Source organism: Sturnus vulgaris, chromosome 5 (genome assembly GCF_052056855.1).
Source record: "Sturnus vulgaris isolate bStuVul1 chromosome 5, bStuVul1.hap1, whole genome shotgun sequence".
NCBI lineage: Eukaryota > Metazoa > Chordata > Aves > Passeriformes > Sturnidae > Sturnus > Sturnus vulgaris.
This window is the reverse complement of record NC_142247.1, coordinates 48,967,767-49,256,124: the sequence shown is the minus strand read 5'-3', so window position 1 is coordinate 49,256,124 and position 288,358 is coordinate 48,967,767. Positions and strand designations below refer to the sequence as shown.

At 40.1% G+C, this 288,358-nt stretch overlaps 2 protein-coding genes across 12 annotated transcripts; both read left to right on the top strand.

The window, feature by feature from the left end:
* The first annotated feature begins 39,740 nt into the window (after window positions 1-39,740).
* On the top strand, window positions 39,741-66,533 carry RESF1 (retroelement silencing factor 1). Of its 4 annotated transcripts, none has more exons than XM_088165695.1 (6): window positions 39,741-39,930; window positions 42,512-42,590; window positions 56,739-56,823; window positions 58,066-63,364; window positions 64,139-64,213; window positions 65,352-66,533. In XM_088165695.1, the coding sequence occupies exons 4-6, from the start codon at window positions 58,105-58,107 to the stop codon at window positions 65,492-65,494; spliced, it is 5,478 nt and encodes a 1,825-aa protein (XP_088021821.1). In that variant the 5' UTR covers window positions 39,741-39,930; window positions 42,512-42,590; window positions 56,739-56,823; window positions 58,066-58,104; the 3' UTR covers window positions 65,495-66,533. The 4 variants fall into 4 exon arrangements, with proteins under 4 accessions (XP_088021821.1, XP_088021824.1, XP_088021823.1 ...); XM_088165698.1 differs by having other exon boundaries at window positions 39,852-39,925; XM_088165697.1 differs by lacking the exon at window positions 39,741-39,930 and adding an exon at window positions 40,238-40,380.
* Window positions 66,534-92,290: 25,757 nt separating this feature from the next.
* On the top strand, window positions 92,291-265,652 carry BICD1 (BICD cargo adaptor 1). Of its 8 annotated transcripts, XM_014881589.2 has the most exons (10): window positions 92,291-92,553; window positions 180,339-180,551; window positions 213,299-213,451; window positions 216,567-217,004; window positions 225,109-226,203; window positions 232,520-232,671; window positions 239,013-239,330; window positions 240,296-240,486; window positions 253,919-253,994; window positions 259,914-260,134. In XM_014881589.2, exons 1-10 carry the CDS (start codon window positions 92,341-92,343, stop codon window positions 259,999-260,001), a joined length of 2,937 nt encoding a protein of 978 aa, XP_014737075.1. In that variant the 5' UTR covers window positions 92,291-92,340; the 3' UTR covers window positions 260,002-260,134. The 8 variants fall into 8 exon arrangements, with proteins under 8 accessions (XP_014737075.1, XP_014737074.1, XP_088021818.1 ...); XM_014881588.2 differs by lacking the exon at window positions 253,919-253,994 and having other exon boundaries at window positions 259,914-265,652; XM_088165692.1 differs by lacking the exon at window positions 240,296-240,486 and having other exon boundaries at window positions 239,013-239,220; window positions 253,909-253,994.
* Window positions 265,653-288,358: the final 22,706 nt, after the last annotated feature.

The window sequence follows — 288,358 nt, the reverse complement described above, 5'->3', positions numbered from 1 at the left end:
GCCGCCCAGAAAGCAAGTGCAGAATCTCTGGGCCTTCCCTTTCTGTTGTGACAGGGACAAAGAGGGACAGGTTTTACGCGTGTTTGTAGCGGGCGTGTGCTGTCGCCTGGCTGGTCGAGCGGCAGAACACAAAATCAGCGTTGGCAGCTGGCAAAGTAGTAAGTGCTAGCAGTTACAATGGTGTAGGGGGCTAAGGGGTCTGTCTGGTCTTCAAGAGGGACAAGACAGAGGAGCTGGGGAATTGTCCTGGAACTCCAGTATTGCAGACTTGGAGAGATCATCTCTTGAGAGGTCTGGTGGCCCCTGCGTGCTCAGACCGCGATCTGACCCCACCCTGAGCTTTGTTAGAAATTCATGAGAAATTATGATTTTTCTTATGACTTTATTAATAGAAAAAGCAGCACGCAAAGAGCACTGGGTGCACCATGGAGTCACCGCTCCACCAACGACGCGCACCACATAGCATTAGTTCAGCTCTTTTATACAGTCTGAGTTTTCGTTTTCCCAGTAACCCTTGACTTCTTTCGTTTCCTTGATTTCAATGCACAGGCATTGGCTGTTGCAAGGGGGTCGTTTGCCCTCTTTCGGTGGTCTTTTGGATGAAGGCTCATCATCTTCCTCAATGTCTTTTTCATTACCTTTTCTCTCCTCATGCATAGTTAGCAGCTATTTATATAACTACAGTGATTTGGTAAATGCAGTTTTCACAATTTGATTATTTTTTGTTCTATGCAAGCAAATATAACCACAAGTTCTTTATCTTTATGCAAGCAGACATTGTTCCATACTTTATGTGGCTTTCTTAAAACTGACTCTTTTAATCATCCCAGGCACTTTTTCCACTTAGCATCCAGCATTCACATGGTTTTATTTCTACTACTGCCTCGTGACACAAATCACACATATATTTCTCACAATGGTGTGGTATAACTCGAGACCGCACAGTCCTTAGAAGCTAGCAGCATTGTGAGTATATAAACACTGCATCAACATCTTCAGACCCAAGACCCAACACCTACCCCTACTAAAAAGAATATGTGATTGATTGACAGAAGGAAACGCCTGTTCTCACCAGATTAACTGAAGGATCCATATCTAAGAGAAACACAAGTTGCTGCTGATGCCTGATGTGAGAAACGAAGCCCACTCCTCAAAATTTTAAGAGTTTAATAAGTGATAATAAGGGACGGATCAGTAAAGCAAAAGTAACAGTGCTGGGTGCGTGGCAACAGCCAGGAGCACCCACAGTTCTTCAGCTAGCAGTCCTTTATACTGCTGCAGCTGCATTACTTCCCCAAATGACTTTGCACATTTTCAGATCCCCTTTACCACAACTCCACCTCAGGTTGCCACAGCATTGCATAAATCTGCAGCCACAATCTCCATGGGTTCGTCAGGGAGGCAATCTGAGGTGGTCTTCTGATGCCATTTTAGACTTGGTATTCTCCTATTACGGAATCTTGTTGTTACAAACACATAATATATTATAATATATTGGCTTTTTGCAAATATTAAAATGTATAATGTTAAAGTAACTTTGCTATAAAGATATAGTTTTTATTTCTGAACTTAGACATAGGAGTAAAATAACTGACATAGTTATGCTTTTAATAATTAAACTCCCTGCTTGGTTAGGATAACATCCAATAAACGGATGATGAAGATCCCTGCTACTATCAGCACTTACCATCTGTAGAAAGTATAAACCAAAACCCAGGCTGCAAGTAACAGTAAGAATAGACTAAAGCCACAGCCAAAAACTGTGCATGCTCTAAAAAGGCAGACTCAAGGAAAAGCCATACTAAACAGTTCTTGGAACATGTAAACTAGTTTGAGGAAAAGTTTAAATATGCATCATTGTTTATGAATATGCAGTAGGCTAATGCAATTAAAAAGTATGTAAAAAGTGTCTTCAAAATAGCAAGTGTGCTCTTTGCCAATTGCCAAGCATGTAGCCGTTAAACCTTGCTTTATTATCTTTGTCTCCTATTGTCCTTTATTAAACTTTCAAATTTTACCAAAAAAATAAACCTCGTTTTTTCACATTGTTCTCTGCCTGTGCTATTTTGGTTATACATTTTGCAAGAGCTGTCATATCTTGTGATACATCTTTTGCAAGCATGCTTACACCTTGTGATGGCCTTGCTTCATGCACAGTTTTAGTTATATTGTTCACAAAAGCAATTATAATTTGCACTATAGCTATAGAAGTGGTTGCAATTTATAATTTGCAAAAGCAAATACATAACAGTGAAAGCCAACTGTTAAATAGCAGACTGTAATACCTGATAACTTTAAATCAACAGCTGAAACATCTGCATTAACAAATAAATCACAAGGATGTTGATGCATGATAATGCTGCAAGGTGTACAGAATATACTTTGTGATTGGATAATTAGAAATATCCATTAGTATGTAATTGGATGATTCAAATCGTACCATTATGGTGAAAGCTATAAAACCCTCTAAAGAAAAATTGCTTGTATGTGACCAGTTCGGCTGTGACACCTCATGCACATAATTAAATATTTATCCTTGCAATGCTATTCAGTCATCATGATCCAGTTATTGAAACAAAGGTCAATAGACAAATAACTTTTATCTGTAAAAAACATGCTTATTAAGCCAGCTGAGAGAAAGCATTAGAGCCCATGTTCTATGAAATGCTTCTCTAGAAGCATTTCTGTTCCATATAGACTTCAGTGGGTTTATACAGCATTTTTACCACATTTCCTTCTTTCCTTCTTTTGGGTTAGTATTCAATAAGCAAGTGGTTAGGTATACATTCCATCTAGCTACTATATTTTAAACCTATTGTTGATGCAAAACCAGCCAGTCTTCCTTATCTCTTCCCTGCACAAGGGTATACATATATATTACATCCAGCTGCTTGTCTTCCTGTTGTACCAATTTTGCTTACTAAATTTCCTTCCCATTGTTAGCTATTCCATTATATTGAAATTCAAGTCTTTATTTTGCTAAGTTATAGTCATGTCAATACTTTAATTCACATGTGTTACTTACAAGCTCCTGGTTTCACTGGCAGGCCTCCCAGCAGATCCCTTTCCTGGGATCAGGAGACATGAAAAAGCTGTAGTAGACTGTGTGGTACTAACATATTCTGTGTGCCTGAGTGACAGGCACCTAAAACCTAAACAGCACACAGGCCTGGCTGACAAGCAGCCAATTATTTTCCTATTTTTCACAAGATTCTGTTAACCACCTTCTCCATGAGTGAGTATGGAAGTGGGTAGTAATATTGCTAGGCTTGTGCATAGGCAGGTTTACTCTTCCTCAGCTTCTCTACTGGAAGTAATTAAATAGTTACTAGCCCAGTGACTTTACGTGTCTAACCCCAGGAGCTGCTTCTGAAGCAGCTCATGAACCGCCAAATTTCACATACCTATGCTGTATCTCAAACTGGCATCAGATTATCCCAAGGAACAGACACATGCTGCTCTTACACTGGTTTGAGTGCAGGCAAGTGCAGGAAGGACTTCAGCCACGTCAGCCTGAACATGTGGAGAAGCACCAGGCTATAAAGACTGACTCAGGAAGTGCACGAACATAGACTCTCTGCAAAGAGTGAAGCCTCAGCTTGGGCTGGTCTATGGGGCTATTCCTTCCCAGGTGCAGAAGAGCACTTGCCTTGGCTGAGCTTCATTAGGCTCCTATCTGCTAATTTCTCCAACCTATCAGTTGTCCCTATTCAGAGGGGCATCATGATGTTGCCAGATAAAAAAATCATCTGCACCTGGTGGGCGAACACGATGCTTATTCTTCCAAAACCACTGGCCTATGGAACTGCACAATTCCCATCCTGCAAGAACTGGAAAGCAACCAGCCCATGTGCCAACTTCTACCAGGTCACTGGGCAGTCAGGTATCACTTTGGGGTCAACAACCAGGGACCATCTAAGAATATGTGCATAAAGGGGTGGGAAAAATATGTTCATGATTTCAGGGAAATTATTATCATGTGTATGTGTATTCTGGAAAAATCAGTGAATATGCATGTAAAATACAGTATTTAAACAAGAGCTCTTCTTTATTCAGCATTCACAATATTTCAGAGGAATATCCCCTCGTGAATCCAGCATTGAATAAAGAATACCTTTTTCTCAATACTATATTGGTGTTAAGGTTTTTCTTTTATTTTTACCCATTTTTGGGAACAATCAGTAACATCAATCACTATTCCCAATTTTGAATCATCTACAAACTTGTGTGCATGCACTTTGTATGTCACATTGTTAAGGTCATTAAGGAAGATGTTGAGCGATATGACCTTAGTATTGATGCAAGGGACTTGTCTACAGCTTGTCTTTGTGCTACTGATCCTCTGAACTCAGAAGTTATACAATTATCCACTCTGTACTGATCAAGCTCAATGGAAACCTGATCTATTTAAACATGTGCCTGCTCATTGCTCGGATGTTGCCGAGATGACCTTTAAAGATCCCTTTCAGCTCAAAATGCATTATAAAGACAAAGTGTCTTGGTTTGAAAGACAAATGTTTGTTAAGGAAGGCAGGAGCCTCCCTTGAAATGGCAGACGTAAACCCTTTCTCTCTGAATTATTATAATTTTGAAATTAAGGCAAAGATATAGGACTAACAGTTCTTTCTAAGTATGTGTAAATATTAAAAAACCAATCAAACAAACCATAACTTAATAGGAAAATTAAAATAAAATGCAGTAGCACAAAAAAAAACCACTGACAGAGTCAGTCAGAATACAACCTGACACCCTGTCAGTCAGGGTGCTTGGGAGGAGCACCTCACTATGGGGTGATGAGAGTTTATCACTCATGCAGTGGGACTCAATGGCCCATTAACAGAAGATACTTTCCTGGGGTGCGGATGGGTCATGGAAAAGATAAAGATCACTGCTCCACCTGATTTTAACAGATGGCCTATTAACAGAAGATATTTCTCTCAAGAAAAGGATCACTGCCCCACCTGCTTTAAACAGATGGTGATAGAACACATACTTTTGGTTACCTCCTGCATTGCAAGCCAAGACACTAAGACAAATAGGGCATTGAGAACCTAAATAGTTCTATCTGCTTTGTAGTGTGAAGTTCTGGTTCTGTTGGATCTCAAAAGGAAAAAAAAACATAAGATGCTTAAGAGAAAAGGGTGTTTTTAAAAGTTAGTCTTACATGTCTCCTGCAATGCTGGGAAACATGCAATGCAGCAGACCAGGACTGTCCTCTCTGGTGGAGCCACTGCTGTACAGAGTTCTGTGGCGAGGTTCAACAGCCTCATTGTTCCTCACATATTTACAGTATTCTTCCAAGTAAAACAAATCCATCCATCTCTTACTGTACAATACCAAATGTTCTAGAAGGTACACACTGTAGTTTGCTGAAAGCATTACAGTTTCACACGTTCCCGTGGGAACAGGCCCTTACAAAGAGCACACACAGACTGCATTGTTAGTGGAAGCACACGTTGTATGTTCAGGCTCAGCAATCCCTCATGCTAACATGTGCATCTCTGCCACCAAAACCTAGCATTACATTCTGCCTAAGTTCTACTTGACATCACCCACCTTTACAATACCTTTCGTGATAGCCCACTGCAGATTTGGGACAGGTGCACATTTTTTATTGTAGAAGCACTTCTTATTGCCTTTTGCATCCCTTGACCAGATTGATTTGGTTTTCCTAACTCATCCTGCAGAGTTAGACAGTTCCTTCTGAGTCACCTGTACTTATATCCACCTCTTGTATGCTTCCTTTTCATGCCTGAGTTCAATCAAGCTCTCCTTGCACATTCATGCAAACCTCCTGCTATCCTTACAGGTTCTCCTGCACAACAGAATGGGCCATTCTTGAGCTTATAAAATTTCTTATGAGATACAAAAAAATCCAACCAATCAAAAACAGTCTTTCTATTCTCTTTTTGGCATCATATCAACTGGATTCAACCAAGTAGATCCCTTAACATGCTGAAGACTTTTGATATCCAGGACAGCAGTCCTAGCTTTTGTCTTCTTTTCTCCTTTCAAGATCCTGAACTCCATTTCAGTAGAGTTCATTTCCAGTAAAAACGCTGTTTTTTAGTGCTGGAGGATGCTGAGATCAGCCTGACCAAAGTTAAAAACTACAATGTCATATTGGCTTTTGCATTTGCATATTAGCTTTTGCATGCTGGTATTGACCATAAATATTTGGATATAGTACAATGTATAACTCTATGTAGCTGTTTGTTAGTATAGCAATCTATTAGTTTAAGTATGTACCGTATAGTTTATAGATATAGTGGTTTGATGAATGTATTTTATCATAGGCCTTAGCAAAACACGAAATGTTAAAATGCTTCTATGTAACTAAGAGAATAGTGTGAAACAATTATGTTGGTTCCCACATCTGCTGACTGACCTCTCCAAGAGATAACAGTGACAAAACCCAGAGAACCAGAGAAGAATCCTAGCAGAATTTATTAACTTCTTATCAGAGGATGTAGAGCAATGGGATGGAGACACAAGAAGAAATAAAACATATCAACCTGATTCATAGGATGTCATGCAGATAAGTTAGAGTATAAAGAAAATGAACCAAAGAGTTCCTGAAACATAAAAAGCTCACAAGAATGTCTGAATAATGTATGAAGAACATGAACAAGTATGTACCTCAGTACTGTAACAGTATGTGGATAACACTGTCCAAATTTACCAGAGTGCTTTTTGGTCAATCGCCAAGGACACCCCAGCACTGGTTAATTTTTATTTTTGTCCTTGTTTTATCCCTTACTAAACTTTTAAAAAATCCCAAATCGCAGATCTCATTTTTCACACCAACAATCCTAAATTAAACCCATCACAATGATGTGAAAGATAGATGTTTCATGACAAAGACTGGCATGGACAAAGATGTGAAAGAGATGTTTACAGAAGGAGAAAAACAAACATGTGACAACATCTTATTTAAAAATAAAGCTGGCATGGCAGTGACTAGCCTGCCATATGACTGACAACTAATCACTTTGTGCTGTAAAGGCATACTCCCATCTTCCAGCAGGGAGGACTTGTGGGAGTGTGTGTGGAGATTCCTCCCTTGAGTAGGGAGGCTCCTCAAGGTTAATGCTTGAGCCTGAGCAAAAAATATTTGCCCATAGTCATCAGTGTGGGTAACACAAATCTACCTGATAATTATTAAGATTTAGTTTCAAAGTTTAGAAAGCAAGGGAAATCTTTCTGAACCTTGTGTTTATATGCATGTACTTCAGTGACACCCGAGTTGATGATTAAGTCCCCTCTGTTTAGATAAGCCCTCATAATTCACTTGATAACCTTATTCATCAAATCTTCATTTGATTTTCATCCTCTCTTTTTCATCATTCTTAGTTTAAAGTTCTTACCAGCATCACCATCCTGTTGGCAAGGATGCCCCCCCACCTTAGTCCAGTGTATCCCAGCTCTTCCAAGCAACATCCAAGCCTCAAAGAGCAAACCATGTTCATAGGAACCAAAACCCCATTATAGCTGATCAGCGGGCCTGAGGTTGCCACATGACCAGATGGGCTCTTGTTCCTCTTCATCACCCCTCCAGAGCTATGTGTATCATATTTGATGCTGTCCAGGTGTCTCCAGTAATTAAGAGAACATTTGATACCCACATGAAAAAGCAGTAGGCATCAATAATCAGGGAGCCAGAGAGGCTTCTGCAGGCTCTCCACAATAAATCAGTCCCTGAAAAGCAACAGAGTTCCCCCAGACAACAGGTCAGCAGACAGGCCCATCTCCTACAGCAGAGGGAACTAGCATTAAGGGAGCAGCTCTCAGTGCTTCCTTCTGGTGTTCCTATAGGGCTCAGGCAGTTCCCTTGGCAGAGCTCTCAGCCACTTTTCTCCAACCACAGACAGCACTGAGCATATTTTGTACTTACAAAAGTGCAGGCAGAGCATAAGAGTTCTTAATAGCAGGAATGTCAAGTTTCCAGGTTTCACCATCAGCTGAGTGTTTTTTACATCCCAGCCTGACAGATGGACTCAGCCTGCCCCTCCTTTAGTGCATAACTCTATAGTTTCTTGAAGCGGTAGGGCATCAGAGAAGATCCAGTTTCTTTCACAACCTCTGATGATGCACAGCACAATAACGTCCTCCTGCAGCTCCTTTGCTCACTGAAACATTTCAAAAGGTGTGTGTCTCCCCCTGCTCCACACAGCACTCACCTTCTGAAGGTCTCTTGGGGTTGAGACCTCCAACATGGCAGGGGAAGTTTTCCAAAAGCTGCTGAGGACAACAGCTTGTAGCACACCCTCACTACTGCTGAGGAAGTGTGTGCTGCAATGAGATAAGACACCAGCTCTTCCTGATACCAAATGCCCCAAAAACTCTGTGTATTTAAGGCCCAACTCTTACATAGCCTTCAGACTGAGTTGGGGACCAGACTCTCTCTAACCAGTGTCAGCTGTAACAAAACCTCCAAGGGGTCCTTTAATCAAAGAGAACTGACAGAGCTCTTTAGCTCTGCTAGCCTTGCTAGAAGTCAAGGCCTCCTGTCTATTCTCAACAGCATTAGGCAACCTCAAGCTTTTCAAAGCCTTCTAAGATGTTCCTTGACAATGATCCCAGAGGGCCTCAGATCTAGAAACATGAGCCCACACACTGCTGCTGTCACTGTTCACTGCCTCTTTTAGCTCTGCTTAACAAGGGAGATTCTTGGGACTACTGAATTTTGCTAGCAATGGTGATAAATCTTGGTATTGCTCAGTATTAACGTGACTGAGAACTATGTTGGCAAGGAACAAGGTACCAGAGTGCATGTTGGAATAGTAATTTTAAAAACTCTAAACAGCTGGAAAGGTATATTGCAATATCACCATGATCTGATCTGACTGGCAGCTTGTGCTGACATCTGGATAACAAAAAGGAGTTGGGAGGGGACACAGCTAGGACAGCTGATTCCAAGTGACCCAGGGGATATTCCACACCATATGGTGCCATGCTCAACAATAAAACTGGGGGGAGCTGGCTGGGGGATGGTGGCCTACTGCTCAGAACTGGCCTCAAGAGCTGAGTTCCTGATCTTATACAGGCATTCCTGGTTTGTTTTTTTAATGATAGCAAGATAACACTTGCAAACAAAGCATTAAAGAATGCCAGATAGATTCTGCATACCTAGTTGTGAAACAATGGCACAGACATAACTAGTTCATTTTGGAATATAAAGGTTGTGCTGTTTCCAATGGTTGTTACATGATACCAAAAGTTACATGACTCAGTGGTTGGCTGATATTCCAACAGGCACTGCCTTTCTATCTTAGACAGCCTTCAAGATGCTGTTTTCTAATAACATAGACAGTGTTTTGCAAAGGTGGCATCTTGACAGTCTTTGCTCAAGATACTTGTGCATAACAGATATTCTTGATTTAGTGTCAGTGAATAGATTGTGCACTCATTCTTGTCTAAGGTTTAATTTCTTTTAGAAATTAACACACACCTACACCCCCCACGCACATCCCCACACACCTTTTGCATTATAGTTACTACTATTTGTTTAATTATGGCAGTGTTACTGTCGCAGTGATGTATCAGTTTTACCTAAATGTGTTTCATTCCCTTCAGGTTCTGACACCAGAAGGACCCATGCTGAAGTAAGTAATCATAAATCTTACTTGATTTGCAATTCAGGGCTGTGTTTACTGCTTAAGGAGCCAGGAGGTAAGTAAGCTTTATAAAAAAAATAGGAACCATTGATAGAGTGTAAATAGCAATAAAACAAGTTACAAATAGTAAATAGTAATAATAGCAATAAATAGTAGTAATAAATAATTAAAAAAATAATAATAATAAATAGTAATAAATAATAATAAACAAATAGTTTCCATTCAGTCTTGTTTGACAGTTGGTTTTTTTCACTTACACAGTGATGGCTTGGTTCTCCAGACACAAGAGGGACGGGATTCACTCAGTGAGGATTTAATTTTCCATTATTTTCAACCCATGTATTGTGTGGAGTCTTGAAAGCTTTACCCAGCTCAGCTGCAGAGCTTCAGAATGACAGCCATAATGAGGGATCCATACAGACATCCGTGTGTGGGAGACTGCAGTTCTCAGACATAGTTATTGCATCACATATACAGAATGCCTGGAATGCCTCATTGTAAAGGGTGAAATCTTTTCCTGTCTTGGAATAAGATACACAGATAAGGACATCTGCCTAAATAGCCTCCTAGCAAAGAAGGGACATTTAGACACTCCAAAGTAATTTTCAATAGATTATTTATTTACAACAGGCAGACTTTTATTACACCATAGATTAAATCTTAATCATTTATCGTGCTCAGCTTGAAACCCTCAGAACAGCTTAATTATTTTTTTTAACAAATCTTGTGACCATTAGCTATTACACTTTTTCTCACATAGTGCCTTTTAGACTATAGCATGTATTAAGGAGTTTCTAATTACTCATGGAAGTTATGGTTTTCTTGGACTACCCCATATAAAACCACCCTGAGTTCTTCAGTGATGTAGCAAGTGTAAGATGTTGTGTTCTTTGAAGCTGACAAAAGTGGTCTCACGGTACGATTTTATTTTGAAAATAATATTTATGATACTTCTATGGATAGTTCATTGCAGGTATCACATGGTATGAAGAGTGAAAAAAAGGTAATCTGAAAATGTCCTTTCCAAAAGTACCTGCTTTTTTATTGTTGCAACATACAATTATTCAGAGAGAGCATTAGACTGCTAGAACAATTTACTGAGACAATGACAGTTCATGGGGATTTTGAAAGATATTCCATCTTTACATTAACTCAGAGAAGCTAAGCACACATAGAGGTTTATTGCTTTAGCTTCCCAACTGAGATTTGTAGTAAGAGTATTGCAATTATTCTGAATGGATTATGAATGCAACACTTGTACATGAAAGGAGCAGGAGAAACAAGAGAGGAAGGGTTAAAAGAATGCCTTGTGTTCTCTCTAAGTAGGAAGATGACTAAGAGTAGTAAAACTGGTAAGCACCAAGGAACACTCTTCAAGGGTATAGCATGTACCTTATCTCTGATGCCAGAAAGTTCCTTGCCTAGCAGTCACTAACTGCTGCTGCTTTCTGGTTCAGAAGCCTGTACGAATTCTAAGATGCTCCTTCCATGTTAACAAGCATAGTATTTTCCTTAGGAAAAGTGTCTCATGTTCTTAGCCAGTGTAACTTGTATCTGACCAGTGGCCTCAGCCACTTGAAACTGGAACTTGCTGCATAGTAATAGGAGAGCAGATCTTGTATTCTGCTTTTGTCCCTTCAAAGGGTGACTATAAGTCAGTGATGGAGGGCTCAAATCACAGGTAATGGGCAGGTTAAGAAGAAGGCAGTTTGTACAGCCCTCATTTCAGATCTGCATCTGAGGTGATATTTGTGCAGGAGACCTCAAGCAGTGCTGGAGTACAGTTAATTCTATAGTGGGTGAAGTAAAATCAGGTTTTGTCTCCAACAATTCTAGAAATGGTCCACCCTAAAGAGATAAAGTAATCTAAAGTGTGACTTAACCCTGGATTGCTTAGTGTTAAGAGTTCAGGTATGCACAAGTTAAGGCAAGATTAATTCCGGAAGCCAAAGAGCTGAAGCTGGCCTGGAGAAGCCCAGCAGCACAGAGAAATGTGGCACTGAGATGGAACCTGGGCAGGGCTTGTGAAGGAAGGCTTTGCTTGGGCAGGAGCTGATCAGCCATCCTCATTGTTTTTTATGAAGCTGGTAACTTAAGCTGAACAAGATGCCCCTGCTGTGCAGGTGTTTGTGAATGACAACAGGCAACAATAAAGAAATTATCTGAGAGGCAAATGTAGATCTACTGTCTGGTTTGCAAGTCTCAAACATAAGCAAGGCAATGCTGCTCACAAAAACAAACAAACAAACATCTCTTGGGAAATCAGCTATCGCTAGGAATTATGTAAGCAAAAGTTAGAGGTAATTGAAGATTCGGCACACTGCAAAGGCTCCCAAATGAAGTAATAGTTAAAGGGCATACCCGTAGATTATATGAAGGAAGTGGAGAGTAATGGGAGTAATGCAGGTCTTTTAAAAGATGTAGCTGGAGAGCAACAGGAAAAACTATCTAAGAACAATTTGAGGACTTTATATTAGTTGCAGGTGAGTTATTTTGATCAAAATCTTTGCAACAAGTAATTTTTTTCTTTGCTCTTTCTGCTTAGCTTGGAAATCCTCAAAGATGACAAAGCTTGAAAATTCCCATAAATAAAGTTCTGTTCTTTAATTAAACTTACATATAACATAAAATTAACTTTCACAGAACACCTTAGAGTTTTCAGGTGATTGCAGGGAAATGGGTGGCAAATTCTGTTCGCTGACCAAGCAGTATGGATGGACCAATACTGACTGCACATAGGAAGGAAAGAAACATGTTTTTCAACTTCACTGCTTCTCTAAGGATGACATCCATTGGAATTTCTGCATTTGACTAGGCTCCTCTGTTCTCTGCTTTGCATTTCTTTAGCTTAAAGGTAAACCTTTGAAACTGTCAGCCTGGCTATCTTGTCCTTGCCCTTTCCTTTTTAAATTCAATTAACTCACCTATGTTGTGAAATTGAGAGAATTTTCATATAAATCATACTTCCAGACTGATTTGTTTCTGTTAAATTTGCACCAAACTTGTAGTGCTGCTGAGGAAATAACATACCAGCAAGACAAGGAAAGGTGGATGATGCTCACCTATTCATGCCATACAGAAGTGTGTATTCTGTGCCAGATGTTATTACAAAGATTTCTGGGATATTCTGTTTAAAGTAAAAGAAAAGCTTGCAGAAACAGCTTCGTGGAATGTTTAGTTAATAGTTGCTGTAGGAAAAGCTGTTGGGATGTGGTTGTCAATAATCATGCACTAGATAAAAGACAACAGGGAAGTGTATCACGGGAAAGAAAACACAGGATAGAGATTTGAGAATGGAGATCAGAGAATATATGTTTTTGGCTGCTTAGACATCTGTGAGATCTATAAGAACCACCTAATCTATTTTAGCCTAAATAAGGAGATGCTTCCTCTAAACCACATAGTTACCTAACAGTGAAACTTTAACATTTTTTTCAATTGTCTTCCTCTTTGGTGGTGGCGGGAGGGAAAGAAAGAAAGAAAAATAAGGAACTAAATGTATTTTACAAAACCTAACCACAAAAAAACTATGGAAAAACGCTACTTCTCCTTGAACATAGATTGAGTAAATCTCATTTTTGAAAAGTCTGGTCTTATGACTCTTGACCAACCACAGACTTGCTCACATTCTACTTTATCTACTGTGTAGTTTTGTCTTGTGCAAAGCCACATTACCTGTTACAATGCTTTGTGTCTAAAAATCTCCAGAAATATTGTACTGTTAAGTTACAAGAGCCCAGATGTTAAGGAATACAGGTAGTGCAGGTAGGTCAGGTTGCAAGCTGCAGGTTGAGTTCTGGATGCTGGGAGCTCCAGGCAATGAGAAGTGATCTGACTCCAGCCCTTTGCACAAAAAGGGCACCATGAGGACATGAGGGTCATCTGGGTAGCTGGACACCCAGAGGCACACCAGGAGGCCAGGACTCAAAACCCCAGATTGGAACAGGCTTCCACTGTGAGAATATAAAGGCCCAGGGATTCTTTTGTATGGAGTCTGTTCTCAAAGGCACCAGCTCAAGCTGATACTTTAGCTGTTACTCAATTCAATTGTTGCTGCACCACAATTAAGTTTCTTGAAGGAACCATACCTCTGGTGGTGGGAGTGTGACTGCCAGAGTGGCTCTTGCAGAGTCAGTCAGGAAAGTTTCCTCAATTATACAGTAGACTTGTATATTCTGAGGTTTTCCCTGCAGGCATGGGGTAATGTGATGAACACACTTGACCTCTACCTGTCCTTTGGCTCAGACTCACCAAGAAACAGCAGGCCTGTTGCCTCTGAGCTTTGCCTTCTGATGTTTAAACATTCCTTTGTACTTTCTCACACACTCTTCTGATAAACAGAGAGTGTTTGCATTCCTCTTGGAGGAAGAAAGAATGGATGGACACTGGAACAAGCCAATTGGAGGCAGAGATTCTTCCAGCATTGTCCAATCCATGATCATTGTAAGATGTCTTTAAATAGACACCTGATGTAAATAAAGTAGTCTTTTCCTGTTCATCTAACCTGGTGTGGGCTGTGTCTGTCCCTCTCTCTCCTGTGTGGGTGTGACAGTGCCTACACAAGCCTCATGTCCTTGGGGTGCACTTGGAAGCTGTTAAGCCCCTTTTTCACCTACAAAGGAGTGAAGGCACTTTGAAAATATTTTTAAAAAGATGGTTTCAAAATCCAAAGATTCAAGATAACCAAGGTACAGAACGAGATATCAGAGCTAAGACAAGATATTTGTCTTGTTATTGCTGTTGACTTGCAGCCAACTACTTCACAGACAGCCCATGGAAAGCTTTGAGCTCCCTTTGCTGAAACAGAGGCTGCGTGGCAATGATGCCTCCCTGAGGTTACTCCTTGGCCTTGAGAGATCCTTTACCCGTGACAGGCTCTCAGGGAGGGACTGAGAGCATGCTGAATTTATAGTGTGAAGGATTACTGACCTATGCAGCTACTCAGGTGTTTGAATGCAGGTGAATCCATTAGAAGTGAACCAGTGATGGAGTCTCAGACCAAGACAGGATCCAGCTGTACCTAGGCTCTGCAAATGAGTAAAGGGATTTACTCTGCACCTCATGACTCAACAAAAGGGTCCTTCTTACTCTTCATACTTCCAGTACCTGTCTGAGCCAATCTAATTCAATTTTTCTTTGTATTTCTGCTCCTTGGAGTATTTAATAAAGTTAATTTTGCCATTGAACTTTGTCAAATTCCATCAAACTCTGTCAAAAATCATTACCTCAATAAAACATTTTACTGCTTCTCTCTTTTGAGTGAGGTTCATCCTTCTTCCATGACAGAATCTTCAAATATTTAACTTAATTTTGGATAGTGGATCTGATTTGCTAGCCAGCTTGTCTCTAAATGGATGTACTTCACACTAATTATAAGCACAATAAAAGCAGTAGGTGAAGCTAGATATTTTATTCACCCATTAAAGTAAAATTATTCTCCTTCACTGAAAGAAGTTCTGCAAGATTAATCAATAGAACTGTAATCACTGAGTTAGCAGAGCACAGTTTATTTGGGATTATAAATAGTCCTTTTATTACTCTAGGTTTCTTAATTGCTTTTTAGTTGTCATTATATATAGTAGCAATGGCTCAAAATGGGGAGTTACTTTTCAGTCATGATCTGTAGGGCCTGGGTCACCTTGAATCAAACAAATGACACCTTGTAACCTGTGGAGGAACTATCAGTTTCATTGATAGTGTCTGAACGTCATTTTATGAGCACATGGAACAGATTTAGTGCCAAGAACCCATCTTCTGACATACTGAGTTCACTGCAAGTTCAGGGATGGATTCTTCTGGGCTCAGCCTCTTTCTCTTCCAAGAAGGCAGAGAAATTTAATCATTTAATCACACTGTGATATGCTAGAATGAAAGGTTGTACAATGGGCATCCCTATTAACTGTTTTTCACTGTAGCAAGTATTAGTAAGACAAAACAATTTTTATAAATAAAACAAATTAAAAATTTGTTTCATTGGGGTCCCTCATCATAATTTTTATCAGACCTGACTATAAAAATGTATGAATTCAGTTTGTTGCCTGGAGCTGTGCCCCTTTGTGACTCAGCATTCGGGTCACAGCCCTGTATGGTAAGAGTTAAGGTGCAGCACAAGCCTGAGAGCAGGACAGTTCCATTACCAGAATATTTTCCTCATTCAGATAACCACAAATAGAAAGGATTGAAGATACTGGTTTTGTGTGGTGTAGAATGAATCAGCAAGGGATAACACAATGAAAGAGATTTAAAGTAATACAAAACTGGGATATGTCAGATGTTGTGATAAGTGTATGAAATTAGGCAGAAAATAAACCCCCTTGCATTCAAGCTTGTCCTCAGAGATCAGAAGGGCTGGGTGAGGCATGCTTTAATTTCTAATTATAACCAATTCAGCACTATAGGTCGTGTTCAATAAGAACTTTCATGATTACAGATTAACAAAAAAGTAGTTTATTCAAGAAACAGGTTATGGCTTCTTGTTAGATTACCAGCGATAAATGTACTGTGTCTGCAAAATATAAGTGTATAGTGTTATGTACAGGTGTTCCCAGGTATACTCCAATGCTGTTTGGTGGAGGTACAGATCTTAACAAAGAGGTGTTGCTGCTCTGGGGAGGAAGAGCATCCAGCCCACAATCTTGTCTGCAAAGTGGGTTCATATTCTTATTCTACCAAAGTAGAGGATTTGAAATATAAAATTCATACTTTTGGCAAAATTGAGATGTTACTGTAGTCAAATATGATTGATTCAGGAATATCGTACCCTGCAAACGCAGGATTCAATTTGGGAACAGCTGTTTTTCCATGTGGATATTGGTGGGGATATTTTCAATATGTGAATTTGAGACAATGAGGGTCTTTGGTTACCTTTGGTTAAATGGAATTATGTGACTTATAGAGAAACCAAACCTGAACAGAACCATGGCACTTCAGCATCCTCCTTCTCCGGCTGAGGCAGCAGCAAAGGCCATCTGACCTTCCCCAGAGAGTCCTCACATCCTTATCTCCTCAAAGGACAGGAGTTATCACAAGCCTGCCATGGATGAGGGGGATGAGGCTGGTACAGAGACACTGTTGTTGTTCTGTGCTTCAGAGACAACACTGGGCTGTGAGGCCTCTGCTTCCTCACGGACAATGTTCTCTTGCTGAGCCCTGCTCCAGCCAGGTACAAGACAAGCGTGGATTACCTCATGTTTTTGCTCAACCATCCTCATCAATTCTTCATGGGAATTGTGGCTGGCAAATCACGGCAATTATCAATCCTGACACAGCAAGCCTGGAGATTTCCACAAGTATCATCTAAAAAGCAAATCAGAAGTGTGGATTTGAGCATTTAGAACTGTTACAAACATTTAACAGATGTGATGTACTCCTATTCCTTTTCTACCCACAACACAAATGAACCTGCATGGGTATGTTTTGGAAATGCCACTCTGGTACATAGCACAGTAGGATGGTTTCCAAACCCATTTTAATCACTTAAAAATTAAATGTTGGCATTTTGATATGTTGAATACCATGGGAATCTACAGAATCCCTGATAAGAGATCAGCTTGCAGTGGGTTTCAATGAAAAAGAGGGATAATTAAGTGATGAATCTTTGACCAGGTTGATTGTCAAATTATTACAAATATTTTAGAATCTTGATAGGTCATAACAAAATGGTACAGCTGCTCTAATATCAATGCACTCAAAAAAAAAAAAAAACCAAAAGAAAAAAAAGGAAGTAAAAAGAGTCCTTGTGTTCTTTTATTGTTCCTTTTTTTTTTTTTTTTATATAAAGGATTTCAATGTCTTACCAAATGTGTTGGTTTGGGTTTTTTAACCTTAATGTTTTACCTTAGAGATAATTATGGAGAAAGTCACCTAGTCTCACTATCTGAACCAAACTTTGCAGGTTTTTTTGTTGTTAATCAATAGCTATATCTAGGCAGTTAGGATTAAGCAGCTGCAGTGTGCAATTTACAGAAACTTGTAGGCTTGGCTAATCCTTTGTTTTAAGGAAAAGTGAAGAATGGGATGTCTGGACAAGAGCCATCAGTAGTGAAATCAGCAGGACTGACCAGTAACTGGGGGGAAAATAGTTCTGGCAGGGGAATTGCAACCACCGACCCATTCACCACCTCCTCAAAATGCAAATGGAGGGTAGAACTATCCACCTGGATTCATTAGCATCAGAAGTGAGAGATACAAAACAGAAAATACATGTTTGAGTGCTAAATAATGAAAAGCTATGTAATTTGTAACCAAGTCATGCTGAAGTGTTTGTTTGTAAAGTGTAAAGTTTTGATGACTGGGGAGTAACCCTTTGGGGGTTACCACACACCTCCCTACTTTGTGCAAACTACAGTAAAGAAATATAAATATTTTTCCTTGGTGTATGAATTTGAACTGCCCACTGGGTGCTAACCCTTCATTCGGGACAATAAAAGCACAATGAGGACACATAAAATATGCTAAAACTAATATTTAGGGGCATAAATGTAAAACTTCATTTTTAGGAGTAATGATGGTCTTGTGAGGATGGAAAAGGGTTCCTCTGATGTCAGTTGAATTGGAGATGGTTAAAATATTTGATTGACCTTAAGAGGGTTTGGTCACAGGAAATACTAGTGCAGGTTGTATGAACTGCATAGGAAATACCCTGGTGAGAACTTATGGGGATGACTTTGCTTGGAACAAACTGAAACAAACCTACTTTCAGTCCTCCACACGTGCTCCAGACGTGTGTGGTGTCCAAGGGGGCTTACCCAGATTCCAGATACCAGGGCCTGGGTGTTCAAGCTGTGTGACCACCAGGCAGGCACCATGACACCATCCAGGTCTTATATCCAAGACCTGTTGTGACACGGAGGACAAGTGATGCTGAGTATCAAGTACTCCTCAGCTGCTGGGTGGTTGTTAGGTTGCTGACCACGGGCAGGGGTTGGATGCTTAGTTCTGTATCTTTACAGTGGTCAACTGTGTTTCAATCTCCGGGCATCATCAGGAGTCATTACAGTTCTTTGTCTCCACGTCTGCCCTGTGAAACTAGATGTCTCTTGATGAGCTGCTAGTTGGATGCTGTTAAAAAACGCTGCCCTTCTCCCTGAAGGGTGCACTTGGCTGTCTCCACACCCAGACATTCCCACTAATGTTGAGAATTCACACCTATTTTAGCCTTTCTATTACAGTTCTCACAGTTAAACTCCTGGACATGGAGCTAATTATGTTTCAAAGATAAAACCAAAGGCCAGGCCTACATTCCTTTCCTCTGACCCAGAACAGTGTTAATCACCAGCGTGCTTCTATTTATTTTGTAGTGACACAACTGTATTGACAGAAACTAAGATGCATCAGCTATACTAACAAAAGAGTCATCCTGCCAGGGTACTTATGCCACTTGAGGAAATCTATATGAACTAGGCATAATTGTCTTCAGCTTTTCTTCATATTTCTCTTAATTTTGTAATAGCTGTGCCCTGCTTTTATTATAGTTACCACATAGTGTATATATATCTGTTGTGGAAAGGATGTCAGCAGTTTCCTCCTTCCAATGATAATAGGATACTTATTATATGTGGTGATGCTGATCAGGATCCAGAGTTCTGCACATCCAGTCCTGAAGAAGACAGGAATACAAGCAATGTTTCTTGCATCCTCACACCCACACTGTAGAGGTACTTCCACCTCTGCAGTGAGAGTGGTTGATTTTTCTCTGGGAGGTTGGGGCTTTCTTTACCTTTGTCTGGTTTATCATGGGTCTGGGTCTTCAAAGAGAAAAGAGCAGTTTTTGGTTGATGTAAAGTTGTTTGTTGCAGGAATACATCAGTCTCGAATGCAAAGAGTTCAGAGTATTAAAGTCCATGCTAAGAGCTTTCTGGCATAGAATCTTGAGTAGAAACAGCAGTGGCAACAGCAGCTCCCTGGCAGTTCTTCTTCTCCTGTGTTCCCTCACCCCAATACAGGGGATTTTGTTCCTAAATCATCTACTCAGCTAAAAACACGATTCTAAAACATTCTTCCTATATCTATTAGAGCTTAATTCTAAAGTATGAAAGTGGTGTCAGTCCTTACACATAATTTATGCATATAGTTATATCTATTCACATAAATAGTTCTATCTGTTTTATCTAGAAATGCAAGCAATGTTCTGCTATGTTTTCGGTATGTCTGGAGATAAGTTACTGAACTTTAAACTAGGCTTTCGGATTTTTACTCTCTTAAGGCACTTAAAGTATATTCCTACTTACTTAAATCTAAAACTTACACTTCTACTTCATGTCTGTGTGGCTTCATAGATTTAAATTTCTCCAAAGGCTTTAATTCAATCCCTGTATTCTTTTCTCTCTGGGGGACTTAGAGAGGCTTTTATTTTATACACTCCAGCAAAGATTGGATCCTGTTTATCTGTAGATCATCCAGGAGAAGATGGTAACTAAGAGTCTCCATGCATTTTTGCTAATTAAGGTAAGTTTTTTTACTTCAGATGCAGTCTAAGAGTCTTTCAGATGTTGCTGTAGGTGTCATGTTTTCCTAAGGGTGATTCCAGATAGCCCTAGTACCTTTTTTGTCTTGTAGAACACCTCAGAGTTCCCAAATTTCTCAGAGCTCTATTACTCTATTACCTATTCCTATAGGAATAGTAATATTCCTATTACACACCATTTCTTGTTTAGTTTACAAATTGAGCTGCAAATGGCAGGCAAATCCAAATGTTCCTTCTCCTTTCCTGCCTTCTGAACAAACTTACCTGTCCTTTACTTTTTAGAAACTGTTAAAGCCAAGGAAAATTAAATCAGAAAATTAAATCGTCTAAAAACTTGTTTGTCTGGCCCTCCTTCCAAACCTATTCCACCCTGGTCATCCAGCATTTTCCCTCAGAAATAATAAACAAGAATGAGCTTTGCTGATGGAAATTCAACAAACTTGTGTTGAAAAGTTTGTTTGGCTTTTCCTAACAAAAATTTGTGTGTTGTTGCCTGCTGATGCACTTCCGTGGTGCACTGCAGCAACATACATTGTTTGTACTTAAAGCAGAGGAAAAGGAATGGGTGGCCTGAGAGAATGAGAAATGAGGGAAAAGGAATGAGAGCAAAGTTTGATGGGAAGACCAATCAATGGCAGCTCCAGAGGTGAGTCAGCCAACACTATTTTTTTCAGTCAGTAACTTGAAAATAATTGAATGGGAACAACTCATGGCATGAAGTAGGCTCATATCATCCTACAGAAACAGGCTGATCATATAATGGGAAAAGCCAGGCACCAGCCCAGGCAGAGGTGATTACTGAAGTTTATGAAGTGGTTTTTGGGTGGGTGATCAAAGCTTTCCAGAGAGTACTTGTTTACCTGTTCTCCGTGGGGGAAGGCCCCTCAGACTTTAGGCAGCAAAAAGAGACTCAGCCCTTTTATAGACAAGTCCTTTGACCTCTGTAGGGATCTGAGGGACACAGGTATGGTGGTGCTGTGCCCATCTGCTCCATTCCTGTACGCTGAATGCATCTGTCCTTGGAGGAGGGGTACCTTGAGATGCTGATTGTCTGTGAAGCTCTGCTACTATAGCTGTACCTGGCAGAGCCTTGATCCTCAGTGCAGGAGCTTGCCCCAAAACAGCTGTCAGGATCTGCTGCTTTCTTGTGCACATAGGATGAAGCATCTGCAGCAAACTGTGCTAATGCAGCCCTCGGTATAATCTTTTTTATATTCCCACTCTAAGATGCAATAAGAAGCTGCACTTTTAGGGGATTTCGAATGAGCCCTTTCTGAGCTGAGTCTTCTTACCAGAGAGTAGGGAGAACCCAGATTTCTTCTTGGGGCCACAGTGGATAATAGACTGGATGAGCCTGGCATGTGCCTTCCTGAGGATTATTGTCCCTTTCAGAAAGTGATCAAAGTGTGGGGGGGATTGAGGTCCTTGAGCCCCTCATTTGTATAATCCAAGTGAAAGATCTTTGGGAATTATCAAAAAGTCAAACATCTAATAGAATTGAATGGCACTTTTCCACCCCTTAAAATTATATATTAATAACTAGACTTGCTGGTATTGCTTCCCTTAAGGCATGAACCTGTATAAATTCATGAAACATATCACAGCTTTTCCATGTTTTGAAAGTTCAGCCTTGAGAAAGGAAGTTTTATTAATCTGCTTTTTATTCAGTGCTTTTGTCAATGTGAGAACATGTAATGCATTTTTGGGAAAAATTCTTCATTTGGCATAAAGAATATGACTGTACACTGCCAGTAATTTTGTTTATTAGTTAAATGAGGGAGCAAAGGACTGTGAAAATACTGGCTCTATACACACTTTGGTTGGGCTAGTCAGTCTTTAAAGGCCCCTTCCAACCCACTCTGTGGTTCTGTGATTTTAGCATATGTGCCAGGCATTCTGGCAATGTATGACATTTGATTTAACAGGGTTAAAAAGCAAAAACTATCAGTATATGGATAGAGGAGAAAACACAGCTTACCATGGAATAATTAGCTACTTAATCTATGTTTAAATTCTTGAGCTGCTTCTCCTTTACACTTGATATGACTAAATGCTCTTTGCAGGAGAAAAATTTCCTGCTACTGATCTGTACTATTTTGATAACAGTGCCTCCCTAAATACATTCAGTGATAATATGTATCCAGAAAAACAGTGCGATTTTGTCAGTTTGTTCCCATGAGATGCAAGTAAATCAGAGCTTCTCTGTGTGACCTTGCCTCCCCACCTTGCTTTTCATTTATCAAGGCAGAAGGGCTTACACTGTGCTTTGAGATAGCATTTAAGTGTGAGTTAGCTTAGTTGTCTTTTAACCAGATAGTTATATTCTGGCAAAAGAACGGCTTTTCACTCATGAGAGATCACAGTCAGGACCACCATTGTCTTTAGAATGACAGAAGACATGAGCTCACTAAAAGGGCACCTCTGGCACAGAGTGGTCCCAGCAAATCCTCTGAAGTCCTGTCTTCCCAGCAGATGATCTTGGACTGAGAGCCATGCGTACATTCAGAGAGTGAAAAAATAAACGTGGTTTGAGAAAATTTATTTAAATGGTACCTACATGCTTGGGATCTCCAGAGTCATGGGTAGCAAGCTTGCAGATTTAATGTCCAAATTCCCAGTGAGACACACAAACCATGATGGTCAAAATCAGAGTCTTACTTGACAGAATCAAATATAGGAACATGAATGTACAAGCATATACATTTTGCTGCAGGGGTCCTTAAAAATCATTGCTAGTTGTACGGGTTAAGAGCTGCTGCTCAGTGTGCATGGAAAATTGCTGGGTTATGCCAGAAGGTCAAGATGACCTAAAGAATCAGTGAAGGATTCAAAAGCATACATAGGAGCAATGACTTTGAAGGCCAGCCTATAGATCTTGGCTTCAAGGCCCATCTTAAATCAAGAATGTGAACTACGTAATTTAGTCCTTTGGCTCAAAACCAGTATCCCAAAAGGAGAAGTAATTCCAGCAGTGGGAGATGGTGACCACTGACTCACAGCCCACTGACTCAAGGAATCCCCCGGCTCAAAAGACGAGCAATAATTATGTTGCCTGCAGGACTACCTAGCAAATAGTGAACAGGTATTAGATAGGGAGAGAGAGGCAGATCCAAAGGGTATAATTATGCATATATTCTTCAGATGATGTGCTAGATTTGTGGAATTACCTCCTAGCACCCAACCTGTGTCTTCAGTCATGTAACTCACCCTCCTGCTCCTGTTTGATAGGGAGCTGTTTTCAGCCACACAACTGAGACCCCTGGGTTCCCCTAATAAAGGCTTGATGAGCAAGCAGGTGCACCCAGAGTGCTAATGTGGTTTTAGCTCCTCATTTCATAACACTGGAGTCAAGGTCCATTGTGTGGGATTGGACAGACCTGCTCTGCTACCTTCTGCTATTTACGTTGATCCTTATGGAGCCTTTTTAGGTTTACTTGCTTTAACAGAAAGGGGCTCTTAATTTGGAAGTAGTGTTTGGGCAGCATCAGCAGAGAACACAAGTCCTGGGCTGAGTGAGGAGTAGTAGATGGCTGCTTGTCTTGGGAAAAAAGGGAGAATCATTCCTTTGAAAGCCTGCTCAGGGCAGAGGCATCAGTAACTAACAGCCCTTTCAGCAAGCTAAAAGCTTTTTTTAGCACTAGGTACTTGTGGTACCATGCCTGGAAGAGGAACTGCAGTGTCTAGAAAATTAGAATGATGATGTTCAAGGGAGAGTGAGCTCAGAATTTATGCTCCTGCTTAAAAAGTAATAGATTTGTGAGAGAGTATTTTCTTGGAAGTGGTGGATTTGCTTTTGATTCAGGAACAGGAGTGTTAAGATCCACCAGAATGATGTTAACATGTTAATGATGTTAAGATCCCACTTCTGGAATAATGTTAGGGTCCGATAATTAAAAGATGTCTCTTCCTGAATTAAGATGCAAACAAGATCATATGCTAAAGTCAATGGTACAAATTTTACCTAACAATCAATGCGAGGTATAGAGAGAGATAGAAATAGGAAGAGAAGCCGGGGGGGGGGGGGGGGGAAGAGAGAGGGACAGAGAAAGATTATAGTCACCACCACTTGGATTCTCTCATGCAAATTTCTTTCACAGCAAGAGATATAAAATACCTTTCCCTGCCCTCCACACAAACCTTCACTCGCTCATCTACTCAGAATTTTGTGCCTAAATCTGTTCAAGTTATGTGGTTAAAACAGGTAAGTAACCCGTGGTTAAAGTTATCTGTGACAAACACCGTAAGATTAGCCCATATATATAAAAGAACTCATCATGAGTGTTCTGTATGACATAATATATGTGCACATGGTTCTAAAACCCCACAGAAGTGCAGGGAATTTACAGAAGCAGAAAGCTGGTTGTACTGGTCATAGCAGATAGGAGTTAATCCAACAGTCCTAAAAATCCTCCAAACAAGCACTAAATACCTATGCTAAAGAAAAAAAAAAACAAAAACAAAAACTCTAATGACCTTGTTGCCCGATACCCCAAATTAAAACACAAACTAACAGAGTGTCAGTTTATGCGGTGCTTTATTCGGGGCCCGGGGACCTGTGGACTCACGTCCAAAGTCGGAATCCCACCGGTTCCCCTTTTCAGAGGGTTTTTATACCCTTTTTTACAAATGGTTTACGTGCAGAAGTACACATTCTTCTAAATAATATAGATACATTCACCTTGTAAATAACATTTTACATCATAGATCCTACATGGTTGCTTATCCTAGGACTATAATGTCCTCCCCCTTAATCTCTCTCTTACGCCACTGCCCACCACCAGTACTTTATTTATGATTATACTCTAACCTTATCACTAACAGTTCTGCATGCTCTGCTAAATCTTTTGAACATTGTTTCCTCAGCACAGCACATTCCTAAGTTAGTTTCCCAGGGCCTACTCTGGGAACTGCAGTCTCCAAGCCTTAGCATTACTACTACTATTATGGTTTATACACTTTATATTCCAATATTCAGGATTTCTAGTCCATACGGTAACAACCTAAGGCATAATTAATCAGAAAAGCCACAGCTTTAATGAGCCAAAGGAGAATAAAATTCAGTACCACAAAACCCAGGGTCTTCACCACGACTTTTGCAGGGTTCCTGCAAACCACAGCAAGGAGAAATTATTATTTGCTTGTCTTTGTTGATATTATTAACCAGCTAGATTGAAAAGTCTCCTAGAAAAGGACAGCATGGAGGTTTATGCCGTTCCATACCTGCCAGAATACCTGGTTTCCAGAGGAGACCCTTTTTATAAAATCCACTCATACTTCAGGGAATTAGTTAAACCGATTTGTAAGAAAAGAGGTTATAAAACACACTTTCATGGTACTAGAAAATCCTCAAATTAATGGAGATGCAAAGAAATCAAACCATTAGAAAAACCTGAAAGAAAACAGTAACTGCATCATTTAAATTACCACATATCCCAGAGGCTGATCCTCTACAAAAGCTTCAGCCAAGCTTAGCCTGTCTGAATCAATGGCTAAATGGCAAAAGTACTGCTTCAGAGCTGGGGTACTCCAGGCAACCTCAGACTCTTCTCTCAAGAGACCAATTTGCAAATAAATGGGGCTGCAAACTGGCCCTTGAAAGGCAATATTCTGTTTAGCATTTAGGTAGAAAAGGAAGTGTGTTTAAAGAGGGTTTGTAGTCAGCAAAAGGACAGATCTCAGAATTACCTCTGAACCTAGCCCTGAACAGGCAAGTCATTACCAGTCTAGCTTTGGGATGAAATATTTCCATCAGACAATATAATCACTGGGACTCTTGCGAAAATTATAGAAACTCACGAGAGGAGCTGAACAAATGGTGGCTTGTAATAAATCCTATCTCTTCAAGATAACCATCAGAACCCAAAAATCAAGGCCCCACTGCGGAGAAGTGAGAACAAGATGACACCATAAATCCAAATGCCATAAATAAATGCCAAACCAGGAGATAGCACTGGAACAAACTGTTGATAAGGCAAATGAAAAATTTTGGTAGAACTTTTGTGCTAACGTTTAGTTATTTGCATAGTAAAATACACATCCCTAAGTTGTACTATCCCCTTACTCAAATAAGCCCCCTCCCCACAAATCATGCATGGTAAAATAAATGGTGCTGTGCCTTTATACGAAGGCAGGAAGATATGCTCACAATGAATGTGGGTTTAGACTCTTGTTTGTAGGGGAAATGTTTCTCCTTCACAATCTGAAGTGTATAAAAGTGGGTAGCTAGACTACTGAGTGGATGCTAATTTTGAATTTTCCACGTTGTACCTATCTCTGAGCAGACATGAAATAAACATCTCAGCTCTGTGGGAATTGGCTTCTTGCACGCTGGGTAGAATCCATATTTGGGGCTGCACTGGGACTGCTGTAGCTGGCAGTCACTAGCTTGGTTTTGCTCTTGTTTTGTCACAAAACGCTCTGTAAAATCTCAAGTTCTCTGCAGTGTTGTGCATGACACACATATCCTCCAGTGAGGTGAGCCAATAAAACTGTAAGACTACTTTTAGGGCATTTGATAATCTTCTGTTCTTAAGACACTACACAATCCTAGGTTGCTAGATCCACAAATACTGAATATGCCCTAGCAACTTTTAAAACAGTGTGTTAATCTATACTGAAAGCATCTTTACTAAAAAGATCAGAAGAACTGGAAAGCATAACAGACAATACACCTCAGAAGCAAAAAGCTTTCCTATGGTGAATCCAGCTAGAACTTGTTTGACAACACAATGGACAAATACAACTAGCAATTTAACTTATATACACGATGTTAGCGATTGACGGCATTCAAATAGAAAGCAACTTGGAATTCTAATCTGCAAATGAACCCCAAACTTTTATTTGGAACTTATGCAGACATTTGCATAATGAAAACTCAGGTTGTTCATGAAGTGAGAGTGGAAACGTTCTTGGGCAAGTGGAAACATGAGAACAAACAGTAGAACAAGAACTAAAATAATGGCATATATTGTTATCTAAGGTCAGAAGTTCACCTGGATCACAGCGCAACCTGTGAATGGTTTCATTCAATGATGAGAGAACAAGAAAATGAAACCATGAGATAAGATGACAGGAGGATAAAGGAACTGTGCTGGAGCCAGAATGGAACTAGAAAAGGAAAACAAAAGTAAAACAATGACCCAGCACTGTTGTCTGAGACACACGTGCAGTGAAACTAAATACCAAGATCACAGTAACTGTTTACTCTAGGGCTAACCAAAAGCAGTTTGATTTTAGCAATGAAGAGGGACTTAGGAAATGCAGACAGGATTCAGTACTGGCATGTCTTGTCTCCAACATGTGCACAAACTGTCCTGGCCAGATTGCCTGGACACACACATACTGATACTTCTGCTGGAGAAAATATGAGTAAACAGAGTCAGCTGATTTATGAAGTAGAAATCACTTTCCTTATCTGTAACTTTCTTGAAGTGAGTTTTGTTTCATTAACTGCCATATAAATTGGCAGAGAATCCAAAGTGAGAAGCCAAGAAGAGATCTTTCCACCACTTCATTGTGGAAGGAAGTGGTTAGAGTCATTCACTGGAGAAGAAAGAAAAGGTAGGAGGAACCTTTCAACCATACACAGTGACTGATAATTTAGAGCATAAAAAAGCTGTTTTCTATATAGTCACTGGGTCTGTTAATGCAGAGATTTATGGTAGGAACACTAAGGTGGGCAAATACAAAATATGTCTGAAAGCATCAGCAGAAATAGTTAAAACGGAAGGGTTAAAAGAATTGTGACTGTTGGCAGCATAGAGACTAGATTGTTAGCAAGACCCCAGAACACCATTGTGCATATTGGGAAAATGAAGGACAGAACTGAAGAGTGGAGAATGGCAGAAAGATAAAGAATAGTATTTCATCCATAAAATCTCCAGAGTGAGATACATGGAGAACTGTATTAGCAAAGGAATTAGTTCAGGAAGGTTGGACAGGATGAAAAAAAAGTTTACAGTGACTGCCAACTCCAGAAGTAGCAAGAAGAGTAAAAAGCACATTTAAAACCCACTTGTTTCCCCACTCAAAAGAGTCATGATGACCGCTCTTCAGCTGATACTCTCTTATCATATCCAAGTTATCTTGGCCAGATCACAGGCTCTCTATGTGATCTGGCCAAGACAAATTAAATATGACACGTATTCTTAGTGGTTGTGTGTTTGATGCTGTAAGACCATGAATGTGAGTTAAATCAGTATAGTTTAAAACAAAAGCACCCTCTCATTCTCATTTTGCTACATTAGCAGCAACACAGACTGAGGGGTGGCTTATTGAATAAGGAAAATAAAAGTTTTGGGCAGATGAGGTATAGGTTTTATGGTAAATAGGTTTAGAAATAAAAAAAGAGAAAATAAAAGTTGCGTGGTGGAATACCCACCTGAATATAACTGAAGAACAGGGGTCTAGTCATTGGACTGATGATGGCATGGCATACTGCACAGACCCTATCCATGGTGAGGGTGGCGAGCTCTGTGGTCACCTGTGCACTCCTGTAGTGAGTGTTTTGCTCACAATGTCCTCAGTCCCAATAGCAATCAGATTTGGATGTGGACTTAACTAAGTAGGATCCTTTGAGCTCTTCTGACCTGCAGTGTGCAGGTGATGCACCAGCATCTCCCTCTAAGTGAGACCTCTCAGAGTGTGTGAACTCCCAAGTTTATGAAATCTAGAGGACCTTTGGCTGGTAATGGGACCTGGGCTAATATCCCAGCTATTCGAGGCTCAGCCCCTGCCACTGAGAAACACCAAGAGGCATTAAATGTGTGTATTTCACTCATTCTTGAGGGAAATTTTTAATAGGTGTGCCTTTGTACATATACATATCCTTGTGTATGTATGTGTGTATTGATTTGAACATGTATATTTGAACATGTATGAAATGTAGATTTGAACAAACATAGCATATGTGTTATTATCTTGAATCCAAAACTGTCACTGTTGTCATGATTGTAATTGATTATTGGTTAATATTTAAAGGCTGCTAAATCCTTTAGATGTAAGCCATTGACAAAGTCCAAGCCTAAGTTTGTATCCAGCTGCACCCAGGCTCCTCACTGAGAAGGAGTTTAGAGATGGTCACCCTTACCCTTTTCTGCCTTACCCCATTACATCTCTGCCCTCCATATAAATCACTCTAAATTGGTTCTAATTTGCTTTTTGTTTATATGTATTATGCATGTAATAAGTAGCAGGGTGAACTTTGCCATCAAACTTTGTTGTGCTTTTGCAAATTCATATTGAAACCTGTTTTCACCAAAACCTTTCATAGTTGATTCTTTAAGCAAGGGAAACCACTCATTTTGTGTCAGGTCCAAGGAAGGATGAGGCTGTAAGACAATTGAAATTGGCAACTTTTCAAGCTGCAAGACTGAAAAAGCCAGGTTCAACACATCCTTCTTATCTATCATGCCAACTGCATTGCCAAAGGCAATAGTCTTGCCACAAAAATAAACATGAGAAAGGCAAGCTGGTCCCAGCCAGAACCCCCAGAAAACCAATCAGCTGCAAAACAGGTGATACAGTTCATGTTTGGAAATGTTTAGATGAAACAAATATTCTGGATATATATTGTCAGAGATCCTGAAATCCCCTTTAAGGCATAGCTTATCAGATTGATTGGGAATAAAAAGTTTCTTAGATTTGTATTGCCTGAACAAGCAAATACGCCTGAAAATTCATCTCTTGGCCCAAATGGTTGCATCCATATTACAACATGCTTCAAGTGCAAGTAATGAGAGACAACACAAACCTCAGAGGTGTATTTACCCTTACTAAGGTAAAACTGAAATAGACAGCATGATTATATAATGGTAGTGATTGATTTTGCACACCTGATTCTGAGACAATGGTGCCTGTGCCATCTCTATTTATTATTATATTGGAGTTAGAACTGTTACTCTGCTTGTGATATGTGGGCTTTGTTGTTGTTGTTACAGTCTTAGGTGTGCATCTAAAGATGATTCCTTTTCTGATACCAGTCATACATATCCTCAACAGATCCTACACGTTGTCATGCTACAGGTCCCTTGTGCAATGTTTGAATTACAGGGTTTTCGTTTTCTTTGACAATGGGCTGCAACATGTACCACTATTGTGGACTAAAGAAATACATTCTACTACTACAATTTATTGTTTGCATAACTAATGTCTTAACAGCAAAACATTGCTGTTGGTCTGGTGACAATGGTAGGAACATTAATGGTTTAAATAATAAAATTTTTACAGAAAAAGCCACATTAATTCACAGTTAAAACTTCCTAGTAGCTGTCCCTGTTCTCTGGTGTTAGAATCACCCTCCCAGTACCTCTGTGGCCTCAAAGGTTGACCATGAAATAGGAGATTTGTTGATGTGTCTTGCTGTTCTTTGAGAGAAATTTGATGCTGATGGTGGAAACTTCCTCACTCTAGGGTCTGTGCTTGGATTTATTTTTATATATTTTGTAACACACACTACATCTTCCTCTTTATTGCTTCACAATTCCTTATTATAGAAAAATTCACTGTCTGTGGTTCCGTTTATATTATGTTAGACACTTGCTCTTCTCTCTTTTTTTCTTCCCTGAAAACTGGTTTTATCCAGCTCCCAAGGTTTCATTCCTTTAGTGACTGGTAACTGAGTACCGGTAATACGTTTATGACCCTGGGGTCTCTGGTATCATCATGTGCCTGGGCTTTCAAGGCCTTTGCTATCATCCTGCACTCCTACTCTTCTAGGCAATTCTAGGTCACAGAATAAGGACCTATTTTCACTAACCATAGTTGCATAAAAAAATTCTATAACAGTATAGTGTACAATTGCACAAAGTTAACTAATGTCAAAACCAGTTAGATTATACTATATGTAAGCTGATTGTTAGGCAGCTGCTGTTACAGCTAAACAACCAAATGCAGAGCCCCTTGCAGGCCAAAACAAGCAACTGTGGGCAAATCTCAGTAAGTCTAAGTAAACTGGTGTTTTTGCTGGTACAGAGGCAGGAAGTTGCAGTTTAGTTCTGTACTGCTTCAAGGCTACACCATCAAAATACAGTGTCCTGACAGCATTTCCATTCGTGACTCCATGGGTTTTACATCCATTGAGATACAATGCCCCGGCAGTATGGCTCATATCTTCCCTGATGTCAGTTGATGTACTTTAATATATTGTATCTTGATAGTTTTATCTGGGTGTAGAGTTCTAATAGTCTTAGCATATTCAACCTTCAAAATCCACTTTATTTATTAATGGTAATACAATAAATGCATACAATACCTTTTTTTTTCAACCTCTTTTCCTTAATATCTATCTCATTATAGCACATTACTGGCATGAGTTTAAATTTGATTCTGTCCAGGTTATGATTTCATGCCCTTCCCTTTTTGGAAGGACCAAAACAAGAATGCACAACAACTGTAAAATAGTATCATGTGGGTAGAAGGCTTTGGAGCATGAATTTATAATTTCAGCAGAAGCAAAATGTGGCTGACTGTTGGAAGTTCAGTGTTAAGTGCATTGGATGTAAAGCTGTGAACATCCATAGGGATGAATTCCTGAGCACATAATCCCAGAATGCAGGCCTGACGGTGATTTTAGAGGTCATGAGGTGATAAAAGGATGAGTGGTTTGAGATTCAGATTACTGAGTGCAGAGATTATGATCCTGGATATTTGCTTGAGCCAAAATGCAGTGGAGAGAGGGGAAATGGGAAGATTATTTCAATAAGGATCCCTATATTGATAAATAGATGAATCAGTCTAGGAACCATTTGTGGATCAGATGTGAAAGCTCATCAGAGAAACAGGATTAGGAAACTGAATGAAAGAAAGGTGAATACATCTGTTTGGGAGACTGCCAACCTAAGGCGTGTGATTCAGTCAGTAAAACCAAACATAGGTGCCCAACAGAAACACGAAGATTAAGAAAACAGGAAACTGGAAATACACCCCACATGTGTGATTCTACAAGTTACTGACTCAGCTGGAGGCCTTTGCTTCAAGGGTTTAGTGACCATGACCAGCCTGCAAGGTCTGAGGCTGAAGCAATACTTGCAAGCATTGACCTTCAGCCATCCTGACTGCATAAGTGATAGACGAAAACTGTTACAGAATTGGTACAGGTTACTGGTTATCCCTGATCTTGACAGTTTTAAGAAACTCAGGTTGATTGGCATCAGGGATTTAGTTCTTCGAGATCCTTTTCTGCAATGCAGATGCTGTTCATTATGCACTCAACTTCACTAGAAACTCCTTTAGAGTGAGATATTTTAACCTGGATAACTGAGTTGCGTCAGGAATGGTCAGAGAGGCAAAACAGGAAAATGCAAGAGTAGAAATGATGGAAGTGTATGGGAATACAGCTGGGGAGCAGGACTGAAAGTACTGTAACCTATGTGGACATATTAACCACAGTAGGGCATAAACTTCGGCAGAAAGCAGAACCCTGTAGGAAGAATGTAAAAGATAACAGTGTACTTGTATACCTTGTTTGAGAGAAATTATGCAAGACTGTAGGTGCCTGTGTGAGTCTGTGCAAAGCTATGATTAAGCAATGTTACTTAGTTACATAAATATTGTGATTCTTGCTATTTTTAGCTATAGCTGAAAAAGTATATATACTGATGTGTGGAATCAATAAACTGGCTTCATGCATGCAAACCACGGATACCCCATCTCTTCAATCACTGACAGAAGTGGAGGAGCCCTTTTGAATATGCATATATGCAGCTTTGTGTTTGAAGTTTTTGACAGAACAGTTTTCAGGATAAAGGTGAATGTCCTGCTGTGACTATAAATAGAATGGGTCATCTGTCATAGAAAATCAATGAAATGCCATAATGAAAAATGAGCACTTGCATCATAGTTAAAACGGGAAGACTGCTAAAAATATTCTGATGATTTATATCCCTTTGATAGCCATGTTATTCACTGCAAGGGGAGAACTTGGAAATATTGGCGAGGAGTCAAGGACAGGGCTTGGTGTGCATGATCCAGTCTCAGTTCACAAATGCAAACAGCCTGTGCTGGCTGACAACCGTCAGTTCACAGTGACCCCAGCTTCTAATTACTGCAACACTGAATTTTTTGACATGCAACTGCGTGGGTGTGATAATCTGCTGTCAAAAAGGAGGGAGTGTGTAACAGGGGGTTGGGACAACACTGAGCTGAACCTCAACTGGATGCCTCGCCCAAGTGTCTGCTTTTGCCATGGCCAGTGGGGCAGGGCTAGCAGCTGAGTCAGACATAGCCTCAGGGTGTCTCATCAAGGGCCAGGGGATGGATCCAAGTAGGGTGGTGATGTGGATCTAGGTAATAAAAAAATGGATCCTTTTTGACAGCATCTCCATAACAAGCGAAACAATGCTTCTTTCTGTGAAAATAGATTTTCCACCTATTATTAACAAAGATCACAGAAATAACAGGTGTGGGAGTATGTCTGGGAGCTTCATTATTCTGAGAATTCATGCGTGCCTTCATTATTCTGAGAATTATGGAAAGTCAGTGCAAGGGATCAGTAATGTTTTTTGTGTTTCAAGATGCAGGGAACAATACTATTACTGATAGTGGGTTTTGATTGGAATAAAATTAACTTTGTGGACTACAAATCATAGTGACCCGAGCAGTTTATTTGGACTCAATCTTGTCAAACATCAATGTAATGTAGAGCAATTATAAATGGAATTTAAGAAGGCAGATGAGCTGAAACACACGAACAAGACACGCCATGGACTGCATGTGAAACCAAGACAAAATGGATATCAAAACCAGAACATGTTTATGTCATAGTACTTCCATTTTAAAATGCCACCAATGATAATCACTCTCAGTCCTAGTGCCAAAAGATTACACCCTTCTTTAGTTTTTACCTCATATCTAATTATCCATTTGCTCCTTTCACTGTCCCTGCACACACCTGCTTGTCTCTGCCCAGATTCCTCCCAAAAAACCCAACATTCCCCATAGTAATTTTTTCTGATTTGCCTTAATTTTGCTACTCCTGATGTTCCTTCTCAGCGTGGTGTTTCCACTGTTACCTTGGCAATTTGGCCCAATGCAGTGCAATGCATATAATTGCTGGACTGCATCAGCCTTCAAGTACAGCATCCTGACACCACCTTCCAATAATTAATTCATGGTGGTTATGTGTCATGGACTCCCTTACCTTTTCAGAGTGCTCTTCTGTCCACAGTTCATCCATGGCACACACCAGGGCTCAGTACACCTGATTCTGAAGAGCACAAGGTGTAGGTTTCAACAAAGCAAGCACATGGAGGGACAAAAAGTTACCTCTTTTACAAAGTAAAATTCACATGAACCCATCTAATGCATAGTCTCTGCCTACCTAATGCATATTTTTAGGGGATGTGATCTTATGCAATGCTTGAGTGATTTGAGTGAATCTTATCAGTTAAAAAAAAACAAAACATGTTCTTCATTAAGCAACTTCTATTGTAAAAGTTATCTGACAACATCAGTTATGTCTACAAAAGGTGAGAAAATTTAGCCTGGAGGGCAGATAACTTGACTCACAGAGCGCTGGTCACACCTCACAGTAGGCAATTCCTGTTTGCACAGGATATTCTACAAGTATACATACTTTACATGGGAAAGGCTGTGTCTGACAGCGGAGGAAGGGGCAGGGGTGCAACAGCACTAGGCTAGGAGGCATGCTCTTACAGCTTGGAATCTGCAGAATGCAAAGGTCAAGGATCCCCAAAAGATTAGGCACTTGCTGACAAGGAAACCATAAAACCTTGGGCAACAAGTAAATCAGGACACAATAGGCATCTCAAGTGCATCTGCTGCAACAGACTTCTGATATCTTTGCTGTGATGGGAAGTAGTGAAGTGCCTGTGAGGGTGTGGATATGTGTGCAAGGGTAATTAGAAATGTAGCATGATATTGAATTTGTTTTAATTCAGAAACAGGTTTAAATTCTTCATTTGCATGGGCTCTTGAAAACCGTTTGGCATGTTGAGAAGGATATTCAATTCTGTAGCAACTGATTCTCAGATCAGAGAATCATTGTATATCTTGAGTTGGAAGGAACTCATAAGAATCATCAAGTCCAACTCTCCGCTCAACACAGGACTTTCTATAACCAAACCATATGACAAAGAGTGTTGTTCAGATGCTCCTTGAATTCAGACAGTTGCAGCCACAAGCAATTCCTTGGGAAGCCTGTTCTTCGCTGGCCATCTTCTCAGTGAAGAACCTTCTCCTAATGTCCAGGCTGGACTTCCTCTCACACAGTTTCATTCCATTTCCTATCACTGGTCACTAGAGAGAAGAGATCAGCACCTCCTCCACTGCTCGCTTTGGTGGTGCATTCCTCCCCTCCTCAGGGTGCTCTACAATCTCAGGAATTCTCTTTAGGACTAAGACTTGAGGAATGACTTAGGCAATGAAACTTCTCTCAGTCTTAACAGAAAGGCATACATGACTAAGGTGGTAAGGCAACATACTTAGCAGAAGCTTCTGTTGCCTAACAAAGGACAAGAGATAATCAGCTGTGCCCTGACAACCTTGGAACATTACTTGCCTGAATCATCCTGGAGACTGACAGATGACTGAAGCCAAGCATTTTTGCAACCCTGTAAGCAGCAGTCTTAAGTGAGACTCTCAGAGCTCTCCTGGAAGTCAGCAGCCTGCCTGTCTTGTCCCAGCCTCTCACTCTGTGTGGGACACCTCTCAGAGCCTGCCAACTCTCACACTGATACTTGGAGGACCATCACTGAAAGCTGTCAAGGGGGTCTGGGTTGATACATCACTCTTCAAGGCTCAGCCTGCTGAGAGATGCAAATGCATTCCACATGAGTATTTCACTGACCTTGGTATGGGTGGAATTTTTAACAGGTACCTTTGTACATGTTGCCATCTGTCTGTGTGTATGGGTGTCCGAATGGCTTTAGATACCCTAGAGCAAGCACAGTATGAATATTGCCAATTTAGATTTATAGTTCAGTTCCTTTACTTATAGTAAACCTACTGAATAATTTTGCAAGTGTTCAATAATGATTAAGTGCTTCTAAATACTTTAGACATAAAACCCTTGAGCAAGCCTGAGGCTAAGTTTGGCAAGGGAATCCATTCTGAATATCATGACCCAATGGGAATGTCTCCCTTACCCTTTATGACTCTCATCCTTTTGTAACCCAGAGTCTGTGAAAATTATTTTAAATATGTTGTGATCCAGTTTTTCTTTATATGCTTCATTCTATGTGGTAGTAAACTTTGCCACTCAACTCTGTTAAGCCACACTTTGACAAATACATATTAAAACTTCCTTTACTAATTACTTTGATGATGATTCTTTAAGCAGACAAAATACTAAATTACATCCTCCTCAAGGAAGCTGTAGGCCGCAATGGGGACACCCCTCAGTCTTCTCTTCTCCAAGCTGAAGAAATCAAGTGGCCTCTGCCACTCTTTGTAAAGGTTACAGTTGAGGCAGTTCACCATCTTGTCACTCTCTTCTGGTCACTCTCTAGTAATTTCATGTCAGTCTTAATATTGAGGTGCCTAAAACTCACACACATCTCTCCCTACAGAGGCAAGGTCGCACCAATACAAAGTACAGCAGCCCTCAAACAGCTGAAAGTGCTGTAGTTGATATCCACCCCAGGCTATGGTTGGCCCTTTTGGCTGCCCAGGAACACTGCTGACCCAACTTGCCATTAATCCAAAGCCCTAGATCTCTTTTCATGGGCTTGTTCTTCAGCCTTGCATCCCTGTTACTATTGAGAGATGCCTCTGCCTGACTTAAGGTGCAAATGAGACCATATGCTGGAGTCAACTATATGGATTTTGCTTAACTACAAAAATGAGGTATAAAGATAGAAGAAGAGCTAGAAAACAGAGAAGAGAGAGGGAGAGAGAGATATCAAGCAGATCCCCCATCCAGGGGTGTCCCATTGATCCTTCCTCACCCTGGGCATCTTGGTGGTATATTGATACTCATTCTTTTGGTGGTAACACCTTTATACAGCCCAAGTTCTAAGTATTGATGGAGGCATGTTCCTAATTAACATGTGAAGCAAGGTTCAGTGTATCTTCATGCAAAAGTGAGGGTAGGCAAGGTCCTCTCTCTGAGAATAATTCCTCCAAAGTTTTGAGGGGCTTTTGTTGGTCACAGGTACTGTCTGTCCATAATATGCAGTGATCTTTGTTTGACCACTGATGTGTGTATGAGTAGTTGCTTCTTTTCACTCAGCTTGCCATAGCAGAAATTTCTGTCCGGATGCATTAACAAGGATGTGCTAACCAGATAAAGCCTCCACCAGGCCTGGAATGGGAGCCTTCCAGTTGCAAATTCCTTCTTTCTGTGTTTATCTTATTGCAAATCCTTCTCTAGCCTTAACAGTTTTTCAGATAGGCAACTGTGCTTTTTAACTACTTACAGTCCCCAATTTGCACATATTACCAGGATTACCCTATCCCAGGTAATAAATCCAGCACTTGCTCTTGATACATTCTGTTCACACAGTTGGATGATTGCCAAAGCTCCTCAGTCAACCTAGATCTCTCTGTAGGACCTCTCTAGAAGTGGGTTTTGGGATTTTGAGGGTCTTAGGGGTTACAATCCTTTGGTCAACAGTTCATGCCTACTATTTCGGCGCTTGCACTGACTTTCATGTGCAGGAATAAAACTCAACACCAATGTAGTTTTAAGAAACAGGCATTACTTTATGATGGCGAAGGATGCATGGGGATAACTCCTCTGAATTTTTATTATTCTCCAGATGTATGGCCAAATGGCATGAAAGAAACCTATCCAACATCAATTTTATGTTGATAGGAAAAAATATATGCTAATATCTTCACAAACAACTCGATGGGTGGGGGTCTTCACTAATGATAGGAGAAATAGGGTGTTATTGTCTTCAGGAACGACTGAAAGAACCAGTCAGCTTCTGGAAGAATGGCTGTAGGTATTTAGAGGAAATGGGTCTTCATGTCTCTATGAACACCAGGCAGAGAAGTTACAGAACCCAGAGAATTGGACCCAGACAGTTTGATTTTCTGAGCTTTAGAGTAATAGGAGAAAAGGTCCGCACAAAGTCTATTGCAGAGCTCAGAAAGCCTGAACTTCCGAGCTTTAGGGGAAAATGACCATGCATGTTCAAGAGGTAATATATAGTAGGCAGTTCAGGAAGTCTGTTCTTTCCTATTACGTCAGCCAATGGGGAAAGGAACAAGGCAACATTCGGTCAGCAGTTCAGGATAAAAGGAGGCTGCACCCTCCAAAACCTTGAGAGACAATCTACAGGGCTATGCCCAGAGCACTCTCTCCCTTTATTGGAATAAATTTGCAGGACTCCTTTGTCTCCTTTACAGACACTGGTTTTTCACAACGTAGCTCTTCCGCACAAGGTGAATAAACCGCCACTTCTTTATTTTGGTGCCAGGAACACAGGGAATTATTCCTCTAAGCACATTCTGCTTAGTAAACAAAATCGTGATAATTGATAAAAAATTAGTGTTAATCACAAAAGCATTGGGGTTTGTATAAGCCAGAAAACTAAGCTCTGAAGTGAAGCATGGACACTAGATAAAGGAAATTATATGCCAAAATCATTCTGTTTTAAACCACCTTGTTATGTTATATTATATTATGTTTTCCAAATTAGTTGCATCTACCACCAGCTTGCAAAATCAGACTACCCTTCCTGCCTTTGTCTGATCAATGCTGCCTATCTCAAGGACCAGACATCCAGAACTTCACTGGTGGTTATCTACAAGGACCAGATAGCTATCTGTGAAACTGACTATCGCCAGACACTTTGTGAATTTGCATAAGGATGTTTATTCGACCACCACTGCTTACCTGGCAAAATTATTACAGCAAAAAACCAAAAATGATTGATTACAACGAGAAACCTTAGTATAAGAAGAGACTGTGGGCCAGGGTTCAGCGGAGCGTGGTGTGGGCGGTGACCCCTCACGTTCCCCAGCACGCTGCTTGCTCTGTCTATATCAAATAAAGCAATCTAAATTTTGCTGAATATCGAGACTTTTGATTCTCATTTATAACAAAGTCCTTCAATTTGATATACTTTTTCTGCTGAGTCATCGTTACATAAGTTCTTTTACATTTCGTGCATAATATGGCTGCTCTTGAATTTAACCTTAACGGTAACTAGTTTTGCTGGTTAAATAACTTCATCGATATTCCTACCCTAAGACAATTGGGCATCTCTGCTGAGCTCTGCTGACTGGAATCCTTGATATTCCAATCAAGGTGGGAAGGGTAGGGGTTTCCAAGCAGCATAACTGGTCTGCATGATGGTCTCCAGTTTCTTGAACAAAACGAAGAACATCCAGTAGCTTCTTGGCGGGGTTACTGCTGCATATTTTAAACACAGCATTCCTGACGTTCCTATACCTTACACTGCACATTTTTCTACTTGTAATCAAAACCACCTCTTTTATATTTTTGAATCGATTATTTTATCAGAATATTTATAACATTTCTTCTAACTGAAGTCTCAACTGGTCCTCAGCTCGTGGGGGAATGTGAAAGGAGCACTATTTTTCTTAAAAAAAAACGTGACGCGCATGAAGCAGGGAGCTGTGGCAGCTCTCTGAAGAGCTAAAAAGGCAAGAAGGGAGGCAGGAAAAGGCGCAGGGAGGAGGGGCTCAGCCTGGAGAGATCCGAGAACCGGGGACCCAGTCTATTGCCACTGTCCGCGGCTGAGCCCGGCGGCTCCGCGCTGCCTTTCGCGGCTCCGCACACCCCGCGCCGTGCGGGCAGGACGCGCCGGCGCCGCCTCTGCCCCGCCCCGGAGCTCCCGCCCCGCTGCCCGAAGCCGGGGTCTCCTTCCGTCTCCCGTCGGGGCCGACAGCTGCGGCTCCGGTAGAGTCGCCGGTTCGGTGAGGACGTCCGCGGCGGCGGGGAAAAGGAAGGAAGGGAGCGAGGCGAGGGGCGGTGGGGGTCGTGCTGTTCTGTTCTGTTCTGTCCTGTCCTTCCTTCTCTTCCGCCTGCAGGGCCCGCACCCGGTGGCTGCCAGGAGCTGCTCCCTGGGAGCTGCCGGGCCCTGCGGAGGGCTGGGCGGGCGGGCGGAGCCCTTTTTGTGGCTGGGCCGCGGAGCGGGGAGGCCGCGGGGCTGGAGCGGCGGGGGCCGCGCAGCGCCTGGGCGGCCGCGGGTCGCGGTGGGGCGGCCGGCGCGGGGGCCCGGGCGGAGCCCGGCAGCCAGCCCGCTGCCCGTCTCGCAGAATCAATTAACATCAATTAGTAACTGTCCTGCGAGTGCCTGAACAAGGACATTGCGATGCGCAGGCTCCGGAAACATCCCCCGCCCCGATCACCTTAAGGAGGCAGAGGTTTGTTTGCTGTATTTCTCCGTAGGGTATGACAATGCAGGGAGATGCGGTTGAAAGATACAAAAAAAACCCAAAGAAAACGACAAACGAGAAAATCTGCCTCCCCCCCGAACAAAACTGACAAGAGAAAGTAATCACTGTCAGGGTTGAAAAACGGGTATTTAGAGCATCCTGTGTTTAAATTCTGCGATGAAAGTCCAGCGTTAGTGATTTTTTTGCTTCAGCCTCTCAGATAGGCAGCACAAGGTATGCGGTAAGGAGCCGGTGCTCTGCTTTGTGTGAAAGGGACACCTGCAGTCCTGTATTGTGGTTGAAATGATGAAACTGTCTATACTATAAAAGAAAAAAAACAAACTTGATTTAAAGAAGTATGGGTTCGATGTTTCTGCTTTGGGTTGTTCGACTAGTGTAGGTGATAGAATTAACTTGTTTATTCCATCTGCAAAGGCAGATGGAAATGCGAGAAAAAAGTGCAAGTATTCCATCATTGCAGAGCAACTTTCTTCCTGTGCTCTAGGAGATGTGCTTTATATGTCTGTGGCATCAATGAAAACCGGAGGTATCAGGTAGAATGTGAGTAGATTTTCCGCTGGCGCACTGGATATATTTTAGAAGCCCATAGGAATGCTGGTGGTTGTTTTCCTAGAAATTGTTGGGAGCCTGACTCAACTCTTTCGAGGAGCTTCATGGTAACTTTGGGCATTTCCCTGCTGTTAACTAGTCTCCTGGGAGGACTTAAAAATAGAATAAAACAAACCCAGCTCGTCGTGACTCCTGTTAGTATTTTCTCCTGAGAAAGTACTCATCTGAGAATGATGGGAGTAAAACTTGTTACAAACATCAAAAACTCCTAACTTGACTTTTATCACCCTGTTCTCTTGAACTAGCCAACTGATGTCCCAAAACATTCAGACAGACATTCCTGGCAAAGAAAACAGACTTGTGATAATGATTACTTTTATATTACTGTCTGCAAAATTAAATCCTTTACTCTTGATTCCTGAACCAGTATAAAAGTTCCCCTGTGTCTCAAGGTGTAAAGTCTTGGAAAAATTACTGCAGTAGTTCCCAAGATGTTTACCAGGAACCATTAGTTCAGTGTTTGTGTGTCTCACTGTAGTGAGTTCAAGAATCCAGGCCTCTTTGTAGTTTAAGCTTAAACAGTATTTTTCCCCCGGGAAATAACATATTGTCTGATGTTTTGGCAGAAGAAAAAAAAAACAAAAACATTACATGCTTTATATCAAGTCTGTTATAGGGTGTTTTGGTTTCCTTCTAAATAAAAGCTAAAGCTTTCTCCAGTTCATTGGTTCGTTTTTAGAAGTTTTATTTTTGTTGTTTTGGTTCTGGTTTGTACTTAAAACACAGATGCTTTTTTTACTCTTCCTCCTTCCTACTAGTCTTCAAAAAAATAGTTGTAAATCAGTAAAATACTCTGATTTGCAGGGGACTGTCCCTCAAACATGGGCTCTTTAGAAGCAGATTGCTGATTTGGATTGTTTTCTGCAGGCTAAGGTGTTTTGGTAGGAGAATATTTTATATGTTTCTAAAATTTACACAAATCAGCCTTTCCCAACTGTTTTTTTTTGCCTTTTTTTGTTTGGTTTCATTTGCTGCAGCCATGAGCAACATATCAGTGGATTGGAGATCTGAGACTCTGTCATAGCATTTGTGGTTTTACTTGTAATAATTAACCTGTTAGTTTGATGTCGAACCTTTCTTCTTTATGTTGAAGACTTACAGTTGTCAGAGGGAGACCACTACTTTCCACCTCATAATTTAAAAGGCATAGATGAAGACAGCAGCAGAAGTAAAAGAGGGAGCAGAAAGCCAAGAAGGTGCAATTCAATTCTCTTAATTCCTAGAGGAGCTCCTACTTTGCTAAGATTAGCTATAAGAGCTTGTGAAAAACCTTAGAGCTTGCTGCTGACTTATAAGGAAAAATGGTGAAAACACCCATTACGGTTTTTAGCGTGCTTCACAGAAAACTGGAATTCAAAATCTATCAGGGGATCTTTTGGTATATTATTGGTAATCAGGACATAGGAGACTCTGGTGGGATTGTTGGTACTGGTCATTGCTCCTTTGGTAAAAGCAGCACTTGAAGCTTATTGACTGTTGTGTCTTCTAGGAGCCAGGAGCAGTGTGGAGCTTCTGTTCCTCCAGTGAGCGCTCCACATCTGTCTGAAGAGACACACAAGATTGTTGAAGTAAGTGATCTTTTTTTTTCTTTTAAAAGTGAAATTGTGGATGCCATTTTATTGTCTAGTTTGGTTTATCCTGAAGCACCACAAGTGGCAGCATCAGTGCAACTGAAATGGGTAGAAATGGCAAAGAAAATAGGCTTAGGGATAATATAAACTTCCAGCCCATCTTTGTTACTCAAAGCATTTCTAAGCTATATTCAATACTCTTGCATGCAGTTTTTCAAAGAACTGTAATACTTCCCCATTGCTGATAGGGAATGGATTTTTATTTTTTCACATATTGGATTGCTAGCGTGTTTCTGACTGTCATTTGTCTTTCTGATAAACATAAGTGATTCAGGTTATCAGGATTTTCAAAACTGCATAGAACAGTGGAAATGTAGAGAAAAAATGCTGTAGGAATTTATACTTGGAGGAATTTCAAGGAAGCTAATTTAATGGAAGGATTTATAGCAAGTAGAAAAATTCACCAATCAGATTTTTAAAAACACTCCAGTGATCTTTAAGGTAGCGCTGTGCCTTCATGCTACATATAAGTGGTCTCCATAAAAAGCAAAAATGCAAATATGTCAAAGAGCTCTTCTAGTATGTGCTTGTGAAATATTCCTGCGACCGAAATTAAATTAATTTCTTAATTTAGTCTGCACTTCAGTCTGTGTCCTGTACATAGATTGCAAACTTGTCTCCAATGAGTGGTCATTAGGTGTTGGATAATTAGGGAGCAATACTTCTAAAAGGGGATGTCTACAACTACTGAGGATGTAAAACAGTTCTTTAAATGTGCATTGAAACTTGAAAGGAATTTGGAAATTCCTCAGAGATTGAAGCATGTTCATGGTTTCTCTGCATTTCATTTGTTTCTGTGAAGTGGGTGAAGTACTGAGGCCTGAACAATAGGCCCTGACCCAAAGCTGACTCTCAATTAACCTTACAACCAAACGTTGTATAATATTTGTATTGTACAACGTTTATTTGTATTATTAGTGAAAGATGCAGGATCATTAGTGAAGTATGTAGTGTGGTAAGAATGTATTTCTTCCTGTGTCTAGAGGCCAGTCAGGGCCATGAAATCAGATACCTGTCCTTGTTTGGAGGTACATGGTCAAAGCCAAATCCCTTGGTTCCTCCTTGAGCCCTGGCCAGGCTTTGGGTAGAAACTAAGAGGAGAAAGAAACCAGATGTTCCTGCACTAGAAGGTATGGAAGCTTGTTTATTCAGAAACATAAAAGCTGGACCCTCTCACAATGAAGACAGAGACCTTACCTGCGGGTGGATGTACCTGAAGAATTTCCCATCTACCAGGAGTGGCTCTCCAGTCCTTTGCTGTGGCTAGAGCTCCCCAGCTGAAGTGCAAATCTGGATGATAATAAAACATTAGGTGATACACCCTTCTTAATTACTATAGGGAATCTTCTGTAGTAGTGATTAGGTGCATTGCTTAGCTTATCCTTTTGTAATTCTTTGCTGTTTTAAACCATAGTAAATTACACATAAGAGTAACCTTAAAGTTGGTGTTTGTGTCTTTTGTGCTGACCATGTCAACTGGCAGAACAGTGTGATGGTAAATAGAAATTTGCAGTTGAAGTGTAGGGGTGTAGGTATTTTCTAAAAAATGTCATTCCATCCAAGAAAGGGCAGCTTTGGACTCCATCTTTAGCTAACTTTCTTCCATCATAGTAATATTCACAACTAGAAAAGCATGAGCTATAGATAATACTTAGAGCTATGTGTTTCAGTTATATACATGAACTTTTCTGCAGAGGCAAGAATATTTCTATATAAAGGAGTCTGATGCTACCATCAGAAAAGCTTTCATCTGTAGGACTCTGTGGAATATTTGGTGATGTCAATTTGTTTGATGAATCCAGTCCCTGCTATTAATGCCTTTTCCCTGCAAATCTTTTCTGTTCAAAATTGCTTTCTCAGGCTTGCAGCTATTACTCAAAAGTGAACATTTTTTTTTCTCTGAAGAATATAAGCAATAAATGCTTGGTTGATACAATCAAGCAGTCAAGTACAATCTTGAAGATTTAATTTTGTTCTGAACAATGTCATCGCTTTTGCTAGTATTCGTGTGTTGCTTGGTACCATGGAGAACTAGAATGTTAAAATTCCTTGTGAAGCGCATCAAATGCCTGGTGTCCATAGTGCTTTTACCTTTCAGAATAACCTCTTGGAGCTCAGTTTAGATGCTGCTTATGACGAATTCTGATTTTTCTGTATCTAGTGCTTCTGGTTGTTGGTATGTGGAATTGTTGGTGTTGGTATGTGGTGTTTATCTGCATTAGCTCATTTGTAGGGAGAAGAATGACTTCTTTATTCTTGACCCGTTGACTGTGACCACAGTTCCTATGACACTTGTGACAGTGTTGCTGGGTGCAAACCCAATCTCTTACTGACAATTATTAAGCTAGTTTTGAAAGTACGAATTTAATAAATAGTGCACTTTAATAGTGGCTATAGCCTTTTGTGCTGAGGAAAGTCATGGAGCAGATCATCTTCAATGACATCACATGGCACCCATAGGACAACCAGAGAGTCACGCTCAGCCAGCATGAGCTTATGAAAGGCAGGTCTTGCTTGACCAACCTTGGTTTAAGACAATTTAATAGGAACTGGTGCACAAAAGGCAAGGACAAAATACCTTTCAACCAGTTTAGTCAAAAGGATATGTTTATTTCAGTGCTGGGCAGACACGCGGGATTGTTGCCAAAGGCGTGCGTGCCTTTCCACAGCTTTTAGTCCTCAATTTATTCACAAAAGTCATGCATATTCTAAGACGCCTATACATATTTATTACCTGTCACCACCCATTCCCCACTCGGTATTAAAATTAAGTGCATACTCATTGCAGTTGCATAGTCTCCTCTTTATATTGGGTCAGTGGTCATTTAAATGAGTTGGAGGGTGTCAGGGGAAGAAGGACCATCTACCTTGCTCTAAACTTTTTACCTATGTCCTGTTACTATGACTACCAACCTGCTGATCCCTCCATTCGGGTCTTCATTAATTATTCATTAATTTCAGTGTCAAAATTTATGATGCATAGGTCTCTCCTGTCTGGCTCTAAGTATTCTCTAAAGTATATTGATTTCGCTTAAATGCTTCCATATGTGTATTTAGCTAGCTCTGAATATTATCATATATAAACAATCAATCTTTGTCAACCTCTAATCCTTCTACTAAGCTATCTACCTTCATTTGTTACATTCCTAACCTCTGGCTTCTAAGCTCTCTAAGATATCCTGTAACTTGTTTCCCAAACATACAATTCTCTTGGCTGTAACAGAATCCTATGGTTCAGAACACTAAAATGAGTTACTTTCCCTTTGTTTTAACTGATCCCTTTCCACCAATAAGGAGGAAGAAACAGAGGAGATATAAGTGGAAAAATAACAGTTAACTAAAAAAACCAAAAATAGCAACAGGCAAAAACTAACAGTAAGAGCATTAGTTTTTGAGAATGTTGCTGAAATCTCCCAGACTCCTGGGGAACAAAGAGAAACTCAAAATGGCGGAGTGACTGCTTCCCCAAGATGGTGTCTGCCATGGGAGAGACAAAGGGAAAATGGTCGCAGTGCCCCTCCTCTCCCTTTATCTCTCTGGTGGCTGGTACTTGGTCAAGGGATAGAACTTGTGGAGGGACTTTGCCTTCTCGGCAGAAGGCAACAAGGCAAAGCCTCTGGGCTGGTGTGACTTGGGTGCCTTCTTGCCTCAGCCAGGCACTGCTGGTGGGCTGAGGTCACTACGCTGAGGTCACTACGCTGTTACAAATGGAGAGGGGAGTTAAACCAGTCCCTGCCTCTGCCCAGGCCTTTGACAGTAGACACTAACTTAACTGAGGTGGCCAACACCCCAAAACTTGCTCTTGTTCTGCAAATTCTTGATAATGGCCATTTAGGTCTATTACAAAATGAATGATTTATAGAACAGACCAAGGAAAGCAGACATAAAGCTTAAGCCAGGCTTGTTACCACACCAGATAAAAAGAGACACTACTGGTAGATAGTGTTATAAATGAGAGACGAAAGTCTCGATATTCAGCAAAATTTAGATTGCTTTATTTGCTATAGAAAGAGCAAGCAGCGCGCTGGGGAACGTGAGGGGTCACCGCCCACTCCACACTCCACCGAACCTTGGTTTGCAGCTTCTTATACTGTGGTTTCTTGTTGTAATCAATAATTTTGGGGGTTTTTTTGTTGTCATAAGCAGTGGTGGTTGAATAAACATCCTTACACAAATTCACAAAGCCTTTGGGCGATAATCAGTCACAGATAGCCATCTGGTCCTTGTAGATAACCACCAGAGAAGTTCCGGGAGTCTGGTCCTTGAGATAAGCAGTATTGATCAGACAAAGGCAGGAAGGGCTATTGGGAAGTCTGATTTTGCAAGCTGGTAGCCAATACAACTTATTTGGAAAACATAACATAATATAATAATAATGTAACATAACAAGGTGATTTTAAACAGAATGATTTTATCATATAATTTCCTTTATCTAGTGTCCATGCTTCACTTCAGAGCTTAGTATTCTGGTTTATACAAACCCCAATGCTTTTGTGATTAACACGAATCTTTTATCAATTATCACAATAGTGTGATTGAGGTATCTATATTACAGATAGCGAAGAAATAATATAGATTAGGATTCAATGTATTTTACCATCTAATTGCTGATGGGACACAAATCAAATCTTTCTTCTCAATTTCCGGAAAAGTATCTACAAAGATGGGTCCAAGCTTCGTAAGAGGAGTGGCCCTAGACATTTCTGGGGAGTGTGTAAGAGGCTTCTATGATTTCCTAATAGATAATAATTTGTGTGGCTTTTTTAGTTGTAAAGAGCAGTGTCTTTTGGTCAATGATGCTTACTTTTTAAATCTCTTCCTATACCTGCTCTCCAGAGCAAGGTGTTGGTTCTTAGTCAGGGTTCTCATCCCTTCTGGCACCAGAGGTGACCTTGCCTGGGTTGTCTCTTCCATATGCACCAGCCAGCTGTTGTAGAGAGGGATGTCCTGCCACACACACGCAGCTGCTCTGCTTTTCTGGGCACAACACCCTGGCTGTAGCCAGGTGTTGCAAAATTCACTCTGAAATTTTTTTTTATTGGGAAATGCAGCTGCTCATGTTGCTACTGCTGTCAGTAGAGCCAAAAGGCCTGCCAAAGGCAAGAGAAGGCTCCCCTGCACACCTCAACTTTTAAAGACTTTAAGAATGAAGTGTATTCACTTCATCTCCAAACAAAAAAACCCATTAACAAACTGAGAAATAGGGTTTATTCAGTGTTGGATAACACTGAATCAAATCACATTAAGAGTCCTGGTGTTTGGAGGAAACAATGCTAAAAACAAAAAGGAAAGCTGGGAAGGAGAGCCTGATGCAGCATAAAGACTACAGGGGTAAAACATAACCATCCCATGAATATTTAACTCAAGTCCAAAAGGTTTTCCTAGATCAACTGGGTGGGTTACCTTGTAGAAGGAAATCAGATGTGACAAGCTGACTTTCCCCTCATGAAGCTCTGCTGCCTGTGACTGATGACTGTTGTCCTCCAAGTGTTTTTCAATACTTTCCAGAAAAATGTTTTCCATGATTTTACCAGACACTAAAGTGACACTGACAGGCCTCTACTTTCCAGGGTTCTCCTTCTTGCCCTTCTTGAAAACTGGGACAACGTTTGCCAGCTTCCAGTCAGCTGAGACTTCTCTGGATTCCCAAGATCACTCAAAAACCGTGAAGAGAGACTTTGCATTGTCAGTAGCAGCTCTTTAAATATTACTGGATGAATCCCATCAGGATTTGTCAGAAGTTGATACGTAAAAGGGGGAAATACACTGTTGGAAATGGTGGAATGGGAATCTGCCAAGAGAAGTGACTACTAGTCTTCATATGCTTAAGTTTACTGTAAATATTCTGTGTTTGATTGGCAATCTGAAATTAAGGGAATTTCTAACAAATTATCTCCTATGTAACTGCTAAGAATTTTGGGGAAAGAAAACTTCTGTGTGCTGGTGCTCTTGTGACATCTAAAATACAGAGGAAAATGAGAATTATGGATGTTTATGTACTCTTTTCATTGGGTACATTTAGTTGATTCAGACTGTTTTACTGTAACACCGTAAGTCTGATGTGCTGAGTTAGATTTAAATACTTTAGGTTAAATGGAACATACTGCTACAAGTCCAGAAGCAGAAACAGGGGAGCAAAGTTTTGCTGGCCTGCATCTGAACTTTTGTCCTTTCAATTCTTAGAATCTTCTGTTTGCTGAACTACGTTCTGCAGAGATACGAAATAGCTGTGATCATAGTGGCTGGCATTGAAATGCATGTGTTTTAGAGAGTTTTGGCTCTATTAAAGGGGGATTTTAGCAATGAATAAGAATATTTTAGAGCTATTGTGAGTTACAAGAACAGTAGTAATTTAAAAGTATTAATACATTATCTTAATGCCCTTTCATACAAAGTTATGCACGATATCAATTGCCAAAGATCTGCAGTTTGTAAAGGATCTTTCGGCTGCAAGGAGTAACTTAGAGGTGACCCAGCTCAAGGAGAGGTTACAAACTGTGCAGCTGGGAGAGATAAAAAAAAAGGCTCACCTGGGCTTTCATATTTGTGGAATAAAGTGGTTGGCTCACAGTCAAGTTAAATGCTGTGGAAAAGGTAGGCATAAAATTCCTTACAGCCACAACTTCCTTTGTTCCTTACTAATTAGTCCTGGAGGAACTACCTGCTATGAATGTCTTATTTGCTTGACTGGTGTTCCCAGCTCTTATGCATCAAAGCTCTTTGTGTCACCCTGTTCCTATGTGGGTTTGCAAAGAATAGGTTGGAACTAGAAAGGTCTTTGACCTGGTCATGGCCTAGGCCTTTACTTCCTTGTGAGCCTGAGCCAAACTGTCAATAGTTCAGTCAAGGATTTAAGCTCATCCCTATGACTACAGTCAATTCACTTTATTGACTCAAAGAGTGGTAGTACAGTTACCTCTTGCCTCTGTCATCAGTATGTGTTGTATTGCACATAAGTGGTGAGGGTACAGTTATTTGATGAGTTGCTTAGCTTAATAATTATAATTAATGTTTATTATATGCCATTGCACCAACAGATACTGATATCGTTGAATACTTTCAGGGGAAGGGTTGGAAGTGTTTGTGGCTTATATTTCAGTGTCAGGTGCAATGTGTGCACAGCAAGGAATAGGGAGAATAGCCCAGCTGACTAAAACTGGGCCTTCTGTGACAAAAGTTTAGAACCTAGGAAACTCAATATTTGTGTTTGGAGGAGGGAGTAGATTGGATAAAGAAAACAGACTGCAAGACACTTTCAGAAATACCTTTGATACTGGCATGCAAAAAGATTCCTTTGAAAATAACCCCAACACTTTACATTCTGGGCAGGACCCTGGCATTTACCAGGGAGGTAAAAAGTTACTGATGTTCTTTGAGGGCTGAAGTTTCCATCCTGCCTTCTATATGTACTAGGAAAGTCAGCAAGATACTGGTGATGAGAGACATCAGGAGTCGGAGAAATTTCAGCTAATATTGCTCAAGCAACTTTAGCATCAATGGCAGGACTATAGCCATAGCCTGGAGGAGAATGAGTAAAGGTATAATTAATGCCATTCCAAGTACAAGCAAAGTGAGCTTGGTAGGCCTAGTGGGTGGGACACTGGAGAAATGTCTTTAATGTCCAAACTGATTATGCACAGATGAGAGGAAAGGTGAATGGCATTGATTATTTTGGCAGCTTTTGGGACTGCAGTATGAGGTGGGGTGGGGGGAAGCAAAATTTATGCCTAGGTAACTGTCAGAGGCAGAATGGATGCTTCACACAAGGTTTATCACGTGTACCCTCCTGTTGAGTCACAGGGTGCAGAACGGATCCCATTGCTTTCTAAACTCATCTTCAGAGAGGAGTCTCGGTGTGGCTGGGTCCAGTTCTAGCTCCAGACTTAGTCAAAGGTTTATGTCTAAAGAATTCCACAGATGTAGTTGAATCTTTATACAACTTCATCCCACAGGATAAAGGAAGGCAAACCAATATGAAGAAGATATTTATTTTTATGGTATTAACACTGATGATAATATTGATCATAATACTAGTTAGACTAAAGGAAGTTAATCAGAATTAATTATGACACTGTATAGATAGTTATACATAGAGATATACAGATATATATCTGTGTGTGTATATACATGTATATATACAGATAATTACAGATAATTAACTATAATTACAGTGACTATAAAGCTGGCAGAATAGTCAGGTCCAGATTGATGTTGCTCACTCATACCAATGTCTGTGGGCATATCTCTTTAACTCAGCCTCAGGAAATATTGCTGGAGGTGTCCCCACTCAAAGGAGGAATCCTTTCACACACTTCTAGAAGAGGGTATGTTAAGAGTGTTGGAAGCATAAAACAGTGAAGAAAATAGCAAAGCTTAATACAAGATGGGGCCCAGACTTCAGAGCATCAGTGATCAGAGCAGACCTGATGGCGGTTTTTCTTGCCATGGCATTGAGTAGGAATGTAAAGTGGGAAATGAACAAAGAGTCTCAATGCCAGGAAGTGTTTTGTCAACTGCTATCAGGTATACCTACTACCAAGAAATACTGCATACAACACAACCGCTAAGAACAGAAAATTTCACCACCCACAGCACTTTGCATAATAATGAGTAATAAAGTATAAAAGGATCCTGATTCTGTGTTTACCTGAGGGATGAGAATTTGACATGAAAATTGTAGGAACACATTTTCCTTGCTCTCTGCAGAAGGGGCACCTTTCTTATGTCCTTGGCTGTGCTGAGTGTTTTGACATGAGAAATTGAGCTTGTGTTTGCCATTGTATTGCTGCTCTGCAGTTTATGCAGATACTGCTAGCACTCCAGAAGAGCCATGTATGTTGCATTTAATAAACCATAGTATTTGTGAACCTGGCTGATTATTTTGAATGCAACTGGACTTATAGTTAATAGACTATTGGAGCACCCAGTGCCAGGCCCTTAGTTATATTTTTGTAACAAGTCCCTGATGTTAAAAATTGGGACTGGGTTTTTATAGTGATTGACTGTCAGTCAGATGTTTCTGGGCCAACTGTTTCAGCTCAGTAGCCTTTAGCTCAGCAGTGTCAGGTAAATTATCAGTACTGTTATAGTTTAGGTTTGCCAATTTCAATACACTCATTTTCTGTTGTGAGATAGAATTACGAGTAAAAGCAAGGCAGGCCTAAAACTTAAAAGGGTATAAAGAAAAGCTTTATTAATAACATAAAGAAAATAATAAATTCAGAATAAGATCTTCAGACTACTCCCTCCTCCCCTCTTCCACACCTTCTTAACAACAACATACAGAAACACTTCAGTCAGTTCCCAACTTAAATAATCTTTCTCAGTTCACTTCAGGGAGAGGAGTTTCTTCTTGTTCGCCTACAGGGATTTTTCCACAGGAAGAAAAAAAAGTTCTCTTGTGGCTTTATTTTCCACTAAGTTCCTCCCATCTTCACAGCTCTCTCAAACTGTGTTTATGGACCATGTTAAACTCATGGGGTGTTTACTTCTAAGAACGAACCAAAAGTTCATTCAAAGAATGAAAGCGAAAGTTCTCTTTAGCACTCTTTTCTCTGTTCATACTTCATTCCTAGGAACAGAGATACCCTTTTTCCCTCGGGGCAAAGGATCTTCCGAACACTTCAAGCCCCCATATCTTTTCCACGATTTATAGGAATTTTTAGTGTAGTACAGCCCACCCACCCCTATAACTTACGAGAAGATTTTTCAGCCAACCTTCACAGCATCTCCTCCATCCGTCTAGAACTTGGCTCCTGCTTCACTGACTTTGGTGCATCCTCTCTGTTCTTTTTCCTTTCACTAAAGGGAGGACTGAAGGTCTGCCAGTCTTATCTGAGCACTGGAAGGGTTAAAATCTTATACAGAAGATGCAGGGGGCTGCAGCCGGCCATGCTGGAGCGGTGCCAGGATCTCGGGACACTCGGGCCGCCCTGGGGAGCTGGGTGAGGGCTGCCTCCGGTGCTCGCCTCCTTGCCCAGCAAGCGAGGGCGTGGAGGGACTCCGCCAGAACGGGGCCCAGCTGCCTCCCCCCCAGGCCGTGTGGGCGGCTGGGCGGGCTCGGCCACCCCATGGCTGCTCCGAGCCGGCGGCTGCGGTCACGCCGGGGCAGGAGGGAGGGCTCCGATCTCAGCAATGGCCTCTCCTCCCCCTGGCCATCGGGGCCCCCGGTTGAAAACGGGGCCCAGCGGCCTCACGAGCCCACCCCTGCCCGGCCTGGGGCCGCATGGGGAAGGGGCCCGGGCCAGTCAGTGTTACTTTGTAAAAGGCTGGAAATTAAAGAGAGCTTTTTCCCGGGTTTTACTAGCTTTTAAAATGTGGATTCATGGAGCGAACTTCTGCAATTGGTTCCTCAGGCTGTCAGTAACTAAACTAGCCTCCAATTGGTTCCATCAATTCAGAGAGGAAGTTCTCATGGTGAAAAACTTCTGAGTATGCCCTCCCCCCAGGTGCTTTCAATGCATAACCAGCACAGTACTGTCACTTGGTTGCTTTATCAGGAGCTTTGTTACATCCTCACCTGTGCCAGTTTCTGCCAGGATATGTTCCTTGTATCCTCAGAATGTTCAACTTTGGGATTATTGAATCAGGCTGGTCTCATCATTGTTCTACACCAAGTGCTGCATAATCCCCCTTCTCCATCCATCACTGATAACTTTTACAGTCAGGATATTGTTCAACTGCTTTAGCCCCACGGAGGCAGTGTCCTGCTCCAGTAGCCCTGGTCAGATGCCAGGACCCACTAGATGTGTGAGCTTATTGACTGGGGCTGTTAAAAGGGAAAGGGGGTGGAAGTGAATACCCACTGTTTTTTCAGTTCTCTGAGAAAAGACATGATAAATTTTGGGGCTTGCAGGATCACAGGGTGTTTAACAGCATGGGTCACTGGAAGTAGGGGAGGCGCTTCTCAGAGTCCCCAAAGTAGGGGGAGTTTGATTCAGAAGTACCAGGAAATTGTACCTTCCCTGGAGCATCGTGGAAGGCTTGGTCTATGAGTGATTCTGTCTGTGAAAGTAAAAAAGTTAATGCCTTGTAGGCCTTTCTAGTAGAAATATCTGCAGCATTGTCTAATGGCCTCACTGAGTAAGAGTGGCCAAATTATTGGAGAGAAATACTTGTAAATGGATGTACTTTCTGGAGCTTATCTGAAGTAGTCTGTATGTTACCATTCTTTCTGGTAGCTTACTGTATCTTGCTTATCTGACATGTATCTGTAGCCCTGTGAAAAATAAGACATGTAGCACATAAACTCTGTCACTGCCCCAGATGGGCAAGGTTCAACTCAGCAGAGGCTGTTACTTGGCTGCTCTTTGTGGTGCATAGCTCTGCAGATGCATGCAGTGATAAACTGCTGCTGTGCAAATCTGACTAGAATTGTGCAGGAGTTGCTCCACAGCAGAGGTTAGAACCTCTCAAAAACAGATCCTCAGGCTGGCTGGCTCTTAGGGAAGTCCCACTTGACTGACCTTGGGAAGGGCTGAAGGGGCTTATGGAAACCTGTGGACTACTGCAGAGGGTGAAAGAAATGGTCCCCTCCATTGTGATCAACTGAAGGCAGCATTTTGACTGCCTGTGGGGACACACAGATGATGATGCCATTGATGGTGGCATCTACCTCCAAGTGGGAGTCTCTGTAAGGTGCTGCCTCCATGGCACCTGGGAAGGATCATCAAGTTGTGTCTGGGGTGCTAACAATATGTCTGATAAGTCTGGGTAACCAAGGGCTGGGGGGGGTTGCAGTTGATGAAGTGATGGGAGGGGCACTGGGGTCCTGCCCCAAGGTGGGAAAAGGTGCAACATAGGGGATAATTGGCAAATCTGGTAAAACAAGTGTTGGGGCCCTGTGGGCCCCCTGGTTGGAATACCTGGGGCTAAATGGGCTTTCAAGATTCCTTGGGTCAGGACTCTTTAGCACAAGCTTAAGGGGGTTTTTAACTACCATGACATGAGGGGTTTGGTGGTAACTGTGGCTGCATCCTGACAGAGGAGGCAGGATGACAGAACAAGCATAGCAGAAAATAGTTGGTGTTGCATATAGATAAAACCTTATAAAAGAAAGGCCTTGTAAAACATGGTTTTGGCCTTGCTATTCTGGCTAAGCTGGCCTGTTGAGTTCCTGTGAGAAAAGAATCATAAGAATGAGAATCAGTTTGCATAACAATCTATTTTTGTGAGAAAAGAGTTTGCACCTGCAAAAGTAAGAAGTCTATCCTGTGGGAGTCTGTGAAGAAAAAATGTCAACGTATCTGGAAAGAAAAGAGTTTGATGGACGTGTATGCTAGCCATTACCAACCAATGGACTGAATTTCAGTGACTTGCTGACCTATTAGATTGAAGCACACAGTGCCTTCTAATACCATATAAAAACAAGCTGTGTGCAATAAAGATTCAGTTGTTCTGCTCGAAGAAAAAAGTGTCTTATCCGTCTAATTCCTATCTCTTAACACGAGCTCATAATGACAAGTTGGGACTGTGTGGTGCTGGGCACGGGGCACTGTGCCTTGCTGATGTTAGTGGGCTCTGAGTGGGCCAGGACTCCTTAACTAGAGGGTGCTGCTGGGCCTCAGATGGAACACAAAGTCATAGGACTTTATCTGGCACACAGGGCCTACATCTAAAGAATGATTGATAACCAACCTACTTGTGTTTAATCCCAAATTTGTGGGGCTGCCCCAGGAAATAGGCAGGGGACCTCGGTCATCTCAGGGCCTTTATCTTTGAGCATATGTTAGTGATACCAGAATAGTTGTGTTTTCCAATGGAGCTTGCAGTTGGATTCCAGACCCTACAGAAGGGCCCAGGCTTCTGATTCTGAAATTCAGGGGGTATCCACTTGTAATGTAACATATTTACAATTCAGGTTAAATAGCACACAGTAACAGACTTGTGAGAGTGATCACCTGATTTAGCTAGGGTTTTTGTCTGTGAAAAAGGACTGAGAGACACAGTTATGATGCCTCCATTGACACCATACTCAGTTTAATATAATAGTCGGTCTGATTTGTAAGCCCAGTCAGGCTTCAAGGAGGTAGGAATTTGACATATGATTGTCTGAAATCAAATTGGACCAAGTATTTCTGTCCTGGTTGTCTTGGTCAATCTTTGTTTCAGAAACTCATTTTTAGGCAGCTTCCAGATGCCTGTCAAGCTTTTCCTGGGCAGATAGAGCCATCACGGAGACCCTGTGGCCCTCTGATTTCTCTACTGTCACCTCAAAGCTTCTAACACAGACAGTGGCAAGAGTCATAGAGTTGTGTCTGTTCCAGCCTAAGTGTCCTGCTGGGCTTCAGAAACTTCATGTTTGTAGGGAAATAATTTGGACTTCAGCTGCTTTTAGATAGTGCTCAGCATTTCTAAGACCATGAGCTAACACAAATAGGCAGGTTAACTTTCCCTTCATGCTTTTATCTTTCTGACTTTTTCTATTAATAGAAGGGAACAGATAGTTCTCTCCGTGAGAGCATCTGGCACTCAGAGGCAAGGCAAGGCCCCAAACCAGTCAGTTCAGGCACTTGCTGCAAGGCTCAGGCCAGTCGTGATGCCATGTTCTGCATCCCTCTGTTGACACTGGAGTGGAGGAACTTGATGCAGCCTGGTGAGTTAGATTTGGAATATAGTAACAAACACCAGACCAACAGCTTTAGGGATAAACTGTTCATGTCAAAACAACAGATGATTATTGGGGATGGTCCTGTGTGATTCCTTTTATAGTAATTTCTGTAACACATAACTCAAATAATGGCTTGCAAGAATTTCTAGGTATATCCATTAAAACCTCCACCACTGGTCCTTTTGGGCCAGGTTATAGGGTTTAACATTACAATTAACCCCTCCCCTTGTCTCCAGCCTGTCTTCAACAGGGAGTTCCTAATTTTTTTTTTTTGTTTTGACGGTGACAATAATTGGATTTTACTCTTGTTGTGTGCTGCATGTAGTCAAAGTTCTTCCTCTAGCAAGGATTTTACAGTTACTAGTGGTTGGCATCTTAGTCTTGTTTGCCTCTCTCACAGTTATGTTCCCAGAAAATGTAAAAGTCTTAAGTTTCCTCAGCATTTGTCTAATTCAAGGATGTGGTTGTTTTATCAGGAAATACCCAGTCTAACATTAGAAGCCTGAAAGATTTACCTTGGATGCAAAAGCCTGTTTTCTCCACAAAGATTCTTGGATCACTGTAAGTATTGCATGGACACTGAATGTTTTGACAAATTTCACATGCTACTTCGTTTTCCTGTCTTCTTTTGTTGGTGTCTTATGAGAGCAGAGAAAGTAAAAGAGTGAAGAAAGACAGAGCTGTCTTTGAATCTTGAAAATAACACCTGGAAAATTATAACACTAGGTCTTTTATTTTTTATAGGCTAGATATGAGTGATACTTCACATTCTCAAATTTGAAATCAGAAGAGTCTTAAAATCTAAAAGAGCCCATGAAGAAAAATCAGGAGCCTTGGGTGATCTGGGAGAAATGGCATTAAACATTCTGTTGAGACACCCTACACAAAGCAAGGTGTTTGTTCTAGCTGGGTTTGACCATACTGAGAGGAGCTTGTCAAGATGCAGAGAAGCATTAATTCTTGTAGTTTGTCATGGGGGTTTTTGTGCTTTTTTGTGCGTTTTTGAAGGCTGAAATAGTGTCTGGCGCTCACCCATTTGGGTTTATTGGTAATCCATGTGCATTCTGGAATATAACACATGAAGACTTAGAGATATGTGACTTTGCTTCTGAAGGTATAACTACTGCAGTAGCAGAAGTGTTGTGTTGTCTCTATGCTTCATGCCTTCTCCCAGCTGAGTAAGTTAATGCTACCAACAGAATTAGGAGTGCTTTGCTTGTAGCTCACTAGAGGCACAGTCATATTTCTCAAAATTAAACTAGTGGGCCACATTATTATGAGAGATTTTTGCTAAACCCAAATTAGTCTTTCCATTTATTTTATTGTTTTTGAAGGTATAATTGAAGTTGAGTCTTATTGTCTGAAAACCCTGGCCTATATTTTATTCTATAGGTGTTTCTTATGTTCTGCTCTTAAATATTGTTTATTGTGTGTGTCATGTTATATACATACCTTGGGGTTTTTTCCTATTTCGACGAAGAAGATAAATACAGCAATCTATTGTTAAATTAAAAGATTGAATGATAATAAAATTAGCAGAATAATGTGAAGGTTTTGTTAGTCATTAGATAATCAATAGAGTTGTTAATTGCTTCTCTTTTATACTTTAACTGTGTTCTGGGAAACAATTTATGTAACTTGACACTGACAGTGCTGATGTCCACAGGTTATGCTAATGGGGTTGCTCTCCTACCAAGCAATTTAGGTTTGACAGTTCTGTTCATGACGCATTCTAAATCACTTCTTAGTAAGTGAAATAGGTCTTGATCAAAAGATTGTAATTTTTGTAAAATTTTTTTTTAGCATTTTGGATTTGCCTGAAGAAAAAGAAAACAAGAAAAGATGGACTGGAATGTAAGGCCAGTCCAGAATGCTGATGCAAATGCAAACCTGCAAAATAAAGGAGCATGTTTCACTCAGTTACTTCCTAATGGACATGCCTTTCCTCAGACAAATGCCAGCTCCTCTAAAAATGCCTGCACTTACGCTGAAAATAACCAAGTCGTCTATGTGCCAGCTGTCAATGTTGCCTTCCCTGCTGTAAATGGTGAAGGATTCAAAACTACAGATCAGACCTCCCCAGGAGCATCTGTAACTGGTAATAATTTTTTTATGTCAAAATACTCAGTTAAACGACATGAACAGATGTACATAACAGCTCTGAAACCTCCCATTCACAATTCACCTTTGCGACCAGAGATGACTACGACTTCTTGGCCAGTCTCTAATCCCTACAGTTATCCCTGCAGGAATTTACCCCACCAGCCCCCTCAAATGAACGCGGGGAATAACGTAAGGAATGTGCTTGGGGAGCCTCAGTATGCCAATACCAATGCTTACACTGTGCAGCCAGAAATGCTGCAGCCTAATTCTCTGAGACTTGCAACACTACAACAAGGTGGCATTCATCCCCAGAATAATTCTTTTCCTCTTGGTACTCCTGGGCAACATGTCCAACCCCAAATATTTAATTCCAATGCTCAACAGAGTAAAGTTTCATATTCAATAAATCAAAGTACTGGGACAAATGTACAGCTGCCACAATTTCAGCAGAGTCAGGTGGCATCAGAAGCTCCTAGAGGATGTTCTGCTCCATCTTTGTTGCCTGCCAGCTGTGTTTCAAGACCTGCAGCACAATCTTCAATGGGTGTACCACAGGAAGTGCAAAATGTACCTAATGGATACAACATTAACCAGCAGAGGTGCCCACTGGATCCAAAAAATGGTCCTGGGTTTAACAGTATTCAGCAATACTGTCAGAAGCAGCAATCTGGAGAAGTCAGTCAATCAGTCAGGAATGTCTGCAATCCAAGTGGAAGTGTGGCAGCAAATCCATCTTTTAATGAAAGCTCTGTGACATCCCCTGGCATTCCCAAGGCACTGCTTGATGTTGTGAAAGAAATAGAAGCTCTTTCTTCAAAGCCGCTGAGTGATCCTGCTTCAGTTCCAGAGAGCCAGACTAGTAGTTTGATGAATGGGCCTGTTAATGCTCAGATTTCTTCAGCGACAACAACACATGGAATGGGAATTACAAAGGAGAGACTAGCTTGGGAAGCTGAGAAGCTGAGCTGTCTTAAAAAAAAGGTTGTCCTGCTTGAAACGGTTCATAATTATAAGAAAAAAATCTATCATCACAAGAATACTCTCCCTCCTCCTCCTCCTAGTTATTCATGTTCTCCTGCTAATTGTCTTCCATGCATGCCCAAACAAAATGTACCACCTTCCCCATCTGAAGCAGTGAGGACAGAGAGGCCCATGCTCAAGGTTTCACATGAAGAAAGAAAGGACAAAAATCTAGCCATTGGTGATAACCAAAGATTGGAAGTGACTCAAAGTAACTCTCAGATAGAGCAGGGAAACCTTTCTTCAAGCTTCACTCCTATTCCCTCTCAGAGCAAAGTCCAAGCTCAATTTAATAATCCTGAGAGCTCCTTGGAACAAAGGGATGTGCATGCCCTGGCCTCTTCTCAAGGAACTGTGACTTCCTCGAACAATGCTTTATGTTCTACTCAAGCAGGGAGCTCTGTCAAGATTGCATCAAAGAGTTTACAAATTGGCCCCGAGAACTCATCATTTCTTCAGTTTGTATTGAGCAGCACAAATGTGCTGAAAGAGAAGACAGCTGGTGCTACCGCTGATAAAATACTGACGAGTCTACTGTGTAATGACAAACCACTGCTCGATACATCTGTCACGGGTGGAAGCTTGCTAAAAGACACTAGTGAGAAGAACGCAAAAAGTGTGAAAGGTGAGCAGGCATCTGTGGCTCATACAAACTCTCCTGCATCAGAAACAACTGCATCTGGTGATGCTAAATTCCAGACTGAGGTAGCTCAGAAAAAAACACCGTTTAGTGAGAATACATCCTGTAACCAGAGCAATTGTAGTTACTCTGTGGAAGAGCTGGCTGCATGCCTGCGCTTGTGGGAGAATTATCCATCAGAATCTGTAAGTGTGCAAAATAAACAGTTAAATGAAAGCACCACAGCAAATCAGGTTTCATCCTCCAACGAAAACACAGCGAAGAGAGAGAACAAAAATGTTCTAGCTAGCATGGATGAGGCCATTTTGCCTGTAACAACTACCTCTGTGGGACAAAAACTTGATACTTTGACTTCCAATTTGATAAAAAATTTTGAACCTCAAGTTGCAGTTGTCTGTCCTTTAGTACTTTGTGAACAAAGAACACCAAGTGAGCAGGCAGGCAAGATTCCAACACCTGAAAGTAAAACCTATCCCGTGATCAACTCGGGGAGCTCATGTAGCTTGCAAGAAGAAGGGAAAAGTGGTGTAAGTGTGGTAAATACTGCCAAAGGAACAATAGAAGATGCTTGGTCATCACCCAGTGATTGTGTTGTGGAACAAAAAGTGGACTCAGATTTGCAACAGATCAAATTAGGTGATGAAAACCAAAGGGAAGTTAGTCAATCTGCACAAGATGCAAGAAAACATCTGCAGCTTGGATTACAAAACAAGGCTACTCTTCCTGAATCAGGCACAAATTTTTGTAGTCAAATCTCTCAAGAAGGTATAAGAGACCATGAAGACAAGCGAACTGTTTTAGAGGCAGGAGATACATCCACAGCTGTGCTGGAAAATGACATGTTTTGTATTTCTAGTGTATGCTCTCTTGTTGAAGGTGATAAATTTTATGACCCACAAATAGCAGGCATGTTCAAGTCAGTCTATGAAACACATGCATCAGAAGGAAATGCATCTGGTGTAAGGCAAAAGGAACAACATCCGGACTTGCATAAAATCGAACTGAGCAATAACACTTCCCAAAGAGAGAGCTTGCTGCTAAAGATGTTGGAAGAATCATCAAGTCATTTGGAGAAGGAAAGCAGTGGCAATCCTCCTAATGCAGTTTCTACCCCTGAACAAAACACGTCATTCAAGGCATCTTTCAAGCATCCTGAAAATTACTTAGAAAGTCTTGCTAATATAAATCAGAAGTTAGCCCAAAATTCACTAGATTCTTCTATCAGCATAACTGCTAAAACAAATGCACCTGCTGTTCCAGAAAGCCACAGTAAACAAAATTCCATGCCCAGTAAAAATAGCACAGAAAAGGAGGTGAATTTTTTCGGAACAGAACCTAGTGGATATCTAAAAGATCAGCTACTTGCACTAGTGAAAGAGTTTCCATATGGCATTGAAGGTGCTGATATGCTAACAAGAGAAGCAGCACAAAATCATTCTGTGGCTGAACGGACAGAGAAGCAGTCTCAAAAAGAGATTAAAATTTGTGACAAGAATTCTCGTTTGAAGGACTCAGTAAATCAGACTAAAATTGCAGTGTTAAGCTCTGATCATGTTCAAGAACTGTCTCCGGGACACAGCCAGTGTTCCTCTAGTGACAGCAAGAGAGAAGTGAGTCAACAGTTAGAAAAGGCTTCAGCTGACAAGGACAACCTTGAAGGCAGTGTCCAGCCTAGCCAGAATCTATGTGAGCAGGAAAAAGCCCCACAAGAAACTTCTACTCCCAGTGAAAAAAGTGAGGATTGCTCTTTAACTGGTGGTGTATTTTCAGCATGTAAAACACCACATTGTCCCTCTCAATTAGAAACATCTGGTTCAGAGAAAAATGGTTGTCAACTTTCTAAAGCTGAAAACAATGACTCTGCAGAGACAGAAGAAAACAGCAGTCAATCTGATGCCTTGAAAAAGAAAAACTGTGCAGTGGGAGACCTGACAGTTTCTGAAAAAATCCCAGACATTATAAGCAAAAATAAAGATGTTTCCAAATACACTACTGCAATGAACAAAAAACCTAGGCTAAAGGTGGATAATGAATACAAACTGCCTACAACACAGCAGGAAGAAATTGGACCAGTTAATTCCTTTGAAAACCAGGATGCTGATAAATACAAAAGCAGCAGTGGGAAGGAATATCTGCAAATTGATAAAGGAACTCAAGTATCAAGTAAAGAATTTCATTCTGATGAAAAAGAGCACCAGACAACCTCCCAAGAGTTATCAGAGAAAAATGATCGTACACATACAGACAGCATGGCGAACTTGTCCATAAAGAAGGAGAGAGTTTTCAAAACTGAGTCCCTTTCAAAAGATATAACCAAACCAGGTTTGACCATGAAATCCATAATGGACATTCACCAATCCATGAAGTCAGAAACTGATGAAATTGAGCACTCTGAAGTCAGTCAAGGACAAAAAATTCAAACTTCTGAAGGGAACTCAGCTGAAGAACAGAACTGTAGGAAACAAAAGGAGATGCTTAGGCAAGACGTAGGAATTAGTGTCAAAGAGCAAGCAAAATCACCAGCAGAAATAAAACATAAAAAATTGAGTAGTTACCGAGCTGATGCTGTAAAATTCTCAGATAGTAGCACTGTAGACTTCAAATCAAGACACACCAAATATTCTCAGCATAAATCTGTGAAACTTCATCCTTTGCAGGAGCAGCCATACAAACGGAAGATGAAGGAAAATATGGTTGGGAAGAGAGAACTTAAGAAAGCAAAACTAGAAGAGGAAAGACTGAAACAATCTGAAGCAAAGAGTTCTAAGCAGCTTGCACACAATTGCATGCTAAACGCTGACAGAACTAAAAAACTGAATGGAGAAAATGGTTGGAAACCAAGGAGTTCCTTAGCAGATTGCTCTCTGCTTAAACTGCAGAGAAAAAGGGCTCGATCTTCTAGCATGTCTAAGAACTACTTTTCTAGCAAAGAAAGACATCTCGATGGTCAAAACAAAGATAAGTGCTCTGAGAAAATGTTTCCCGATAAAAATCTTCTATACCTAAACAGAAGAAATAGCAGACTAAAACTGCATCTTCAAAAGGAACCCAAAAAACACTACCTGAACAGAGTGGCATTTAAACGTACAGCGCAGGAGCGCATCTATCTGACAAAATTAGAGACATCGCCTGTCAGACCTGTCTGGCATAAAACCACCAAAGTGTCACAAAGCAGCAACTCAAAAAGAGATGTGGCTGTCTCGACAGTTGAGAAATCATGCAAACAGGAAGTCCTTGAGTTCAAGCTGTGTCCAGAGATACTGTTCAGAAGTCCAGCCCCTGGTGAAGAAAGCTTAGCTGCAAAGAATTCTCCAGAAAGAGATAAAGTTGTTATAGAAGGTATGATGCTCACTCAATTATTCATTTATAAGTATAAACTATGTAGTCTTTTTAAATTCATGTTGCAGAAAGCTACAGACAGTGGAAACTTGAGACTGTAGAGGCTGAAGGCTGAGATATGCTAACTTGCTCTCTGACAGACGGCAGCTGTGTCTTAAGCTGAGAAAGAACATGGGAGTTTTCCTTCAATTTTCTCTAAGTCTTAGAGAATGAAATTAGAATACTTTGGAACATGGCAGTTTCAAGTAACTTTGGGAGATGGCTTTCTAAAGTACTTGAAGTTAGTGTGGCTTGGTTGTAGGAAATAGATTCCCTTGGCATAGTTTCCAAAGGTAATCTGATCTGTATTCACTGTTCACCTGGTTGTACATCTGTCTGGCTGGGCAGAGGAGCGAGGGATCTTTTGTGACATTGAGGAATAGAGCAGGCTTAGGCCAGACATATCCTGACCATAGTCTCTATAACCTTCACCATCTTTGCTTTAAGCTTCCCTTTTTCCTTCTCTTTTTCCCTACACCATTTTTCAACATTTTACGTGGTGCATTCTGAAGCATATTTCAATGATGTATTTGATTTTTAAATGAACCCAAATCTTAAGATGTATGTATCAGCCCTTGGAGTAATTTTCATACCCAAAGGAAATTTCCTTTTGATGTGTTTTTCCTTCCTAGCATTTCCTTTTTGCTAGCATATGTATTAGAATTTAATGCTGAATAGAGGCCAAAACTTGTGATATAGGAACCTCAGAAACATTTTTTGAAAATTTCTTTTTAGGTGTTAAAAGTAAAAAAGAAGATTGGTTAAAATGTGAACCAGTGAAGCAAAAGAAACTGGAAGAAATCTCTACAGGTGAAGTGACTTCTGAATGTTCCATTTGAAATACAAGTTAAATCCTCTTTGCTTGGTTTTAAATGTTCCTTTACAGAAGTAAACCTTAATAAAGCATTTTAAATTATTATTTCCTCATTCTGCTGATTAAATGGATACCATAGAATAGACTTACAAGTCTCAAAGATTTGTGTAGCTTTTTATTGATTTATGAATATGTTGTTGGAAATGTTGAAATTTTCCTGTGCTGTTAACTTGGATATAGCACTGGTAACAACATTTAAATAAGTTTAAAATTGTATATAAAGATTCTTTCACACTTTAAAATATAGGAAGAGATGTAGCAGAAAACAGAAAGTGATTTTTTAAATAAATCTGGCTTTCACAGTATGTTTCTACTGTCCACACATAACACCTATGCTCACAACTTCCAGGACGTGTGTCACAGTAGTCTGGACAAGATAATCTGTATGACACCCAGAGGAAAAGTCGGGTCACTATTAACATCTTCCTCGTTTTTCTTGAATGGCAAATTGCTTTTAGGATGGTCTTTTATACCCTCTAGGAGTCAACTGTCACAACAGTGGCAATTTTCATCTCAGGATCTTGTTTGTTCCATACTTTGTAAATCTTGGGTGAGGTTGCTTCCAGCTGTCCTTGTTTCTTTGCTTTAGGTACCTCTCTAGCTCTAGCCTTGTTTTGCTAGTGGTCTGACAGGAAACAAAATGCATTCTGTAGCCTTGTTCCTATCTGCTTCTTAGCTTTAGAGCAGAGGGCTTGCATGCTGATACTTGTGTTGTGGTGTTGCAAGTAACATAGTTTGAAACCTTTGCATCTTTTGTTGCTGTTGCCTGTGTCCTTGGGCTTTGGTGTCTGCCCTCTTTTTAGCCTTTCTGCGTGCTTCTTCTCTTCCTTTCACAAATGCATGTTTTCTGTCACACCTTTCTTAAAACGCTCCAGAAATCTCTCCTGTGAAGACCCCCAAATACCCATTTTGTGCTTAAAGATGCATTGGAGATTGTTTTAAATCTGAGGTGCCTGGTGTCTTAGGAAGGAAGTTCGTGGCATCTTTTTTGACACCGGAAGGTCGTAGGTACCACATGCATAAGGAGTAGAGTCCTTTGAGACTCTTGCTTTAACGTGCTTGTCTGTCTTGCAGCTGAGGACAGTATTCCCCTTGATACAGCTATACAGATCCTGAATGGAGATGGAGGGACTCTTCAGATTCCTGTCAAAGACTCAAAAGAAATGTTTCAGACCTACAGGAAAATGTATCTGGAAAAAAATATGCAAAAGTCTTGACAGCACTTCTGTATCAAAGGTCTTACTATCACTGAGAAAAAAATGCCAACACTAAGATGATTTTGTCCTGTTTACTTAATATTGCTGAGTAATTGTAAAAACCCAGTTTTCTGGTGAGTGTTGAAAATTTCCTTCCCTATTTTCCTCGAATTTGTGAATAATTACCATCTTATTCTGTATTTATTGTCCAAATATGCTTTGGTGCTCTAAATGTTGTTTTAAATGTATTGTTTCTTTTGGCATATTTGATTCTATTTTTTTTTTAAGATAGAGTAGCTCATTGAAACTTGACCAAAAAATAACAAACTCATTTAAACTGTCATAGCCTGTTTTCTTGCCTGATTCCCAAAAACTTCTACTTGTTATACTTTCCATTGCTGGCAGTAGAAAAATATTTCTGCTGCAAAGGGATTGCAGTGGATTCCCAAGCATTACACTTCTGTTTCCCACTTATGGTAGTCTGATAGTTTTGCTTCTAAAAAGGCTTTCTGTTTTTATGGAAACGTTTTTTTCTAAACTGGGAATGGAAATATAAACCCCTCAATTCAAGCACACAGATCAGGGGCATTTATGAAGTATTTATGCTGCTACCCAGTTTCATTACATTTCTTTTTATGGAGCTTGTATGGACTGAACTCTTGAGTTCTTAGTTTGAAGTCTTCAGTTTATTGAAGACTTCTCTTCCTTTTCTTTCTTTCTTTGCACTTGAAAGAAAAGTGCAATTGTTGAAGTGCGGGGAGTTCAAATTCACTCTTGTCTGGATTAAGTTGCTAAGTTCAGCTAGACTGTAATTAATTTCTTTGTTTATAAAGTGTTAGATTATGTTTGCTTACACATTCACTGACGTAACAGTTGTGTTTGTCATTGGCTATCTTATGTTTAAGTGCCTTTTCACTGTTACTCAAAATCTAAAATCGTATTTTTACAGATATTTGGTACTTGATTCTTTCTATCTTATTAAACCTTTATGCTGAACGAAAAACCTGTAGATACTTTACTGAACAATTTTTATACTTGAAATAAACTTTTGAGGACTACACTTTGTCTTTATTTTTTGTTGGGTTTTTTTTTTTGTTTGGTTGGGTTTTTTTTGTTCTAAAAGTATGAAGTTTTGTTTTTTGCAGTTAGTTAAATAGGCATTTAAGATATTCCTGTAGATGAAATGCAGCTTTAAAATTAATGATGGATCTTCCTTGTTAAAAGTACTTGCAAGTTTGTTAGTTCATTTTTTCTCTGGATGCCAAACTGTGGGCAATGTTGCCACTGGAGGATTTTGTAATAAAGTTGTCAATTCTGAAAAAGTTTTTCATTTTCTTGAGAATTTAGTTACCTGTATTATAGCCCGCATGAAGGAAGATAGATTTATTGCAGCCTTAAGTGTACCCAGTACAAAGAGTTCACGTCAGGAATTTAGTCTGGGTTTTGTTCTGCACAATGATACATGAAGCCAACATAAATGCTTGAGTGCATTCTTTTCAATAGGAAATTATTCAATCCATTGACCCATGATGTTTATGTTCTAAATATTTGGAGAAGTCTTCTCACTGACCTTGTGCATCCAATAAGCAAGAATGTCAATTTTTAGTCACAGTGGATACAGCTGTGTCTTCTTCCTCCCTTACACCAAAAAGTGAATCTTGGCTCTGTGACAATGTTTATGTGGTTACTTGTGCCTACGCTGATTTGGTATGGCTGGGATCTTTGGGATAGCCATGTACCTTCTGCTTGGTTCTTGTGTTTGTTGGTTGTTGTACAGTCAAGAGAGTCATGGATGATTTTTAACATAATGTTGGTTCAGTGGGCTCATTGGGTTCAATGATGCCATTTTCAGCTGGTTGCTGTTATTTTGAACTGCCCTGTGCAGTTACAGTCTCCAGTGTAGTCATATCATAGCAATTTTTGCTGGTATTGGAATCTCTCTGGTAAATTGCTGTGACTCTTAAGTTGGCCACTGTCCATTCAGACAGCTGCTGTTAGGAAAATATCTGTAAGGAACAGTGTTAGGGCTGCAAGGAGTACCTACAGGGAAAAGCCTGGAGACCATCTGCTCCACAGAATGAGCACTGTGGATATGTGCATCAATGTCACATGTAAACACCAAACATTTTTGTGATCATGATGGTTTGACAGACAGATACAGAGCAGATAACAACTGTCTCTAGCACTGCCTGTTTCACCTGTGGGCATCTCCAGCAACTACAAGATAAATGGGCAGTCACAGGAGCCAACAAGAAAAACTTTTTATAGGGAAGCCTGATACTGCTTCTCACCATTTCTGCTCTGCATCTCATGCAGCTAGCTATGGTTGAACCTATTCTGATGTGCAAGTACATCCAAAGCAAATTTCTCCCCTGATAAGACCTTAAACAGCTACAGACAAGACCTTAACATGCATGAGTTCCTAAACCTTACATTTTAAAACATTATTATGACAAAAAAGATACTTTTTATAGTAAGAGTATGGCAAAGAGAGCAAAGCACAAAACTGCCGTTTAATATTTGGAGGTGACTATTCAATACATACGGCAATTGGGGTTTAATGGCTCTGTATACTTCAATGATTTTGTGGACTTGTACTCATTTAGTACTGTGATGATCAATTTCCATACACAGTGTAAAGAAAGGCTCTCAGGGATTAGAAAGTGCAGTAAGGTGAGAAGCTCCACTGCTGCCTGGGAGGGAGGCAACTCTTCTGGGTAGTGCAAAGGGCTTTCAGCTATTCTGTACTTCTGGGAGATTTTGTGGCAAGGGAGATAAGAAACTGCAGAGAGTTGTTTCACAGTGTTTTGATGAGAACCTCGCTCACTCCATTGTTCTGTGTGTTGGGAACAGAAGGGCCAAATGCAGTTAATGAGGACTAGACATGGATGCTGTAGCTGCAAGTGCTGCTTTCTGTATGGAGCTGGTCAGACGTTTTCCTGGGATTCCAGCAGAAGAAATCCCTGTTGTCTTTTTGTAGACCTGCTCTGCCCATTGCCTCAATGAAAGAAGTGAGTGTATTGCAGTCTGCAGTGATGGCTGGAGAGGGAGGAGAGGTGCCTGGGGTGATGGAATGAAGCTGGGCCTGGAATGGGGGAGGAAAAGGGTTACTTGTGCATAAATAGTTGGGGTTTTTTGTTGGTTTTTTTTGGTTGGTTGGTTTTTTGTTGTTGTTGTTTTTTAAGAAAAATCCAAACCACTACTCAAATGTTTTTATTAACTGGAAATTAATTAAGTTAAATTTCCTGAGGCAAGTCTTCAAGTCTTATCCTGTAGCAGGATGCTCTGCCTGGAGTGGGGGTAAAACAACTCAAACCTATTTGGAGAACTCTGAGTGGTGAATGCAGAACAGGGTGCCACTCTGCTTCACCCCAAAAATGAGCTTAAGCACAAGTACCAAAGTAAGTATGTCTACTTGCCTTACTAGAAGGAGAATTCTGTTCTGAAATAACTGTTTTCCTGTCCTGACTTTCCCTTTCAACAGGGACAGGTTTTTGTTAAAAGCTTGGTGACAGGGTGCATTAGCTGTCATCTCCAGGAGAGTGGCTCCCTGTCAGAAAGGTCTAACACTGACTTGATTTGCAGCAGTTACTGTTAGCTCCTAATTCTTTGTCCTTTTTGTATCATATCCTTCTTCATTTGCTTATCATCATTTGAGTCAATCTAAATTCTTGAAAATTAATTGCTGAACAAGCCAACCCAGGTTTCTCTAGAGGAGATTAGATTGACTGATTCCTGCACTCTCAGCTTTTATTTAAGAGTCAGCCATGAATGTGGCAATGGGTTTCTTTCTCTGATAGATCAATACTGTGGCCTGTGGAAGATACCTCTCTTTTTTTTTTTTTTTTCCCCTAGAGGCTCATTAAAATGATTATTAAACTGAAAATTTTTATTAAAAATAACTTCTGCATTCATCCAAGAGTAGATAGAGCCTCTGGTATGAATGCAGAAGCACAGATGCAGAGAAGAAAAGCTGGTCTGGAGTGTGGTTTGTAAACTGTTAGACTAAATGTTTAAAGTTTCTTCTTCTGCACGTCGGTAGCCTCATATCCTTTGTTTACAACTTCTGACATATTCTTTTCCCTTCTCACTCGTTTTTGTAAGAGAAGCAGCGCACAGTGGAGAGTCACAGGAAAGGAACTGTTGAGCTGAGATGGGCCAGTGACAAAATTACCAAAGCAGCACAAACATATTTATCATTTCTTCTGATGGGACAGAGACTGGCCAAATCACAGACTAACTGCAGAACAGTGAGAGAATTGCTGACCTGGAAGTAATATATTTAGCGAATTGCTGATTTAACATCTGCTTGATGTTGCAAAATCCCAGTGCTTGAACCAGCTGCAGAGCGAGAGAGAAGGGATCACTTGTCTCTGGGTGAACCTGGGGAGCTGACTCCTCAGGAAGGCAGCTGTGGAATGCGGATGGAGTGATGGGCTGCCTCTGGGACAGGCTCAGAGCTGGCTCCCCAGGAATGAGGAGCAATCTGGCTCCGTAAATGAGCAAGTACAGAAGGTCACAGGTCACTACGAGAGGATGAAAGAGAAAATCAAATACTAAGAGGTAGGCTTAGCAAAATAGGATCAGTATTGAAAATCCCACTGTCTGGGAATCCACAGCTACAAAGACAAACACCTCCACAACACCTTGACACTTCAGGTTGATACCGAAATAATGAGAAAAAGGACTAATGTAGATATAGCAGTAGTCATGCTAAGGCTTAGAAAACTGCAGTTCTCGGACAGGCCCTGGGAACCAGCCCTGGGAATGAGTTGGGGACTGTGAAAACAATAATTAAAGATAATTAAAGAATTTAGTAGAGCATATAGAACATTTAGAAACTTTCAAGATAAGGCTAAAGTATAATAATAAATAAAGGGTTCTGGTGATGGGAAAACATGCAAGGGGGATTAAAGGGGGGTAGCCTATAGTTTTGAATAGACAAGCATGCAGAATTTATAACTTTTAGGAATGATATCTACAAGATTTATGTATCTGTATTGTCTTGAAGAATGTGTACCTCTGCACGTAGACTACTTTGTAAAAAGGTATAAAAACCTGACGAAAAAGGGAACGGTGGGATTCTGACTTTGGACGCTAGTCCGCAGGTTCCCCGGGCCCTGAATAAAGCACCGCATAAACTAACTCTGTTAGTTTGTGTTCTGTTTGGGGCATCGGGCAACAAGGTGGGACACCCCTCATGACCATAGGCCCAACAGCTGCATCTTGCAGACCCTCTTGAGCTGGGAGAACTCAGGATTCTGGGATGCTTGTCATGCTCCATTTTACTAATATTTATCATACCTGCATGATGTTAGGTTTTTCGTAGTTCCATACTTGTTAGGTTTAGGCAAACATAACTGGCATAACTGTTTTCCTTATGTTTGTATTACTTGAATTTATCTGGCAATTTCTCAGAGCAGGAGCCTGCAAGCTGTGGGGTTGGAGCCTGGAGAGGCAGAGGCACTGTGTAGCTGCAGACACTTAGTGTGTTCAGCCTGTAGAGCTGTCTTTGAAGCCTGGAGGGGCATCAGAGGGCATCTACATCATTCATAATAAATCTCTAAGGGCATTCATTCTGCCCTGCACACACAAGAAACTTATTTTTACCCTAATTTAAGGAAAATATAGAGTCTCCTAAAAGAAAGGAAAATACATTATGCAGTCATTAGGTAGCAGTGGGGATTTGTAATTTGTAATTCCCAGCCTGCCTGGGAATTACAGTAACCCAAAAAAGGCATTGTATTAAAGGTTTAAAATGAAGAGAATAAAATTACTGTAAAAGGAGAATTCAGAAAGGAGAAATCCCGGGAGAGCTGGGTGAGAAAAGGCAGAAAGTGTAGAGAAAAAAATAAAGTTTAAGCTGCAGTTATGTTCAGTGAAATTACAGTGTAGTATTAAACTGAGCTCTGGCTATCACTACTAAGTCCACTAGATGACAGTGTGGATACTGCATTCAGTACTACAGCAACATCTGTCTGTCCTTTAAGGGGCTGTTGCCATTGTCTCACTGCTAGAAACCCAAAGTTTGCAATGTGCCTCTGCTCCCACCCAGGGGCTTCACCCCTGTCAGTGGAGAGAAGATTGTCTTGATCAGTAGTAACAATAAGGTAACACTGGCGTGAAAGAATTGATCATCACTTCTCTGACACTGGCTGTTTTTTCCAAAACCTAGAGGTCTGGGGATTTGGATTTGGGGAGTGGTAAGGAAAATGGTCTGAAGGATGGAGAGACTCCTGCCGTCTCTCTGCTGTGCCTTGCAACCAGGCATGGAGGGGGACAGACTTTTTAGCAGAGCCTGTTGTGACAGGACAAGGGGCAATGGTTTCAAAATAGGAGAGGGTAGATTCAGACAATATAAAAGGAACGCATAAGGTTGGTGAGACACCTGCATAGGTTGTCCAAAGAGGTGGTGAATGCTCCATCCTTGGAAACAATTCAGGGTCAGGTTGGATGGGGCTCTTGAGTCTCCTGGTCTTTGTGTGGTGGCCTACCCAGGGCAGGAATGCTATGGGGGGCACACAGTGGTCAGAGGGCACTAAACCATCCCATTGCTGGCAGTGAGGTTTAGCTGATCCGCCCTTCCCTTCTGCTGGGTCTCTATTAAAAAAGATGCCTTAGTTTGAGAGACATGAAATATTAATCTGTTGTGCCGTTTATTCTAGTGCAGCTCACCATGCACTGGAATCCCAAAGTGCCCTGAATTTTGTCTTAGCCTTATACAGATGCCTTGAAACTGGCATTTGGCAGTTTTCCTGGGGATTTCAGGGTTTTAGGATTTTTGATGCATGTGCTGCATAAACTTGCCCTTATATCGGATAACATGAAATTCCATGAGTGAGAACAGATGGATTTTCTTTTGCTCTGCTTTATCTTTCCAGCTAGGGGAAGATCTGTCAGTCTGATTTTCCTTACTGCCTTTTCTGTGGCCAGAAAGAGGAAAAGAAATGCCACGAATGATCTCACTAAATAACAACCAGTCTTTCATGGCCTTTGTATCAGACAGCTCTGTGGAAAAGGATTTAAAAATCAGCATGTCTGTGAATCTCTCTTTTCTTCTAAATTAACCATATATTGCAATTTCATAAACAATTCTTTCAGTCTCTTTACTTCTCAAACACAGTATTATTTATCATTAAAGACTGCTTTGAATTTAAAACTATTAGGATGCCCCTTATTAGAGTGGCTTACTGCAGCTCCCTTTCTAATGAATTTTTTGCTTTATGACTTGCTGGCTGAGTTTGGGCTCTTACTTTAAATCACACAATTGATTCAGTGTTCAAAGTCAGTTTATCAGACCGTATCTTCATTAAATTGCCTGCCAGCAGAGCAGCTGAGGCAATGAAAAATTAGGATGGAAAACAAAGTAACCTTGTTTTTATAAATTGTCAAACGTTTAGGCTTTGCTTCTGCAACCTTTAAACTCAGAAGGGTGGGGAGCTTCTGACGCCAGACCAACAAAGCTGAAAACAATCCTCTGGAATGGCGCTGCTTCCTTCTGGAAGGGGCAATGGGCAGCCTGGGACTGTGGCAGCTTCTCTGACGGCTTTGTCACATGGCTGGCTCCCTTTTCCTAATTTTCCAGTGAGATGTCTTCAAATGCCTATGCTGTAAATTAGTGGAGTGCACAGGGAAGGTGTCAGGCCCCAAGAAAGCCATTGCTGGTGGCTAACAATTGATGCATGTGAGTCACATTGCCTGTCATATAAAACAATGTAGCAGCAAAAGACTTCTTACTTTTACTAAAAAGTCACTTTATGAGATATCATAGTTGAAGCGATGATGAAAGACTTTTGGAGTCAGTAAGTCAGCAATTTCTCTGAATCCTTCAGGGAGAGATCAGAATGCAGGGATTGAGTTGAAACCTTTACATGGATTGAAGTATATTAGGCTTCTCACACGTAAGGCAGAGGTGAAGATTTAGGTTGTAACATGAGAGAGAAAATAAGTAAGTAAATGTTTTAAATGCTTTTAGTAAGCAAAAGGTCTTAGATGCCTGAGAAGTAGTACATGTTCTAGTGAAGGTTGAAAAACATGCTAGTGTTTCCTTAGTGGCTCCAAGAACCTAGCTTCAGACATAATAGAGTTAGAGTTAAGAATATTGCTTACATTTTTCTATTAGAACAAGATAGGTGATGAACGTAGCTTATACGTAGTCTGGCGTGCTAAGAAACTAGGATTCTAATAGGTTAAGAAGTAGTCGTCCGAGTCTGGTCCGATTCTGCGTCTTAGTTTGCTCATAAGTTTCTATAAAAGAAGAGGCTTGGAAAGAGCCATTGTTTTTAGCCATTGCTTTTATGCCACAGCTTCTGCTCTGCTTTTGCTTTTGCCACTGAAACCAGCACCAAAGAAGAAGACAGGAGCTGCCCAGCTCCTCTGGCCATGCTGGGACCACGGGGAGCCTCTGCTTCTGTTTGGGACTTCGAACTAGAACCTAGCATGGACTTTGTTGTCTGTGACTCTGCTTTTGAGACTGATGTGCTTCTACAATAAATAAATTTACAGCGACTATTAACTGCTTTACTTCTTCACAAAAGGAGAAGAAGCCCAACAGTGTGGGTGGCCTTGAGGCTCCCAGAGGTTCCCCGAAACCTCACAAAAGACATCTTTGGAGAGGATGAGGTTATGGTGGATACTTCAGGAAAAACATTTGGCTTCTCTCAGCTAGCCTGGTCTTACCTTGGTGAAGCAGAAATCAAGGGACGCCATAAGGGAGACATTTAAAATTGTGCTGGACACAGAGCTGAGGGTGGTTTGTACATGGGAGATCTGAAGTCACAGAATCATGGTATCATTTAGGTTGGAAAAGAGCTTTAAGATCATGGATGGACTCCAACCATTAACACAGCACTGCCAGCCCACCACAAAACCATGTCCCCAGGTGTCACATCTACATATCCTTTAAATATCTCCAGGGATGGTGACCCAGCCGCTTTCTTGGGTAGCCTGTTCCTACAGTCAAGGGCAAAAGCTCACTAGCCCAGGGATCAGACAAACATCTCATCACCTTGATAAACAAATTTATCTGCTTTTATTTTTCAGTGCATCAGTCACAGCAGCTCAGCTGGGCCAAGCTTAGTATTGTGCATACCTCAGTAGTTTGTAGGCAAGGAGAGAATCTGACCCCTTAACAGAAGAAAATGCCATGGTGTAAAATCTCTTGGTACTTATGGATTAAGAATTACCATGGTAAGTCCTTCCTGAATGTGCAAGTGCTTAATTTGGGTACTTGGACAAAAAAAAGCCTTGCACTGTGATGCAGTATAAACTTAAAAATTCTTGACTGCATGATGCTGCCAAAACAATTTGTAATTGGCCAGCAGAACAAAGAGTTAAATAAGTAACTGGGAAAAATCCCAATTTTGAAAGAAATATCTCATTTTGCATCTTCTTCTCAGAGAAAATTATTCATATTAAATATACATCAGATCTTTATACAAGCCTTAGTCACTTTTTAAAATACAAATATGAAGCGTTTTCCCTTCAAGTTTTTGTTCTGGAAGTGCTAAAAATTTACGTCAAAGCAAAGCAGCTTGACATTGAGCAAGGGAAACACAACTTTCTCTAGCTTCTCATAAAACTACAGTAACACAGACCAAATTTTGGTTTTAAAAAGGTACCGCAGCCTCACTTTGAGTCAATTTTTTGTGACTACTAACAGAACCTGATTCTATAACCAATGAACATTGCTGCACTTTACAATAATCACACGAATAACTTCACAGGATCAAGTCATATTATCTGAAAAATAGTTCTTAATTTAAAAAATACTTTAGAGTGATTTGTCACGTGCAGCTTTTCCAACATTGTGCATTGCATCTTGGATATTGCTTTTGAATAACCTGATGCTCACTATAAAGCAGAGTTTTCTGCCAGACACATTTTCCATAACGCTATGGAAAATCCTGTGGCTCCACAATGGAACATTCATGTTTTTTTAAAAAAGAATGCACTGAATTGTGTCAGAGAAACCAAGACATTAAGAAAGATTGGCAGTTGCTGTTAATTGTAGAAGTGTTTCAGAATGAAACATTTTGGGTAACTTGGAAGAATCTTGAACTTCAGTATGTTCTGCATTGAGTACCATGAAATAATATTTCAATTATTCTAATTGTAAACAGAAAGTTTTCTTAGTGGAAAATTTAATTTCTGCAAAAGTTGTTTTTATATTAGGAAAGGAGCCAACTGATTAATGCCAAAAAGATTTTTAATCAACTGTTCAGTACAGGGTCCATATGGCACAAAATAAGACCTGTATTCTTTGATCTTATTTGGGTTTCATCAGAAAGAAGGAAACACATGATCAAGACTACTCTGAACTGTAATTAAATGCTGTCCTCCTGTTGACCCAGTTACCAAAAGCTACTTCTTCATGTGAGCTGGAAAATCGAAGTAAGGTTGGTATGACAAAGTAGTGCATCTGGGTTTGGAAACCAGAATGTAGTAACTGTGCTGCTGTAATGGGCCAAAAGAGTCAGAAGTGCATTAATTGCCACTTTGATGGTGCTTGATGAAAAATACATACCTGCAAAATCAGAAAGGATTGTAATGAATTACTTTTAATTGGAACCTTAGATCTTTGGGTGTTGCTTTAATATTTTCTGTGGCACAAATAAACAAAGATCTAGATGAAATAATCTGAATAATTTTGCCTTCTATCTGAGAAGCAGATAACAAGCCTTGCATTACCTGGCAGGGCATGGAAGTCCTTGAGGGGAGCCATCTTGTAGAAGGAGGCAGGGTTTTTTTAAAAAAGGAGGTGTTTGATGACCAATTTCTGGAGAGTAAGAAGGTGGAGATCTGGCCTGGAGCTGGGTGGAACAAAGCTGAAGCCGCCTGCCCAGAAGGTGAGGACTGGGAGGGGTGGAATGTTGAAAAATGCTGAGGAAGGGAATTGCTTGCAGGCCTTGCTGTTAGCAAGACTTAGATTTTTATAATTTCCTGATTAGTTTTTAGAGTAAATCTGGTGTTTAGATACTCCTCTGAAGGCTCTGTGAGGAACTTGCTTTATCACATCCTCCATGAACAAGGAAACTACCCTGGGGCACCCTTGGGCTGTGCAGAAGCTGCAGGTAAGATATGGATGAGCCTGCTTTCCAGGTCAGGCAAATGAAATACATCAAATTGGTGGCTACAGAGCATTTACTTGGCTTAGGAACTGAGAGCCTTAGATCTGAAGGACACAGCACTCATGAACAGCCACCCACATTATCACAAGACACAAGAAAAGGGAAGCCTGGGCTCAGCACTCAACTTTTGCACATGAAGCTTACCCAGGGCTTTACCAATTGGATTAAAGTTTATTAATTCTGCTAAGAAATAGTGGGATAGATGATAAATGGAGGAAGAGACAGGAGATGGCAAAGAACTATTAAACTATGAAAACCTGCAGATCATTATATGAGTGCCTGTTCTGGATTTAAACGTGTTAATATAAATTAATTATGAACTTGAAATCAAAGGGAAAAGTAGAGTATTTATGGACGGGGTACAAAGTAGAAGAATCTAAAAATAAAATAGTTTGGGCTGAATAAGAGAAAAAATGGGGCCAAAAAGCTTCCTGTCATTTCTCTCCAGCTTCCATGTGTTGATGATAATTTGTCTAAGTTTGTTCTCCAGTGCTGCAAAATATTATGAGATCAAAAAGGCTGACCCATATGGAAATTTCTGCTGGAAAATAAAAGCTATTCCTGCTGCTTTTCTGACATGAGTGAGGTCTGATAACAATGCAAATCATAGGAGTATAGGAAAATGCAGCTGAAAAAATTGTTTTAAAATAACTTCTTCCTTTTCCAAGGAGACTTTCAAATATACATACACCCTTCTGTCTGGGCACAGACACCAGGATACAGGTCTTTGCAAGCAATAAAATTCCAGGAAAAAAAGTTGATGGAATTTTTTAGGATTCTGTCTTTAAAAAAAGGGTATACATGATGCATCCCCCCAAGAAAAAAATCTGAAACATTCCAGTTGAAATATGCTGAAAGAAACTCGAATAAAATATCTACCCCTAGCCTAAGTTTTAGACTCTGAAAAGATTTAAAGATATACAGACATTAAATGGAAGCAAAACTGTCCTTTGTATCTGGGGCAATTAACTTGACGTTGCACTGTATTGAGACACTACTTGGATCTTCATACCTGGTAATGTGATTTAAATTTCAGTAAGATTTGTAATACCAAAAATTACAAATAATCACCACTTTTAAACAACAACATTCTAAAGTTGCAAGACTCAGTGGGGATATAAAGAATCTCTAGTATGTACCTGAAAAATCTGCAATAATTTTTAAGTTGAAAAAAATATTTGTCCTGTGATTGGAGATGAACATTATCATCTTTCCTGGGCAAGTATAATTTGAAGAGTCTTTTCTGAATACCTGCTTAAGAGGCACTGAGGTAACCAGTGCCTCTATAGCCAGTAAAAACACTTCATTATTGTAGCTGAAGAAACAAATTTCTCTTCCAGCAATACTAATTTCTTACACTACCTCTCTGTCAAGATGGTTCTAGTAATTATAGTCCCTTATCAGAATGGAAATCAGGTCTCTTGTTGATCAAATTCCTAATATATCTTTGGCACTGACTGGGATGTGAGCTGGAAGGAAATTAAATTCTGATGCTTAAGGCAATACTTTGATATAAGCCTGTATTAAATTCCTTGTTGTCACCTTTAGAAATAATGTGAAGAAAATGACTGGTTGTACATGAGTGGTCCATTCTTTATTCTTCTTCTTATTTCTGTGCATTTCCTCACTTTATATGATTTGACTACCAAATTCTGAGTGCAGTCAGCTTTTGGAAAAAAAAATCTAATTTTTCCTCCTACCCCTGATGAGGAAGAAAAATGACAGATATGAAAATGTCATCATTTCATGACATTCCATGATTGTCTATCAGTCTATGGACTCCTTGTGAAATTTAATCCTGAACATGAAAAAAATGCTGCAAACAATGGAAAAGCTCACAATTTCACCAGAGACCAGATACCCAGCTCACAGGAGGTCTAATGCATCATGTTCTCTATTTTTTCCCCTCATTTGTATAAATTTCTATTGTTCTCATGTCTCTACTCCTCCAACTTAAAAAGTTTGAACTTTCTTTACAATTCAAAATACGTAGATTTTCTTTAAGGGAAAAGTAGAATTATTTTTGCATGTTTGATGTTCTCATGGAAACAATCAATATCAATTACTCTAATATAATTTTCCATTTCTGAGTATCTAGTTTTTGTAAATAGTCATTTGGATGAAATAGAAGACAAACAGCTCTACCATAGACATATATCCTATTTGATGTGTTGTCTTTCTACTACAGCCACTGGTAGTAAAAAAAAGCCATAAAACCAATCTTGGATTAATATTTTTTCCAAGATACTTCTCCAGTTTCCAGCAATTTTTAGTTTAGAAGTTTTCTCATCTAGAAACTGTGTCTACATATTGTTGTCTAACTGTCCTTGACAGACCTTTCCTCCAGGAACCCATCTAGTAGCTTTTTAGTAGAATTTAGTTATACTTTGGGCATCCAAACAAATCAGGATATTATAAAATAACAGGATGTTATGTCCTGCAATGCAATTAGGCACTACATGTGCATGTGCGTTATTTTCATTTGTCTTTGACTTGCTGCCTGATGATTTCATTGAGTGCCTCATAGTTCTAGTCTCAGAAAAAATAATGACTAATCATTCCCTCACTACCTGCTCCATATCAGTTATGTTTTTCTAGACCTCTATTGCATCCTCAGTTAATGTCTTTTTTTCAAAATGAGGAAACCAAATATTTTTGCGTTCTTCTACAGCAGAGATGGGTTAGAAATAGGAAACATTCTGACTCTCCATATCAGTATCCTCTCTAGTTGTAACAGCTCCTTTTTGCAGTGGCCAGAGACTCTCAGAAGGCTGGGTACATTATAGCCTTATAGAGTATCAAAAGATAGTTTACATTCCCTTCCTGGTCCTCTTGCTGGTCAGGGGTTAGAAAGCTTCATCTTGCAAAGTGTAGCCTGTAATGACGTAGGAGAATGCCTGGTGACAAAAGCTGACATGAGAAGTCGTTGTTTGGAACATAGAATTAAGCTCACTTCACCATGTGCACTGTTCTGCATTCATCTGCGCTGCTTTTCTCTTACTGCTTTGTTAGCTGGGCAGTCCTAGCAGATCTTTCTGTAACTCCTGGCTAGCAAGTTAAATGCTGTCCCTCTGAAGCACTGACCCTTCTGGATAAAAAAACTCAAACCCAGTGATAGAGATTTAAATGCCACATCTCTTTGAAAGTTTCTTTGCTCCCCTTCTGTTTGCTTCCAATTGTTCAGCACCCTGCAGTGAAACAAAAATAAACATAAGAATTCTTTTTTTCCCCAACTTACTTTGCCTTCCAAATTTTCAGACAAACCATTTCCTTCAGTTATAAACTGAAGGCAGAGACTACAGGTCAGTTCCCTGATCTATATGGGGAGTCTCCATGAGCAAAATTTTCAAGACCAGGCTATAAGGACAGCTGCAAGGAATGGCAGAATAACTGCTGGGAGTGAGAGGTCTGTCTTAGAACTCCTCTGATGGTGCAGCTAGAACAGCCTAAGACATGGGACCGATTTGTTCACAATGAGTCCTTGCTGGCCTTGGCATAGTTCATCATACAGAGTGAACAATAATTGGTCTCATTGGTATATAGCTCTTTTATATGTGTTTTAGGGATGGAGGTACATCACGTGTATTGTATCAGTGCTCTGTTAGTACATGGCAGCTGAACCCAGCAGCAATGACAATATTATTTAGATTAGACTTTATATATAGATATGCTGTGAATTTTCACTTTATTAATGGCTTTGCAGGACTTCTTGTCTTCTATGCAGTATAAATATGAAATTAAATCATGCAAAGAAGTGTAGCTTTTGTTGTACAACTTCGTAGTATCAGTGGTAGGTGGGGCAGGAGAAACACGAGGAAAGCAGAGAATAGAAAGGGGAATGGAGGGAGGGCAAAAAGGAGTATGCAGAACAGAATGCTACATGGTGTTAAAGGGGGATTTAAGAAAAGCAAAGCTACTCAAAAACCAAAAAAGATTTTTTTAAACTCCCAGGGAACCAATTGAAGCTTCTTGGGAACTACTGACATAGACATCTGTGAGGAAGAACAGAGAGCAGAAATGTAAAGCATCCATGCCTATGGCAAATAATTCTTACAGAAGGCATAAGCTGGCCCTGCCTGCTGCTCCCTGCTGTTCAGAAATGTCTGCAACTGATGCAGTGGGAAGTGCAGGAACACATCTGGAATGTACCACAGAAATCTGCCTGTTTGAGAGACCAAACATCCTGGGCACTGCACAGCTCTGCTGTCCCTGCGTGCCAGTGTGGAGCTGTGTTAGTGGTTAAGATGATTAAATAGTCTGTGGAGCAGGTAAATGTGATTTTTCACATGTATTGGCAGGTCTGCAACATGCAGCATGAAGGATTGTTTAGAGACACACTCATTTATTTCAGATCTTATTCTTAACTCAAAGAATAAACACCATTAATTCAGAGCCATTCACTGAAAACATAAGGTCTGTGTGATGTGCAGAAAATGAAACAAAAGACTGCAGAGACCTTTATCTTTAAAGGCTTTTTAAAATTTGTACTGTCGGTACCTCATGCTCCAAAGATTGAAGTATTTATTCATGTAGAGGTTAGCTGCAGTCAGAGGAAGCAATTTAGCCATGCTCAGACTAATCCAGAATTGGGACAGGCTGTCAGTTTAGGTGAGAGTGTGTCTGGGGAGCTGTGCCTCGGGCATTGCCTGATCCCAGCGTCCCAGCATCCCCATCCTCCCGGCTCTCTGAGGCAACCTGGCAGCTTGTGATGCTGTGCACTGAACAGGGACAGGGAAGTAATCCACCTGTAATACATTTTGCTTTTCTCTTTAAGAAGATCACTGGTTAGAGGAGTCAGGAGTCTCAGAGCAGCTAATGTAACCCCTACCTACATTTATTGTATCCAATGATTACAACCACAGCTTATTAATAGCAGTAATTGAAAAGAAACTTTGCTTAATAGTGAAGTTTCTTTTCCCCTTTGGCTGTCAACAGCTTTACTGTATATAATCTCATTTTTCAACATAATTTCATCTATCAGGCTGGCTATAAGAAGTTTTTTACTTAATTTTTTAGTGCTTAGTCACCCAAGTAAGTTTTCTCCTGATATTTTTGTTCAAGCTCCTCTACCAAGACAGCAGAATCTGGAGCACACACAGACCTAGACTAAAGAGAGAACTGCACAGGGGAGCAGGCAGCTGGCTTGTCATCCCTAGCAGCTGCTTTCCTGACATCCATTTCCCATGAGTATGGCAGCAGCAAGGGACTGTTGGCTGTGTTTTCCGAAGGGACAGGAAGGGAGGACCCATTTCACTCTGCGGTCATATCCCCAGACATTACTGACAAGGATCAGATGGCAGATTGCCATCTCGGAGGACAACTCCCTTCACCCTCAGTTCTGTCTCTGATCTACCCACAGTTCTCAGCCAGCCACTGAAGTCTCCCACATTTCCAATACACTTTCTGATTTTGTTTTTTTCTTATTGTCATATTGACAAAGACATCCTTCCATCCCTATTTCTCTTCCCCCCCCCCCATTTTTCTAGTTCCCATCTATCACAGGTGGAAGAGAAATACCAATGCGATACTGTCAAGCTCAACCTACTTAGTTCCCTGTTGGGAAGGACGAGAATTTAATGGAAGAGTTTTGCAGATATATAGAAGGTTCTATAGGAATGAAAGCAAGTTTTGATGTAGAAGAAAAGAATTGTTGAGCCAGTCTTACTGGGTAACTAGAAGGCAGAGCCAAGTGAGTTGGAAGGGGCCTTTATGGCTTAGAGCAAAGGATAAATCCACCTCAAACAAAAGATGTTTTTACCAAACAAAAGCATTTTCATAGGCAAACAAGAAAGCCAAGGTTGCAAGTACAGAAAAGATCTCAGAAATTTCCACTGCAGAACAAGTCCCAAAATTTACCATGTAACCACCAACTCTGATGATTGGCTAATCACTAACATAGTATGGTAATTTTAGCAGTTTTGATAGGTTATATGTAAATGTAAAAGGTATTGTCATAAAGGTATGGAAGTCATGTATTGCTCTGTAATGAAAAGTATATAATTCATTTTAACCAGAAATAGAGTCGGGCTTCAGGACACATGGCTTGCCCACGGCTCACCCACGACCCTCAACTGCTATAACCTCGTCTATGCAATAAACAGCATTTTAGGAGCCGGCTGAAAGCCTCCATCTCTCCGTCAGGCTCTTACAGTTCCCCAAGGCTGCACAGGGAAAAACTGCAAATACAGGGCTTACACATGAGAATTAACCTTGATCTTCACCATGCACAGTGAGTTGGCACAGCCAGTCCTGGAGGAAATTGGTCTGCCCAGTCTGTCTCTGTGTTGGGTGATGGGTAGCACCTCAGTGCCAACATGTGATGGTTCCACCTGGAGAGATCTGCTTCCACAAGATGTTGGATGTTTTCAGAGCAATGCCTCCCCCCAATCTCTGTTATTCTGCACTACTAAGGGACTTCTAGCTGGATGTCAACATAGGCCACCAGCAAATCTCTCTATGATACCACCTTCCCAGCAGTTTCAGATACTGTTTTCCAGTGTCTTTTTGATCCATGGCCCATTCCAAGGCTCATCTCACTATATTTGTGTTTTCCTATCAACCACAGCTCATGATGCTCAGTAACTCAGCCCCCAATCAAGGCAAAGTCATGATTCTCCTGTAATATCATTATTTATAAACAGGTGTATAAATAAATATGTGTATGTGGCTGTTTAAGCCTTGTTTTATATTTACTTAACACCACATCTCAACTGCTTTTTGTAAAAGACAATGAAAAAAATATTCTGTTTGCCATTTTCTTTGGAAAACCTTACAGTGTATTTTTGTGCATGTCTGTTCCAGCTTTCCATGGATTGGTGCCTGAAGATGCCAGTTAAGGGCCACAGAAGTCATTCAAAAGACTTGACTGCCCTGACCATTCCTGTGTTCAAAACAATTCCCTCATCCTGCTAATTCACTTTCAAGACATGTTTCTACTCTGACATGACTCTCTCTCTCTTGCAGAGAGAATCTGTGACAAGTTTGCAAATCAAGCTTTCCCTTTGCATCTCTCAGTAAATTGTCAAATCCCTTAAAATGTAGCAATTGCCATTTTCTCACAATATTAAGGGGAGGGATTGCTCTTAAAGAAAAGTAAGAAGGAGAGGAGGGTTAGTACTTGATATTTTCCTTTTAGCTAGGCACTTTTGTTGTCCTCTTCATGGTGGTGAGTCTTTTATGGAAGGTGTTTCCTCTTTCTTCGGTTGTCTGTCAGTGACAGCTTTGAGTGATCTGCAGCTGACAGAACAGCAGTTGTCAGTCAGGAAGAAGCAGGAAGGCAATCAGGTGCCCACACTTATTTTTCTATGGTTGTACTGAATGCTCCAGACTACCATCTTTCTTACAGGGAAGTTGATGTCCCTGTGTTTGCAGACATTGTTCCATTCATATCCCGTAGATAAATGTGATGATAGTGGCTGCCTGTGTTCTCAGACAGATTGAAAGGCAGAAAGATTCATGAACTTATTAATTTTAAAAGGAATAATAAATGGTAGTTGTCAGGCATCAATGTTATGTAATATCAAAATATATTACCTTTGCTCATCAAAGCAGGCAAGAGTGAGAGGTGATCAGAGATGATGTCAGTAGCATAAGTGAGCTGTTCTGCAGGACTGTGAAGCCTGGTACCACAGCTATTGTATAAGCTTCATGTGGACTTTCCTTGCAGCCAGGTTTTCACAAGCTATTCTCACTCGTGTATTCAATGTAGGACATCAGGGAGCAGCTGCCTTGCATGTTGTCCTATATAACTGAGTTGCTTCAACTTTTCACAAGCCTATTTTGGGACTTGCCAAGAGCTGAGCAGAAGGACAGCTCTGTTCTTGTAATGTCCCTTTCCACAAGCAGAGCTACTCTCTCTTCCATCTTCTTGCATGCAACCCACACTCACATTTGCCTCTCACAGCCTGTTTCTGAAGTTTTTCCACACAGCATCTCCAGCAGCTCATAAGTGGGAGCAGTAGCAGGTGGGTTCCTTGCATCAAAGGAATTACCATCTGTTATTTTTCTTCTCAATTTTGTGCACTGCTGGAAAGAATTTGACTGTTTCTCCTATTCTCCCTTGATCCTCTGCTGCCCAGCTGCGCAAACAAAGGTAGGCAAATAGCAGCATCCCTCTTGGCTTTCCCCTGCTTGTACTAAGAACTGCTGTGAGCAAGGGTAGCACTCAGCACCCAAAGGTGGCTCTATCCCCATTTCATAAACTCCCCATGCCAAGCTCCATCTGCTGTGCCTTCAGCAACTCCTGTTCATTGAGAAGGAATAAAAAAAGCCTAGCAAGACAACTTCACAGAAACTCCCAATTAACTTCACCCCCCCCCCAAATGGTAGCACATATCAGGAAAGGCTCTGGCACTATAGGATTGGCTTCCTCTCATCTTACATTAATACATGTATTAATGTTTCCCAGCTAGAGACATTCAGATAGCTATTGTTAAAACACAACACAACACCTTTCTACAAATCTGTATTGACGAGACTTTTTTTTTTAAATAAAAATGTTTCACTCAAAAAACCCTTACCGTGTTCCCCTCCAGGAGACCTCTGGGAATTTAGTTATGTTTTGGGGACTGTAAAGTCAGAGTTGGAAACTGCTCCATGCTCATGATATTTGCAGGTTTAGTTAGAGTCCATCTTTCCTGGACCTCAAAGGTTCGTTCAATAATCTGTTGGAGGTTTTGGTGTTTTATTGGGGTTTTTTAATTTTTTTTTCTGCTTTGGTAAGAATAAAGCTCTTGATTGTAAGGAAATTTAGAACAAAATATCAGCCAGTCTTGATCTGGCTCAGAAAGCATAAGGCAAATGAAAATAGCCCAAAATATTGCAGCAAAACAAACTATAAAGAAAATACCCTTAGAAAGTTTTATAGGTTTCATTTTTTTTAAAGGGTTAGATTTCACTGTACAGAATTCACATGAAATAATTTAATGCAGTACCTCTTTCAGCTATTGCAATTTGTGTCTGTAGGTTGAATAATGTGATTATTACAAGAAGAAGCATTTATAGTATAAATGCAATTATTGAAAAATGCTCTTGAGAAGGTTTTAACATATTTAAGTTTGTGGTGCCCTGCTTTGTGATAAAACAATAATTTAATCCACGATATACCAAAAGTGGTTGGGAAAATTCCCATGGAAGTCAATCTCCAGTTCAAGATCTTAATCTCCTAATTGGACTTTGACTCCTCTCTTAGCTGAGAAAAATAATTGTAGCTTTGATCCAGATGCCTGCTTTGTAATCCATTGTTTTGGTGTTTTGAATACACACCACCCATTCCATTTAGGTATTTTGAAGAAAACCTAACAAAATCCAAGTTTATATGATAGTGTTGTAAACCTGACATCTTTTCCAAATGCCACACCTACTTAATAGAAATGTAATGTGATTTTCTTTGTGTTGTGTGTTCTGCATTCATTGTAATGTATGTTTAGAAGCTGAGTGCTGAAATATTAGCTTAGAGCTCTTGAAAAAAAATCGCTAAATCATATGCTTTTTTTAGTATCTGAATCAAATTTTCTTCACATTATTAACAGCATTACAATTAGATTCCACATAAAAATTTCAGTTTCTCTCTCAGTGATCACTGTCTGTAAATGTTTTTAGTCATTGATGCACGATAAGGAATGTAAGGCAAATGCTAGCTTTAGCAGAAATATGCTTTTTGAAGCTATATTTAATAGGTGCACTGCAGACTCTAGGCTTTCAATTTCAAGACAAGGCACATTGTTATATAGAAATTCATTCTCCCACACTAATGACTTCTGAGGAGAAAAACTAGTCAAAATGGGATCATAATCTGCAGTCTGGTTCTTATTTTATAGTCAGATCACATTCCAAATGTTGGATCTACCTATTATCTTGGTTTTGCCAGGTGCTTTTGCCCATGCTGTGGTGGTAGGAGGAAGCACAGGAACTGAGCAGCTCTGCACATCCACTCACTCCAAAGATGTTGGCGGTGACTTGACATAATAAAAGGAAGAAGGAGACTGGAGGAATAATATATAACCTCATTTCACTTCCCAGAAACACACTAAAGATGACCGAGAAATTGATTTGTGAGAGTCTGGAAAAAACACAGACCAGAGGGCTTGAGAAGTGCCAGAACAGAACTGCCAAGAAAAGAGGGCATTGTCCTGTCCCTTTTGGCACTGAGGACAGCAGCTGGCTGGGGGTGTAAGCAGCTGTGAGAGGCTTCGGGCACCTTTGCTGGAGCAAAAAGCTTCTGCTCTGTGGAGGGACCAGGTGTTCCAGACAGAAAACTCCTTTGGTCATCCCACAGGTGCTTCAGCCATCTCAGGAGGGTCATTGCTGACAGCTTGGCCACAGTGTGACAGCTTTATGTGGGGTGCTGGGGAGCAGGGGGTGGACAGCTGGCAGCCCCAAGCACTCAGATCACTGGTCTGGGGGATGTCAGTGGGGCAGAGCCCCCAGGCTGGAGCTGGGCTGACGGGGACTGTGAGATGAAGTGGGAGAGAGTGGCCATTACAAAGCAGGGAGAGCCAGGGACTGTGGCCACCAGGCAAGCCTCAAGGAGCACTCCAGCTACGTGCAGTTTTTGGAGTATTTCTGCTCTGTATCTGAGATAAACACCTTCTCCTCCCAGGGTTACATCTGTTCAGTAAGGAACACTGTGACACTGATTTATGTAGGCTAAACTGCTGACAAGTTGTTTGGACAAAGCATTCTTAGTGGGCAGGTCTTCCTTGTGTCACAGGAAAGTGCACGGTAGTCTAAATAGGCATAATAATCCTTTCTGTGCTCCTTTCAACCATTATTTATTTGTGTTTCGAGTCTCTGCATAGAGTGGAAGAGCAGTGTCCAGGATCTTGAGCCTGGGGGCAATGCTGTCAATTAAAAGACTCGGCTTACATTTGTGAAGCTGAACCAAGACCCATGTGCAACACTTGCTGAAAGCAACACCCTTTCAGGCTGAAATATATTCAGTATAACAGTTCTAATTTACATTTTTTGCTATAGTTTGTAGTTCTTCTATATGCAAATATCAGTTATCGCTGACTGTATTTTCTAAATGTCCTTACACTTAATTTTTTGTAGTTCTCTTGTAAAATTCATTTTTGATTCTCTAGCCCCTGCTCACAAAACATCCTGCCAATCATTTATGTGAAGCCCTTTTCCCTGATTTCCTTGTTGAAGTGTTCTGTTTTATTCCATTTTCCTTTCGGATTCCATATGTTCTACACAAGTGGTTTTCAACCTCCAGCTGTTTGGAGCCCAAAATGATTCTGGTGGAATTATGGTTTCCTGTATATCACATTTAAGTCCACCTGATAATAGGCTTAAAAAAATTGAAAATTATTTACCCTTGCAGATCCTATAAAGGCAGTTCAGAGGACTCACATGAAGACACCGCTGTTTGAAAGCCTTTCTTCTGAATACTGACACTTATTAATCAGAGAAACATCATTATTTTCATTATATGCATTATTATTTATTAGTTTCTCTTAACATTCTCCATAAACTAATTTTCTTAAAATCTATTATCATTTCTATTGGACTAAGATCTCGAAATATCTTTTCAAATTTCATTTTCTTCCCAATGTCTCCCTTTTATCTCCAGGCTGGCCATTCATTACAAAGGTGGTGCTTACATTTAGCGCCCGAGAAAGATGAAGCTTTGTCAGTGTAACAGCCACTTGTTTATTTCCAAACCAGATCCAGCACAGTTCCCATAGAGCCTTCTCTCAGTGCTTTTCCGAACTTCTTTTCCCTTTCAGGAAATCAATGCCATTTTCATTAACAATGACAGATTGGTCCTCATACCTTTCTTTTTCTCGTTGTTTTTCTCCCCCTTTGGCCACTCTGGTGAGCCTGCCAAAGACTGCTAATTAGATTCTGATGCTCTGAGATGCTCCATACAAATGGACTCAAAGGGATGTCTGTGCATGCTGTAGGTGCAGATTCAGCCTTCTGCCATACAGTAGAGGGCTGCTTTTATAGCTGCATTGTCTCTAAGGCATAGAACCAATAATTCATTTCATATAGGTCATTAAATGCTTCTTAAATTATCTGAAATTTAAATAATCTCCTGTGTAAGATTTGAATTGTATCATTTTCCCTGTCCTTGGATACTTGATTGTTAAAAAAAAAAAAAAGAAGTGTAATCAGTATTTCAATTTATTATCCTTGGTTTAGGAATCCACTAGTATCACATGTCAGTAATTCAAAGGAATTCACTTTCATGCCCGTGAAATGCATGTCAGAATGTAGTCAGAAGGAAGCTTGTTTTATGAAGGTATGTGGAATGACATGTAGATGAAATCACTTTAGACTTGTTTGAAATATTCATGTGAAGGTGGTGGACAGGGCAAAATGAAGGAGAGATAAAAATGCAGGGTGATATGCCAACCTTTAATAAGACCAGGGCAGGCTTTTTGAACTTGGAGAGGCAGAAAACATAAGAGCATTTTTGCAGGACTTAAACTAATGTGAGGTGATCACACCAGGGCAGTGGAATTATTTAAAATGCCAGTATCATTGTTTTAGGGCTATCTGCACTGATAAGTGAGCTCCTAAAGGTACCAGAACTGTGACTGAGACCAGAGCTCTGCTGGCACCACTGTACAGTAACCTGAATCCACAGCTTATCATAGGCACTCCAGAAAGCCAGATATCTCCATCCAAAGGGGTCCCACTGCCCCTGTTAAGAGATCACCCCTAGGGAATGACCACCTTTGGGTAATACTGCAGCACCTCCTTCTTTAATGAAGACTTTAGCTAAAGCTTAGATGCTATTTATATTGTAAGATCATCCATCTTGTCTCATCTCAACAGAGTCAGGAATGAGGCAAAACCAGAGCTCCTGAAAACACGGGAAGGAGCTTGAATATTTTTCAGATCCATCAGTGACCTTAGTAGTCCATTATAAATACAGATGGAGGACCTTGACAACAGAATGTAGGTGCTGGATTTTAGGCCTAAGAAAAGATAGAGAAGTGAAAGGTGGGATTTGGATTCACTCAATTAAATATATATTTCTGAATGTATCCATGTGTGTGCTGCCCAGCCCAGGTGTAGTCAGTGCAAAGAAACGGACAATTGGCAACAGAAGACCCCTAACAACTCGGGACTTTTCAAAAGAAGACTTTTAAAGAAGTATACTTTTAAAATAAAGACAAATATCATCAAAGAAGCCAGGTTTGATATTGCTTACATTTAGGAGGCAAGAAGAGGGATAAATGGGCACCAGTCACAGCAAATCAGGGGCATCTTGGTGTTTTCAATGCAGAGTAGCTTGAGGACCTCACAGTCACTGCTGCACAGGGCACCACACCTGCCCTTCACACTGCACCTTCTTTTGACGGGTTGCAGAAAAACTAACACATTGCAAAATGCCATATTTCCCCTCTGGGCTGCAGATGTTCAGACATGTGGTGAGGCTGTCCTTGGCTTTTGAGTGAGATTGTCAACCAAATGGTGTTAAGTGGAGTTACACCAAGGCTTGATTAGCTGTAGGCATTCTGTTGCTTCAGCCAGTTTCCACACCATCCTTGACCCAACCACTCATCTTTAGCATTGGTCTCAAAGATGTTTGTTTTCTGATCCATTCCTGTACTCAATAAACATTTCCTTGCACAGTGGCCTAGGTGCAAAGCTGAGAAAGACAACTAGACTAGAACTTATAAAAGCTCTTGAGACAACATTTTGCTTATCCTTTGAATTTTGGGCTTTTGTTTCCCTTCTGAATTGTGGAATCTCTCATCATATTTTAAGAAAAGGATGTTGAGGTTAGCTGTATCATGGGAATTACAGTTGGGATACTGGTGTTCTCTCTTTTGACATTCAGTCATCGATGAGAGCCACTCACTCTTCTCACCTATTAATATGCACACTTGTTTCTTACCTATTAATATTCACACTTGCTTCTACAGTAGAATTTATTAAAAATGTGCATTTTGGAAGTGTTTTTCAAGATAAAAATTGACAGAACTTCAATTACTTTGCTTACTTCTTCCATGTATGCTCTCTAGGCAATGAGAAGTGTTTGTGCAGGCTGGATTACAATGCATTAGTTGCTTATGCATGCACATATATTTATAAAATTTATATATGCCATATACTGTATGCATGTATTGTATAACTAGTTAGTGCTTTCATTTGCAGATCTCAAATAACTTTGCTGAGCAGAGCTAATAATTTTTACCTATTTCTTAGTCATGGGGAAACCATGGTAGAAAGGGGATGTGGCATGTTTAAAACCACATTATCAGGTCAGCAAGAAAGAGAATCTATGTCTTTGATTTCCAATACAGTGCTGCACTGGTGGGCAGTGACATCCATCTTCTTACAGGTAACTTCTATTTCAAACAAACATCTCCATTTGGAAATTCTAACTCAATTGTCAGCCTTTAAGGAAGTATTTAAAAATTTTAAGAGTCTGTAAAACGTGAAAAACAGGTCCTGCTAGTACTTAGAGCAAAAATATCAATTCAAGTCTATTTGCAGGCCACAGTTTGAAGAAACAGTAAATTGGAGTTTAAGACTCCGAGTAAAAAAAAAAAGGTCTATGACATTGATCCAGGATGAACTCATTCTTCCAGTTCAAATATGTAAAATGCGCCTAATCTGGTGTGTTAACGTTTTACTGGCAGGCTTTGTAAGAGATCAGTTACTGTCTGTCTGCACCACTCCAATTTTATGCTGGACAAGTAGCATCTGTCTTTCTGCAGCCAGCATAAAGCCAGCATAAAACTGACATAATCTATGCATCACGTCCTCCGGTTAATTTGACAGAGAAACAATGGTGTGACCGCATCTGAGCTGAATCAGTTTTGTCCTGCTGTCTAATCAGTGGCACTGAGACCTTGTGCTAATGGTGATGGAAGAGCAGTCCTAGCCCAATGCCCCGACCCCGCTGCTATTTTGCGTTCAGGTTGCCTTGACCATACCAAAACGCACTCATTCCCCGGAGACACGGAACAGAGCAGGTAACTCTGCTGTTTCAGTTTCCCGAAATAGCAGGAGAATACTTGCGGCCGCCCCCCCGCTCCCGCAGTTTGCTGGGTTGCATCTCCGTATTCACTTAGAGCCGCGCCGCCGCCGCTGCGGCCATGGCTGCAGCAGGCTGAGCAGAACCGAGAGGCGCTGACACGGCGGCGGAGGGGCGGGAGGGGACCGGCAGGGAGGGGGCCCGGGCGGGAGCAGCTCCGCAGGCGCAGCGCCGACATCCCGGCGCGCCGGGGCCGGCTCCGCACCGCTCCGACAGCTCTGCCGCTGCCGCTTCCTCTCCCGCCCGGCGGCAATGCCAGCCCTGAGGCCGCTGTCATCTTAAAGAGCGCAGGGGAGGGACCGTGTGGAAGGGAGGCGGCGGTGCCGGCGCCGCGGGAGGAGGCGGGCGCCAGCAGCAGCATCTCCGCGGGAGCCGCCGCACGAAGGCGCGCTCCCGGACGCCCCGCTCGCCGCCCCGGTCTCTAGCGCGCCGCCGCCGCCCCAGGCAGCGGGGCTTGCCCGCCCGCTCGCCAGCCCAGCGCCCCCGCCGCCGGGGCCGCCGCAGGGCCGGGGGAGGCGAGCGCGGCCTCGCCGCGTCCGGGCGGCCGGCGGGGGAGGAAGGGGCCGCGGCTGCGGTGGGGCGGACCGCACTCGGCGGCTGCCGCCGCAGGCGGCCCCGACCCCCATCCCCATCGCCGTGCTCGCCACCGCCGCCCCGGGCCGTGCCGGTGCCGCCCCTGGGCCGCGCCCGCCCCCCGGCCGCCTGCTCGGCGGCGCGGCAGTGCCGGCGGGGCTATGGCTGCGGAGGAGGTGCTGCAGGGCGCAGACCACTACAAGAGCGAGATCGAGCGGCTGACCCGGGAGCTCTCCGAGACGACCCACGAGAAGATCCAGGCGGCGGAGTACGGGCTGGTGGTGCTGGAGGAGAAGCTCACCCTCAAGCAGCAGTACGATGAGCTGGAGGCGGAGTATGACGGCCTCAAGCAGGAGCTGGAGCAGCTGAAGGAGGTGAGCTAGCCCGGGCTTTTGTCTGGCCCTGCCGCCGGGGGCTGCGGGCAGTGCGGGGCGCCCCACGCGTGTCCCTGCCCGGTCCGCGCAGCCCCCGCAGGTGGGCGAGCGGGGATGCGCTGCGCGGGCCCCTGAGCGGCTGCGGGCTCCGGGGTGGGGAGGAGGGGTTTTCCGGGACCGAGGATCAGCGGGACCATGGAGCTTAAGGACGGATTACACGAGATCGCAACCCCCTTGTCCTGTGAAATTTCCGCGGGGCCGCGCTTCGGCTTCTGCCGGTGGCAGCCTCAGCTTGCGGGAACCGGCGTTTGCGGCAGTGGACGGTTCCCCCGGTCCTTACTGCAGCGCATCGCCCAAGGCTCTTTTAGGAAGAGCTAAGGAAACAGTAGGATGAGAGCTGGGCTAACACAGTGCATAAGGAGTCGGGATCTCTGTAAACAGCTGTCTGCAGTGCGTGAGGAGAGAGACAATTCTTTTGAAGTTATTTATAGACCCGCTTTATTCTGGCACTGAGGGGAACCGCTGCCATTGGGAGGGAGTGTATACAACACTCTCGAGGTCCCTCATCAGTGAAAATTAAACTTCTGCGTCATGCTGAAAGGGTGAAATATTTGATTGGAGGGGTGATTTGGGGTTATCTTTCAAATGCGTTTTTGTAACGCTCAAAGTATGAAGTAGGTGGGTGTTACACCTTACCTTTCAGCTCTGCTAAACATGAGTCTGAAAATCATCACCCTCCCTATGTTCACCCTTAAGGGAAGTAACTTGAGACTGATAACAGTGCACGTAAATGGGAGCTATGGAAGGGCTGTGTGTGCACAGTATGCAGAACTCACAGCTCTGCATTTCATGCTGTTTATATACATCTCAGAATGTAACTGACTTTTGTACTTCTGTTTTGTAAACAGAAGGTAAAGCATCCAGCAGATATCCTCCCAAATTTAGAATGTATCTTTTTGTTCTACAAAAAAAACCCCAAAACAAAACAAAAAATCCCCTGTTACATAGAATGCACAGAAATTCTGTTAGAACTAATGACATTTCTATTACAAACCATGAATATATTCCATACGGAGGGAATCCACTTTAAAAAACTTAGATTATTTATGTTTATATTCTTAAGAATACTAACTGATGCCCTTTTAGAAGCATTTTTAATAAAATAAAGGTTTCATTTTACTTGCAGGTAAATGAGTTATGCTACAGACTTGATTCAGTGTCCAGAAGAGTTGAGAACATTATATTTTCAATACGAAGAATAAAGCTGTTTTTCAGAAAAACCTATTGATCTCCTTAAACTTGATCTCTGCCTCCCTGCCCCCCTGAGCCTGTGGAGTAGGCTCAGGACTTTTGAAACCAGTAGTCACAGAATAAGGGATAGAGATACATAACTTGGCACTGGCATGAAGGCAGTGCTGTTTGAAATTGCCTGACAGTAATAGAGGAACAGAATTAAAAGGGGGAAAGTGAAATACAGTTTCTAGGGAAAAATAAAAAGAAGAAGAAAAAGATGGAGGTAAAGCAAAGCTGCAGCTAGCTGTTATCCCACCACAATCATGTGCAAAAGAAGACTGATGAGAAACCAGGATGGCACACGGGTGCAGGTGGCCACAGATACAAGAGATAGTGCAAGGAATTGAGTTGAAATTATGAAACTAGAGGGATTAGTCAATGCAATTAATTGAAATGAAAGATGGGCACAAGCTCTCTTCCTTGAAGTCAGTGGGATTGCACGCTGTGCAGCCCAGAATATCTCCTGTGGGGCCATGCTTTCATGCTGTGCCAGCCACAGCATGGATACTGAGGGGATATGCACAGAGAGAGGAACAGGAGAAGTCACGTAGCTTGCCTGATGCCAAGCGAGAGTGGAGCTTCTCCAGTTTCCGATCCAGATGCAGGGTTCTCAATTCCAGAGCTCTCCTTAGCAGCAGGTAGGGCATTTCCGTCCCCCACCTTTTTCTTGCTTTTAACCTTTATAGCAGAAACCACACTGCACGAGCACCCTGCAAAGTAGAATTTTCTCTTAGCCCTTCCTGTTGCTGTAATCTGTTTTCTACTTCTGTGTTAACACCTCCATTATGACAGTTCACTCAGCTCAAGTCAGACTTGTAATGGTGATACACAAGTAAATGGTGCCTCCGACAGCACCAGTGAGGCAGAATTCAAGTAGTTCTGGCAAATTGTCCTGTGCAGTGTAGATGTGGGGCTGTAGCGTTCTGTCTGAAAGCTCTTGAGAGGGCAGAGAAGTCCAAAAACACATTTTTGTTTTAGTAAAGCACCATCCAATATATATGGAGAAGGGTTTTTGTGTCCTTACTCCAGCAGGCCCTTGCAAGAATGTGCTGCCCAATGGTAGGACGTCAAATGCCAAGACTGACTGAGTAACAGGAATCTGTGCTTTGCTCTTACTTCACTGCAGTTGCATCCTCTTTGAAGCTATATTGGGGCACCTCAGGTTTGTGCTAGAATAAGTAGTTTGTCCATTCCCAAGGAATAGTAGGTCCAGGCCAGGATTATGTTAGGACCTTTCCTCCTGCAGATTTTCTCTGAACAGATTCCCTTACTGGCTTTGACTTTTTTTGAGGCAAGTCTTATTTTTTAACAATTTTAATATTGATTTCTTATGTTCCGTTGTTAGGACCTCATTGTATTTATTGCTCAGCTGAAGAGCTGCCTATCTTTAAGTACTCAGCCATGGTTTGGCAGACTGGGATCTGAAGTCTTTTCCCATCCTCCTTGGCAATTCAAAACTCCAGTAGACTTCAGCAGTCCTTTTCCATATAAACGGCAATACCTCAGCTATACAATCATTTCCATCATTGGAGAGTGAAATTGGAACCTAAGGCCATTATAGGATGTTGAAGTAAAAGCAAATTACAATATATTACATTAAATATTAATACTTGTGTACAGGATATATGCTATCCACCCTGCAATATGAATTGTTTTAATAACCTCTGATGTTTCATCTGCTGTGTTCAGAGGTCTCTGCTTTAGCCCAAGAATTTTGATGTTTTGAGCCATGAGATAAATTTATGTTGCAAAACCACTATTATTATTTAAAACTTTTATTAATTTTCATAGGGTTTGGGCTGTTTTTTTGGTTTTTTTTCAGTATGAAAATGGTGTTTCTCCAGTCAATTACATCTCAATCTAGCAGAATTTTGGATCTTTGCTGAAACACTATAATTTTAGGGCCCCTGTTCAGAATATTACTTTAGCTGTTGTGCCTTTTAACCTGCAGTCCATAAAAATTCAGAAACTAGGACTTGTTGCTATTAGCTTGTATTGCTGAGTTGGGAGTTTATTTACCATCATATTTTATGCAAAATACCTTCCAATGGTTTTGTTATATCTGGTCTTACACGTTTACATTGCATTTCCTGTAAGAATAATGTGTGTTGTTAGTTCTAGTTCTTTTAATGGAAGTGTAAAATGGCTTAAAATGGCTCCATATTGATCTTGACCATTTGCTGTAGCTGTCCCTGCTTTAGCATGGAGTTCCCTTCCAGCCTCAGCCATTCCATGATTCTCTGATCAGCTACTGAGCACTGGTGGTCTGTAAAGTTTTTAAAGCAGGGAAATATCAGTCACATCTTCTCATGATTAAATGGGGATAAAAGGCTTTGGTGTCCAACTCTGCAAGAGTTAGGCTAGGAAATCCTAGCAGAGATTTCTCTTTGGGAATCAAATCATGAACATGGCAGCTGTTCCGCTCCTTGACTCTCTGACTGACTAATTTAGGCAATATCTCACTTGGCTTCTTGGCTTGTATGTATTTTATTCTATGATGACAAGCTCTTCTGCTGGGTGGCATCTGGCACTGGCCATCTGATTTCCAGGCAGTTCGGTGCTTGCTTTACTTAAAAGCAAGTTATCTATGGTAAATGTTTGGAAACCAGGCTAGTGGTGAGTAGCCTGTCTCTGGCAGGTGTTTGTTTTCTTTACCTCACAGAAATGTTGTATCAATGATTATAGAGTGCTTGCTCGGTTTACTAATAGGGCTTTCAGAAGTATTCTTGGTCTGTGTCTGAAAGGGTTTTTTGAGGAGTAGAGTTGAAGGTCTCTCTGGCAGCTTTTTTCTGTTCTGCTCTTCCTTGCACTATTTCAGCACAGGTGACTAAACCTCCATCTCTCCTCTCTTCTGAAATGATGCTGTCCTTCCAGCTCTCCCACTGTTCTCTGAAACCTCTCGCCCTCCTGCTCCTTGAATCTCCTCTGCCTCTTCCATCTTTAAAGTGTATATTTGGTGGGACTTCTCTGGATCCAAAAGGGCTGGAGGAGGGGGAGACGTCTCCCAAAAAGTATTTCAAATACAGCCCTCTTAAATGTGGACTCCTACATACACCTGTCTGCATCACAAGATGCTTAGTGTGAAGCAGTTCATAAATCCCTCTGACATGTTCTAAATTCTCCCCAGAGCTGAATGTGTTCCAGATAGGGAGCTTGGGAGCTGTGAACTGATGCCATCTCAGTATATCTTTACACCTCCTTCCAGTCACAGCGTCTGTGGGCTTGTGTCGGATGAGGCAAAACATTTTCAGCATCTCATCCTGATCTCACCACTTTGTCCTTGGTGCCTGCTCATGTTTTCCCACTCAGAAAGGCCGTGCAGTCCAGCACCCAGCTCAGAGATGAGGACATTCACTTATTACAGGCTGAGGACTGACTGACTGGGGGTCAGGTCAGTGGCAGAGGATTTGGGAATCCTTGAGGACAATAAGCTAGATGTTAGACAGTGGTATGTCCCGACACAGAATTCTAACAGCATCCTGGACCTTTAGTAGCAGAAGCAGAGCTGGTAAATTGAGAGAAGTGATTATCACTTTCAAACGGGCAGTTGTTAAACCACATCTAGAAATCCAGTTTCTGCTCCCTTAATACAAGACATGGATAAACTGGACCGCATTCTGCAAAGGGCCACTAAGATGGTCAAGAGCTGAAGTGCTTCCCCAGTGAAGAGAAGCTGAGGGGGCTGTGCTTGTTCAGCCGGGAAAAGAAAGGGCTGTGAGGGACCCAGTATCAGCCTGTCTAGATGCACAAAGTGTATTGAGATGTCAGAGCCAGGCTTTTTGCAGAAGTGCCTTGTACCTCTATTTGGAGGCCTGTCACTAGTACTGAGTCCAGTATTGTTTTAACTTACTCATCAGTGGCTTGGATGAACGGGCAGATACCTCCTCAGCAAGTTCACTGCTGGCACAAAGCTGGCAGGAGTGGCTGATAACCTAGAGGGCTGTGAGCCCTTCAGAAGGACCTTGACGGAGATTGGAAAAATGGGCACAAAAGAACCTTCTAAAATTCAGAAAAGGCAAGTGAAGGACCATGTACCTGGGGAGAGATAACCCCCTGCAACTGGCTGGGTGCTGACCTGCTGAGAAGCAGCTCTGTAGAGAAGGACCTGGGGGTCCTACTGGACAACGAGCTCTCCATGAGCCAGAAAAGTGTCTTTGTGGCAAAGAAGGTCAGTGGTGTCCTGGGCTGCATTGGAAAGAGCATTGCTAGCAGGTTGAGAGAGGGATCCTGCCGCTTTACTCAGCCCTGGTGAGGCACATCTGGGGTGCTGTGTCCAGTTCTGGGCTCCTCAGGACAAGACAGACACAGAGATAATGGAGCAGGTCCAGCAGAGGGTGACAAAGATGATGATGGGACTGGAACATCTCTCTTACAAGGACAGGCTGAGGGAACTGGGTCTATTCAGCCTTGAGAAGATGCAATGAGAGGGGACCTTATAAATGTCAATAGTATCTGAAGGGAGGGTGTCAAGAGGATGGACCAGGCTCTTCCTGGTGGTGCTGAGCAATGGGACAAGAGGCTTTGGGCAGAAATTATTGCACAGCAAGCTCCACCTTAACACGAGGGAGAATTTCTTTACTGTGTAGGTGACTGAGCACTGGAAGATGTTGCTCAGAATGGTTGTGGAATCTCCTTCCCTAGAGGAAGGGAGGTTGGACCAGCTGACCTCCAGCAGTCCCTTCCAGCTGCAGCCATTCTGTGATTCTGTGAAGGGTGGGAAGACAAGAGATAAGTGACATAAATTGAAACAGAGGTTCAGACTGAATATGAGGTAGATCTGTTTCTCCATGAACATGGGCAGTCCCACAGGTTGCCCAGCGGGGTCATACAGCCTCTTTCCATAGAACTTTTCAAGCCCCAACTGGATGCAGCCTTCAGGGACCTGGTCTGAGTGCAGAACTGGTCTTGCTGTGAGAGGAGGTTGCACTAGGGGAGAAAGGGGCAGACAGCAAGGGGCCTTGAGCAGTGCAAAATCTCTTCAGGGTGCCCCACTGTACATAGTTAAATTTGAGTGGCAGGTTGCTGTGCGTTACCCTATACACAGTGATGTCCTGCCTGGAAACAGTGACTGTCGGGGGCCCACAGCCTCACTTCGTGCTTGAATTTCATTTTCTCTTGCTTGTTATTAAGTCTGCAGTGACCTGGGGTTACTAAGGGTGGTATTTGATGTGCTCATCTCTCGGCAAGACAGTCCTACATCTCCCTCTGCCATTCCTGCCCGTGTTCTGGCTCTCAGCTGTGCAACTGTTCATACTGTCACAGCATGGTAGGAAACTAACCTCAGTTAAAAATAACCGAGGAGGGGTTGTTGCTGTCTGTAACAAGATTGGTTTCATCATCTGATTCACAGTACTTCCCAGTGAACGGTTTTACCTTTGCCTAAAAGTCAGCATAAGGAGAGGAATGAATGCAGAGGGAAGAGGAGAATGGGATGACCTGCTAAATCAAGTACTGATGCTGAGAGAGATGCCCATCAAATTACAACAGGATTGCTTCCTCCAAGAGGAAAAGAATCCTGTGCATTAGCCTACAGAAAACATAAGCAGCTGGAATCATGTTAGGGGGAATTAGGACTATTGTTGGAGCTTTGGCAGCACACAAAGAAAAATGTAGATGAACCTTTTGTTTCTTTTTCCAGGGACCTTTATTGCCAGTTGCTCTCAGTAATTGGGTTATATCCTTAGCAGCCAGTACAGATGAACATGCAATATTAGTCCTCCAATAATAGCCAGCCCTTTAGCAGGGATGGTCAGCTTTCAACACTGGGGGCTCACAAAATAAATCTAAATGCACAAAATAAATTAAATGCACAAAATAAATCTAAGCACACTTCAGTTTGTTTTCTCCCAATAGTTAAACTATTTTCTTCATTTTACTCTTTCATCAAATAAATCTCTTTCTAATCTGACCGATTCTGATTGAATCAGTCATCTGAGTTGAACTCCTCAGAGATAAATGGAAGTTACAACTGGATTTTATGTCACGGGAAAGTAAATTTTCCATAGATTTTCTAAGAAATACTGGATTAGTACCAAATCTAATATGACTGATTGAGGTGTTTATGGGTGAGCCAGACATTATTATTATGAATTACTTCATGTGTAAGGCTTGTGAATGTAAAATTTCACAGGAGAGATTTTAATCTGAAGGTCCACATCTGTTTGGAATTAGGAATTATTAATCCACTTTATATAGTGGATTAGAAAAAAAATAATTTGCTACCATCTTTTCACCTTCCTTCAGGTGAAATACTTTTCCTTCCCTACTGTGTTGCCCAGTGGATTTTCTTTCTCAGGGTGTGTTTGTGCAGTCTGTGTGCATAACAGCATTCAGGGCGAACACCTGGCTTTATCAAAAGTGCAAGAGGGGCAAAACAATGGTGGAGAAAATAAGATTTGGCATAAAACAGTAATTTTTGAGCATTCATCCTGGTAGAGTGAGGAGCATTCTCAAAGTCAGATAGACTGAATTTGCACCTGGGCAACTTTTACACACCTTATGCAATTGGCAGTTGGAGGAAAATACATGCAAGATCACGTGTTTTTCTGGCTTTATTGAGGGCTTCTAGAAGAAGAGGTTTCTTCTTGAGATTGAATGTGTTTTTCCTTCTGTAGCTCATTCTCTCTTATGTTTTTGCATCTGTGTTTTCTTCATATGGACAATAAAAGTAAAATCCGAATCCTGCTTCCCTCATCTCTCTTCTGCATTGTAGGGTGTTTGCCTCTGTTATAGATTTCCCTTTCCTCTTTGTCTGATACCTGAGGGGGTAATATCTAATTCAGTACAATTCTGTACTGTACTTTTTTTGGGGGGGATGGATGATTTTAAATTACAACAGCAGAGACTGAAAAACGTACATTCGTTTCTGCTTAACTGTCTTACATTTTTTCCGTGACTTTCATAGCCCTCTTTTTTCCTCATTTCCTTGAAAAATCAAAAGCACTCATTTTATGTGGGAGGAGAGAGAGTATTTTCCTAATTTAGGGGAGTTGATATAGTGTGTAGAGACATGAATGTGTCCTTTGTCCCTTTATCACTTGCATCACTCACAGCAGATAATTATGAGGAGAAACCAGCAATTTTTTTTGTACTGTACTGTGAATGCAGTCTGTGAGTACAGATCAGCTACAGAAGGAAGTAGCTGGGATTAGTCAAAAGATGAAAAATGTGCCTGAGCAAGGGCAAGTGCCTAAAGCTGAAGCAGGCAAGTAGGAATTAAGCTAGGTTGAAGATTAGTGTTTTATTGGGATCTCTACTTCTCTGCAGAGGGTAGTATTAAAACTAATTTTGAGATTATAATATTTATGTTTCTAAATTTCTTTCAGTATCAAAGTTTAATTAACTTGCTAGTTAAAAGAAGCAGCAGGCCTCTGTCTTAAATCTATGGTTTTGGGACAGACCTGTGAGACATCAAAAGGCTTTCACTAAGACTGAATTGCATCCAATCCCATTTTCTTCATCTCTCTTGGGCTTCCTCCCTCTCTGTCTGCAGCCTCATTCTCATTCTTGTACAGTGTTTGTCTCCTGGTCATGATGGTTTATATATACTTTTACTTTTTTTTCCCAATCTTTGTATCTTACTTAGTGTTCCTTTGCTGCTCTCTAAGATGTGGAACTGATTTTTTTCTGTTAAAGAGCCTTTTTGTCATTGTGTGAATGTAAGAAATCTGGCCATTTTTGGCAGACTAGGCCTTCCATATTATGCTCAGATATTGTAAGGACATGAGGGGTTCCTAGAAATACTTCAAAATGTTGTTTTAGCATGGACTGAAAATGAAACAACCAAGGATTTGTCCCCTCTGCTTTGTAGCAGCCTCACCATTAAAATAATCCTTGAACATATCACTTTTTGGGCAGCTTTAAAATCGGGTTGTCTGTGTGGATGCATAGGAAGAAGACACCTTTCCATATGGCTTTAGGAAACTCAACCCCCTTTTTTAAAAAAAACATATAATACGGTTTCTGGAATTATTTGTTTAAGCCCATAAAGACAGCTGATGCCCAGTGAGATTAGCTAATGCACTCAGACTTTTTGATCAGCACTGGGAATGCGGCCCATTATCCACATGGTGCTGCCATACCTTGTCTGCCCATCACCCTTGCTCCCCTGACTGACACCTAGATTACCTCTGCACTGTCTTCAACCCATCTACACAGCGAGTAGTTCTCTAGCAGTGATAGAGACAACGCTGCTGAGCTAAGAAGCATGAAAGACATCTTCAGTTAGCACAGTTAGTCACCTTTCACTCCAGTCAATCACCTCTAGGGACACTCCAGCTAAATTATATAAACTTCATCTTCACTTACTGGTGTTTTGGGGTTTTTTTGGTCTGTGTGTGTTTGTTTTTAGTTCTGTGATCTCTCAGAGCTCACAGGTGACACACAGGTAGCAGGGGCGGTGCCGGTCATTGGTCATTTGATTTTACTCTGGGAAATCTGTCAGTACCAAAAAGGCTTTCCTTGGATGCCTTAGTCGCTCTGGATAGATTTAAATGCCAGTGTACTGAGAATGAACCGCAAAGTGCTGTTTGTCATCACTGGCTAATGACTAATTCCCAGAGGGAAGCTGCAAGTTGCTAACAGCTGCAGTTTTAACTTCTGTTTTGGATACTTAGAGGGGGAAACCCGGCTCCCAATAGTTGTAAAGCTCAGATAGGAAGACAAAAGCAAGCTTTTAAGGATAAAGTTAGGAATTTGGGTCAGGCGAAGGGAACAGGTGGCTTGGTGAAATAATTAATTTATAAAAGCTTGGCTGTTGGCCAAACATGAACACAGCATGATTTGGATTTCGTCTTCTCAGGACTGGAGTATTGTCTACTCACACCCAAAAGGCAAGGTGCAGGATGCCAAACTGCACTGAATCCTGGCCCTGCCCAGAAATGTAGAACTCTCAACCTTTTGGCATTTGAGTATTAAGAGAACTGGAGCATTTGGCCTGGAGGCAGATGGGAAATTCACAGCTGGGTTCAAGTGTCTGTGTAGTCATTGTCTCTGGTTCTCAATTTGATGACTAAGCTAAGATATTTAACAACTGTATTGTCCAACTTGAATCTGTGATTCTTTTTATTAATTATGTGCTCTCAGTAGCTTGTAGTTCCTATAAGAAATAGTATTGATGCAGACAAACTTGTGGGGCTTTTTATTTTTAGATGAGTAGGAAGAGTTTTGCTCATACAATAAATACCTCATAGAGCTTTTACAAAGCATTAAAAGTTAGCACAGTTCTGGATAATTCCAGGTGACTGCACATCAATGGCAAACATGCAGAGCTCACCTGAGTTTAGTTGAAGGGAACATTTGGATGGTCCTTTCTTTCTTTGATAGCTGCTTGTAATTCCCACCTACAGTTAGGAAAGGTTGGATTTAAGCATCCCATGTGAAGAAGCTATCTCTAACAATATGCCCTCTATTCAGGGTTGTGCCTAAGGGTCATCTATGGCAGGTATGACTTGAAGACCAAAGCAGAAGTCTTGCCTCCATGGGTAAGACAAAGATAAAAGGGGGCAGTGATTTATTGTTGAATCTCTGCCTACCACCCGCTGGCAAACAGCAAGTGATAAAATGTGTTACAAGATGAGAATTCAGACTTTTTTCCACCAAAGTAGGAAGAACTGGCATAATTATAATTATTGTGTCTCAAGCATGTGCTTTTGTTCTTGCGGTTTAATGCATTGTCATTACTTTGCTGAGCTTCTGTTACTGCTCATGTGCATGCACTTGACCAGCCCCAAATGTGTAAGAGCAAGGTGAAAAAACCTTCGCAACCAAACACAGAACACAGCAGAAATCTGAAGGAAAGAGTTTTCAGCTGACATGGATCTTCCATCTGCAGTAAGCTAAAAATGTGCATTAGATCAATTACTAATCCATAAAATCTTGGTCATAAATCTGGGTCCTTGATGGCAAATTTTAAAGCAAATTGTAAGGATATGGTACCAAGGACTCCTCTGTGAAATAAAGTGTATGATATATAACACTAGAGAAGAGAAACAGAATTTGGATGGAATATAATTATCTGTGTTTACCAGTAAGGGAGATGGAATCTCGTGGCATTGTTAGGAGTACATTACTTTGGGCATTAGGTAATTCCATTTCTTGGGCATTAGGTAAGCTTTTCATTTATCTTCCAGGTAAGGGCTGATGGTTGCCATCTGACAATAGCAAAACTTTCACTTAAGATGCTGTAAACTCAGCTGTGTAAAAATAGTAGCAAATCTGGATCAACACAGTTGAGTGAGAACATTTTTTCCGATTGTTCTGAATATAATGTTACAGTGATGCTGTAGATACTTAGATGCTTTCTATTCACAAAATAAAATCCATATTAAAGTAACAGAACGGAATCATCAAATTTAGATCAGCTTTGGAAATTTGTCTCCAGAGTCTGTATTTCATTTGTGTTAGAAAACACTGAGTTTGCTTTATTAAGCAGGCTGAGCAACTTTTCATTAAAACCTATATGACTTCTTTTTGCCCGCATACTTTGAAATTACAGATCACATATGTGAGTGATTGTTGTGATACACACATAGGCTCCTGGCTTTAGATATTTTTGCTGTAGTTATTTAATACTGCATCATGATTTGTAATTTAAAGTATTTTCTGTCTGCTTGCTTGTGGAGAGATATTTGTTCAAGAACAGAAAATGCAGTGATACCGTGATTATAGTTTTAGTATTTGTGCTTGAAAAGTACTTACTGTTCCCTGGGCTGACGTTAGAGACACTCAGAGTCATGCCTGTGTTTTCATGCTTGTTAAATTTGCTTTTGTAACAGATTAGACTAATGGGAATACACTTAAACCTAAAATGAACCTTGTTTGGGTATAAATAACCCTTTTCCTGGGTATAACACGAAGAGTTGCAGGTGAAAACCATGCTGTGTTCACTTTTTATTCTATAAAGGTCTCTCAGTTGCAAGATGTTTCTTGAAATGTGACCCCTGGTTTCTTAACCAGTGAGAGCTTGACTTAGGCACCCCCAGCTGATGCTGGGCTGGGTACTGAGAGCTGCTGCTTTGTTGCCATTACTCAAGGATGTGTTTGTTAAATATTCCAGTCTGAAGAAGTGGGTTTGGGAAAGGAGATCCTGAATTCTGCCCCAAAACCCTGTAGCAGAGATTCTTCTCCAGCAGTTATTTTTGTAGCAAAAAGTAATCCACCCCTGAAAAGGCATCCAAAATCTGATAAGCAACACTTTTAGGAGCCTGCAGTCCAATGGTTTGTGCTGTCTGTGGGGAAAGGAATTGCAGCTTTTCAAGTGACAATGTAATGAATAGTCAAGCACTTACTAGAGCACTGGCACTGGATAGATGCAGGGAAAAGCCAGAGGGAGTGAGTCAGCACGACCTTGACTGCTGCCAGAGGGATGAGTATCACTTCCAGCCCTCCAGGGACACTGACATTGGTTGGGGTCTTTAGTGGAAAGAGACTCTGGTGAAATGAAATCTGCTGGAATAATTAACCAGTAGTCGTGTGTGTCTGAAAGGTGTCACTTGCACACAGTAGTGAAAACATCAACTTAAGCCAGTTGTAATTATTCAAAGGTAGTTTTGTTAGTAAGATGGCCTAGTTCTTTGTTACCCTGTGACAGCACTGACTGCACTCCGGCAAAGGGGAAACAGCCTGAAAATTCAGAATGCTGCTCGTTCTGTGAGCTGCAGTTTGGCACATTGAGTCCCAGGAGGACGGGATAAATTGTTATTTATTGCATGACAGTAACACCTAGGGATTCTGTGATGCCTGGCACAATGAGTTGCAGGTGTATAAATAGAAGACTAGAGATTTTACTGTGGAAATAGGACTTTGTCAGGGATTTGGTATTAAGGAATAATAAGGGGAATTCACAGATGAGTAATAGAGATGCAGAAGCTGTGGTGGGGTAAATTGTTGAGCCATAATTTCAGAGGAAATCTGTGACCAAATCACAAGGAAAACAGAGATTTTTCTCAGATTTAGTTCAATCCTTTATCTTCCAAATCCTTCCATTTAAAAAAGCCAGTCAACCAGAAAGCCAAAGCAATCAACTGCCCTGTGCTCACTGACCAGGGTGTGCACTGGCAGTGTCTCTCACTGGTGCCAGGGTGACCAGTAAGGCCATTTAGGAATGGTGTTGTGGTAGTTTTGCTATTTTATAACAATAAAAACTAAAGGAAAAACGAGGATGAAAATCTCAGATAAAACTCTTTGGCTTCTCAGTTCCTTATTTGGCAGTGTTTCAGTGGCCAAAGCCCTTGTCCTTAGACATCATCAGCACCTCATCAGAACACCCTATTCTCTGTGGGCTATCTCCCACATACCCTGCTGATCCAGAGCAAGTGAAAAGTACCTGGGATCCCGGAATACATTCCCATCTCTCACCCCGAACTGCCCTTTCTGTTTTGCTCTTCCCCCTTTGGAAATTTGTTACGGTCTTCCTACTCCTTCCCACTTACCTCTTCCTGAACCACAACTGTTCCCTGCTGGAACTGAGATTTTCACATCAGCATTTACTAATCCCTGCAGCTGGTTGAAACGCTTAATCTTTCCTTTGCTCATTCCATACACCTAGTTGTTCACTGCTAGTGGGAGAAACCAAATTCTAGCCACCTCTCCCTGCAAAGGAATGCATCTTGCCTCTCCTTGCCTGCTGTCTGTGGGTAGCCTCACCCCACAAAGGACCCCTTCTTCCTACTGCCTGCTGCATGGGGAAAAGTTAAAGTGACAGGCTTTACTACAGTGAGTTCCAGCATGTGGGATGACCTTTACAATGGGAATACGTGGGAAATCGTCATTTAAATCTGTGAAGTCTGACTTTTGCAGTTCTTTGGGAATTCAGGCCAGCTAAAATTTCATGGGGTGTGTTGAGCACTAGATGAGGCTTCTTGCAGAGCTGGCAGTGGTTAACGTGGAGCTTGGACCAGGAGTTTGTAGAGGGTGAGGTACTTGGGGCAAGGCCTGCCCTTGCCCTCCTCTTTGTACTAAATGAACACAGTGAGCCTGTATTCTTCGCTGGGACAATTAGGTTCTATGGTAATATGAGTAATTAATAATAAAATGGGGCCTCTTCTGTGGCTGTTAGAAATAATTTCCTTCTGCCAGTTGCTTTTCTAGAATGTGGTTTTGAACTTTGAGATCCTGAAAGAGATAATCGAAACACAAGCAGCTGTCACAAACCTTTAGCTCTGTTTATGTAGGCAGTGATGGAAAATCACAAAACTAAATTGTTGGATGGTTCACTGGTTTGTGCATCTTTTGTTGTAACATCAAGCTCTTATGCAATGGACCCTTGTTTGATTTAAGACTCTTCTCACTAAAAGTGGGTTTCAACAGTCCAGATTTTTAATAAGGTGTAAAGAAGCAAAGCAAATTACTGATTTCTTGGTTGCTCTTCACCCAATTCATTTATGACACACACAGAATCAGCTGTGCTGTGCTGGATCAGGGTGATCCAGCTGCTGCAGCTGCAAGAGGTAGGCTGTTTTTTCCAGATGTGGTGGATCTGAACCCTGCCTTCATCTATGTGCCATCTGGGGCCGAAAGGTGGGATAAAACATTTGGTTGTTGTGTCACATGACAGTCCTTCGGCAGCTGTTCCTCATCCCCTTTGGCAGTGGCATCTGGCCATGGAGATGGGCTTCTGAGTGGTGGGAGCACAGTGCAAGGAACAGTATGACACGGATCCTCCTGTCCACATGGCTCATTGAGGTCTGAAGGCTCCTCTTGTCCATCTTCTTTCCCAGATGTTGAGGAAGCTGAACTGTAGAGGCCTTCTTGTTTCACAACTTTGTTTTTATCCTTTGCCAGACCTCTGCCAAAAAAGATAGCCAAAGAAGACTCTGAAATTTAAATTTAGGTATCCAAGGGTATGTTATTCTTCCTTTAGTGAGCACAAACCTGACATTTTCAGGAGGCTGACAGCTGGTGCCATGATGGTGAAGATCACTGACTGAGAATCCCACGATGTCAATCGTGATTCAGGGCTTTAGAGTACTGGGCTCCCACTAAGCAATGCAAGAATGCAAGCATCCTTGGTAGAGTGTATCTAATGAGCAGGATATTTATCCCTGAATGTATTTTTTAATTTATGTTCTATTTCTACTCTGGTAACCATAGTAATTGCACTAGAATTTTGTGGTTTAACATATTCATGCCCAAAATCTCTTCTGGTGGTCAGCTTATTTTTATAAAGATCGTGTCATGGCCTGCAGCCAAAAGCACTGGTGCTAATACAGAATGTGATTTTTATCTATTCTCACTAGGTATGCAGAGCCAGTTACAGTGAATATTTTTTCAGTTTTTTTTTTCAAAAAAAATATTGGACTCCATGACAGCACTGTTAATTATGATCTGAATTCTCTGCTGCAGCACTTCTCCTGAAATCAACAGAATTATGCTGGCAAAGAACTTGTTCCTCATAGTGTCAAGTCACACAGCTCTGACAGTGACTTCATTATGGCATTCCCAGAACTATAAAGTGTTTTGATGGGAGTACTTGGCAGCAGACTGGAAGCACTGGTGACTCAGTGCACAGTGCTCTGCCTTCTGAGTCAAAAATGACCTGGTGTCCCAGCAGTGCCGTTTGTAGTTTGGTTTTCTTATTGTTTTTATGAGACATAAACCCCTCTGTTTTCATGAAATTATTGCATATTAATTTTTGAAAACGAAGATTAATATTCTTGCTGCCTTTCTTTTTTTTTTAATTTAATATCAAGATAGTTACCTCTGGCTGCCTGTTTTTGCAGAGTTGGTAGGAGAGATTAATCACCTTTGCAATCTATATCCTTCTGTCAAATTTGGTTATGATTTGCCATCAAGATGCTTCAAGTTATTCCATAGGAAACAGGATAAGAATTGCTCCTTGTTTGCCCTGGATAGTTAGGCCTAAATTGTGTTTTTGAGCTTGGCTCACTTTTCATGCTGAAATGTAGAGGACCTCCAGAAGTTCTTTCCTATTCAACTATCGTGTGAATCTGAGTCTAAGTAAAGGAGTTCTTAAAAGTGACTTCAAAACTCACTATTTACGTGTTAAATCCATGGAAAATCTTTGCTTCTCTGTTTGAATTCCCTCATCATATCCAAAAAGGTGAAATAAAAAAATGTAGAACAAGAGGTCAGATTTATAAAAGGAGCATCTTACCAGACAAGGCTGCACACTGGATTGTCCCAGCAGAATTAGCTTTTAATACCTGCGGAAGACCTCCTGAACTAGCTGGAACTGGGATACTGGTGTTAGATGAACGCAGTAAATTAATTGCTTTTGGTTTTATGAACTCATTGGTAAAAGTTTGTTTAACCGTATCTTTGATGGAGGGTGCTGGGTGTGTTATCTTTCCTCATTATGCAGTAATAAGTGTAATCTAAATATAAAATTGGACGCATGCAGGCCTCTTATCCTATAGAAACAAACAGCATTAAGAGGGCAGCTAGATACTCATGGACTGACAGGATCCCTAAAATATACATCCTCGTTCCCCCTGAGCTACATAGGGCTGGGTGTGCCATGGCTGTAATTTGGGTTGCTCTGGGAGGGCTGTGAGCCACAACTACCAAGAGAGAAAATGGACAATGTTGGTTCTGCTTCCCTCAACAAACAACAGTAAATAAATTCTCCTATCCTCTCTGTCTCTGTGCACACGGATTTATGGAAGTATATAAATGTCAGCAGGAACTGGAATGAGATGGTACCTCAAACAAATGTAAAAATCTTAGTTTGCAGCAAACACTGTTGTATCTGTGGTCACAATAACTTTGGCCGTAATTTATAAGTTAGGTTTGCATCTCTAACTGACTGAAATAGTTTCTAAATTAACCTTAAAGCAATTTAAAATACATTGTGTTGTTGCCTTTCAATTCCAATGGAAGCCCTTTTTATTTCCCAGGTTGTATAAATTTTGTGTACATCTCTATTTCATTCAGAGCTGGTGGGTTCCTACCTTCTTTGTAATAGCAGTACAAAGTAGTTTGAAAAAATATGGGATGGGGAAAAGGTTGCAGTAGGTATTAATTTCAAAATAAAATATTATTTATATCTTCTGCAACAGTTTTTATTTGTTTGTTTTGTTTCGGTTGTAATAATGTAACACATTTCCAGAATATTTCTCCTGTCTTTAAATACTTCAGAGTTGTGAATAAAAGTGAACTGCATTACAAGACTATTTTTAGGATAGTCTTCGTAAGATGTGCAAGTAATCATGCTCTGTAATGGATGTAACAGAGGACAAGAAAGCAGCAGAAAAAGAGCTGTAATTTACAGCTGCCTCTGTCAGCATCAAAAAAAGCTGGTTTGCTTCATATCTGCTAAAGTTCTCATCCAGAATAATCTAATCAGTTGCAGGCTTTATAATATTGACATTTTAGTGAAGCATTGCTCTGTAAACATCACATTTCTGCGGAGTGGTGCATACCTGTAATAATTACCATGGCTTAAAGAAGCCTAGTTCATAATTTATAAATGACACAGACATTCCCACAAGTCCTGAGTGATAACATTTTTGATTAGAGCTATACACAGGCATGAAGGAGCTAATTTTGAATTCACAGGGATTCAGTACTGAGTAAGGTGACAGTTTTAGTGCCAAACATGCCATAAGATGGGAGAATTTGTTTACATGGGTACATTAAATCTGCTGTGGCTTCTGCTGCATTTCTGGATGCCTTACTGGAGGTGAAGCCATTCGTGTGCTGTTAGGGCTGGGTGCCCCATCCTCTGCATGCAGGAATAACTAAAGAGACGTTGAATTTTGACAGCATTTTTTCCAGGGAGAGCATCTCAGGATAAGAGGCTAGTGTGGAGTGTTTGAAGAAAACCAGGCTGACCCAGTTTTTCTGCACGTTTGGCATTTACAGGAATGAATTTACAGCAATTCCAAAAGACCAGGTAGTATCACTCTCCCTGAAGTCCCACCAGGAGAACTGGAATAATTAAGCCTGCAGTCATTCACATTATTCCTGCTGTTGCTTTACCAAAATAAGGGATTACTGCCTTTACCTACTGACCCTTACCTGCAGGGCTCTTCCTCATTGCCCACTGCTGATTATCCTTTAATGCAATTCTGGAAAAATCATGTGAAAAGGAAAGTCTCGAGTTCTTAACTAAAAATTTTCAGTAATATTGTGTAGAAAATAGATATGTTGATATGTAGGTGAATTTTTTTTTTTTTGTGCATGGGTTAGCAACAGGATCAGCTGCAAAATAAAATAGGCTATAAAGAAGAAGGGGAAGGAGGTAAGTCTCGAGGCGCAGAGATGTCCTATGGTTACAACAGAGAATGGGGATTCTGATTAAAAAGCTACAGACTAATCCTAAGTAATATTCAAGGAACTGTTTCCCTGCCTTAGTTTTCACATCAGAGTTGGTAACTACTGCTTTGATCTGCATGCTTTCAGTGCCATGCAGATGGAGCAGCTGGATTTGAAAGCCTCAGGCAGTCTGTCTGCTTCAGCTGTGTGTCCCTGAAGGCTGGGCCAGCTGACAGCACAGGAGCTGTGATTAAGCTTTGGCTCAGGGTCTACTATGCTTATTCCAAAGGTTTTTGATGCTTCAGGGAGGTTGAAACAAATAAATAAACAACCCTGCCACGTTTGCAGTAAAGAATTGAGATAGACCATCTCCCCAGCTGCCTGCCCTGCTCCTCTGCTTTGACTTCCACCTCCCCGTGCTGAAGTGATGCTGCCATGGCAGGGAGCAGCATTCCTTAGCACGGGCTCTTGCTGCAGGTGAAAATGGGTTCACACTAATGAAGGGGACTGTATATTTTGTTGTCCGAGGGGGAGGGCTCTTGGAGCTGCTGGATTTTTAGTGCTGGGTAGCTGTGTCTGTTCTGTAAAGGCTTATTTCTCCATCAGAGAAGGGAGAGTACTCAGGAGGAGGGGTTGGGCTTTTGCTTGTATGTGGGTGAGAGCCAGAGTAGTGGGGTTTAGCTGTGCTGGGGTATTTGAGGAGTCTCTTTAAGGCTATGAGTCTTGCTTACCTTGGGAGGAAATGTGTTTTTATTAGTGTTTATTTGCCTGGTGTTGTGTTGTTTCCCATGTGGTCAGGAATACTGGCTGTGGGAGCTGCCTAGTCATGCACAGCCTTTCTCTTTCTCTGCTGTGTGTCTGTCTTGGATGTGTTCAATGTGCTGTATATCTTGAAAGACATCAGAATATTCTCAGCCCTGGTTGGGTAAGTAAGGTCTTAAATAATGCTGTTTCTTCTGTCCTATAGCTTTAGTAGCTCAGTAGTGGAACTGTAACTTGGAGGTGGTAACTGAGCTTCTGGAATCTCTTTTTTCTAAGGCTGTGTGGGAAGGGGTAAACTCTGTGGCTTTCTTATCTGTTGGGAGTGGTATTTAGAGAAGTCTTACTTTTTTCTTATTGGCTCTCGCATAAAATTCTAAGCATAGAATCCTTAAGTGTCAAAAACTTTATCTGCTTTTCTGAGGGAAAGCAAGACAACAGTGGAAGAGAAGGCTTGGTAGTTTCAGCACAAAACTCTGCTTTTATTTTAGCTGCAGTCTGAGTTGATCCCCTGGGCTGACTAAATGTCAGATATGTGATAGAACTGAAACAGACACTGGCTTTCCTGCTTGTTAGTTGAAAATTTAGTGATGTTTTTGTGTCAGGAAATGCATGAATGTGAACATTCGTAGCCTGCTCCACAGGAGTGAGTGCATCAAACTAAATATTTTGATGGTGTTTCCTTTCCCTCCTTCATTCTCCTGCCTTAATCTGATAAATGAGGTTTCTGTGTTCTGTAAGGTGCTGGATGTGTTGGTCAAAGGACTTGAGTTCAGTGTTAAGGGTTTTGTGTTGTGTACCTCCCCTTGCCTGAAGAAGTTGCTGGATGCAGCTCTCAGTTCATCTTGGATGATTTTCAAAGAGATTTTAACAGATAGTTTAGGGTGCAAAATTTGTTACAGACATAAAGTAGTCTGGTTTTTAGGCCTCAACCTTTTATGTTCTGCTTGTTTCTGCCTACATGTAGATATTAAATAAGTGAGGTTTGCCTTAAGGATAGCACAGGCTGTTAAGTTTATGATGATTTCTGTGAAATAAAACAGGGTTGAATGCTTACAAATGTTTAGGGTTATTTCCCAGCACTAAGTCTCTGTGCTAGTTGCTCTGATTAAATGGAAACTGTGCTGAAAAAAATTACTTTCTGCAGTCACATTAACATGTATTTTTTGTTAAAGAAATTATTGATAAGACATGGTGTTCCTAGTAGAAATTATACTTTCAGGTTATGGTTTTGTTTTATTTACCATTAATTAGACCTGTGTTTTAGAAGAGTCTATAGGGGAGCTTGAAATTCTAGTCTTGTCCTTACTACTTGCCTGGATGGATCAAACTGCTAATAGGAACTTAAAATGCAGTTATTGTTTAGGTTAAAATATCAGGGGGCACTATGGAGGCCATTAATACTGGAGCTATGAATTAACGTTTAATTCCTACTGGTTTAGTTTCTATTGTGGCAGGTTTTTCTAAACAACAACTAGCAGGGAATTTTTCTAATCTCTGGCTTGACAGTATTTCAGTGTTTACTGCATTGTCTGAATTTTTTGCTCTCTCAAAATATGAGAGTTTGTGTGCTCAGTGTCAGCTTATCATCTTGTCATTCTTTTCAAGCTATAAATGTATTTTCAAGGACTCTAAGAAATGTATAGATTTTTGTGGGTGTGAAATTGTCTGGTTTGGTTTTCTTTATCTCCTTTTTTTTCCCTTAATTGTAGCTGCATCCCAAAGCTTAGGAACTGGAATTAAAGAGCCTTCCCTGCATGGATGCAAAAATGTGCCCTCAAAACCAGGGGAGTGTTAACAGAACTAGGCTTAATGGATAACTGTAATTTTCATGTTTCAAACCTTGCTTTGTGTAACTTCCCCTGAGCAGAGAGAGACCTCTATCATGTTCTTTTTCAAACTTGTAATACCCTCTATCTCTCTTTTGAAATTATCTCTAAGAATCATATAAAACATGCTTCTTGCATGGTTTTAAATTACAAATAATTACTGATTCATGTGTGCTATCTGTCCTTTCTTCCTCCTGTGCCACTTTAGTCTCTCTAATTTCTTCTTTAGTGGCTTTATCTTCTTTTTCCAGTTACTAGTATTTTCTCTCTCAAATGTCTGGAGTAAGTCTCTGGAAAACTGCATCATGGACAGCTGTTTAGATTTTCCAAAATTGTTCTTTGGCTGGCATTCAGAGACTATTTTAGTGGTAAATAAATTAATGGGATTGTTTTAGAAGACGAAACGTTTCTTCACTAGCTATTTTTACATATGTAAAGGAGTATTTAAATTTTTGTCTTCACAAGCTCTTATTGAAGTGAGTAACCCATTCATGCTTTTGTCTTTAATATATTACACCTTATCATGAAAGGTTCTCTTCCTCTTGCTCACCTTCTTTCACCCAAATGTTATGTGGGTGGCCTTTGGGGTTGCTCTCTTGGCTAATGGAGATGGAGGGAAGGACAGGCACTTGGACTGCAAGAGGTCACTTCTGGAAGTGCTTGTGCTGTGAGGGGCTCCTAGCTTGTTTAAGGTGAGCAGCAAAGTTTTAGATGACCTCATGCTGTGTATGTAATCTCAGATGTCAGTGTGTTTGGTTTTAAATTTGAATTATAGCAGAAAATGTCCTTTTTATATGCTTTTCTTTGCTTGAAGAAAAAATCTCAAAGACATTTAAATTTCTGCCAGAGGTGATTGTCTTCTTTCCTTTTTCTTTCTATTGGATATTGTAGTTGTCACCCATTTATTGACTTTCATCTCTGAAACTGAGTGAGCTCCTTACCCTCAGTGCTGAGTTCTCATATAACCTTGAGACAGAATTGTAATTCTCTTCATCTCCTGATTTTTGGTGTCTTTTAAAAGTGTGTTATTGGAACTCTTGGTTAATCCTACATCCATGCAGCTAATACCTTACTTGGGGAGAAAAATTGCATTCTTGCTTCCTAATTCTTTAGATACATCCAAGGATTATGTTTGCTCTTTCCTGACAAAGAATCATACAGACACTTTTTTATGGGCTTGCTCATCCTCTATGTCTCATTTCTCTTCAGAGCTTTTGCAGCTGCTGACATTATTCATAAAAATACTGTGCTTTGTTAATTAGAAACTGTCTCTGCAGCCTGTAGTCTTCAATAGGAAATGGTGGTGAAAGTTTAATGAGAAAGTATGTTTGACCCTGTGTTTCATCTCTTGTATGTCATCTGCCTGCAGTTATGCAATTTGCTCTGGATAATACTGTAAAATTGAGGGAAAATGAAGATTTTTGATAACTAATTTCCAAGATTTTTATATTATTCTTCAAAAGAATGAATTATAGAATTATATGAAAGAATTAATGAATTAAAGAAAATGTCTGCTTCATATCTTTGAAATATAATGGCATGAATCTTCCAAAGAGCAGCATGAAAAATGCAGATTCATATCTTATCTTCCTCATTCCATAGCTGCAGATAATTATTTTTAGATCTTTTTAATATTATAAAAAAGGTTGTATATTGTAGAGTTTCTTTTGTAAAGGTACATGAATATAAAAAAAATGGCGAAAAGCTACCTTGTAACCCCCTCCAAACTAGCGGTGTATTTATCTACACCATTTTATCACTGACAATGTATCACTAACTTAATTAACTAAGCTAAGAGGGGAAACAGCTTTTTGGGTACTGATGTACTTCTTAACCAAATCCCCTTTACAGATGGGGTGGTGGTGTGTATCTAAACCTGTGTGTTCATACAACATATTTGAATTTCGATCTAAAATAATGAACATTATCAGGGGCTATTTGGACAGAAGAATTCCATTTTGGGAATGCTGAAGCTCAAATCAGAACAAGTCAGCTTTCTGAGCAGTTAAGTTGATTTAGCAGGGAGAGAAAATGTAAAATAAGCCAGTGTCATCATGGTTTCATCACTCTCAGGTGGTCTGAAAGGTCTAGAGTCTTATATTTCAAAATTAAGCAAAGTGCCAGTGCTATCCTTTTTCATTTTCTCTTTCTTGTTTGTTTATTGTTTTGGTGGGTTTTTTTTAGTGGTGGGAATCACCTTTTACTGAGGAGGAGAAGAGATGGGCTGAGGGTTGAAAGAAGTTCTGGCAGCTCTTTAATGAGCAACTTTGTGAACAGCAGATGTCTCAGTGCTCTTGAGATGCAAAAGTAATTTTTCATTGGCACTGTATCTGTTTCAAATCAAACCTGCCAAGTGTCCTGGTTTTGGGCAAATTTGGGGGAAAACCTCCAGGAGGAGCCCCCAGACAGCAAACCCCACGACTCCTCCCCCCCCACCCCACCGGGTTCGGGAAGAATTTCCTCGGAGAAGAGTGGGAGAAAAAACCTGTTTATTTAACAAGCAAGACACTCCCCAGCACAGGGAAAAAAGACAACACCAGCTGACAAAAAAAACTCTTTCACCGTTCTGAAGGGATGACAAACTCAGTCTCTCTGGCGAGTGGTCGCTCAGTTATCAGTCTCTGGCGCTGGGGATGACTGCTGCAGGTGACAAAGTGTAGCCTCCCGGTGTTTCTTGGGGTTCCCAGGTCCCCGTCCGTTCAGATGGTATCCAGGAGAGGGAGGGGACGGGGTGGAAGAGAAAACAGTCCAGGGAAAAAGTTGGACTGCCTAGCTGAACTAACTAATAAGCAGAAAGCAAGGGCAAAGCGAAGGAAAGAAAAAGGCAGAAGCGAGCAAGCAGGCAAGCAAGCAGGCAAGCAAGCAAGCAAGCAAGCCGAGCTAAAACCTCTCCTAAACATAGACCATGGGGGAGGTGAGCCGGCTGATAACAAGACAAAACAAAGCTTCACTCTCAGACTCAGTCCTGGAAGCACAGGACATAATACCAAACATAATCAGGACACACGATTGGAGATAGAAACACCATAACATCACCCTAGGACACCAAGTTAAAAATGATGGTAATTGAATCACACTTTAAGCAGCCATTATCTGTTTTTCTGAAATGAACAGGAATTTTACCCCTAGCCAGTTTGGGTACTTCAAATTAATGGCTGTGGTAGCTCAGGTGACTGTCAGGATGCTACCAGAGTATGAGCAGCACCTTGTTAATCGAAACCCTGTGCAGGCACAGGACTAGGACGTCATTCATGTCCTTGAAATCATAGCATGGTTTGGGTTGGGACAGGTTGTTCAAAGTCCTTTACAGCCTGGCCTTGTATGCTTCCAGGGATGGGGCATTCACAGTTTCTCTGGGCAGCCTCTGCAGGCCCTCACCACCCTCATAGTAAAGAATTTCTTCCTAACATTCAATCCAAGCCTACCTTCAGCTGAAAGTGGCCAACCCCTTGTCCTGTCACTCCATGCCCTTGTAAAAAGTCCCTCTCCAGCTCTTGTAGCCCCTTTGGGCACTAGAAGGTACTCTAATGTCTCCCCAGAGCCTTCTCAGGCTGAACAAACCCAGCTTTCTCAGCCTGGCTCCATAGCAGATGTGCTCCAGCCCTCTGAGCATCTTTGTGGTCTCCTCTGGATTTGCTCCAGCAGGTCCCATGCCATCCTTAGGCTGGGGGCCTCAGAGCTGGATGCATTGTCCCATATGGGCCCTCACCAGGGTGGCTCTTCATTCAATGATGAAACTGTTAATGTAACAAGACTCAGGTTTTTTATGTGAAAACACTTAGATTTTGTTGAAATAGTTTTTGTCATGTTGGATAAACTGGAAGCTGGGAGCAATCTCACATGAAGAGAGAAAAATGTATTTTCATTTAGAAACAAATTCAAGCATACATTTGACTTTAGCAGCAGAATAAATATATTTTTACAAGCAAGCACACAGATGTTAGGGTTGGAATTCTGTTGAAAAACCTTTTTCAAACTTACACTTTAGTTGCAATATCACTACTTACCCCTCACCAGCATCACTTTCCCTAGTCATATTATTTTCTCCCAAGAGCTGAATGGAGGGCTGCAGACAATCACCTGTCCTTGCAGGTTGTCAGAACGTTTTTCTCTTGTTATCATAGGAATTTCATCAAGGCATCTGTCCTATTTCATAAAAGTTTGTCTGGAGATGGATGTGTAAGTTTGTGTTATCTACTTTGATACTTAGAAAACTTATGAATGAAAAAATGTGCTGTGCAATCTGATGCAGAAGGGAGAAAAAGAAGAATCTTCTGTAAGTCTAGAAGAGAGTTTTCTAGAGAAAAAGGCTGATGTGGCCATCATTAGTCAAGGTATAAGTGTACTTAGGAGAGGAGGAGGAGACCTCAAGCTCAGTCTTCATGGAATTCCCATTTGGATACAATGGAAGCATAACAACTCTGTGCTTTCTGTTAAGGGACTGCACAGCTGGAAAGGACTGATAGGAATAATTTGGCTCAGATTCCAGGGGAATTTTCCTGTAAGGGGCTTGGGATGGAAAAATTAATTGAAAAGTGTGAAGAGCCCTTTGTGAAGATCTTTTCTAAGTGACTGTTTGCACAGGAGCAATTGCTAATTGCTTCCCTGCCTGAGTTGCAGAAGGGGGTAGAAGCAAAAATTATTCTATAGAGTTTATGAACCCTTGATTATTTACCCCTTTGAATACTGGTAGGTCTGTACTGGGATAGCTCAGGTTTCACAGTGCAACCCAGTAGATTTATATGCAGGTGTAATTTAGCCTGTGAGTCTAAAGATAACTGCCTGATTTGTTAACAGTGTGGAAACCCTGGTATGTTTTGAGCTCTGTAGCTAATGAGCTTTGCAATCAGGCCATAATTTAAACCACATAAATATGTTGTCTTTTGGGTATTTTTATGGGATTGTTTTGTTTGGCTGTTTTGGTTTTTTTTTTAAATCTAGCATTCAAATCTATCATTAATTTAAGCATAGCACATTAACTAGAACCTTACTCTGTATAGCCTGTAAATGGCTATTTGCTAAAACAAGATAAAATATTGCAATTGTTTTGCTTCAGTAAGGATGTAAACAGTCTTATTGGAAACGAATTAGTTACTAGTTTTTCGTGTGATGTGTTGTTGATCAGTTTGAAATCAAAGTGCTGCTATTTCTCTGCATTTTGGTTGCTCACTGATGTCCTGGAGGTTAAATGTAGGTAACCCAGGGTACATATTTTTGTTTTGTGTGTCCATTGTTTCTAAAATATAGGTGAGTGCTGCATGCATACATTAATAAAAAAAAAGTCGAGTGGAAAAGTGCTCTTCTTGTGCATGGATGTTGGTGAAGCAGTTTGATGTACAACAAAGCTTCAAAGGATTTTACTGGCCATGCAAGTAGGAGACATTGATATGTTTGTAACTCCTCTGTTGTGACAAACAAGAGGTGCATTAACTTCTTAAATTGAGGTTATCTCAGATGGAAGTAGCACATTTGCTGGCTTTGTTTGGTTCAGCTGCAGCAAAAGGGGTTTCACCTTGGCTGGTTTAAAACTTCAGAATGTTTTAATTTGGTTTTGATTTTGGGGAATGGAATGGTTTGCCAGTACTAACAAGCAGATTTATGTAGTACCCTTAAAATAACATGGTTATTTCAATGGTTAACAGCATTGCACAGTCTATTAGAGTGATAACACTGGACTTCATGATTATAGGTTTTTTTTCTTCTGTAGTTTCACTGATTTTGTTTATAATAATTTTTCCTTTCCATTTTCTTTTATGGTGACATATGCTGCTTATTAAGCAATCCACTATGTAGTTAAGTACAGAACTTCATAATTTGCCAGATTTGCATCAGCAAGGCTGATGTTACAAATACTTGTTAGGCAAAACTACTGTGAGCTCATTCTTGCTACCCTTTGACAAAATGAATTCAGTAGCATTGCCAAAACCTCCACAAAGAACTGCAAGCTCTTGTAGGAGGTTCTGTTGGGACTGTATATCTGCTTAAAGATAGGCTTTTATTGAAATCCGTGATGGATGTACTTGATGCAGAATATAAATTGTTATGAAAATAAAGTGATAAGCAACTGCATTCTGCATTGCATATTGTAAGTTAATAAAAAGAGTCTGCCGGGAACATGGGGACTTTGGTACTGTGAAAGGAGAGAATCACAGAAAGGATCCTGCACAGATGTGGTGGTGACAGCATCTAAATTAGCAGGTTTGTACATAACTCCAGAGCTTCCTTCTTCAGGCTTTGGCCAAAGTCAAAGCTTTTTAGTCCATAAGGACCATGCCATCATCATTTAGGGGTGAGCTTTTGTCAGCACCAGAAACGACTCAGGTCTGCGAGGCCGTGCAGAGACACTATTTTGAAGGGTGGTGTGAATGAATCTTGAATGGAGGATAACAGGACTGAGTGATAAATGCTTTAATGAGTTCATAGTCCTTTTTCTTTCATCAAGACAAATGATAAAGATGATTTTTTTTGTGTGTGTGATATTATTTCTGTGCTGGAAGTCCTCATGCAGCCAGGCAGAGGAAATGGGCTCTAATGAGTACATCTCCAGTCAGACACTGGCTTAATGGATCATAATAGGAATTGAGTGCTTCAGATTTCTTATGGAAAAGGCAGAATCTGTAACAGCTGTTCTTTGAAATATAATTTTTCCTTCCAGCAAAATATGAAAGAGATGAGGAAAAGAGTGTGTGGAATCAATCCCTGCCAGTTAAATCTCATCTCTTATTGTAGTTTATTCTGCATTGAACACCTTTTGAATGGATGGTTTATTTCTCCAGCATAGTTGCACTCGTCCATTTTCTCCCCATGACTGTTGCTCTCTCCCGTCTCCTCTGGAAGCACCCCCCTTTCTATCTGTAGCCATGCAAATGAGACTGGAGGGATAAGTCAGGAAGGCCTGAATTCATGGGAGATGGAGAACAAATCTGTTTACAACTCCTTTAATCAAGCAGCAGATGGTTGTGTGATGCTGGAGCCAGTGGTTCTGTCTATCTGCATGAGGCTACAGAAATGGAGGAAGGTAAAGCAGTCATGGCAGCCTACCCTGTCTGTAGGTTTTCTATTTCTGTGTTTCCTACATAATTAACTAGCTCTGCCTGGATCTCTGTTTTGTCCAAACAGCTGATTTCCTGAAAATGCTTCCAGTTGGATTGTAGTCACCTCCAGCTCTCTTGCTTAGATGTTTCTGGAGAGGAGCTCTACCATAAGCAAGCACTTTAGAATTAACCAGAGTGGTGGAGGTGGCTTCCTGCTGGCACTGGAGTCCTCAGTCATGACTCCTTGATTCCTGCACTTTGCCAGACAAAGGGATTGCTCCATAACACTGCAAACTAGATCCAAGTTTTAGTCTGGAATAGAGCAGTTACTCTGGTCCTGTGGTGCCAGTTGAGCCAGTCACAGGGTTACACGAAGGAAAAAAAATAGCTTCTATCTCATGGCAGCAGCTTGTTCCATCAAGCACGTGCCTTCTGCTTTTTTACAGACTGACTTGTGGAAAGGAGAATTCAGCAATAACTGCCTTGTTTCTAGTTTAGCAAAAAGTATTTGTGTATCCAGTTGATTAAGCCACTTAGACTCAATCTGGTGAATGAGTTGCTTAAAGGAAGATGATTAATGTATGCCAACCCCATTGTTCAGCTGAAACTTGTTTACCACACTAAAATGTCAACATTATCTGCTGCTGTCTTGAAGTGTTAGTATTTTTGTCTTCAGACAATGCAGCATTGCTGGAATACTAATGAGGCAGATGCAGTCATGAGTCAGAGGACTTCTGTAGCTCTTAAGTCTTTATGTAAATTCATGTGTAAAACTCCATACCTGGCATTTTGGGAAATAATGAGATTTTGGTGCATGTTTATCAGAATATGGGATCTTTGTCTTCACTATTTCAAGTGTCTTTATCCACATAAGAAGTGTTATAAACGAGAATCAAACGTCTCGATATTCAGCAAAATTTAGATTGCTTTATTTGATATAGACAGAGCAAGCAGCGCGCTGGGGAACGTGAGGGGTCACCTCCCACACCACGCTCCACCGAACCCTCGCCCACAGTCTCTTCTTATACTGTGGTTTCTCGTTGTAATCAATCATTTTTGGTTTTTTGCTGTCATAATTTTGCCAGGTAAGCAGTGGTGGTCAAATAAACATCCTTATGCAAATTCACAAAGTGTCTGGCGATAGTCAGTTTCACAGATAGCTATCTGGTCCTTGTAGATAACCACCAGTGAAGTTCTGGATGTCTGGTCCTTGAGATAGGCAGCATTGATCAAAGGCAGGAAGGGCTATTGGGAAGTCTGATTTTGCAACCTGGTAGTAGATACAACTTATTTGGACACCACCCCACCACACCACCACTTAAAACAGGATGATTTTATCATATAATTTCCTTTATTTAGTGTCCATGCTTCACTTCAAAGCTTAGTTTTCTGGTTTATACAAACTCTAATACTTTTGTGATTAACGTGACTCATCAATTATCATAGAAGGAAGAAAAAACTTTATGCAACTTGTAATTAGTTCTTAGGTAATGGGTACTAGGATGTGACTTATGATTGACAAGTGGGAAAATAACCAGTTTGTTTAAAATATGGATACTATCAAAAGTGTTTAGAGTCTTAAGTGATGGTGCTGTCTACAAAAAATCTGGGTTTTTTTGTGCTGTGAAGCAAGCCAATAATTAGACACTTGAGAGAAACATGTATTATTTATTTCAGAGTTGTGCAATCCGGTGTGCTTGGTGGAATTCCATAAGCACATCAGCTATCAAAATGTTTTACTACTTACATATTTTAGCAGGGAAGGAATAGTAATTATTAGAAAACTATGTAACTTGTAGCCAATGAACATTAATGCCTGTCTTCTATTGGTTCATGATTCTCTTGCTTCTCATGCTATTTAGTCCATGTGCTCTTTCTTTGTCCTCTTGGGTTGGTGTTCTGATCTCCCCCTCCTGGAATTACCTTTTACCCAGTTGGAGCTGATTTCAGCACAGTTGCTTTGTTGGGTTTATCAGTTTCTTCTTTATCTTAAAAATTCTGCCTGAAGACTTTGTGGCCCATAAATTCTGCATTCTTCATGTCCACTATCGGTGGGCATCCTTCTTCCCCAGGTTTGTTAACCTACCCCTAGGTCTGAGCTCATTGAAGTATATCAAGCCCTAAACTTTAACAAGGTGATTTTTCCATTGGAAATGGATGGCACTTAGAGCTTGCTTGTTAGCTGCTTTCATGGATTAGGCTTCATGGATTAGGTCTCTATTGTTGTTGATTAGTCTTGTAAATATACAAAGATCAAACATCGAAGAACCCCCTTTCTTAAGAAAACTTTTACATATTCCACATTTTGCAACTGTGAAGCTTTTTTTCATTTATTACTTTTAAATTGAGTCTTTACCCTGGTTTTAGTGACAAAATACAATTTCTCAAGCCTGAGCCCTGAAGATACAGCCAGGATATAAGCTGGCCAAGTACTTGTTTGCAGCAACAAAGTTGGGCACTTGTAAATATCTTAACGGCTCAGTTATTTGAAGGTCAGCCCCTGTTTGACCTGTCAATGCTTTAAAATTCTGCCAGAAGTAATGCTAGTGGATGTTTGGTCACAAAGGATGACATTAAAATCCTACTATGCATCAAAGCAGTTTCTGCAGCTGTAACCAACTTGTCAGTGTTTATGGAGGCAGAGGGAGACACGACGGAGTGTCTGTTGGAATTTGTTGATATCCACATCCCAGAAGGGAGAAATGGGGTCTGGGGGCAGAGCCCCCATGAGCCTGGAGGAGGGTGGCTGGGAGCAAAGGCTGCGTGTTGCTTCCTAGTCTGGCTCCCTGCCCTAAATCCACCTAAAGAGGCAGAGCTTCTTGCTCTGTTTTTTACCTCAATGCAAAAAAGGAATGCTTGTGGCAGGGTGGGTGATGTGTGCACTGGCTGCTCATTACCAGATAAGAGGCCAAGGAACAAATGTGCTGAGACCTAATGAGACAGATGCACAGGGAGCCAGAAGAATGAGCCCCTTGAACTGATGGGAAATAGTATTTCTGGGGATCAATGCCTTTGAGAGGATTGAATGGGAAATATAGGGTAGAGAGGAAGCATCTTACTTAGTCACTAGGAGTTTTCTGTAGCTTGTTCAGAGTTTTGGCTCTTCCACACTGCTGGATAATTTTCCAACATCAGCCATTACAATAAGGAATTCTTTATTGTGTGATATTTTAGGAGACTTTTAAGTGATATCAGAAATGACTCATCCTCAGTTCTAATTTATATCCTCTACAAAAGCCTGTTGTACTAGATAGTTTGACTTCTAGTTACCCTCTAAGACGTTTTATTGTGTATCTGATCTGGGAGATAGATTGTGATGGTTTGTATCCACAGTTATTATCTCTATCTTCCAGGCTGATCTGGAGGTGAAAATCAAAGTTGTTTGGAAGTAACACCTGATTGCTACAGAAATTTTCTGATAAGGGTTTTGGAAAAAGGAAACCAGATTTTAGTATCTGAAGGCTGAGCTGAAAATTTGAGCCCAGTCTTATCCACTGTGTATTTTTAAATCGTCTTGGAGTTGTTTGCAAGAATTGTAAATTTACAAGTTCTAGTGCAAAAGTCTGTGTGAGATTTGGCTCTCTGCCTCAAAGTCTTGTCCTTGGCTGCAGGGTGAATCCTCTACTTGCTGATAATAGCAACACTTGTAGAAGGAGAGAACAGTTAAAGAACCTCAGAATCCCACAGACAGCACAGCACCTGTGTTCGCTGGAAAATTCCATATACTTACATAGTGATTTCATCCTGGTCTGGGGTTTCCTTGTGTGTGTGGTAATGAGCCTGGTACTGCAGAGCAGGTGCTGGAGTGTGGTTTGAGCTGCACAGCTGCTCCTGTAGTCTTCTTCAGTTCAGTCTGCTCCGTAGCAATCTAAGGTGTGCCAAAATAAACCTACTGAGCCACCTTCAGCTGAACTCAGCGTTATTAAAGGCTCTGAGGGTCTCTTATAATGCTTTTTAGCTCTAAAGAGGATTCTTGATTGCTTAGTGTTTTTACTGCCTTTGTGCTCTTAGCCTGCAAACCTTGCTCAAAGAACAGAGGCAGGGAAGATACAGCTCAGTCAGTGAATTAATTTAGAAAACACATCTTTGAGAATTCTGTCTGTCAGAGGAACCTCTGCCTTCTGGAAATATCTCTTAGAAATCTCCAGGAACTGCCACTTCAAGAGGTTTCCACTCTGTGTTCTGTCCATAGTTAAACCTCAGCTCTTGCAGGACCTGTTTGCTCTTAGATGCTTTCTTGGTCATTTGAGGCAAGAATCGGCATGTCTGAAATTTGATGTTGTTCTATACAGTAAAGAGAATTGTGAGTTTCAATGGTCAGAAAACATTGTTTTGCTTAAACATAAAGACTTAATGATCCTTCTTGGATGTAATATTGTTACTTTATTCTCAGTCAGCCTATATCTATCTTTTGATAATGCATAATGAAACATGGGATGCATTGTAGCTTAGTATTTTTAAAGAGTATCTAGCATAGATCACTTTTGTATTAAACGAATCCAGTTAGTAACAATTAATAAAGCTTCCTGAGCTTTTTCCCAGCTTCCTCTTCCAAATGCTCTGAGACACTGAGCCTTTTAAAAACTCATTTATGTCTCCTTCTTCCATTATTATTAATATAATATGCCTTTGCAATGAATAAATTGTTGTTGTGGCTATAAAATAAACTTATGAAACGATTCCTGAATTTTGTTTGATCTGCACTTGGCTCTTCTTGGCTAAGTGAGTTTGTTTTTCTAAACTGGAATATGTAATACCTGCCCATCAGAAAAAAGAAAGGCAGGAACCTTAGGGATGGTGGCACACTAGGATTAGTTTACTGTCTAAATAGGAATATCTGTGTGATATTTGGTAGTTTGGATTTGAAGGTTTGACGTACACTGGTGTTTTAAACTAAAAGACAGACAATATGATGAGAGCTAAGAGAGAGAATCTAATTAATGCTAAACCTGAAGCATATTGGTGTGACTAATCCGTCTAAGTTGTGCATGTTTGGATTATTGTAAAGTGACCTTTACAGCATTTGAAGGGCAATAAGTATGTGGAAACAATAACTAAAGCTTTATATTGTGATTTGGTATACCTAATATACTTTTAGTTGTACACTGACTTTCCTAAATGAGCTACCTTCTGTGTTATCAGTCAAAAAACTCTTCCATGGCAAAACTTTCTCTGCTTTTTATTCTGTTTTCTAGAAAGTGGTTGGTTTTATCCCGGTTGAGATGGAATTGGGTGTTTTCTGTGAGTGATGAAATGTTTGGTCCAAACTGCCTGAGGTTTGATGGCTGCATTCAATGCAACTGTGTGTGGTAATCCCAAATGCCTGTTTGGGGGATGGATGTGTTGTAGGAAGAATGGAACCTTCAGAAGTTAATCAGGGAGAGCCTCCCATTGAGTCATGAGGTGCAGAAGGACTCTCTTGCTTTCTCAGCATCTCCTCACAGAGGAGCCTGGGTGCAGCTGGATGCAATTCTAGCCCCAGATGGAGTCAGTGTTTATATCTGAAAAGTTATGGAGTATATTGAACCTTTATACAATTTTGTCCTGCGTGAATAAGGATGGCAAATCAAATAGATGTATACAAATTATTTCAATTGACTATGATAATGCTTAAATATATTAATCAGAATTGCAGAACATCCTGTTGCAGTGTAGATTCACGGCAGGTGATGTAATCTGTTTGTACATGTGTTCAATTATTTATTTAAGAATTGTAATAAGCTGAATGCAGCTTCATAGAATTCCTCTGATTTTCAGGAAGTGTGGCAAAGAAATTGCTACTATGAAGCCAAAAGTTATACGTGGTCTTAAAAAATAAGTAATTCCACAATGAGTGATGCTTATGCTTCTGGCATTAGCCATGTGCACACTTGATATCCTGACCACAACAGCATTACTGGCTTTGGAAGCTGCAGAAAAGAGCTTCGAACTTTCAGTAGGTTTTCAAAGTAATGGTTATGTTAGTAAGGCTGTAAGAAGTGAAGCAAGGAAGGAAATATGATAACTCTTACAAGAATACAAGAACAAGTGGTAAAAAGTAAAGAAACTTTTTAAGGCAAGGAAGATGCTTGTGTCATCTGGCAATAATTTCTAGTGCTCTGGCAAAATCAGGAGCTGTGCTGTACCATTTATTGTAGACTGTCTTCATGTGGTATTGAATTTAATGTTAGCTGAAATCCATGTAATATTCTCTTTTTAAGAATGTGAAATTATTAAATTGCATTCATTCGATAAAAATAAATATACTAATATGCCTAGGAAGTTTTCAGAGCATACTTAGCCTTGTTGCACTTTTAATGATGTCCATAGATGAATTGGATAATATATGTTATGTTTAGATGTGTAGTTAATTGGGGAACACCAAGATTGGTCTGAATAGGAACTTTTAGAAATTGGCTTCTAGGAGCTAGGCAAAATCATTTTTGCTTACAAGTATGTAATAAAGCCTGGACAGAGAGAAAAGCGTAGTTCATTTTCTGCTTGTTTTGTGGTTTGCTTTTTTGTTGGTTTGGGTTTTTTAATTTTTGTTTTGGTTTGGGTTTTTTTTAGGGATAACAAGAAGAAATGTCTTAAAATTCTAGTAGTTTACATTTCTGCCACAAATACATGTAACTTATGAAATTCCAAATACCTCAGAAAAAAAAAAGGCTTTGTCAACACGGGAAGCATATTATCAAGAGACTTTAACCCAATTGTTTTGTTTTTTTAAATAAATTCTGATACTGTGCCCGCAACTTCTTCCTGTGTGAAGAAGCAATAGGTGCAACTGTGGTATGGCTGTCATACACGTGCAGCTTGTGCTTCACATTCTTTGGTTGAGCAGAAGCCCCTTGGAAAATGAGGTTCAATCATTTTATAGCCTTTGTGTTTAACACATCATGTTAAATGTATTTGTCCCTGTCCTTTTGGCAGTGATAAATTGCTTATTGGATGAGAGGTCTGGGATAAATCAATAAGGAAACTTTTCCTTCAGTATGCATGTGTCTGCAGGTACCTGGAGGGATATTACTGCATATCAGAGATGAACTAAAGAACTCTCTAACAACTGGCAATCTGTTGTTTTTATCAGATAAGCACACAGGAGTCTTGGAGGAGTTAACTTAAGTGATTTAGATATAGAGTAGATAAGTAACCTCTTCATGTACCATCTATCCAAGGGTAAGGCATCTTGCATATATCTAAAAGCAGAGATTCAGGGTGACTAGTGGAGACTGGAAAGGTTCTCATCCAAGCCATCACCTGTGTCAGCACCTCTTCCTGCACTCAGTAGCATGAATAATTTAGTTCTTTGTCAATGTCCGTAAGAGCTCTTTTTGAAGCTTCCTTTACATTAACTTTCCACTTGTGATACCTGGGCTTCCCTCCTGCACCCCAAAATTACTTACAGAGGTGATGTCTTCCTTTCATGGTGGCATCATTGCAGTGTCAGTGTTGTGGTGGAAGAAGTGCAGTGACAGTGAAGTCAAGTCCACTCCCATCCCTATTCCTCCAAATCTTGATGGCAGTGGAAAGTTGTGGCTTCTCTCACAGTACCTTGACCTTGTCTGTACATTGCTACTCTGAATGATGTATGGAGGATGTGTTGCTCTATACTTTTAGAGTGGTTTTATGTTGTTCACAATGGTAGAACACCACTGTAACCTTTATGAAAGGTTCACAGTAGGTTGTCATTGGGGATTTAGGAGTATCTGCTACCAAGCAGAAGTAGGGATATTTAATCTTTCATATTTGTGCTTCTCAGTTTTCTGCTCTGACTTTCCAAAACATGGTTTATCTCTGCTTCTCAGAGCAGCTCAGGGCTCTTGGAGCCAAAGCTCTCCTAAGCGAAGGGTGGCTGAAGGAAAGCTGAGGAATGGACGGACTCACTGACCCTGCTGCTTCTGGGAGGGGGTTGCTTTTGGGTCGGCAGTGCTGGTGTTGCTGAGGGAAGGGGAAAAGAGGTAGAGAAGCTCCTTTAGGAACATGTCAGGGCTGAGTGATGGCAGTTCTATCTCTAAAGCAGCAGTGTGGTGAGGCAATGGACTGTGATCATGAGTAGCATGATCACAGTCCTTGTAGCATGTGCCATAGCACTGAAAATATGTTCCCAGGCTTTAAGCGGAGGAAGTATTAAATTAAGGGGAAAATATTAAAGCCAACTTGTGTTACTCAAGTAAGGACTGCCTGGTGAGCTGCTTGTTGGGCACTGGAGTAGTGGTGGGCACGACAAGATGTTTAGACAGATCCCTAGGAAGGGAAGAGGTGCACTCAGTGATAAAGACATCTTGCCTGTATCCATAGTGCAGTGAATCCAGGGGTTCTGGGAACAAAACTTAGTCAGTAGCTCCTCAGTGCTGCTCTGTGTAGGTCCTGTGTTGTCCCTTATGAGTAACTAGGTAGGAAACAGAAGGGAAGGGTGGAACCCAATGAAGTTCTACTTTAGCATGCACAGAGGAAACAAAATCAAAATATTTTGATACACTTTATATGTATTTCTGCATTAATCCCAGAAACCAAAGTACTAAAATGCACAACTAAATGCTTGTCTTTAAAAGAGAATACTAACATAACGTGTCTTAAATGTGGCAGGAGGGTGACAAGTACTGGGATAATTCTGTGTCAAAGTACAGAGAGAGCTGGAGTAGGCTCAGCTGGCAGAGAAGCTGTAGGTAGCAGAAAAATCCCAGTGAGCTCATGCATAGAAAAGAAAAAACATTATAATAGGACTGTGTTATTGCTGTCAGTGCTGTGGAATAAAATGGGAGAGACTGTAAAGGGATGGGGTGCAACAGCTGTGCCATATTGGCATGGGATGCTGCAAATAAGCTTTAAACACTGTCAGTGGCAGCTGCATAGATGAACTAGGGAAGTGATTCATAAGGGGAGAGGCAGCATCTGGTTCCTGGCCATGCAGGGCAATTTCAAAATGTCACAGTAAAGCTGCTTTGTGGTAGTAGCTACAGTGTACATAAACTTAGCATTTCTGCAGGAGCAACAAAAGTGAGAAGACTCTCTCCAGAAGTTGAAGACAACTCTGAGAGAGCAGAAAGGGATGATATTTGCAATTTAGGGTTGGTTTTGGTTTGTGGTGTTTGTATTTTGGTTTTTTTAAACAAATAGTGAAAGGAGTAGTTCAAGGTCAAATCTTTGTGGTGGTTTAAAGACATAGTGCGGGAGACTCCAAGGAAGAGAGTTTATCTAACAGATCCTATTCTGTGATGTGCATATCTGTTCTTTTTTCAAAAACATGCAAAGAAGTAAGTTGTAGTAGTAAAAATTATTTTATCACTTTTGATATCCCAGTGGAGCATGTGGGATTTTTAAATGCCCCAAAATCTCTCCTAGGAGGGATGAAGGTACCAAAGGATTTCTCTTGGTGCCTGTAGAAAAGGTGACTGGAGGAATAACATAACTAAAATAGATTATGGCATGCCATCACTATAGTGGTGTGGTGTTCCTTGAAGAACAGAAAAATTACTTATGATATGTAACTGCTCACTTTAATGATTCACTTAATAGGATTTTGCACTTTCAGAAGACTGGAAGGATGATAAAGGGTGAGGGGAGCCAGAGTTTCCAGGGAAGCCCAAAAAGCCCGTTGTCCTTATCTGGGAGATTGAGTTTACATTTACTAATAGAATTCACCTTTGAGTGAACATAACAGCAGAATAGTCAGTGTGGCTTTTGCAATAACAGGGCTTGCCCTATTTATTTATTGGAGTTCTTTGAAGCACGTGGTGAATATGTGAACAAAGATGATTGTCAGGTGAGGTGATATACTGGGATTTTCCATAGGTATTTGACAACATTATCAACCACACTTTATTAAAAAAAGTGATTGAAAGCCCCACAATACTGCCATAGACCAGCAAGATAAATCTTCAAATGAATTAATAATGGATGAAAATTGCAGAATGCAATCAGTAAAATGGGGAAATCTTATGTTGGAAATCAAGCCACCAGAAAAGGACTGCAGAGGTCTTTGCTGTAGCCTGTGCAGCTCGATATATCGATGGGTAACTTGGAAAAGACTGGGAACAGTGAAATGAACGAGCTGATGATGATACTTAAGCATTCAGGGTAGTTAGACTGGGACCTAGCTGAGAAATTGCAGATAGGCTTTATGAGGTTGAGCAACCGGGCAGCAGAAGGTCACAGAAAAATCAATATGTTGATTTGAGCTGCCAGTTTACCTACAGAAGTAATGCCTTAAGATTGTAAGAGACATTTTTATGAAAACAGCCTCTCAGTAGTGGTCAAAAGCCCCACCCCAAACCTGAAATGAAGATGTGTGGTCATCTCTAAAATGACAGTCTAACTGGAAGAGATGTGGACAAGAGCAATGGGTGTGATTAAAGCAAAGAATGATTTCTGAGAGTGGAATAATGAACTGCAATATAATTCTTCAGGTTGGAAAGGAGCTGCAGTGACAGAGATATGATGGAGTTCTGTGACTCTCAGGCAGGGGATACCTGGGGAATGAGTGTGCTGTATTCTCCAGCAGAAGAGCTGGCAGTATCCAGTGTAACTGGTGGGCTGCAGGTTCAAAGTCCAGGAAAGAAATGCTTTTCTGCACAGTGTGGTTAGGCTGTGTAGCTGTCACACGGCTCTCTGCATTGGTTCACAAAGTGACAGAATAGGTTTCAGGAACATCTACTGAAGGCCCTTAAATAGGAAAAGGGTATTTCTGGCTGAAAGCCTCAGCCTCACGAGCTAGAGTGTGTTCTGAGGACATGGTGGTGTGTGCTTTGGCTCTTTATGAGCAGATTCCCTGGGACTCTGCTGTTGCTGGAAGTTGGAGAGCAGAAATGGGCTCTTACTTGGCTTGTACAGCCTTAAATACCTTACTGTAAACAGAAAGCAAGTGGATGTATGACATACCTGTGAATTACACTGCTATTCTGTAGACTTTGTGGTTTACAGTAGTAATTGCCAACAAATCCTCTCTTCATCCCTTATGTTTCTAAGGCTACTTTTAAAGCTGCTGCCTTGAAAGAAGCATGTGAGAGCTCTACTTTTGTTTTGTAGGTAAAGCAGGTAGGGCTCTAGATCAAGCTTATCTGCCCTCAGCAAATAGTAGACAGGATCACTGGCGACTGAAAAGGGAAATTAAGGCTTCTTTTTATGGGATTTTTTGACTTGTGTACCGAGTTGGCTTTTTTGGATCCCTGATCTGGCAGGCAGAACAGTTCCATGCATCCCACTGATGATGGGGCTGTGGAAGGCAGGGGGAAGAGAAGGAGTAGGACAGGGAAGGCTCTTCATGGAAGCAGATTGAGCTTAGTTTATCCTGTTAAGCTGCACACCGTGGCCTGCTTGTGGAAGGTACAAACACACAACCTTTGCTCTAAAGGTGTATTTATTCAATCAAAATGGTTTGATTTTTGAAAACTGGTATAAAATAAGCAGTTTCATAAACTTGTGTGAACCTGTTGGCTACTGGATTACTTTACATTAGTATATAATATCTGTAAAACATTGCTTACAAAAAAAAATATTTGCAAGAGGTTTTACAGCACTTGTGCAATAGGACTTTTAAATAGTAACTTTTAGGTTAGATTGCAAAAAAAACAAAACCTGTGCCTGTATTGCCACAGGGCTCAGAAGCTTCAGGAAAGCTTCTTTACAAGTCTTGTATGCTCTTTCATTGAGAATATGACCTAGCAACCGTTTAAAGAGCTGGACTCCTTTAATTATTTCTATTTTGGGTGTTGGCAGAGCAGAAAAGAATAAGGCTGGTACCAGGAAATACAGGAAGAGACAGGACCTTTATTTTATACAAAATAGGTCAGTGTTCCCCACTGTCCCAGGGTAACTCTGGGTGCCCCAGAATATTGGCTGCAGAGGGGATGGAGGTGTGAAATGTATATCTCCCTCTTGGCCCAGGGAGTGAAGTGGCTGGGAAGCAGAGAAACTCATCTGAGGATGGGTAAAGGAAGATCAGTAGTGAGCTTAAAGAAAAGTTGCATGATTTACTGAACCTCGTAGTGCTTAGCAATGAAGCAGCTTTAAATAATGCTAATATTGCCAGCAGCTAATTAGGAATGATGATGGATGAAATGGTGTTTTTATAGCCAAGTATTTTCCAGTACAGTGTTGAAAAGCATGTTGTCACCCCTCAAACATGTGGTAAGTCTGTTCCTGTTCATATGGCTCCTGGGAATTTAGGGTGTTGGAAACTGACCTGTTACGGGCTATGTATGCACAAAATGCACAAATTAAAAATCCTGTTTTTGAACTAACGTATTCACTGTAACTCTTTTCTTTAAAAGAAAGCAATTCAAAATATGTGTCTCTTCAAAAGCAGAACTTGCAAAGTAATGTATAAATGCTGATAGCATTTACTTAAAGGTAGTACTAATAATGGAGACCTACAGAAGAAAATATTAATTGTCCAGATTTAAAATAATCATTATGGTAATTCATTACTTTAATCTTCTTAGTACTAATGCTTAACATATAATCAGCTTTGTAGTGGTTTTTCACTAATTCTCCTAGCCTAATTTTGTGTATATTTAATTGAGCTAGCATTGCTAATTCAATTTCTTTTATCAACTCTACCCATGACAAAGGTCTGTGAAGCTCTTTACATTGTTGAGCTGGAATGTGAGGGAGACCTTTCCCTCTCCATTAACTCATGGGTTCCTTTACTACTGCAAGGTGCCCTGAAACCCATTACTTGTGCTACAAAGTACATCTTGATTGAATTACACTGCTGACTTTCTGCCTATCCAAGCTCTCTTGCTCTTTTTTTGTTGTCTTGTGAAACTACTAGAAATGTTTTCAGACTTTGTTTTTTGCTTCCCTGTGAAACTGTGATTAAAAAAAAAAAAATCTGGTTGTGTGTAAAATGGGAAAAAATTATAAGTACTGTGTGGCAGGAGCTACCTGATCCCTTGAAAAGTGGGAAACAATGGAAGCTCTGAGGAATTAAATAGCATGAGTGAAGACTGATACTGTAGTAGATGGAGGATTTTTTTTTTTTTTTCGTTTTTAAATTAGACTTAAACTTCCTTTACTATAGAAACACTGTGACTCAGCTTCATAAATCATTAAGGATTGAATTTGTTTATAGAATCTTCTTCAATAAAGACTCTTATTTTATGAGTGACTTCATTCAAGGTGTGCTGACTGTCATGACCCAGACAATCCTTTGTACAAAGTATTCCAATTATTTTTCTTTTTCTGTTCTCAGTGAAAAAGAAATGGACTCTTTGAAACACTTGAATTTCAAAGGAGGGCCAAATCTGACTGGCCTAACTAAAATGGAGAGGTAGAGGGCATCTGAGGACTCACTGGTGATACCTCTTGCACAGCTGTGACAAAAACCCAGCACAAATCAAAGCACTAAACCATTTTCAGGTCATTTTCAGATCCTGGAAGCAGAGATGGCACTTCGTGACTATTAGGATGATTTTGAGAGTTATTTTTTTTTTTCCGTGAGGAAAAAAAGAGTAAAATGGTTCAATAAAGTCACTTTTTTGAAGACCACAGAAGTTCTGTGGTTGTCATACCTAAGACCACAGGTCTTATCCTTGCCACATGAACTTTTTTCAAATGCATCTTCTCTCCAGCATCTTCAACTCAGTGATAATGTAACTATTTGAATAGCATTTAAACAACAAATTAGCTACTTTTGAAGTGTTTTCTAAAGTGTACCATACCAATATTAATACTTTTACAGCAGGAACTCCTGGTAGCAGTAAAGCTTTGATCTTTGTCCATGAGGCTTTCTTTGCTTAAGAGCATTTGCCGCCTTTAAAAACAAGCAAAAAAACCTCCTGAAATTTCCATGTGGTTAGCCAAAAATCCATGTCCTATGTGAGAACATGTTAAAATTTGACTTCACCTGATCATTATTCTTCAAAATTATTTTTCTGCATGCATTTCTGAAGAAAATAGGATATCTTATGAATGCTATAAGTTTAAGTACTCAGAAATAGTAGTAGAAGAACATTAGCACAGTTAACTTCCCTCAGAGGTGAAATGTGTTTAACCCACTGCATCCTTCATTTTGACCATCTGGCTGAGGTCCCTCTACTAATGACTAATTTCTTTTAGCCCCCAGGCTTTTACCTGTTTGCAGCCAGGTAAAGCATAAACAAAACAAAGTAACCCTAATGTGTAGTCCAAAAATAGTATTCTGAGCTGTAGAACAAAGCAGGTTGCAATTTTTGTAAAGATTTGGCAGGAATGGAAAGTTGTATGATTTCTAAATTCTTCTTGAATCTGACAGATGGGGGTATCATTTTTTAGCATTAAGTCATCTTACACTTTCTAGCTATAGTTGTAATACTTTTCTGAGAGGCATTTCATAATTTATTCACTGACAGCAGTTATCACAGCTGTCTGCCAGATGAAGATTTTTCTCAGCACTTAAAGAAATAGTTGCTCCACTTTAAGTGGGGCCAGCTCTGGATTTCAAAAAAAAAAAAGCAGGCGGGCCACAGGCGTGTTGTTATAGCTCCAAGCCTGCTGTTGTCTCTCCTGTTTGCTGAGAAGGTCAGTGAGAGGGGTAGCATGTATCAAATGTGGGGGAGGAAGTAGGGAACAGCCTCAAATACATCATAATGAGATTGTGAGATCAGGCAGAAAACACAGTGAATAATGAACTCATTTCCCTGCAGTTACAGCATAAAAGCCAAAGAAGATGAATAACCACAAATGCTGCTGTTTTCAAGACCTGGGCAAAAGACAGTTCTTTAGACAACTGATAGGGTTACATCCAAAAAAAAGTTAAACCTCTTTTCCTTATTAGAAACATAATTGTGTTCAATAGTGATGATACAAGATGGCTGAGAGCTGGCTGTGATTTGAGGGAGGGAAAGGAATTGTACTGAAGTTTTGTCCTTGACTTACAGAGGATTGGGAAGAAAAGGGTTTGGGTTTTGGTGAAGGAGTTCAGCAGCAAAATCTTTTGCCACCAGAATTGGCTGGATCTCTGCAATTAGTTCTGAGCTTCCTGTGTCTGCAGTGTGGTGACAGAAATAACACACCTCTCTCCAAATCAGTGGACAATGATGAGTGTTCAGCATATTTAAATTGGGCAATATTAAAATGTAAGATTAGCCATTTGATGGAAAAACAGTATGTAACTTGCATAGTGAGAAGAGAGGGGGGAAAAAAGAACAAATATTCTGACCACAAGAGCCCTTGAAGCAAGAACTGAAATGTTGATTTAGTGTTGCAACACCTTGTTCTGTAATTCCTGCAGCTCTGCCAGCCCTCCTTGCCCCTCCTTTTATAGGATATGCCTCCATGCCATGTGGAGGTATCTTTTCCTTTGATGGAAGACCAAATGACTAGAATTAGACATGACCACCTTTTCTCTTAGTGCCAATAATGCTAGTGGCTGCCTTTGAATGCAGAATTTTAAGTATCTTTGCTCCTTCAAAAAAGAAAAAAGACAACAACAAAATTAAAAACACCCCAGCAATAAAGCAAAATCTTTTTCATAATGATATTGGCTATTGTCCTGCATGACCCTGAGTGTAGTTTACTATATAACAAAGAACTATTTTGCTTCCAGATGGCAGCATGGAGGAACATTAGTGAAATCAATATCACATTAAAGATTCAGGCTGCATTAGGTTGGTATGACAGATTATTTTCTCTGAGTGCTGACATCAGGTTTCATTATGTCCATTCCTGGATCTCCATGAGGTAGTGATGGAGCTGACTCAGCCTTCCTGAGAAGTTCATCATCCCAGGAGATGCTCCTCCCACTGGTGTTGTACCCACCAGTGCTGCTCCTGGTTGTCTCTGGGGAGGCTGCAGTCATGAGGATGTTCTGGCACTGCCGTCTGCCCTGGCCATGGTGCTGCCTGGGATGCTCCTGGCACGCCTTGTCAGATGGTGGAGTTATCAAAAGGGAAGGTAGGTGTGAAGAGCTCTGTAGAGAGCCAGCAGAGGAAGGGTGATGCTGAGGATGCCAACAGGACAGGGGATTTCTCTGTTGTTGCTTCTTTGATTTCCATGATAAGGTGTGGTGCAATGGCAGGGTACTGGAACAGGGCTGAAGAGCCTCAGGTTTGCTCCTTAGTTACATCTCTGTCTCTCTGTGACCTTGAGCAATTTGCACCCAACTTTCCCCATAGGCAAGTCAAGAAAATAATGCTTATTTATCCTTTTATGCTACTTTGAGATGCCCAACAGAAAGGTGGTGAGCATTGTTATTCATAGACTTGCATCTTTTTCTGACTTCTTGTATTAATTTCTGCTGTTTAGAATTGAATATTTTCATCTCCTAGTCTGGGAAGATTCATTTCCTACTTAAAAATGATGTTTCATGCTTGCCAAATGATTAATGCTAATTATTCCACCATCCCTCAAAGGAAAATGCCAAAATGATTTGGGATTCCACGGCACAATGTTTTTTACTGTGTTGTGTACAGTGACTGGTAGGAAGTGACTTCCCTGAGTGTCCAGCTATGTTTATAGGAAACTGTTGGTCTCAATCAACACAGTGCTTTAAAAGCCCAGGAGTGAAAACTTGCAGTGTTGTTCATGGAATTAAAGTGTTTTCATAATTACATTAGTACATCTTGAAAAACTTGGTCAAGTAGGGGAGGTAAGGTGAGAGTTTGTAAAACAGCTGCATAACTCTTGTCTACAGATCACATCAATGATTTAAGTTTCTGACTTTAGATTTAGATTATTTATACTCTTAGTATTTAATTTTGGATATGCCATTATAAAACTTGAGTACGAAATGTGATTTAAAAATGCCTAATCAGCATTTGTTCCTCAATTTGGTTCTCCATCAATGCAGAATTACATCTTCCTCTCACTAATGAAGTAAATAAATCAATACAAATGACTTGCAGTCATAAAGTCTGAGTTATAAGCTTATGCAGCACCACCAAGTCTATAAATGCACCATTTTAGTGCCTCATCTTTGGTTTATAAAGCAGCAAGTTGGAAAGGGAGGTAATAAGACTGGTGGGAAAGTTATTAAGGCAAAATCTCCATTCTAGAACAGTCCATTTTGGACTCTTTCCTGCTGTTCTGTTTGGAAGTTCTCTATGGGCTTCCTAGTGACTGCTGGCATCCTCCACAGGAAGTGTGTGGGCTGAGTCTCCCAGTCCAGTGCTGGTACCCACACAGACTTCCCAGTCCTCAGTGCTCTGGGCCTCTGCTCGTGCTGCTTCTGCCCTCCTGCTGGCAAGTGGGGTTGTTTGTCTTCTCAACTTTTGGATTTTTCTGTCACTTTCTGCTTTTGGCACCACCCTCAGTGTTTTTTCATTTGGAAAAAGGAATTGCTTCTCTATAGAGAAATGGATCTAACAGTCTGGAGGAAGCAGGTGACCAGTCACCATTATATACACTAGAATATATATGAAGCATATGTATAGCCATGTAATTTTTCTAAGTTCTAATATGCAACATTTATAAAGTGGTAAATTATATTTGTCAAATATGTATCGGGTGTATGTATATATGTATTTATAAAGACACATGTATAGTTATGCAAATGTGTATATATACATATGCTATATATAAATAGAAGGTTCTAAGTTATCATTTTATTATTAATAATGTATTTACTTTTTGCCGGAACTCTCTGTGCAAGATGATGGTGCTGTATAAAATAGACAGTAATGTCTTCAAGACAGAAATGGAATAAACAAGGTGAATTGAAGACAGAGGAGAAGTAGGCATGGAAGATCTGGACTCTGCTGTTCTTTGCTTACCACTGCTTATTTGTGTAGGTAAAAGCATTAGCTTTCCAAAATCAGGATATAACATAATGATATGCTGATATGAAGTAACAATTCTTTACTAACATTTGTCTGTTGTAGTAAAAGGGACGTAGGTTTGTTTATTTTAAAAATTGCTTGTCAGTAAAGAAAAAAAAACCTCATGCTGTGGTTTTGGAGAGCAGTATGTGTTACTCTGCTGCTTCTGGCTTTAAAGATTAAATCAATGGGAATTATACTGTGCTCTGGGGATCTGATAGCTGGTAGTAGCCAAGCAGAGACCGAAAGCCTGTCCAGGCAGTTTCACACCTGCCTAAGGAGGTGATGCAGTGCTGGAGGTGGAACCCAGCAGTGAGGCTGTGACAGTGCACACTCTAATTGGTCATGGTCTGATGGATTTCAATTTATGTCTCGATCAGATCAGAGGCAGAACTGGGGAGGAAACTGAATGTTGAATCGCGTTCACTTAGGAAGCCTCAGCTTGATGAGGACTAGAAATAGCTGGAAGCTCAGTTCGCCTCGTATTCTGACTGAAACAATTGTTTGCCTGCCTTGTCTGAAGGCAAATTCTCATTGTGTTTAGCATGATGTGTGTCCAGCATAGGTTGTGCTGTGACTGCTGAACTGCAGCAGCCCTGCTCACTCTGTTTGCAGATGAGCTGCTGGCTCCTCTAACTTAAATTACAGATTTTGCTTCCTAAAATAGATGTTCCCTTACTTCCTAGGGCATAGTTCTAGGAGTTGTTGAGAGATACTCCTGTTTGGCTGCCCTTTGAGTTTCTTCCATTCCATGGCACAATGCAGTTCTGTAGCCTCTTGTACACTGCCACAAGAACCAAACCAGAAAACAAATTGAGAAGAAATGCTGATTTACTGAATTATGATTAGGAGGAGAAAAAATAAACGTGAGATGCAAAGGAAACCACTCAACTACCTCCCACTATCAGGCTGATAAGTAATGGCTACCTGAGGCAAGCTGTTCCCAGTTTAATCCCAGTTTGGAGTTCTGTGGTCTGGGTCTCCCCTTTGGGGAGTTGGGGTCAGCTGTCCCAGCTGTATTCCCTCCCAGCCTCTTGTCTACCCCACTCACTGAGGGGAAAGTTGGGGGGAAAAAAGGTGACCTTGATGCTCTACAAGCACTGCTCAGCAGTTGCCAAAACACTGATGAATTACCAACGCTGTTTTAGCCACAGATATAAAGGCCAGCAGCATCTGGGCTACTGTGAAGGAAGTTAACTCCATCTCAGTATACCATGATATGGTTAATTTGAAAATATACTTTTTTGTATCAGCATCTCTGAGCTGATAGTTAATCAATTAATGTTAATGAAGTTTCATTTCACTTAGTGTAACTGTGGGTAGCAGGTAAAACGAAAACACTTTGTTTCCTTTTTATTGCTCTCTGTGGTGCAGAATTGGAGCAGATGAAATGTAAGTAATTGAAAAACTGGTTCCTTTTAATAAATGCAAACTTCATACTTTTCTTTTGCCAAGCCTGCAACTTTCTTTGCTGGAATTTTTTTTCATTCATCCATACCTAAGGAAAGATGTTTGGGTGGCTTTGTAAATTAATTCTGTGTGGAAAGGTTCAGATGCACCTTTTTTAACACCATATTAATTCACTAAGATGAAAGTTTATCATGTCATATAAAATGAGACTCTTTTGATGTACGCTCTGTTCATGGTAACACCTAATATATTGTGCTTCAGTGACAATTTTAGTGGGAGTCTGTTTCCACTCTTCAGTTATCAGATGATTGTGGATATTACAGCTCCCTGCATGCATTAACTAAGAACCTAAGATACTCTGGTCTTGCTCTGCTTCCTTGTTTAGATATGGAATAAAAGTTAAGTTGGAGTTAATTGATGCAGAGGATGTAATGCTGTGTTCAGTAGCTGGATAAACTTTTACTTGTAATACTGAAAATAAGGTTTTCTGGAAGATACCAGTATACTTTTCTCCCTTTTGTTTTTGCTTCTATTGTGGTAAAAGGAATTTGCATAAGACTTGAAAAACATTGTGATGCCCTCCAGACTTACATAAACTTTGAGCTACAGTTAGGGAATTCTGCAGATTTTTTTTTTCCTTGCTCTTTGATCTGTCTTTCAAAAGATGACCTTAAATGCAGAAAGTGCCATGTCAAAGGGAACATAACCTGTGGTTTGCTCCTCCTGTTTTTACTCGTTTGATTCTCTTTACCCACACTGTTAGGCCTCACTGATGTGAATGGGTGATTTTGAGGCAGAGAGAAGGTGTGTATTTTGTTTAAGGTCTGTAAAAGAAGCTTCTTTAGAAAACAAGAGGAGGTTGTAGAAAGGGAAAAGGTATTTAACTTCCCCCTGCCAAATTAGGGGTACAAGGCAGGCTGGCGCTGTGTGTGTGCAAGAACCTGTTTCCCTACATCTGTCCTTGCCCTGTTGTTCATTGTGTTATTTCCCCTATGTGAATTGCTCTCCAGCCTTTGTGATATTTCATCTTTTTTTCGGAAGACTAGGGAGAACATCACGTGTGTCATGGGTACTGCAGTCTGCAAGAACAGTTCCATGGGGGGTGATTTTTGATATAAATTTGGGGATAGCACTGCCAGTCCTATGGATTGACTGAGGCAAGATATTGGCAGTTGAGTATCTCCCATTTAACAGACTGTCTAGCACTCACTCTGTTGAAATAATATAGAAAAAAAAATATGTAGGAAATACAATGTTGATCTAATAATTCTATTATTGATCATCTTATAACAGCAAAAAAGTGTCATGCGGCAAGATGAGGAAAAACAGAGGCAGAGCTGCTGGATATCTGGGTTTAGCATTCTCATAGGCCTTGGGAACATGCAGTTTGAATGTTTGCATGCTTCTAGATGGTTCTGCAAATAAGTTAAGAAAAATTGATCCGCTTATTTTCAGTACTATATGTGTCTAACTCGATCACTGTAATGATGCAAGAGATTACTGGAAATAAGGGCTGGTTCTGCATCCACTAAAGCAAGTGGAGAATGAATCTTGTAAGCAGAAAATTTCTGTATTTCCACCTTCTTGACTTTTTGCGTCTCCTTGATTTTACTGATAATTGATCTTGGCAAGCATATTCAAGAAGCAAATTGTGACATACCTAATGTCAGGATCTGTTTGATACATTTCTTGAAGTAGTACTTTGAGTCTTATAGAAAGATGGGGAGGTAGAACAATACAATTAATGGGAGAGGTAGAATGAGAAGTTTAGCTTGTTTAAGGATCTGTATAAATGTTGCTGGTGAGGTGCAGCTTCCTGGTTCTCTGCTGTCTACAATATAATCACTGTGCTTTACCATGTGGTTGGAGGAGGGCTGGTTATTTAAACTTCATGAGGATGTTCTACTGCTACTTCAAACTTAATATCCCCAGTTAAACGTGAGAATTTGTTCTTCTTGCAAAGATAAGGTTTAAAGCATAAATCTTCTGTAGTCAAGTTTATTAGCATCATTCTTGATAATTAACTGTTTTATTAGAAAGTTTAATGCATGCCCTTAATTCCCTTTTAAGCAGAAATAGAATGTCCTGGTTTGGGTTGAGGCAGAGTGTTTTCAGAGTAGCTGGTTTGGGGCCGTCTGGATTTGTGACCAAAACAATGGTGATAACTCAGGGATGTTTTGGTTATTGCTGAGCAGGGCTGACACAGTCAAAGCCTTTTTTGCCTCTTGCCCAACCTCGCCAGTGAGTGGGCTGGAATTCACAAGAGGGTGGGAATGGACACAGCTGTGACAGCTGATCCCAACTGACTCAAGGGGTATTCCAGACCATGTGGCATCCTGCTCACTGTATAAGCTAAGGGGAGGAAGCAGTAATGTGAGGAGAAGGATGTTCAGAGTGATGACGTTTGTCTTCCCAAGCCAGTTACGTATGGTGGAGTCCTGCTGTCCTGAGGATGGCTGAACACCTGCCACCAATGGGACGTGGTGAATGAATTCCTTGTTCTGCTTTGCTTGTGTGTATGCATATTGCTTTAGTTGTCAAGCCATCTTGTATCTCAATCCATAAGATTTTTTTCCCTTTTTACCCTTTGAATTCTCTCCCCCATTCTACTGGAGGGGAGTGAGAAAGCAGCAGTTTGGGATTTTGTTACTGTCTGAGGTTAAACTGTGACAGTCCTAGATTTAAAACTGTAATGACAAATAATAAAATTAATGGGAATTCATTCCTTCTGTCAAGGGTGGAATGATGTATATTTTGGGACAGTGAATAACAATGCTATCCCATGACTACAAGTACGTTTGAGATGGTCAAGTAGGGAAACAAGTCCTGCCTCCCTTCTTCTCTGTCTGTGGGAGTGCTTGGCTGAACTTCATCCACCCATCACTCTCATTGGCTCTGCCTCTGAGGACAGCTTCAGGTGACGTGACTGAGGTGAAGGCTACCTCTCTGTATTTAGTGGTTTGACAGCTATTTTGAGCTTAAAATGCGACTTTAACTTTTAACTTTCTGACATTTTCTTATGTGTATGACAATGTTCTCATGCTGAAAAGATGTAATCAAGCCAGTCTTTGATCTCAGACATTGTTAAAGCAGGTGGAAATTATTCTTTGAACTGGGTAAGCTGGGAGTTACAGGAGACTAACTGTAGGTGAATATACATTTTGTGTGTCTATGTTCTTTAAACATAATAAATTCCAATTTTTTGTGTGTATTCTGAATAGATTTTTATCTGTCATCTGATATCCAGATCTCTCCATTTCATGCTCACCTGCTGGCCAGCAAATGAGGGTATTTGCAAGGACAACACTGAGGCCTGAGTTAAGATCTTCCAAAGTAAATCAAGGGGTTCCTGCTGGCATCCACAATCTCTTCATCAGGGTATATGCAAGTAGTGGTGATATATGATGTGCTCTAGATTTAGGTGAAATCAGTGTTTTCAGTGGTGTTTTGGAGTGCATCTTATTCTGTGTGGTTGACATTTGTTTTTCTTTTTGTTTGTGTGCATGTGCAAAGATACTGTTGCATGTCTTAATACTGTTTAAACTGAAGAATCTCGGTCCAGTTAAAAATGCTTTTAAATTGAACAGGCAAGTTCCATAGCTCAGCCCCTATTTTAAATTTTAGTAGTTTTTTTCAAATGGTTAAAAGAATGAACATTACCGTGAGTTTGAAAAGGAAAAAGTAATCTCTTGATCTAAAGAGAGGCAAACAGATTATCATCAAAATCCAGTAATGGGCTGAAATACAAAGGGAGTACAAAGAGCTGATTTTAATCTCTCCTGCCTTTTAATCAAAATTATTTTTTCCTGAGTTCAGTCACAGACACTTTTACACAAGGAAGGATGAAAGGATCAGGCTTAGGTCAAAGGACTGAGAGTGTCACGGGGAGCAGTCCCTGAAGCAGCAGAAGCACTTGAGGTGCACTTGTGACAAGAGAAGTCCTGAGGATTGGTAAACTTGCAGGGCGGGGTCCAAACTTGGGCACAAGCTAAATACAGATTTGTCAACAGAGCAAGTAAGAGCTATTGGCAGCTCCAGGAAGGGTAAAGGCAAGGGAAGGCAAGAGCAGTGTATGACTGGAAGGACCCAAGGGATGCTTCTGCCCTTCTGTCTGGGGATGCTTGGAGCAGTAGAGCTAACATTACCCAGGGCTGCCAGCTCAGATTGAAGGTCCTGAGATCATACCATGCCTGGATTACCTTGTCACAAGCCATCACTGCAGAGCCAAAGGAGCTAAAACTGGATTGGCATTTTGTCTTTACTGATATTGCAGGGTTGCAGTCTGTATGAATGTGAAGATGGCTGGGATTTGGGATGTGGAGGATGGCACAGGACAAGATAAAAATAATTCCCAAAGAAAAAAATGGCTGGATTTTAGGTTGGGCTTCAAGATGGTTTTCCATGATGGTGTTTGGAGCTAATTAATGTTTTCAGCAAAGAGCCAGGTGGAAGCCTGCCCATGTCCTTGGTAGGCCATTTTATCTTTCCTTAGTCTGATTTCTATATGGTGTAGAGGAAAAGACTGCCACTGGAATTAAGAAGGGGAGAAGGAAGAAGGGACTCAAAATAAAAAAGCCCTCTGAGTGCCAAATCTATCATCTGCTTTATTAGTGTGTCATTTGCTATGTTTACTGAAAACTCAAGTCATGCTGGGAGTTATCCATCCGATATGATCCATGTGCTGTGGCTTTCTCTGAATAAATGTGATTTTTATCAGCTCCGTTTGCAAGATGGAAAAATCATGCAACTGCTGCTAAAGCCTCTGCTTTTTGTGTCTCAGTCAAGGTACTGCAAATACCAGTTCTGAGAGGATATTAAGGATATAAAGGAAATACAAATTTTCTCTTTTAGGTGAGAGACAGCTATCAGAGCAGCAGCTGGTATAGCTTATGCATTTTTTTCAGAAAAAAATTAACTAAATTTAGACATAAGAGGACAATGGTAAGGAATAGGGCTCCGTCTTCAACAAACAGTCTGAAAACGTGTTTGTACTGCAATGGAAGGGATTGGTTTGAGAAAACAACAGGCTTTGAGTAACTTCAGGAGTATTGCATTGTCATGACCCCTTGGAGCATGTAGAAGAGGGAAGAATGAAATACCCAGCTCCTCATAAACTACCTGAAATAAAAGTAACTTGGATTTTGCTGCAAGAAAGTCATAGTTTATTTTTTTCATCTCTGATACTCCAAGCTTCAAGGACTGTCTTTCCACTCCAAGACAGATTGGGCTGCAACCCACCCAAGGCAGGAGTTTATGCAAAGCAGTATGTGTGAGATGAGCCCATCAGTGCTGTCATTGTAGATGTGAATCCCAATTATACAAGGCAATATTCATCAGCCATCCCACCAGCTGTGGCAGATCTGTTCCATGGACAAAGGCTGTAAGGCTTCTTCCTTGCATGCTCAGTTTTGTGCTAGCTCAGGATAACTCAAGGATCTGCAGCACCTGTGCTATAAAACCCTTACTGCACTGCTTCCCTCCTGTTTGATATCTGAGGGTTTGGACAGTTAAGTTTGTTAAATACCTGACTAGGCAATAACCTTGCTGATGTCACCCTCAAAACCTCAGTAACAGAAAAGTTCATTATTCAGTGTATTATCTCCTTTTTCTTCCAGACAGAATCACTGCCTAGGAATTTCTTGTTTTAAGTCTGTGTACTTATCATTATGACTTCTTAAATCTTCCAAGTCTGCCAATTAAATCAAGGTTTATGCTTACAGCTGGTGCAGGGCTATGGGTGCTGTAATCAAATCCTTTTTCTCCATGAGAATGAATTATGTTTTCATCCTTATTCTTGTCTAGTGCTTAGACTTGTCACAGAAAGAAGCTGACAGGCAGAGGGCACTTTGCTGCTGTGGTTTTTTTGGCTGTAATTGAATTATGTCCTTATGAAGTAACTGATGGAGAAGAATCTGTCCCTTATAATCCACAGGTCTCATACTGAGGGTGTCTCATGGATGGTATCTCCACAAACAGACTGTAGGTGCTGGGGGGGTTGTTTTGTGATGCTTTTATATAATCTCTTATTACTGGCATCTTCCTCCAAAGATTACCTATGTATAATTCTCTTTTGCTTCTTACACTCTGTACTAATAGCCAGTTTATCACTTCAAAGTAGACAAGATTTTAGTCCCATATAAATGTGCAACATGTTTGAGTTAATAAAAAATTTGTCTTCATGACTTTGAAGTTAATTCTACCCCCTAAAGCCCCCAAACTTCTGTTTTTTTTACCAACAAATAGTAGGATCTCAGTTGCTCACATGTCTCAACAATGTCATCCTATAGCTGTTGGCTGTGACCCCAGTTGGGATCCAACTCAGTGCCTTTGCTGGAGTGGACTGTAAGCTTAGCTCAGAATTCAAAAATGGGTTAAAAATAGGAGTATAGACTTTTATTCCCTTCCATGAGCTATAGCAGCAGTACAAAGAATATTAGCTATGTTAATAAAGGCATAAAATGTTTGCAATCAGATTAACCTGATTCTTGTGAATTGGAATGGTGAAGTATACAAGAGTGTTTGAAATGTAAGAGGTGCTTTTGCAGGATGTGTGACTTTTAAATGAGAGAAATATGGATGCATAGGTGTATAGGCAGCAACTGCAACTCTCCTGTTACTTGCTCTACACTCCTGAATTAAAGATGCAAATTAATCTGCATATGCCTCCTTGGAAATATTGAGGGATGGTGATTCATTAAATATTTACTGAAGAGAAAGCTTTTCAAATTAGGCAACTGTTGAACATATCGCCTCTTTCCTGAAGGAAGTTGCAAAAACATTTGCTTTCACTCGTGTATTTTGTTGCATTTTTATTCAAGGAGGGAGAAGGGGAATGGTAGGCATGTGCCAAAAGTATGCAAGTTGAGTGAAACATACTGCCAGCTGACCAGAGGCTTTCTCTGATCCTGCTGATGTGTATTAGTAAAATCAATGCAAATATATTTCTCATGTAATTAATATCTCAGAGCCTCAGGTTCTGTAATTTAGCTGACTGTAACACCAGAGAAATGACAAAAGAATAAATTGCCCCAGGAGAAAGCTCTCCATCACAGGTAGGTGTTATATAAGTGAGAGGTGCAGAAGAATCCTTGGACCATGATCTCCAGGCAGTGGCTGTCCTTTATACTCACCCTTATTGATTCATAGAGCTATTACATTTTCCACATTGCTCACATTCAATCTGCTGTAGTTTGGCCTGTAGGAGGACTAAATAGATGATGGTACCAAAATAAGGAACTTGATGTATTTGATTCTGTATCTTATTACAGGAGAAGTGATTTCAGGTTATGCACAGAAAACAGGAAGTTCCACTGAGATAAACAAGCTTGGATTACATTAGAAATATAAAATATTCATTGGCTATATTAATGTGGCTTTATTCTAGGGATTTCTTCTGGATGCCCTCAGTAAAATACATAATATTCACATTAAGAGCTTTGCTTGTTAAGGATAATGTTTGGAATTGTTTCTGTTACATAGAGTGCTTCAAAATACTTCTTGTTTGTTGTTTTTGCTAGAAGAAGCCATAAAGGAGCTCTTATGCTGCTCTCTCCTCTATTGAGAGCAAAGTATGGAGATTAAAATGACCTTTTGTGCATTTGAAAGAGAAATGGGTTTAGATTAAATCTAATACTAGGAAGTTGTCAGATGAACACTCCTAATAACAATTTGAGTCAAGATTGGGAACATAATGGGAATTTATTTGCCATGTTCAAAGAAGCAAGGTTTTCAGATATTTATATAGGTTGTTACATCCAACACTTTATAGACACTCACAAAAGTCCACCCAGTTTACTGGACCATGGTATAGTTGTTTCTTTTAATTACTACCAGAATATCTCATCCTTGTTTAATAGATAACCCAAGTTTTATGCAGCTAAACAGTTCTTTATTAAATTTACTGTCCTGGTTAGACAATTACTGTTGATTAAGTCTTCTGAGGTGTGCAAGCCTATGAAGTGGCTCCCTTGCTGTACCTGCAGTGTATTAATCAAGTTTTCTGGGGTGTATAGGCCTTTGACTCTGTAACTTTGTCCATATATCTTTCTTGTTCTATGATATCTAATTCATCTCTAGTTATATGACAACCATTAAACAGTTCTTTATTGGATTTTGTTCTTCCGCTCTTAATTTCTCTAAGGGATATGGGTCTATAGAGTTCCTTTCTGTAGGTGCAGTGAGGCAATTTCTTAGTGCATTCTACTGATACTCAGCTGACACAGACCTAAATCAAAGCCAGCTAAAATAACAGTCAAATGTTCCTTAACTAATTAAACATAGTTAATGATAAAATTTTTTTACATGTCTGTTTCACTTTCATTTCCATCTAGCATATCTGCTCCTGGATAGTTTTTTTAGGTGAGAACTGCAGAAGGGAAATTATCTGGAGCTGGTAGGCAAAGTGAGGACCTTGAAATAGTGCTTGGCTTTGTCTGTGATGGCACAGTAGGACAGACTGGGTAGAAACTTGAATACATGATTTGCTCAGGATTATGTGTTTCCTAAATTTGTTGTTGTTGCTGGAGGAAAACAACTTGTTTTGAATTTTTATGTTTACATGGCTTCAGCTTTTTGTTTCATTGGAACTGTGCTAAGTTATGCTTTTGATACTGCTGCAGATGGCAAATAAAACTCAATTAGTCTAAAAAGATACCGTAGTCTTTTGAGTTCGTTCCCTAATTTGCTAATGGCATGGAGTTTTGTTACAAAGCAGGCATGCATTTGTCTCTCTGTATTAAACTTAACACTAAGCTTCATTGAAACAGACCAAGAACCCATTTCTTCTGTGAAATATTAATTATTGCATATTACTGTCTCTAAAACATAGTTGGAAGGTTGGCTGTTTTGGAAGTAGCTAACCATTATCTGATTCTTCCAAAATACGCTTAGGGTAGACTAAATATAATAGCAGTACCCAGAATTGTGTTACATCACCTTTTTTTAAATGCCTTTATAAAAAGCTTGTTTACAGATGATACTATATTACTGGTGTATTTAGAGATGATGTGAGTTTCCCTGAAAACTTAGTTATTCCCTTTAATAACCAAGAAATTTTCAGTTTTAGGATTGCAAAAAGCATCCAGGATAATATACTGGCTGGTATATCTGACTGATTTTTTTTTTTTTTCTTTTTTTTTTTTTTCCCCCAGATAATAGTGAATCAGTCTGTGAATACCCAGACCTTATTCAGCCTGAAATAATTGCTTGAGTAGCTGCAAGGAGAAAATAAGGAATTCTGTCCTAATCCAATGAAATGTCTTCTTTGTTATTAGTGCCATGGAAACTTGGAGGTCTATTTACATGCTAAGGTTATCACATGCTTAAGTGCTTTCCTGGATTGAGAATTCTTTTGCATATTTATTGAAAATCCACTTAAAAAAACAACTGAATCAGTCTCATGTCCACTTTGCCTCCTAAAACAGGTTTTGCAGTGCTGCTGCTTTTGCTCTACTAATGCTGAATCTTTTTGGTGCTGCTTTTATTGTTCTTCATGACTTGAAGTGAACCTGATTGCTTTTTTTAAAACCCTCTTAGGGTGAAATGCTTTGCTTATACTTAAAGAACAATGATATTGCTGACAATGTCAGTGCAGGGAACTTCTTTGATGTTTACATTCATCTTACATGCTGAATAAAATCGCTAGTACTTCCTATGGCCTTTAAGTTGGTATATTTTAAGTAGGAGAGTAAATCTGCATCTTAAAACATCAGCTGAAATGTCTTGAGCTTCCATCTGAATTTGACAGGGCTGAAATTTCTAAAATCCACTTTAGGCCTGAGATGCTTTAGGATAGCTGTCATTTTTTAGGTCCAGGTTAAGATAAAAATCATGTTTGTTAGAAACATTAGTTGTATTTGGGGGAGAGGAAAAGAAGGGACAGATGAAAAGAAAGGATGTTTAAGTTTGCTAATGTACTTATTCAGGACAGCATTTTACAAGATGAATGTGTATATACTTACATATTGAGCTGCTAGGGAGTTGAGCAGCTGTTTCACTATGCAAATTCAAAGCATAAGTAGAGTTACTAGGCAAGATTTCTGAGGCATGTATGTGATCTCACCTGTGATTAATGTTGGGTCTAAGACAGTGGGATGAATCCAGGTCCTTCTAAAGACTTTGATTAATGTGTTTATTTAAGCGAGTATAGTAATCGCTGCCTGTGGCTTGCTTTAGGAATGAGGTTTTTGTATCACAAAGAAATGTATCTATAAATCATATCTATAGAATAAGAGGCATTAGCTGTTTCTGTAATAGGGAAGGAACACCTTTAATGGAGAATTGTATGATGGGAAGGTGTATTTGTTTGTGGTTGGGGATTTTTTTGGAAGGGGTGAGTTAAAGGTGATGTTTCCCTGCTGGGAGACCCTGCCTCTGGAACAGAATTAATCATTCTTTAAGTTGTGTCACCTGACCTTAGCAATTATTCACAGTCAAACTTTATTTCCTCACCTAAGGAAAACACAGCAAGATAAAAATCTGTGGATCCCAGTAACTCTTAAAAATTTGTGTAATAATGTTTCACATAATCCAGCTGCTTTAATGAGAGTTTGAGTGGTTCTGAGTGCATGATGTAGGGATGCCCCACAGCTCTGAAATTCTTCTCTTAAGGACTGAGTGAGTAACTAACCTAAATATAGTCTTGATGTCAATTGATTTAAAATTATGCTGCAGCAAAGTTCTTGCAGGTACCTGGAAGAAGAGAAATGCAGGAAATGGCTTATCTAAATTGATTCTCTGGAATCTCAGAACCCTATGGGTCAATATCTGTTCCAAGATAGAAATATATGAGAGATAGTAAAAATAGTCTTGAATAAGCAATGAAGACATAATATGGGCAGATATTCTAGTTTCTTGTGTTGGATAAAGTTTTTATGGCTATACAGTCCATTATTGTATTTTCTCATGTAGGAACAGAAGTTGCCTAGCTTAATACTCACCTGCTGTCTTGGCTTTCTGGAATGAGTTGGAAAAGATTTGTTAGAGATACCATTAGAAATTATCTTGCTCTTTGCTTGCCTTATAGCTGCTCTGTAGCATCCATGACTTCAGGTGAGCAAATGCATTTCCTTTTCAAAGGCTAGGCATCTCAAAATCCATGTATTTCTTACCCTGAGCCATGTAACTGTGGACTGTAGGTGTGAAAAACTGTATGTTTTATAATTTACTTGAAAACTACTTTACCCAAGAACCTGGAAACATTAAAGAGTTTGGGGGGGAACTGTATACCAAGCAAAGCTCACACTCATTTTGGTACCTGAGCTAGCTCATTCCCAGCTAACTGGGTACATCTGTATGGCACTGAACAGTGTTTTATATCTCACTTTGCTGTGTACTATCAGCGATATCCTCATGGACCCCATCCTATTGGTGGAGGCTGATATAAGGACAACAGGTCTCTTTGAGCCGTAAGAAGGGCTTTTGTGTCACTCACAGGGTGGCTTTTATCTTTTTATCTCTGGGTTAATGTAAAAAAAATAAAATCTCAGAACCTACAGCAAACAAAACCCTCAAACCAAGGAAGAAAAGGGCAAGTCTTCTTTGCCCAGACTGCTATTCTATGCACACTTCTTATTGGAGACTTAAGCAGTTGAACTCCTCCTCTGTCTGTGTGCTCCTTAGTCCACCCATGGCCAAGGCAGGGCAGCAGGGGGCTCACAAATCTCACAGGCTGGCCTTCCTGCCCTGGCAGAGGTAAGGCTGTGCCCTCTCGTCCTTCAGCACAAAGGTCTGTACAGTAGTTACTTGTATTTTGGATTCAGAACAATGGGTTTGATTTCTGAAGTCATACAGAGCTCATTTTTATTGCACTTCCTAATTCGCTGGAGTATCAGGTTGTTTTTGTCATCTTATTTCTTTAGCACTTATCAATAAAGAAAACAATTTTTTTACTGTGTTGTCGTCTTTTCTACAATTTATCATAAAGGTCATTCAGTCAGGTTTGGTGTTGATGGCAGCCACAACTCACAGCTGCCTTTTTTTTTTTTTTTTTTTTTTTTTTTTGTCCTTCTACATGTGTCCCTGGAGCTGGTGTGTAGCTGAACAGAAGGCTGATATTTTCCAGGACTGGTGAATGAATACATTGTGTAGGGGAGTGAGTAGGAGGGAAAACACTTCTTTGTGGCTTTTTTTTTTCCTTAATGAAAAATGTATCCTTTAAAATAGCAGAGCAAATAACTATGGAAGTGGGCAGCACTAACTATAAAATGATATATAATATCCAAGTATGGTTGTTCTGTAGATAAGCCATATGATTTTTTTTGTTTTCCATAAGAAGTTAAAAGCAATCTGTGCTTAATATATGCATGGAAAATAATCTTTAGTATTTCATTAGGCTACTTCATATTGCAGGCTGTCAACTTGGACAAAATCCAAGCATGGAGAGGAGTTCTTAAAAGCAGCCCTTCCCCTGCCTCCCTCCCCCATCTCAATTAAGTACAAGAACCAATTATTTTAAATGTGTTTGCATGCTCAGATATCCCTAGTTATAATTGCTACATGTGCATACGTATCCGTGTATAACACTGTCTATGAATATTGGAAAGTATTCCTTACCACTGTCATAAAGGTTGTTTTATGGCATTTCAGCGCCTTTTTTGAGGGAGGGGGGATTGCTGCTGATGCATACAAGGAAAACAAAAATGCTCCCTAAACCTTGAAGAATATGATGCTGTCAATTTAATGGTCAGAAATTACAGGCTATGCAGGCATGAAATCTCCATGGAAAAATAAGACACTTTGAAATAATGGATGGAAAAGGATAGGTGGTTCAAACCAACTTGTTTAGTCAGGGAAGTTAAATTCAGTCCTGGACCATTATAGAAGATACTGTGAATAAAGCCAGAGGGTACCTGCAGAAGGAAATGAGATGTTTTCTGGCTGATAGAGTAAGCAGAGTAATTAGGTGTGAAAGTACACTTATCACAAAGCAGCTTGAAAATATAATTTATGGGTCTCTAATTGGCTCCTAGCAAGAAAAGAAGGGACAGTGAATGGAAAGCAAAATACTTGGGTTGTTTTTTTTTTTAAAGATGTTTTGATTTGTAGTGTTAAAATGACAGATTGCAGGCTCCCTTGCCCACCATTCTGACACTGTGGGCATATGTTGTATGTGATCATTTTCCAGCTGACCCAGATATCAGGTGCAGTTTTAATGTAGGGGAATGATCATTTTTGTAGGAACTTTTCATTTTACCTAGTGTGCTGCGAGATTCCAGACTTAAGTTTCAGTTTCATATGAAATCCTTGGCATGCAAGAATTGAGTGGCATTTCATCAGTAAAAGCAGAAAATTGGTCTGCAATAGTTAGAAATGTGCTTAGAATTACTGAGTGTTTTTCTCCTTATTCTTCTTCTATGTTTTCAGAAATGTGGTTCTTCAGTACTTTCCAGTAGGCTAAAATGAAAGTTGAAACCTAACCAGCCTTGAAACTGAATTTGCTTTAGCTGTCTGTCAGCACCTCGTGTGCTTATAAGAAGCTACCCATCTCTCTGAGGAGTTGTTGATGAAGAAATGTGACTTTACAAGTTTGAGCCTCATTCCTTATTTTGCCTCAAAAATTATGAGTAACCTATGCTAGAGGGATCTGGTGCAAATAAGCAGTTCAGGATATTTCCTTCAGAGGCAGTTTTAGAAGGGGCAGCAGCTTTGTTCAATAAAATTGATCAGGGTGTTAGGATGCACAAATATGCTGCTGTCTCTGCCATATCAGGAGATTAATTGCTATTGCCATGGAGTAGTCTGTGCATCCTGGACAAGCAACTTGCTCTTATCACAAAATGGGTGTTAGATGTGCTATTAGTGAGAAAACGGGGAAGGCAAATATCTAGCCTCTGTAAATTCAGTGAACTTTTCTTTTGAAGCCAAAGCTCATTTGGGGTTCTTACAGCACCGTGTATCTTGTGTACTCCAAAACTAGGATTAATCTTGCTCAAACCAGCTGTCACAGGAGTGGGAAAGTTAAGGATCTGAAAGGATCTGTGTCTTGCAGGGCTGAGGTTCACTTCCTCTTCCCTCCCATGTCCCATAGCATTTCCTGATTTGTCTATTATCCTTATTATCCTTCCTGCTACCTTAGAGCTGATACAGATAATTTCCCATAGGACCAGTAGATCAGGGTTCTCTTGCCATGGTCACATATGCTGGGAGGAAATTTGGGCCAGTGCAATTGATCCTTGTCCAGGGAGAGACACAAGCTAACAGTCAAAATGTATCTATTCAGTCAAGGGAGGAAAAAAAAAAAAAAAAAAGAAGAAAAAGAAATAATTTAAAAAATAAATCATTTATTTGCAATCCTAATGAAGAAAGTGAGGCACATATATAGCTGGCACTCCTGAAACTCTGTCCTGTTAATGGGTTCAGGCTTTTGGCATTAACACCTCTTTTGCCTTCTATAAATATACTTACATGGGAGTGCATGAATATAAATATCATGTTGTAGTTGCATTATCTAGTATTTAAACTAATGATAGTTTTTAGGCTCTAATTTTGTGACTACTCAAGATATGGCAAAGACTTGTGATAAAACATTTAAGTACAAAATACAATTTATTTTTTCCCCATTCCACTTTCACCATGACTCTTACCTTCTGCGTTCTTGTTGAACCACTTGAAATGAAAATAAAACACTCTAATGCAAGATAAATTTAGTGAAAAAGCAACTGTGTTATTTTATAGAATGTCCAAAGATGGAAGCTAGTTTCTGCTTATTCTACCTGTTTCTACCTAATTTTTGGGAAGCTTTGTAATTTTAGTGCTGTTCTTCACTATAAACTTGAGTGAATGTCATCAGTGCTGGCTTTTAACACACACTGTCATCTGCTGATCTTTTAGGGACCTCTGTAAAGCACTTTGTGATTGCTCTAATGGGACCTCCTTATTACAGGTAGTATCCTCTCTTAAAACACTTCTAGTAATGTACTGTTATTAACATAAGGGTTTCTCTCTGGTTCAGCAGAAACAATAGGGCGAGCAGCCCGGTCATCACTCACTGTCAGTGTTTTAACAGCTTAAAATCTAATTAGTTTATCTCAGAACTGCTCTCTGTAGTAAGGATTTGCTAATTTAAGTTCTGTGTACAGAAATGCACTCACCCTTATGATTTGAGTAATAGTCACAGGTGACATGCACAGTACTTTGGGGGAAAATCAAGGATTTCTTTGTTTGTTTTTATTTTTTTGCCTGCTAGGACCACAACTGTTTTAACAGAGAAACACAATAGCATTTCTGTCCTTCTTGATATGTGGTTCACCCTCAAAGGTTTGTGGCTTTTTTGGAGGCATTTTGAAAAGTCAGTAAAAATAGACAATTGCAGCATCAAGTGATGATGTACACAGACAAACTACTTACAAAGTAAAATTTTTCTGTAGTTAGAGAGAACATGAAGTTCCTGGTGTATTATCTTTTTAAGCAAAATGGTTTTTGCTATCTCACTTAAAAAGAGCGTATAACTATTCCTTTAGTGTGTAAACATTTGTAATGTGCTATCACTGCCATTAATAATGTTTTTGACATGTCTAGTTAAAAACAGGCTAAAAACTTCTATTTTGGGACTGCCCTTAACAGAAGTTCCATAGCAAATTAAGCAACCACGTTGAAAATATTAACCCCGCCATATCCTATTTGATAACTTGAACAACAAAATCCAAGAATAATAATGGTATCACCTCTCTTGAGAACTATGGAAATGTTTACACATCTACAGATTGTCAAAATGAGCGTGGGGAATGGATTTGGATTTTTTTCTCTTTATCAGATATCAGACTCTTCAAACTGAAAGGTTAGCATGTTTCTTTGCATTTAAAAGTATGAAATATCCTAGATAGAGAAGGGTTTCTGCTCCATTTTTTGAGGGGAAATACTAACAATGCTAACCTTTCCAGGAAGCTTCCAAAATAACAACAGCAATGAATTACTTATGAGTGCCCAGTTTGAAACTAGGTTGCAGGGGACTTGATATTTAGAAAGCACTGACTGCCTGGCTTTTAAAATTCAAAGGCCTTTGAGGCACAAAGTAGTTACTTGCTGCTCTTTGAAAAATGAGTAATATTGCTCATTTTTTTTTATTGCTCAAAAATACTGTCTTCAGTATTGAAAACCATTAACAAAATGATGTGGTCATGTACAAATCCATGATTGCTGTAGTACCTACTTAGACCAATGCCCAATTTTTACACTATCTCCATCATCCTCCTGACCATATGAACACCATATTCCTGTCAATATGTTATAATTTATTTATACTGAAGTGGTATCTCAAAGTTTCAGCTAGCTGAGGAGGAAGAAGAATTTTTGTTAATGAATAATTAACTAACTTAAGTGGAGTAGTGGAGAGGACTGATGCATGCAGAGAGGTGATGCAGAATGTGTGTGGTTACGGAGAAAGTTTTCCTACGTTTACAATATAGTTTCTTATTTCTTTTTTGCTTAACTTGTAGCTCATGTGTAACTCTTAACTCTCTTCTGTGAAACTAATGGATAACTGATTTATACATGGAAAACATTTTTGCTGTTGAATTATGTTAATATCTCAGCTGAAAGATAGGCTTCTGAAGATAGCAACAGTGTCAGAATAATTATGATATTAAACTGTTACTTTCAGGTAACTGGAATCAACTCAGTAGTTACCAGTGTAGGTTCTTCAGTGTTAAATTTATGGGAAGAGAAAGGATAATGAGCTTTATTCAGATATGTTTTTAAAAGGTCAGTTTTGGGTCGACTGGTGCTGTGCTTGAGACAGAAAACACAGCACTCTGATCCACATGACAAAAAAACCTCTTTATTCTTCTGACTTCTCCTTAAATACCTTTTTTAATGTTCCAGGATAAGCGCCTGTGATTGGCTCCGAGTTCAGGCTGCTCAGCCCTCTGAGCAATAGCTCTCTGCAGCTTGGGCTAGCACTCATTAGGTCACATCCTTGTCTATCTCCAATTCTGTCCTATCTCTTTTCTCTGGGGGTCTGTCTATTAGGCCAGGCTGCTTCTCTTATCAGTGGCCAAATTCACTGCCTGGTGTAAGCCAGCTAACACTGTGACAATTCCCTGTTTCTTTTTTATTAATTTGAAGAAAAATTTTAAGCCACAAATATGTAGCTTGTTCTCTGTTATCTTACTTGCAAGGGCCCTTTTGCATGTAAGATGACATTGGCAGCATAAATTCAATTGGAATGGTATTTTTACCCAGCTTAATAAATTTGGCTTTTTTGGATGGTGATGAGTTCCACATACCAGAAGCTGCAGTGCTTATGTTCAGGAGCAGTCAGGTGAATTTAGCACCTTTTGGTTTCACATATAACAATTTAACTGTTTTAACATAGAATTATAACTTAATATAACCTTCAGTTTTAGAACTGTGCAAAATTCCAGCTTAACAAAACAATTTGTAAACAGAAAAATATGTTGTAAACAAACAACTCTGTTATTTCAATCTCTTATAACTTTAAGGTAGGTACAATTTCTGTCATTTACTTTCTCCACCAATGATACATGAGCTCTTAAGGATGAACTGGGATTTTCAGCTAGGTACCTTGCCTGCTTAACAGGCTGGCTAGGTTTGAAATTCCATCTTTTAGAAAAGTTGCAATATTTACTACCACAATTCCTTAAAATTTAAATTTTTGTTATTGAATTTTATAAGCTCAGTATTTCAAATTATTGATGTGCTTGATGTATCATTGGAGTTGTGGTGTTTTTTATTTGGAAAACTGTTATAATTTTTAGCTTGACATGTTACAGGCTTAATGCTTAGTAATTACAAAGTTACAATTCAACATTAAACAAGAACCACTTAGTTCCAAACCATTAATATTTTAAAAAACAAGAAACCATTTAACTTAAAATCATTTTAAATAATGGCATACATATTTCCTTTATTCCTTACCCCCCTTTGTTTTACTTAAAAAACAATACACCATTTAACTTAAAACTGTTTCAATTAATAATACACGTGTTTCTATCTTTTCTCCCTCTTTTTTTTTGTTTTTAGAATTTAGAACAAGAAACAAAACATACTCCTTTAAATTACTTCCATGTAGTGAGAATTATAATTACTGATATGTTGCAATTCAATTTTAGTGTTTAATACTGTTGAAGAGTTTTTCCTTTATATGATAACTTAGGAGAATCTTTTCTGGATAAGATTTTTCATGTTTATCTCAAAGAAAAAGGTTTTAGCTTTCGCAAAGCTAAATTAGCTAGTTCAAATGACTTGTTTTCATTTTTAACTTAGAAATATCTGGATTTTATAATTTTTTCTCCTTGTCAGTCAAATTCCAATTTGGTCACAATTGAAATAGACTGAGAAGGCTTTGATGTTAAACATTTTCTTTTGCTTAGTTAATATCTCAACATGGCCAGAGTTACAACTTTAAACTAGGCAAAATTTTTTATTATATTTTAAAACAAACCGTGTTAAATTTTAAACATTGTAAACAGAAGTGATAAGAGGTAGGTACTTTAGAAAACTTTGATCCACATAGACTTGTTTAGTTGAACTTAAAATATTAGAGTAAGCAAGATTTTTAATTTTTTCAGCATGGCTGATTAGATAAAATACTTTTTTAGCAACTGTAAAAGAATTGATTCGTGAAATTCTGGTTTCAGCATTTGCAAACAATAACAGCATACATTGTACTACAAACTTTAGGACATATTGAGCAAACTGCAAGCCATATTTGCAGTACTGATATGGTATTTTCACTGCAACTGTGAAAAAACAGGTTAGCAAGGTAAACATTAACTTAGTAAGGTTTGCAACATATACAGGCTTTGTTAAAGTCAAGTTAGAGTGGATGAAGTAGTTGTTGAGCTCTGCTGAAGGTGAACATTGCTGTTTGCATTGCCTCGGTTGGTGTGGTTAAGTTTTCTAATCTTCATTTTTACTGTTCTGGTTTTTCTACCTCGATTACAGGGTGAATTGACATTACCTTGTCCTCGAGCCTTTTTCTGTAAGGCAGGTTTTTTGGGATGGTTTGCTTTTATGTGGCCTTGCTGTCTCCAATTGAAGTGATGTGCTCTCAGCTTTACTGCAGCTGCAATAGAATTAGCTAACATGTCCATGTTATGTGATGCAGTTTCAACATTAGCATTGCATTAATCATATCTTCTGAGGATGGATTTTCTTTGGGCAATGCATTTATGACTTTTCTACAGTCCTCATTTGCATTATCTTGTGCTAGTTGTAGCAATACTCAATTCTTTGCATCATTATTAGCTACTTGTTTTTCTGTGGTATCTTGAAATCACTCTATGAACTGTATATATAGTTCACTTGGGCTTTGTCTTATATTTATTTATCCTTGGGTTGGCACAGACATGTTTGTGACTTTGTTTAGGGCTCTCATCTCCAATTCCTTTGCGTGGTTTAATATTACAGAATTTAAGTGTGCTTGGGTTTGAGGATCCTCCATGGGACATATTCCCATTAGTTGGGGAACCCCCACCCCAAAGCACAGATCTTGCTGTGATAATCTTGAGTTTTGTAACTCTTGCTCCTCTGCATATATTCTCCAGGTTGATGCAAATATCATGTATTGTAGTGGAGTACAGAGTAATTTTGCAATTTGCTTTGTATCATAAGGGGTTAATTCACTACAAGTTATAAATTGAAGCAGTTTTGCAACAGCCAGGGATCCTAACCTGTGTTTAGTAGCTATTTGGCATAGCTCTAAAAGGATTTGCCAATTAAAGGGTACATATTGGTTAGGTGTTGTCCTGTGACTAACTGGAAAAGCTTCAATCGTTCCCTCCCCTGTAGCCAGTTTTCTGATGATGGTGAATACACTGGCACAGAAATCAATGTAGCTGTTTCTATATCACCACATCCTATCACCCTTTATTTTACCTCTAACCAGAAGGTTACCAGGTCTTTAATGGGGATGGCTTCTGTTCGGAACATCAGGGGGGCTGGAGCTGCTGTTTGGAGGCTAGTAGCTGGAGGGCTTGTGTCCTATTCCTGGGTGTCTTGGCTGTTCCTCTGTGCAGTGACTTCTTGGAGCTGTTCCATGCTCGGCTTCTGATGTGAAGAAGCTATGGATGCTGTGGTTGCAGCAGGATCCAGGCTGAAGTTTGGTTCTGGAGTTGTTCTTGGGGCTTTGGTGTTTCTCGATCTGGATGCGCTTCTGGGTTTTTCGTGTGTCACTCCTGGTGTGATGTCATCATGGTGCACCTCTTCTTGTGGGTCAGCATGGGTTTCCATGACGACTCAGAGCGGTGTCATGTCTTTTTGTTGGGGTGAAGACATGCCCTGCAAGGGCTGGGATGGGGCTGAAAACCCTTCCCACGGAGGCAGGACTTCTTGGGGCAGATGCACACCTGCTTGGGGCTGGCCCTGGGTTGGGGCCCTGCCTGTCTGAGGCTGGACCAAGACTGCGGGAACCACCCACCAGGGCTGTGTCAAAGGAGGTGGAACCTCCCACCAGAGTGTGGTCAGAGCAGGACCCATGCCCCACCAGGGCTGGACTGGGGGCAAAGGCACACCCCATGAGGGAAACTGTGTTTCCTTTCTCCCACCCGTGACCACGTGGTTGCCACCATCTTGGGATTGTTCCAAGTTCTCTCCTTTCACCATGAGGTCGCCACCATCTTTGGATTGTTCCTGGGCCTCCATTTCTGCCATGAGGTTGCCACCACCTTTGGGGCTTTTTTCGTTATCTTTTTTTCCTCTTGCTTTTCCCTGGGATTGCGTGGAGCACTCTGCTGGCCTCTTATTTCTGGCTGCAGTGGGTTTTCTGGTCTGTGGAGTCCCTTCGCACTGAGAAGGTAACTCATTCTCTGTGCTGCCGTTTCTAGGGGATTGGCTGCATTTCTCCATGCGTTCTTATCCCTGCATTGTTGCCACCCTCCTTGTTGGTCTGCACTGCAGATTTCATCTGTTTTATTAAGTTTTGAATGATCCTCCAAGGTTTTCCTACCTAAACTACTTGTCGATCATTTTTCAATGCTCTATTTATGCTTTCTTCTCCAATTTTATTGCAATAGTCTATATCTAGTGCAGTTTCCCCAGTTGGTTCTAACCCCTTTTCTTTTGTCCATAATATTAAATCAAAAAGTGATTCCTTTTCATATTCTATTTCCCATTCCTCCAAAAACTCTGTCCATACCTGTATCACTGGGTGTGTGTCTGCAGAAAAGATGCCTCCCATGTTTTTTCAGCTCTTTGGCTAAAGTTTCTTCCATCTCTTGGATGTCCCTGGCTCCGGGCCAGCTTCCTGCCTCTCTTTCAGGCATCTTCCTGTCTCTTTGGACGACCTGACTCTAGGCCAGCACTTCCCGCCTCTTTTAGGTGTCTCCCGTCTCTTGGACAGCCCTGACTCTCAGTCAGAATTTCCTGTCTCTTGGACAGCCCTGTCTCTCCTGGTCGTGGTGGTATGGCTTTTTCAGATCACGTTGGGGTCACCAATTATTGGGTTGACTGGTGCTGTGCTTGAGACAGAAAACACAGCACTCTCTGATCCACATGACAAAAAAACCTCTTTATTCTTCTGACTTCTCCTTAAATACCTTTTTTAATGTTCCAGGATAAGCGCCTGTGATTGGCTCCGAGTTCAGGCTGCTCAGCCCTCTGAGCAATAGCTCTCTGCAGCTTGGGCTAGCACTCATTAGGTCACATCCTTGTCTATCTCCAATTCTGTCCTATCTCTTTTCTCTGGGGGTCTGTCTATTAGGCCAGGCTGCTTCTCTTATCAGTGGCCAAATTCACTGCCTGGTGTAAGCCAGCTAACACTGTGACAGGCCAAGACTGCTCAGAGATAAAGCAATCTGTAGGCTGGAAGAGACTGTTGTATCAATTTTCTCAATTTGCTGTTAAATACCGGCAGTAAAATTTCATAGTAGTTTTTTTTTCTGTTGAATTTAAAAGCTTATGTCTGACTAATGTGGTCATAGGGATTTAGCTGCAAGTGTAACTGTTGGTGAAGTAGAAAGGTTTAGGGCTTGTTCTATTGGATTTGGGACTATTCTGTGTATTTAGGATTCAACCTCCTGCCTGCTGCAGCACTCACCAGACTGCAGAGCTGTATGTAATGCAGAACTGCTGTTTGAGCTGCTTTCTGTAATAAACTGTAGCTGAGGTTGGGACTCATTGGGTCAAATCCCTGTCTGTTTCCAAATCTGTCCTATCACTGTTCCCTGGAGGCCTGTCTATCAGACTAGGCTGCTTCTCTCATTTATGGCCAAATCACTTGCTTAGCAACAAGCCAGCTTGCACTGTGACACCCAGCAGTCACTTTTTTGTGAAGAGCAGTAAGAAAATGTGGGATCTGAAAGACGTACAGCATTAAGGCAATCTTGATGTTATAGCAAAGCCTTTTAAACACTGCAGGACTCATCAAGTCCTTATTAGCTAATTTTCAGTTATTAGCTTGCATTTCTGAATTGAGCCCGATCCCATCACTTATTATCTGGTTCCTTGAGCAATTTGCTTTTGATCTGTATTTTACCCTTTCATTGCAAATCACTTAGGTCTCCCTGTTTAAATGCTTAATGAAATTTGGTACAGTTAGAAATTTTTCTAACTTGTTTGGCATCTAATTTTATTTCAGTAATAATTTTCTCATTTCTGCTTTGCTCATGATCCCTGGCTCTCTGTATTTAATGATATGGTCTGTCACAAAGTTTCTGCATTTGGGTTATTTGTTCCAGTGATATGTAGGGAGAGCATGCACGAGGTGTTGCTGTTCTAGCTCTTTGAATTTCCTTCAACTTGTGTCTGTGCTTCTAACTGAGAATTTATTTTGCCCTTTTTCTGAGACGACAACAGAAAGGATGGTGACCTTTTAATCTGTGTTTTTCAGAGTATTACTGGTCAGATCACTATCCTCTGGGTAATTTCATAGCACTCAATCATGTAGATTACTTGAATGCTTCCAACTACCTTGCAGTGAAACAATGAAAGCAAAAGTTTATACTAGTGTCTTGGTTTAATTCTGTTTCCCGGCCAATGCACCAAATTATGTTTTTGTTTTGATTTGCCAATTTAAATAAACTTATTTTTTCTGTTGTGAGACAGAACCAGGAGCAAAAAAGCAAGTCAGGCTTAAAACTTGAGAGTATGAAAAAATATATAATTTATTAACTACACAAACAAAGAGAAGGGAAAAAAAACAAATTCAGAAAAAGATTTTTTTCAAACTCCTCCTTCCTTCTCCCCCCCAACCTTTATAACAACAAAACAAACATATAACAAATACTTGGGTCAGTCCCTAATTTAGTCTATTTCAGTTCGCTTCTGGAGAGAGAATCCTCTTTTTGTTAAAAGCTGTAGGGATTTTTCCACAAGAAGGAAGAAAACAGTCTTTTCGTGGTTTCATCTTTCATGTTTTGCATCCGCCCGGACCTGCAATCGTGACACTCCTCCCAACTCCACAGCCTTCCTGAAGCTGTAGATGTGGGCCACGTCTGTTTCATGGGGTATTACTTTTAAGAATGAAAATGTTTTACAGCAAAGGTTCTCTTCAGGCTTTATCTTCAGAAAACTGAAATCCCCTTCTTTTCTTAGGGCAAAAATTCTCAACACAGGTGCTCTTTAGTCAAATCATCTATTAAATGGAACATTTATTTACATCCCCCCATGTCTTTTTCATGGTTTATAGGAATATTGAGTACATCAGTTCATCCCTACAATTTTACAAAAGGATTTTCAGCCATTTCAGCATCTTCTCATTCTCCTTCCATCTTAAAAACTTAGCTCTTACGTCACTGACTTCAGAAATCTTCTTATTACCTTTCATATTCAAAGGAAAGGCCCGAAGTTTTGCAAATCTTATCTGAGCACTAAAGAGTTAAAGTTTAACACAACTACTAAAATTGGGCCAGGCTCAGGCCATGCTGGGGGTGCAGCTGAGGTGTCAATCAGCCTTTCTGGGGCTGGGCTGCAGCCCCACACTGCTCATGGCCACCCGGGCAGGCCCGGCCCGTCCAGCAGCAGCAAGAGTCGGCCTCCCCCCCACGCCAGAGCCGCAGGCCCGTGGAGGAGGAAGCCGTGAAGGTCTTATCACAGAACCTTTTCTCCCCCCGGCCATCGGGTCCCCTTGTTGGCAACGGGGCCCAAGCGGCCTCCCGAGCCTCCCCCCCCCCGCATGGTGGGGGAGAGCTCGGGTTGATGTTACCTGCTCAGCCTCCGGAAAGACAAAGAGACTCAGTTCCGGATTACCTCCTTCAAAATGTGTGTGCACAGAGCGAACTAACTTTCTCTAATTGGCTGTTGCAGGTATCCCAACCCCCACAGAGGAAATTCTCTTTGAGAGAACCTCTGAGTTTCTTCTTCCCAAGTCAACCTATCACAACTAGTTACTTCTAGCAAAGCAGAAATTTTAAAATCTGCTTTTCTTTGTTTCTTTGGGTGTTTTGGTTTTTGTTTTGTTTTGTTTTTTTTTTCTGCTGTCTCCTCTTTCATGCAATGGTAGTCACAATACAGTTGAAAAGTTTGGGTTCCTTTCAGAGTTGTGGTGAACAAAGAAGGTGGCCAGTCACAGGACCTGAGTGGCAACTTCAGCCCATTTCAGGGACTTGGCGAGACCCCTGCTGAAACAGGCTGGTAATTCATGTGCAGTGCTGCTGTTTCTTAGAGAGATCAAGTGAGTAATGTGTTCACAGGTATTTAACTTACCTTTTTCCACAGCAAGGGATTAGTGTTGCTGGCCAGGCTTTTGGATCGTTGGTGACCCCTCTAAAAGAAAGCTAATAAGCTATTTTTTTTCATTAGAAATGCACTTCTCTGTGCCACCATTAGATATCTTTTATGTAGGAAATGCTCTCAACAATGTAGGTTGCAACTGAGAATCATTCAGTTTTTAATATTTGTTACAAAAGTTTGGTCTATTGTTCTGCATAGCATGGGGCTGTAAAATATTGCTGTATGTTGAGCATGTAAGTTCAGTCTGAATAGAAGCGAATTTTATGCTGGTATCACAAGGTGAAATCTTGCTGCTTTTTCTGTGATTTTTGGTGGTTTTTTGTTACGAGAAGCCTAGCCTAACAGAGCATTCAGCAAATAGCATTATGGTGTTTCTACATAGAAAACGCATGTTTTCTTCTCACTCTGACCTTGACAAAACCCCAGACCTTCCTCTCTTATATTTCACTGAAGTTAAAAGCTCAAATCCCTGGGTTTTTTTTTCCAAATACACCTACCTATTCTTTGTCAGTGAGGATTGCTGTATCCTGTCATTCTAATATTTGTTCTGTGCTGCATTGCCAGGGTCAGCAATGAAACATGGTTATCTTGGGATCTAATGAAATAGTTTCCTGCCTCCTGTAATTCTCACAGTGGCTCAGACATTTACCCTTTTCACCCATTGGGACTAGCCTCATAATAACTATACTACTATGAGAGCAGAGCTGTCTCGATTGTTTGCTGTATTTCCAGGAAGTCAGATATTTGAAACACTTGAACATTTTGCTCTTCTTTCAATCCCCCCATGTGATAGAGTTTTTTACAGCCTAATAAACCTAGTACATGTTCAGTTTGAGTCTTAGTATCTACATGAGTTTTAGAGTATTAAATTGCAGCATGCCAGATATTATCTGGAAGAATTTTTCAAGGCAGAATTTCAAATATATTCTGTTATACTACATGAGTATTTCTTTTTTTCAGCCCATTTTCCTTTATCCTTATCATATCTCTCTCATTAGAATATGTGGTGGGCTTTACCCTAGACATAGCTGTGATGAGGCTCTGGATCCTTGATTTCTCTCCCCTGTATTACTATTCTTGTGATGTCTCTGGGCATGGTTTCATTATGTGCCTGTGTTTCTCAGCTGTGAGGTGACAGTGCTGGCCCAGCTGAGCTGTAACATGCTCCTACCAAATAGACCTCTGTGAATTTACTTGGAGCATGTTGGTAAAAATGGATTGAGTAACCCTAAAAACCCCATATGAGTTGCTATTTTCAAAGCAGTTTTAGAGTTTTGGACAGTCTTCTAAATAAAAACAATAGTTGCCAAAAAATTGTAAAAAGAACTCCTTAACACCAATGTGGCATTAAAAAGCAGGAATTCTTTATTCACTGATGGATGCATGAGGGGATATTTTCTCTGTAATACTGTGCATGCTGAGGACAGAAAAGGCTCCTGTTCCTGTACTGTTTTTTACATACATGTTCAGAGATTTTCCCAGAAGAAACATTCCTTCAATAACCATTTCCCCAGAGTCATTAGCATTAGCATGTATTTCCTCCCATTGGCATATATTCCATATGTTCTTTTTCCCAGGGATCCTTCCAGTGGTTCCTGGTGGCTGGTGACCTTGATTCTTACTTTGACAGCCCTATGAGCTCAGTGCTGCTTTCCAAATTAGGAGAAAAGATGGTATAACTGGTGTAGTTCATCAACTTGGGAGTCCTTAGATTAATGAAGTGTAGTTTTACTCCTTTCCTTGGTCAATGTTTACCATAGTTTTGATTGTATGGGTCCATAGGCTAATGATTTTGCAAAATGATTTTTGTACTAGCACAATAGGTGCAAACAATTCTTCATCTGGCAATAAATCAATCTCTATCTCCGAGTGTTCTGAAATCACAAGTACTGGTGTGCTATTAGGTGTATGTGCATTTAAATACACAGCACAATGTCTTTGTGCTATTTCTGTCTTAAGCAGCAGAGTTATGATATGTGAAGTTCATTTTTTTTCCTTTTGAATTATATCCTAATCTATTTCTTTTCACTGTAAGTCTGAGTTCTCCATACTGACAGTCTTTTACATTTGCATTAGGCCAGAAATGTATGATAACATTATATTAGAAATTTATGAAAAGTAGTTCATTCCATCCTTCTTTCCCTGATTTTCCTTCGAAGTTATGCTGAGTGAGGTTCAACTGAAATGTCATCTGCACAGATTTTTATATGAAGTTACTACCGTTTTTAGAAGTCTGGCTTACAGATTCCCAACAGTAAAGGCTGTTGAAACTATATTTTGACTCAAGGGAATATCTATGAATCCATTGCAAAAGAAATATGTTGTTTGATGACCCTGCATTTTCACTTAGTGCTTCTTTTTCTAGTGATATGTGTTCCCTACAAATTAACTCATAGACAGTGCTGCAGTTCAGAAGTTCAAGTTTAAGACAAACAGAAAAGAAACCATCAAATCTCTCAGGAACTGCCTCAAAGTGAGAGTCAATAGGTAGCTCTGTGTCCCCTTCAGATGTAAAATACTTCAATTAACTGACATATCTTGCCAGTGTGGATTTGTCTGACACTCTCAAAAGGCTCTTTGTAAAGCAGTGAACTGAAAATCAGCATCTCTATAGCAAAACTGCGTCCCTGTCAGGTGTGTCATGTTGTAATAGCATTTTTTCACCTAAAGAATCATCAAATATGATACAGTATAAATTGAAATTGTAGATTAGAAATACTTTTTCAGTAATGGAGGTGTTTCATAACACAGAGTATGAGGGGCTAACAATAAATGGAAATTGCTTACAGCTTGTTTTGCACTGAGGTGATCCTCGTTCTTTTGGGATCCAGGTAAGCAATATAAGCAGCCATTGGGGTATCTAAGTTATCCAGTGACAGATGGGAATTATAGTGAGTGACAGCAACCTTGCATCTGTGAAAAACGAGGTTTACTTTCCTGGTAAAATTTAAAAAGTTTAATAAAAGACAATAAGAGACAAACAGGAAAGGAGAAGGTCTAACAGCTGGGTGCTTGGCCTTCAGCCAAAAGCGCACACTAACTCAGAAAACACTTCTTTAAACGCATCAACGTGTTGCATATTCATAGACCTTCATGCGTTGTTCAAAATTATCCCCCCCAGCCTGTAAATGAACAATTTTTAAACTTTTCCTTGTGGCTCTATCCTGTTGGTACTTTGTGATAATGGAGGATCAGTAAATTCCTTCCCTCGGGTTCTGGTGTTCGTCACCACTATCTTCATCCAGATAATCCGAGAATGTGAAGAATTTCCTGATTATATTTTTTACCATTCTCTGAGTTAGTTACATGAACAAAATCTTTTTACATCACCATGTTATAGTCCAAGAAAAATATATATTTATCACACTACTATGTCTAAGTTTTGTTAATAGCAGAAGTAAAAGTATATTCATACAGCAAAGTTTTCCAACATTATACATATAGCATTCGTTTTAATATTTGCGAAAAGCCAATACTATAATATGTACTTATAACACATCCTTCCTGATGCTGCTGGGACCTTGCCTGCTGTGGCATTGGGTGAGCCCAGAATGGCACAGAACATCCTGTGTCTCTTCCATCCATGGTGAGTGTCACCAGCCTTTCTGTTCACCTGAAATTTTTAGAGTGTCTCAGTCATTAACATGTGTTCATCAATCACTGAGAATGGTCAAGTTTGGAAGATGGGCTTTGCTTTGAAAAGTCTCTTGGATGATTTGCTCCACTATCTTCTATCAATAAAATCATAGCTCTTGTACAGGTGCATATAATATTTCAAGGACATGACAATATGTTTACATAGACTTACAACTTACAACATACACATTGATTTTGCTTGCTCTAATTATAATATTGTGTAGAGGAGCTACACAGTATCTGAGGCATGCACAAGAGCAGTAGCAGTGGCTGGTCTGCCATGGCAGGCTCGTGTGGTGTGCTACAGGGGCCACACATTCATGAAAAGGAAGAAAAGTTGTGTCACTGACTCCAGACCACAGTTTTCTAGCTTCATGACTCGCTATAACATTGGAGATTGAATTGGAACTTGTGAATTGTGCTTTTGACAAAGTACTCACTGTGTTACCTGCCCAGTGAGCCAGTGTAGCTCTGGTAAATTAAGAGGTCTTACAGTGGGTCTTCGTGGTTAGAGAAGTAGGCTTTTTTTTAATTTAAAAAAAAGTCATATCCCGAGTGAAGCAAACTCTTTGTGCTTCTGAAGACCTTATGGAGTGTGTAGGTGATGCTAATTTTGCAGAATGAATCGGATGTCTGACTTCTACCTACCTGCACTCCTTCTTTTTACAGATTTCATTCTTTCACACTCATACATTCTTACTCTCAAGAACTAAGACAGGTATGTGGACACAGGTGGTTACCTCTGGAGCATTTGTGTGATATAGGACAGGGGACATCAGGTCCTTAGCATGTGTCTTACTGATTGGTTATGGAAACTAGTTTTGTGCATTAGGGGTGGATGGTGAGTTTGATATTGTGCATCATATTTCATTCCTCCAGAGGAGTGAATTTCACAGTTGTCTTTATCTGGATATCTTATGGCTCTACTCCTGTTCTTCATTGTCTTAACACCTTATCTTTGGATCAGCTTGTTCTTCCTTTTCTTTTACTTGAAATCACAACTATGATACTGCAGCTGACTTTGATAACTATGATAACTGCTGACTTTCCTTTTAATCCCTGTTCTGCTGTTTCCTGTGGTGTGCGTGTGAGCACATGTATAAATGGCTTTTTGTACTTCATTGGCACTGATGTTAATTGTTTTGCTTTAAGTCTCTTTAGAAAAGCAGGAAATCATCCACCTTCACTTGTAGGAAGCACTGATATTTGCATTCTGCTGTTGCAATTGTGCAAATGGCCATCAACCCGTGCTGGGTATGTTCTGTGACAGTTTGCTAAGTATCAAGTTCAGAGATGTGTGAAAGCTTCCTTTCTGGAAAAGAAAAGGACAGCTGCCATGTCCGTGTCCGGTGCCAGCACAGGTTTAGCCAGCCAGCTAAGCACTCCCTCGCTGCTGCTGACTGAGGTGTTCTCCTGTCTGTGCCGCTGATCCTCTGCTCTGTGGGCCACCGGCCATGCTCCTGTGGATAGGTGTCAATGGAGGAAAGAAGACTTCACATTTTGTGAAAGCCGCTGTTGTGAAAAGCGAGATTCTAGAGGGAAAATCCTGATGATGCTGGTGAAGTGGCTTGAAAGCTTCTGGGAAAGTAAAGTGGTGACTGAAAGAGCTCAGAGTGACAGGTTTTGCTGATTTTCAAAAGTTTGTTTAAATGGTTTTTAATTTGCTGGCAACTTCCGCTTGAGCGAATAGAGTGAATCAGGAGCTGGAATACAGTGTGTCATCCAGAAATAAATACCCAAGGGTGAAATCTGGGCTTCATTGAAGCCAGTGAAATCTCTGGTTACTCTTTCAGTAGAACTAGATAAGTCATGGCTGCTCAATTTGCATAGACTTCTGCAGTTATCTTACAGCTGGGAAGACAGGTCACCCTGTGACAAAGATGCTGACAAAGCAAAAGCATATTATCCTCTTAAATTTGTTATCCTTTGCAAATTGCTTACTGGGAGACAACGCATTTCACGAACAGGAGTTTTCATCATCAGGCAGTAATGTGTATTTGACACTGTCAGGGAACAAGGCTGGGAACTACCTAAGATTTTGGTTGAGCTAAGACAGGTCCATCCTACAAATATGCCTGCAACCCTGGATGTTGCCTCTGATTCCTGGTCTCATTGTTTTGTGTATGGTTTTCAAATCCCATCCTCTCTGCAACTGGCCTCTTCTGTTTATGAAGGAAAAAGAAAGTAGTGGAGGGAGAGATGAGCCCTTGTTCAGAAGTGCTGAGGAAGCTGTGACTGGACACATGACATGGGTTGCAGATTTCTTGCTTGTAAAGGCAAATCTTTGTTGGACTACTGCCTTTTGCTTTCTTAGGGTGACAAATGGGATCGATCTGGAGCCCTGCTGCAGTTGAACATGTAGGAATACAAATGCACAGCATGAGACATGGTCTTCCTTCTTCCATTTATCGTTGGTTTAGCTTCAGACAAACGCATGTGGATGTAGCAGTGCTTGGAGGAATGCCAGGCTCTCTGCCTTCTCATGGAGCCTCCACATATTCCTCTCTCCTCCTGAATAATCTTCTGGCCACCCGTGTACACCAAATTCCTTTTATTATTGTCTCTGCTTTATTTGGATAAAGGGGCAGGGTTTATTTGAATTGGGTGTTTTGTGTTTGGTGTTTTTTTTCCTTCTTAGCCAATGCAAAATGAATTAAAACTCTGTGAGGATCAGAGTGGGACAATTTATGGCAATCCCATTCTTTGAGTTTCACATTTTTGGGGGTGTTGAGTAAGCAAGCTCTTGTTGCTGTAACGTGATTATCAGTGTACCACCATATACCTTAAAATTTCACTTGCTCTGGAGACATGAGATTATCCATTACTTACAGGGAGTACCCAGCTGCAGGAGTATTGTGTGAAACAGTTGTGTGTACTGCATTGATCAATGCCAATGGAAGCATGGTTAGTCTGTGGCTGGCAGCACTCTAATTAAGCCTTCCTTTGAAAGTAACTGAGAGGTCTGTTATTTTGGCCTCTCATTCTGAAGGATATGCTTTTATTTAGAGGTTTTTCCAACTTAACTTTTTATGGAGTCTTTATAAATGCCTGAAGCAGCAGAAATCTCTGGATAATCTTTCTCCTTTCAAACATTTGATTAAAAAAAATATTGTTCTGAAAGTTAATGTGTGCCTCCTACCAGCTTATACTCCATTTCCAGGAACTGCAATGTGGAGTTCTTTTCTGACATTCCATTGTCCAAGGTACTTGCCATAAGCACAACTCTGTTTTCCACAGGCTGATATTAAGCGAGTCATGTGTGATCACAAGGAGAGAGTTTATTCTTATTAGTCACCTATAGAGTAATCAGAACTGCTATGCTGACAATTCACATAAAGAACTCTAGAGAATAAGGATATAAGTGTAGCCAGACAAATAACGGCTTTAAATTTAATGAGCGTAATTACTTTAGTAGGAGATACAGAAAACATGTGTTCTGTAAGTATAGTTGTTCATGAAATTCATATTTTGGAAGACCTTTCTCTGCCCTGACTGCTACAGGCCCAAGACTCATCTTGCCGTGTTACTATGAATTTGGCTTAGACTGAGCCTTGCTCTCGGGATCAGATTTATATGACAACTGCAATAAAACTGGTTGAGTGTGCTGGTGGCTCAAATAGGTAAAATTCTGGGTCCCTTTGTGCTCGTGGCATTAAAATTTTGTGTCTCTGTATGTTCCATTTAAATAATCAGATTTGTTTATTACAGTTAAACCAGATTGGTCTTGCTTTTGGTCATCTCCAATTTAGGCTGGTGTTGAAGATACCTAAGAAAGTGGCCAACCATGAGTTGTGGCTCTTTCAGCTGTGTGGTCCATGAGAAGTGTAGTGAATACCAGTCCTTCCAGCACAGAGAGTTGCTCCCTGAATAATAATGGAATATAGCTTGCAAGAGGCTGCTGAGGATGATCTTGTCCATCACCTGACCGAAGTTCTAAGTTAACTGTTGTTCAGGGTCTTGTCCTAGTTGAGTTTTGAAAGTCTCCAAGGATGGAGGGTACACAGCCATTCCAGGCACTTATTTTGCTGCCATGCCACTCTGAGGGTGGATTTTCCTTTGTTTTGTGTGAATTTCCTTGGTTTCAGATTGCGACCCTGTATCTTGCCCTTTTCCTCTGTGCTGCTGGGAAGGGTCTGACTCTCTACTCTATCCCCTTTCAGTCAAATGCAAGTAGGTCTCCCTTTTCTTAACCTATTCTACATGTGCTGGAAAAAGAAAAACCCAGTTCCTTTTTCTCTTCTCTAGGGAACCTTTCAGACACCCTTGGAATTTACTTTGCTTTCCTGACTTCTTCTCTTCCAGGGCTGCTTGTTTAACTGGCCTATTATGACAATGAGCTCTAGATAACGCTAGCCTCTCTTTATTCTCATATTTAATTTGCAACAGCTATAGAAATCAGCCGCTTTAGATGTTCATGACTGTAGTCAGTTCTCTTCCCATCTACTTGGTGACTCACTGAGGTGGGCATGCTGTAAGGGCTTGTTTTAAAAAAGGTTGAGAAACGCAAAGAAGAGCAGAGCAAGTCCTTACACTTGTCTCTAAATGTCACTTCAAGGGTAATATAGTGCTGTTTTTTTATTATATAAGACCTTTCCTGTGGGTTTTAAAAGTACCTTAAAGGAGATAGAGCTTTTTGTCTTCCTCTGTGAAAATGTGGAGAGTGGAAATACCCACTGTAGCTTCTAATATATTTAGTTTGAATGGCAAAGAATTATTCAGAGTATAGGCTTCTGCCTAAGAATGACATTTTACTGCTTTGTGCTGCATTTTAGTGCTTTGAAGACAAGATGGTAACTATATTGCTTGTTTTCTTATTCAAGGAGAAGACCTTCCTGTTCTTTGAGAAACAAATCCTTAATTTTGCTGCTTAGCAAAAATACCACCATTTACCCTATAGTCAGAATGAAGTTAGCTGGGTTTTTTTTTAATTACTTATAAAATGGTTTGGTTTGGGAGGGACCTTATTTTCTTTTTAATTGACAGAAAATAGTAAGAAATATTAAAAGGTTCTAAATCAAGTAGATGTTCTGTGGCTTCTAGGATATATGTAAATAAAGCTAAGTGTTTTGCAGCAGAAGAATACCATTTCTTTCCAAATATGAGAGCAAATCCCAGAAGCCCTCATAAAGTGAGGCCCAGGTAATTTAAAGCTTTCAGGTGATTCACTAAGCGACTGGGTTGTTCTTATTATTCACTACTAGCATGACTTTGCTTAGACCACTCCTAAAATGCTCTATAAATGTGCTCTGACTATGGAATGTGACTTTTCACATTAGCTCCCCATATGTAATAACTAGAATGTCTCAGCAGGCTGGCAAGTCTTGAAGAACTGGATCTTGCAATTAATTCTTTGCTGCTTTATTCAAACAAGCACAGGAGATAGAATTGCAATCATTTCAGCTATTTCATAGTTAGAAAAAGAGAAGAAAATTAGTTAGTAAAAAAAATCAAGTTTTTGTGAAAATGGGATTTTGGTGCTCAGTGCAAATGTATTAGGGCCTCTATGGAAGCTTGGTTTCATCTCTGCCTTCAGGCACATTTGGTTTAAAAAAATTAAAAGTCTTTGACAGTCTTACATGATTGTTGTGGTAATGCTTCTCTTGGTTTTAATTGAAATTTTCTAATAGCTGGATGTTGGTCTGATGGCAATTTGAGCAAAATTGTAAGCCAGCTTATGTTTCATTAACAAGATATTAATTATTTTGTGTACAGAAATAATTATTTGCCATGGGAATTTTGAACAGAGCAGTTTTAAAATTACCAGAATGAAACTAATTTGTTGTGTTGTAGGTAAGCCGTGCTCTTTCTTAGAAGCTTCCCCCTTTTGTGTTTTCTGTGTCTGGAAGGAATGCTCAAGGCTGGGGAATTGAAATTCCCATTTAGGGTGCAGTTAAAAGCAATTAAATAGAAGTCCTTATTCACTCCTCCTTTTGCTGGATTGCAGATGAATAATGGATGTTGGCATTGAATGTTCGTTTTCATGGTAGTGCTTTCTTCTTGTCTATAAATATTTCCTAACCATCACATTTAGGAGTGGTTTTGTTCTTTGTAAAAAGGCAGAGTGGTTGCCTGAGGCCTCACATATTGATGGCAATCAGCACACTGTATACTGGGACTGCAGAGGCATGGCTACATCTGTAGCTGAGTTGAATATAATGTTCTCTGTGTTCTCTGAAGGCTTTTTTGATTAGCATCTGAGATGTGAATTTCAAAATGACTAGATACTGAGGGGATCCACTGAGAACAAACAGAAGCATCCATTGTTCACTCTTTTACCCAAATCATCCTTGGGGAAAAAGCCTATGAGTTGTTGACATTTGTCCTACTGCTCTACATCAGTAAATAGACTCAGAATTAGTTATGTTTTCCATGTTTCTGATCTCCTTAGCATTTCTGACATAGGTTAAACCTCCTCTGCCTTGGCTTGCAAGTCCCTTTTGCCAGTGAAATTTCTTATGCAGATATTGACTTGTGACTTTATCATTGCAACAGCATTTGCATTTTTATTGAAGAGAGCTGAATTAAGCAACCTGCTATTTGGAAATAAAGCTAAGTGCTTTTTGCCTTTAGGTGGTAGCTTCTTCAAGTATCCTTTATAGATTTCTCAGTTGGCTGTACCATGCTTATAGTGTCATTAAGGTTGGAGAAGATAGCTTAGGTAAAATCCAAACCTTGACCAAACACCACCTTGTCAACTAAATCATACCACTGAGTGCAATGTCCAGTCATTTCTTAAACACTTACAGGGATGGTGGTTCCAGAACCTCCCTGGGCAGCCTATTCCAATGCCTGACCACCCTTTCAGTGAAGAAATTATTGATGTTCAATCTGAACCTCCCCTGGCACAGTTTGGGGCAATTTCCTCTTGTCCTGTTGTAACTATAGTATCTTTTATTTCAGATCATGAATGGATCTGTTCTAACATCTTTTTGACTCAGCAGCAGATACTCTCCTCTACACTTTCAAATGGGGACTTGAGCTTCCTCAATTATCTGTAGCAAACCATAAATTGAAAAAAACTATCCTTTAAAGTTTAATTTTGACCATTTTCAAAAGGCAGACTGCTTGCATGAGAGTAAATAAGAAACCCCCAGTTGGTTACCTTGCTTCATACTGACCCCCAGTTTGTTACTTTACTTCATCTGCAAGATGAAGTAAAAGGGATGTTGTTACATCAAGAAAATAAAACTCGAACACACAAAAATCCTATTCTTCTTGTGTTCCATACAGCATAAAACTGATCATCTTGAGTCTGGAAACTTTGAAGCTACCAGTGCTTAGCCAGGTGCTTGGGTACAATGGTATTTTGATCAATTATCTCATTGATTTTGACTGGAGAACAGGTTAAGTCTAGGAACCTTGTTTGGTGTTCTGAGCTGAAAGCTAAATTAGTGATGAGATAGTTGCTCAATCTTCTGCCTCTGCAGAATAGTTCAGTATCCTGCTTTGCTGAACACAGGAGGCATCAGATAATTATCTGTTTTCAGCTAGCCTGCCAACCCAGAAGTTCATGATCTAGTTTTCTTGCCTAGAAGCCCATGACGATTCAGGCTGTGTTCTCAATATGTTTTTGAGTTTTCAATCTGCTTCGCTGCATGTGCTGTCCATCTCACATGCACTATCCACACAATGCCTATAATTTTTTTTCTTCAGTCATCATTGAGCATGCATCTGACTGTGTTTTGGTTGCAATATGCCAAGTATTTGCATTTGAAGGATTTAATCGTTTCAGTATTGGCTTCCAAAAGGAAACTATTGACGTGTCTCATCCATCTTAAATGCACATGAGAAGGTCATGCCAGCTGCATAAAGATTTAATCTACATTATGACAAAATTCAGAGGCATAAAACTTTACTAAGTTTTAAGAAAGCAGCTATAATGTGACTAGAACCCATCAGTCACCTGTGCAAGGGTGTATTTGGCTGTTGCAGTGCTGAGGAACATGTTGGATTTAGATTCAGTGCCCTATCACAAGTTATGGAGGAAACAGTTTTGTACCAACTTAGTTTGAGGGAAGGAGCAGATCCTGCTCAGATGCTGCTCCTCTGCTCAGCTATTCTAGAGCATCCTAGAGGAATATCCTAGAAGGGATTTTCTCATAGACTTCTGTCTGCCACTGATTGCTCCTTAGCAGAAAAATTTCAAACAACCCGAGCTTTTGTCAAAGAATTTTGAAAAAAATACCAAACAAAAAACCCCAAGAAAAAAGCCCATATATAGTAAAAAAAACCAGTCTCATCTGAGAGACATAAAATTGCAAGAGACTAAAGGAATGTTTGGTGATAAATGGGCATTCAAGTTGTGCAACAAAATAAAGCCTGTTCCTGGCATTAACCTGTAGCATTCTGAGCAAGGATTTCTATCTGTGATGCCATATTGATGTTTGACTAGGAAATATGCTACCCTCTTGGATAACCCGGCCTGTTTTTTCCCTACTTTTGTCCTGTGAATGTTGAGGCAACTGATAGGTAATACATTCTGCTGTACAGCAAGTTAGCAGCTCAAATAGGTGATCATTTGAACAACTTCAGTGCTGTTGCATTATGCATCAGAAAATACTGCATTCAGTGTCAAAGACATAAAGGTAGGCTTTCTGCTTGTCCTGGTCATGTTTATTGCTTATTCACGATTACAGAGTAGGAGGATTAATTTTTCTGAAGCATTTCAGAATTCCAGCCCCAGGAGGTCATTAGTAAAAATAAAAGATAAATTCAGAAATAGCAGCCTTTGTTGCCTACTTAAACGTTTTAAACTGTTTTTTTAAAACTTTGTTTTAAACTGATCTTTTGCATGTGTGCTGCTTTCTACATCTAAATTAGAAATCTAGCTTCTCTTTTTCCTTTCTTTCTTGAAGAGCTAAATATAATTTGTTTTAGATTTCATTTTATGCCACTGCACACTAGCTTTCTACTGCTGTTTATATTTATCATATAAATATGACGTGCCTGGAGCAGTCATTTTTCTATTGTTCCTTTGCAAATCTGTGCCCATTTTGTTCACAGCATTATTTCTGTCATGCTTGTTTGTTTCTGACAGTATAATTTCCATCTGGGGTTACATAGAGTTCAACAGTAAATGGTGTTTTTCCTCCAAAGTTACACCTTTCTGCACGATCAAATTGACCTCTTCTTTGTGTACACTCACTTTTACCACCCTTTATCATGACCTCAAATAGTGATCACTATTTTATTGTTCTCAACGTTCAAATTTTAAGATGCCTTTGAAAAATCATGATAGTTTTACACAATTCTGAGGTTTCAGGAGGTCCATATATATACATAGTTTGATGGTGTCTTGTTACTTGACTTTTATGACCAGTTTATAGAAAAAAGTATCTTCCAACTCAATCAAGAGCATCCTTTCAAATAAAATCTTGAGAGAAGTGCTGGGACCAGTGGAAAGAGAAAATCTGACTGCTCTCTGTTAGGACAGTCTTTGTTGAAGCAGTAAACTTGCCTCAATCTTTGTAGCTGATTTAAGCTATTGTGCCTACTCTAGGGAACAGAAGCCCTGAAGGGCTATGCAGCCCCTTCGTAGTCCAAACTTGGATCTGGAAGAGGTCAGGAGGGCCCCACGCTGTGGTTACTGAAACCAAGAGCCAACAAGGGACCAATAGTGATTTCTAAGTGGCTTTAATGAGGAGTCCCACCAAGCAGCACCATGCTGAAAAGAACAGTGGTAATTAACTGGTACATCTGCAGAGTATAGTACAGCACCTGTTCAGAATACTTGAGACCATTCTTTCTTTGCTCAGGCTTCCATGGCAGGCTGGTAATCCCTCATATATAGTACCATGAGATCTATTCAGCAAACCAGTTGGTATCCAACTCATGACCCAAATGCAAGTGAACTTCCTTTAACTTGCAGTCCAGGTCATCACCACCTCATGTGAACAGTTACTTGAAATATTTCACATCATAACAAGGTTATCAGGTTTTATAGATAAGTAGAAGTACTAAGCAAATGATTAAAGCATAAAATCAAAAAAGAACAAATATTTGGCTACTAGCTGAAAAGTATTGATATGTGGCTTAATTTAAAATAATTGATCTCATGGAAGACTTTAAGTGAACATGTCTGCAAAGTTTAAACTTTTTGGTGTTCTGTGGCTATTAAATACAGAAGCAGAACTTTTTGCTAGGTTATAATTATAAGGTATTTCATGTTCATCTCCTTGTTGAATCAATCTGCATAATTGCCATCAATATCAAAAGTGAACTATGATTGCTTGCTTTCTTTCCCCTGATTTTTAACATCTTGATAGCAGTTTAAGAAAGAAATTAAATATTCTGATATGGATGAGTTGGGACAGGCTTGGCCATCAAAGAAATGAGGAAGAAATTCTACTGTACAGTTGACTTAGCAGTGGGACAGTGCTAGATGCACCTTCAAAGCACATTATGGAAAACCTGGTATGCATCTGGAAGGCTGTCATCACTGTGTACTGGTGTTTATTCTCCAGTAGGTAACACTTATCCGTGAGCTTCTCCATCCCTACAAGTCCTACCTGCTCTTCTGCTGTGTTTTGATTTTACCCTTGGATAAGTGGCCTTTACATTTGTCCTGTAGGGTCTTTATTTGATTGGTGCTTTTTGCTCAGTCTCAAACTAGGAGCAGTGAGCCATTGAATGTAAGTATGTAGACGAAGGTAATTTATTAGCAGTGTTCTTGAAAAAGTTGTCTTAGATTCACAGATATCAGCACTTAAGTTTCATTAAATTGAATTTCTTGTTATTTGGAAAATCCTATTTGGCAAGCTGCTGACACTTGCTATTTCAGTAACTTACAGCTTTTTGAGAAGACAGCTGGGCTAATACATTATTGAATATTTTTAGAATCCTTTAGTGCTGAGTTCACAGGATTCTCCAAGTGAAGTGGACTTAAAAGCTGAGAAGTTTTTGAAGAGAGTTTTACTTTGAAGTTTTTAAGGGGCTGCTTCAGTTCTAGTGCCAGTAAAGCTTAGAACGTGTTCTGAAAGTCTATAAATAGCAGCAGTAAAAGAATGGATTTAATTTGGCAAGTTTTGTCGATGGGAAGGCAAAGGAGGCCACAGCTTAGAGTGGGTACAAATGTGTAGTTTTATAGAACTGGGTAGAAATGAAGCTTTTAGGGATAATTTTTCAGTGAAATAGCATGTTACCATGACTCAAATATTTCTCTCATGTATTAGGAGAAGAAAATGAGAATTGTGGTCTTTCAGATGTGTTCACTTTGATTTATGATACATGAGAGAACTTCTGCCTGTGTTAGGCTAAATGCTCTTCACATTGGAAGCCCTCTTTTTTCTTTCTCCAGAATCAAGTCATGTCATTATCGACTATGTATTTTTTTTTAAAGGTAATACACTCAAATCAGGTTTTGCTTTTATTTTACTTTGTATTTTATTGCTTTTTTTTCTTTTGGTGTCTATTATGTTATTACATTTTTTTTTTATATTATTATATTATTGCTGGGTTTCCCCCCATTTTTCCTAGTTAAATGATATCATGTCTACTATCATTGCTTGTACTTTTCTGCCTTTCAGGTTGCTCCAGAGCTGTCAAAAATAACATTAGAAATTGTCACTGAGTAGTACTGTCTTATTAAATTGATCAATGTAAGCCAGTAGCAAGAAGAAAAGCACTGAAATTATCTCTATATTCAAACACTTCTCAAACAATTAAATATCCAATAGAAGCAAAAAACACTGAGTATAAATGAAATTAAGAGGCTGACACACTGTGTTTGGCATCCCAGAGGTGTAGATGTCCACTGCTTGGTTCTCAGCTCATTAATTTTCTTCCAGGTTATAGGAACGTTTTTCCATACCAGGAAATGAGCTCCTATGAGAAAAGGTTGTTGGAAAGGGAAAGCAATTCATTGACGTTTGTTGCTTATTTATACTCTTTAAACCAAAACAAACCATGTGGGTTTTTTTGTGGAACCAGAGAAGAAAAGAGTTGATGAATTATGGGCTAGCCTAGTGCAGGAAGATTAAACACTGGCACTAATTAATGGGCAGTTAGCAGAGCACCATCTTGATCTCAGTGGAGGTCGACTGGATGGGGGCCATAAATCCCTAGATGGGGATTGAGCAGCCTCAAGATGCTTCATTTCAGCTAAGTGGGATGCTGGCCCTCAGCTGCTGGGACAGTGTTTAATAGGTCAGAGTTTGGGATTTGCAGATCTATCCCATTCCTGCTGGCTGTGCAGCTGCTTGGTACTGTTGATAACTGTCCTAGGGCTTTAGTAAGTTTTTACTGTACTCTGTTTTCCCTTGCAGGCTTTTGGACAATCCTTCTCTGTTCACCGCAAAGTGGCCGAAGATGGGGAAACACGGGAGGAGACTCTTCTCCAGGAGTCTGCATCCAAGGAAGCCTATTACCTCGGCAAGATTTTGGAAATGCAGAATGAGCTCAAGCAGAGCAGGGCTGTGGTCACCAACGTTCAGGCAGAGAATGAGAGGCTTACTGCTATTGTCCAAGACTTGAAAGAGGTAAATGGGGCTGAATTTCCTTAGGGCATCATGGATAACATGGCTCTGAGTAAATGGACTATTACAGGAAATGAAAATGCTCACCTCCCAGTCTGTGATCTTCCCAGAAACCACATGGCCTGAGAAGGCTACAATTTAGAAAGGAGAAAATATACCTTTTGTTGTTTTTAAACAACACCACCACCTTACAAATATAATAAAACCTATTTCAAGAAGTATGGAGGCCTTGTGCACTTCAAAGAAGCTGTAATTTCCTAAGCATCCGTAGCATTTTGCATTGTATTTTGTAGTACTGAATTTTACATAAACATTTTCTGCACGCTTCTGGTGTTCATGCAACTCCTCTCTTTCTCAGCATTTGCATAATTTCTCAGGTATTCTGGACTGCCTAGAATTAAGTGAAGCTTTTCTTCTACTGTAAAGCAGAATTAAAATGTATGCTCATGTTTAGAAAACAGGTAACAGTAAGGAAGTCAGATGTAGTTACTGACCATATGAGATATTGAATAATTTTGGTGGAGAATTAAGTAATATTTAATAACTTGCCTTTTTTCCTCTTGGAATCTGGAAGTTGTGGAATATAGCAGAACTACATGCAAGGGAAGGCAGCACTTGGAAATGAGCCTACATCTTCCCTAGGAATGCTTAGACATAAGGGTTCTCCCCACTGTCCAGCTGCTGAAGGAGATATTTCCTATGTGATTCTGGACACTGATTACTTAATACATTAATTCGTTAATATTAATAGTTACCATGTTTTCTGTAGCTGAATGGAATGGCATCCTTTTAGCCTACAGAAAGCCCTGGAACAGGGGATCCCTGGAACTGAGGCCTTTAGTCCTATTGAACATTCTTATTCAATGGTTGTATTGCACTTGCCCATAATACAGATCAGGTTTCAGGAAGAAGTACCTATTCCAGTTAAAATATGTGTTTGTAATTGCTGTTTCAGTGGTCAACAAAAGAAAATCAAATATATTTTTAAGTATTTTTGATCTACTTGTCCTAAAATCCTATCCTAAAATCTTCTTGGTGGCAGACAACCAGCTGCTGAGAGACCTTCCAGTTTGGTTTAGCTCACAAGTCCTGATGACTTGGGGTTCAGACACAAATGAATAAACAAGTTTGAGAAAATACACATTTGTCTCTGGACTCCATTCTTTTCCTCTGGGATTCCTTCAAATGCAAATCTCCCTGTCATTTTCTATCATGGTTATTGATCTGCAATTTGTTCAGGAGGCAGTTTCAGTACCTGTCTTCACTGAAATATTGATTGCCCTAATTTCCTTGGAGATAAGAGTAACCCCTAGTGTGAAGCCAGCTTCAATTATTTCCTGCTCCAATGCTAAACAGAAACAATCCATAGTAGTTAATTAAAGTGCAATAAAGGAATTTACTTGAATAAAAATATGGCTGATAAACTGATTGTTATTATTAAGGTAATGCACCTCAAGTATCAAGTCCTTGATTATGTGGAACTTTTATTTTGTGTAACTATAATCAATGTACTTAAGTATAAATGGGATTAGTGCAGTCTGTTCATTACACCACAAGCTATTATGATTAATTACTTGAATAAGAATAATAAGAGATACAGGGTGATTGACACCTACTTCAGGCTCTTTATGATCTTTTCACGCACAGTTAAGCTGGTATTTCACCTTGTGCACAGAGGAAGACTCACTCTTGTGTCCAGCCTGGTATCCCTTAGACCTATGGCTGTGAAGTCCAAGTGCCTGCTGAAAGGAGATGACCTTCTTCTGTAAATGTTTATTAATTTTGACTGCTTGTTTCTGCCTCCTGCAAGTAGGGAAAAGCAGACTAAACTTACTCTAAATCTTTACAGCTACAAAAATGAGGAAAAAAGTAAGAAGTGCCTGGTATGTTTTGGGGTAAAGCCAGAATTAGGTGTTGCCTTGGGTGGATTGCTACAATGAGGAAGCAATTTGTCTCTTTAGGCAGTAAATCTGGAAATCTAATTAGAGAAGAAAAAAGATCATCTTCATGTGGGCCTCTGTACAGGGAGATGCAAACACAGACGGGTAGATTCTGGACAATAAGTTACCTGATTGTATCCTTTTCCCCTCCTTTCCCACTACCTCTTTCCCCTCAAGAAAAACATGCTTTATTGCTGTTTTTTAGACCTTAATAAGACATCTCATAAACTAAAGGAACAACAAAAAAAACCTCATTCCATCCACTTAGGATGCTGAAGACTGATACGTAGGTTTTCAAAAATTGACCCCTGTTATTTGTATCACATTCCTAAATAATGCACTCAGTGCTTCTCTACTCTTCAGCCTGTCCTGGGAGTTATCTCGTGAATTCATTCTGCTCTCTGAATTTGCACAGAAATCCATAGTCATATGAATGTGTATGAGCATTTTGTGAGCCATCAGAATGCACTCACATGAATGCTGATGACTTTTAGCAATCCTGGGAATGCTATAGCCCTGGAGTTTAAAAATTCATACATTTTAGCAAGTATCTGCCTTACAGTCACAGCTGCTGTCTGCAGGGCAGTTTGACCTTGCTATAAAAGGGAATGTATCAGGCTTGGGTCTCTGGAGAATTACACATCTCAGACTGCAAAAAACAAACTGATTTTGGTACCCATATCTTGAAGATATTTTTTTTTTAAGAACGTGACCATGTGCTTCACCCTGATGGGGAATAATGAACCAAGAATCTCTGTACATAGATAGCTTTTTACTTCATGTTAAAATGATTGAAAGAGTAAAACACCACCAGCTTTATTTTTGATATAATAAAAATCCCTAGAGTGTTGCGATAGGAGCCTTATTAACTATCACCTAACCAAATACAATATACATTTTTGAAAGCTGGTAGATTTTTTTTCTCCCATCTAGACCTCAGATAGGGAATGTAGGCTATTTAATTTGAACCAATACAGATTTTAAAACTGAGGCCAGAGAGATAATATTTTAGCAGTCAGAGACTAGATTTACAAAAGCTGCATGTTAGGCATCACCCAGTTTATAGTGGTGGCCTCTCTGTATGGAGAGATCATTATGGTTTTTAGATCATGTACCCTTCTCTAACAGTGTATAAATTGCCCTCATTTATAATAAATGTTAAAAAAATACTTTGTCTTTTAAAAAGATGTTTTTTATAAAGAAATCTTTTATCCTTTTCTAATTTTCTGGAGTCTGGTTTTTTTTTCCTATATAAAAGCCCTGTTTACTTACTATTGGGAGATGAGTAACTTTTTTTCCATTTGTACCAGTGAAAAAATCTCTTCCCATAATAACCATAAGTATTGGTCACTACCTTGAGAAGCTGATAACTGGCAGAGGTGGTTATGAAAGCCCAGATGACCCAGCTCAGGAGCTGGAGAAAGTTCTCCATGCCCATAGACAGGGAAATCTCCATAGAGAGGTGATGTCTGTATATACTCCTCCATCATGGGAACGGAGAATACCTTGGAACTGGGCATCTGACTCAAAACAGGTGGCAGCTGGAGGGGAAAGAGAATGAGGCAAAGACGAAGCAGGTGAGACTTGGTAGAAAATGGAGATGAAGAGTGATGGTACAGTTCAAGATTTGTCGGTGTTATGTGACTAGGCTGATGAGTTGTTTGAGGTGGACAGGTGAATGTCTTGGTGTTTGAAGGGGCTGGCAGGTATGTATCTGCTCTTTCTTCCCATTAAGACTAGTGAAAAGGAGAAAGCCAGGAAGAAAAGGTTTAAAACTTATAGGGTCTGCCACTGCAAAAGCTGCAGGGATTGCAGAAAAAAATTGATACTCGGCTACCTGCAGCCCATGAGATAGCAGATGATCAGGGAGGTTTATGTGATGACAATATTAATGGGCCATGGAAACGGCACACACCTGGGTTTCTGGAGGGCAAAAACAGGAATGAGAACAGTGGAAGAGTGGGTGGAGAGAAGATAGAAATTTGTGTTTTATTATTTGCTGAAACCAGGTGAAAATGATCTAAGGTGAAGTTGTGCTGCTCTGCTGCCCTTGAAATCAGTAGCTAAACATTTATTCACTTCAGCAGTAGAAAAATGGTGAGCTTCATGCTAATCAGAAAATTCTTAGGCATGGTAGCCTGGATGTTTTTGAGGGGAACTAATGTTTGAAAACAGAAAAAATTTGCAATCACTATCTTCAAGCTGACTTTCATCTGAAAAAATTATATATTAAGAACTGAGCCTTCTATATTAAATGTGACTTAAATAAAAATTTGCTGTTTCCTATTTAGAAAATATATTTTTTCAATATGAAAAATAAGGGATTTTTTTCTTTTGCAATTTTGAGTAAAACCTAAAACCTTTAAACGTGAATACATGTAGTCAATACCTTGTCATGGTGTAACCAGGGCAAACACACCAACTTCAGATTTTGCTTCTCTGGGTTAAGATTTGGGTACATAGTGCATCATATGCACTAAGGACTAGGATGTCCTTAGAGCCTTTGTACATTCAGTTGTCATCTACTACTGGAAGCTTTTGCAGGCATTACGTGCTTCAGTTTCTACCTTTTGTAAAATTTTCTGTCCAGCTAAAGGTCTGACTTGGCCTGAGGTCCGTCACTACCCTGTTGCTTCATGTTGAGCACTGCTGTAGGAGCAACTGTGATCCTCCAAGGAGAGGTTTTCCAGCTCACCACCTCACCCCGTGATGTCCTTCCACTCTCTGGTTCTGTGATTTTGGTGAGGTTTGGGACTCCAGTTTATTCTCTGTCCTAGGATTTGTGAATCTACTTCTTTCTCTGAAGAAAGTGCCCCAGCAGTTGGTTGGCAGGCTCTTTGTTCCTTCAGATGAAGCTGTTCCACATTGTTGGGAGATAATGTTTTGTGGGCCAGGGAGAGTGGCACTGAACAAGCTGATGGGAATGAGTGTAGCCTAAAGGCTAAATCACTCAGATGGGAATAGGGAACAAGTTCTAGTCCCTACTTCAATTAATATTGGATAAGAAATACTACAATATTAATTGGGCCAGAGAGAAGGACCCCAGCCTATGTGAGGTGGCAGCCCTCAGCAGAGGCTATCTCCATCCCTCAGACCGAGTGTGGTCTGCAGCCTGGCTCTCCCACAGCTGCTGGCCTAACTGCTGAGCTCTTGGAGGGAGGTAACTCTGTGCAACCAGGTGAGGTGACTTTTACCAACTCTGCATTGAAAAAAGATAGAAAAGCTAAGTTTGGGAGAGGAATCACTTCTAGGAATTATGTACTGCAGGAAGCACCTTTTAGCTGCTTGGTTGCAGTGATAAAGCTAGTGAGCTCTCTTCACTTTTGTTAGCTTACTTTTCTAGTAGTCGTCTAATTTCCTTCATACATAGAATAGGGAGCCTGTGACTGTGCTCTGGTGTTTACCCCAGACAGTGAAGTGATTTAAGTGACTGCAGTGTTGACTCTGACCATGCAACCTCTTTACATGATCTCATCTGCTCCCTTGTATTGTTGTCCTGTGCTCTCCAGTGTCTGCATCCACAGCTTTATCCCGTTCAGTCTACTCCAGAATGGAAGTTTGCATTGGCATCTACGCCAGTTAAAGAAAGCTTGCATTATAAATATTTATCTGCTTGCTGATATTAATGTGGCACTTGGAGCAATGGCTTTGTATCATGACCTGGACAAGGGGATTGAGTACACCCTCAGCCAGTTTGCAGATAACACCAAGCTGGGCAGAAATGTTGATCTGTTGGAGGGAAGGAAGGCTCTTCAGAGGGATCTGGACAGGCTGGATTGATGGGCTGAGGATAATGGAATGCAGCTCAACAAGGTGAAGTCTTGCACTTGGGCCACAACAACCCTATGCATTACTACAGACTTGGAAGACAGTGACTGGAAAGCTGCCTGGTCGAAGAGGATCTGGGGGTGCTGGTTTGATAGTAGCTGAACATAAGCCAGCTGTATCCAAGTGGGCAGGAAGGCCAATGGCACCCTGGCCTGAATCAGCAGTAGTGTGGCCAGCAGGACCAGGGCACTTATTGTCCCTCTGTATTTGGCACTTATGAAGCCACACCCTAGTGCCCATGTCCAGTTTTGTGGCATGAAAGACATGACAAGAAGGGCATTGAGGTGCTGGAGCAAGTCCAGAGAAGGGCAATGGATCTGATGAAGGGCCTGGAGCACAAATCCTGTGAGAAGCAGCTGAGGGAGCTGGTGGTGTTTAGTGGGGAGAAAATGAGGCTCGGAGGAGCCTTTGTCGCTGTTTGCAACTTCCTGAAAGGAAGTTGTAGCAAGGTGGGGATTGGTCTCTCCTCTTAAGTAACAAGCAGTAGGACAAGAGGAAATGGCCTCAAGTTATTGCCAGGGGAGTTTAGATTGAATATTAAGAAAAAATTTCTTTACCACAGGAGTGGTCAGGCATTGAAACAGTCTGCCCAGAGAGGTGGTGGAGTCACTAACCCTGGTGGCATTTAAAAGACACATGAATACGTTATTTGTGGATGTGATTTAATGGTGTACTGGCCATGCTGGGTTAATGGTTGTACTTGATCTTGGAGGTGTTTTCTAACCTGAATGATTCTATGATTTTTGTAGGGAGAATAATTAAGAAAATACGCTGAAGTATTTGACATGAACGTTGTCAATGGTGTTTTTATCCTAATGGATGTTAATGCAATCACTGCTTTTTGAAAGGAATCTGTAGGAGTGAGATGCTAGAGCAGCCCATGGACATGACTGTGGGTGTCAGAGGTGTCTGAGAAACAAAGCAGAGCTGGGTGTGATAGAAAGATGGCAGAACTGTTCCTCCTGTCAGGAGAGTGCTTGCATCTCAATTTAGGGCATTTGTGGCATAATTGGTAGAGCTGACAATAATTACATTCCTTTTGGAAGTTACTGTCAACTGTCAACCAGCTCTAAATGCGTAATTTTGCCCAGTGAGAGGTGGCTTTCTCTCGCCTATGTTTAGAAAGGCCTGCCATAGGGGGAGTTATTCCAGGCCACCCTCATAAATGTTTCTCCCTCCTTTGCTGATAGTGTTAATGGGTGATGTTTTTGCTTTAACAGGCTGCAAAATTTGCTAGAAATACACTGTTTCTGTCTGCTTTCAGGAAAAAATTCAGATGGAGCTTAGTCCGAAAGCTTGTTAAATGGTTTCCTCTGCTCTGTACATGTACTTTCCCTGCTCACAGGACTTCTGAAAAGAAACAAAACTATTTTCTTTGTCAAAGGAGGCAGAAAAATACAGCAGTCCTAACAAATCTCTCTTCATGCTGTGAAATTAATAGACTGATGCTATCTCTCTGTGAGAGAAAGAGCTTTGATAGGCAGCAAGACCACTGTCAACTGCTTCTGAGTGTTCCTATTAACAGACAAAGATTGAATTCCAAATCTGCCATTCAACTCCATCTTCCTACTTAGTTACCACCAAATGCTTTCTTTGGGTTCTTGCTTCACAATTTGGCCAACAAACCACTCAGGTGAAACCAAAGGTGGCTATGGTAAGATTCATCTTTTTTTCTGAAAAGTGGTTTATAACCCTAAATTGCTATAGTCACTCATAAGATGGTTATGTTTCCTCTCCAAGTTCATACTCGTAAGTATCAACTCTAATAGTATAGGAAGGTCAAGTGTTCAGGATAAATACATTTTGTTGTGGCACTGTTTTCTTAGGGTAACCAGCTTGTTGTTTTGCTGTTAGTTCCCTCAGATATACTTGCAAGCCACCAAAAGCATGTTTGAGTGGTTATGTTTCCTGTTAATGAGCCTAAATGAGGATTTTGGATACAAATTTGGGATTTGACACATTCATGACACTGTTTTCTTTGGCAAGGTTCAGGTATTTAGCTCTGCTGGGAATAGTAGAGTCAAACAATGGATACTAGGGAGGTCAAAAAAAGGCCAAGTGGGATAATAGAGCGTAACCAAGGGACTGCTGCAGAAATACAGAGTACCTTATTAAAAATATTCACATTCCCAGCTCCTTCTTTCAGAAAAGGGGCCTCAAACACAAAATGAAAGAGGGTGCCCTTGGTAATCTTTGGCCAGTAATGAATCAAATCGGGATCTGGCAGTGCTGGGTCTTACATAAGTTCTTTGAAAGAATGACCCCTTATTTGTGCTGAAGGGGTGTTTCCAAGCCCTTTGTGTCCCCCTCTGTGCAGGGCATTGAGTGAACACGTGCTGAGAGGACAGCTCTGGATGCCAGAGGTATTACCTGGGTTTAAAGAAGAGTGAGGCAAATTTCGTGGAGGATTGGGCCATCAGTACTGCTGTTACCTGAAGATCCAGTCCCAGGGCTGGTAGGGGATGCCAGAGAAAGCATCTTCATATAATATCCCTGTTTCTCAGGTATCACACACCAGAGACAGCTTGGATATTGGGCTAGCAGCTTTCTGAACTTGTCAAAACATCATTTTGGGGTTTTTTTTGTGGCCTGTACATTTTTAAAATGTGCAACTTTTCTGCCTTGCTTTTGTTTCTAGATGAGGAAGCCCTCTTAAGAACTTCTTGTGCTGACTCATTCTTTTCAGTATTAATTTGCTGGCTAAAAATAACTTGTGCTTTTGTCTATTCAAGTGGTGTGGAGTAAGATGGTTTTTGGCATCACTGGGATTAGCTGCGTTGCCAGTTTTTACAGAATTCTTGCAATGTGATCTGGACTCTGAGGAGCGAGAGCCCAGGAGCTCGTGTTGACTTGTACCTCGTGACTTCATTCATTTGCCTGGGATTAAGTGGGAAAGGAAGAATACCCTTGGTGCCAGACTTTCTGAAACTTGAGTCCAAAAGCTTAAGCAGCCTTCCAGATAAAGGCATAAGGAAAAGGAGAAATTTTTGCTGGAAGTCCTTAGTGCCTAAGTGCATAAGCAAATAGGGCATAAATTGTGGTGACATGTCAGTGATAAAGAATATTAAACAACCAATGAAGGTAAGTTTGTTCTACTTAATTTCCTTTTTTATTGTTATTTTTTTAATATCCTGAGCCGTTTTCAGTAAAAAAAAAAAAAGATAGTTAAAGCTTCCCTGAGAGACTGTTCTTCCAAGTCATTTAGTGTTAGAATGTGCCTGGCAATTATTGAATGTTTTTTGCTTTCAGTACTCATTGGGATCTCATCGGGATTACAGAACAGGAATCTGGATGTATTCCCAGCCATCTGTACACAAGTGGTGTGATCACATTTCTTCTCTCTTGGGAATCCACACATGCACTGTAGCCCTGCATGATTGTACTTTGTTGTTGATTTTCTCCTGATCCCTGCATATGGATGCAACACTGTCTGTTTTCCTTCCTCCTACACTTTTTTGTTCATTATTAAGCAGGACAGAATGGATGACACTAACTGGTCATTGGTTCAGTGATGAGATCCACCAAACAAAACTGAAAATCCCAACGATCTCTATTGGAGCTGTGATTAGTTACTTGGGCCTTAGGGAAACTCATGGATCTAATCACACATGGACAAAAATTATCAGCCAAGGTGCTCGAGCTTCAACATCTGCTCCTCTTTGTTCAAAACCCAGATTTATTTTTCAGCCTATTTTTTTCCTTGTCTTTTAATCAATACTGATTTATTTGTATGGGCTTCTCCTGGAATTTAGTAGGTAATTTTGGGAAATGGGATTTACCTTTTCCTGGGGATATGTCTTGGCTGCTAGGACATGGAGCATTACATGTGACCTGACTCCAGAAGTTCATGATTTGTGAGGTGCAATCAGAGCAAGATGGAGCAAAACACATCTTAATTATGCCTTTAGATTGTAAGCAACTATGTACTGGTTTGAAAGCAAAACCAATGAGAGACTCCAAGTCAGTAATACAATTTAATAGGAAAAATAAAGAGGAAAAAAAATGCAATAATACGAAAGAAAACTATTGACAGAGTCAGAAATACAACCTGACACCCTGTCAGTCAGGGTGTTGGTAGCAGTCCGTATAAATGGTGGCTGCAGTCCTCCTGGATGACAGATGTGGTTCAGTTGAAGCAGTGCTCCTGTAGAAGGTGCAGTTTTCCTCTGAAGGTCCAGCGACCATGTGGAAAAGGTCCGACTTTCCTCTGGGATCCAGTGGAAAGGGCTGTCTTGGTGTTCCAAACCTCAGTTTTTTTATCTTGGTAGGAAAGGCTTGGCTCCTCCCCCTGGCTGGAGCATCTCCCAATGGGATGATGTAATTTTATCAGTCACACAATAGGACTTAATGGCCTATTAACAGAATATATCTTCTGGAGGAAGGATGGGTTGTGAAAAGATAACGATGATCATCCCCCTGATTTTATCAGATGGCACATCAGCAGAGGATATCTCCCACAGAGATAAGGATCACCACCCCTCCAACATTTCAACAGATGGTGATAGAATACACATTTTTTCATTGTACCCCAGGACAAACTACTAAAGAGATTTTTGGCAAAAATCCCCCACCAAACTAAAAGAAGGAAACTGTGTAGAATCAAAAACCTATGAAACTGAAAAATGAGCAAAGTCAGCATCTTTGGGGTTTATATTTTTGTGCTCTTTATGTTGGTATTTTCTCGTTTGGATTCATTCAGACTACATCTTGCAAAACTGAAGTCTGTTCTGTGTGGCAACCTGAAGCTATCCTTAAATATGGTCTTCTGTGGGGCAGGTTCTTCAGTTCCCTACTTCTGCCTCAAAACCTCAAACTCATTACCAGTTTGTCATTGGTATGAAATCATTAATAAGTTCTCAGCTCTCATCAGCTGTACTAATTGTGCTTTCTACAACAAGCTCTGTTCTCCAGAAGAAAATTTCTAAGAGGAAGGTGACAGAAGGGTAAACAGCAAAAGCCTCAAATATGCCACTTCTTTTTCTCCTCTTGCCTTTATTACAATACATGACACAAGCTGGTTATTTTTAATTATGCTCAACAGTCAGTGCCAGTCAGCATCCAGGAGGTGGGCAGTAAGTCAGGCAGAGGTCAGACAGTGTTATCACCCTTCCATTGTGATGGTCAAATCCACTCTTAAGCTTCAGGGTTGACAGAAATGCACTTCTGCTGGCAAATGGTTTGGATGTATACGTGCAGATGCTCATACATAACCAGAGCTTGTCTGCTTCTACGATGTTATTGTTAAAAAAGCCCTATCAAATAGGTAGGAGTATATATGAATGCAATTTTTGCCTTCACTGCTCATTCATTCTGCCTATGTAGCCTTTCCTCTCTTCCTGAAGCACGGTGTGTTGGCTCTTTCAGCTAAATGTGCCTTGAAAGAATCATTGTAGAGATGTGATTTTTTCACTTCAGTGAAATGGCAGGGCTGTCTGCTCTGATGCTACTCACTGTGAACTCTGCCTGAAGAGTGGCTGTGGCATTAGTGTCGGCTCTGAGTGAGGTGGGTTAAAAATGGGTCATTTCCCACCAGTCCTGCACATCTAGTCACAGCAAGGGGATTCAGAGGCAATACTCTTCACTAATGCAACACTGTGAGTTTTGGCTCATGATACAGGATTTTTTGCACTTGTTTCTTGGGGTCCCTTGTGTCTTGTTTTCCCGAGGGAAGTGGCAACACAACATCAGTGAGAAGATACAGGATTCTAGTTCTTTGCTTAGCAGATGGATGTGGTTAAAGTGGCAAGGGCAAAATTTTGAGTCGGTGCAGAGGAAGGCAAGTGTTTCTTTCACAAACAGCTTCTCTGACATGCCATGACTATCTGCCCTTACCAGATGAGGCACGCAGAGATGCATAAAAAAGCAGGGAAGAAAAAGTAAAAATTTTTAAAAATAGGGTATGGATGGGCGTTAGTTGTTGAATAAATAGGAATATATTAAAGGGAAAACTTGATATTTTGTTCTGTCAGCAACAGGGTTTCTTGTTGTGTGCCTTGGTGTATTTCACAAATCTGAGAGGAAAACTGTGTCCTTGGTTTGTTATCCAAGACATAAATGAGGAAGAAGGACTGATTCTGCAGATCCCTTTGCAAGCTGTTCATAGGCACTTTGTAGACCTGGAGCTCACCTTATTTTGGCAGCAATTCCTATTGCCATTTTACAGCACAGTAAGTTGCTAAGCAGATAAGACATAGCTAGAGATGTAGATTTATATGATTGCTGTGTTCTGGATATTAATTTTATTGAAGATATTGGGGTCATCATCAGAATATTTTAGTTTTGGAGGCTAAGATGTACACCTGTTTTTCATGCAACTTGGTTTGCCAGTGCTCTATAAATTTCAGTGGTGTTTTGAAGTCAGCCCTCTGACAGCTTCCATGTATTCTTTTTGCCTTTTTATGTTTATCTTTATATGTTTATCATAAATAATTTTAAAATAACTTTTAAAATCCAGTTATGAGTTTTGCATTGGCCCTTTTCTTGCCCTCTAAAATTTGATTTATTCTTTCTTCCTCTTAACCTACCTATTTTTTTCCAACCAAATCTGTTGTGAGATGGAGCTTTATGCCAGAGTCATAACTGCCATAAGTCTGTTTTAAAAGAAATCACTTTATTGGCTATAAGTGAAATTCAGCCTTAAATTACTAATAGATTTTAAAAACACTTCTGTATTGTTAGTCCACTTGAAATTATACTACCATCTTCAAGGGAAAGAAGTAGTGACAGTGCATGTTTTGAAGTTTCAAAAGTGAAAAACTCTAGAGTATTAGGAAGGAAAAATAAAACTAGATGGGTCTTTAAACTTAAAATGAGAAATGCCAGCCTTGGTGGTGTTTCTGTTTAAGAAAGCCTCCACCTCTTAGGATGTTATCAAGAGTAGTGAGCTCTTATTTTGTGGTCAGCTCTAACATAGGGCACCTGCACCACCTGCCCCATGCTGAGTTCAGGCTGTAGGTTGCCTAGGTGAGATAAGGACCAGTTTTCAGGAATTCAGTGCAGGCTATTACCTAGCATCTCACTGCAGCTATCAGAAAGGCAATCAACCACCAGCTCAGCTTCAGCAACATTTATGTGCATTAATCATTCTTTTACCATATACTTTGAAGAATGATATTTCCTTTTCACACCCTCTAATTGTGTGTTGCAGAATGAAATGCCGAGTTCCCCTACCACAGTCTATATTTTTGTTCTTAGCCGCATTCAGAAATATCGAAGATACTGTGAGAAACAAGGCTCGCTCTATAAAACTTTAAAAACTTTAAAAAGGGATAAAAGGGACAGTAGAGAGTGCTGGGTGCTTGGCAAACTACCAGAGGCACACCAGTTAGCTTAAAACAATCTTCTTATATACTTTTTCATTACATTTTTTAAATGCATATTCAAACATTCCTTGCAGTTTACTTGTTCTGTGAATTCCTTTGCTTGGTTTGACCCTCGGCCTGTCTTCTTAAAGCACATGTCATACTGCAGATGAAACTTACATATTTTATGTCCTCACAAGGCCCTCTGTTCTGTGTTTTGACAGTTCTTGATAACAGAAGGGTCAGTGATAAATTCCGCTTTGCATTTCTTTTGATGTTTGTTTTCCTGGTTCTTTTCAATATTATCTTACCATACAGATAAGGCACTCCACAGGTACATTAAATCAGTGTTATCTGAGATATTCTCACTATTGTCAGTTAGTTACACAAATAAAGGCATTAGCTACAGTTAGTGTTATAATACATAGCACCTAGTCTCTATTTTGATATTTTGCGAGAGTCTAAACTACAATATATTTATCACACTATATAATCTACACAGGAAAAAAAGGGCTGACAAATTATATCAAAAGAAGTTAGAGTGATTACGAACTGTATTATATCAAAATAATTTGCAAGAGCAAATATAATAGCAAAAACTAATGACTACATAGTTATTTATAACAATACTGATTGTTTGCAGTCAGAATAACCACAGCTACAGGCTGTGTAACTCAGTGCCTTGAGGTAGAAAGAGCCATGATTGCCTATTAAAAGATATGAGAGTTAGCAAAAAACGTTAGGTTTTAACTGCTCTTTACTTTCCAGTTGCAAGGTTGCAAATATACTGGAGATTGTTTCCATCCCTGTTGTCATTTCCATTAAAAATCCTGGCAATAACTCTCAGAGTGAACTGGCGAGATAATATTTCTTTCCATCAAGAAGCAAATGTAAAGACTGGCTTATCATTCTGTTTTTCATATCATATTGCACTGATCTCTTCCTCAGGATTTGTAAGCAAGTCCGAGACATTAAAACCAAAATAGGCTGGTTTCTTCTTTATTACATGCCCCTGCTTAAAGAAATTTAGCCATGACTATTTCTTTTCTGTCCAACACTGCAGCAAAATATATCAGCTGCATCTGTTATAAGCTACACCATCTTGCAATACTTGTCTTGTTTCTGAAACCTAAAACCCGTCAGTTTTTGTTACATGTGTTTAAGCATTTTTCTTTAACAAAATTTTTTTAATGCTGAGTTTTATAAGGAAATTACTTCTCTTTGTTGTGCCTTGTAATAGCAGAGGCAGCTCTAAGCATCATTCACATCTGAGGTCTGGAAAGTCCTCAGCTGTGCTGTGGCTGAAAACCAGTTCAGGCCCTATGAAGGTGTAATTCAATGGGATGGTAAAATGGATTATGAAAACAACAGTAAAGTAAAATGCACACATGTCACTTCCTCCATTGAAGCACATAATTTAAGGTCTGTTGTGGTGAGGAGCCATGTTCCTTCTCCCCTTCCAGCTTTCTCTTTCCACGTCCCGTCTCTAATCCATTAGAGACTTTCATTATTTCAGCTCGATTGGGATTAACTTCTAAACATGATTTATTGCTGCTTTCTTTCATGAATACAGAGATGGAACCTGCTTTTTCATCTAGGATATTCTCCAGCTAGTTTGAGATTTTTTTTTCTTGCTGTAATTTTCAATTTATCATGTGGGGTTTTACTGAACAGCCTTGATAGCCTATTATTGTTCAATCAAGGGTGAGGAAAATTAATTTGGCCTGAGAGAGATTGTATAAGAAGTAGATTTTGGTTTCAGGAAACACTTTCTTGTTCTCCAGAGGATAAAAAAAAAGAAAATTATTTAGCATTTTCATAGAGTGTTCACCACTTCTCATTTAGAAAATACCAATAAGCACTGAAGCAGTAATTTAACCCTTCAGCAAAGTGCACTGTAACTTGAACTGTCTCTCACCCTCACCTTTCCTCCTGTGTTGTGGTTCCTGCTGTTGTGTGTGGTGTTCATGCAGGTGGCCATCTGAATAGCAAGTTCATTACCAGTACCAGTATCCAGAATTTTCACATACTTTGGAGTGAGAAGTTTTGCTGAAAGATAAAAATGCCATTTATTTCAAGAACTTTTGCAGCTAGGTAAAGAATAAGCAAATTCTTTTAATAGCAGAGATAGTTTTCCCAAGGTGAACATCTTTCTATACTTACTTACTTAATTTTTCTCAGAAGATGCCTCAAACTGCCTTCAAAGCAAATTGCTTATCACATATCATTGTCACACACTCCAAGCCACGTCTCACCCCTTCTCTTAAATCCAGCCAGATTTAAGATGTAGCTGTCCTGGGAGGTTAGCCTGTGATGAAGGAGATGTGTCTGGGTGTGCTGAGCTCCCTTGTGCATGGCTGGGCTTTCAGAGGGCACTGACTGCGAGAAATGTGGTGCTAACAGAGGTTTCCTGTCCCATTGAATGGCTGTCTGGCAGGCAGCACTTGGGGTTTATTCCAAGATTATTTTTCTCCCAGAGGAGATGGCTGAATTTCCTGTGGCTCCAGAGTGACTTTTCTGGAGTGGATATGCAGAACAGCAGTTGAGTTATGAGGGACCATGGATATGAAAAAAAACCCAAAAGCACTAATAGAGCATCTTTCCTGATTAAGATAATGAACACGAAGAGGTTCTGTCTGGGCCTTGTCTGGATTTATGGGATGCTAGGCTTTTGTTTGTTTGTCAAGATTGCTGCTGTAAGGTAAGTAGGATTGGAGTTGGTGTTTTAAGAGGAGTTAATGAAAAAAAAATCAAAGTTGATTCCAGGTCTTTTTTTCAGCCAGGAAATGGATTTTGCAGATGTCACTCACTGTTGTTTCTGAGTAAAGGGAGAACTATGGATATGTATTCTCTTGTGGAATCAAACATCTTTTCTGTGCTTTCCCCCCCAGGAATTCTGTCTTCCTTTCTTTACCTGTGCATTATTGACTTCCAGTGTATTTTACAGCCTTATACTTGAAGTAATTTCATGCCTTACTCAGGCCAGATACATGCCTTTCAACTATTTTTGGTGTAAAAATAGCTTGAAGGCAAACTCAGGCATGTACTGCATCTTCAACTTTGTTGACAATTTCCTTATTCAGGGAATGCACTGGTTATGCAGCACTGTACCATTATAGAGAAGTCATCATCCTTCAGCTTTGGGCACTTCCCCTGACTCAAGGGTGTCAAATCTCAGAGTTATTGTCGGAAAATGAATGAATGCAGGATTTGCACTGGTCTAAAGTTCTGCAGCACAGAAAATATTTCCAACCTTCTTATATTGCAAGAGTTACCCCAGTAGGTTTTTTTTTTCCCTTTAAGGTACAGCCAGCTGGCTACGAGAAGCATCTTGGTACCAGACCAGACTTGAGAAGCTCTGCTCCAGCCTGTGGTCTTATTTGACTTCTCATTTTCTAGTGTTTTTGTGAGGGTTAAGTGCTTGTGCTTTTCCCCCCCTTCTCTGACATCAGCTGAACCATATCTAGCATATATTTGCCTCATTGTTTGAAACTTGCTACTAAAACTTGCTCCTTGTTGCTGTTTAACCATTTGTATGATGGTATGCTAAGTCAAAAGAAAAAACAACTACACAAACCTTCAGTGCTTCTCTTTTCCATTCCATAGAACTGAATGAATTTTCTTGTCCTCTGTGCAACACTTCACTTAGAGCTCCCAAATGGAGTTTTTAGCTGTTAATGATAATAGTGATAAAACAAATTCTTTTTTTTCTGAAAAGGTTCTGCTGTGCTCTGTAGGCAGGGAAGTATTTCAGTAACTGCTGTAATTAAAACCTTTCTCCTTTGGAACATATGGCAGGGTGGGATAAACAAGCAGGAAGAAGGAAGTTTTGTATGAAACACAGTGGGAAAAAGTGCTTTGGTTGGAGAAAGAAGCAGTTTTATAAATTCAAAAAGTGCCCAAACCAGCCATGGTTTGCCTTCTGTGACTAAGAGATTTGCTCCCTATAAATGCTGTCACACATGCTGTGCCTGGAGACACTAAGCATGCTCTAAACTTGTCTTTTTTCTGGGTAAGATGAAGGTGTATGTGCAGTTCAAGATCATCTTCTCCAAAGGAACACTCTGCCTACAAAGAAACCAAAGCCAAGGTAGCTACCAGCAGACAAATTAGTAGAAATGAGTTATCTCTGTATGGGATTTCCTTTTAGAATCACTAACATTATCATGGTGGACAGTCCATAATCTTTGATTCCATGGGAAACAAGAAAAATATTTCTGCCTCACCCTCAGAATGTTGTTTTTCATAGGAGAGTAATTTTCTAATCGTATGGAAGGGATAAAGATCGTCTTTATAAGTGAGGTCTAGTGATGCCTGGTGCTGCCATCTGTTCGGCTCCCTGCCTACTTGGTGAGATAATTTTACCAGTCTGTTCCTATAGCACACAAGTATCTTATTCATATGAGGGATAAAATTGTGTAGAAATAAATTCTGTTTGCAATGATACTATTCTTTCTAACCAGGACATGCTTTGCGAATTTCCCACCTCTCTATATAAATGCTTGCATTGTTTTAACTGCTAATATAAAATCTGCACTGTTTTAAGTGTGTGCTACTTTAAGGTGTATCACTTGTGCAGATTTCTTATAATGAGATTATTTTTTTCCTGTAATGGGATGTTGAGGCACTGAAGCTCAGATCTTCATTTTTAGTAACTGCTGCCCTCTTGCATTCTTTTGTTTCTTTGACACTTGGTGATCTATGTGAGATGAGGGAGGAAGTTTGTGTTGCATCCTAAAGCTCCGAAATTCCTGGGATTCTTGTACCCCTAACATTAACTGAAGTGTACTGCTTTCCCTACCCGAAGTTCAAAAATTGTAGTCTTCCTTCCAGTGTTCCTAATATTGAAGAGCTTTTGACAGAGCTAGTATGAATCTTCTTTCTTTTTATGTATTGCAAAAGAAGACCCAGACTCTGTGTAGCAGCTCTCTTTCGAGTATTTACCCTCCCATCCTTTTTGGCTTGTTATTCAATTACAGGGTATTGCAGATGTCTTTCTCTGTAAAGAAACTCTTTTTCACTTTAAGAAATCCCTTCTACATAAACTCTTGTGTTCCATTTCTCATTTACTTTCAAACCTGTGTACCGATGCTAAATCCAAGTTTCTAATTGAGATTCTAGGCAGGAAAAGTTGCATCATTGGCTTTTGGTCTCCTGTGAAAGCCCATACTAATGGAAACTGCATTAGATAAAGGAGTCCCCTTTCACCTTTGAAAACAAAGAAGAGTTCCTGTCTGAAATAAGTCCTGTGGCATTTCAGTGTTTTCCAAGAGCTGTGCTGAACTTTGCCCAGAGCCTTGACTGTCCTCACCAGCGTGATTCACACTTAGCACCAGTGCTGGGGAGATGATATACGTGGTACTGCCACAAGTGGGGCCATCTCTGAGCCATTTGCCAGGGCTGGGAGAAGCCCTCGGGCTTTGTGCAGAGTCCAGCAAGAGAGCTGGTGCTTGACCTCAGGGCCAGTGCAAGAAAATAGCTGTGCCACAGGCTGGGGTAGGCTGTGGGACCTGCTGCTCTCTTACCTACCTCTTCCAGTCTTGCACTTAGCAGAAACGTGGGATCCCATTCATAGCTCACCCAACTTGACAGTGTGTGGAAGTTTCCTATTTGAATTCCTCCTGGATTTGGGTTAGACTTAGGATTTCTGTATAGAAGAAAGGGGATGATGCTGGAGCTTGTGACATGGGGTATCTCTTACCACAGTCTGTTACACCTAAGCGAAATGCGTGAAGGGAATTCTAAAATAAAGGAAGAATAGGATTTGTTTGTGGTTAGTCAAGTTCTGACTAGTTTTGACTTATTACCCTTCATCTCAAGCAAACATTCAGGGCCTTGACAAAAAAACCAAAACCCTATTATAATATATATAACAGGATAGCTATCATACATCATATATATGATATTATGATTGACTGTTTCCATTGTATGCTTTATATGTGGGTTGATTAACACATACTAGCTGGTATATGCTGGTATATGGTTAAAAATATACATTCTCACCTATGATCTTAAAATGAAGGGAGAACTTGGGAGAAAATTTTAGTTGAACAAAAGGCATTTGATTGCCACAAGATATCTTGAGGCTCGCTAGGATTATTAGAGACTGGCTTGTCTCTCTGTCCATGAGACAGACAACACAATGATGGAGACTGCTACTACTGGTCTGCTTCTGGTTTTTGTTATTGGGACATGATATTTTCTTCTGTTTTAACAAATAAATAAACAGCTTAAAACATTTATCAAGATTGAGATATGAATGCATTTTATTGATCAGCAAAAGATCAGCCTGCTAGATTAGCAATCTTTTTTATTTCCTTGTAACTTTTCCTTGCAAATTTGAATTTAGCTATTAAACATAATTTGTATGTTTTTTCATGAACTTCCGTTTAACCCAAATGTCAGATACAGGCGAGAAATTAGTATTTGATTCAAGTTCAGCACACTGATGCCTCTGAAAAAATTGTGAATAAGAAGTAAAGGTTGGAGGAGCAAAAGAATAAAGCATTTTGACAATCTTTAGTGGGAAGGAAAAGGACCAGAAATGGTAGTGATAGCAAAAATTGAATTGGTGGTGATGTTAGGCAGGGTGGTATGTTTTTATTGCTGAGTTTAGGACAACTCAGGGCAGGAAAAGCTTTCAGTACAATGTTTAGATTTAAGAAAATATTACTGAGATTTCCGTGCATCACCCAGACACTTCCCTGACAGAATGAGAAAAAAGAAAATGAAAGAACTGTGCTACAGTGGCTCCAATCCCTTAATGGGATGGGCTGAGGAAAATATTTAGGCTTTATGCTGCATTTATTTACAAAAATGGTGCTGTTAGAAGGAGTTGTGATACCATAGCATGCTGGGACCATTAACAAGAGCACATCTGCATTCCGCCTAGAAGCTCCTGAAGCTCAGCTCTGAGGGACTCAAGAGTGTGGGGAGAAATAATTTAGGATTCAAAGGCTCATGCCTTGTCCTTTTGTTGCTATGTGAGAGCTGTCTTCAAAAGCTTTCCATTTAGTGATGATAGCTGGAAAAGGTCCACAGGGAAAGTGACAGTTCTCGCTTTCAGAGGACCAAGGCCAGAAATGGATTTTTAGCTTAAACTTGAAGCTTTGAACTGCGTGTAGAAATAATTCCTGACTTTATGGAAATGCAGGGATTTTGACTTGATACCTCTCAAGGTGCACAATCAATGTCTCTGATTTGTAATGGGGATTTTCTTTCCTAGAGCAGCTCAACTTTCTTGCCTGTGCTTGCTGCAACTACAGCACTCCTGCAGCAGACACCAAACAGCTGCAAAGCAATGGCCACCCTACTCTAGAACGTTAAAATAGGTAGCACTTTATTTTCATATACTGGGGCAGTTTGATCTTAAGGAGCCTCCATTTTCTGAGGTAGGGTGAGGGCAAAGAATAGACAGATGTGGCTGCAGGGTTTATTTTTTTCTCCTTGTTGTTTCTGTCTTTCACAAGAAATACTGTACAGACTGAAGAAAAATTACGTATGTTATGGAACTTCTAATGTGGTCAGAGGTAGAGACTATTAAACAAGGGGTAATGCACTGCCAAAACCTGTGATTAGACTAGAAGTTCTGTTTGGGAGAATCTTCCCATTCTGCCTTTGTGTTTGGCAATGTCCTACATACCCTGCACAGAAAGCAGGTGTGCTGTGTATCCCATGATCTATACATATATTTGTAGGGAGGCACACAGGATCAGGAAGGTGCCAAGTCAATTCTCTGATTGATATGCTGGATAAACTCACCCTCAGTACAATTAAGAGCCCAAGGAATTGTGTCAGCCTGAATTGTTTTCCCTGTAGACACTGGTAGCAGCATTTCAATGATGAAAAACCTAACAATAGTCCACAACTGTGTAGGTATGACATAATATATATTTATCAGTTAATGAAAGGGAGTTCATAAATTTCATCTTATTCCTGTTGCTTATCTGAATTCTGACCTGGTTCAAGTGTGATGATTTTTCTTCCTGAGGTTGGCTGTCATTTTATTAGATTGATTATTCTGCTGCAGTTTTTTGCAATGTATAACTGCGTTCAGTTGTGCTGTATCAGGCCATTGGGCATACAACAGAATCAGAACTAAAAATCTTTCATTTAAATAGTTATTTGCTGAAACTGATATTGAATTTCATTAGTAATGATGGCATGCCGATGTCATGGTTGAGTGCTTTAAGAACTCAGAAAATTTAAAACACTGTAATGAATTTAGAGCCATCTTCTGATGTTTTGTTGTGTTTGATATTAAAAATAAGTTAGAAAAAAACAAAGGGAGCTTAAGCTATCAATCAGCAGTGGTCTAATGGGAGGGTAGGAAATGGAGGAAACAAGTAAGACTTTGGACTGTAATTCTTTGCTGCCAAGGAAGTTTCATAGCAGTACCTGAGATTTACAGTCCTTGTTATCCATGGGTGCCTTGTACCTCGGGGCATGGCTGAGGGCTGGCTGGGGAAGCTGTCACACTGCCCTGATCTCCTCAGGCCACCGAGCCTGCCAGAGCCACCAGCGGGGTCAGTCTGGCACCCCTGTTTCACTCAGCTGTCACTGGCAGGCTCCAAGGCTTGAGAGAAGGCTCAGATTTGGAAACACTGATATCGACATAGATGAGGTTTAGGTGAACATGTCTCTAAAATTAAACATTTTGCCCTCTACTTTTCACGTGGACATGTTTCTCTAGATATCCATAAATCTGGAAAGAAAGTATTTCTTCATTTATCAAGGTCCTTGAGCACAGTTTCAGCAAGGACAAGAAAGCGCCTTCCTTTTTTTGCTGCATCCCGAGAGCTGTTGAGTCCCTTTGCTCACATGTGCTATAATGATCACCAAGACTACTTGATATTTGCCACTGTCCTCCTCATGCCACAGGGTGTTTATAGAAAATTATCAGTGCTTTAGGTGAATTTTTCTTTAGATTTCTGAAGCACTGTTTGCAGGGTTTTTTTGTGGGTATTCCCAGTTCTTTTATCTGTATCTTATTAATGCATCAATAATTTGTTTTAGCAGAAGGTTTCTGCTATCAGACTAACGCTCATTATGAGCTGGGTGAAAGTCCAGTAGAAACAAATGGTGAAAGGAAAACAGCAGTAGTTTTAAGAGGGGGAACACAGGAGAGTAGAAAAAGATAGATTTAAACATAATTTTTATACCCATAGCTAAACAATCCCATGACTTGCTTGATATTTTACTGCCTGAGCAAATACAGAATTTTATGGCATCTCTCTTCCATTTTGATGCATTGCAGGCAGTTAATGATACTCAGTGTTTATTCATTTCCCATAGGAATAATTTAATTCTAAGGCTGTGCAGCCATAGGCAACATGCTTCAGTAATGTGTGAGAACTGCAGCATTAATGGTCAGTCCTTGCACTGTGTTCTTATGGCATGTATCACATCAGTATTTCTGTCCTGCATGCTGAGCATCAAGAATCTTTGTACAGCCTTTAAAGGAAAAGATAGAAAACTGTCAGCATGAAAATTATTGCTGTTGACTGTCATATGTATATAAATACACATATGTATAAAGTAAATGTGTGAAATTTATGGTCCATATTAGAATTAAAAAAAAGGGCAAATTATAAAGCCCAAGATCAGGTTTCAAACCAATTTATATCGAACAGTGAAGAGTACTACACTGTTACAGCTACAATTCCTGAGTGCATGTATTTTCCCTGTCCGTATCAATAAAGTCAAGTAACCTTCAGTGCAATTTACTTTACTAAATCTTGCATGCGGGCATTTGTATTCATGAATCACCATGTGTGCTGTAATGAGTAAAAATTATGTGTAAAATTTGGTCCTAGAAGTTGTGGTTTACAGACAGATGAGGTACTTATCTTTGACTATATTTGCCCCCTAGGTCACTCAAATATATGCTGTAAAATAAAAACCCTAAGTCTTTGATGAAAAGAAGTCATTAGTCATCAAGCCATGTTCATCTTTTTAATATTAATCAGCTGCTGTTTCTGCTCATGCCACAGAAGAATTAGCGGGGATGAGTGGGTGCTCTGCACACAAGGTCAAATAAGCTGCAGAATACTGTGCTACTTTTTGCAGCAGATGGGTAATGTTACATGGATTTTAATGACTGCAATTGCTCCTGATGTTGAGAAAGTACTCTCCCTTGATAATGACAGATTTGGCCACATAATTATATTTAAATTTTGTGGCTCAGATGTGTTTATTTAAAGATGCCATGCCTTTGTCCAGCTGGAGAGGAATTATTACTGAAGTTTAACTTTCTTGTTGTTCCTTTTTTCATAGCAACCCTTTATATTGTATTGATATTTTTCAAGGTGAACTTGAAAGCCTGTTGTCATTGGGAGGGTGGTGGGTGTCGATTCACAGCGCTTTTAAAACACCTCTGCAGCTGCAGAATCTGCAGGAGTAATTTTGTTGAGGGGTGCTCTGCTGTGAGCACACAGAGCTCCTTTGATGTTGAGCTCTCACAGCTCCTCTGCAGCACAATAGAGAATGTGCCAGCAGATGACCCCTTGAAATAGATTTGTACCTGTGAAGAGGTTTTTTAAATCTCCTTTAGCCACTTTTTCACTCCATTTTCTAGAAAGTATTAAAGGTTTCTTCTTTCAATGTATTTCTCCTCCAGTGTGAGGAACAGTGAAGGAATACTGTGTTATTCGGGGTCTCCTTTTTCCCCCCAAGTATCTACTTTTTGTTGTAGTTCATTGCCCATCGGCCTACATGTCATGCAAGGGCATCTAAAGAGTTTTCTCTATGGTGGGAACTATCTGGAATCCTTTCTTACCTGCTCTTCTGGTTGTAGAGGACAGAGAGATGGCTGAAGATGGATAGAGTGGGCAAATGGAAGTGTCCTGCATTTATTTCTTGCCTTCTGTGGGTAGGAGAAGAAATACTGTTTTCATCCTTAGTGTGAAAGACTGTTTCAGATTTGACATTTAAAATAGATCTGTGGCAAAAGCAAAAGTAAAGTCAGTAAGCAAGTTTCTGGGAAAGGTGATGGGATTGTTGGAAGTATTTAACAAGAGATTAGATGGATATCAGGAATGACATAGATGTAGTTGCTCTTATCCCGGGAAAGATAAATGGACACTAGATGCTGTCCAGGGGCCCCTTTGAGATCCATTTTTTATTACTGTTATGATCTTTGGTAAACTGAGGATTTGGATTAGTTACATGTCTGATTAATTTGAACTCAGCCCTCTACTAATTTAATGCAGTGTTCCAGGGACCAGATTTATTGGTACTGCTGGCTAGCCCTGGGTCTGCAGCACAGCCTGCCCACAGGAGAGGAGAACAGAGACACTCACAGACATGAATGTTGCAATGTCTAGCTGGTGTTTACAAGCCCAAAGATTGGCTTGGTGTGCAAATTGGGAAAAGCAGAACTTGGATAGTACTTTAAAAGCAGTGCAGGCTGGGGAGGCTGAGAGCCCCAACCTGGCACATGCATCACTCAGCAACTGGTGTGAGGAGCAGAGGAAAGGTAGGACTGAGCTAGTATCCAGCTGTAATTAAAATAGCTCCAAGTCCTCAGGAGGAGAGGCAGTCACCATGGGGAATGGGAAGTTTACAAGGAGCATAGCTCTGTGCCTGAAACATGGGACACTGTAGCCACTGCCCAGCATGCCTGGAGACAGGTTCCACAGGAAGCTCTTGAGAGCATCCTGGCAGCAAAAGTTAGGGAAAAACTGAAAAAGGAATGTGAAAGCAAGGAGCTAATAAACAGGGATATATTTTTCCATCTCAACCAAGCATAATGGAACCTAAAATAGTAAAGCTCACTGCTCTTATTTGGGCACTTTGGTGTTTTTTCTCTCCCCTCCTTTCCAGCTTCAGGCATTCACGTTACTGTTCCTGGTTCCTCAATGTTTCAGTGCATACAGTGAAATCTTAGTCCTGCTGAAGGCTATATTAATTTTATAATTTACATCAATGGGGATGGGTTTCCACCCCTGGAACTTGGAACAGATCATACAGTTGTTGCTGAGCAGCAGGCATATCCAAATTAGAAATGATATGTTTTCCTATTTCCTACCTCCTGCTAGCACCAGTACCTTTGTGTTCAACCTGTCAGCAAAGTCAGGGAGTGTAAACACCATTAAAACTATTGTTGTTTGTTTTCTGGAGTGGCTTGCTGCCCTTAATCTGGCTGGTGATGTGGAAGGTAGCACTGACCCAAGGGAGGGTCAGGACCTGGGAACAGCAGCTGTGGGACTGATGAACTTAAGCTGATCACAGCCCCACACCCTGTTAGCACAACTTTTCTTTTGTTGGTTAGCCAGTGCCCCTTTTGGATGGGGAAGGAAATTTGGCATTTTGGACCGGACAGACGGCTCTCAAAGAGATACATCTAACTGGCAGATGCTTCTCCTAAGTGATCAGTTAGAGTTTAAAACCAGCTCTTGGCCTCTTGATGAACTTGAAAAGGCCTGTGCAGCTTCTCCATCAAAAAGCCTGCCTTGAGGCATTGTCATGTAGAATCACTGCTGTTGGCTTCTTAAATTGTATATAGAAAGTGATAATGTAATAGGAAGGTTATAACTGGACAAAAGAAAAAAAAATTCATTCAGTCCATAATGCCCCAGATCTACCCTTTTTTTTTTCTTTCTTTTTTTTTCTTTGAACTGATCTGTCAAGAGCAATTTGGGTTTGGTATCTTTATACTATTACTCATCCTGCTGTTAGGTAATTGGGTGATGTGGAATGGGCAACAGGCCCTGCTTCAGAGTGCAGACCTGAAGAACAGGAGGCTCAGGGGAGGCCTTTTTGTTCTTCATAACTACCTGAAAGGAGGTTGTAGCCAAGTGGGAGTCAGGTTCATCTCCCAGGTAAAGATTGATAGGATAAGAAGAAATGGCCTCAAGTTGCACCAGTTTAGATTAGATATTAGGAAAAAAATTTCTTCACCCAAAGGGCTGTCAAACATTGGAACATGCTGCTTAGGGAAGTGGTGAGTCGCAAATGCTGGAGGTAATGAAACAATCTGCGAATGTTGCACTTATGGACATGGTTTAGCAGTGACCTTGGCAGTCCTTGATGTGATGGTGATGGAACATGATCTTGTCAGATCTTTGGTCTTCATGTGCATCCTCCCTCCACCAGCACGCTCTCTCTCCTTTACCATCTGTGACAGGCAATGTGGTTTATCCTAAGACAAGTACACCAGGTAAGAATTGCAGGAGGACCTGTCTGGATGCTCACATAGCATCCACAATGTCCTCCTTATGGCAAAATTTCTTCCAGCTAATTAATATTTTGCTATTCACAATGATCATATGTTCATGTATGAAGCCATTCCACAGATAAGTAGAATAACTGAACAGTGCTGTAACCCTGGAGACTGAATTTTCTCTTGCACTGCTTTAATAAAGTTTAGTTTGGTGAAGTTTCTCATTCTTTGAGGGAATTAAGAATATTATAGCAGTGTTTGTTAGAGTGCCGATATTAATTATAAATAAGTATAATTAATACATTAAGAAATAATTTATGTATAATTAATACACTAATAGTAATGCATTAATTGCTATAAATGCAGTCAAATCAAACCATTATTTTTCAGATAATACGCATGATTAGAGATTTGTTCATACCCTCTTATAAAGAAGTCATCATAATATTATGTGTCCATGATACTCAGCAGGAAATTCTAATACCTGAACTACCATAATATTCCTTAGTTCTGTCTTTTTATTGACTTTCATGTATAATTATATATAAAATAACTGCTTTTTTGGGCTTTATATGTAACAGGATTTACAACGTTAAATATTAGGAGTTTCAAACTCTTTGGTAAGTAATAAATGGACTATTTAATTGCCCTTGATACAAATTCACCCTACTTCTTAAGATTTAGCTATTCCAGTTAAATGCACTGAGTATTTCAGATGATTAAATTGTTAGATGTATTGTAAAGGCTTTATTTGAGATCTGTTGCTGGTGAAGGAAATTGAAACATGAGAATTCATGATCTGACTTCTAATCTGTATGTTATAGCCAACAAATACATGGCTTTTTTCATCCTTCCCTTTGATAGTGCTGTCATTCTGTAAGTATATCCACAGAAGGAAAAGACTGGAAGCACTTAAGCTATGCTACAGATTTCAAAAATATGCTACATTTTCAAAAATATCTTGTGTACAATAGCATATTTTTTTCCTGCTTTTTAGACAATGAGTGATATATCTAAAGCTATGGATTGTCAGAATTGTAAATAATTTCAAAGATTAGTGGTTTCTGGGTTTGGACAATAGTAGCTGTATTTGTGTTCCTAAAGTAGTATGCTAATACAGCTGCTTTGAGCAGATACAATATAATGAAGTCTAGCAAAGCCACCCAAATGAAGCTTTTGGAAGGATGAGATGAGAAAAATTCAGGTTAAAAAGAAGGATGCAGACTTCCGACAGTGATGAATCTTTTAAATAATTTATCTTGGGGTGTAGGCATATCTGTGTATTGAAATAGCAAAAATAGTTCTGTAAGAGGTGCTCTAGCCCTGCTTAGCTGGGCATCTGCATGTATGAATCAGGAGGATTGAGGTGCAAATTCTTCAAAAGGGTCAGATCAGGTAATTTTTGGTCATTCACAAAATCCCTTCATGTTTTTAAATATACCTGGAAGCAGGGAAAATGCCATTCTTTCAGTTCAAGTTGAGTAATCCTGTATATGAGGGAGGGAAAATGTAAGGCTAGTCGGAACTTAAAACACTTCCTGATAACAAAATAAAATAGTTTTTCCTCTTCTATTGCCACATTCTTTTTTCTCTCAACCACTGTTAAATCGAATTTTCTATCACTATTGCTGTTCTTCATAAAAAATATATATTTTATTTTCCTCTGCAGAATAAAGTAAACATGGCATACAAATTTACAGTGAGACTTGTCAACAAACACGTAAGATCATGGCTATTAGGCTGAGCATAAACTTTCTCTTATATTCAATTTACTACTACTGCAATAAAACTGTCATCAGATTGAATAGGGTTTTATCCTGCATCAGCGATAAAACAATAAATTCCATTAAATTGGAAGTGTACAATTTTGCTGTATACAATATGCCATTGTTCTCTTGCTCTCTTGTGAGTTATGAAAATTAAAAAGCTATGCATAGCATCATGCTATAGCTTCCATGTTTTGACATATAAGTAGGGATTTTGTCTGGGTAGTTTGAGGCATATAGTAATTGATGATTTACGGGGTTGTTTTTTAGTGTGAAAGATAGTATGTTTCATTGCAGTGAGGACCTGAAATCTCTTAATGAACATTTGAACATTTGTTTGAACAGAGTGGATGGAAAAAGCCCAAACACTAGTTCCACAATTTTTTGTGGGGGATGAAAAGCAATAGACAAAATAGGGGGAAAAAAAAAAAAAAAAAAAAGTCTGTTATGTACTCCAGCATAGGGGGAACCAAAATAGTTAATGGGAATGCATTAACTTTAAAAAGAAGGCTTCAAAAAAAAAAAAGGCTGCCCCTTTCCCAAGAAATTCAGTCTATTTTTTTACAGTTCAAGAAACCAGAAGCCATTGGAATTCACATCTCACCTTGGAGATGAGAGTACTCAGCTTTAGGGGTCCCTTGCTTGTCCAGTTTGTTTTCTTTAGGTGAATTGATAGGCCACAGGAACATAACAAATGGCTTCCTAGGGCAGCACTCAGGAGTGTTCTGACATGAGAATTGTGTCTTTTTTCATGGTGTTCAACATTGGCCATTTCCATCCCTTCATTTTGAAGTACCTTCTCACTTGCAGTTCTTTGATGTTACACAATATATTGCAGTGTGTCCACACACGCTTAATTCAATGTGCTCGACATGTAGCATATGAAATACAGCACTTAAAAAGTCTATGCTGAATAAAAAATGAATAATGTATTGATATATAGTACATTTCATTTGCTAAGAAGTATAAACTTCTATTATTCTGCCTCTGCAGAACCTAGAGATGTCTTTCACTTTTCATATGTTGCAATTCTGAAAATATATCTAAGTGCCAGTAAATAGGTGACCTGACCAGACTTTGTTGGACTGAGCCTCCTGTTTTTTGTTTGCCATGGTCTGCTCCATGATGTGTACGTTCATTAGAGGTGCTGCAGGGCTGACATCTTCCACAATTAGTGCTCATGTATAATGAGATGCAATGCTGACAAGGACTCTCTTGTTTTCTATAGTTTCACTGAGAGGCCTTTTCCTTCTTCTTTGGCACCAATCCATTAAAGCCGTTGCACCATGTTCAGCTGGTGGCTGGGGTTGAAAATAATTTTTAACCATTAAAACTTTGCTTGTGTATCATCAGCTCCACCTCTTGGAGTAATTTGGCTTTTGCAGACCCAGTATATTGTTCATAGGGGAATTTCCTCTGGGAATATAAGAAGTCCTGAGGCAGTGCCCTAGTAAAAGCATCTGGCTCAATTGCTTTGTCCTACAACTTCAGTGCTTGATGAGTAGCAAAGTTTAATTATTAATTACTTTGCCAATAATTTGGGTTACATTGTCCTCTAGTGGCTCATGTAGATAACTGCCCTGCTGGCAAAATCTTTTTGCCTTGTATTTTTAAATCGTCTCATATTCTTTTCATACAAGTTTGCCAGATAAAAAATTTGCTTCTTGCTGGCATGGTATCAGTGCAGCAAGATCTCTATAACTGCAGATATTTTGCTTAATAAATGAGTATTTTAAATTGTTCAAAATAACAATAGGATTGTGAGACGTTAATATATTTAATCAAAACATTTGATTAAAATGAATATATCCTTTATTCTAACAGTAAAAGAGAATAAAATAAATGTGATTTTTTTTCTTTATAGTTTCAGGACTAGTTCACTTCCAGAAAATACACAGAGGTCTTATATAAAGGAAATCAGAATAGCCCTCCACATATCTTGTGGCTACTCATTTGTAAACCTCTGCAACACTGTGTTTTGGGCCTGTGGAGTGGAATCAGCGCCTTTCCTGGCAATCATAGAAAGCACTGGAGTGCTATTGCAGCTGGGTGTTTGCTAGCATAATGCAGATGTTTGCAAGTAGGAAGAGGGATCTGAAGTGTGGAGAGTAACTCCTGGGTGTTTGTAGTGATAAAACACACATTTACTGTTGTTTTGAAAAGGTGATGCCTTATTCTGTAATGTGCTGAGTTGGTTTTGCCTGTATCAGAGCAGAGGGATTGCTTCCAGTAGATACCTTGGCCCTGGCCATGGGAAGTGTGGCAGGCAGTGCTTGGGCAGACATGGGATGCTCTAACTAGTGAGTCTTGCTTTTTCCTGCTGTTTCTTCCTTGATGAAATGCCATGAATAAGGACAAATAGAGGCTGCAGTGCAGAAAGAGTTTCTCTCTATGTATGAAGAGGATAATGATAGATGGTTCTATTTATATCTCCAAGATTATGTAGGAAGCAGCAGTTATAAATGGTGAAGAAATGTGGTATCTCTTTTAAAGAAATGGTGGTGCACTCCAGCAAGGTGACAGCTCATGTTTTCTGTTGCAGTTTGCAATGACAGGAGAGACAAAGGAGTACTCACATGTTGCAGAATTAATTTTCAAGGCTTTTTCAAGCTACCCTGCCTTGTAGTCTATCAGGGAACTACTGTATCAGGATTCTGTAAAAATTCCTTGTTCCTGTCCTCCATTTCTGGCCACCTTTTTCATTCTTCCCTTTTAGAATCACAGAATCAGAAAGTGGATTGTGTTAAAAAGGACCTTAAAGATTGCATAGTTCCAACCACCCCACCCTTCCATGAACAGGGACACCTTCTGCTAGACAGAGTGCTCAAGGCCCCATACAGCCTGGCCTTTTGGGGGGGCCCTCCTTTCCCTCAGCAGTGTCGATGGCAGAGGCAGTTTGGATCATGAGCAGATCTGTCCTGGCTGCTGCTGGTGGTGGTTTCATCCCAGTGAGGTGCAGGCAACGCCACTGGTAATGGCTCACTGAGCTCTTCTGGGATCCTATCAGGGTGTCCTGATCCTGTCCTCCCTCTCCCAGGGCTCCTGGCAGTGTTAGATGGATGTCAGCCAGCTCATTCCCTGGGCTGATCAAACTCAAACGCTGGGAGAGTTGCAGAGCAGCTTAATTTATCCTTGACACGGTGGAGTTGTGCAGTTGGTGTTGTCCCCATACCGCCTAAGACTGGCACACACACACCCACACCGGCCATAGCTGCGATGCAGCTGTGCTGGCAGAAAGAAAAGGTATAAAGGCAGCCTGGGAGTATAAAATGCCTTCACCTTTGGAAATCATCTGTGGTGTTGCTCTTACAGTTTGCTCAGAGGTTTATTGGGCAGTGATGGATGCAAGGATATTTACTTTTATCTAATGCTCTGTGACTCTTCTGCTAACAATCTTTTCAGATGTTTTCAGTTAAGAAATCAGGTAGTTTCTTTCCTCCTAGCAACTAATTAAGTAGGGTGGTGGTTTTTAGTTTGCTCTAACAAAAAGGTTTAATTTTTAAAAACACTTTTGTCAAGCCTTGCCTCAAAATACTTTTCTTTTCATGCTTTGCAAAGCTCTTTTCCAGGGTTTTGTAATTATTTAACCAAGATGCTAAGTGAAGCTCTGTTTATCCTTAATTCAGAATTCTTTCACATACCAGAGAGTGAGTGATGCAGATTGATTGATTTAGAGCTCCCTGACAACAACTTCTGTTTAAACATTTGGCTTTTTTTTCAGGTATCTATCTTCCACACCGGAATCTTTTACAGAAACTCATTAGTGCTTCCCAGGTGTGCTCTCTCTGACATCCCAGCAGTGAGGTGGCTCTGCCTCATCAGTAAGGTCTCTCCACTGGCTTTGTGGCAATGCTTATGATCCTTTTGCAGGAAAGGAGATGTGATCGACCATGGCCATTTCTCTTAATCAGACAAATGCAGTCTTCTCTTCAAAGCAAGGCAAGAGGTTGTTCCTCCCAACCAGCTCCCAACAGTATTGGTCACTGTTCTCCTTCCAGCTGTGTGTTAACTCCATCTTTCTGTAGTCTTTTACATCATGGTTATGCCAGCAGAGTCTTTCCAGAATAACCTGACCCTTGATGTCAAACTCAGAGCTGGAATCTGATGGGATCGATTTCTGGTGAAACTTATCCCCCATGTTTTCCCATAAGGTTGTCTGGGCACTGTATGCACTAATGGGAAAGACAAAATAGTGACCTTGTGTGTTCCCAGAGTGCTGGGTGTGATCCTGCCCAGCACAGCCAGGCGTTTGTCAGGCTTTTGACAAGTGCTTTCCACTCTGTACCTGCCTGTAAGTCTCTCCAGTGCTTGCAGATCCAAATATGAGTGCACCTTGCTGCCTAGCAGATGTCTTAGGAGAATAGCTGTCAGTACTCACTGCTTTTTGTGTATGACTTTAAAATGCATCCTTCAGTGGAAAACAGGTGGTAATTTTATTTAAATCCTGATATACTGTAGAGCAATGAAACTAATGAGATATGCTGCAGCCTTTCCAGAGTTTCCATTTCAATAAGTGTCTAAGCTTGAAACTGTTTTAATCAGGCTTCTCTATCAGACATTCTCATTTCTGCATTGCCAGCACCCACCTGAAATTATTGCTTGGCCTCAAATTAATAAGTGATGGTGTTTTGATGTGCACTGTTAAATCACTTCTATTTCAGGATTAATTTTTGTTTGGCCTTTTCTCGAGGCAGTGTTCAGCATTAAAGTGGCTGTGCATTAACTGTAACGCACCCGTGTTTTCTCTCGTCAGAATAACGAAATGGTGGAACTGCAGAGGATACGAATGAAAGATGAGATTCGAGAGTACAAGTTTCGAGAGGCGAGACTGCTGCAAGACTACACTGAGCTGGAAGAAGAAAACATCACTTTACAGAAACTGGTGTCCACACTGAAACAGAATCAAGTAAGCATAGAAAGATTTAAGGCACTGTACTGTAAATTCTCACTATCTTCTCTAATTTCCATAATGCAATCCAGCAGAGCACTTTGATAGAAGCTACTTGGTATGTTTGGGTTTTTTTTTTTTCTGGTTGGGTTTTTGCTGATCACTTATTCTAAAATGGTGTTACTGGCCATTTTTGGAATATGAGGAGGCTGTTACCTCAGTTTTGAAAAATTGTGATGGAATATTTCATTGCAGAACCATAGAATCAGAGAGGAATCATTAAAAGAGCTAGAGTTGCCTATTTTTGCTTTATGCTTTTCCCATTCCTCAGGAGCTTAGTGCCCAATGGCTAGTTTTCCTTTCAAGTGAACAAAAAAGATTTGGTCTCCTGTCAGAAGAGGTAACTTGTGGTGATGAAAATGTAAATATCCAGGTTGGATGGTATAACACTTCCTGCCTTTTAGATGCTGTCTAGACCATCATAACTTCATAACATCTACTCCTTACCTGCTCTCAGGGGTCACAGCTCTGCACTGCAGCCTCTGGTTGTGTCCTGACCTATTGCTTGGTGCTCTTGGGGCTTTTGTGGAAGAGGCAGCCCTGTCACAGTTTCTGATGGCACCTGGGAACAAAGCTGCCTTATTCCTGCAGGAATAAGCAGTGCTATTTCAGCTCTCTTTTACTGCTTTTTTACTGCTCCAGCACAAATGCGATTGAAACACTTAAAACAACAGAGCTGTGCTGCAGAGAATACACAGGTAGTGGAAATGGGTGCATAATTTCCTTATGTATGAAGATGCCTAGTCTTTCACACTCCTGAAATGGAATTTATAGCAGATCATCTTTGTTGCCAGAGTTATTTACCCAGACAGCAAATTCCTCCTTTGAGGCATGGACTTTTTTCTCATCAACCTCATAGGAGATATTTTCACATTTTCAGGAAGTAAATGACCCCTTTATGGACTGTCCTAGTTTCCCCCTAAAATAAAATCTGTTTGCAAGTGTTTATATTTGTCATAATATTTCATTCTAACTGAAACCAAATGCCAACAATCTATGGAGAGAAAAAGCATTGCCACATTTTGGAGGACTTTAAAAATCAGTCATTTTGCATCACAGATCCATGCACTTGTGATTCCTAAAATTATGTTAATCTACAAGATACAATTTGAAGAGCATTTTATACTTTAATGATTGAATTTACAAAACCATATGTTATAAATCTCGGTGCTAAAATGTAATTATCTACATGTTGTGATTTTTTGTAGCTTTTTAAAGTAAGAGTCTATGAGAAGGTAACCATGGAGATATAGGCCCCTAGCTTTTATATGTATTTAAAACTGGAAAAGTGTTGGTTGTTTTGTTGGGTTCGGCTTTTTTTCATGTCCTTAAGTTAAACATAGCTACTTGATTGCATTTCATAATTTTTCCAGATGGACCTATTCTTCAGTAAGGAAAGATATTAAATTGCCAAATGTAGATTTGAAACTCTCATAGATTTTCCTTTTCTGTTTAAGAATGCCCAATATGACTTTGGGACTTTCTTTGTTGTTTGGTATGCTTCCAGTTTCTGGGTTTGAAGATTATGCCTTGGTTTTTAAGTTTGCCTTTCCAAAGGTTTATGAATCGAAGACTTTTGACAGGTTAATAAATATTCTGCTTCAATAGGAATGGTAGATATTTTTATTTTTGCCAGAATCTTATTTTAGTTTGATTAAAAGTCTATATATATATCAAATATTAAAAAATTCAATAGAATGCATTAAGTTTGCAGATAGTAATGTGTTTGAATTATGAAAGCATCAACTGCAAAAAATTGGGACTTTTTATGGAAACGTGAAAACTCAGTATTTTTTTCCCTCTTTCACCAAGCTATTACATTTTATTTCACCTGATAATGAGATTTTTTTTTCATCTAAAAATTAAGATGCATATGGCTAACATGATTAGAATTAAATTAAAAGAATCAAAGTGTCATCATTTTTACCAGGAGTGCTGGTCAAGTGTGGACATGTACCTTGACAAAGCAAGCTCTTCCTTTTCATTGCTATGGGGTTTTCCAACAGTGAAAAGGAAGACAAAGAAGGACAGCAAAGGGGAAGCATTCTGCAGTGGGGATCTCCTGCACTGTCTAGGTATTGCTGATCAACTGGTTTTGAGCTAGGCTGGGTTTTTCCAGGCTTTGTTTCTTGTGAGGTGAAATGGAGAGGACTGAACAAAGGAGTTGCCTTTAAAGGACAAAGAAGCTGCTTTTTAGCTCAGCTCACAATGCCCTTGGTAAAATACCACACTTTGATGTGGGATAAGAAGCTGCTCTCTGAGAAGGACAGAACAGTGAGCCCCTCCAGTGCTGCCAAGACGTGTCACTGGGGCACATTCCAGGTGCTGTGGTTGGAACAACAGATTCCTGTGTGCTCCAGAGGGACATCCCTACATGCCGTCCAGGGATTGTAGGGGGCTGAATGAGCTGTTTGCTGCATTCTTCCGGTAGTTTTCTAGCAATTTTGAGGCATCTTAGAGTTTAAACTGACTGCACAAATAGATTCCTGTTTAATTTTTAGAATTAAATGCCTCTGGGGTAATGGAGAGCCTTGTAAAGTACAGAGAAGAGAGTTGAGGCTCTTCTACTGTTTATCTTCCATCCATATTTTTGAAAACTACCAAGGTACTTGAGAGTATCTGTGCCTGAGTGACTTTATGTCTAGTAGGAATTGAGATACGAGGTCATCTTCGGAATATTTGCAAATCATAAATCAGGCTATATTAACCTAAGATCTATGAATACCATGATACACCAACATTGCTTATGGCAATTCATAGTAAATGTGTTGTTACCAGGACATCTGCTAATAAACAGCCTTCTTCCCATGAAATTTCATTGGTTATTATAAGTTGTTCAGAAAGTGGTTTTTTATTTCTGGAGTCTCACATGCTGAAAAAGTGAGCACTGGAATATTTAATAGAGTGAGCTCCACTTTCACTTTTTGTTCAGTCAGTTCTTTGCAACAGCAGGCAACATCTGGTATTCCAAACCATAGGTTCTCTAACACCTATCTCAATAGGGCTAATAAATGGCAGGTTTTCACAACTCAAGTTTTAGTATTATGAATGTTCTTTGTCTTGTCTAATTCAGGTTGAATATGAAGGCTTAAAGCATGAAATTAAACGATTTGAGGAGGAGACAGTGTTGCTTAATAGCCAGCTAGAAGATGCCATCCGGCTGAAGGAGATTGCTGAGCATCAGCTGGAGGAAGCTCTGGAAACTTTAAAAAATGAAAGAGAGCAAAAGAACAATTTGAGAAAGGAACTGTCCCAGTATATCAACCTCAATGATAGTATGTATAATAACCATATTAATATATCAGTAGATGGATTGAAGTTTTCAGAGGATGGGGGTGAGCCCAACAATGATGACAAAATGAATGGACACATCCATGGGCCTCTTGTGAAACTCAACGGTGACTACAGAACTCCCACGAGTAGGAAAGGAGAATCTCTGCACCCTGTCTCTGACCTCTTCAGTGAGCTCAACATATCAGAGATACAGAAACTGAAGCAGCAGCTCATGCAGGTAAGGGCTGAATTTAATGTCCTGGAGTGTTTAGATGTATCCTATGAACCCTCATGCCAGTTTTGCAGCGATCATTCCTGGTGAGGTTCTTGACCACATATGTCCATTTTCCAGACTACTGCTTTGGTGTTTCTTCATATCCAGGTTTTGTCAGAAATGTCCCTAGTAAACAGAGTAAACGTGCCTGCACAAAAATCAGTGTGACCTGAGCAGACATTTAGTGCAAAGAGGAGAAAGGCATGTAGATGCTGGGGTTACAGAAGGTTAGATTCCCTTTTTCCTGCTTTCATAATGGTAAATGTCCCTGAAATTGCAAATGAAATAAGGTATTCTTCAACATGACTAAAGCTATCTGGAAAAAAAAAAACATTAAATGTACAGACTTGATTATGCTCCTTTGTGAGTCAGAGGAAGTTTTTGCCGTTAAATTGAGCTCGAGCAAGGTTTGGCACACAGTCAGAAGAGAACAAAAGGGAGTGCTCCTCTCAGCAGCCGTGCACTGGGAGCATGTGGCCTGTTGGCTGTCACAGAGCACCCTTGTCCCACTGGCAAGCAGATGCACGGGCTGCAGGGGGTGCCTCGGGATGGGACAGCCAGCGTTTGTTCCCTGTGCATCCATGCCCAGCCAGAATAGGAGCCTGGGATGTGAGCCAGATGAAAACTCAAGCTGCCAGCCCCAGTGTTTACATCGTCTCAGAAGGGGTGCAGTGCCTGCTGCCCAAGCTGTCCAGCATCTCATCTTCAACAGCAGCTTGAAAGGTTTTGGCACCATCAAGAAAAAAACCCAGTCTTTTCTAGCTTTAGGCTTCTGAAAAGCATCTCTTCTAGTGAGAGGAAATGTGAACCCTTTTCTGCTTAAAATGTAAAAGGTGATTAGGAAGTAAAGTAGACCAAAACCAGCTTTCAATGCTTGCTAGAGAACAACAAATCCCTATATTGTCTGTCCTATTTGCTGAAGAGTTAATTGTTTTATTTATCTCATTGCCAAATTCACTGTAGGAAGTTTTGATCTGAGATGTGACATGGTGAACATGAATGATATCTAGTGCTTTGCACCAATAACTTTGACACAAAGAATACATCATTTAAGTATGAAAGCTTGAAATTTAAGATTTTATTTACATGACAAATTCTGTTAAATTTTCCAACTTTAAAGTATATACAGAGTGTATATAGTGTATATATATGCATATGTTCAAATATGCACCTGGAAGAACATATACATGTATACAATATGTGAACATATACATTATATGCAGCTTCTAATTTGATTCAGAAATATAATGTTAAAATTTTAAAAACACAGTTTCAAAAGAAATGCTTTGAAATGTTCACATATCAGAATACACTGGAAGTGTTTTAAACCATAATTTATAGTGAAATATATGCAATATAAATTTTGAGTGAAAGTTGCTTAGAAATGAAAAAGAAGGTTGCTTTGAGTATGCTTTTTTCTTGATTTTATTAAATACTGAGCATGATGATATAGCAAACTTCTACTTGAAAGATACTGTAATTATCTTCTCTGAGTTAAAAACTCATATCTCTTAAACAAAGAGGCAGCCTTCTCACAGTCACTAGGAACGAATTTAGGATCCTAAAAGAGAAGTTATAACTATTTTTGGTCATAGCATTTTTTGGTGCTAGGCCCCAGCACGTCTGTGCCAAAGGTAGCCAGCATAGTTTGGCATTTATATCCTGTTACAAGGTTCATGGTTTAAAAAGACAGACTAAACCTCAGTGAAAGCCTGATTTCTTTAAATACTGTAAAGACTCACTGCAAAATGCTGATGTTTTACAAAGTGATCTCCTTCTCTGTTGAGTTACATCAGTTCACGTCAGACAAATTAAATTTGGATCATACAAATTAAATGTGAAAAATTCTGCCAAAAGTTTTCCATGTGGTAGATGAGATACTTAATCAGGTTTTATAAGCTGACAAAAGTCAAATCATCAGCAAAATTGGATTTTTTTTTCTCTACAGTGTCTTTGCCATATGGTGTTCATTCAGCTGTATCTCAATATTTGGTACGAATTCCTCCTGTTTTCTGTGAAGAGGCTGCACTAGAACAGAGTTTCTGAAGGAACTTACCATTTATTAGGAGATATTTTTATAACTATAGAATATCAGGTTCTTTTTTAGGATAAAAGTAAACTTCAGATTTGCCATTTTGTAAGTGTGTCTGGCAAATTGTTTTTGCTCCTCAATCTTATAAAAAAGACTTCACTGAAACAGCGTGACAAATAGAATTCCTTCTACAGCTTTTGGATGCTGCTGCTTCATGGGCTGTGCTGCTCCCTAGGAGAGATTTAATTGCATCTATTACCTTTCCATAATATACCTACTGTGTAACAAATGTCTTGCTGGAAGTTTTCATATTTGGAGATTTTTTTAGAAAAGCTCAAAGCTTTGCACTCTTCCTTCTTGTTTGTTGTCCCGTGGAAAGAATTTTCTATATCATCTTTGAAGTCTAGGACTCCTTTTCTTCCCATGGTCATGTTTTCCCTTTGTCTGAGGCCAAAATCATATTTGGAAAACTTAGATTACATTATCTTAAAAAGGCAGAAAAATAAAAAGTCCCTGCAGCTCAGTTTCTGACACTGTTCTTCAGCTGCCTTGTACTCTTGTGACGAACACACAAAAGCTGAGATTCAGGGTTCTTGAGATGAGTTCACCCGTTAATTTGTTCCAGTCTCTCTGAGGAATTGTTCACTGAAATTCTGAAGTTGTTTAAAATAAAAAAAGGTGAGGACATAAATGGCTATGGTTAAATTGCTTTCCATAATTGCAAACTATAGATGCAAATTGGGAAGGAAATCTCCTCAAGCTGAAATCTCTGAAGGGAAGGATGCATCACAAAATAGGTACAGCTACTTTTAAATTGTTTTTATTTTCATTTTAAGAAGAAAAAAATCCTTACCGCAGCTACCAATTTCAGTGTCAAAAAAGTGCACCAAATGGACTGAAAAATACCTAGAATTGCCGTAAGTTTGCTGTGGAAATAAGAGTACAGTATTGTCTAGAAGAGGAAATACTATTACCATGTTTTGGAACAGCAGAGTTATTAATATGCAAAAGGTGTGCTCAGGACTGAGCTGAAGCTTTGGGGTTTTTCCCTTGGCAGTAGGAGCATGTATTTGTGGTTTTAAACAGAAGGGGATTAGCTTAATCCATTATTGCTGGTCCAGAATGAATAAAATTGAGTTGGTCTGTGTATTTCCTTTTGCCTGCTGTGCAAGTTGATAGATGGGTTTTTAAAGTTTAAAATGTTTTCTCTGGAAGGAATCCTTTCTGTTTGAAATGAGTGTTTCCAGAACACATTTATGTTCAGAAGAGAAATTACCATCAAGATCCAAATTAGCTCTGCTACAGTTTTTCTTCATGATAGGGTATAATGGCTCAGATCAGTAGTCCTGCATGATCAGTTCTGTCTGATTAATTTTAAGCAGGCACCAAAGCACTGTGCTGCTTTACCACAGGTGTTTTCAAAGGAAAGGCTTTATTATAAATAAATATTATTAAAAATAAATATTTATTTTTACATGGGTGCAATCTACAGTGAATTGGCTGCTTTGGTGTGAACATGCCCACAGTGGACCCATACACTTTAATAAGCCAACTGCCTTTGGTAATATGTGGTTCTTTCTTACCAATACGATTTCTCACTATAAGGTGAGATGGTCCTTTAATTAGCCAAAAACCAGATTTTTCATGCATATACATAGCTCACCTTACCAGCCTGAAGGAATAAATACCTTCATCTGATGAGGGCAGTGTAAGTAACACTGAAGCCTGCTATACCACACGGTAACAACTGGAGTTCAGCTGAAGGTTTCTATGGAGAGCAGACCTGGGGTAGGCAGCTCGATGAAAGAAAAAAGGAAAGCTGGTGAAGAGGCTCCTAATGGGCTGATCTGTGAGGGTCCCCAGGACAGGCCTGACCAGGAGATCTGTAGAAAGTGGTCACTTTTAAGAAGATGCACTTAGCAAAAGGGAAGTTTACCCTATTTTGGATTTTCTCAACAAGAGTGGGCTGACATGGGGACTGAGCAACAATTAGGGTGGCAGATGTACTGGGATAGCAACAGCAGAACAAAACATGGAGAAGGATACCAAGATACTTGTGGCTTTTGGGTGTCCTCTTCTGCAGTGACGATGTAGTGCCAAAAGTAGGACACTTCATATCTAAAGAGATAGACTCTTCCTAGATCATAAAATAGTGATGAGGGTTGGCCCTGTTTTTTTTAATTTTTAAGGCATCAGTCCCCTGTATACAAGAAAAGTAGGCTGATTTTTTTAGATGTTTTTATCACAGCTTCTATTTTTAGTTTTACACTTTCTGCCTGCAATTGATGGCAGATCCTAGTGGAGCCTGTCTGTGAAACTAAGGAGTCACTCTGTGTTCTGATGTCTTAGTACTTCTGAGCAGTAGCTGTGGCTCAAAAGCCTGGTTAAGAGGAAACAAGAGTTTGAAGCATTGCTCAGACAGAACATTTCATGAGATGGTATTAATACGTTCTCAGTTTCTCATAGGCTTTTGCTTTACTAAGATTTGTGGTGGCTAATTTGATTCTCTTCCACATACTACAGATAGGGAAGGAAAGTTCGTGTTTGCTTTTTCTTTTTTTTTTTAATAAGGTTTCTTTATCACTGAAAGCTTTAACTTTTCAGAATTAGTAATTCCACCACTCATTAAGGGAAGTGTCATTTTCACTGCATGTGCTGAGATTCTGCAACAGAGGGAGAAAAGAACAGTAAATCTGGTAGGCTTATGGTCTTATTGTAAAAGCCATGAAAGGAAAAAAGATCTTATCTCTGTAAGCATTCCTCTGCTTCCCAGTTCACACCTCAGAACAGGACAAAGGCACAGGGAAAGGTTGGAGCATTACACTTAAAACTTGGAAGTAATTCAGGGGTGTTATGATGAGTAGCAAATACCTGAGCAGATCAAACTTCTAAGTTTGTCTTGTTCACTTGCTTTGAAATTGCTGTGCATTAAAATTTCTAGAGGTGCCCTTCATGAATGTGGTGGTTTGTAAAGATTTCCTGAAATTTTTATCTGCCGAGACTTGGGCAGCCTCCTTTGAACCTGACAAAGACCAATCAGTGTCTGCTTTTTAATACTGACACATTGTTACACCAATGAGAAAGTTTATACGTCTTTGTGAAACGCACGTGTAAAGACGAAAAACGCCGGGAAAGCTCTCTTTCCCTGCCGGCCACAGTACAGGTAACAGCTTGGTCTGGTCCCTTCGTGCGACCGGGTCGGAGTGGGGGGCAGGGGGAGGCCCTTGGGCGCTGAGATCCGGGCTGCTCCCCCTTCCCCACAGCGTGGCAGAAATGCTGCCGCTGCTCACACCCCGGAGCAGCTCCGGGCAGGGGCCGCCCCCCTGCTCCCCTCCGGCCCGGCGGGGCTGTGCCGGGCCTGCCCGCCGCGGCCCAGCCGGGTTCCCCCCCGAATGGAATGCAGCCAAGCAACACCTCGCGTTAAGCGCCAATTAGTGTGTTCATGTGGTTTAGGGCAAATTTGGGAGGAAACTTCTGAATGGGGCTCCTCTAGGAAACAGATTCAAGTGGTCCCTTCTTCAGCTGGTTCGGGAAAATACTTCCTCGGAGGGAGGTGGAAAAACCTGTTTATTTAACGGGCAAAACACTTCCCAGCGCAAAAATGAGCAATACTAAACAGCAAAACCTCTCGCCGCTCCGAAGACGTGACAGATTTAGAAGAGTTCTTTCCGTGGGTTGCCCGGCTCACTCAGGCTGTTCTCAGTCTCTCAGGCGCTGGGAAATGCCGCGGCCCAGGCCAGGCCTGGTGGGCCACAGGTGTGAGCTCCCGGTGCTCTTCTGGGTTTTCAGTCCAGAGCAGGTTCAAACAGTTCCAAGAAAAAGGAAATAAAAAACCACAGTCCAGGGAGCTTCTCTGTCTCAGCTAGCCAGAAACTAACCAAGAGCCATGGAGAGCTCTGTCCTGTTGTCTACTGCAGATAATACAGTCTGAGAAGAATGCAGGGGAGCAGGGGCAGTCTCTGATAACAAACTGCACTTCTTCTCTCCTCCTTCACTCCTGGAACCAGTCTTAAGGCTGCAGAACTCAATATTCAACACAAACAGAACAGATGATTTGGGATACAGGTATTATAAAGTTACCCTAGGACAATGATGTCTTCTGTTGTTTGACATCCACTTTTCTCTGTGGATATATGGAAAGAAACTTACTAGGTCACAACCAGTGGGTTGTTAGTTACTCCACAAGTCCTGCTTTCTTGGCTTGAATTTAAACATGGATTTTGCTTACAGATAAGTGCTGGGATGGGCAGTGGGAGTTGCACACACTCAGTGTCCTGCTCAGTGTTATGTTTCCATGCAGTAGGTTATTTAATCAGTGATATACACAGATACTTTTTTACTGTATTTGCCGTAATGAAAGTGTGCAGCAGTTTGAAGATAAAAATGAGTATTGTGAAAGATTGATAGAACTGTTAAAGGGAAATGGAAATTCAAACTATTGAGAAATTACTTACACTTGACAGTGATGCAGTTTCTGTGTTCAGGGAATATATGCCTAACAAATCCTGTAGCATCACTCTACTTGATGAGACAGTTCTTGGGCATTTGTTAATTCTTCAGTGGGCAACACATAAAATTGTGACCTGGTGATACTGGAAGTTGTAACAGGCTGGGATTTCTTAAGCCTCTGAGAGTTACACAGTACCCTATAACTTAATTTTATGGTTTACATGTATATAGCTAAAATCTCTTGGAAGCCGTTGTCAGGAAAATTAATCCAGAAACACCAGAGGTTTATGTCCAAAAAGGAGACAGAGGAGTCCTTTTTGCTTTATTCGAATAAAGGGAGAGGCCATGGGACATTCCCCTGGGATCTCTCAAATTTTCGGAGGACGCAGCCTCCTTTTTATCCTATTTTCCCGGCCGCATTTCCCTCTCTCTTTCCCCATTGGCTGAGGTACTTGAGAGGCACAGACTTCCCGGAACGCCTGATACCTGAAATTCCCCTCTAATGTATAACCCTCCCTTTTAATTTTTAATTCTTATAGAATTCATAGTTTTCCCCCCGTTGCTTCTTTCATCTTTCGATATCCAATTTCATTTATCAGCAGCCCTACAGTTTGTTTGTAAAGGCAAATATCTCTTTCCATTCATCAATCAGTGGAATCCATCCCATTGTTTCTTTTATCTCTCAGTGCTAGCCTTATCTACAGGCTGATCCACAACTCATTTGTAAAGACAAATTCAACATTCCTCTCACCGTCAAGCTGCAGACTGTGGTGGGGTGGAAGAGATGACTGTGGCTGCAGAGTTTGGTGCTCAGCATGGTGTCTTGGTTTGAAAGACAGATGTCTGCCAAGAAAGGCAGGAGCCTCTTTTTAAAATGGAGAATGGAAACCCCCTCCCTCTAAATTATTATAATTTTGAAATTAAGGGTCTCTCAGGCAAAGATATGGGAATAGGAATAACAGTTCTTTACTAGGAAAATTAAAATAGAAATACAGTATTACAGAGAACAAACCCAAAACCACTGACAGAGAATACAACCTGACACCCTGTCAGTCAGGGTGTTGGTAGCAGTCCCATTAAATGGTGACTGCAGTCCTCCTGGATGACAGATGTGGTTCAGTTGAAGCAGTGGTCCTGTAGAGGGGTGCAGTTTTCCTCTGAAGATCCAGTGATGGTGTGGAAAGGTCCGTTTTTTTCCTCTGGAATCCAGTGTAAAAAGGCTGCCTAGGTGTTCCAGATCTCAGTTTTTATCTAGGTAGGAAAGGCTTGTCTCCTCTCCCTGGTTGGAGCATCTCCCAATGGGATGATGTGATTTTATCAGTTATTCAGTGGGACTCAATAGCCCATTAACAGACAGTATCTTCCTGGAGGAAGGATGGGCTGTGGAAAAGATAAGGATGAGTGCCCCACCTGGTTTTAACAGATGGCCCATTAGCAGAGAATATCTCCCACAGAGATAAGGATCACTGCCCCACCTGGTTTCAACAGGTGGTGATAGAATACATACTTTTGGTCACATCCTGCATTGCAACCCAAGACACATGGGTAGGATGAGATCCTGGGTTTCTCACTCTGACTCTGTTGCAGGTGGAACGAGAGAAGGCCATTCTCCTGGCCAACCTCCAGGAGTCCCAGACGCAGCTGGAGCACACCAAGGGAGCCCTGACAGAGCAGCATGAGCGAGTGCACAGGCTCACAGAGCACGTCAATGCCATGAGGGGCCTGCAGAGCAACAAAGAGCTGAAAGTTGAGCTTGACTGTGAGAAGGGCCGAGATTCCAGCGAGGAAGCACACGACTACGAAGTGGACATCAATGGCTTGGAGATCCTGGAATGTAAATACAAAGTAGCTGTTACTGAGGTGATAGACCTTAAAGCAGAAATCAAAGCCTTAAAGGAAAAATATAATAAGTATGTAGAAAACTACACCGAAGAGAAGGCCAAGTATGAGACTAGAATCCAGATGTACAATGAGCAGGTGACAAGCCTGGAGAAATCGACCAAGGAAAGCCAGGAAAAAATGGTCCACATGGAAAAGGAGTTACAAAGGATGACAACCATAGCAAACGAAAACCACAACACCCTTAACACTGCCCAAGACGAGCTGGTGACTTTTAGTGAGGAACTGGCTCAGCTCTACCACCACGTCTGCCTGTGCAACAACGAGACACCAAACAGGGTTATGTTGGACTATTACAGGCAGAGCAGAGTCACCCGCAGTGGGAGCCTGAAGGGGCCGGATGACCCTCGAGGTCTACTTTCCCCACGACTTGCCAGGCGTGGGGTGGCATCGCCCGTAGAAGCCAGGACCCTGACCGAGCAGGTGACAAAAGAGGCCACAGAGGCTGGTAAGGAACAGAGCCCAACAAAAACACCTTCCATTTCTCCTGTCATCACAGCCCCTCCTTCCTCCCCTGTCTCTGACACCAGTGACATCCGCAAAGAGCCTATGAACATCTACAACCTCAATGCCATAATAAGGGACCAAATCAAGCATTTGCAGAAGGCTGTGGATCGGTCACTGCAGCTGTCACGCCAGAGGGCCGCGGCCCGTGAGCTGGCACCCATGATCGACAAAGACAAGGAGGCCTTAATGGAGGAGATCCTGAAGCTGAAGTCACTCCTGAGTACAAAGCGAGAGCAGATCGCGACCTTAAGAGCAGTGCTGAAAGCCAACAAGCAGGTAAGGTTCTCATAAGGCACTCAGCAAAGTCTGTTATTTATACAGGTCACTTACAGGCTTTCCCAGGGGTATTTCGGAGGAGAGGTTTTACTCACAGGTTATTTAGCCTCTCAATTAGTCACAGCAAGGACACACCTTCGTTCCCTCCCCTCCTAGCCTTCTCTTTAAACACTTCAGTTCTGCTTTTCTCAGCACTCACTCAGCAAAGGTATAGGCAGGGACCAGCTACTGTCCGGAAATGTTGGTGATGTTATTATAAACTATTTAAGATTACCAGCATTGGGAAACAATATAGAACTTACCTGGAGAGGCTCTTGCTGGTGTGCTCTTCTATTTAGGAGAATAAAAACCTTCAAGGTATTATTTTGAACTTTTTTCAACTTTTAAGATAAATTCATCCAACCACTTTATTTTTGATGTTTCACCAATGAAAAGAAGCAAAAATTATAGAACTTGATACCAAATGCCAAAAGAAATCCATCTTAATGCTATGTTTTTTTAAGAGTACTGTTAATTTACTTTGCATAGTGTATCTACCAAGCCTTTGGCATCCATTAGATTCCAGGTCTGAAAACGCTGAAAAAAAATTCGAAATTTAAACATGCAAATAGTTTTATTTACTCTGATGCATCTCCTTTTGCCCGGAATTAAATCTGAATGCTAAAGGCTGCAGTGATTTCCTTCTAAATTTCCCTAGATTGCACTTTCCTCATCTGAAAACAGTGCAGTGATCACCACATGGGGGATTGAATCCTGGTTAGCAGCTTGGCACACTGTTAGCTGTAGACAGTGATGGGATTTCAGTGTTAAAATTCCCAATAATCAACTATTCTGAAGTTAAAATTTCAAGTTTAATTGATTGTTGTATCTGTAACTGCATAGGATGCTGAGGATTTTTTAATTGCAGCAATATTTCAACATATATTGAGTCTTCTATAGCATTCCCCCCTCACTGATACAACACATGTTAAATATTAATTCAATAAATACCATCTCTAGCTAAGCAAGAATAGCTCTCAGCAATTATATGTGGATTTTCCATGTAATTAAAACGTAATTTAGATGGAATTTATGTATGTGGGTATACATTCTGTGATTCCAAATTAATGTTTTCTCCCATTAGTATAGAGCTATCATTTATTTTTTGCTACTACCAGAAGTCTCAGTCTCACACTTTTATTGCTGTCAGAAATAATGCATTATCCTAAGGCATGCTCACTGAAATGGAAAAGATAGATTTGCTGACCAAGGTGCTGCTATTAACTAATCTTTTATTTATTGGATAGCAGCATAGCTATTGGTAACTGTACAACTGGGTACAGAAACTTGAAATAGTTGTTCATGCAAATGTGATACCAGCTTCCTCAAACTTTCAAGCTAAAAGACATAGCAATGTCAAGGGAAGGAGAAATTTAATGTTGAAGAGGGGAAGAATGATTTATTATGTGCCAGCCTCTGGGATGTATCCGAGAACCCAAATTCATGTTTTGACTCATGTTAAAAAAAAAAAGGAGTTAAGATTTATTCTCTTGAGGTCTTCCCCTTCAAAAGAGTAAGTTTCTAAGTAGCAAAAAGCTGGGGATGTTTTTCCCTTGTGGGAACCTTCCTTGGGACTGGTATTTTGGGCTGTACTTTAGTGAAAAAACACCCTTAACTGGAGAAGCACAGCTGGTATGTAGTGTTGGTCAGCAGTATTTGTAAATAAGCATTTTAGACTTCACAAAGCTCTAGCAGGAAAAAGAGAGCAATATTTGGTGTAAGAAGATGCAAACCTAAGTACATGAAAATGGATTATTAAATCAATTGCCCCAGAAAGTAAGGCACATAGGTCTTGCTAGCTTGCCTTGTCTTGATTTATGTATCCGTTTGTTCACAGCCCAAATTACGTGTCTGCACCAGACTGGTGGAATAAACATTAACAAGTAGCATAAATGAGAAAATAAAATAATGGTTATGAAAATAACATGATGCAGTAACTTCTAGGACTGGTTCAATAATGGGTTTGATTTCAATTTCTAATAGCAATCAGAAAAAAAGCTGCCTATGAGGGCAATTTAATTCTGAAGTTCTGATGGAAAGCTGATCAGTTGTTTTCATAGGTAAATAGTTCAATGAGACAGAATTGAGTCAGCAAGACCTTCATGTCTGTATTAGCAGTAAGTATGGTGTCTCCAGCTCCCATAACTGCCATAAAAGCCATAAAAAATAGCCATAAAAGTTCTTCAGAAAAAATACCTTGATAACCCCAGACATTACAGAATTTTATCTATAAACAAATGCCCTGATATTATATAGACAGAACACAGTCGAATTTCTGCTGTGAAAGAGAGGCTTGATGAAAAGACCTGGTACCACGTACAACTTCTGCTCTAAAAATACAGCCTAGTTTCCTGCTTTTGTGTGTGAAATAAAAATCCTGCCAGTGTAGGATTTAATATTTATTAACAATTATTTTAGCTGGTTTGCTTCTCACACTGCTGATATAAGGTAAATGGGATACAAAGCTGTCTTAGAAAATGAGATTTGTTCACAGATTTCAGGATGATGATGGTAACCTTTAGGCTGAGTTTGGGCAAACATCTCTTCTATAAGGATACAGAGGAGGATGAAAAGGACCTTGTTAGTTCTGGCAGTGCTTGAGGTCCTGGGGTGGGTATATGCTCATCTCAGCCTGTTCACCTCCAGGGCTGGGCTTTGGGCATGGGGAGAGAATTGAGCTCTGTGTATTCCCCAGCTCTCTTTTCCTCACTGGTACTTCACACCCCGCTAGAGTCCATTGTTGGAGCTCTCTGCTCCCTCCTGGCATTGCTGTCAATTCCAGGTGACTTCTATGCAGTAAATGTTACATGAGCCATCAATCCCATGTCTGCAGGCAGCTGGCTGAAAGTCTGGGTAGTTCATTTGCCCAGTTCCTCGGCATGAGTGGTCTGACAAGAGTGTCATGAGCACCTCTGCTGTCTTGGATTATTTGCTTCACTGAAGAATATTAATGCTTTTTTCCCCCTATGTTTTCATCTTTTTTTCTTGTGTTCCCCATCCACTTGTGTGTTGAGAGATTGCATTTTTATGTGGAAAAAAGTTCTCTGATTTTTCTGATGCAATTTTTTTTTCTTTAACCACAGCTTTAAAAAATACTTCAGAAAGAGCTGTTAAAACCAGATCCTGGACATCTGCTTCCTTGTGGCACCCACTGCTTAGAGATGAAGACTTTTATTTGCCCCATCCTTCCTTTCAGAAAACACTCTGTATACACTGTCCTAGATTACCTAAATCTAGATTATCCTACAGAACTGATTTCAGGCATAACGAGGCATATATGGGTACAATTTTGGAGACTGGCAGAGATGGGGAACAAATAGAAATTATTTCAATAAGATCTGGCACTGGAGGAGGAGGAGTAACATGAAGCTGTGTCTTCAGTTCATTTTGTTCCTCTTAGTTTGGCACAGTGTGACAATACAGCTGAGGTGACCAGACACTCTTAAGTGTCTCTGATAGATGAAGGCTGAGTTCCTTTTCTATCCTGTGTCTCACTCTCCATTACATATTCAGGCTTCAGGATGTTCTCAAGATTCAGGCATATTTCCTGTATCTTCAGGCTCCCCAAATTTCTAAGAGGAGCTTTCTCAGCTTGTGCTCCCCTTCTTTCTTTTGTTACTAAACCCGCTTTTTTTTGTTAGTTTTATTTGCTTCTCTAGCAGAGCACTTGTGCCCATTTCTTCACTTAGGAGACTTTCAGGAGGGAGATCCTCTGCAGCTTGGCTGGTGCATGGAGAGACATGAAGTATTTCCACAGGATTTGAAACTTATGCTTTGTTTTCTGTTGTTTTATAGGAAACTTTAATAGGAAGAAAAAAATGTTTGAAGATTTGGCACAGTCCTTCCTCTGTTACTTTTATTCACCAAGTAAACTGTATTTTCATCCTGTAGTTTTGCATGTCCATTAACTTACCCTGACATCCAAACTAAAACATGGGCATTGCAATCTGTCTGATCATTGTGCATAGTTCCTGGTATGTAAATTACTGTAATTTATGAGTGCACATTTTTGGTCATGGCTGAAAACAGACAAAAAGCTGATGATTTCTACTTTGTCCTGCCAAGACATAGGCTGGTGTCCACCATCCTACACTGCACCAAAACATATATCAGCAGGGTTGAAAAAAGCAGAATTGATTTAAATAGATCCCTAAGTGATTGATAATTTTAACATGTATTGCTGATGATTTCAAATCTGGATTGGAAAAATGCATCTCTTTAAAATGATAGGTGGTTACTTCTACTGCTCTTTAAAAATCTGTTCTCTTAATATAAATTGGTGTGAAAGTAAGATAATATTATTGGTGGGTATACAATTAAAAAATTAATTCTTTTAATGCTGTTACTTAACAAGACACAGATTAATAAAGTTGTAATTTGGTACGGGATTCTAATTTGTTAGGAGCCATCGTTAGTGGGAAATGTATTGAGTTTTGTAAAACTGAGTTTGAAATAGGTTTTCCAACTGTTTGGCCATTACATCTTTTGTCCTGTTTCCTTGCTGATTACTTTAACCTAATGTTCTTCTAAACTTCTCTCCTCTGGTGGTGGCTCAAGAGCCCATAAGAGCAACAGGAGAAATTGATTGCATGTTGTGAATTGCTGCAATTTAAAATCTATCTTGGTTTGAAAGACAGGTATCTGCCAAAAGAGACAGGGACCTCTTTTTTTGCAAAGGAGAGTATAATCCTCCCCTCTCCCTTCACTCTACTATGATTTTGAAATTAAAGGGCTCTCAGGTGAAAATATGGGGGTAGGAATAACAGTTCTTTACTAATATATCTAACAAGGCAAACAAAAGAAACAACTGCTATAAAAATTGACAACAAAACAGAACAGTGTAGCTCAGTTCCAGTCCCTTTTGGCCACAGGCCCTCTCTCCCTACGCTCAGTTCCCGGTGCTGTGGGCAGGGCAGGGCCCGCGCAGCTGAAGGGGCTGGGTGATGGCGGCAGGGCCCAGGGGTGAGAGGGATGGAGGAGCGACTCCCCCCTCACGGTGTCGGTCGTGGTGCTCGGCAGAGTGTCTGGAGGTAGTAGGATGAAGCGGGAAGGGAGCAGTGCGATGTCTGACAGCAGGGAACGTGGCTCCCGGCGTTTGGATTGCGGGGAGGATGGTAGGTAGAAACGCCGGACTCCTTCCTCCGACTCCATGGGCGAGCCAGAGGGAGAGAACAGGCCCCTGTCCCACCTCTCCTTTTCTGGTGTTCCCTCTGTCCTCACCCCAATGCGAAAGAAACTGTTACTAGCTAAGGTGTAGCCACAAATACTTAGCATAACAATGGGAAAAATTCCACAGAAAGAAAAGCGAAAATTCAACCCCCAACAATTATGTGCTAAATGAAGTGCAAAATCCAACTGTAATGCCCTCTGAATAAATGTAAAAAGAAGCAAAGAAGCAAAGTTTTCTTCATTTGATTTAAAGGCAATATTTTGAAATGTCTCAAGCAGCAGTATGTATAATGCCTCTATAAAAATGTATTTTGAATAACTTCAAAATTATACTAAATTCATAGGTAAAGCAGAACGTTTAAGTCTTGCAAAGATAAGACAAATGTAACTATTAAAAGCAGTACAGTAGTAAATTAAAGCTATTTAATGGATGAAATTGAAAACAGAATGAAGGAAGCAACAAAAATTTAGGAATGGGACGAATACAAATCCTTGCTTCTTGTTACATGAAAACTGTAATTTCTTCTTCTTTTTTTTTTTTTTGTGGTTAAATCTGGTAAAATAATGCTGGTTTGTACAGCAGTGAACATCGCCAGTTTTCAGGCATAAATCAAGCTGCCAGGTCCTGTCTGTCCCTGTGCCCAAAGAAAGCCTCAGCCAGCAGGAGGCTTGAGGCCAAACATGGTGATTCACAGTTTGGCTGCAGAGACTGAGCCTCGTATGCTCTGTGTCCCGTTAGCAAAGTGGCCAGGGGACACACTTGGTTGTTTATTGCAGCTGAAACAACGTGGTACCAGCTCCTGTAGTAACTTTATTCAGTTGTCTGAGCCCTCCCCATACAGCTGCACAGTTTTTCAGAGATAGTTGAGATGCTGAGTTGTTGCCAGTTGCTATTGAAATGGGTTTTGTCCTTTCAGCTGCTTTCTCCTTTTCCTGTTTTCATGGAATACAAATTAAAAGAAGAAGTTAAAGTGTGCAGTAAAACGAAGATCAGGTTTAATTTCTTTTACTGTGTGAATGAAGGACACCAAAACCAAAATCAGGCATGGGTTTTTAGCTGTTTGCAGATCTCTATCTCTTAAGCACATATCCTTGTTTGTGTTTTTAGACAGCTGAAGTGGCACTAGCCAATTTGAAGAACAAATACGAGAATGAAAAAGCAATGGTGACTGAGACCATGACCAAACTACGGAATGAACTAAAGGCTCTGAAGGAAGATGCAGCAACCTTCTCATCCTTGAGAGCAATGTTTGCAACCAGGTAAGGGAAATGGTGTTGCCATCTGGCTCAGCACTGTAAACGTGTGTGCTAAGAGAGAACATACTTAGCTGTGTATGTTGGGTGCTTAGGAGGATAGAAAAATTATTTTCTGCATGATCAGGGGTTTTCTGGATTTTCTGGATGAAGGTGAATGAGTCCTAGAATGCACAGTGCAAAATTTGCAAGCTTTCAAGTGCTGCTGAGACACGTGTCTTGGAATATAAAGCTGAAGAATAGCAATGTCAATACAACCTTGAGTAAAGTGTTATAAACGACAATATATGCCTCCAGCATATTTGCATTTATAGGGTTTTTTTAAAGTGAAAACCAAATAGTGGATTTATGTGGCTGATTTTCCCATTCAGAAGTACACAGTGATTCTGTCATGTAGAGCTCTCGTATGGTTAATGATGATCTTCAGAACCTCACATTTTCATTACAGTGAGATTTATTACTTACCAGTAGTAAAATCTATTTAATCAACCAGCCTATGCTGTAATCCTGTGCTAATAACTGTAAGGCCACTCCAGCATAAATTCTTACTTTCTCCCACTGTGATGTTCAATTTATTATCTTCTTCTCCACAGGATAAAAGCTTCACTTACCTTCTGTAACATAGTTCTTTTGGGCAGGATCGTAGTTAATCAACTTTCATCTTTCCTTCTCCCACATCTTCAGAAGAGCTTTTGGTTTTACACAGAATCACAGAATTAACTAGGTTAGAAAATACTTCTGAGGCTGAGTCCAACCTGTGATCCAACACCACCTTGTGATCCAGACTATGGCACTGAGTCATGTCCAGGCTTTCCTTAAAACACTCCCAGGGATGCTGACTCCACCACCTCCCTAAGGAGCTCACTCTGATGCCTGGTAGTCCTTTCCGTGAAGAAATTCTTCGTAATGACCACCTAGACCTCCCCTGGCACAGCTTAAGACTTAGCTGCTTTTTAAAAGGTTACCTAAAAGTAGTTTTTAAAAAAAGATCCAACATTTTCATCAAATAATTCTTATTTTGGAAATACTCAAGAAAGACTTTTTTTCTGCTCTTATTGTTTAACACAATACAGGTTTCTTGTTTGTGTTTTAGTCCATAAACGATAAGACATCTTTGTGCCTTCTGCCTACATCTCTTCAGTGCTGCCAGCAGTGCTGTCTTGCCACTTCCAGCCTTCTAAGGTGCTTTTTTGCTTAGTGATGGTGGCAGCAGCAGCTGGGATAAACTGGAAGGAAGGAGAAAAGGCGCATTTCTTGTCATGACATTGGTGCTGTGTACAAATTCATCATAGGTCCATCGTCAGAAGAGTGCGTGTAGCGACGTAATGGAAATGAAGAACCAGCTCAGCGGGTGGTGTGAACGAAGGTAGCCTGATTGGTTTCATTGGCATCTAAAGATTTTCTTCCAGAAAGGAGAGTTGAGCATGTGTGTTGAAAATGCTTGTGTTGACCTTTCCTTGCAAGTTCCTTACTCTAGGAGACACAGGAATGTTCTAACTCTGTAAGAGCTTGTGAAAGGTGGGTAACTCTGGAGCAGAGGAGTGGCATTGTGAGCATAAAGCAAAGCAAGGATCTTGCATGGGCCATAAATCTTCAGCATATGAGGTAAAAGTAGTTTGCAAAGCTTTAGAAGTTAATCAAATGTATTGAATGTTCCTTACCCAATTTGGACATCCTGAGTGCAGACTTCTTTTTGGTTCAAGGCATTTCCTAGAGCTGATGGGAAGCAACAGCATCCCCTCTCTGAGAAGTAGGCTTCACTGATGCCACTCATCCAGGTATCTATTCTAGCTACCTTGTGTGTAGAATGCAAAGAAACTTCTGTTCCTCTTCTATGAATTAAAAAGGGAGCCTGTGTGACTTGCTGAGTTGTACATTTTTAGTTTAAAAATTTCTAGTATTAGTAGAGATAAACTCCACCCAAAAAATTTACTGCTGTTGGAAAACTCCATGTAGTAGTGATTAAACACTTAATGTATGGCCTATGGGACATATCCCTGCCCTTGACATCCTAAGTTTTGCCTCATATTCTAGGAGCACAGTTATAAAAAATTATTCACTACAAGGTCTTCCACATCATTATACTCCTATTGATTTTTCTGTTGTAAAATATTCTTTTTTCTTCCCTAGCATGGAGTTTAATGGCCTTTATAATTAAATCAATCTTCCTAAATGGTCAAATTATTGACTCATTCCCCATAGTTCATTTTGAAGAGCATTTATTTAAATTACGGAGATGATGTACTCTACAAGTCTTTTGAAGAAGAGAAATCTGTTTGAAAATACAAGGCTGTAAGATTTTTGTGCTGTAACATTAGATGCAGTAGCAACCTTCAGCATAAAAAAGCAATTGTTTAGTCTTTAGTTGAATAAAACAGTGGTTTCCTTGGTTATAGTGCATCACATGGTACTTACTCCTGAATTTGTACCGTAGGAAGATCATCCTTCTGATAGTAAAATTGTATTATAGATCTGAAAATGGTTACTTGATCTGTTTGATAGAGCAATATCCTTTCTGTTTCCATAAACCGTAATTTTGGTCATCAAGTGGGTGTTCATCTGGTGCTGAACTGTATGGCTCCTTCCTCAAATACTGGATAAAGGTCATAGCACATGTTATAAAAAGAGCACAGCACATCTGTTCCTGATCTGAACAGCAAAGTTGACACTTTCCTCCAAAGCTCCCCTGTGCAGAAAGCAGGAGCCTTCCTTTTTCTGTGTTTTTCCTGACACTTGTTCTTCCTTCACTCCTTAAGTTCTTTTTTCAGTTCTTTGTTTCTAAAGTCTTTCTGTCTTGCCTGTCCGTCTCGATGCCAGGGCCATGTGCCACCTTTAACCTGCTTATTTTGTCAGGGACAGCTTCTGGTATTCCCAGAGAAAATGAGGAATTCCCAGAGAAGCCTTTCCTGCCCCTCCTGTTGCTTCCCCTCATTCTAACCCTCAATTGCTGACTCAGGGTGAGAGCTCTGGGTTTGTGAAGCAACGAGCAGCATTCATCCAGAGGAACAATAAATTATTTAAAACATTAGTTTTCTAGTCTAGAGTAGGTGTTGCCCTGTGAGAGGAAGTCCTGTGCTGAAGGAGAGAAGGAACTACTTTTAAACAGGATCCTAAAGTGATTTAGAAGCAAACTTCACTGAGTCCTTACACTGCTTGCTTTCCCAGTCTAAATAGAGATGTATAAAAGGAGAAAGCAGGAAATATTGCTTGTGGTATTGCCATAGTCCTGACACTGCATGCATGGATTTTAGATTTTATTCTTCATCCATCAAAATATTTTCTTACAATAATTTTTAAAGAAAAATGTGTGCTGAAGAGACTGAGTAGGAGGATTGGACAGATCCTGGAGCTGAGAAAACATTTGTGAACAGAAGAGAATTATGATTATATGGTTAGAGCAGGGACCTGTCACTGTCAGTGTCACTAGGTTTTAGCTCAAGCTCTGCTATGGTTTAAGTTACCTAAATTACACATAAGCCTGATTTGGTATTTGGTTTATATTTCTAGACAATAGGGATAGATAGAACCAGAAGTCTCTTAAAATCCTATATAAGTTTCTTGGATCAGTTCATAAAAAATAAGTGGGCTTATGTTTCTGTGTGCTTCCTTTCTGAGATGAGAGAAATTAAAAATAGATGAAATCTTGACTTTTGCTCTAAGTACGCCAGCAGACAGCAAGAAAACAGTGCTGTTTATTTAATAGTCACTTGCAGCTTACAACTGGTCCTGGGGCAGAAGGGAAATGGGGGAAGAGTTCTGACACAGGAGAACTAACCTAACTTTTGGTATCACTATTTGAACCCTTCTGAAAGACCCATTCAGAGCCCTGGAGTCTCCTGGAGCCCTGCAATGGACTCTGCCGTGCCAGAAGTCATCTTTCCTAGGAGCTCTTTACCTTTTTCTTTTCTGAGATCCTTAACCTTTTTCTTCCTTCTGTTAAACCTGATGACTCTTTATCCAGCGTGTGGGTGAAAGGCAACGTACATGTGTGCAATGCTTTTTTTCTTTTTTAATTGGAAACGCTTCTCCTTTTATCCCACACTTGCACATATCTGGGATTATTTCAGTGAAGGGAAATGCTATGGCTGCAGACAGTACTTACCTCCCACTACACAGAATAACCTTCTCTGCTACAAAATTCCAGGAGATCTGAGGCTATTAATTCAGCAGTTTCTAAAGTTAATCGAGGCTTGGGTGATTTAGGTTTAACCTTTCTGAGCACTTTATTAAAAAAAAAAAGTGGGCTTGCTCTTATTGGGACACTTCTAGGAAGGATATGAGGACATGTAATTAATCAGAGCAGTTGGAAAATGTATTTATGAGATTGGTTTTGTCTTAAGTATGAGACCAGCTAATATCCTATAGTAACAGGATATCTAGATTTCTCAAGAAGCTTGATATAGTTCATAGCAGGTTCATCTAGGACATGCCTTCATGGCGCTTGTTTCTTAACTGTTCGGTTGGGCTGTTTTACAAATCAGATGCACAAATACCAAGAACACCTTCTAATGCCTGAGAAAAATCAATATTTTTCCAAGACCAAAATTGATTTGTTGGCATATTAAAGGAGGGCAGTTCATTCCTCTAGTGGCAGTGTGCCAGAGGTGTTGCTGCAGGTGTTACATCTGAAAATTTTCAATAGGAAACATATTTGGAAATAAAAGAGGTCTCCCGAACAAAAAGGAAAGCAGGAGAGAATAAAGGATATGGATACAAGACCCATCGGGTTACAAGAATGAGGCTTTAGAACTCTGATAACACAGACTTTTAAGTAAATTAATTTTAAATAGGAGTTATTGTAATATTCAGAATGCTGATTTTATGTCTCTGTCAAGGAAACTGACTTAAGCATCAACAGACATCTCATAGCTTGGAGCAGAAATGCGTGTGCAAGTTAGCTTTAAGCCAACTGGCATTTTATAAGTGTCTTTCTCAAGGCTTGGGTAGCAACAATCATGCTTATTAATGACCTGTAGAAGAAAGACAATATTAAAACTGAAGCTGTATCTGACTTAGTCATTTTGCTTGCAGTGCCTGAATTGTTCAAAAGGGTAGTGCAATATATATATATAAGTATTTGTGTGTGAAGAATAAGTAACTACACGTTTTGAATTATACTTTGTTTCTGTTTCCCAAGGGGAAGATTAAAATTTCAGAGAAATTCGTTTCATCCCTTTGTTTACAATAATTCAAAGGTTTATTGCATCAAACATTTTGATAAGAAAGACTAAAATAGTTTTCTATGCTTGCCTTCTATAAGTGATACTGTCCTCATCCATTACACAATTGCAATTACACAGCAAAGCTACTTCGATTCACCCAGATCTTGTGGGAAGGAGATCTGGTGAAAACTGAGTAATTCAACATGAAAAATACTTGTGTGTTTCCACAATTGTCTGATGGTCAGGCAGTACTGCTGTCTGTAAAGAATCCCACTGCTGGGATACATTTATTTTTCTTGCTCTTGGTTCTTACTGTTTAGATGGTCTGTTGCTATCAAACTGAGGCTATTTATCTTCAAAAAGTGTTTTACAATAATTTTGAAATGCCTTGCTTTTCCTGTTAACTTTGGGAAGTATTGATAAAAGCAGAAATAAATTTAATTTGGTCTTAAATCTAACAAAATTATAAGAAAAGTGTTTTTAGTTCTCAGACATCTAAAGCAAATGAAAAGATAATTTTTCATGTGGGTAAAAAAGGCTGAGGATTAAAAAGGAGTAGGTGGCCATAGCAATGAACATACCTCCAAGAGATTCACCAGTAAATGTGAAATAACTTCCAGGTGTGGGGTTTCCTGAATAGTATCCTTTTAATCAATGGTTACTAATGGTAATCATGGTAATAAATGGTTAACAGGGGCTGGTAACTGAAGGTTTCTCATTTCACAAAATCTGATGTGTCAAGTATTCAAATTACTCACAGTCTTTTGTAATACTTTCTTGAAGTGGATATTACTGTCTGTGGAAAATAGTACTTTCTAGTTGGTAGACATTATTATCCATGGTGACTTACTAGAAGAAGCAGCACACAAAATTATTATTTGTGGTCTAAACTGGTCCATACCTCCCCTCTAATTGCTTTTTATCTGCATCAGAAACACGTTACATTTTCATAGACTATGTTAATATTGGCACAGGTTGTCTTGCTGAATGGGAAGCTTTGCCATTCAGATCCAAGTCCAAATTTATTCAAAGTGGGAGCAGAAGAATTCATGCTGCCTGCTGCCAGGATTAGGGCCAGCCAAAGCTGGGATCTGAGCCCAGCTCTAACTGAAGCCTGAGAATGTGCTCACTGCTAGAGTGGGCTCTTGGGCCATCTCCCCAGATTTCTGCCCTGTTTTTCCACAGGTGTGATGAGTATGTCACACAGCTGGATGAGATGCAGAGGCAGCTGGCGGCTGCAGAGGATGAGAAGAAGACCCTGAACTCTCTGCTGCGCATGGCTATTCAGCAAAAACTTGCCCTGACCCAGCGACTGGAGGATTTAGAGTTCGACCACGAGCAATCCCGACGCAGCAAAGGCAAGCTGGGAAAGAGCAAGATCGGCAGCCCTAAAGTAAGTGAGGAGGCATCAGCCACCGTGCCAAGCATAGACACTTTCCTCCTGCATAGTCAGGGCCCACAGCAACCAAACTTACTGGTCAGCAGTGGCACTCAGAGGAAAAGGTATGCATGCAGTGATCTTTACAGTACAGTGCAGTAGCCAGACTTGCATTAAAGTCATTCACTGAATTATAAACATAATGATTCCTTTTTTTACTTTTACTTTTTCTTTCTGTACCTTGACTGGGGAGAAGGAGGTGGGGAGGATATGAGTATGAAATTCAAAGCCTGGCAATAATGTGGTTCTGATTCACCTACTCACTGTTATTTTCTCCTTCTGAATACAGTGTTTTGAACTATAGTCTGTCAGTATCTCGGTGCATCTTGTATGTCTTTAATATTTAGTGTGAATGTATTTTCTTTAACAAGTTTTCTTTAAGTTTTCCCTATGGTTTTCCATAATGAGCATCTGAAATAAAATGAGCATTTTAGTGCTTAACATGAAAGAACCTGCATTTCTTTGTTAAGCTCTGGTGCTCACTTGTTCTTTTATCAGTGTGAAAAGAATATGGATGTGTTCACTCAGATCGATTTTTCTACATGGGAGCAAGAAACCTTTTGAAGGGGATGACTGCCATTCATAACCTAATGCAAATATTTTGCTGTTCGAGCAGTGAGCTCATGTCTTATGCCTGCCCCTGCCAAAACTCTGTAGGTGTGAACATCTCCATGGATTTGAAGATGAAGAGGACTCTGTTAGAGAAGTCCTAGAAGTCCTAGATAATCATCTCCTTTTCTTGTATGCTCTAATCACAATGCAAAACCAAGAGGACAGTCAGGGAACCTTGTACAAGCTGACTTGAGGATACTGAGATATAACCCAATCTTATCTCCTCCTTTCCTAAGGTGAATGAGGATTTCCAATGCAGGGAAGGTGTCCTGCTCTGGAAATGACATGGTGTGTCAACGATAGTTGATTTTTACCTGTTAAGCAAGTTAAGATGATATTGTAATTTGTGAGGCTTTGAAAGGTAATTAAAGTAAAACTCTTTTGTTTCCATATGTATTTTTCTTGGATCTCCTGCAAGACTATTCTCACCTTCCCTTTGTGATCAGAGCCATCCCAGGACTTCAGGGACCTACCTCCAGAAATTATTAAGAGCCCCCCCTCATCCCACCTCCACAGAATCATATCTTCTGAGGGGCCCCCCTTCCATGAGTGAATTCATCCATGGGCACCGTCTCAGCAAGGAAAAAAGGTTAACCGTGGCCATACCAGGTAAACATTTTTTCCTTGGGTGCATGTGGTGCTAAGTGGATAGCAGAGCAGGGGACCCTCCCAGCACTGCAGATGCAATTTGATTTGGGCACCTTCGTGAAAAGCAAAATGTCTCCTCCTGTGTCACGGGTGGCAGGAGATGACATTGTGCCGGCAGCAGCCCGAACTGGTTTCAGATGCAGTGTGGAAAGTCCTGCTGTGGTATATGTGGGTGCAGTCCCACTGGCATCCACAGAGGCTGCTCTGTGCCTGGGTGGAACTTAGCCTGGTAGTGGATTTGGTAGTCCCTCTGGAAGACATAAATCCCACGGGATAGAGGAGTCAGATGTGTGAGGACCAGCAAGGGAGCAGCTGCCAGTGTGCAGGAGCCTCCCCAGCACCTGTCTTCTCGCCCTGGAGCTGAATGTCAGATTTTTCCAAAGGGTGGTGTTCAACTCACAGAAAGCTTAGTTTATGCAAACTGAGTCATTAAGTTTATCTGTGCAGGAAGGTTTTGCTCTTAATTTCCTTCCAAAATGTAGTGTCTGCCTCAAACAAGGCATAGAAAGGAAATGCAAACTGGGATGACATTTCAAAGGTGTGATAGCTTTCTTCTCCTGTGAGAGCAGCTGATAATTTCTTATCTTCTTCACCTGAGCAGGAGTTTTAGCCTTTAACTGGGCACAGTCTTGTCTGGTGGTAATTTTGTTCATTCTTTGTTTTGAACTACGTTATACACAAAAAGCATAAGTAGAAAATATGAAAGCTAAACCCCATAAAAGTAGTTCCTTCTGGAGTACATGTTTATTCTGGGAAGCTGAGCAGTACCCTGTAGTAGGTGATACTTCTCACCTAGTCCCATCAGTGTCAGAGCTGCCTTTGAGTAGTGCCATGCAAGTAACACCCACTCAGGGGACAAGTGTAAAACTGCAGAGAGTCTAAACAAGACATTTTCCTGGGGTGTGTTGCAGTAAATAAATCAAAGAGCTGTCTTCTGAGGAGAAAAACGTGGGAGTAGGGGGAAAGAAGCATCTGATATCTCATGGAATGTCATGAATGCATGGACCACAGATTGAGAAACACTGATAGTGTCTTTTGTCCAGTAACAGAGACCAAAGGGTAAAGCAGCCTGAAAGGTTGAATTGTCCAGAAAATTGTTTGTCTGGAGTCTTACCTGTCACTTTAGGTACATCTCTACATATTTAGACTGTAAGGGTCTTGAGACAGGGTCACTGATTTGTGTTACAGTTGCCCTCATGAATATCTGCAACAATCTCAGATTTCTAAATACATTTGTCAGAATTTTATACCATCACATGGCTTTAGTCTCAGCCTGTGCGATTGACAGGTCCAAACCCGGATTTTTCTGAGCATTCCAATTCCAGTGTTGGCAGGATCAGGTTAGAAGCAAACTGAGGATTAAGCGGGAATTATTCATTGTTTTTACCATTTTCTGGAAGATTTCTTACTGTTGTTAACAGATGAAAAGAGTGATTCACCAAGTAGGATTTTTTTGCCATCTGTCTAATTATCTGTTTCCTGAAAGTAAGGAACAGCAAAGAATGTTATTCTGCTGCTTTTATTGAGAATGTTTAAACGTCTTCGTCTCACAAAGAGCTTCTGTTCTCAGATGATTTGTGCAGTCAAGCAAGGCAGCAAGAAGTGTAGCAACCCACACCTGCTTCTTCATCAGAGGGTGGAAATAAGTAGCATCCAAACTCAAATACTGTGGAGCAAAGTAGCTTGGCTTGAGGCTGAGTTCTCCAGAAGTGGAGTAAGAATTAATCAAACCTACATTAAACGGAAACACGTTTTGATTTTGTTCTTTTAAATTTGTGAACTATTTCCTTCACAAGAATTTTTCACCTGTGTGATGTGAGAGCTTCCCTGTCCTTTCATGAGCTCCCAGGGATGTGGGGACTGGGCTGTAACTGGGAATGTGTTTGGTCGGAGATGGAGGCCAAGAGCCAAAATAGCTGAAGTTGGTGGCAGGAGAAACAGGACAGGTTCCTCTGCCCCATAAGCCCAACGCAGTAGCAAGCTGTACCTGTGTTTCTCTTGCTTCTTCTTCTGGACTTGGTGCTTGGCAGAAGAGGCTGCCTTTGCTTTGCTGCTCAATACCTGGAGAGGGAAAGCTTGACCACTTTTGGCAGCCTTCTTCAGAAGAAGACCAGCTGAATTGAAGACCTCTTAAGCAAAAGATTGGCATGTCCTGCTCGATTTCCATTTGAATGCCCTCAGCTTTATTTCAGCATGCAGGTATCTCTGACACAAAACTTCGACAGCACGACTTGATCTGGGCTTTCTAATTGAACTGATAGCTCTTAACTGCCCACAGGGGCTAAAAATACCGCTTGATGGTTTTCCAAAGTATCATGTTCCATTTCTACTAGGTAGTGGCATGCATTTAGCTTTGTTGTTTTTTTCTTCTTTGTTTCTGTTCTGCTGACATGTATTTTTACACTTTCAAGTCTTTATTTTTCTGATAACAGTCAGTATGTACCCAGTGCAATTCCAGCTCACCTTTGGATGTGTTTGTGTTTGTTTTCCTAACTACGTGAAAAAATCAGGGCATATAGAAAGCCTAGTGCTGGGTTTGATGATGGGTAACGCTGAAAAATGACCTTTCCTTTGCAGTTGTGTTCAAACTCCTTGAATATGAAGTCACTAGTTGCCTCTTAATATACCACAGTCCCAAATATGAAATATAGTTCTCTCAACCTCTTCAAGGAAAAAAACAAGACTAAACAGGTCTCCTGTAGTATCTGCCTTGACAGCACTCTTTTCTCTGTCAGATACTTTAGCATGGCAATTCCAAAAGTTGAATTTAAAATTCTGTTTTAGCTTAAAATTAAATCAAGATCCTAGTGTAGAAGATGTACCTGAAGTAAAAGGTTATGAGAAGTACAGTAACCAATGGCTGCGGTTCTCACTCAGAGTCAACAACAAACCGTCTGAGAATCTCCTTTGCTGGAGCGCTCTCCAAACAAAATGTGGCAGATGCTTCTTTCCCCTATTGTTTATGCTTAGTATTTAAAATCCCACACAGGAAAACACTGTAAAACATAAAATATTACATATTTTGAAGGAATCAGATCATAAGATCATAATGAGCAATCATTTTAGAGAAACCTATACAGTCATGTCTATTTTATTTTATCAAAATAGAAAAAAAGGTAGGTAGCAGCATTAAATGCAACGTATTTCCCTCAAATTCCAAGCCCAGCTGAGGCCAGATATTTGGTTGATCCAAGCCAGGATAGACCCATGGACTTCAACAGAATTATGCTAGTTTGCTGTAAACCAAAGTTTGTCTTTTTGCACTGTTTAGATTAATTATTCTCAATTATTACAAACCATTTCATAAAATGACTCTTCTAAAAACCCATTAAAAAAAAAAAGAAAAACAAACTTGCAAAATTATATAGTTTTGTAGGGTTGCTCATTTCTGAAAGCACATTAAACCTGAAAGCATACTTGCTTCTCAGCTGTGTTTCAAGAGTGATTTACAGCCTGGCATTTAATTCCCACAAGAAGAGAATAATGTGGAAGATAAAGGCAGCACAAATAATGCCACGTAATAGTATAGCAACTGCTCAGGCACTAAGCTCACCACCTATGATATATAATTAAGAGTGTATCATAATTACTCTTACTGAAAAAAATAATCCAGGATTAATTTCTAATGTAGCAGCAAGCCAAATGTAAATCACAATATGATACAAATAAATAGCTCTTGTTTGTTAGTTTGCATTCTAACCATAAAATTTAACTTCATTTGTAAAAACTCTATCCCAACGGCAATTCTTTGAGTGTCACCAAGAACTAACTTACAAAATCTGTAGATGGAAAGTATTTTTTAAAGCTAACAAGGAAAATGAAAATAAAAAATCTCAATGACCCAAATATTGAGGTCCTAGGAAGTCTTCTAATTAAATCTTTAAGCTAGAACTCAAGGGAAATTACTTAAGAGTTGTCTTTGCTACTTGCCTTTACACTGAGAGTAGTTTAAAAGAGAAGAATAGGTAAGAAACCTGGGAATGCATTGATCTGTTTGATGTAGCACAAACGCAATTTAACACAAGGAGTAGAGGGTCTTCTGAGTGCTTCTTAGTGTTACAGGGAATTAAGGGCTTTTGATAGGCCATGTGAGAAGTTGAGTAGCCCCTCCTGACTCAAGGGATGAGGAATACACTCATGATATTTTTAAATGTTTGTTCTTTCTGGATTTTGAGCTTTGCTAAAGTGCAGTGTTTTTGATGTGACTTTCCAAAATATTCTATAAAAGGTTGTTCTTTGTGTAATCAGAAACTCATGTCCGTGCTGTATTTTTCTTTAAGTAACCTTAAAGTGGAACTTGGCATGTAGGGCAAGACTGTTGGTTTTGCTTCTCCTTCTTGCTTCTTCATCTTGTTTAGGTAGTGTGAAGATATGGGAAATCCTCTTCAAAAGGTGTGTTGTGAGTAGAAGCTGCCTTAACGTCCCCTTTTGGATGCAGGGGTTGGGAAAACAAGCAGAGATTTTCAGGCTGACACCTCTCTGCACAGAGAAGACTGTCTGGACAGGTGTACCTGTGTAAAGGTCAGGGAAATACATTTTTGATAGCAGGTTTGTGTCTGCTTTCCTTGTATGATGAAAAGGGTTTACGTTGAAGATCTTTAGCTGTGCACATTTTTTGTTTGTTTAGGAATATTTTGCCAAAAACAGTTTCAGCTTTGCTTTTGAGCTGAAGTACCAATATCAGAAAGTGCCTCACAATTTTCTAAGCTTTACTGCTGTAGGCATTACTTCAATATCTCAACTTTGCTTTTTTATGCACTTCTCAATTTTGAAACAGCAGGACTCTCAGAAATCTCAACACAGAAAGCACAACTTATTTTAAAAATGGTTGTGGAGGAAGTCCTTTGAGGAACACGGTCAGCTCAGAAATTAATTTTGCCAGGAGGGTGCTTTGTAGATCTTTGTGATTGCTCAGGTTGCACAGTGAAGAGTTTTAAATATTTCTTACTTCTCCTTTGTGAATGAATTTTATAGATAGACAAAGAGGAAAATCAACATGATTAGGATCTAGATACCTCTTTCTGTGCTGATTTGAAGTTAGATAATTTTATACTGAGTTCTTAACAAAGTGGATTTTTCTGTAAATTAAGTGAAAGTTTATTCTTAAAAAGCAGGAGGGACGGTTAACCAAGCCACCACTATTATATAGGATATGCAGCTATATAATATTTAATTAGTCAGGCTGGTCTGTTCTGAATTGTTCCCTCAGAAAAGTTTGATTTGTTTCATCCAAGCAACCCAAAGCATGGAAGTTCTTCAGAACAATTATTTTTTAAAAAACTCCGCAACTTTATTCTGGTAACACAAATTTAGTCTGAGTACAAATTGCCTTTTGCTTCATTAGAGATCCACGGATGATTCTTCTAAGAAAATATATTGTATTTTCATCTACTGGGAATGCACTTGTGTTGATGATGATCCTGTAGCTGCAAGATGTGTCTGAGCTTGTGCGATCAGACACTGGCTGTTGTGAGACTCATGCAATAGTGGTTTAATCTGTCTCTGCTCCTCATTAAAAACAGATTTTATATGTTTTTAGTAGGGTTTAAAAAAAATCATGTGTAAGGGTTTGTTTTAAACCTGAATATGATGCTCTCCACAAAAGGGATAATTCAGTCATTATTTACTTATTTTCTGTGTTCTCTTTTTTTTTTCTGCATTGTCTTATTTTCTGTGGGTTCTGTAAACATGCCATATTTGTGTCTGTGTGTGTTCATTGTTTGATGAGTGGTATCAGTGCATATATACAGACACATGTTCCTGCTCTCAGGGCCATGTCCTGCAACTGATATGCTCATTTAGTTCAGCTTAATGAGTATTGCATCTTTATGCTATTTCAAGCATGGTGTGTTGTCCCTGTGGACGCCATTTTGAATTTGAGGAACAGTGTCCTTGCCAAGGACATTGGTTGGCTCTAACTGATGGAGAATTCAGCTGGCTAAATGTACTTTTACCTCTTGGTGCCACTGTGAACAGGACCTTTTCACTCTGTGCTTTTCCTCTCTTGCATTTAGCTTTCCAATTGCTACTGATGAGACCAATACCATACATTTCGTGCTGATCAATATGATTTAGCTATTATGGCATGAATTCACTGCAATTCTACAAGTTTAGTTTATTTTTTATGTTTTTTTCACTATATAAAGAAAGCAACCCTGAAATAAAATCTGGTTTTCATAGAAGCACTAATTTGTTTGATAAAACATTAAAAAATAATAATAATAAAAAGGATTGCAGTGAAATCCATGCCCTATTGCTGTGTATTTTCATTAAAAGGTTATTGACATTTTTCTCTCTCTATCTAAACTATGACATCATTGCTGGATGGAATGGTTTACATTAGCATAATTTGTTGAAGTTCTCCAGTAAAGTCTTATTTAGACTTCTTTTTTTTTTCCTAGTTAAACAGGTATACAGGCGTTACATCAAATCTTTAAGGCATTTTGCCAGATATTTGTTGCTTTCTCTGAAAATTTTGGGCTTTGGAATCCAGTCCTATCAATTAAAATAGAGATTGAAATATCCTTACAATGTTGGTGACAAAAGTCATCCATCTCTATCTTCTTTTATTACAAGGTTTAATGTGATTTCATGACTTGCTGGTTTTTGCCATCAAATACAGGAATAATCAATATTGTGCTTTCTGCCTCATAAATTAGGCAAAATGGAAGTGAGTCTCTGTTTAAATTAGACATACTGACATTTTAGCTCTCTAATAGAGCAGTTCCTTGGGATGTGGTGGTGTTTGGAGGAAGCTCATAGCAATTCTTTAAACAAGACTAGTGTACTTGATTGTATCTCCCTGCCTGCATTTTTTAGCGGCGTAGAACCTTATAATAATAACTTTTGTTTCCTTCAAAGCCTACTAATGTTGCTGTTTCCATTGACTTCAAACTTTGGATCAGGCCCTTCTTTATCCATATAATAGCACAAGTATTTTTCCTCTGGATGATTTTGTGACCTGAAATGTATCCCTGACTTACGTTTCCATGGTAAACAACAAGATTGAAATGTGATGATTTGTGTAATTTTAAGACCTTTCTTTTGCTCCTTTGAAATGTGCAAAATGTGTGTCTTTTAGTAAGTGTTTCATGAATCATCAGACCTTTCTAAATGTGCTTTTTATGAACTGTATATAAAAGAAAAACTGAAGATATATTTTCAGCTTATGCCATTTCCATTTCTGCTGTTTTACTAACCCATTATTTAGCTTCTCAGTAGATTTAATGAGGAATTATTTAAAGCATTCACAGAAACCATTTGAGAAATAACATAAGCACATTGTGATATAGAAAGTGTGAAAAGGGCTACAGAGCTGACAAGAAACCTCTTAATGTTCTGAGCCTGTAACTGGAGAAAAATGCATTTCACTAATTTTTTTAATGACAAGGTATTATTTCTTTTTTAAAAGCTATTCTTAATATGAGCTACAGGAAAAGGCAAGGCTGGGATATGGCTTTATTACTATAATTTTGAGTTAGCAGGCACATTACCACTGAAACATGTGGGCTGATGGGGGAACAGCTCTCTAATTTTGGAATAATTCAGGTCTAAAAAGAAAATACAGGTGAAGTCATGCAGAATGAGGAAATTAAGGGTAAAAGCACTCCATATAGTATAGCTGCTGTATAGACGAAAGAACTCAGTAGGACATGACCAAGACACCTGACGTGTTTTGGGAAGCCCCTGAATCAGTGATTTACTAAACCATGGCTGTCTGTGCTGTGTGCCAGGCAGTGCTTGGAGTGGTTAGTGATGCTCCATGAGTCTGTGGAAATCACCAAGATAGATAGCATTTCCCTAAACGCCATAAGAAAATAGCAGTTAAACTCCCTACTTACTCTTATTCTTGAGAAGCATTTAACAGCAAGCCCTCTGTTAAGTCTGCCTGACCTTGTCCTAGAGTGCTCAGAGGAAGAGGAGCAGAAGGAGGGCCTGTGTCAGGAGTATGTGATTGTAGAAATAGTGGGACATTCCCGAGCCTGCTTTGCAAGAAAAAGAATATGGATATGAGGAGATGACAAGAGATGAGGATTTTAGGTGCATCCTACTGCTGGCCTACTGCATCTTAGGGCAATATATAGATATTGGTAGTTAATGGGAGTTCAGCAGCAGGCTCACATCTCTTAAAATAGTTTTTAAGAAGACTAAGAAATAAGTAGGGGAAGAATTAAATATTGTTGCAATTTCTCTGATCAAAACTAATCTAGGCTATTAAGTTTCCTGAATAGCAAGCTTAAGATGTGAGTTACCTGTGTACTTGCACTCTCAACACAGGAATTTCATCATAGATTACCTTTACCATAAAGGAAGCTGAAAATGATACTTGGTTGACACATTTCTCTATCTCCAATCAATGATTCATTATTCAGTTTAATGGAACTGGGGTAAAATTCAGACAGTGGGAAATCGTAGATAATGTGGGTGCTGGAAAATGTGCAGGAACTAAGCAGCACCTGGTGAGCTTTATTTGACTGCCAGTGTGCAGCTGTGCCAGGATGGAGCCGGCCCTCATGGGGTGGTAGAATGGTCTGCACAAGGGCCAGTCCTCCTATACTGCTCCTTTTGCTCACAGGCCAGGACAAGCTGAGTCAATCCTGCTCTGAACAAGCTGGGGTTAGTTAGGCCAGCCAGGCTCCAGGAGGAACCTCAGAGGCTGCTCCACTGTAGCCCTCTCCTTCCAGGACAGCCTGCAGAAACATGGAGTTGTGTCCAGTTTTCAGCTGACAAATCCATCTGCTTGGGGCTGTGTGTAGGGCAGAGGTAGCTGTGTTATTTACAGACTCAAACTGACCCTGGAAGCAGGAGAAGGGAGAGACTCTCCTCATCTTTGACCTGTTCCATTGTTTATGGCTTTTTCCAAAGGTAAGTCACAGCTGTCCTCTCATCAGCTGTTCTTTGTGATAGTGATTAACTCTTAAAGCTCCTCTTGGCCTTCAGTAAGGTCGAAGTTTTCTTGGCATTCATTAGAAAAATGAAGATAAATGAGAAGTGAAATCAGCTGTCAAAAAATTGTGTAAACTTATGTCCTTGTCACCCCTGGATAGAAACAGTTTGGGGACTTTTCTCATCCTGCCAGATTGCAGCTTGAAAGCATTTCTGCAAATCTCAGCAAGGAGGACAAGCATCTTAGTAGCCTCTGCCCCATTCTTCTTGACATCTCCTATTTGTCTTTTGGTTTGGAAATTTTCCTTGTTTCTCACCTTTGAGCAGAGGGGATTGATTTATTGTCTTTGTACGTCTCGCTCTGTGATGTAAACATTTTTACATCTGCATAACTGGGAGGCTACTGATCTGTTCTTTGCCCAATACTTTCAACTCATGCTATTAACCCTTCATTCTTTCCCATTAAATTGACGTTTCGGAGATGAAAACAATTTATGACCATAATGGAGACAGCTTCTCTTTTCAAGTAAATTGTCAGTAACAGCTTCATAGACCTGTTATCAAATTCCTCAGACTTGGTGGAGCAAGTTCAATTGATATTGGGTAGTGTAACACAAAGTCAGATAGCCTGAAAACTTTTATCTAGGAAGGAAAGAAGCTTGAGTTGGCCTGAAGTGTTCAATGGGATACTAGGAAGGGTTTGTTTAAACAGACTGAAAAAGCCTCAATCTCACATTTGGTCACAAATATTTATTGACAAAGATTTTCATTTATCAAGAACAGCTTTTTCCCAATGTTTTCATATCAGAAATGCAAAATATGTAGCAGTTCTTGCTGATTGGCTCTCAATTTTACCCTTTCAGATAAAAGGGGGAAAAAATATTTCATTGATTAACTAAACTAAATGCAGCTAAAAGTCTGTTATGCTTATCTTGGGATTCTGAGTAGTCTTGGTGTTTGAGAGCACTGTGTAGAGATTAGGACTTTACTGAGAGTCAAAATATGCTGAAATGTTCATTGCAGTGTGCTGGGTCCTGAGCAGTGGGACTGGAAATGCTTGCATGTAGATTTTTCACTGAGGACATTGCTGATGTCAACAGAAGGCAAGCCCATCTCAGACACAAATAGCCCGGTAAAGCAGACCTGAGCTGGTTAGAGTCACCCAATTCACAGACTGGAGGGCAGAGCACATCTTGTGACACCGGAGAAATGTGTTGTTTTTGTAGCTGAGCCAAAGGGAAGCACAGGAAAACAATCTCTTTTTGGTGAGATTTGCTCTCAGCTGATAATTTATTAGCAGCACATTCAGTGCTCACATGAGCAGATGTAGTTTCTCTGAGCCTGGGGTTTTTTTAAGGCTCTTACATCAGGAGCTAATTAGCCCAGTTAGGACTAAGCATTAGGTTCCAAAGGAAAATCAGACATGGCTAATCTGTGAGAGAGGAAATCTCTGAGCCCTTTACATCATCATTGTGCAAGTGGCTAAAATGTCAGGAACTGAAAAATCGAAACGGGGCTGACAAATCAAACCTCAAATTTCCAATAGAGCCAGTGGTAGGTGTTGTTGGATAGTGTCACAAGACTCTGCAGGCACAAGTCCTGCTGAATTCAGTGAAAATTGGCATGTGAATTTCCGTGTACAATAGCTCATCTTTGCCGTCTGTGGTTGAAATGAGCACTAAAATTAATTTCTTTGTTATAGGTTCATGGGATTGTAAAAGGACTTGATACCAGCCAGCTCATCCCCTGCCCCAAAGTGATTTATTTCCTAACAGCATATGAAGATGATGGAGAAATAAGATAGTCTGTATTTAATAACTCTATTAATGATTTTTCTTGGTAGTAGTGTCAGAAGACACACCAGAAAGTGTAATCTGTGTCTGTTCCCCAAGTGCCTTCTATGTAAATGACTGACAGGCTCTGATATTTGAAAAGTACAGGTAACAGGCTTCTTTCAATGAGATTTTAAAATTTATTTTTACTTTTTTTTAAAAAGTAAAAGAGACCATGTCTTTCTTACCTTGTCTTTATGGCATGTGGCATTAGAATTAATAAAGACTTCTAACCTTCAGCAGAATATTTCAGAAAGAAACAAACATTTACTTAATACAGGCAGGAGTTCCTTAGTAGAAAGAAGTCATTTTATGATTGTCATGACATTAGAGAAGGGTGTTACAAATCCTTCAAAATTCTTAAAAGGATTAAATATAGAAGGAATAAAGTTAGCTCTTGCACAGCTACTTGGACATAAGTAGGTAAGAAGCTCCTTTGAATTTGAAATGTGTCTATGTAAGCCATATGCATTCTGCTTAGCTCTTTCCTAGCATAATCCTCAGAAACTTCACTCCTGGAGGATGTAGGAGGACGGTTTAGACATGTGGATAACTAGATCTGGTCCTGATGTGAGCCAGATTGAATGAGCTTTGCCGATGCCAGCTAGAACAGTGTTTCACACAAAGTCAAGGGAGTGTGCTTACAATGAGATAGTTATTTCCCAGCTTGCATAATCCTCCAAGAACCTGGCTCACTATTCAAGCATTCTGCCAAATGTAGCAGATCAAGATGCATCATAAAATATTTGCACCATGTTTGAGATATTAGAACAGGATCAAAAATCACGCATTTGTGTTGTTCTGGAAAAGCCTGTCAGAACAATTTCTTCTGTATTAGTGAAACCTGTCTGCTTCTTTTCATCACACAGCATTCTGTTCTGTATTTCTTTCCTCACTGACGACCTTGTATAACCTGTCAGGGATGACTTTACTTTGGAATTCTGCAAACTATGTTGTTTAGAATAAAGCATTATTTTTATTTTTTTTTGCTATTATTTTCTGTCTGCAGTTAGCCTGATCTGTTTATTCCTCAGACACCTCTTACTTTAGTTGAGCTTTGTGATGAAATGACAGACCCTTCTATTCATGACTCAGATATATTGCCAACTCTTGCACTCCTCTGCTAAAAGATGGACTGTGACAATGACAATCTTGGTAAATGAGAGTGGCAGAGTATTCTTTCTTATTCCATCTCTGCTTCCAGACACAATGGTGCCAGCATAAACTCTGCACATGTTTTTCTAATCCGTGTACTAGAAAATAGGTCCAAATCCTTCTCCTCTTTGCTGAAGCAGGAAGAAACCAGTGATTTGGGTACACTTGCTTCTTACCCACTGGAGGTCAGCACAGATCTTCACAAAAACTACAGAGAAACCCCGTGGGCTGGTATGGAAGGGAAATGTTATGATAGTGGATATGATGCTCGATGTGCTATGAAGGTGTGTTGCTCTGCAGTACCTGATGTCATCTCAACATTCTTGACAGCAAATTACTTACATGTTCTCCCATGGATTGAGAAAGAATAGAAGGGGGTTTTGAAACACATCTACATTGTAAAGAGAAATTACTGTTGGCATTGAGCTTTAAGTGGCAATCAGTTGGGAAAAAAATCAAATTCTTTCCAAGTATCTGGAGTAACCTTGTCTCATTTTTAAGGTTTAGGGGAAAATAACTCCATTCCATCAAATCGGTTGAGAATCAGGTTGAAGCCATCGGGAAGGATGATAGGACTGCAAATCCTACTGGAGAAAAAAGTAATCTCCAGTAGTTTTTCGTAAGGTTAGAATTTCACCCATACATTCTAATGTTAGAAAATACCATGATGACTCTGTTGTGTGACAATCTGAATCACACAGACAGTGGAATGAAAGGCCAGAATTCTGCAAGGAAAATGAGCAAATCTTGAGATCTGTAAATATCAGTAAACACTACTGACTTAGAAAGCAGGGTTGTCTTGTTGAATTGTTTTCATGAAGCCCCACAAGTATTATCCAGTCTAAAGCTGTCTTCGTATTTTGAATGTCACAGGAAAACATAGCAATGTAGGACTATTTGGCTTTACTGTTACTTAATAAATTAAGAACAATAATACAGCTTTGCAAGTGATTAATGTCGAAACTTCTTTGACAGGGAATTGATAAAATAATTGAGATAAAACAACGAAACTGACTGGATCACTTTCTCCCTTTTTCCTACAAAAACCCCAATCTCACAAGCATTGTTTAGAAATTGAACACTTTCTTGTGTGTTGTAATGAGATGACATAATTGTTTTTATATGGATATAAGTTCTTTGGATAAATTTTGAGTAGCTTTATTGACACCTTTCATATATTAGATGTAAGCAAAACAACTTCATGATGAGCAGAAGAATGAGAAATGCAAGATTTAAACCCAGATCCTGAATACAGCTCGTTACTGCTGTCTGTTTTAATAAAAATTTGTCAGTGCTAAGGAAAAACGAACAAAAATGTTTCCAGTGCTTCTTCTGAAAAGGAGAAAAAACAACAGCCCGTGTCACTGCTTTCAGAAAAAAGATGTTTCTGTCAGATAAGGCACCAAGAGCACATTCCTCACTAAATCTCTCCCTGAGATGTATAGCCTGTATACTGCCTTTACTAACCCCTTGCTCTGTAATCTCTCTGTATATATGTCTAATTTATCAGTTTCTTGTAGATTGTCAGCAGCCTGCTGCCTCCATACCGCCACACGGCTCACAACTAGCCAGGGGGCCAGATTGCCAGACTGTCAGGTAAACTCCACTAACTCTCCTCTCTTTGCACATAGCTGCATGCACGCCTCCCACCCCCTCCTTCTCCTCCTCAGATAAAAACTCTTCACTTTTTCTCTCACAGCAAACTTTTAACAGCTTGAGTAACAGTGGTAATTTCTGCAGTGACAGTACCAGCATGAGTCACAGCATTCATGCACTTGCTTCCCTGTAAAAATATGGAAAAAATGCAAAGCTGGATCTTGTAGATATAATTTGATATTTTTGTGCAGTTTCTATAGTTTATGCAGTTTCTATAGTTTAGTTTCATTTCTATGCGGTTTCATAGCTTACTATGCCAAAATAGTAATGAATTTATTTTGTTCCTATAAAGATTTACTGAAATGGGGGACTTTTAATTTTGGGGGTAGGCTTCCCTTTTGTAAGGTGGCATTTTAAAGGCATTTGTGAGATTTTAGCAGACACTTCTAAGTTCTCCCTGACTTGGAAACTCAGACCCACGGCAATCAGTTTTTAATCTTGTTTATAAAAGTAAATTCCTGGTGTCTTTGCTCATAGGTGGTGCAAAGGCCACATCGTGCTTCTGGGATGGCTGAGTTAATCAAGGCACAACCCCAAACCTAAGGCAAAGCAAAAGGACATCACAATAATTTTATCTGTTCATGCTACATTCTGTGCAAATATTCACTTATGTCTATGCTCTCATTTGAAATAGCTTACATTACTATTAGCCTTTGCCTGAACTCCAGTGACCAAGTTAATGCCATCCTTTTATTGCCTATAAAGTGGAAGTACTATTATCTTCTTTACTGCATAAGAGCAATATGAAAATTTTGCTGAGAAATTGGTGTAAACTCATTATAACTGGAAAATATAATTTACTGATTTGCAGTTTGGGGTTCTATAGCTCACTGAAAAAAAATTACAAGTTACATTTAAAATTCTTAATATGCCAGTAAAGTAATGCTGCTGTATTTTAAATGTTAGTGCAATTTGAGGTTAGCAATAGGTGCTTTGGAAACATGGAAGGTTAATGTCAACAAGTCTTATTTGAACCCTACTTAATGAAATTAAAGGCTATTCTGTTCCTTCCAGAGCTACTCTCCTAGTGGAGAATATGTTCAACTACCATCCCTCTCTAAATGCTAACCAACAATTGCTTCTGTAATTTTAAAGCATCTTCTCAGAATGGAAAACCTACCTGATTTGCCACTGGTGTACATTTTTCTGCAGACATTATCTTCTTCTGATAATTTGAAGCATGGTTAATATTTAAAAAACTTCAAGTCAGTCATCCTACAAACAAGACACACACACTTAGATGGAAAATTGACTTTCAGGTGGCTAATGTTTTTTACCACTAGATTTGTACTTGTCTGATGAAGTCAAAAGAGCACTGGTTTTGATATATTCACACTGCTGCCTTGCTTGCCTCACTTGCCTTAGCCACACTACCTGCCCAGCTCTGTAAAGCAGTGAAGCATAATAATAGATTTAATGCAAGTCAGCATGGTGACATAAGTTCTTGAGTTGTATGAATAAAGTAGTTGGAATCTGGAGTAAAGTTTGAGGGCATTTAAGGATGAGTTAGACTTACTGAGGTTTGGATTTTCTAGATGCAGCAGAGAAGGAAGCCAGGAGCTTGTCCCTCCCTTCCTTGTGCTCTGATGGTCCCTATTGGGATGGCACATGTGATTTATGATATGATATATTTATGATACCCTACATATAATCATATACATATAATCATATGTGGCATCACAGGGTGATGCCAAATGGGGCACATGAAAGCTCTGCCCAGCCCTGAAGTCACCCATTTTAAGAGCTGTGCTTGTTTTTTGTTTTCAATACAATTCCTGCAGTAATGTTCTCTCTCAGTGGCATTTCACTGAGGACTAAACAAGAGCTGGTTAAGGCTTGTGCTTCACACAGAAGTTTTCCACATCCTGCAATGTGCCATTGTGTTCAAACCAGTTAATACGCCTGACCAAAGCCACAAGTAGATTCACAGAGCGCTTTCCCTCATTCATTATCTATACTATGGTTTTTCAGTGGGACTTGTATAACTCTGGCATTTTTAGTAATTGTGATTCCAGTGCATAGGCTTTGGTAAATCTCACTAGATAAGCAGTGCAGTTTCAAGCCAAATGAGACTCCAGAGCAGATCTAGTCAGTTTATTTTAGCTCTGCATTGGTCTTTTTGCTTGAATCTGCATGTTTTAACTGAAACTTGATTGGAGGACCTTAACAGATTTTTTTAAAAGTAAACTCATGCAACAGTGCACAAAAGTCTCACTTGCCTTCTACCCATCACCTCAGTTTCTAGGTCTAGGGATAAGCAACTAAATCCAGGCCTGCCCTGAAAACTACTGGATCCTGTTCCCCATTCACAGCACCTGTAGCTACCTGTCTGATGAAGTATATTGGACAAAATATTGCCATTATCCAATATTAAAAAGTATGTCTATGTTTGGATTTATTCAGGTTTCTGTTGAATGCAGTGAAAGCCTCATTTTCATTATCAGAGGGCAAAACTCTAGGCCCAAATTATCTATTAGCAAAAAAATCCAAACCACAACACCTCAGTACCTAAAATTAAATTAATATTGTATTTTAATATGAAATAATATTTATATAAAGTAGGAAATAATTTTTTAAAAGGTAAAATATGCAACTTAACATATGCAAAATTTTTGCATTCTGAAAATATGATTGGTCTGTTTATATTTTCCTTTGCTGATTTGTTACAGTTACAATCAATGCCAGACAATGTTGCATGTGAATGACATCTCTAAGCCAGAACAGAGTACTTACAAACACTGAAGGGCTTTGCACACCATTCTCCAGTTAATTTTAGAAATTCACGATTAGCATTTGGAGTGTCAGGGAAGAAAATAACAGAGCTGCATAAAGCCAGACAGTACTGCTAACACAAAAGAATTGCACAAAAAAAGATTTTATTCATCAATTGAATTAATACATCCCCAAATGATACTGGTATTTAAAGAGATGGTCATAAAAAGTCTGTAAAAACAAATGTTTTAAAAACGACACCTATCCCATTGGGTGAATGTAACAATGTTCCTTATTCTGTGTTCATAATTAAAAACTCAGGTTCTTCCATGCCTCTCTCTTGCTTTTTGTTATTAATCTGCCCTGCCATCCTCTGCTTTCTGTGGCTGCCAGTGTGTCTGTTGGCTCAGCTCCAGGACCTGCTGCCACCAGCACCTCTACTGCCATAAAAAGCACATTGAATGCCATGTGTCACTCGCTGATTCTGATGTATTTTTAGTTAATGTACTGCTACAGTAATCTGCATTAATGAACTGGATGAATTGTGTTTCTGAAGAGAGGAAGGTATAACAACAGTTTAAAAAAAGATTTAAATCTATTGGAGCTGCAGGTAATGTGGTTATATATGTTGCTATAAAGGTGCCTGACAGCCTTGAATTTTTTTTCTTCCTAATGCCCCTAATATTTATTACTGGTTGAAAAGGAAATAGCGAGACAAATTTTCTATTTCTTCTGTGCACAAAATGTGCTTGCATTTCAAAGTAACAAGCAATGCAGAATTACCAGGAAAAAAAAATTAATATAACTCTAAGCACAGTGCTTAGAATTGCTAATCTGAGCATGGCCTGTGATAGTCTGTAGTAGTTTTTACAGTCATGGCCGGCTTTGTACTGAAGGTCATGCTGTAAATTTATTATGGTTGCTTATATTTGGGTAGAGGAGAATCTCATGTGTCTCAGAGGTTCTTTCAGGCCATTGATATTGTACATAACTAGTTGTAACTATAGCCATGTCCTCACCAGTCCTCTCCCTCGGAGCATGAGCATCTTTTATTGCTTATTTTTAAAGTTAGGAAGGAAGCCCCAAAAGACAAACACATCTCTGCTAACGAGCAAGCAACATGGGCATTGAGTTGCTGTTCCTCTCTGGCAATTATAGAAGTCCTGTTTAAAAAGAAACGAGGCAGCAAGGGAGAAGATAAGCCAGTCTTTGTAGGGTTGTGTAATCACCTCCTTGTTTGTCTTCCCCAAATGTAATGTTAAGATTCTAATTCAGTTTTCTATCTCTGAAGGAATTAAGACTAGTGCTTCTCCTAAAGCTGTCTTGAAAACTTAGGAGGTGCTGAAGCCAGAAGCTGGCTCTTGATGAGTGGATAAGTTTTGAGAATAAATAGAGACTTTTTGGGTCAATCTGCAGTCAGTCCTGACATAGTCATTAGTGTGGAGCAAGGTAAAGATCTCAATAAGATCTCTCTGTGGATGCCATATCTGCATGTGGCAGAATATGACAGAAGGAAAGGATGGATATAGCCATAGATAGAATTACTTTTTCTGAGGGGTCACAGTCCATAACACTACACATTTTGAGACTGAGCTATTGGACAGCTGAATATAAAACAAAGCTTGTGGGATCCTGAGCTTCTATAACCCCCTCTGGCCATCCATTTTGCAATCAGGAAACTCATCTTCAGGAGTGTTAATGGGAAACAGAATCTAACTTATTGTAGTTCTGTGATCTTCAAATAAGCCCAGAGGTGCAAGGACTGTGGCTCCTGCTGAATTAGAATACCTGTGTATTTGTGGTCAAAGCCTCCCAGATATCTCTGATTTGAAAACGTGGACATGGCCATCAAGTTACTTAATGGTGGTGGTGCACACGTCTTTCTTTCTTCAGTCAAACACAATGTCATCTCTTTGTTTCCCTGAATAAATGCTGCATGTGGAAACTAAAGACATTTTCAGTACCACTGGCATTTCCAGTAGCAGTTTTCCAAACACCTCTGGCATTTCAAATTGATTCATTTCCAGCAATAGCCTAATTGTATTCCTTCAGCCAGCACTCCTATAGTCTGTGCTGCAGAAATAATATGTGAAAGCACAGTTTCTAAAGAAGGAAAACAGAAAAGGTAAATTCTCTTGAAGACAGAGACATAAATGGTGGTGCTTTATCATAACGTCACACTGTTGAGCTTGGAACCACTTCAACATTGTAGAACATTTGAAGCATTAAGAAAAAAACCTCTTCCCATACACATTAAAGAACTGGGGTTTGTGGTATTTTTTTCCTTTTTTTTTTTCTTTTTCTTTATAAACAACATTTTCCTGCATTTTGTTTTGGTATCTTGTTTTTCTACAGCTCTGCACCAAAAAGTGGGGTGTTTGTGTTAGCTGCCCCTTTTCTTTGCTGCTACTCCAGCCCCTGTAAGCTGGTTCAGACCTCTCTACACTATGTGCCAGTGAATGCAATAAATGCACTCTAGAGTCTTAACAGGTGAAGCCGTTATCAGACAAATTGTATATGAAAAACAGTCAAATGACAGAAGTATATGATAGAATGAAAAGGATTCAAACAGCACAAAACCCCAAAGAAGACAAAACATAAGAAATCCCCCCACCTTGGGAATGTAAATCACAAAATATATAATGGTTAAGGGGCATGATGACGAAGGCTACACTGTATTTGTACAAGTGAACTAGTAAATAGGTCAGATTCAGTAAGATACCACATTTTCACAAAGCTATGAAAACTGATTTCCAGCCTGGCACTGTCCTTCATTTCAAACAGCTGCATATAGAAAATCTTTAATACATAAAGATGGCACCTGCATCTTGTCTTCAACTTTGGTCCCCCATTTCACAGATGCATTTTTTCTCCATGCAGTCTTGGTCACGCCAGCATGCAAGCAGCAATTGTGTACAAGAACTGTGAAGTGGGATATCTGGGCCACCTCACAAATGCATCTAGGTGTCACTGACTTGCTGTGCACTGAGAGGTTTTTTTATGTGTACTGTGTGTCTGAGGATATGAATTTAGAGATGAGACTGCAACCCCTTTTAAAGTTCATTTCCAGCCCTGTGCTATTTACATGCTTGTAAAAAGTTTGCCTTGTATTTTAAGCACTTTTTCTCTTTTCTTTTTAATTTCCAGTCCTAATGCTCTTCCAGAAGAGCAGCCACATTCCAGCTCTCAGTGTGCTCCTCTCAACTGTCTCTCTAAGCCTCCTCCTTACCCCTAATCTTCATATGCAACGTAAGAGAAAATGCAAACAGAGTGGAGCTCATGCAACAAAGGTTGGGGTTGTTCCCAGCAAGCGGGTAGACAGTCCTGCCTTGTTGCTGCATTGGCAAGTCTGGATTCATATCCCCTGCTCTGGCAACTGAGGGAAGGTTGAGAAGAAGAACACAAAGCACAGAGCCCAACCTATCAAGAAGACTTTTTATGGTTCCTCTGATTGTACTCAAACTGTGCTATCACAACTGAAGTGTAGTGAAATTTAACATCTCAACAAAAATGTTCCTCCCACCTGCTTGGCTTTACCTCTGAAATGATGAGAGACTTAAACCAATGTTAATAGAAATATATTACAAAAATCGTACCCTCACATTTTCTAAGTTCAGCCGTAGGAATCAGTTCAAATTTCCTTTTGTCTTCAAGGGTGTGATATTTATTTCTTACTTTATTTGCACCAGAATTTTATGTTTATAAAATACAGGCTTTGTTTTTTTGTGTGTGAGAGTTGTATTTAACTAATTTTATTTTTTAAATCCAAGCAGAAATAGCTTCAGTGAAGAATGACTGTGTTAGTATTAAAAAGAGGATTGTGGCATTGGCCAGCATATGACCAATTTTTATTGCACAAAAATGTTGGAAATGGGTTGAATTGGAATGTTAACAATGACTGTATGTTTTGCTGCTGCACTGATACTGTTTATGCACTTGTGTTTTTTAATTCCTATTACACTAGCTTCTGATTTTGTTCTAGCTCTTCACTGAAAGGTAATTATTAAGTCTAAGAAGGAGATGAAAACTGACTTGTTTTCAGTTGTTTGCTTGCATTGTAATTATACTTCTTGCATCATGAATTGGTGCTGTTTTTTGGGATTACTTTCTATTTGGTATCTGAGAAAGAAAATCTAAAATAAGTAAAATGCTGTGTGCTAATTAAAAATATTCTTTCTTCCTGCTCTCATATTCAGGATCCTAGCTCGAGGCCTTACCAGGAAAGGCTAGTTTGAGTGGGGAAGTTGTGTATATTTCATATGAAGTATTCTGTGGTGAAAGAACTTGTACAGGTAGGGTTGATGGTGTGGATCAAAGTCAGCAGGACTTTACTGTAGTGCATTTTTTCCTTGCCAAAAATCAACAGAGACAGAACCTTAGCTCATGTCAGTTTATGACAAATACTCAGGTGATCAACACTACGCAGACTCTTAACGCAACAGTGCACAGTGTTCCTAGTTAAAGATTCTTTCCTGTAAAAGCTGAGTAAGCCTGTTGTTTTCTTTAAAGCAGTGAGTTTCAGAAGAAAATCAAGGATAGAGGAATTTATTTTGCACAGCACCTGGCAGCAAGGCAAGTGGCTAAGCTGAGGGTTGTGGTTTAACATCTGTGGGTTTTCCATCTGGTTGTCAGCCAGAGTAACAAGTCTGCAGTGCTGCCTACTTGTTGGTAACTAGCAGGCTCCTTGTTTTGTTAGGTGGCCTTAATTTATTTGTAGAAGAGAGACTTAGATATTTCCGCATGTCTTTATTCCTTCTCTGCAGCACATGTGTGACCAACAAGTGGGAAACACAGTACAGCCTACGGTATGGGGCAGCTGGGGGAAAAAAAATTGCTGCAGGTGTGGCTGGAACAATTCTTTAAAATTCTGCCTGAATCTGAGAAAATGAAGTCATTTTTTTAGTAACAGTGCTTACCAAATGTTACAATACAGAAAACATCAGCAGAGGAAAGAATCCGTGACCACTCAGTGTGCCTAACAAATCATTATTACCATAGTACCAAGAACAAGGGTGCTGTAAATAGAAATATTTTATGTCATCAACAATGTCTGTCGTGTAACCTTGGCAAAGCAGCTGAGCTATTGTAACAAAACACTCAGAGATAGAGAAAATAGGAACAAACTGATACCTAGTCCTGATCAGATCAAACAGATAACACTCAGCAGTGTTTTGACTTTGGTTTCCATGGGGTTCATGTGATTCTTCTCATATACCTTTACATCACTATTCACTATCTTAATTAAACTGCCTGTAGTCTTGTCATGGAAAGGTCAAGTGAAACCTTCTTCAGCTCCATCATGATGTCTGACACTGAGTTTAGCTGCTGTTTTGATTTAAAAAAAAAACCAAAACCACAGTATTTTGTCTGAAGCAAATTCAGCTTTCAAAATGCATCTCCAGATTCCTGACCTTGTCCGGCTGGTGTGTGAGTATCTGCATCCAACAAAGACAGCTACTGTATATTGTTAATAAGAGAAGGAATTTACATAGCACTTTGAATACAGTTACCACTGACTGCACTTGGAATAGTTTTTCCTATTTTCATATCCAAATCAATGGCATTTTCCTAAGCTTTAGTTAAGCAGTAGTTCAGTGAAATACATTTTCTTTCTGTATAGATACAAATTTATTGGGGGAAAAAACGGTATCAAGACAGTTTAGAAACATATGCATGTTCACATGGATCAAGAGTTATGAAAGAACATTCAGTGGTATAGAAGTTGTGGCCCTGTTTTATAGAAATAAATTTTTTATTCTCCTAAGTTTAAAATTTTTAATTCCTAAGTTTTCAATTTACATTTTTTTATATGTAAAATGTAATTGTTGGAAATGTGAGAGAACTAGAAACAAACCAACCTTGATGTACAAATGGTTGTAGTTATTGCATTGTAAGTTATAAAACTCTGTAGGTCCCTGGGACAACTTTTGTCAGTTAACCAGAATAAAATAAAATACATACCTTGAACTTAAGATGAAAACCTCTTCTTTGTCATATATTGATTGATAGCATAAAACTGTGATATATTTTGTAGGAAATATTTACATACAGACAAAACCAGAAACAAAAGCCTGGGTTTTTGTAAGGGTTGCAAAATACTACATTTTGCCCATTTAAAATTAGTTTATGTTATGTTGATGTCTATTCTGATTTTTAAGGATTAAGAAAAAAGGATACATATATTTGTAATGGTTGAGTATACTTAGAAACAATACTATGAGTTCTACTCAGTAAGGAAGCAATTCAGATCCTGCTCTGACTTTTGTGTCTGAAACACAGCTTTTGTTCTCTGTGATGGCCTTGAAATTTCTTTGGATTTGAAATAGCCTACTCAAAATAGGACCATTTAGGTCAAAACAGGGGCATTTTAGTTTGGGTTTTATTTTCTGATGTAGTGAAAAATTATTCCATGTTCAGTGAAATGATCTGCCTGTGGAAATACAATTTGTAGGTAATGTGTGAGGAAAATAAGAAAAAGAAAGAAATAGAAAAAATACAAAGGGAGAAAAAGATGAAAAATAAATTGTAAAATGTAATAGTATGGAAAAATATATTTTCTATCAGTCAGAACTTATATGGAGGTTTTACAGAAAGAGGACATAACTGTTTTTCATGCTAATTGTATAGAATTTTCTGTCTTCTAAATGGAGGCAATAGTGATATTCTTTGTGATTGATCTGATTGACAGGTTGGCATTTCTGTGCTTTCTCTACCCACATTTTTCACATTTAAATTAATGTAGTTATAGCTATACAGAAGAGTTTGTAGAATGAAACTGTAATTAATGCTGTGAGTTTTAATGCTAAGTGGATTTTCAGTTTGCTTTTTATTTTAAAATCAATGCTGAAGTTGTTTAAGCCATTTACCATATTAATGTGTGTACATAAAAGAGATTATGTTATGAAATATAACCTCACTTATGAAATATGACCTCACCTCTGAAGGCTGCTCACCATAATTATGTTGGAAATACTTAAGTAAGCTGTTGCTCAAATCAGACCCCGTCCTTATCCCACTGGTAATGACACTCAGAGTCCGGGCCCTAATTTTGGTACCAACCTTATCCTTCATCCTGCAATGCCAAAGTCAGTAGCTGTGCTGCCAGCTCCACTTATAGCTGGATTGATCATCATCATCATAAGGTATAGATTACATTAGCATTTCTGAAGTCTGTTCCTTTCTTTGGCAGAAGATGCATATCCACTGAGGTTATAGTAAATTTCTTTCTTTAGTTCCTCAGAAATCTTCATTTGAGAATGGCAGGGACTGATGTTTCACTTTTGAAGTATGATAATTGCTATAGTTACCTCTTTAAAAATTCCAGTCATCATTTTCTCTTCAGTTTTCCTTTGCTGTGTGCGCAGTGGGTCTGAAAGGGATAGGTACTATTCAGATGGTTTTTAACCATTAAGGGGCTTTTTTTGTGCGTGTGTGTAATTAAGCATCCTGTGGAAAAGCAATTGCCTTTAGCCCTCAGGCACAAATACATCAAAATATGCAATGGAAAATGTGTGCATGACATTGTTAACATCGTGTAGCTTCTCCATATCCATAACTAAGCTAGAAAATTCTTATTTCTCGTGGGATATGCATATTCCTCTTGCTAGAAGGGCAAGAGAACTATCACAGAGAGTCTGTATCTTTCATTTGGAGGTGCACAGCTTAAATCCTTATTGGTTTTTAATCTGTTTCCTGTGGAGTTCTTGAAAATCCCCTTTGTGAAATGTAATGGCAACCAAGTGACAAACTGACAAAAGGTAAAGGAGAAATCCAATATTTCATTACTGGAGGTAATGTGTGGGCAGACTCTGGGTGACAGAGCCTTGTATTTCAAAAATGTCTTTCTACAAAGCTTTCTATTTGTTTTGATTATCATAATCTACTGTAAAAGAATGGATAAGACTGTATGTTTTTTCTCTAGTGTTAGTAATCTAAGTTTTTATTAAATATGTTGTTACTTGATATAAAAAATATTTTGGAAAATCAGTAAACAGAAGCATTTGATAAAAGTTTCAAGTAGACTGGCTTGCTAGCTAGTTGGTATTTTAACAGCTATGAACAAGAAATAAGAGTAATCTAGCTTATTTTATTATTATTTCTCCTGTTCACAGATATGGCTATGTGTGCTATGCCAGTGGTTAAATTAAGTCCATTTTATTACTTATTGCCCTGTTGATTTTTAGCCCTGTGGTTTGACTGTTAAAGGGTTAATTAACTCGATCCTTCGTAAACAATTAAAAAAGAAAACGGATGTTTTGTGACATTTGTAATCTATTGACTGTTTCCATTTGCATGATGTTCTGTATTTAATGAACCATACAGATTGCTGTGTTCCTTTCAAAAGAGTTTTAGCATTGGTGGAGTTTGTGACAAACACAAATTTGTATACTGTATGTTTACTGCTGTAATAACTCAGCTACTCCTATGTTGAATTGACATTATGTTGTCCTGCCTTCTTGGGGTTAAATGATGAAGTGTTTCTAGGTGGTGAAGAATATAAAAGTATATATGTTCATTTGCTAAAGACTGAGTATTGGAAACTCTTCTTGTTGCTACTTTATGCTAAAAGCAAAAAAGTTAAATAATTCTTGTTTCCAAAAATGCATAATTTATTTTTAAAATTGAAGTAATTCTCATGTTAACTTTTCCTTGTCCTTGTAGACAATCCTAGATTAATACCTTGTGAGGGATTCATAAAGTCTGTGCTTGTACATGTGTAATATGATCATGCAGTCAAATGGTTGGGAAAAACACTCTAGTACTGAAGAAAATAATTAAAAGAAGCCCATATACTGATTCTTACATATTTATGTTCCAATTAAAATTACAGTGTAATGCATAACTGTTCCAGTGAATAAACTGGCCATTTTTGTTCATTTAACACAATTATGTCTGGTCTATGTCTATTTACAGGAGTTTGCAGTGCTTCAACTTGGCTTAGACTTCTACGATTATTTAGTTCTTAGAGATCAATGATTGTAAGTTTAAAAGGTATCAAAGAGAAGGGAAATTAAGAAGGGAAATTTTCCCTTCATTATTAATTTCCCTTCATTTCCCTTCATTCTCTTCATTTTCCCTTCACTAAGAAGGGAAATCAACATTAAAGAATAAGGAATCAGAATTAATGCCAAGATGCTTCCTCTGTTTTCTGACTTTGAGGCAGATACTAAAATACATTTTCCCCATATAGTTTCCAGCAGATTTGAGTGATCTCTGAAATGCTGCAACACCTGCGTAAACTTTCAGCACAAGAATGCTCTGTAAGATGCAAATCTCCATCCTCGGGGGATGTGGAAACAAAAGAGCTGAAGCCAACATAAATTTGGCTTGGGAATGCTGTTCCGTGCCTGTTTTTTTACAGTAAGAAACATCCTTTTCCCTTGCAGAAGAGCCATGCTCTGAAAGCAAAGAAGTGAAAATCACCCTGCGCTGATCCAGGAGCTTGGCCCTGGCAGGAAGGTGGCTGCTGCAGTTCCTCCAGTGAACCTTGCTGTTCACTGGGTCCCTGAGGAGTAGAAAATGTCCAGCTTTTAGAAGTGGGTCAGGAAGATTGTGGAGGAATGATTGTGTCTCCAGGCCTGCTGTAATGCTTGATTCAATGGGAACTATTGGACAGCTGCGTTGGTTTTTGGCTGGCTGGGGAGGTGCTTCGGATAGTAGCACAAATTGTGCATAGTGACAGAAATAGACTCTGGGAGCTGTTATTTGTCTAGGTTCTTCCCACTTGTCTCTTTTCTTCCTTTTTCTCACCTATGAGGGGTTGTTCTCCATTATCTTTGCTCGTTGCTGAAATGCCTTGGGCAACAGTGTTCCACCATCATTTAGCCGAAGTTTGACTGCTACAGTTTTTTCCACTGGGTATTTCTCCTTTTCAATTTTTGAATTAAGAGTTTATGTGAGCTGATAAAAGAAGGGAAAAGCAGACTTATTTTCTTCAGCATGTTTTGAAAGCAATTTTACAGAGGACTACCCCTTGTGGGAATGTTCTGATTTGAAAGATAGTTTAAGAAACTTCTAACCCATATTGCTCCTTCCTCTTCTTCTGTGTCATCCCTTCAGCTGGTCCTGTGCAGGGTTCTGAGAGGCAATGGTATGAATAAGGTTCACTGGAGGGAAAAACCAACCGTCTGAAAAAATGTAACTTTTGTTTCCAAAGAAAATGTCTGTGTTATTTCTATCTTGGGAAGAACCATTACTCCATATTCTGGAACAAGAGGTAACTTCTTACCATTGAACTGTTGCTTTTCTGCTATATATACACACCAGATTTTAATGGAAGAGATTCTAAAGCTGAAGTTTACCGTGACGGTCACAGCAAGTCTTGGTTTCTGGATACCTGCCTTAATAAATCCTGCACATCTGCATAAAGAAATGCAGAGCACTTCCAGTTGTACCTAAAGGCAGCAGGAACTGTGGTTTGACTCTCTTAACACTATAGAGCACTGACAGGGCACTCGCAAGTGAGGTATGCAGGAAAAAAGATACCACATAATTCTGGACAATGTTGAAACCTAGGTTTCATTTGACCAATAATAAGAACATAGATACTAATTATGAAGAGACCCTGACAGCCACATCTTCTATCAGCCTATGAATGACAAACATAGAAGGTTTTATATATATAACAAGATAGAGGGGAAAGATGGGGCTAATATAGATAGTTATAATTATGGGCATCCTGGGAAAAAATATTTGGAATAAAGCCAGTTCTCATCTATTTGTTTATGGTAAAGGCACAGACACAACTGTTTTCTTCTCTGTAGAAGGTTTGAGTGATTGCCTGGATGGTAGAAAAAAGTCTCAACTCTGCACAAGAATAAGGCTCAGTGCTATAATTGACAACTCAACAGAAACTTAATAACCCAGTAAAAAATATTGACCTTTGCAAGAATGATTCTTTCTTGACTAGAGTGGTATATTAGAAAACACATATTTCCTTCATTATTATTTAAAAATTCTCTTTCTATCATATTGGATGTATCCAACTTCAGGAATATGATTTCTTGGCTGGTTTTAGAGATGAAAAAAGTTTAAATTATCGTAACAGCAATTTATGATTGAGAAAATATTATTTGTGAGAAAGCTCTATATGGGGGGTGGGAAAGAAGGACTTTCATATCCCTTAAGTAAGTTATCAGGAAACTTTGCAAATAAATAGTGAGAGAGTTGTATCGATTTTAATTAATTCATAGGATTTCCTGCCTGTGGAGGGTTTTCATATTTTTAAGCCTCGATTATGTCTCTCAAGGAAATTGATTTTTGCTATTCAATGCTGTCATATTGGTTGAGGAATCAAAACTGAAGCTCTTTACTCAGATTGGAAACATGATATGGAAAGTGACATGGAGTGCAGAGCTTCCTTGAAGAGCAAATTGTGAATGTAGAGGATTTGGACCCAATATTTGGTGACCAATTTGTGATTCAACTTCAGCCTTGCAAACCATAACATTAGAAGTTTTATAAACGCACTTGATACAAATGCCAACAATCTCAAAGTCCTACACTACTTAAAAAGAAAGTACCTCTTTGAAGCCACCATGGCTTTCAAAGGTTTTTATTATCTTAGGCAAATGCAGAGTAACTCTTTTTATCTTCAGAGCACTCTATGCATATTCATTATTTCCCAAAATATCTTTGCAAATTGGGTGCTGTTATCTCTCACCTACAGATAGGTGTGTTGGTTTGAAAGTAAAACCAGTGCGAGACTCCAAGTCAGTAATACAATTTAATAGGAGAAAAGAGAAAAAATAAAATACATGCAATAATATAAAAGAAACAACCACCAACACAGTCAGAAATACAACCTGACACCCTGTCAGTCAGGGTGTTGGTAGCAGTCCGTATAAATGGTGGCTGCAGTCCTCCTGGATGACAGATGTGGTTCAGTTGAAGCAGTGCTCCTGCAGAAGGTGCAGTTTTCCTCCGAAGATCCAGCGATGATGTGGAAAAGGTCCGACTTTCCTCTGGGATCCAGTGGAAAGGTCTGCCTTCGTGTCCCAAACCCCAGTTTTTTATCTAGGTAGGAAAGGCTTGGCTCCTGCCCCTGGCTGGAGCATCTCCCAATGGGATTATGTAATCTTATCAGTCACACAATAGGACTTAATGGCCCATTAACGGAATATATCTTCTGGAGGAAGGATGGGTTGTGAATAGATAACGATGATCAACCCCGGATCTTATCAGATGGCACATCAGCAGAGGATATCTCCCACAGAGATAAGGATCACCACCCCTCCAACATTTTAACAGATGGTGATAGAATACACATTTTTGCATTGTACCCCAGGACAATAGGTAAATTAAGAGTGTATGATAGGAAAACATCAACACTCGAAGTGATTAGGTGTAATCTTTCACCTCTCCACATACTTCACCTTGCACACACTGAAATAACAAAATGGTTTTAGATGTGAGTGGGAAGGGAAGTTATTTACTCCTTGTGGTACATACTGCCCCAGAACCTGCATTACTCAAGTGCTGGAGTTGGTTCAGAGCTTGTTTCCTATTTCTGCAGTGCTTAGTATTAATAGAGCTCACTATAAATAGCCGAAATTTAACATCTTCTTGCTGGTTTTAATTTCTGTAGACCTATGCCCTTGTTCTGACTGTCTGCCAGGCTTACAAACCAAAATGGCAATTTGACTCACCAGACACAAGACAAAAATAATGCCTGAACATGGGAAAACTTTTCTTTCCACAACAGTGTTAGCACAGTAAAATATAGATGCTCATATTCTAGTAAAGATCACAAATCTTCTTTTAAGTGACTACAACCATTAAAAGGGTATTGAAAACCATGAATATAAATCTGTGACAAAGCAGAAATGAGGATTCTGGAGGTTCTGAAGTTTTCGACCCCTCATCTGTGCAATTATGCTTAGTTTCTCTGCTGGAACATAAACATACAGCTCATTTCAGTATGGAAAGGTCGCTTGCAGTGCACAAAGCCTTGCATAGATATACACTATAAAGTCTGTTTGAAGTACTAAGTTCCAAAATTAGACAATTTTAGATCTCTGAGGGTAAAAATAAGTTTTAAAAATTATAAGTATGACTAGAATGTTATTTTTTTAGATTCAGGATAAAACAGCAAGTTTAAGTTGAATACAGGCAGCATTTATATCCTTTTCACAGTCATATAATAATAACAACATTTCATCCCAGAAATATCCAAGGGAGTCTGTGGAATGCAGAACAGAATGGAGGAAAACATGAGAGGAAAACCTGAGTGGAGTCTACAAATGCAGCAACAGCTTTGAAGTCTTTCTGTTTTAAGTCACCATAAATTATTAAGAAACATGCTGAAACTCCTGTGCATGTACCATATGCCTTTTAAGAAGTAATATGAAATACCTGACAGCTTGGGTTTTACAACAAGGAAAAAAAAATGCAGTATTGAAATATTGAGACTAGTATATTTTCTTCCAGAGCTGGAAGTTATAATTAGGCCTTTATTTTCACAGGTTTTATCAGCCATATGTTCTACCTGTGTTGATTTGTTAAGCAGAGAACCAAAACATTTTGCTTTACTGTTGAGGTAAGCATTCACAGAGGGACAGTGGTTAATATTTCATGTATCTGCACCTTAGCAGTACATGACTCTTCAAACAAAGCACCTTTCCTATGAAGACAGACAGAGGGAGTTGGGGTTGTTCAGCCTGGAGGAGAGAAGGCTCCAAGGAAATCCTAGAGCATCTTCCCATTAAACTCCACTAATGTGTCTCAAATGACCATGTCTTTTTATTTATTTTTTTTTACGTGGCTGTTGATTGTCATTACAGAATAAAAGAAGAAATAGAAAAGTAGGGCATTTTCTCGAGCACAGCTTGCTTTCTCTCATCTTTCTGCTAACATGACCTTATGGAGGTTTGTTTTCACTTGTAGTTAATGCAAATCAAAGCTAAAGCACTGTTGCTAATGGTGTCTAAATGACTGACATCAATTGGATAGCGAGACACATTTCATTAATCTGTGTTGATGATAGTGAAGAATATTCCAACTTCTAAAAGCAATGGTCTCTGTTAAATGAGTGCTGTTCTGCAAGACTTACCTAACAAAACTGATTAGAGGGAGCAATTACTCCCTCTAAGCAGCAATCCTTCAGTAAAATTAAGGGATATGTTTGCTACCTTTATCTCAACATATATTCAGTAAATTCCAAGAATTTGCTTGCAATAGACCAAATGCTTCTGTGCCACAAAAAAGAGGGGTGAGACAAGATTACCAACAAGTCAATACATAGGAGGGATGTTTCTTCTTTTAATTATCATACTGCTGTTCTTGCAAAGCTACATGTTAGCACCCATCTGTGTGATAGAGGGAGAAACCCTGGCTCCAGGGGGACGTAAATAGGATTCTTTATTATAGTAGCTGGAAGTGGACAAAACCTGCTGCTGTATAGTCCCCATCATTATCTTCAATGGGGCCCAAAATGACAACAGGGAGAAAGAGACTGAACACAGTATTATTCCCTCTTACACAGTCAAGCAAGGCAGAACAGAGATTTGTATTGTATTATATTAGAAGCATTGTTTGGATGAAAGAAGCTTGCCTTGGATTTTCTTCTGAGGGCTATCTGCCCATCGAGTTTTGTTCCAGCAGTTAATACTTGGGATTTGTCTGACCTCTCTTAGATTGCTTGTCGTGGCTTATTTCTGATGTTTGACTCCAGTTCCTGCTGTTGACCCTGCAGCTCCTTCCCAAGATACAGCACTAAGTAACAAAATAGCCCAAGTGCGTTTTTTGGTGGAAACCAGCATAACTCCACACATTGAGGCTCCCCACCCTATTTCTGACACAAACACACACACACACACACACACACACACACACACACACACACACACACACAGTACTGTGCAGGGAACAAGTACCAGGCCTGAGTCCCTCTCCTCTTTGTAAGCCGCTCCTCAGGCTAACAAGCAGAGCATGCAGCTCAGGCTGAAATCCACATTATGTCTCTGAGTGCTGAGTCCTATGTTTGCATGCATCACGATTTGAGGGAGGTTGAGTATCTGGCTCAAATTTGCTTGTCTAGTCTGTGTATCAGTTTCACACACTGCAGTGGCTTTGTGCATTGTGGCTGCTGCTGCTATTGGAAGAGACTTTTCATCTGGAATGTGCATGAGAGTCTGAGATGAGTGAAATTCTTCTCTAATTAGTATCCTTTTGCTCTACCAGTTCTTGTTCTTCATTATACTTCCCTGCTGGCAGAACTGGTTTGTGGCTTAAATGCAGTTCACAGAAGATTCAAAATGTTTGATGAGTTATACAGTAACTTAGGCCGGACTTCGCTTGGCTTCTCTGTATTTAGTATGGATTTTCTATATTATAGCCTACATTCTAATTCACTTTTTATTTGGAGTTTCATACCTAACAGAAAGGCAGCTGTCTCTCAGACCTCTGAGAAGGTACTGTCTCAATCAGTTTGAAATAAACTGTAAACAAGTTGATATTTTTAATGTTTATAAAGTTTAATAAATGTTCTTGTGCTAGGTGCTGAGTTCATGCATCTTCTTTCTCAGGGTCCTGTGGATTAATGCTCTAAAAATATATTACACAGATTTTCTGTGAGGTACATCACAAGATAGTACTCAGAGAAATCAAAGCTAGATGCCTCGAACTGAATCATGGAACAGATTTATAGTGCAACTATGGAGAAAGTAAAGTTAAATTTCAGCAGAAATATTCTTGACCAATGGCACCAACAGAAATGGTCTCATTCAAGGAGCTAGTAAAAATCAAGTCTTCTGAAGGTTGCTTCCATTAGTAAAAGGTTAATCCATTAGTAAAAGGTTAATCCAAAGAGGTTTAGTTTACATGCAAAGTGATGCGTTTGTTTTCTCACAAACTAAACAAAGATTGCCTGTAAACTCCTGTTTCCCTGAATGCTTTGGGTCTCCAGCAGCACGAGATGAATGCTTCCAAGACTTCCATACACCAGAAGCACTTTTTCAGCTTTTTCTTGAGGCTGTCTTGTTAGCTGTCCTTGCTCTCCTTCCCCACCTCTGTGTGCTTCTGCAGGGCTCCTGTTGTTCCTCCTACATGCAAATAAGGTACAGTTAAATCAAGTCTCCACCACTGCATTTCTCACCACTCCCACAAAAGACTTGGAGCTGGATGGCCCAACTATTGCCCACGCTGGGTTGGCTGTGGCTTGCTGGTGACCAGGCATCAGAGGGGTGTGTAACTCCTCCTGCACTTTTCCTGGGGTGGGAGGTGGGCTGCAAGGCTCTTAGCCAACCAGTGTCATTTTCCAACCAGTGCCATTTCATATATTTTAAGTAGCATTGGCAGTACTGTCTACATGTAAGCTTATTTTTCTCTTCTCAGATCCCTTCTCCAGTTATTACACCAATCTTTTAATCGTTTAGGGTGATGTTTTCCAAGACAACACCTATCTATGACTGACCTTTTACACTTAAAATGTTTTTCCTTTTGCTGACATTGCCAAAGGACTCTTTGTCTGGGCATGGAGATGAAGAATAAGAGGGATTGAGAGTGTACAGAAAAGGAGGAAGGTCATGCCAAAAGGGGCGGAAGTTTTTACGCTGTCAAAGCAGGCGGAACAGAGCAGTTGCTGGTGTACAACAGCTCAGAGCCAGCTTGAACCAGCTGCTCCAGGTCTGTGTGTAATTAAATAGAAGGGAGACAGTAAGCTGCTCTGGGAACCGTGCACCACACTGCAGCGTCCAAATGTTCTGCAATTACTGTGAATTTACTATCTGCCTGGATTTCTTCTATCACAGGCTGTCACCTCACCCCTTTAAAAATGTCAGTGTGCTTCAGAGGGATTTTCTCAAGAAAAGGAGCTTTTGTGACCAATTTTCCAATTCCACAGAGTTGGCATGAGTCTCTTTTCTGATGTGACCTTTATTTTCCAGAGTGACACTGTAATAGTTTACCATTCACGGGTAACATCACAGAGAACAAAATTAGCACAGTTCCTACCATTTGGTTAAGATTTTTAGGGGTGTTTTCGTAGCTGCTTTCCTTCTGGGAGCAAAGCTCAGTGTTTAAAGAGGTCAGTAATAAGTGACATATGCATGTCTATATGCCCAGCCCTAGTCAGGTGACTGAAGTCAGGATATAAATCAGTATTTCATCTCTGAGTCATTGCTTTTTTTGTATGTTTACAAAAGTCAAACCTAATGTTTGCAATTGCAAGCAGACAAAAAGAATCCGGGGAACGATCTGGCTGCTTCATATTTATCGGATACTGAAGGGGGTGGCTGTAAATTATCAAACCTCTTCTAGCAGAAAATTATTACAGAGACCAAAAGAGTGAGATCATTGGCACATGGTGGCAGATGTCCCAGCTGCACCAGTTCTTCCCCCCTGCTCTCTGCTGACACTGAAAGCAGAAGATCCACTCATTTGGCTTCTGCCTCATGATCCTTCACTACTGCATGTGTGGTATGGGAAGAACCACCACCATGTCCTCTCTCTCGTGCCGTGCCTCCCAGGGGTCAGGCGCTGCTGGTGCTTCACACAGGTGGTCCCCTGACATCAGCAAGGACATTCTGTCCTGCATACCAAGAAAGCTTTCTGGAAAAGACTCAGCAGGATCCTCACCCTGTAGCACAGGACTTTGGAGGAAGCTGATGCCCCATCTCGTGGTTTCCCCCCTGCAGATGCGGCTATGCTGTATGCATAGCTCTGTGGGTGCTGACAAAAGATGTCCTTGTCCCTTAGGAGTCAAGGAAACTGTGAAGTCAGCAGCTTGCCTGAGCACTCTGTAAAATCTCATTTTGGAATATGTAAAAGCCCAAGAGTGGCTGTATGTGTCAACTGAAAGGTCTTGCTTGCCCACTTCCTATCTCTGACAGTGGTCAAAAAGAGATGTAAGAGCAAGGTAAGTACAGAGGGCTACTTCCCCAAAATATTCTCCCAAGCCCCAGCAATTCATATTTCCTGTCAACTAAAGGTTGTGTTGGACTGTTGCTGAAGGGATACCATCCGTGGAGTGTAGCTGACTGCACTCCTCTTTTGTGAGGAAGTCCTCCAACTACAGCTGATGGCAAATGAGGCAGCATGTTCCAAAACAGGAGGCCACCTTTAGGGAAGCCTTAAAACCCTGGGTTTCCAAAGGTGAGGAAATCCCTGTGTAGTAACAGCAATGCTTCTCAACTGGTTTGCCCCAAACTGCAGCACACTAAGCTCCCTGACAGACTTCAAAGCTCTTAATAGACTGCTCTCACAATGGCACAGGTGGAGACGTTTCTCCTCTGAACATCGTGTTTTGGTTAACCAGGTAAAGACACTGTTGCTGTAGAAGTGACTGCAATCTCAAAGCAGCATAGCTTGCTTGCCTTTCTCGGCAAATGATGATGAAAATTTAGAAACTTTGGCAAATAGGCAAGAGCTTTGGCCTGGATAGAATTATTATTGATGAAAGTATTGCAGCTCCATCCCTGGCATCAAAACTCACTTTTAAGTTCTGGGACTCAGAGATGCCTTTGAGAATGTTCTCGTCGGGGACTGCGTTTCGGCCAGCTCATTTGATGTACCCTGACACGTCTGACAGGAGTTAGGCCTCTCCTCGCAGGGCAGGCATTGCGGAGGTAAGCGGGGGGAAAGCACGGGCGGCCCAGGCGGGAACGGGAACGGGGTCGAGGTCTCCCGGCGAGGCTCCGGGAGGAAGCAGAGCGGGTGCGGCGCCCGCGGGGGGAACTTGAACCGTGGGCGCCCGGCTGGGAGAAAGTCGCCGCGCATCCCCGGGACGGGCGTGGAGAGCTGTGACCCGCCGTGACTCGCCATGCAGGCGAGGAACCTCGCTCGGAGCCGTCGGTCGCTGGGCAGGTAGTCGGGCAGGGCTGAGGGAGGCGGTGCCCGGCCAGGTGCCGGCTCGGGAAGGGCGGGGCGAGGAGCGGCGGGAGGTGAGGGCCAAGCGATGCAGGCGGGCGGAGAGAGGGGCGCTGCTCTCGGGGCAGTGCGGGGGGTCCGCAGGACCCCCCGGCCTCTCCCCCAATCCGTCTTTCTCCGTTTCTCCGCCGCCCCGAGAATGAGCGGAGCCGACGGCGCGGACTTCAGGAGGATGGCATTCCGCAGGAAATCCAGCGCCGCTCCCGGTGCCGGTGGAGCAGCGCCCACGGGCGCCGCGGGAGCCCCGGCCCGGAGCACGCCCGCAGGTACCAGCGCAGCGCTGCCGGGGAAGCACGGGGCTGGGTGCGGGCTGGGTGCGGACTGGCTCCCGTGGGCTTCCTGCACCCAGCAGGGACAAACAGAAGGTGCTGCTCACCTGCCACAGCCGGAAGGTTCCACCTCCACAGAGGTTCGCGTATCCGCGTGTGCCATGCGGGGCTGGTGACTGCGGGGCTGCTGCTCACAGAGGCTGAACTCGTGGGCTCAGGAGGTTCAAGTCCCCCGGGCCTTCGGAGCTCATACCTTCAGCACGAAATGTACTCAAGTTGTACTTTTTGTTCATATCCATGTTTGTTACTTTGTTACCTATTAGAATATTATAACATCTGCTTGTATTTTTATATCTAAGACTTTTGTACTAGCAGTTCTTAGGATGGCAGGAAAGCAATGTTCCCCCTCCCACAGACCATGTCTTGCACCTGCCCCTCCCCACTGGCTCTCTCTTTTCCCCCTTCAGCCATAACCTGTGCTAGACTTGTTTGACACGTTACACTTCAGAAGGCAGCTGTATAAAGAGGAAAGGGACAGTCACACTCAGGGTGGTTACCTGTGTTGCCTTGGCCACCGTGAGGAAGTACTGTCATAAAATCTGAACTTCAGAAAGTTGTCCTTTATTGGTAGGTTAACACACACGCATTTCTAGGTCTGAACTCTGATGCAAGTGCGATATGCCTTATGCTTGTGGTGTTATGTTTTATGGGTGTGTAAGGGCAAAGTGGGTGAAAAAAAGCTTGCAATTTCTGCTATATGGTTGTTATGATGCTGGGAATTATGACATGTCAAATGCTAGGATGGGGTATTTTGCTTGGGGACAGTCTTTCCATGACTTCCTGGGCAAGAGACCTGCTTAATTTAACAATGAGTATGTACAGAGAAGAACAGACTATCACAATGCTGTTCACAGGATCCTTTATTTTAGCTTTAATGTGTAGTGACTTTGGATTTGTGCATGAAACCACAATTTTTTATTGGTGGTGGGATTTTTTTTCCCCCAAGGTTTTATGTATTTGTTTACATTGGGAAAGAGGAATTGGTAATTGTGTTTGCAGCATGTAGACTTGGATTTTTAATCTTCTCAAATAGAGCTATACTTACAACCAGGACTCTGTTTTCTGTTAGTATGTAATTTAGTTTCTTTAGTCTTCTGCAGTTGCTCTCTGTTACCTTAGACTCCTGGGTAGTGTATTTATACTCATCTACAATCTATTTATTGTTGCTCTTTTCATCTGTGCTCATATCAACTCCACCACGTGGCTTATTTACTATACATCTGTGCAAGATATAACCTTTCAGTGTGACCATTCTTGTCAGCTTTTTGGTTGCAGGAAGGTTGTGAGGGCCATGACAGGAACAATATCTTGCTAATCAAATGTCCCTGCACTGTAACATCCAAACTCCCAGTAGTTTCTTGTATTGTGACTTCTAAGTCTGAAAACCTCACAAATTAAGACAAGGAAATGAATTCCAAATATGTGGGAAATAAAAGGGAGATTTGGTGATGATTTCTCTATGTAAGTGCCTAAAGCCTCTCTTTTTCCCATTCATAATCCATTTCTCCCAGCAAATGAGATGAAGAAACCTTCTGAATGTGACTTCTAGTCTCAGAGTGAAACTTTGGCTCCATGTCTACTCTTCTTGTTGCAGAAGCTGCTGGAGCAAGTGGTTCAGCATCCTATAAACCCAGGACAGCTTTGTAGCTTCCCTCTCTGCAGTCAGAATGTGACTGCACTTGCTTCTGCAGCTGACAAAAGCTCACCAGACTGCCTTGATTCTGCAATAAAATTAATTCACAGTTGCGACACAAAGCTAGATGTGTTCTTTCTTCTATCAAAATAAAAGAAAGGCAGGTGTTTGCACTTTTCTGGCTTATAAAATACTAACTGGATCTGAAAAGGGTTTTCTAATGCAGCACTATGCCTTTGACCTGCTTGAAAATCTTACGGGAGTTGATGTAGCCCATCTCCAATCCTTATCTCTGCCAAATGTTGTGCAATATGAGAGTTACTGACATTACTGCCGGAGGTACAGTACTCAGGCAATTGTCTCAGATCTGTATCTGGAAAGGAACTCGAGAAAGTAAATCTGTTTTATGAGCTGTAAATGCATTTGAAACAATTCTGGAAGATGCATATGGCAAGCATATTGGAACTCTTCTCAAGCTGGAAAGTTGTGTGTTAATTAGTGGAAAAACATAATAAAGACTATTGTAACTCCTGTACACTCAATAGTTGCACCCTAGCTTTTGACATTGGACTGATGAAGGAGGGAATGTTGCAACTTTTATGTGCTGGGAGACAGAAGATCAAGGAGTGTTTCCGTTCTTGGTGTTGCTTGAAAACATTTCTGCTGAGATGACCTACCAAAGTTTTCTGTTACAGCATCAGCCTTTTGTTGTGCACTGCAGTCAAAGTGTCTGACGTATAACAAAAAAATCTTTCTGCTCTTCCACATACTATAACCCAAATTCACCTTCACTGTCATGTGCAAAGTGACAATTATATTTTATTAACCTGTGAGTTTGAAAAAGCTTGGTGTGTTTAACTGCCTACAGGACAAAGCAAAAATTATCTCATTAGAAGCTGACATGAATTTAAAAGTTTAGACAAAAGAATACTTGAATCTTCAGAGATACTTTGAAATGGATGGAAAATGTTAAACCTGATATCTGGAGACAGTTTAGAGAAGGGCGTTATGTGGAATAATGTGATTAGCAATCTGTTTTTGAAGGGAATAACTGTTGTGGGTTTGGTGTCTGTTTTTTTTCCCTGCTAAGTTAGAATTCAGAGTTTGTGCGACTTGAGTGAATCTTTACTTCAAATACGTGTGTGCATGTTAACTCAAAATTAGACTTCTGCCAAGAAACAGGTGTAGGCCACAGCTTGCTGGTTCAGCACTTTCACAAGCCAAGAGCTCTGCAAGGGGTGAGTGTGGCACCACTTTGATTCTGCAGACGATCAAGCTGTCCTAGGAGGTTCTGTCTCCGCTTATCCAACTTAATTAAGGTGTGAAGCCATCACTCAGAATACAGGGACACAGTTACTCACCTTCATAGCAAGAAATAGCTTATTCCTGTCATCACAGGGCAGTCTCCTCTGGCCTTGCTACACATAAACTAGAGTAACTTTTGGGACATTCAAATCTTGCACCGCTTCCCTGGCTTTGCGTGCTGAAGTGCAAATTTTCACCCTTTCTGGAGAGTTTTCCTCTGACCACCAACTCCTAAATATACATCTGCTGGCACTGTGCTGTCTGTTGGCAGTCTCAGACATTGCAGAGTGCCTTGTGGGAAGCTGAGGTAATTTGCATTCAGGACAGCATCCACTGCAGCAAGGTGTCTTCTAACACTGGCAGGAAAAAAAATAGTTCCCTGCTGCTGCTGTTGTATCTCTGCCTGTAAATGCGTATGAAATGATGGGATTATGTTAAAGAAACTTCAGTAATCTTTTGGGTTTCCACCTTGCAGTAGGAGATAACTAAATGAGACTCTAATAGCATGCTGCTTTAGTCTTTGAAAAATGTCTTTGTTGTTTATTTTTTTAAATGCTAGAAAGATAACTGTGCCCTGCCTGATATTTCTCATTGTTGTTGTTTTACCTTTGAAAATACAGTAATGAACATTGAGTTTTGATTCTTCTCGTTCCTGTCTTTGTATAACCGACTACATTTTGTTGACTGGTCTACAGTGATTGAAAATTTGCTATACAGTGTGTTCAAGGTAAACCTATACAATCATTAGGGCTAATCTTAGCAGTGATTTGCATCTCTAGGTGCATCAGATACCACTGACAAAGAAAAATAGCTGCTTTACAAGCCTTCCTGGGGATTGGAGGCTTTTTGACATTTTTCTAAAGTTGAGCTTTATCAAGGAGTGTTGATACTTTAAAATGTTGAGAGAGGAAGGTCAATGTGAGGAAATTGCTTCCAAATGTTCCTCTCCTGTCAAAAATGAGGGAAAGTAAAGCATAACAAATTGCTTTGTGCAGAACTTGCATAAAAATACCTTTTCCTCTCATTAGAGAGATTCCTGTTTCTATGGGCCAAACTAATCACCTCTGCCTCTTACTGAAGCAAATTTGGTGAAGTGCTAAGAAATGGAACTTTGCTTTTACCATTTCTTCCCCCACTTCTCCAAACATTTAGGATCAAAATAATCCCCTTATAGCCAGTAAGAGTGTACTGTTTAGTTCATACACTATCCAGTCATGTCGATAGGAATTTTGGGTTGGCTTGATGTTTTTATTTAACTCTTGTCTGACAATGTCTACTTTACCCAATAATTCTTGTTGGCCTTATAATACTGTCTTCCTGGTGATCTGGATGTTGATTTCCTGAAATAAATTAAATTTTGTATTCACTGATTGATTTTTCAAGTGACAACACACAAAATATTTCAAAGGAGAGTTGCAATTTGACATGGGTTTGATGAAAATTGTTTACTTCTTGTTCTAGAGGCTTCTTTTAAATATAGCCTGAGAGGCCAAAATCACTGAGGTTCTGGTAAGTACCATTGCTGAAATGCTTCTAGGCGTTGCTGAAACTGGGAAAGCAGTAATTTGCACACCCAGTACAAATTAGTTTGTTGTACAAAATCATGGAGCTGGTTTCCTCTGCAGATAAATTAATAAATGTGGTTGGGAGATTTCCAGATTGGAAAAGGAGAGCTTGTTTGAGGATTATGTTACTTTTGGGTAACAAATAAAATTAAATATTGACAAAGGAAGCTGTTAATAAAAAAATTAATAAATTGCAATTTGCCCTTGGCTATCATTTTGTTCCTTTTTCTGTCAACACCCATGCTGCCTAAAACTACAGTTATCAGACTTTCCCCCACTTCTTAATTCTCAGTGAGGGAGACTGTCTCATCTCCCAGCATTCCAGTTGAAACCCTATTCATAACTGGGTAGTGTTTGGCACTGTTTGTTGGTATGTCTTGGGTGCTGTGAGATCTGTTATAAACCCTTCCAACTGCTGTGTTTTGCACTGTTGTGTCTTAAAGTAGTGTTATGCATTTGATATAGAAGATAAGTTGTCTTCCCAGGAAGAAGGATTTGTCAGAGAGAAAAAAAAAAAAGAAGCATGGAAATTTTAAAATGAGACACTTGTGAGCTTTTTCCTCTAGTTCTCTTAATATTGGGTAGATTTTCTTCAAAACATTTCTGTCAATTCAATATTTTAATCAAATTACTGGCTGTCAATTTTGTAGCTGAAACTCTATTATGAGTGGAAAAAATGGCTTTCTGTTCCAGAATGGAATACTGTGTATATTAGCTCTCCTGAATATAAGGCGATTCGGGACGAATATTTATACTTAGATGATGAGAATGATCCTTTTCATTGTGTTAAATCTGTGAATAAACTTTTCCTCCAGCTATTGATGGTCAAAACATTTTAATAAAATGTACAGCAGAGGACAGCTCAATATATTCAGGCCATTGTCAACAAACTCCTGACAAAGGGAGAGAGAATGCTGCTTAGGGAGTGTATCCCCAGAGCACCAGGTTATGTAAATAACCTGAGCATAGAGGAGGAAACTGAAAGGAATTTTTAATGGTTGCTTCATCTAGCTGCCTTGGAAATACCATTTCAACAGAGATAAGCCTTTAGCAGAAGAAAAGACTTTTGAAGTAAATGTAGGGAAGGGAAGATGGGGCTCTGTTGAAATGTTGGCAAGCCATGTAGAAATCAGATGTGGTTCCAGGGTGCAGATACACAGCAGTAAGGTGATATCAGAATATGTGGAGAATTGAGTAAAAACAGGAGAGAAGGAAAATTACTGCTACAGTAGTCTGCAAAACTAGACATGTAAAAATAATGTATTTCTAATGAATTTCAGAGCAATTTGACACCTCTGATTGCACTGAAACACAGTAAAATGGAGCATAAAATGTGTTAAAATGAGAGGCAAAAGACACTGAGTGGAAGGTAGGACAGAGCTATGAAACAGCATTCATTATAAGTATTAATGCTAAGTAAGTCAGATGTTAATGTGAAACAGGTTACATAGCCCGGAAAGAAGGAAAAATGTGCTGGAACTATAGTGTGACTTGTGAAATTCTGTGATCTGTTAATGACTTCTGAACAAATGTTTTGCAGCACAGGCAATAATGTAGCTTAGAAGCGTAGCCTTCCCCTCATGGGCAACTGCAGGCACTTTCCCTCCCTCTCACATAGGTGCTGGTGTGGCCAGAATTAGATGAGGCTAGGACAGAGACAACGGTGAACAATGATTAAAAGTCACTGACTGGTGGCTGAATTCCTGGCCCTTTTGAGGGTTTGGCTTTTTATTAGCTGGGCATGTGATATTTCTGTGCCAGGCTTTTGGCTCTGCTGGTTGCCGTTGGGGACTTTGTGGCACCAGAGACGCAGAAATCAACAGAGAAGTTTCTAACTGCATCTCTGGTGTGTCTTCTGTTTCTGTGAAACATGAGAGGCCTCAGCTTGGGAAACCTGAGAGCAGATCCCCCTGTCCATTCCTGGTGGCTTCTCAAGGTGGAAGATCTTGGGGTAGAGTGCAGAGCTCCCTCTGCCTCTGACTGAGTATCCTTCCCTGACCAGTTGATATTCCCTGTGGGGAATGTCCAGTCTTTAAGCTCCAGCTAGAAAGCTGGAGTAGGGCGACTTTTTATTTATTTACTTAAGGCTTCATCTTCCTACAGCTGAGACATTTGGTTCCTTAAGCTCAGGAGTCTGCCATATGCACATAACTTTCTTGAATGCTGTAGTATTGCCAGCTCACAGGAGAGCAGGCTCCTAGTTTCTCTCTACCATTAAACAGGTATTCTAAATCAAAAATCAAAGTTAGTGTCCACAGCAGACTTAAAAAACTCCAAACTCCATAAATTCGCAAATAAGATTTGAAGGCAGGTTGTTTTTTAAGTGTTTTGTTTTTTATCACAAGGGCTTGATGGCAGCTTCTTGCAGTGAGTTATTAAAATGTCTTTCCTCTTACCATCTCTTGCTACCATTCAATATCTTGTGATACTTCACTTCCTTAATTGAATACTAGTATATATGCATTATTTATATTAATATCAGTAGCTGAGTTAGGAAACTAAACTTACCAGCTAATTAAGTCTCTTCAGAATTGGTGAGTTAAGAATCAAAGCAAAGTCACTGATACAGAAAAGGTAAATTGTTTTTGTTAGAATTGAAATTTTTCTCAGTTTTATGCAATTATACTGCTATTAGCCTTTTCTTCAACTGGCTCTTGCCAAAATGTCCTTGTCTTAATACTAACATACTGTACATTCCTTTTTTTTCAGTCTGACACTTTTTATTTAGTCTGACACTAACTCTTGTCATGAAGTGGTTGCATTTCATCTGTGAGGGTGGAATCCTTTTGTATTTCAGTTATTCTCCTATGGGTTAGCAGTACTATAGCATTCAAGAAAGTTGTGTGAGATGGGACACCTGGGGATGACTGTCAAAAGCCTGGAAATTCTTAATTCTTAAAACTTTAAAAGAGGTCTTTTATGTATTTATAAGGAAAGCTTGGAAATTTTTGTGTGAAAATGTGGTGCTAGTGAAGACCTTGCAAAACATCTGATTTTTGTGATAGCACAATAGAATCAGAATTGCTATCAGTGCATAAAACTATTCAGCATTTGGGTTTTGGCTTATTTTAATTCTAAATATAGAGCAATGTAAATTTTATTAAGATATCCTTTAAACTTGAGAGCAAGTTACATAAATTTATTACTAAAAATCATTGTCCATTTTGGAAAGCTGAGTGGTTGTAGTGCACTCTGCTCTGCTAATCTGAGCCGACTGTTGCTCTGTAATTACCTCTGTGTGCTCTTGAGTTATGCATGATAATGCAGTAAACAGTGTTCCTCATAGTTGATTAATCTATAACTGATCCAGGGGACAAACAGGCTTACCACACCTGCAGGTGAAGGGCATGCAGGTGCCTGAGGTGGCTGTTAAGGTGCTCTTTAAGCCTGCCGTGGTAGGTGAGGCAGCAGGGGGCAATTGCCGTGGCTTTTGTGTTCGTGGAGGGGTGAAAACCTAACAGCCCAAGAGGTGGGTTGGGCATATGCTTCTAAACTCCCCTACATCCTTTCCCTGTCCTGGATCAAGCAGAGAGGGTGTCTTTAAAACAACATTCCTGGCATGCAGTCAAGGGTGAGAGAAATATCCTACTGCTGTGGACAGCCTGCAGGAGACCTGGCTTGTGCTGGTGTGGGCTGCCCTTGGTCTTCAGCCTGGAAAATCGACTCTTTAACTTTAATTTTACTTATTTTCTGCATAAGGGCTGCTTGTGCATGGGTTATATGAAAAGCTTCTTGTTCATAGAAATGCGAATATTAACATTGTGTGTGTTAATAAGGAATTTAAAGGAACTTCAAAACCCAAGTGAGTTACCTCTTCAAAGGATTTTCATGGAGCTTAAACAAACAAGTATCTGCTCATCATAAATGTGGAGGATTATTAGTTCCTAGTTTTAACAACTGTTACCTTTTAACACTATTATGATTGTTTTCCCCAGCTGGCCAATGCCAACTGTAAAGTTCACTAGTATTTTATGGGATTTTTCTGGACTGTTGTCACCAAATGCAGTTGAGCTCCTGGAGAAAAGTAGGCTTACAGCTGTAAAACCTGAGAAATATGAGAGTTTTGTAACATGGTATATATCATATATCTTATCACAGTGAATATTGTGCCCTCTTTTCTAGGTCCCAAGTGTACGGGACTGGATTTTGATTAAAATGAATCTTAATTGAGTTTTATGCCTCATGTAGCTTACAGAAAATCTTGAGATAGAACAGTGGTAGGTCCTAAAAGAAAAAGGAATCAAGTAGTTTCACTGTGCATGTCTTGTGATTTGTTGATTTAAAGATTTGCATCATATAGAAAATAGGAGTGTTTAGGGGTGTTGTGTGCATTGCAAACTGTCACATTACTTTTTACCCCCACAGGGCTATACCGTGTTGATTAAAGGCATCTGCCAAGCCCTTTACTGATTGCTTGTGTTCTGCTGGGGTCAAGGCATCTGTGACCAGCATTTATCTGAAATAACATGCAGTAAATGACAATGGTGAGCAGGACCAGGATTCTGGTATAGGAGACATCAGAAAACCTCCACAGTCTTCTAAAACTACTTTGATCCAGATATTTCAGACTCTTTTTCTTGAAAAAACTAATTATTTTCACTATGGTTTTCTGATAAAACATTAATGTAGTCCTTTCGAATAACAAAGAGGTTTTAAATCTGACACAGAGAAAATGACTGGTGTCTAGAAGCCTGGGTTGGCAATGCTGCTGAAGTACCTGCAATGGGGAACAGCTCCGGGTCACAACAGTTTATAACTTTTTTGCAGTTCATTTGTTTAGTGTGATATTAGGAATACTCAAATATGGTGAAGTTACACAATCCAAATTCTCACTTGCAGACTCTAGAGCAGTGGAAGCGAAAACTCCAGTTACAGGGCCCAGACCCAGAAAGTGTCGCAAGTGTTCCTTTGCAGCACCAGCCTTTCCAATTGTTTCTTTTTGCCTGGAGGTGGAGGTAGTCGATAGATCAGGAAAAAAAAAATACAGAATTCTGTGTTAGAGTGCTTTCTTTGAGAGAGAGTTTTCTGCAGGAAAATGCATTCTGTTCCATCTGCTACTCTGTGTATACAGTGCTATTGCTCACACCGTTGCTGGCTTAATAGAAAAAAATTAAATCTTTCATTCCTTTCCCTGCAGGGAAGGAGATTAGAGACCCGAGCAGAAGTAGATGAAATGTTCTCTGTGGACAACCATGAGAGCGCATATATTTAGTAATCATCATTTTCCATAGTGCTCCACTGAGCTCTGTTTGCTTTTATAAAAGTACTGTTGGAAGAAAAGAACCACTCCTGCCCCTCTGCTTCCCATATGTTAATTCTTGGGTAGTTCTTTGTGCCCCTGCACCACCCTGAATCTGTAGTTTGGAATGGAAATGGTGGAATTTCTCCAAGTACTTTTCCTCCTCCAGGAAGTCAAACAAAATAGCTGCTTACTGTCAAATGTTAGCTTCAGTTTCAGGAAGGAAAAATGCTTTTTAAATATGAGAAGTGAGAATATATTATCCTTCCTGAGACTGACAAGAACTACATGCTTATTATAGCCAGTGAGCTGACAGGCAACACTAAATGTGGGTAAGGCTAGCAGAGCTGGGGGATCTTAAGTCCTGCATCTGCATTTTTTTTTCTAATGTTTTGTTTTGTTTATTTTTTGTTTTGCTATGTGTGGAAGAGCAGGTTGTTTGAAGTTAAAATACAGTATTTGCTGTGGCACAGGGTAAAGAAGTGGGATCAGCTTTCTGATAAGGCGTTTTTTTCAGGCATAGTACACGAGGGATTAGAAAACAGGAGCTATTCAGTAGCTATGGAGAGGACTTCATGGTGCTGAAAGAACCCTATTCCTAAGGATTTAAATTTTTAAAAATTTTTCTTTATTTTGTTTTCCTTGGTGCATGGGCATACATTGAAAGAAGGAAGGAGAATTCTGATAATTAGTAAGCATGTTAAACTCTAAATGAAAATTTCTGAAGTGCATTACAACAGATGCATCCACACAAAACTAGATAATAAAACTCTGATAATGAAGAAGAACCTCCATTTTTACCATAAGCTCTTGAATAACATATGTTCAACTACAGAACAAAATTTTGTGTGGAATGTATGCTTCTCCCCCTATCTTTTTTTTTCCCATTATGTGGATGTTATAACATTGAACAATCTTCACTTTGAATTATGATTGTGTAATTAATTATTTGGAGAGTGTGGAAAATCAACTCTTCTATTCTTTTCTACTTATTAATTTGGCAGGTGTGGGATTTGGGGTTTGTGGGATGGGGTTTTTTTGTTTGTTATTTTAAAATACTGTTCTATTCTCTAATTAGGACTTAGCAGATACATTTAGGAAGACGCAGGCAAATAATTTTCTGGAAAGATGCGTAACATTTATTTCCTGATTAGTGAATTGTGGGGAATGACGGCATGTCTTCTCTGATGCATTTATTTGATATTTAAAAGGAAGCATGTGTGAATTCTTTCTATGAACTCTAATTCAGGTGTTTGTATTTAAAAAAGAAAATAAAAGCAAGCTGGTATTTTACAGCTCCTCAGAGATTTAAAGGAAGGTAACTTTAATAACATCATATCTGTGACAAGAATCTGAGTTTCAAAATCTAAAGCAGAATATTTTCAACTTCCATTAAGGTAATTTTAATGTAAATTTAATAAGGTAATTTGTATTTAATAACATTATTCTTTTTCAGTATCTTTCAAAACATTACCTGTGTTGGTTTACACAAAGAACTGTGCCCTGTGTCGAAAATGTGAAAACTCAATGCTACTACATGATACCGATGTAAACTTAAGATATGACCATCTGCATATTGCTCTTTATTGACAAATATCAATAAAACAACATGTAGGCAAGTCTTGAATATTTAACTCCATGTTTGTACACAGACTTTAATAGGGATCCTGCACTTACTAGGCTCAAAACAGGCAGACAAAGTAAATGCAGTAATTTTTTTTTTCATTGTAATTGAATTTAAAATCTTATTTCCCTCATGGCATCTCACTGAATTCTCCACCAACCTTTACTAAAAAAAGCATAATAAATTGCTTCTGTGCTGGAGCCAGGAAGGGAAGTCTGCAGTGTGTTCACCACAGCAGCTGTGAATATGCAGCAGTGGGGATGGCAGGATTTAGAGGTTGGACTACCAAAGTTCTCCATCCTGCTGCCATCCCTTGGGCTAGAACTGCGGCTGTGGCACTGCTGTGGTCTGGCAGCAGAGGCTACTGCTGAATCTCCAGCTGGCTGTGGCTCAGCAAAGCTGGTTTGGTTTTCCTTCCTGGACTGGCAATTATGGACTCAGGCAACAGACAGTGTTTGATTTAACTGTGTTTGAAGGTATAAAATTAAACTCCTTAGAGGTTCTGAGCTGTTCATATTAAGGGGAAAACAAGGCAAACTGATAACAGCATTAGTTCATATGCTTTCCTCTTTCTTCTTTTATATGTATCTTCAGATGGAGCTCCTCATTTCAGCGTAGTTTTTAACAAAACAGCAAATTGACTTACATGGAAGAAAACTTAATAGAAAAACTGATAGTGATAGGACAAGGGGAGCAGTTTTAAACTAAAAAAGGGAGAGATTTAGATTAGATGTTAGGAACACATTTTTTACTCATGGGGTGGTGAGGCACTGGCACAGGTTGCCTGGAGAAGTTGTGTTCAAGGCCAGTTTGGTTTGGGCTCTGAGCAACCTGGTCTGCTAGAAGTTGTACCTGCCCATGGTGGGGGTCTTGGAAGCAGATGATCTTTAAGGTCTCTTCCAACCCAAACCATTCTATGATTTTATGGATATTTGTACACTGAATATTTTGAACTCTTTGAAAGTCTTGAGTACTGACCTACAGCCAGTAAATCAGGTTTAGTTTCTCTAAGGTTTAGATTAACTGTGAATTG

Excerpts from the sequence above, each read along its gene's own strand:
- BICD1 (XM_014881588.2), top strand. The coding sequence starts at position 92,341 with ATGGCTGCGGAGGAGGTGCTGCAGGGCGCAGACCACTACAAGAGCGAG. Across the intron at positions 92,554-180,338 it reads AGCTGGAGCAGCTGAAGGAG|GCTTTTGGACAATCCTTCTC; the intron begins GTGAGCTAGCCC and ends TTTCCCTTGCAG. Across the intron at positions 239,331-240,295 it reads AGTGGCACTCAGAGGAAAAG|ACTATTCTCACCTTCCCTTT; the intron begins GTATGCATGCAG and ends ATCTCCTGCAAG.
- RESF1 (XM_088165695.1), top strand. The coding sequence starts at position 58,105 with ATGGACTGGAATGTAAGGCCAGTCCAGAATGCTGATGCAAATGCAAAC. Across the intron at positions 63,365-64,138 it reads AGATAAAGTTGTTATAGAAG|GTGTTAAAAGTAAAAAAGAA; the intron begins GTATGATGCTCA and ends ATTTCTTTTTAG. Across the intron at positions 64,214-65,351 it reads ACTGGAAGAAATCTCTACAG|CTGAGGACAGTATTCCCCTT; the intron begins GTGAAGTGACTT and ends TCTGTCTTGCAG.